At 44.7% G+C, this 285,735-nt stretch overlaps 9 protein-coding genes, 4 long non-coding RNA genes and 1 pseudogene across 29 annotated transcripts in view; 8 read left to right on the forward strand and 6 right to left on the reverse strand.

Annotated features, from left to right (window-relative positions):
• Positions 1-5,288: 5,288 nt before the first annotated feature.
• LOC122209090 (zinc finger protein 432-like) lies at positions 5,289-57,213 on the reverse strand. Its single transcript, XM_042920715.1, is given in 10 exon segments — positions 5,289-6,379; positions 6,381-6,460; positions 6,463-7,358; positions 27,880-29,613; positions 34,951-35,046; positions 36,419-36,545; positions 39,772-39,962; positions 52,785-52,879; positions 53,153-53,277; positions 56,065-57,213. Coding segments are annotated over 7 exon segments (3,006 nt in total). The 5' UTR covers positions 39,787-39,962; positions 52,785-52,879; positions 53,153-53,277; positions 56,065-57,213; the 3' UTR covers positions 5,289-6,321.
• On the forward strand, positions 20,159-41,976 carry LOC122209093. Of its 2 annotated transcripts, XR_006197441.1 has the most exons (5): positions 20,159-20,387; positions 26,242-26,278; positions 26,464-26,559; positions 40,920-41,045; positions 41,768-41,976. It is a non-coding gene; the product is annotated as an uncharacterized LOC122209093 (long non-coding RNA). The 2 variants fall into 2 exon arrangements; XR_006197440.1 differs by lacking the exons at positions 40,920-41,045; positions 41,768-41,976 and adding an exon at positions 29,728-29,767 and having other exon boundaries at positions 20,163-20,387.
• Positions 57,214-57,317: 104 nt separating the features above from the next.
• On the reverse strand, positions 57,318-76,432 carry ZNF613 (zinc finger protein 613). 3 transcript variants are annotated; one of them, XM_042920676.1, is made up of 5 exons: positions 76,375-76,432; positions 71,628-71,828; positions 68,844-68,970; positions 68,459-68,551; positions 57,318-59,915 (listed from the first exon to the last, which is right to left on the reverse strand). In XM_042920676.1, the coding sequence occupies exons 2-5, from the start codon at positions 71,640-71,642 to the stop codon at positions 58,285-58,287; spliced, it is 1,866 nt and encodes a 621-aa protein (XP_042776610.1). In that variant the 5' UTR covers positions 71,643-71,828; positions 76,375-76,432; the 3' UTR covers positions 57,318-58,284. The 3 variants fall into 3 exon arrangements, with proteins under 3 accessions (XP_042776610.1, XP_042776609.1, XP_042776611.1); XM_042920675.1 differs by having other exon boundaries at positions 68,459-68,602; XM_042920677.1 differs by lacking the exons at positions 71,628-71,828; positions 76,375-76,432 and having other exon boundaries at positions 57,318-59,913; positions 68,844-68,935.
• Positions 76,433-79,011: 2,579 nt separating this feature from the next.
• On the reverse strand, positions 79,012-132,423 carry LOC122209094. 3 transcript variants are annotated; one of them, XR_006197442.1, is made up of 4 exons: positions 132,330-132,423; positions 129,945-130,052; positions 85,978-86,102; positions 79,012-79,925 (listed from the first exon to the last, which is right to left on the reverse strand). It is a non-coding gene; the product is annotated as an uncharacterized LOC122209094 (long non-coding RNA). The 3 variants fall into 3 exon arrangements; XR_006197443.1 differs by lacking the exons at positions 79,012-79,925; positions 85,978-86,102 and adding an exon at positions 111,513-111,991 and having other exon boundaries at positions 132,330-132,422; XR_006197444.1 differs by lacking the exons at positions 79,012-79,925; positions 85,978-86,102 and adding an exon at positions 120,770-121,623 and having other exon boundaries at positions 132,330-132,422.
• LOC122209065 (zinc finger protein 613-like) lies at positions 88,342-124,948 on the forward strand. 4 transcript variants are annotated; one of them, XM_042920681.1, is made up of 7 exons: positions 88,342-88,583; positions 89,228-89,259; positions 89,861-90,044; positions 94,968-95,094; positions 95,396-95,488; positions 97,408-98,979; positions 123,414-124,948. In XM_042920681.1, exons 3-7 carry the CDS (start codon positions 90,030-90,032, stop codon positions 124,658-124,660), a joined length of 3,054 nt encoding a protein of 1,017 aa, XP_042776615.1. In that variant the 5' UTR covers positions 88,342-88,583; positions 89,228-89,259; positions 89,861-90,029; the 3' UTR covers positions 124,661-124,948. The 4 variants fall into 4 exon arrangements, with proteins under 4 accessions (XP_042776615.1, XP_042776612.1, XP_042776613.1 ...); XM_042920678.1 differs by lacking the exons at positions 88,342-88,583; positions 89,228-89,259; positions 89,861-90,044; ... (1 more) ...; positions 95,396-95,488; positions 97,408-98,979 and adding exons at positions 107,387-107,488; positions 110,506-110,673; positions 114,959-115,085; positions 115,348-115,443 and having other exon boundaries at positions 123,057-124,948; XM_042920679.1 differs by lacking the exons at positions 88,342-88,583; positions 89,228-89,259; positions 89,861-90,044; ... (1 more) ...; positions 95,396-95,488; positions 97,408-98,979 and adding exons at positions 107,482-107,621; positions 110,506-110,673; positions 114,959-115,085; positions 115,348-115,443 and having other exon boundaries at positions 123,057-124,948.
• A 74-nt stretch (positions 132,424-132,497) lies between the features above and the next one.
• LOC122209069 (zinc finger protein 577-like) lies at positions 132,498-152,388 on the forward strand. Its single transcript, XM_042920688.1, has 5 exons — positions 132,498-132,644; positions 141,154-141,353; positions 143,972-144,098; positions 144,369-144,464; positions 150,617-152,388. Exons 2-5 carry the CDS (start codon positions 141,339-141,341, stop codon positions 151,948-151,950), a joined length of 1,572 nt encoding a protein of 523 aa, XP_042776622.1. The 5' UTR covers positions 132,498-132,644; positions 141,154-141,338; the 3' UTR covers positions 151,951-152,388.
• A 14,846-nt stretch (positions 152,389-167,234) lies between these two features.
• Positions 167,235-168,562, forward strand: LOC122208866 (zinc finger protein 182-like). Its single transcript, XM_042920320.1, has 3 exons — positions 167,235-167,743; positions 167,915-168,137; positions 168,207-168,562. Exons 1-3 carry the CDS (start codon positions 167,312-167,314, stop codon positions 168,560-168,562), a joined length of 1,011 nt encoding a protein of 336 aa, XP_042776254.1. The 5' UTR covers positions 167,235-167,311.
• Positions 168,563-188,626: 20,064 nt separating this feature from the next.
• Positions 188,627-202,238, forward strand: LOC122208312 (zinc finger protein 260-like). 4 transcript variants are annotated; one of them, XM_042919231.1, is made up of 6 exons: positions 188,627-188,972; positions 189,704-189,825; positions 195,092-195,217; positions 197,961-198,087; positions 198,363-198,455; positions 199,383-202,238. In XM_042919231.1, exons 3-6 carry the CDS (start codon positions 195,194-195,196, stop codon positions 201,239-201,241), a joined length of 2,103 nt encoding a protein of 700 aa, XP_042775165.1. In that variant the 5' UTR covers positions 188,627-188,972; positions 189,704-189,825; positions 195,092-195,193; the 3' UTR covers positions 201,242-202,238. The 4 variants fall into 4 exon arrangements, with proteins under 4 accessions (XP_042775165.1, XP_042775166.1, XP_042775168.1 ...); XM_042919233.1 differs by having other exon boundaries at positions 188,639-188,719; XM_042919232.1 differs by lacking the exon at positions 189,704-189,825.
• Positions 202,239-209,194: 6,956 nt separating this feature from the next.
• LOC122208313 lies at positions 209,195-215,862 on the forward strand. Its single transcript, XR_006197195.1, has 4 exons — positions 209,195-209,263; positions 209,729-209,924; positions 213,300-213,407; positions 215,753-215,862. It is a non-coding gene; the product is annotated as an uncharacterized LOC122208313 (long non-coding RNA).
• Positions 215,863-221,908: 6,046 nt separating this feature from the next.
• LOC122209248 lies at positions 221,909-221,998 on the reverse strand (annotated as a pseudogene).
• Positions 221,999-231,256: 9,258 nt separating this feature from the next.
• Positions 231,257-239,045, reverse strand: LOC122208670 (N-formyl peptide receptor 2-like). Of its 2 annotated transcripts, none has more exons than XM_042919954.1 (2): positions 239,011-239,045; positions 231,257-233,417 (listed from the first exon to the last, which is right to left on the reverse strand). In XM_042919954.1, exon 2 carries the CDS (start codon positions 233,404-233,406, stop codon positions 232,351-232,353), a length of 1,056 nt encoding a protein of 351 aa, XP_042775888.1. In that variant the 5' UTR covers positions 233,407-233,417; positions 239,011-239,045; the 3' UTR covers positions 231,257-232,350. The 2 variants fall into 2 exon arrangements, with proteins under 2 accessions (XP_042775888.1, XP_042775885.1); XM_042919951.1 differs by lacking the exon at positions 239,011-239,045 and adding an exon at positions 234,348-234,529.
• LOC122208671 lies at positions 234,584-240,740 on the forward strand. The gene is made up of 3 exons (XR_006197318.1): positions 234,584-234,718; positions 239,804-239,885; positions 240,277-240,740. It is a non-coding gene; the product is annotated as an uncharacterized LOC122208671 (long non-coding RNA).
• An 18,764-nt stretch (positions 240,741-259,504) lies between these two features.
• On the forward strand, positions 259,505-269,146 carry HAS1 (hyaluronan synthase 1). Its single transcript, XM_042920322.1, is given in 6 exon segments — positions 259,505-259,513; positions 262,981-263,691; positions 265,420-265,504; positions 265,507-265,644; positions 266,241-266,373; positions 268,059-269,146. Coding segments are annotated over 6 exon segments (1,752 nt in total). The 3' UTR covers positions 268,735-269,146.
• A 3,943-nt stretch (positions 269,147-273,089) lies between these two features.
• SPACA6 (sperm acrosome associated 6) overlaps positions 273,090-285,735 on the reverse strand; it is a 13,174-nt gene continuing 528 nt past the window's right edge. The window contains exons 2-12 of one of the 5 annotated variants that reach the window (XM_042918564.1): positions 285,613-285,635; positions 284,241-284,348; positions 283,730-283,833; positions 277,320-277,388; positions 276,620-276,643; positions 276,164-276,273; positions 275,967-276,071; positions 275,373-275,529; positions 275,084-275,294; positions 274,715-274,753; positions 273,090-273,232 (exon numbers count right to left, since the gene is read on the reverse strand). In XM_042918564.1, the coding sequence (XP_042774498.1) occupies positions 274,720-274,753; positions 275,084-275,294; positions 275,373-275,529; positions 275,967-276,071; positions 276,164-276,273; positions 276,620-276,643; positions 277,320-277,388; positions 283,730-283,833; positions 284,241-284,348; positions 285,613-285,635 (945 nt within the window). In that variant the 3' untranslated portion in view covers positions 273,090-273,232; positions 274,715-274,719. Of the gene's footprint in view, positions 273,233-274,084; positions 274,754-275,083; positions 275,295-275,372; positions 275,530-275,966; positions 276,077-276,163; positions 276,274-276,619; positions 276,644-277,319; positions 277,389-283,729; positions 283,834-284,240; positions 285,540-285,612; positions 285,636-285,735 lie in introns of those variants that run through there. The other 4 variants (XM_042918567.1, XM_042918566.1, XM_042918568.1 and 1 more) reach the window with 4 other exon arrangements.

Consider the following 285,735-nt stretch of genomic DNA (forward strand, 5'->3'; position numbering starts at 1 on the left):
CTGATTAGGAAAGAAAACCGCTGGAACGCGCCAGTTAGGCGTGGGCAAGAGTAATGGGGTGGGAAGGCCACTAAGGCCAGCGAAAGTGAGAGAAGATCAATGCCCAGGGAAGGGCGGAGCCTAGGCTGCACACTGAGCTTTTCCTGGGTCCAGAGAGGAAGGCAGGGCTCTGAGGACCAGTGGCCAGGAATAGGCAACTGTGACAGCTTCCACAAGAATAAAAGTTGTGTAAAAAAAAGAATGTTATACCACATGTGTCAATTGCGAAAAGCATCAACAATCACAGCAATATAAATCCTAAATTTGGATCCAACTGAACCTGTCATATATATTGGAAGAATGGAGGGAAAGGACAGGAAAGGCCTGAGTGTGTGTGTGTGTGTGTGTGTGTGTGTGTGTGTGTAAGAGAAACCGCCAAACTTTTCCAGAGTCAATGTGCCAGTTTCCATTCCTATGATCAATACATGAGATCCACTCTTCCACACCCTATTACAAAAGGAATAAGAGAAAGGCCAACCTAATTTTTTAAATAACTAAATAATAAACAGGCCATTTACTTTTAAAAGTCGCAAGTACTCATAACAAGTTTTAAAATGCATCTAATATTCAAATAAATGCAAAATAAACATGAAACAAAAACATTTTAAACCTTAACATTCATGATGAGCAACATTCACAGTGGTGAGGCCATGTGGATAAAGGCACTCTCATGCTAAGCCTAAGTTTTATTTTTTCTCATCTGCATAGTAGGTAACTGTTGTCCACCATGTACAGCTTTGAATTAATTGAGGTTATCATGCTTATCACAGTTCTAAGTTTAAAAGATGCACACCACATTTAATAAGTTTTAGGTATTTGGTATGTTTAGGACGACAGGCTTCAGACCAGAGTATGTAAATTAGTAAAATGTTTTTAGAGTACAATCTGCAATTATCCAATTTAAGCTTTTCATTCTCCTTGAGCCAGGGATTAATATTAAGAATTGATTCAGTAGAAATTAATCTTTTTGAGAACAAACATGTACAAGGATATTTATGGTATAAATTTTGACAAATGTAAGGAAATAAAACACTCTTGTGATTCTTAAATTTACTCTTGCAGGGCGCCTGAGTGGCTCAGTCGGTTAAACGTCCAACTCTCGATTTTGGCTCAGGTCACAATCTCACAGTTCATGAGTTCGAGTCCCACATCCGGCTCTGCACTGACAGTTCAGAGCTTGCTTGGGATTTTCTTTCTCCCTCTCTCTCTGCCCCTCGCTTGCTTGTTCTCTCTCTCAAAAATAAACATATTTAATTTAAAAAAATAAATTTATCCTTCCATCTCTATATTCACACTTTTGGATAGCATCCCCTCCTAGGGACTCTGACTAATGTGTCCAATAAGACAGTAACAAACAGGACAGAACCAGACTTGCTCAGTGAGGTATGGTATATGGTTCTCTTGAAGCTCCTCTAACACATTATACTAGAGCCCAGGCTAGCCTCTTGCAGCATGAGATTGTGAATGACCCCATCCATTCCAGGGACACTTAGACGTGTGAAAAAAAAAAAAAAAAAAAAAGCCATCTAGCTCGTGCAGCCCCAGTCGGAACAGCCCACACTAGACAATCCAACCCTAGACCCACACAACAGAATTGGTAAATGTCTTTAGACATTAACTTTTAGGAAAGTAGTTTTGTAATGCAGTCAAAAGAAACAAATACCAGTATGAATGTACACCAGTAGGTGATTTGTTAAATCAGAGATGTCTCTTCATGAACAACCTACAGACATACTGTAAACTGGTGCAGCCACTGTGAAACAGTACGGAGGTTCCTCAAAAAATTAAAAACAAAACTACAATATGATCCACCAATTCTCCTGTATCCACTCAAATGGAATGGAGTCACTGTTTCAGAAACACAGCCGTACCCCCACGTTCACTGCAGTATTGTTTACAATAGCCATGCATCAAAAGCTAAGTGTCCTATACAAACGAATGGATTTAAAAAATGTGGTACAGGCACAAACACACACAATTGAATATTCAGCCATAAAAAAGAAAACCTTGGGACACCTGGGTGGCTCAGTTGGTTAAGCATCCAGCTCTTGGCTTCAGCTCAGGTCACGATCTCACGGTTTGTGAGGCTGAGCCCCGTGTTGGGCTCTGCACTGACAGCGTGGAGCCTGCTTGGGATTCTCTCTTTCTCCCTCTCTCTGACCTGCCCCCAATTGTGCCCTCTCAAAATAAATAAACTTAAAAAAAAAAAAGAAAAGAAGAAAATCCTGTCATATATGACTCATGAATAGATCCTAAGGGTATTATGCTGAGTGAAATAAATCAGAGAAAGACAAATACTGTATGATCTTATTTATATATGGAATCTAAAAAAAACCCCCAAACTCCTAGATACAGAAAAAAATTTGGTTGTGACAGGCAGGGGTGGGGGTGGGATGTGGATGAAATGGGTGAAGGTGATCAAAAGGTACAAACTTCCAGTTATAAGATAAATAAGTCTGTAATAATAGTAGTAATGATGTGTGGAATATCGTTGGCCATTAGGGAGACCCAAGTTAAGCTCCAGATCGGTTACTACTATATACCTAATAAAATGGTTAATGTAAAATACAACGACAATACCAAGTGCTGGTGAGGATGGAGAGCGACTGAGTCTCTCCTACGCTGCTAGTGGAATGGCTAAAATAAAATCTACAGCTGACCCTTGAGCAACGTGGGGTTGAACTGCATGGGTTCACTTACATGCAGGGTTGTTTTTTTTTTTTTTACAGTAAAGCACTGTAAATGTACTTTCTCTTCCTTGTTTTTGTTTTTCTTAGGCTTTGTAAATTTTTTAACATTCCAGTATAATTAACATACAGTGTTATACTAATTTTAGGTGTATAATACAGTGATTCAACAATTCTATAAATTACTCTATAAATTCTATAAATTACTCATGGTGCTCACCATAAGTGTACTCTTAATCCCCATGTTTTTACCCATTCCCCTACCCACCTCCCCTCCTAGTAACCCTCAGATTGTTCTCTATATTTAACAGTCTGTTTTTTTGGTCTTTTTTTTTTGCTTTATTCGTTTGTTTCTTTAATTCCATGTATGAGTAAAATCATATGGTATTTTTCTTTCTTCCCCAAAAGTCTGATTTTAACATTTTCTTTTCTATTGCTTACTTTAAGAATACAGTATATAATACATACAATATACAAAATATGTGTTAAGCAACTATTTATGTTATTGGTAAGGCTCCCGGTCAACAGTTGGCTATTAGTAAAGTTATATGTGGATTTTCAACTGCGTGGGGGTCGGTGCCCCTAACCCCTACATTATTCAAGGGCCAAGTATACTGAATGCCCAGTGCTGGAGAGGATGTGGAACAGTATTTCATACACTGCTGGTGAGAATGTAAAAGAGCACAGGGACATTGGAAGAGACTAGTTTCTTAAAAGGCTAAACACAACTTACCATACATCCCAACAATCATACACTTGAATATTTATTGTAGAGGAATTAAAATTTATGTTCACACAAAGCCCCGTATGCAGATTTCATTCCATCTTTATAACAGTTGAAACCAGGAAATCTCAAGTGAAGGGAAAGGGGCACCTGGGTGGCTTAGTCAGTTAAGCTTCAGATTTCAGCTCAGCTCATGATCTCATGGTTCATGAGTTCAAGCCCCATCATCGGTGAGCCCGAGACCCACTTTGGGTGAACTTGTGTTGCGCTGCAGGTGAGCCCCGCTTCTCTCTCCATCTCTCTCCCGTTCTGCCCCCTGCTCACGTGCGTTCTTTCTCTCAAAAATTTTTTTTAATTTAAAAAATTTAAAAAAATAAAGGGAAAAATAAACTGGTCATGTGTATTACTAATAAAATGTGTCAGTAATAACACATTTGTATGTGTACTACTCACGATAATAAAACCATCCAGCAACTCAAGTAAGTCTTCAGAGCAATTTGCGAATGACAAAAACATGAAAAGTTAACATGCTCCCTATTAATAAAAAATTATAAATTTGTACATAGTCAATAATATTGTAATAACCTTTATCAAAATTATAAAATTATATAAATACAATATATCTACAAAATATATAAAATCCAGTTATAAAAATGATTTTTATAGCATTCATAGAATTACACGGTTATACTGATGGAAAATGTAAGCGGTTGCAGGAGGTAGGTCTGGATAAAGGGTATGAACATAAAAAGGGAGAGACTCTGTGTTGATTACAGTTTTACATCCTGGTTGTGGTAGTGGTTTACATGACTCTCTATAATGTAATAAAGCTGCTTAGAATTACAACCTAAAAAAACAAAACAAAACAAAAACTATGAAAATCTAATGAAATCCAAATAAGGTTAAGGGTTTAGCTAACAGTACACTACCAATGTCATTTTCCTAGATTCAACAACAAAATGTGGTTTACATACTGGGAGACATTAGGTAAAGGATACTAGGGAAGTCTCTGGACTATCTTGCAATTTCTTCTAAGTTAAAATGATTTCAAATTAAACATTTTCAAAAATAACTTGGGGGTTGCCTGGGTGGCTCAGTTGGTTGAGCATCCAACTTTGGCTCAGGTCATGATCTCCTGATTGGCGAGTTTGAGCCCCACATTGGGCTCTGTGCTGACAGCTCAGAGCCTGGAGCTTACTACAGATTCAGTGTCTCCTCTCTCTCTGCCCCTCCCCCGCTTGTGCTCTGTCTCTCTCTCAAAAGTAAATAAACATTAAAAAACAAAATTAAAAAAAAAACTTGGAAGGTGGTTTTATAAAATATCTGGTCATAATTAAAAACTGAGTTAAGCAAGTACAAATATCTGCTATCATAAATTTAAAAGTTTCCTTTTAAAATACTTCAAAATACAGGGCGCCTGGGTGGCTCGGTCGGTTAAGCGTCCGACTTCGGCTCAGGTCATGATCTCACGGTCCGTGAGTTTGAGCCCCACGTCGGGCTCTGTGCTGACCGCTGAGAGCCTGGAGCCTGTTTCAGATTCTGTGTCTCTCTCTCTATGCCCCTCCCCTGTTCATGCTCCGTCTCTCTCTGTCTCAAAAATAAATAAACGTTAAAATTAAAAATAAAAAATACTTCAAAATACTCGGGGCGCCTGGGTGGCTTGGTCGGTTAAGCGTCCAACTTCGGCTCAGGTCATGATCTCACGGTCTGTGAGTTCGAGCCCCGCATCGGGCTCTGTGCTGACAGCTCAGAGCCTGGGGCCTGTTTCAGATTCTGTGTGTCCCTCTCTCTCTGACCCTCCCCCGTTCATGCTCTGTCTCTGTCTCAAAAATAAATAAATGTTAAAAAAAAAAATTTTTTTAATAAAAAAAAATACTTCAAAACACTAAATTTACAAATCATATAATACAGGGTAGTCCTAGAACACTCCATAGAACAATAAATATTAGTCAATGATGAAGAAAGCAGACTAACTTTTAAACTATGGAATTAGTGACAAGGCAACTAGAAAAGGGTTCCCAAGTATCATCTGAAAATGCACATGAGGTGAATTACCTGATGTATACAATGAGGTCAGACTTGCAATATTTAAAAGCACTCAAACAGGGGTACCTGGGTGGCTCAGTTGGTTAAGCGTCCAACTTTGGCCTAGTTGGTCATGATCTCACAGTTTGCAAGTTCGAGCCCCGCATTAGGCTCTCTGCTGTCCACATAAAGCTGGCTTTGGATCCACTGTCCCCGCTCCCCCCACCCCCGGTCCCTCCCCCACTTGTACCCTCTCTCTGAAAATAAACATTAAAAAACCTTTTTTTAAAAAGGCATTCAAATATTTTCCACTTTCACAGGACTTCATTCCTTCACGAGTTCTCTGATATCTGACTAAAGGTGCTCTACACTTAGCATGTTCATAGAGTTTTAATTTCTGTATGATACCTGACCAAACAAGGCAGGATGTATCACTGACATCCTGTCATACTGTCCTCCTAAAGTTTTGCTCCAGTGTGGACTCTCGACACTCACTGAGGTCTTCCTTCTGGGTAAAGGCTTTCCCATGGTCATGGTCAACATGAATTTCTTTAAAATGGTATTTCTACGAACAATAAGCTCACTGATGATCTACGACGATCCCTGATAATAATCTACCTTCCCACTGAAGGCCTTCCTAGTCTCTGTAGTCAACAGAATTTGGCTCAGTATCCACTTCTCCGAATATAATGAAACTAGCAAGTTTTGCTCAAGGCGTCTCCATGCTCAATGCATGAGTTTTTCCAACATGTTTTCATTGACAGAAAATACGAGGTAAGGATCACGGAAGGCACCACATTCACTGTATTCACCAGGTTTACCTCCTGGACGAGTTCTCTGATCTCCTCAGGGCACACATATGACAACAGGCAGGGACACAACGACATTCCAATCTGCTGGAAACAGTGATGTTTAACGAAGTCTTGGTTGCCACAGAAGGCATCACATTCAAAGGGCTTTTGTTTTGCACGAGTTCACTCGTTAAGTAATGAGCCCCGACTCTGTGTTAAAGGAATTTCCAACCTGACTGAATCTACCCGTTTCTCTCGTGTGCATTTTCTTATGTTTAACAAGGTTTGACAAGTGCGAGAAGGCTTTCTCACAATCGCTGCATCCGTAGGGTCGCTCTCCTGTGTGAGTTCTTTGATGGACGTTGAGTACTGACTTTGTGGTGAAGGCTTTCCCACATTCACTGCACTCATAGGGTTTCTCCCCCGTGTGAATTCTCTGATGCGTAACGAGACCGTATTTGTGAGAATAGGATTTGCCACACTCAGCACACACAAAGGGAGTCTTTCCTGTATGACACCTCTCATGTTGTATGAGGCAGATCTTCTGGCTGAAGGCTTTACCACACTCCCTGCATTCATAGGGTCTCTCACCTGTATGAGTTCGCCGATGTATAACGAGGGTGCGCTTTGTGGTGAAGCCTTTTCCGCATTCATTACATAGGTAAGATTTCTCTCCTGTGTGAGTTCGCTGATGTATAACGAGGGTGCGCTTTGTGGTGAAGCCTTTTCCACACTCAGAGCACATGTAAGATTTTTCGCCAGTATGAGATCGCTGGTGCACAATGAGATTACTCTTCACAGTGAAGCCTTTTCCACATTCGCCGCATGTATACGGTTTCTCTCCGGTATGAGTTCGCTGATGTACAACAAGGTAACGCTTCATGGTGAAGCCTTTTCCACATTCAGTGCACATGTAGGGTCTCTCCCCTGTGTGAGTTCGCTGATGCACAACGAGGTTGCTCTTCACGGTGAAGCCTTTTCCACAGTCGTCACAGACATAAGGTTTCTCTCCACTGTGAGTTCGCTGATGTGCGATCAGATAGCGCTTCATGGCGAAGCCTTTTCCACACTCGCCACACGTGTAGGACCGCTCTGCCGTACGGGTTTGCTGAGGCACAGCAAGGCTGCCCTTCGCGCTAGCGCCTCTTCTGCAGTCGTTGGCCAAACAGACTCTGTCTGGTGCGGGAGTTTTCTGATGCTTAGTGAACGTGACATTTCTGGAGAAGGATCTCCCACACGGATCACACCCGCGGGGCTTCTCTCCTCCGCGACCGCCCTCATGGTAAAGGAGCCGGGACCTCCTGATGCACGTTCTCTCACCTTCGATGCATGCTTGGGAGTTCTCCGTGTCAGGAGTCCTCCGATGCTTAAAGACTTGGAATTTAGTGCTGACGTGTTTCGCACATTCGGGGAATTCAATTCCAGTATACAAACGTTCATGATTACCACGTAGAAAAGATTTCTCGCCTCCATTAGAGTCATCGGCTTTCTCTTTTTCACATCTTCTCTTCTGGTTAACTAGACTTAAACTTGATTTCAAAGCTTTTCTACATAAGTCAAACACATGATTTTGTGTTAAGGCAAAATGTAATTCGCTCAGGTGAACAGCATTTCTAAATGTGCTCTGTTCTCCATATTGTTGAAGGCTCTTCAGAAATCTGTGGTTTTGAGAGTGCTCTTGCAGATGACTGTCAACCTTCCCAATTCCTAGGCAAAAAGACAGTAACAAATTGTCTCATGAGAACGGTATGAAATAAAAGTGTTTTAAAGATGACATAGCAGGGGTGACTCTTTATTGTTGATCATATGATCCCAATTTATTGAAAAAAAATTTTTTTCAACGTTTATTTAGAGAGACAGAAAGAGAGAGTGTGAGCAGGGGAGGAACAGAGAGGGAGACACAGAATCCAAAGAAGCCTCCAGGCTCTGAGCTGTCAGCACAGAGCCTGATGTGGGGCTCGAACCCATGAACCATGAGATCAAGACCCGAGTAGAAGTCAGACGCTTACCATCTGAGCCCCCCAGGTGCCCCCTCCATGATCCCAGTTTAAAAGAAAATTATAAAGATGTAAGATGAAATAAATGGAAGATCCAAGGAGAGAAAAGGAGCATATTTAAAGCTAAACAGCCACAAAGAAAAACAGTTCTCATCTGGGGAAAGGAGTATCAGGAGGGGCTGTTTAGGTATCTTCAGACACCCTCTCTGCTGTGACACCTTGTCTTCATGACTAGAATGTAACTTCCTCCACCATTCCCCTTGCTGGTTCTCACTCACTCACCTGCACGGGTTCTATCCTGGATTTCATCCTCTGCTTTCATCCATGCTTCGTCTCTGTGTTCCAACACAGAGAGTGCATCTCGTTTGGTAGCTTGACACCCTGTTCATGAGAAATGACAGAAGACTTAGATGCTTAGTGACTTGGGGTACAGTAGGTCAAGATGGGAAAATACTACATTTTAGAGACGACCAATCTCTCACATGCAAAGATTCTCTTTCAGGATAGAAAAGATTACACTGCTTTGTCTGGGGTCAAGAAAGGGGACCAAACATTGGACTCTTCTCAAGACCACAGCGATGGCAAAGCTTTCATTGAGTGATAGAGGAAAGGCCAGTGCCCAGGCACCTCTAAGTGACACAGGGGAGTTCTCCTCACCCACTGACACCAGGTTCCTGTAGTTCTCCAACATCACATCCCGGTACAAGTCCTTCTGGGCGGGGGCCAGGAGCTGCCACTCCTCCCGGGAGAAGTCCACAGCCACGTCCTCCAGTGTCAGTAATTCCTGTAACGACAACAGTCCTGTTTAATGTGAATTACTTTTAACATTTATTTATTTTTGAGACAGAGAGAGACAGCATGAGCGGGGGTGGGTCAGAAAGAGAGGAAGACACAGAATCTGAAACAGACTCCAGGCTCTGAGCTGTCAGCACAGAGCCCAACGCAGGGCTCGAACCCACGGACCGCGAGATCATGACCTGAGCCGAAGTCGGATGCTCAACCAACTGAGCCACCCAGGCGCCCCTGATGTGAATTACTTTTATCAACACGGAAGAAGCATGAGGGAAGTTGTAATCACCAAAGCCTCATCCAAATATGTTTTTTTTTTTTTTTTTGAGAGAGAGATGGTGCAAGTGAGCAAGGGGCAGAAAAAGAGAGAAAGAGAGAGAGAGAGAGAGAGAGGGAGGGAGAGAGAGAGGGAGAGAGGAGCAGGGCTCACCTGAAGCAGGGCTCAGGTTTACCCAAAGCCAAATGCAGGACTCAAGTTCACCCAGAGCCCGACGCATGGCTCGAGCTCACCTGATGTGGGACTTGAACTCACAAACTGCAAGCTCATGACCTGGGCCGAAGGCAGAGGCTTAACTGAGCCGCCCAGGTGCCCCTATATACTTTTCTTAAATGCATTTTAGTGGAAGCAAAATCCTATCGTTCAATATATTTTAGCACCATTTTCTTTTTCACTTATTTATTTTTCCTTCAACTTTTTATTTAAATAGTTAGTTAACATACAGGGCGATATTGGTCTCAAAAATAGAATTCAGTAGTTCATCACAGGGCACCTGGGTGGCTCAGTCGGTTGAGTGTCCAACTCTTGATTTCGGCTCAGGTCATGATCTCATAGTTCAAGAGTTTGAGCCCCGTGTTGGGCTCTGTGCTGATAGCCCAGAGCCTGCTTGGAATCTCTCTCTCCTCTCTCTCTGCCTTTCTCCTGCTTGCTCTCTGTATATCAAAATAAATAAATGTAAAAAAAAAAAAAAGAATTCAGTGGTTCATCACTTACCTACAACACCCAGTGTTCATCATAAAAAGTGCCCTCCTTACTTTCCATCACCCAACTAGCCCACCACTCTCCCACTCCCTCCATTAACCCTCAGTTTGTTCTCTATCCTTAAAAGTCTCTTATGGTTTGGGCCACCTGGATGGCTCAGTCAGTTGAGTGTCTGACCTTGGATCAGGTCATGATCTTGGAGTCCTTGAATTAGAGCCACATGTTGGGCTGTATGCTGATAGCTCAGAGCCTGGAACCTGCTTCGGATTCTGTGTCTCCCTCTGTCTCTGCCCCTGCCCTGCTCGCACTCTCTCTCTCTCAAAAATAAATAAACATTAAAAAAAAATTAAGAGTCTCTTTTGGTTTGTTTCCTTCTCTCTCTTTTTCCCCCGTTACCATATGTTCATCTGTTTTGTTTCTTAAATTCCACATGAGTGAAATCATATAGTGTTTGTCTTTCTCTGATTATTTCGCTTAGTATAATAATATACTCTAGCTCTATCCACATAGTTGCAAATGGCAAGATCTCATTCTTTTTGATCGCTGAGTAATATTCCATTGCATATATATACCACTTCTCTATCCATTCATCAGTTGATGGACATTTGGGCTCTTTCCATACTTTGGCTATTGTTCATAATGCTCCCACAAACATCGGAGTGCATGTGCCCCTTCGAATCTGTATTTCTGTATCCTTTGGGTAAATACTTAGTAGTGCAATTGCTGGGTCATAGAGTAGTTCTATTTCTAACTTTTTAAGGAATCTCCATACTGTTTTCGAGTCGCTGCTCCAGTTTGCATTCGCATCAACAGTGTAAGAGGGTTCCCCTTCCTCCGCATCTTTGCCAACACCTGTTGTTTCTTGTGTTGTTAATTTTAGCCATTCATTCTGACAGGTGTGAGGTGGTATCTCATCATGGTTTTGATTTGTATTTTCCCTGATGATGAGTGATGTTGAGTATCTTTTCATGTGTCCATTAGTCCTTTGGATGCCCTCTTTGAAGAAGTGTCTATTCATTCTTCTTCCCATTTCTTAACTGGATTATTTGTTTTTTGGGTATTGAGTGGGTAAGTTCTTTATAGACTTTGGATACTAACCTTTATCAGATATGTCACTTGCAAATATCTTCTCCCATTCCATAGGCTGCCTTTTAGTTCCATTGGTTGTTTCCTTTGCTGTGCAGAAGATTTTTATCTTGATGAGGTCCCAATAGTTCATGTTTGCTTTTACTCTCCTTGCCTCTGGAGATGTATCTAGTAAGAAGTTGCTACGGCCAAGGTCAAAGAAGTTGCTGCCAGTGTTCTCTTCCAAGATTTTGATGGTTTCCTGTCTCACATCTAGATCTTTCATCCATTTTGAATTTATTTTTGTGTATGGTATAAGAAAGTGGTCCAGTTTCATTCTTCTGCACGTAGCTGTCCAGTTTTCCCAACACCAGTGGTTGAATAGGCTTTCTTCCCCACACTGGATATTTTTTCCTGCTTTGTCAAAGACTAGTTGACTACATAAGCACCATTTTCAAATACTATAAAAATAGGCAAATAACACCAGGACAAATAAAATATTTTTACTTTACAAGAAAACTTCACAGCCAATATGACCATCAACCAGACCACATTCACAGTTTATAAGATAGTATTTTTAATAAATGTAAGAGAGTAAGAAAAACCATACAAGGTATATCTAATGCAAAAAGACCACTAAAGTTGATTAGGAATATTTGGGGGGAAAAAAAGAAACTTCTAATAGACAAACATACATACACATACATCTATCAGTAGACAGAAAACAGCACATTAGATACACTGCAGTAAGCTGGAATATAACTGAAAAAATTACCAAAAATGGACCACAGAAAAGAAGGTTAATGTAAGAAAGAGATTAATAAGCATACAGTGTCAAAAGATCTGATATATACCAGCTTATAGTTTCTCAAAAATAAAAGGGAATACTGGAGAAGCAGTATCCAAAGACCTAAAAGCTGCAAAACTCACAACTAATTAAATACTCCAAACCTCAGATTCACAACTCCCAAAAAACTCCAAGCAGGAAGTCTATACCTCAACGCATTAGACTATGATACACCAAATGCAAAGGGAAACTATAAAAGCATCCAGATACAAAAGCCAGATCACCTACAGCAGAAACAACCAAATTCAGAAAAGAATGCAATATTCTTTTCAAAGCCCTGATTTTTTGTGCCAAAATGGCCAGGCATGAAGGCCATTTGATATTGAAACACAGGACTCTCCTTGTGAAGTGTGGACAGCATTGTGTACTCCTAGTCACGGTGACTGTACTCAAGACTGTTGCCAACCTAGGAAGTTCACCTAAACCTCACTGTCCAGAGTTTTCACTGAGGCCTCATGATTTATGCATGATTTACTGAAACACAGACTACATCACTGAACTCAATCTCCAGGTTCCTTCCCCTTCCTGGAGGTCACCTGGTTCAAAGCCACAAATCACATGGTTGGTCCTTCTGGCATGGACAGTCCCGTCTTGAGTCACCTCATTAGCACAAATTATTTAGGGCCTACATGAGTCACTTCATTGACATAAACTATAAAGTGTGGTCCCCGTGGCCCATGATGAATAACAAAGACACTCCAATCACACAGGTAATTCCACGGGTTTAGAGGTGACCTCATACAATTGTGCGTGTGAATTCCATCTTGCTAACAGAACCTGTCCTTTGATGACTTTGATGTAACAAGTGGCATGTTGGGGGGCCCATGTGGCAAGGAACTAAAAAGTAAGAATCTTATACGAGCAGACAGGTAGGAACTGAGGATCTCATCTGATCGGCCCTTCTGGAAATGAATCCTGCCAAAAACCCAATAAGTGAGCTTAGAAGTGCATCCTTCCCCACCTGAGCCTCCAGATCAGACGCCACCCTGGCTTACACCTTGATTACAGGCTCAGGAAAGAGTGTGAAACAAAGTACCCAGCAGCAACATGACACAAAATATTTGGCTTTTGGCCCTGGTTCCAAGTACAAAGAACTCTGAAAATGCCTAGAATCTCCAGTGTTAAGTGTTTTTTGTGTGCTAATGAGATGACTGGTAGCCCAGGCTATCACACCACTGCAGGATGGGGGCTGGATGCCAGAAGAACAAACCCATGATTACAGGGTTGAACTTTTGGCCACGCCTCCCAACCTCCATAGAGGGGAGAAGGATTGGAGATGGAGTTTACGTGGCCAATGATTTAATCCATCATGTCCACATAACGAAATCTTCACAAAACCCCCAAAACTACAGGTTCAGCAAGCTTCCTCCAAGTTCATTAGCACATCGAGGTCCTGGAAGGGTTGCAGTCCTCCACACTGTCCTGAGAAAGGGACCATGGAAACCGTGATAAATTTAGAGCCCATCAGGGGCACCTGGATGGCTCAGTCAGTTAAGCGTCCAACTTCCGCTCAGGTCATGATCTTGCAGTTCATGAGTTCCAACCCCACATCAGACTCTGTGCTGACAGCTCAAAGCCTGAAGCCTCCTTTGGATTCTGTTTCTCCCTCTCTCTCTGCCCCTCCTCCACTCACACTCTGTCTCTCTCTCTCTCTCTCAAAAAATAAATACACGTTTAAAAAAAAATTTAGAGCCCATCAGTCAGTGCAGGAGACCAAGACTTGTGATTGGCATCTGAAGTGGGGGCATTTTGCTGGTCTGCAGCCTTAAATCCGTGTAACCAGTTGCTAACTGCAGGTACTCAGTGTCAGAGAATTGGAGAAGTGGTGTTGGAAGAGATCCAATATCTGGTGTCAGGAGGAAAAAACCTCACACGGTGTCAAAGGTGCTATGAGTAAAAACAACACAGTCTAGCTAAATCATGTTAAAATTATTGACCACAGAAAGTATGAGATTAAAAAAAGGTGTTGTTTGAAGTTGCTAAGTTTTGGAGTAATTTGTCAGGCAGCTGAGAAAAACTCACTTCTGTTTTTCTTTACACACTCACACAGAATACCTCAGTGACCAGATGTGTGGGTTTTCCACACCAAGAAATTCTGGCACCAACCACCTGGAGTCGACATAGACCCCACACGTTTACTATATTGTAAAGGACATTTTACAGGATACAAATGAGGGGAGCCTGGCTGGCTCAGTCGGTAGAACACGCAACTCTTGACCTTGGGGTCATGAGTTTGAGCCCCACGTGTGGCACAGAGTTTACTTAAAAATTAAAAAAAAAAAAAAAAAAAGGATATGAATGAACAGCCGAGATGAAGAGGCACCTAGTGAAAGGTCTGGAAAGTCCCAAACCCACAAGCTTCTGTCCCTGTGGAGCTGGGGTACGCCACCCTCCCAGAATGTAGATGTGTCTACCCATCCAGAAGCTTTGCAAATCCTGTACTTTTGCGCTTTTTATGGAGACCTCATTGCATGGGCATGATCTAATAATCAATTACTAATTCATTATCCAGTACCTCTCCCTTCTCAGGAGGATGGCGGGTGGGGCTACAAGTTCCGCGCTTCTAATCATGGCTTGGTCTTTCTAGTGATCAGCCCCCACAGGGGACATCCAGGAGCCCACACCAAGAGTCACCTTATTAGAACAAAAGATGGTCCTATCACCCAGAAAATTCCAAGAGATGTAAGAGCCCAGTGACAGACATTCCTATCACCAGGAAATTATAAGGGTTTCAGAAGAACTCTTGGGCATGAGCCAGGGTAAAAGACTAAGTATTAACAGGAACCAGGGGCAGAGATTTACATATATATATGTTCTTATTTCATAGCATCAATACTTAATGAATATGGGAGATAAACTTTTAAAGAAAGAACTTATGAAAGAATAGAAGAAAATACGGAATGTTTATAGCACAAGTAAGAAACCATGAAGAAAAAGACTAACACATTTTAATTTGAATAAAAAAATAAAACTTTTGCATGGAGAAAAATATTAAGAACAAAAGCTAAAAGACAAGGAAAATTCTAGAAAAATATTTGCAACATATAAAAGGATCAATATACCACAAGACAAATAATATAAATCAATAAGATAAAAAAGTTAACTTTTATTTTTTTTAATTTTTTTAATGTTTACTTATTTTTGAGAGAGAGAGACACAGAGTGTGACTGGGGCAGGGGCAGAGAGAGAGGGAGACACAGAATCTGAAGCAGGCTCTAGGCTCTGAGCTGTCCACACAGAGCCCAACGTGGGGCTCGAATCTACAAATGGTGAGATCATGACCTGAGCTGAAGTCTGACGCTTAACCAACTGAGAGACCCAGGCGCCCCTAATTTTTAAAATGAGCAAAGAAGAAATAATCCAAAAAAGCAACAAAGAGACATGTATCTGACCCTCACAACTGATGAGGAAAATGCAAAATGAAATAAGGCAAGAGAATATTAGATCCTACAAACTGAAAAATATACAATTTGATAACATAACAACAAGTGTTGGCAAGCTGTGGGGCACTGAATGCTATTACATACTGCTTTCTATCAACCAGGCACTGTTCTAAATGCTTTGTCTAGATTAACTCACCCTCCCTCCCTCCCTCCCTCCCTCTCTTCCTTCCTACATATCTGTCTATCTATCTATCTATCTATCTATCTATCTATCTATCTATCTATCTATCTATCTTTGAGAGAGACCAAGCACATGCTCGTGCTCATGTTCACGGGAGAGGGGCAAAGGGAGAGGGAGAAAGAGAATACTGAGCAAGCTCCTCACCCAGCATGAGCCTGATGAGGGGCTCCGTATCACAACTGTGAGATCATGACCTGAGCCTAAACCAAGAGTCAGATGCTTGGGGGGCCTGGGTGGCTCAGTCGGTTAAGCAACTGACTCTTGATTTCGGCTCAGGTCATGATTTCACAGTTCAGTTCGTCACTGACAGTGCGGAGCCTGCTTGGGATTCTCTCTCTCTCTGCCTCCTCCCCGGCTCATGCATGAGAGCTATCTCTCAAAATAAAAAGACTTAAAAAAAAAGAGTCAGATGCTTAACCAACTGAGCCCCTAGGTTAACTCATTTTGTTTATTTATCTACTTACTTACTTATTTTTATAATTTATTTATTTTTGAGAGAGAGACAGAGCACAAGTGGGGAAGGGGCAGAGAGAGAGGGAGACGCAGAATCCAAAGCAGGCTCCAGGCTCTAAGCTATTAGCAGAGCTCGACACGGGCTCAAACCCACAAACTGCAAGATCATGACCTAAGTCAAAGTCAGACACTTAACCAATGGAGCTACCCTGGTGTCCCTTATTTATTTATTTTTAGTGTTTATTTATTTTTGAGAGAGAGACAGAGTGTGAGCAGGGGAGGGGCAGAGAGAGAGGAAGACATAGAATCCAAAGCAGGCTCCAGGCTCTGAGCTGTCAGCACAGAGCCCAAGGCAGGGCTCAAACCCACGAACCATGAGATCATGACCTGAGCCGAAGTTGGACGCTTAACTGACTGAGCCACCCAAGTGCCCCGATCCAAACCCTTAATAGGGAAACACACTTTCCACTTACTACTGCCAAATCTCTACTCAAACTCCACTTCAATTACCTATTTATGGAGGACCATTTGAAAGTCATGCAACCTTTCCACTTTCGTAGGCCATTTCAGTGGTTTTATTCCTGAATAAAATCAGACTGCTATGAAGTTGGTTCCCTGGGTCACCAGACTATGGTGCTCTGAAGAACTGTATCCTCTGAGCTCTGCTTGGCATATGGCATATTCCCAGAGGAGGCCCTCAGTAAGAGACAGCTATAGAAAATCTGCTTTTCCACTTACCAGAAGGCTGTGGGTGAGGATATACCCCAATGATCCCCTCCCAAGACATCCACTGACGAAATTTCCCAAGACCTAAGTGACATAAACTATTGAATCCCCCAAGAGACTGGTCTGCCTGCCCCACAGAGTCAGTGGACATCACGTAGCTTTTCATGTCCGTCTGGTTGTGATGTCTGTTAGAGATACGAGAGGCAAAGTGACAGCTAATGTAACCCACAGTGTTCCTATGTCATCCTTTAGGATGACGCCTGTGAGTAATATATTCCTGATCTCACTTTGCCCTGCTTTTGAATTCAGGGTCTAAGTTAATTTCTCCCTAGAACCCAAGTATCCCAGTTTATACTTCTTTTAGTTGAATTGATTTTTTCCAGGTCACCACAAATATGTCAGAAAACACAGGAAAGATGTAGCAAAAGAAAATTACCTGGGCCTTGATCATTTTCTTCTGTGCTCAGGAAGCAGTAACATGGATTCTATGACTTTGGTGTCTCCTGCATCTGCCACGAAGTTCTTAGAGTCAGAAATCTTGGTGTCCCCTTGAAGTTCTCCCCAGAAGCAATGATAGCCAAGTCCAAGAACTTCCTCTTTCTTCCCTCATTCCTTCACTTGACCTCTCTTGCTCCTGGGGACCCAGGACCTGTGGGGTAAAGAGCAAACGGACTTTGCCTACACATTCGCCCTGGGCCCAGGTGTTGTTACTGCTGCTATGCACTTACCTTAAAGGACCCCAATATTCCCAACGGTTCCTTCATTTGGTGCCCCTGAGGCTTTCACACCGTAAGGCAATAAAGCAGGGGAGTTCTAAATGTGTGAAAGGTATGCCTTTCCTCTGTGGAGTGGAAGTGGCATGGCTATTAAAGGGGAGTTGGGAAAGCAAAAGCAGAAGAGCACAATGCCTCAGAAGCAGGCGGATTATCAGGCACATCCATTCAGGACATATGGAAGGTTCCAAAGATCTGGACAATGTGCATTTAAAAAGCAAATGTGGGGGCGCCTGGGTGGCTCGGTCGGTTAAGCATCCGACTTCGGCTCAGGTCATGATCTCGTGGTCCGTGAGTTCGAGCCCCGCGTCGGGCTCTGTGCTGACAGCTCAGCCTGGAGCCTGTTTCAGATTCTGTGTCTCCCTCTCTCTGACCCTCCTCTGTTTATGCTCTGTCTCTCCCTGTCTCAAAAATAAAATTAGAAAAACGTTAAAAAAAAAAATAAACAAATAAAAAGCAAATGTGGCCAGGGGCGCCTGGGTGGCTCAGTCAGTTAAGCATCCAACTTTGGCTCAGGTTATTACCTCACAGTTTGTGGGTTCAAGCCCCTCATGGGACTCTGCACTGACAGCTCAGAGCCTGGAGCCTGCTTCAGAGCCTGTGTGTCCTTCTCTCGGACTCTCCCCTGCTCCCACTCTCTCTCAAAAATTAAAAAAAAAAAAAAAAAAAAAAAAAAAAAAAGTTTTTTTTAATAAGCATTAAAAATAATTTAAAAAAAACCCAGCACATCCTGTATAAGTTCATTTATATAAAACTTAAAGATATATAAACTAGCCTATAGTAATGAAAACTAGATGAGTGGTGGCTTGGGGACAGATGGGGAAGTATGAGAGGGGTAGATTAAAAAGGAGCATAAAGAAAATTTGGTGCTGAGGGGTGTGTTTATGATCTTCATGGTGGTGATACTTTCATGAGTATATATGTCAAAATACCAATCAATATGACTTTTTTTAAGTTTATTTATCTTGAGAGAGAGACAGACAGACAGAAAGGGGCAGAGAGAGAGGGAAAGAGAGAGAATCCCAGACGCCACTCTCAGTACCGGGCCCCATGTGGGGATCGAATGCACAAACCATGAGATCATGACCTGAGCCAAAATCAAGAATCAGTCGCTTAACTGACTGACCACTCAGGTGTCCCCCAATCAATATAACTTAAATATCTGTGGCTTACTGTAAGTCAATTTTGCCTCAATAAATCACTTGGGAAAAAGGGGAAAAACCTGGTGAGAATTATAATATAGACCAAAATTTAATGCCAATCAAAAAAGGTGGCAACAGAAGACTATACATACTTTATGATTCTGTTTATAAGAAATGTCCAGAAATTGCAAACTAATAGACCCAAGAAGATGATCAGTGGTTGTGCATGGCTGGGGGTAGGAGTGGAGAAGGAGTGGATAGAAGACCAAGAAAACTTTTCAGAGTGATGAAAATGCTTTAAAACTGGATTGTGCTCGGGGCGCCTGGGTGGCTCAGTCGGTTAAGCGTCCGACTTCAGCTCAGGTCACGATCTCACGGTCCGTGAGTTCGAGCCCCGCGTCGGGCTCTGGGCTGACAGCTCAGAGCCTGGAGCCTGTTTCAGATTCTGTGGCTCCCTCTCTCTGCCCCTCCCCCACTCATGCGCGCTCCCTCCCTCAAAGATAAATAAAGCTTTAAAAAATCTAAAATCTCCAAAAGTATAGTAAACTTAAATTTTTTAAATGTTTATTTATTTTTGAGAGAGAAAGCGCAAGCAGGGGAGAGGCAGAGAGAGAGAGGGAGACCCAGAATCCTAAGCAGGCTCCAGGCTCTAAGCTGTCAACACAGAGCCCGACGCAAGGCTCGAACCCACGAACGATGAGATCACGACCTGAACCGAAGTCCTACGCTTGACAGAATGAGCCACCCAGGAACCCCCTTAAAGGCAAGAACAAGAACTACATCTTTAACAGTAAATGTATCACTAGCTCATCCCGAACACACTGAATTTTGCGGAGACGGTGAGAAGAGTGGTGATGTGGGGAAGCAAAGTTTTTTCTTAGGTCCGTGAAGACCCTGAAGGAGTGAACTGGGTTTCGATTAACTGGGGAAATGCAGGCTTCAGGTCTGTTTACGGCATTCAGGGTTTGAGCCTGAACCTTCCGATTCTCCGAGGACCCTGGTCCTCCTCAAACACTGACAGCGCCCACCGTGCGTCTCGGCGAGTGAGTCGTCCATTAAACGCCATACTGAACCAACCCAGGCTTCTCTAACACGGAGCCCCACATTAACTCGCGAACCTGAACGAGACACGCGTTCACGGAAAAAAAAACCTTCCACCCGACTTCTCACGCACCGAGTCCCGTAAGCAGCGTGATCCACGTGGACCTCGAACCCTAACACTGTCGGCCTCTCGGTGGACCATTTCCTCAGACTCTTAATCACCGGTTCCCAAAGGCCCCATCACTACCCCGGATTCCTCAATGACTGCACCCAAATAAAATCCCAACGGCGGTCCTTCACACGCGCTCCCGTTTCACGGACGCCACAGGCGGCGAGCCAAGCCCAGAACCCGACTCACCTGAACCAGTACCCCTCCAAACGCCGCGGGTAGAGACGAAAGGCCGCCCACGTCCGAAGCTACTTCCTGGTCGGAAGCCCTTCTTCGCAGTACCCAGGGTCTCTGATACACAGGAACCAGCGAATCCCGCGAGGACCTGAGGGCGCTGAGGGATTTCGGGGCTCCGACGGCGGGCTCCGCTCTATGATGTCAGCGGCCACGCCCACCCCGGCGTTTCTAACGGGAGGGGCCAGAGCGGCTCTGCGAGGAGGCCAAAATCATTACTGGCCACCTCAGTGTTTTCACCGCCTCCGTGCGAGGGATGACCAACAAAGCGGTACTAAACAGGTGAGACTTCAGAGACCGGTGCTTACCTAAGGCCACCAGGCACATTTATCCGTCAGGGGAAGAAAGATGGCAGCGCCCTTATGCACGGCCGAGCGCCGACGTCAGACTGGAGCACCATGGGCGCGGCCATCTTAGAGAAAGGCAGGTGTCCGTATGGCTGAGATGGGCTTGTGCCCCGACAGACGGCGGGGGGAAAAGGTTTGTAGAACCTGAGACGTCTTGGAGAAGCGGCGGTCACAGAGTTGACAAAAGCAGTGGTCACTTGACATCTTGGGTGTGGGGAGAGGGCGGTTGTGTTTAAGGAACACTGCCATTGAAGGGACAAAGCCAATAGGGCGGAGCTTCCTAATAGATGCTAATGTCCCCCCCGGGAGTAGATACTTAGCTACCTCTAGCGGGAAGGGATGAAGTGAAGGTGCAAACGAGTATGTTTCCTTCCAAAGATAGATGAAGGTGACCGTGGGACATTGCAGAATATGAAATTACGAGATGATACTTTGCACATTTCCCAAATTAAAAAAAAAAAAGCACACTTTAAAATTTTATTACTATTTAGGCGTGGGAGGTTTAATCTTAGAAGATGTTAAGTAGCTACTCCCTTTATTTTTTTTTTTTTTTAAGTTTCTTTAAATTTATTTTTGAGACAGGGAGAGACAGAGCATGAACAGGGGAGGGTCAGAGAGAGGGAGACACAGAATCTGAAACAGGCTCCAGGCTGTCAGCACAGAGCCCGACGCAGGGCTCGAACTCAGGGACCGCGAGATCGTGACCTGAGTTGAAGTCGTCCGTTTAACGGACTGAGCCACCCAGGCGCCCCTAGCTACTCCCTTTTTAGAAGGCAACTTGAATCAATTTAAAAATTTCTCTTTGACCTAGAAATTCTAATTGCAACAGTTTACTCGGTAAAAATGTTTCTTAATATTAACCACATTGGCTTTTGTAATTTAGAAGAAAAAAACTAAATGTACAGTAATACACAAATACTTTGGTAAATTGTGGAATATCCACTCAGAGAAACAGTATATAGAAATTGAAAAGAATATATGGTAGGGGCCTCTGGGTGGCTCAGTCGGCTAAGCCTCCGGCTCTCGATTTTAGCTCGGGTCATGATCTGAGGGTTCATGAGATGGGTTCATAAGACTTGAGCCCTGCATCAGACTCTGCATTAACCATGCGGAGCCTGCTTGGGATTCTCTCTCTCTCTCTCTCTCTCTCTCTGCCCCTCCTCTGCTTGTTCTCTCTCTCAAAATAAATAAGCTTAAAAAAGAGAAAAGAATATACTGCAACTGTCAGTTTAAATAAGGAAATATAACTTTTCTCAAGAAGAAAAAAACACGTCTGCTGGATAGTATAAATATTATGACCCCCGTTATGGGAACAGATCATAAATATTTGTCATTGGCTAAATATTTAGTTTGGATTACTTCAGGGTCTATACTTATGGGTAGTGAATGTCAGAAGTTTTCATATTCTTGCAGGCCTGGCTGGCTCAGTCCGTGGAGCGTGCCATTCACTCTTGATCTCTGGGTTGTGAGTGTGAGCCCCACGTTGGGTGTAGAAATGACTTAAAAAAAATAAAATCTTGGAAAAAAATAAAAGGTTCATTCTTGAGTCACTGAAGAGATATCATTTTTTTAAAAAGTTTTCACATTCCCAATTTTTGCAGTTTTCCATTAACATCTTTGTATCATGATTCTGTTACTTTAATATTATAAAAAGATGTCAATCTTAGAAAAGTTTTAGAATATTTAATGATGTAGATGTTTATAACATAGTAAATATAATAAAAAGCCTCATTTTTCTTTCATGAAAGACATACTTACATATGTTTGAAAATTTGGGAGAAGATACTGTTAACAATGCTAGACTCTCAGGTACAGTTATGGGTGATTTAAGATGTCTTCATTTGCTTATATATGTTTTCTAGTTTCTATACGTTTAGAACTTAGTGTTGGCATAATTTCTTAATAGTATTATATTCCCTTCAAGGATTAAATGGGCAGCCCCATTCACCTGGGATGTCAAGCTCTGAAAAGTGAGTTCAGCATCTGGTCCAGAGAGCTCAGGGCAGCCTGGGTAGCCTATTCTTGGACCCTGCCTTGATCAGTTTCCTTGCCATGGCAGGATGTGTAGATTCACAGAAGGATAAGAAGTAAAAGGGTTCTAAGCGCTTGCTTGCTAGAGCATTCATGCCTGTTTGTTTGTTTGTTTGTTTTTACTGTAGAGTGCCCAGAATCCATCCTGTTACAGAGTGGAGATGGTGACAGAACACTAATCCAGGATTTAGGGAAGAGATGTTAAAATTTAAGAACAGTTCACAAAGATCATTTTATAAATGCAGGGTCCCGGACCCCAATACTAGAGGTTCTGGTTTAGGAGGTCTGGAGTGTGACTCAAGGATTTGTATCTTTTTCAAGCTTTTCAGAGAATGCTGAGGCAGGAAGCCCAGAGAAAACACTTAGAAACTGATCTGGAGTGTTCCTGGCTTACAAATATGCTGGCTGGTTACCCTCAGTACACTTAGGTCTTGGTTCAAATTACATCTGCTCAGAACAGCCTTCCTTGAAAACCCTTATTAAAATAGTTCCTCCATTACAACTTATGTACTAAGCTTAATATTTCTTCATAGCACTTAGCAGAACTGACGTTGTATTATGTATTTATTTTACTCAGTCGCATTCACGACATGATATGTACCACAAAGGCCATGACTTTGCCTGTTTTGTTCATTTTGTTCATTGATGTGTCCCCAGCGACTACAGTGGTGCCTGGCACAGTGTAAATGCTCAAAAAATATATTTTTAGGGGCGCCTAGGTGACTCAGTCAGTTAAGCATCTGACTCTTGATTTAGGCTCAGGTCATGATCTCACAGTTCATGAGTTCAAGCCCCACGTTGGGGTCTGCACTGACAGCGTGGAGCTTGCTTGGGATTCTCTCTATCCCTCCCTCTCTGTCCTCTCCCCAACTCATGCATATATGCCCACACTCTCTCTCTCTCTCAAAATGAATAAACATTAAAAAAAAATTTATGTTTATTTTTTTATTTTTGAGAGAGAGAGAGAGAGAGAGACAGAGCATGAGTGGGGGAAGAGCAGAGAGAGAGACACACACAGAATCCGAAGTAGGCTCCAGGCTCTGAGCTGTCAGCACAGAGACCGACATGGGGCTTGAACCCACAAACTGTGCGATCATGACCTGAGGTGAAGTCGGACGCTTAACTGACAGAGCCACCCAGGCGCCCCCAAAATTTTTTTTAAATAAATGAATTACTCAACACTAAGTTGGTAATGAATTTTACCTTAACACTGCATGGCAAATGTCTTTTTTTCCCCACAAGTAGGATTTGTAAATTGGATTGCATATCCTTATTATATCAAGAGAAATAACTGACCAAAAAAGAGAGAACCAGAAAAAAGAGAGGACAAGAGCCCTTTTGCTATGAAAACTAACAATTTGTTGCCAGCAGATCTGCTCAAGAATTACTAAAGGAAGTTTTAACAAAAAGGAAATGACAGAAGGAAACATGAAACATCAGGAATGAAGAAAAGGGAACATATGGCCAACTAATTTTTGACCAAAGCAGGAAAGAATATCCAATGGAATAAAGCAGTCTCTTCAGCAAGTGGTGCTGGGAAAACTGGACAGCGACATGCAGAAGAATGAACCTGGACCGCTTCCTTACACCATACAAAAAAACAAACAAACAAACAAACAAAAAAACTCAAAATGGATGAAAAACCTGAATGTATGATAGGAAGCCATCAAAATCCTAGAGGAGAAAGCAGGCAAAAACCTCTTTGCCCTTGGCCACAGCAACTTCATACTCAACACATCTCCAGAGGCAAGAGAAACAAAAGCAAAAATGAACTATTGGGACCTCATCAAAATAAAAAGCTTCTGCACAGCAAAGGAAACAATCAGCAAAACTAAAAGGCAACCAACAGAAGGGAGAAGATATTTGCAAACAACATATCAGATAAAGGATTAGTATCTAAAATCTATAAAGAACTTACCAACTCAACACCTAAAAATAAATAATCCAGTGAAGAAATGGGCAAAAGACATGAATAGACACTTCTCCAAAGACGACATCCAGATGGCCAACCGACACATGAAAAAATGCTCCACATCACTCATCATCAGGGAAATACACATCAAAACCACCATGAGATACCACCTCTCACGCCAGTCAGAATGGCTCACATTAACAACTCAGGCAACGACAGATGTTGGAAGGACGTGGAGGAAGAGGATCTCTAAGAGGATCTCTTTTGCATTGTTGGTGGGAATGCAAACTGGTGAAGACACTCTGGAAAACAGGAAGGAGGTTCCTCAAAAAGTTAAAAATAGAACCACCCTACGACCCAGCAATTGCACTATTTATCCAAGGGATACAGATGTGCTGTTTTGAAGGAGCACATGCACCCCCATGTTTATAGCAGCTCTATCAACAATAGCCAGAGTATGGAAAGAGCCCAAATGTTCATCGATGGATGAATGGATAAAGAAGATGTGGTCTATAGATACAATGGAGTGTTACTCAGCAATCAAAAAGAATGGAATCTTGCCATTTGCAACTACGTGGATGGAACTGGAGAGTACTATGCTAAGCGAAATTAGTCAGAGAAAGACAAATATATGAGTTCATTCTTATGAGGAATTTAAGAGACAAAACAGATGAACATAAGGGAAGTAAAAATAATATAAAAACAGGGAGGGGGACAAAACATAAGACTCTTAAATACAGAGAACAAACAGAGGGTTGCTGGAGGGGTTATGGGAGGGGGGATGGGCTAAATGGGTAAAGGGGCATTAAAGAATCTACTGAAATCACTGTCGCACCATATGCTAAACAACTTGGATGTATATTAAACAATAAATAAATTAAAAAATAAAATAAAAATAAAAATATCAAAGTAAAAAAAGGAAAAGGTAAATGTATCATCAGACATGATAGGCTGTTCCCCTTTGAGTTTTTAAAATTATGTTCGATGGTTGAAAACAAAAGTAACAACTTTCCCTGATAATGGTTCTCAGCATATGTAGAAGTCCTAAGTAAGCATCACGTGCCGTTGGGAAAGCTAAGACCACCACTATGTGCTACATACACACACTGGATGGGATGTCTAGGATCCGACGTGACCGTGCCAAATGCTAGAAAAGACACAACTGGAGCATCCGTACACTGCTGGTAGGAATGTAAATTAGTATGGCTACTCAGGAAGAGTCTGGCTGTTTCTTATAAGGTTAAACACAAATTTAACATGGGTACTTATCCCAGAGAAATGAAAACTTACATTCACACGAAACTGGATTCATAGCATCTTTATTCATAACAGTGAAACACTAGAAACAACCCAAAGTCCATCAACACTGAACAGATAACCATGGTACATTCATCACAAAAGAACACTACTCGTAACAAAAAGCAAAACTATTTATATGCCCAACAAAGTGGATGGAACTTAAGGGTAATTTGCTGCATAAAATAAAGCCTGTCTTCAAAGGCTACACTGTATCATCCCATTTCAACAGCATCCTTGAAATGACAAAATCAGAGTGATGGAGGACTGGTCAGCGGTCGCCATGGGTCAGGGTTGTGGGGAGAGTGTGACTATAAGGGGCAGCACAAGGATGTTTCTTTGTGTTGGCACAATTCTGCTTCCTGCTTGTGGTGTGGTGGGATTTACAGAAATCTATATATGGGATAAAGTTTCTTAGAACTCTCCACTAAAAAACAAAACAAAACCTCACACAAATTAGTGCATGCTAAAACTAGTGAAAACCAAAAAAGGTCTATAGTTAACAGCATTGTACCAATGTTATTTTATTGGTTTTGATTATGTATTACAGTTATGTAAGATCACGTCACTGAAGAAGCTGAGTACAGGTAACTCAGGAACTTTGCATACTTTACACTTTCTTGTGAGTCTAAAATTATTTCAAAAAAATTTAGAAAAATCATATATAAGGTTATTTTTGTAAACTACTTAATGCTAACTTATAAACTTAGATAAATACATCCAAATGTTAAATTACATTTATAAATATATTCCTTTTTCTTTTGCCCAAAAGAGATGAATTTAGAGCCTCAGAAATGCAAGAATCAGATGACACATGTCGGGCACAGAACACCCCTGCCTTGTGTACAACATTAACATTTAATCAGCGGTGAGAACACCCTGCTTTAAAATTATGGAATCACTGAGAATGTGATTCAAGGTACCCTGCCCCAAAATGGACATCAGGTGTATTAAGTTTAGATTTGTGACAGAAAACTCAGGTATGCATCATTTTCATGAGGCTTCTTTTCTTCAGAATTTCTGGTATTTTGCTAGTTCCAACACATTTAGTGTGTTCATGAGTTTTACTTCTGCATGACTTCATGAGAAAGGATGAGGCAGAATGTATCACTAAAATCCTGCCATATTCACTGCCATTTTCCTTCAGCATGACTTTCAGACAACTATTGAGGTTTTACTTCTAGGCAACGATTTTTCCCACGATCATCAGTGTTGCTACTGTGTGTAAGTTCACTGGTGATCTGTTATGATCACTGATTAGACAGGACCTTTATTCCCATGAGGCTTTCCTGCTCTCTCCAGTCACAAGATTCATCTTACTGTATGCTTTTCAGATATATAATTACCTAAAAATGTTTCCTCAAGACGTTTCTACATTGAATGTGTCAGAGGTTTTGTCTACCTGTTTTGACTTACGGTGTGAGGTAACTGATCACTGAAGGCACTAGCACATTCTCTGCATCCATTAGATTTCACTCCTATCCAAATTCCCTACCTTCCCAAGGGTGAAAATTTAGCAACAGGCTAATTAATCTACACTGACTTTTTCAGGTATGCTGGGAGCACACTTGTGTTTAATGAGTTCACTGAACTATCACTGTTTGTCTCCTGCCTGAGTTCACTTGTATGTAATTTCAGATTCCCTGCAAAGGATTATGTATTTTGACTTACACATTTTTTGTGTGTATTTTTTTAGTGTCTATTTTTGAGAGAGAATGCAAGTGAGCCAAGGGCAGAGAGGGAGGGAGGGAGACAGAGGATCCGAAGCAGGCTCTGTGTTGAGAGCGCAGAGCCTGATGCACTGAGAGCACACAGCCTGATGTGGGGCTCACACTCACAAACCGTGAGATCACATGACCTGAGCCAAAGTTGGACGCTTAACCAACTGTGCCGCCCAGGCGTCCCCATTTCTTGTGTGTATCAACGAGGCTTGACAAATGAGAGAAATGTAATCCTCAGTTATTGAACACATCGAGTCTTTCTCTTCTATGAATTCTTTGATGTCCAATGGTGCTGACTTGGTGTCGGAAGACTTTCTCACACTCACCACATACATAGTTTGTCTCCTGCATAAATTCCCTGGGAGGTACCGAATAGGATTTTCCACAGTCGGTACAAATAAAGGAAGTCAATCCTGTGTGAAATCTCCAATGTGGCACAAGGCGTATTTTCCTCCTCAAGGTGTGACCGCGTTCATTGTGTCATTAGGGTTTGTTTCCATTATGAGTTCTCTGATGTACAATCAGATTTCTCTTTGAGGAGAAGCCTTTTCCACATTCACCGCATATAAAAGGTTTCTCTCCTGTATGAGTTCGCTGATGAACGATTAGACGGCTTTTCACCGTGAAGCCTTTCCCACATTCATTGCATGCATAAGGTTTCTCTCCAGTATGAATTTGCTGATGTAAAATGAGCTCGGTTTCCACAGCGAAGGCTTTACCACATTCGCTGCAGACGTAGGATTTCTCTCCTGTATGGATTTGTTGATGTACGAGGAGATAGCGTTTCATGGTGAAGCCTTTCCCACATTCACTGCACGTAAAGGGTTTCTCTCCAGTATGAGTTCGCTGGTGTACCACGAGATTGCTCTTAAAGGCAAAGCCTTTTCCACATTTATTGCATATATAGGGTTTCTCTCCAGTGTGAGTTCGCTGATGTAACATCAGTCCACTATTCACAATGAAACCTTTCCCACATTCACTGCATCTGTAAGGCTTCTCTCCAGTATGTGTTCGCTGATGTACGACCAGCCGACTCTTCAGGGGGAAGCCTTTCCCACATTCGCTGCAGACGTAGGGTTTCTCTCCAGTATGAGTTCGCTGGTGTATGATGAGCATGCTCTTCACAGTGAAGCCTTTTCCGCATTCACTGCATACGTAGGACTTCTCTACCGTGTGATTTCTCTGATGTACAATGAGATTACTCTTCCTGGGAAAGCCTTTTCCACATTCGTTGCATACATAGGGTTTCTCTCCGGTGTGAGTTCGCTGATGTTCAATCAGTCGACTCTTCATGGTGAAACCTTTCCCACATTCATTGCATAGATAGGGTTTCTCTCCTGTGTGATTTCGCTGATGTATGAGGACATAGTGCTTCGTGGTGAAGCCTTTCCCACATTCGCTGCAGATGTAGGGTTTCTCTCCTGTGTGAGTTCGCTGGTGTATGATGAGCATGCTCTTCCCAGTGAAGCCTTTCCCACATTCACTGCATACATAGCATTTCTCTCCAGTATGATTTCGCTGATGCACAATGAGATTACGCTTCCCTGGGAAACCTTTGCCACATTCGCTGCAAACATAGGGTTTCTCTCCGGTGTGAGTTCGCTGGTGTTCAATTAGACGGCTCTTCATGGTGAAGATTTTTCCACAATCATTGCATATAAAGGATTTCTCTCTTTTATGAATTCTCTGATGTTCGTTGAGCCTGGACTTTCTGGAGAAAACTTTTGCACAAATATTGCATCCATAAGGTTTCTCTCCTGTATGAACTCTGTGATGATCTGTCAGCTGAGACTTCTTAACGAAGGCTTTTCCACATTCACCACACACATGGGCTTTCTCTATTTCATGAGTTCTCTGATGCTTAGTGACTTGGGACTTGTTGCTGACGGGTCTTGTACTTACAGGGAATTTAACCGCAGAATGAAAATCTTCACGCTTATCATGCAGAAATGATTTCTCACTTCCGTTGACTTTTGTAGAGTTCCTAATTTCATAGATCTTGCTCTGGTTGGCTAAACTTAAATTTGATTTCAAAGTTTTTATATAGAACTCAAACATATGATTTTGCCTGAAAGGAAAATGACTTTTGCTTTGAGGGACGATACTTCCAAATGCATCGTGTTTGGGGTACAGTTCCATACCTTTCAGCATTCTTTCATCTTCCCAGTGACCCTGCAGGTGATTATCAACTTTGCCGGTTTCTAGAAAAGAAGAGAACAATGAATCCTTTCATAATCTCGTTTTGAATAAAACTTTATTTATTTTTTATTTTTTAGAGAGAAAGAGAGAATAAAACTTTATTTTTATTTTTTTAGAGAGAGTGACGGAGAGAGAGATCATCTCAAGCAGATTCCAGACTTGGAGCCCGATGTGGGGCTCAATCCCAAGATTCTGGGGATCACGACCCGAGCCAAAATCAAGAGTCGGACACTCAACTGACTGAGCCACCCGGGTGCCCCTGAATAAAACTTTAAGAAATTCTTTGGTGTTTCTTAAAAATGGCATTTTAGTGACAACAGTATAATACAGAATGCCATATATAAATGTTCCTTATGTCTTATACATTGATAAAAACACAATTATACAGGCAAACGAAAAGAAAAAAGCAGCAAGTGTACCAATAAGGTGACACCGTTGACAACGTATGTACATTTGGCTGCTTTCTAACCAGGAACTTGCAGAGATACTAAAACACAAGTCATTTTTGGCAGCAAATGACAAGGTCGGAGGGATACCATTCCACAGAACTTGGAAAGACATCAGGTCACAGGGGTAGAAGAGACTACTATCCAGAACGATGAGGGTTGTGTTTATTCACTCCAAGCCGTTTACTGAATGGCTCCTGTGTACAGGCACTTATGCTGGTGTTTGGAACATTTAAAATATGCCTCACTTTCACTGATCTTAAGCCTAGTTGGGGAAAACCAAATGAAGAAAAAAAAAGAAAGGAGTTGGATACTGTTAAATGTGATTAAAGGAGAAATGGACACTGGAAAGTAGAGAAAAACAGGACATACTTGCATAAGGAAAAGACAGTTAAATGATGAATTCAGCAGACAGTGGTTAGGAATCAGGGTGACCCTGCTAACTTTATGGCTTGAGCCACTGGGTAGGTAGAAACATGTCAAATGGAGATGAGATCCAGAAAGTGTTGGAAAAAGTCTGTGTTGCAAACATCGAGAGGATTATTAGGAATGTAGTATAGGGGCATCTGGGTGGCTCAGCTGTTTGAGCGTCCAACTCTTGGTTTTGGCTCAGGTCATGATCCCATGGTTCGTGGGATGGGGAGTCCTGCATCAGGTTCTGTGCTGCTTGGGGTTGTTTCTCTCCCTCTCTGCCCCTCCCCCCACACACGGTCTTTCTGTCTCTCTCTCTCAAAATAAATAAACTTAAAAAAATGTAGTATAGACATCAAGATCTGGTTGGGGGTATAAATAGAGATAGCAGTGTGGAAATAATACATACCTGTTATTCAAAAGAGGACCGGGTGAAACATTGGGAGGACACAGAGAATGAAAGATAACGAAGGTTTTAGATAGTCCAACGTTTAGTTTGCGGATTCTTTAAGTTCACTGAGAGAAACCAAATTCTGACTAGAGAGATCAGGGAAATATGCATACTAAGGTGTATATAGAAAAAATGCATTTGTTACCTAGCAAATAAGAAAGTAAGGCCTTCAGAATTTAACAAGAAAGGAAAGATACTCTTGCATTATAATCCTGTTTCTAAATATGCCTTTCTGTATAGACCACCATCCAACTAACTTCCCAAACATCAATCAGATTTAGTGGACCACAGTCCAACCTTGGTCCACCCGGCTCATATTATCCTATGTTCCAATCATACTGAATAGGCCACGCATGATTGGCAGGAAATCTTTATACAAAAAATACAAAACCAAGCACAGCCCCCCACCATGCTACCTCGATTACTCACCTATCAAACCCAGTCATCCTGGCAATAAACGTGTACATCATCATGAATACTCCCATTCATCCCTGTCCCCGCTGCTTCTCCTACAGACACCTTCTAATGCTGGCTTTCATCCAGCCAATTCCAGACCACTCTGAATAGTCAACCCCATGGCCTTGCCCATTTCCTATTTCATGCCTTCATTCCTAATTCATGGCAGCATCTTCTTAATTCAAAATGTACGTGTACCTTATACATATCATGCTGTCATTCCATTCTGATCGGACGGCCATGAGCTCTATTTCCTCTTTATTTCTAAATTAATCCCTTTATTGTTCGTGTTTAGAGTTACCTGCAGTGAAGATTTAACCTCACACAAAGAGAAGTCTGGCCCTTGCCCTTGGCTCCAGGGAAGTGATCTCTAGGCCCTTGGAATGTCCTACCTGACAGGAGTGTCTTTGTTTGCCTGGGGTCTTTGACCACTGGACATTCTAACAATGTGATTTACGATGGAGGCTTTGGGTCATGCCATATCAGTTCTAACCTTCAGACCCTCAGAGGAACTGGAGACTACAGGAATTAGCCTGATTTCTGGAGGGGCTAGAAACTAAAGTTCAGCCACATGGGCAATGTGGGATTGAGCCCCAGTAAAAACACCCAAAGGATCAAGTGAGGTCCCCTGGTTGGCAATACTCTGTTATTGTCACACACCGTGGCTGGGAGGAGGAAATGCTGCCCATGAGTCTGGAAGCACCATGTTCAGACACTTCCTGGACTCCATGTGACCCAAGAATTCCACTCCTTGATGTATACCCAAGAAAAATTAATGTTCATAGAATAATTCATAAAAGCCCCAAAAGTGGAAGAACCCAATGTCCATCAATGGATGAATAAGTAAATAAAATGTGGTATATCCATACAGTGGGAGTATTATTTGGCAATAAAAACGAATGAAGTGCTGACACATGTTAAAGCACAGGAGAACTTCAGAAACGTTAGGCTAAATGCAAGAAGCCAGACACAAAAGACCAAATATTTTATGATTATATGAAATATCCAGAACAGGCAAATCTGTAGATATAGAAAGTAGAGCAGGGGTTGCCTGGGGCTGGGGGCCTGGGAAGAAATGTTTCTTTTTATTCTTTATCTTATTTTTTTAAAGATTTTACTTAAAAAAATTTTTTTTTAATGTTTATTTATTTACGAGAGAGACAGAGTGTGAGCATGGGAGGGACAGAGACAGAGGGAGACGCAGAATCTGAAGCAGGCTCCAGGCTCCCAGCTGTCAGCACAGAGCCCAATGCGGGGCTTGAACTCATGAACCGTGAGATCATGATCTGAACTGAAGTCAGAAGCTTAGCAGACTGAGCCATCTAGGCACCCTTTTAATGTTTGTTTATTTTTCAGAGAGAGAGGGAGAGAGAGAGAGAGAGAGAGAGAGAGAGAGTGTGTGTGTGTGTGTGTGTGTGTGTGTGTGTGTGTGTGTGTGAATGGGGGAGGGGCAGAGAGAGAGGGAGACACAGGATCTAAAGCAGGCTCCAGGCTCTGAGCTGTCAGCACAGAGCCTGACGCAGGACTTGAACTCATGAACCATGAGATCATGACCTGAGCCGAAGTAGGCCACTTAACTGACTGAGCCACCCAGGCACTCCAAATTTTACTTTTAAAAAAAGATTTTTTTTTTTTGAGAGGGAGAGAGAGAGACAGACAGAGAGAGAATACGAGTCAGGGAAGCGCAGAGAGGGAGAGAGAGAATCCCAAGCAGGCTCCATGCTGTCAGCACAGAGCTCAATGCAGGGCTCGATATCACAAACCATGAGACCATGATCTGAGCTGAAATCAAGAGCCAGACGCTTAACCAACTGAGCCCCCCAGGCGCCCCAAAGATTTTACTTTTAAGTAATCTCTATAACCCTGAGATCAAGAGTTGCATACTCTCGTAACTGAGCCAGTAGCCAGGTGCCCTAGAAATGTTTCTTTTTAAAGTGATAGGGGCGCCTGGGTGGCTCAGTCGGTTGGGCGGCCGACTTCGGCTCAGGTCACGATCTCACAGTCCGTGAGTTCGAGCCCCGCGTCGGGCTCTGTGCTGACGGCTCAGAGCCTGGAGCCTGTTTCAGATTCTATGTCTCCCTCTCTCTGACCCTACCCTGTTCATGCTCTGTCTCTCCCTGTCTCAAAAATAAATAAAACATTAAAAAAAAAATTTTTTTTTAAATAAAAAAAATAAAGTGATAAAAATATTTCAAAAAAGGAGCCCTAGAAATGTTTCCCTTTTTTTTTTAACTTTCCTTTTTTAAATTTATTATGAGAGAGAGATAGAGAGCAAGCGGGAGAGGGGCAGACAGACAGAGGGAGACAGAATCCCAAGCAGGCTCCATGCGGGGCTTGAACTTAATGAACCGTGAGATCATGACCTGAGCCAAAATCAAGAGTCAGACACTTAACCGAATGAGCCACCCAGGTGGCCCAGAAATGTTTCTTTTTAAAGTGATTAAAATCTTTCAAAATCGGGGATAGTTACATAACTGTGTTAATGTGATACAAAGCACTCAATTGTATGCGTTAAGTTGGCAAATTGTAGACTATGTGAATTATCTTAAAACTGCTTACAAAAAAAGAATATGAAAAACAAATGATTTAGAGAAATTAGTACAATGGGAAGACTTACGATGAACCAAAGGAAAATCAGAAATATCAACCATAGGAAGGAAGCCACAGAAGCAAACACAGCTGATTTAGGCTAGACCTGATGATGTAAAACCATCTTTTCCAGTGAAACAGTCAACAGAAACTTTTCTAGTGACACAGTCAACAGAAACAGCAGAGATCTTTAAGACAAGAATGCCACAGTTAAAAGCATGGGCAGGGTAAGGTGTGCAGTACTAAGACAGAATAATGTTAAAATGGGATCAAGAGGGATTTTTTGTGTGGAGGGCAGAGGACTCCTATTCCTCATGCAGGGACTCGGAAATCTTAGGCAGGTAAAATACCTAGAACTGAATTCACACTAGACAACAAGTAGGGAGGTATCGATTTGGAGTCTCAACCAGACAACAGAAAGAGCTTAATCCATGAGCCAGAAGAGAAATCTCAAGTATTAGGAATATAGCAGAGAAAATGGAAAGGATCTGAAGACCTTCGAGGTGGGGGAAGAGCTAGGAAGCGGACCAGGGAAGAGACCAGGTTACTGTGGAGACACAACATACAGGGTGGAGTTGGCTGTTGGGAGGGAAATCAGCATTTCCGGAGGGGCCGGAAAGTGCAACCGTCGGAAACAGTGTGAAGTCACACATTTCTCTTTGGACTCAGCCCCCAGGGGGGTAATTTCACAGCCAGGGTGGGAGGAACAGGGACACCCACTCTGATGGGGCACAAAGAAGGGGGTCAGCTACAGAATCCATGGAAGAACACTAGGCTAAAGCAACACAAATTAAGGTGTAAAATGAAAAAAAGCAAGGATCAGGTATCAGAAGAGGAAAAAAAGACTTCTACTTCCTTCTAAAGACCTGGAGGAAAAGCTCTCCCATGGCGGGGAGATGCATGGAGTCCTCAAGCACCCGGCCAGCCTCCTCTTCCCGGCTGGAGGGGGACTTCCTCAGTGACCCAGCTAGCTGGCTCCCACTCACCTGGACTGGTTCCACTGCGGACTTCCTCTTCTATCGCCCACGGTTCTTCTCCTCGTTCCAGCTTGGCGAGCACGTCTGGTTTGCTGGCTTGATGCCCTGCCCGTGGGAGAGACAGGACACTTGGAGATGGGCTGGGGTGTGTCGGGATGGGAGGACGCTACACGTGAGGGGCTGACAGTTTTCGAATCTGCATGGCAGGGGTTCTTCTCTTGGGAGAGGGCACTTGTGATGCTGTGATATTATAATATATATTTAGTCTTTGTACAGGCTCCCGGCACAGAGCTCGTAAGGCCCTTGTAATTTCCTGAGTGGCAGCTGTGATGGGAACATCTGTTCCAGGATTTGTTCTAAGTCCCAATTCCTGACACAGGAACTTCTAAGGCCCTTGGACTCTCCAGAGTGAAGGGTGTCTTTTGTGAACTAATGACTGGTCACAGGGGCACCGATCTAGCTTTAGCCTGGGGGCTGTCTGCCAGAAACACCCACGAGTGATTAGGAGGTTGGGACCTTCAGCTCCAACCCCCTCCCCCGGCCACTGTAGACTGAGTTAATCACCAGTGGCTAATGATCTCAGTAGTTATGTCTACATAATGAAATCTCCATAAGAAGTCCCAAAAAACCAGGCTGGGAGAGCTTTCAGGCTGATGAACACACTGGGGTGCTAGGAGGGTGGCTTACCTGGACAGGTCATAGAAGGTCCACACCCCTCCCCCCATACTTTCCCTTCTACCTTTCTTCCTTTTGGCTGCTCCTGAATTTTATCCTTTATAATAAAATGGTAATCTTTTTTAACGTTCATTTATTTATTTTGAGAGAGAGAGCACAAGCAGGGGAGGGGCAGAGAGAGAAAATCCCAAGCAGGCTCTGCGCTGTCAGCACAGAGCCCAATGTAGGGCTCAACCTCACGAACCGCGAGATCATGACCCAAACTGAAACCAAGAGTCAGACACCTGACCGACTGAGCCACCCAGGTGCCCCCATAAAATGGTAATCCTAAGTAAAGTGCTTTCCTCAGCTCTTCGACCTGTTCCGGCAAATTAGCAGACCAGAAACGGGGTTGCAGGAATGCCTAATTTATAGCTGGACTGAAGCGTGGGTACACTGGGTACCCAATACTTGCAACTGGCCTCCAAAGTGAGGGCAGTCCTGCGGTACTAAACCCTTAAACCTGTGGAGTCTGACGCCAACTCTGGGTAGTGTCAGAACTGAAATGGATTGCAGGACACCCAGCTGCTACCTGAAGAGCTGGAGGCCTGGTTGTCGGTGCGGAAAAACCCCACGCGCTTGGCATCATTTGTGTTGCTAATAAAAACAGCTCATAATACGTTAGACCCTTTTAGCATGTGCCAGAGGTGGTCCTGGGAATCAGCCATTCAGAACAGTGCAGGGACCCTGAAGTGTAAGCAGCTGAGAAAGGAAAGGCCACCGACCGGGCACCTTCTGAGGGACACAGGGAAACTGTCCTCACCCACTGACACCAGGTTCCTGAAGTTCTCCAGCATCACATCTCGATACAGGTCCTTCTGGGCGGGGGCCAGGAGCCGCCACTCCTCCCGGGAGAAGTCCACAGCCACGTCCTCCAGTGTCAGTGATTCCTGTAATAACAAAGCCCTGTTTAATATGAAAGGTTCGCTTTTACTGGTTAATGAGGAATATAAAGGAAGCTGCCCTGCTAATAGTAACTATGACGCTGAGACCAGTTCTGAAGTGTAGGTGGTGTTTTTGTGTGTTTTTTAAGCCCTTCTCTGACACCAGCTGGATGGCCTACAACTGAACTCAATTCTGACACTACCTACCTGGAGACGGCGTCACATTTCACAGGTTAAGGGGTCAGTCCCACAAGACGGCCCCTGCCCCTGCTTCAGACACCAATCCAAGTCTGTGTTGTCACCCGTGCTCTAACAAACTACAGAGTGGAGGTTCCAGTGACCCCCCCCCTCCTTGGGTTTGATTGATTTGGGTTTGATTAAGCAGCTCAGAGAACTCAGTTTACTTAACCGCGTACTAGTTTATTATATATGATAAAGGATACAGATTTCATCCAGATGAAAGAGACGAACAGGGCGAGGTCCGAGGGGAGGGGCACGTCACCCCCTCAGCACCCACGTCCACTAAGCTTGGAGCTCTCCAAACCACACACCTTTGGGATTTTATGGAGGCTCCATCACAGGCATGGGGGGTCATGAACTCCATTTCCAGCCCCTCTCTCCTCTCTGGATAATGGGGATACAGCTGAAAATTCCACACTTCTGATCACGGTTTGGCCTTTCTGCAGACCAGCCCCCATGCAGGAGCCCACCCAGAATCACACCATTAGAACAAGAGCTGCTCTGGGGCGCCCGGGTGGCTCAGTCGGTTAAGCGTCCGACTTCGGCTCAGGTCACGATCTCACAGTTCGTGGGTTCGAGCCCCGCGTCGGGCTCTGTGCTGACAGCTTGGAGCCTGGAGCCTGCTTCCAATTCTGTGTCTCCCTCTCTCTCTGCCCCTTCCCTGCTCATGCTCTGTCTCTCTCGGTCTCAAAAATAAATAAACATTTAAAAAAATTAAATAAAAAGTTTATTAAGAACAAGAGCTGCTCCTATCACCCAGGACATTCCAAGGGATTTAGGAACTCTGTCACAGATGAGATCGAAGACCAAATATTGGACCGAAAGACGCCTCTAGTGCTCTTTTCACTTAAGGAATTACAAGGATATTAGGGGGCGCCTGGGTGGCTCACTAGTCAGTTAAGCGGCTGACTTCGGCTTGATCTCACGGTTCGTGGGTTCGAGCCCCAGATTGCAATTATGCAAGTTGATAATGTGCTATTATTAAGCATTGGCGAAGATTTTAGGCATAGACGATCCACATATCACTTAGAAGGTACCCGCTAAATGCTTTACACAGTTTTACTCATTGAGTATGACTACAGACCAATGGAATTTTGTATAGTTAATATTCATCAATCCATTGCAGTCATTATCTTTAGATGCCTGGATTAAGAACAGATTATGTTCTTTGGAGTATGGTTCCACCGACACACAAAATGTCATGACAGGTGTGTTTACATACACAGATGTACATAAATCCAGTTACATTTGTAAGTGGGCCACGTGCACAGATGCACACACAGGTCCAGGGACAGCAGGAGCACACCACACATCTGTTAAAGCGGTATGAAGGAATGAGGAAAGAGGACATGAAAAGAGAATGTACTTTTTTGCTTTTAAGTTTTATTTATTTACTTTGAGAGACAGCATGAACAGGGGAGGGGCAGAGAGAGGGAGAGAGAGAATCCCAAGCAGGCTCCATGCCATCAGTGCGGAGCCTGACATGGGGCTTGAACTCACAAACTGTGAGATCACGACCTGAGCCGAGATCAAGAATCAGATGCTTAACCGACTGAGCCACCCAGGTGCCCCGATTTTTTTTTTCTTTAAAAGGTACTCGTAAGCAATTTGTATAGTTACAGGAAACAAAAGCACTAAAAAGAAGAGTAGGTAAAAACTGGATCTAAAAACGGGAAAGGGGGGCGCCTGGGTGGCTCAGTCGGTTAAGCGTCCGACTTCAGCTCAGGTCGTGATCTCGCGGTCCGTGAGTTTGAGCCCTGCGTCGGGCTCTGTGCCGACAGCTCAGAGCCTGGAGCCTGCTTCGGATTCTGTGTCTCCCTCTCTCTGACCCTCCCCCGTTCATGCTCTGTCTCTCTCTGTCTCAAAAATAAAGGTTAAAACAATTTAAACAGGAAAGGATTCTTCATTTTCTGAGATAACACAAAGCTGTAAAGCAAACACCCTAGAACCCAGTAATTCAAGCCCTTACTAGACAAAATTTTGTGCAACTATCTAATGCCAAATCTGTACTTGAATGCCAGTACAGGCACCTGTTCCTAGAGCCTTACTTTGGTCCCCTGAAAAAACCGTGTTCACTGAATTTGCTTGGTTTATCCCCTCAAGAGTCTCTGTAGAACTCTATAATAAACAGCAGGAGGGAGTCAGCTGCTGCCTTCATTAGAAGGTTAGTGTTCTAGGGCGCCTCAGTGGCTCAGTTGGTTAAGTGTCCGACTCGTGATCTCTGCTCAGGTCGTAAACTCACAGTTTGTGAGTTCGAGCCCCATACACTGCACTGATGGCACACAGCCTGTTTGAGATTGTCTCTCTGCCCCTCCCACGCTTGTAGTCTCTCTCTCTCTCAAAATAAATAAACTTAAAAAAAAAAAAAAAGGTGACTGCTGAAAACACTGTCTACCCCATCACCTCTAAGAAGAATATAAAATTTTTCCTGAGTCCTCAGTGCCATGAAATATTGACATCCCCTGAGGAACCTTTCTGCTTTCTCCTCTCAGTCACTGCATATCATGTAACTTAGCATGATTCTCTTGTCGTTGTCACACATATTAGATGCAGCGTGTCAGCTGATGTAACCCAGAGGATCCTTTAGTTACATATTATGTTCCAACGCTGGTCATTTACCAGGAATCACATTAACACTATATTCTTGATTCTACTTTGCCATGATGTTGGAGGTAGAGTCAAAGTTTATTTCTCTCTAGATACTGAACGGACTTTAAAAAAAAATTAAGTTATTTATTTTGAGACACAAAGAGAGAACGTGAGCAGGGGAGAAGCAGAGAGAGAGGGAGAAAAGGAGAATCCCACACAGGCTCTGCACTGTTAATGCGGAGCCCGATGCAGGGCTTGAACTCACCAACTGTGAGATCGTGACCTGAGCCGAAATCAAGAGTCAGACGCTTAACCAACTGAGCCGCTCAGGCTCTATATTTTCACAAGCCTCTATAAATTCACCAGGGAATAAAGAAGAGAATTAAAAAAAGACAAAAATCACCTGGGCATTGATCATTTTCTTCTGTTTTGAGAAATGGCCAACAACTGGGATATTCTGTCTTTGTCTCTTCCGGATATGCCCCAAATTTCTAGTTAGAAATCTAGTAGCCAGTCAAAAGTGCTCCAGAAATGACACTGTCTAGGTCGTGGAACCTCCTCTTTCTTCATTCGTTTCTTGTCTCTTGTCAGGACCTGTAGGCCGAAGAGCAAAATTACTTTCAGTGTTACATCCTCTCTTGCTGTGTACTCGCCTTGACACATGGTCCCCAGTATTTGTGTCTATTTGGTTCCCCAGGAATCATGACTTAGGCATAAGACCCTGAAGTAGCAGGTAATGGGAAGTGGCAAAGGAGAATCGGAACAGAACTCTGCCTCAGTGGCAAGTAATTTTCAGATCAATTTTAGAAATGAGGCCATATGGACAGCGAGGAACAGTGAATTTTTCCTTTAAACTATGTTGCTCTATCTCTTTATTTACCCTATGTACATACACTTCAATATGCAGAACAATGAGCACACCAAAAAAAAAAAAAAAGAGAGAGAGAGACAATATGAGCTATAGAATCAAAGTTTTAAAAACACCTCAACAAATTAAAAATTAAAAGACAACTCAAAAGTATAAATACTGAGCAGCGCCTGGGTGGCTCAGTCCGTTAAGTGTCCGATGTGGTCTCAGGTCATGATCTCTCAGTTCATGGGTTCGAGCCCCACATTGGGCTCTGTGCTAACAGCTTGGAGCCTGGAGCCTGCTTCGGATTCTGTGTCTCCCTCTTTCTCTGCTCCTTCCCCTCTCACACTCTCACACTCTGTCTCTCTCTCTAAAAAACCAAACATTTAAAAATTTTAAAAATAAATACTGGGAAAATAGCAGACTTTACATAATATATAACCTGAAAGGAAATATCCAAGACAACACACAGTAAAATTACAGAAGGATAAACACAGAATCTTAAATAGAAGGCTAATAAAAACAAAAGGCTAATTAATTTTAAATCTGCTGAATCGTTTCTCTCTCCCAAAACTTTCATTTCTGCGGATTCAAAGGGACGGGATGATGTGGAGAGCCAAAAGAGATTAGAAAATTATATGGAGGAGGGACTTGGACCTGAAGCTTTTAAGGAATGTTAACATTCAACACGTCTGTTCCAGCAGCCGGTCTGAGCCCAACGCACGAACCAGCCGGGGCCCCTGAGCCTCCAAGCCTGCTGTCACAGGATCCTGCACAAAAGACAGGCCACGACCCCACCGAATCAATACCAAAACTGGATCAGCTACGTATGTACACTGACCTCCCTTAATGGTTCCTCAATCACTGAGCTCCAAATTATTGCAGAACCAGAGCCAAACGCCGCCTTCTGTGACAAACACCACCCCACCAGCTGTCAATCACCTACAGGCCGAGTGACCTGCGAAGACCCTAAACCCTGACCTCAGGACTCTCGGTAGTTGATCTGTTGAGATCTTTAATCACTGACCAGCACAGCCCCCCCAGGATTGACCCCAAAGACATCTCGATTACAGACATTCAATACAGACTCCTCCGTGCTCACCTCCAAAAACACACCCGCCCTACGCTACCTTCACCGACTTAGGGGAGCACCAACTTACCTAGAGGCCGACAGGCCGCCCCTCTCCCCGCCTTTTCTACAAATAGACCCACACAAGGACTTGAGTCTCTCCTGAACCTGCAGCGACCTCTTCAGGGCCTAACTTACTTCCCTAAACTTCCTTCGCTCTAGTTCCCTCGCCCGGCCTCCTCTCCCGGGAACACCTGACGAGGGTCAGCGGCGTTTCTGGCGCGTTTCTATGGAGAACGGAATACGGGTTTCCGGCTCCTCCTTATGAGGTCATAAGTCCGCGCGGCCGTCGCCTCGGCGCCCCGGGGGCCGCCATCTTTGAATACCCGCCGTACGGAAACCTGGGCAGCGGTGTGTTTGCGCAGTGAGGCGGCGGTGAAAGAACGCCGCGGAAACCCTCGCCCTTTCTCGCCCCTCCAGGCCTCACAGGAAAATGGGGAGATGTTCAGAGGCTCCCGCTCACGCGAAGCAGACGTGATATGGCGGTAACCTTTGAAGGGACAGAGGACCCTTAGTTGTAGGAGACGCGGAACGGCGCCGAGTTGACCAAAGCCGGAGCCCTTCCCCATCTAAGGGGCGCGGCTCCTCCGGCCGTGAGGTCTCCGCTCGGTGGGAAATTAAAATAACCTCTGGGCACCTCGGTCTCGATTCTCATTGCGGAAAGGCTCAGCGGCCGTGTAAAAGCTCCAGCAGGCTTGCCAAGAAAGCGGGCGGCGCGCTGCGACCGGAGAGGGCCGGGGCAGGTGCCCGCCGGCTGGGAGGGAGCCGCGCGGCCGGGAGCTCGGCGAGGGTGCCGGGGAGACCACGGTTTGGAAAAGTGAGATGGGGTGGGGCATGCGGCGGTCGCCAAGAGAGCTGAAGCCACGGTCGTTGTGAGCCTCTTGCCAGCCTCATCCCATCCATGTCCCTTACACATCCCAGGCAGCCACTTCTGTCACTCAAGATTAGGGGCGCCTGGGTGGCTCTGTCGGTTAAGCGTGGGACTTTGGCTCAGGTCACGATCTCACGGTTCGTGGGCTCCAGCCGGCGATCGGGCTCTGTTTCCCTCTCTTTCCCTGCCCGTCCCCCACTCGTGCTCTCTCAAAAGTAAATACATGTTAATTTAAAAAAATTTATAAAGGGGCGCCTGGGTGGCACAGTCGGTTGAGCGTCCGACTCTTGGTTTCGGCTCAGGCCATGATCTCACTGGTTCGTGGGTTCCAGCCCCGCATCGGGCTCTGTGCTGACAGTGCGGAGCCTGTCGCTCCCTCTCTCTGCACCCCCGCCCCCGCCAAAGTAAATAAATAAACTTAAAAAAAAATTATAAAGATTAGTCTGCAACATATTCATGAAATTAGTTGCGTATGTACTCCTTTTTCTAGCTTCTTGAACACAGCATAATTGCCTTGGGGTTGTTTCCAGTGTTTTGGATATTGCAGCTGGAACTGCTGTGAATATTCACGTGCAGGAAATAAAATGAGCACAAAAAACAGATTGACCACAGCCCTGTGCATCTTCACCAAGACGTGTTTGCCAGCCTTTTGCAGGCCTGCTACCCGTTTCCAGCCTGCTCTCGCTCATATTCTCCTCTCCACCCCGCACCGCCTCCCCGCCCCCACTCCCGCCAATGCCAGTTGCTGAGCTTAGAAGTCTCCCTCACCCCGAGGAACCAGACACCTCAAGAACACAGGCTGTGTTCACCTGTTTGCCCCCGCTATGTTAAAACCCGTAGGCTATTATAATTTTCAGAATGCACCTGATAAAGTCATGTAACCACAGGTCAAAGCAAAAGACAGTTCCATCTTCATACTCCTCCATCATTACTATGCTGGCCCAGTCTCGCCCCTGATACTAAAATTGTCCCTGCTTGCACCGTTGGTCTGTGCCAAGCTCGTTTTCATACAGCAGGCAAGGTGATGTTTGTAAAATACAAATCAATCATGAAAAATTTCCTGTTCTCCATTATCTAATGACTGCAATACAGAATAAAATCTCAGGAATTGAGATAACCAAGTTTAGGTGCTTAAAAATGTGTTGGGTTGGGGCGCCTGGGTGGCTCAGTCGGTTGAGTGTCCGACTTTGGCTCAGGTCATGATCTCACAGCTCGTGAGTTCGAGCCCTGCGTCGGGCTCTGTGCTGACAGCTCAGAGCCTGGAGCCTGCTTCAGATTCTGTGTCTTCCTCTCTCTGCCCCTAACCCACTTGCATTCTGTCTCTGTCTCTCTCAAAAATAAATAAACATTAAAATTTTTTTTTAAAAAACTTAACATTTAAATGTTTAAAAATATATATATGTCGGATTCAATTTACCCCTTAATTCAGGGTTTGTGATGGAAATGTAAAACAGCTACTGCATAGCAAATATCCATTTCTTCTCTAACCAGGAGTCAAGCAGGGTATCTTTATTGAATCAAGAGAAAGGCTGGAAAGAGAAGAGAGGACAAGAGCCCCAATCATAAGAGGAAAAAGGAATAGAAAAGGCAAACCACATATGCTGTTAAGCAGGTCACAGAGGAAATGGGAACTCAAATTATAACAACTTTCAAAGGTGATAGGGGGGTGAACAATTTAAGGGTTCTTCTCCAATACACTTAAGAGGAATCTTACCTCCTTTCATATCCCAGCTTTCCTCCATCTTGCCTGAGGTTCTCATGTTTTTTATTCTTCTCTAGGGATCCTAGTCCTCTTCTCTCCCCCTTTTATAGGCAAACATTTAGCCTAATAACACACACATACACACAGTATTTTTTTGAACAATTCCATTCTTTAGAACTGCCTTACAATCGCTCATTCTTTGCACTGATAGAACTTTTTTCTTTATAGTCCATTCACCTTCATCTTCCAAATCAACATCTAATTCTTTTATTTCTTCTATGTCACAAAGAATGTATGACCCTATAAAGCAGCACCAATCAATAGACGGTTCTGTGATGATGTAATTGTCATGTAATACATCTGTATTGTCCGACATGGTAGTCACTAGTCACCTAGAACTATTGATTCTTGGAATGTGAACTCTTGATATTAAGGAAATACATGTTTAACTTAACTTTAATTAATCTACATTTAAATAGCCGCATGTGGCTAGTGGTACTGAAGCAGTGCAAAACTATCAAGGAATGTACAGTCAACGTGGGGAGAAAAGACATGGACATTTCTAAAGACGTATTTGTATCCTGGATTATTTATACATTATTTTTCTCTTTCCAAGAGTTTTAATTTAAATTCCAGTTAATTAACATACAGTGTAATACTAGTTTCAAGTGTAGAATTTAGTGCTTCATCACTTAATACAAGACCCAGTGCTCATCACAAGCGCACTCCTTAATCCCCATCACCAGTTTAACCCACCCCTCTCCACCCTCCCTCTCGGTTTGCCTCTTTTTTTTTTCCTCCCCTATGTTCATTTGTTTCCTAAATTCCACTAGTGACATCATAAGGTATTTGTCTTTCTCTGACTTATTTTACTTAGTGTAATACTCTCTAGCTCCATCCATATCATTGCAAATGCAAGATTCCACTCTTTGTGGTGGCTAACATTCCATTTGTGTGTGTGTGTGTGTGTGTGTGTGTGTGTGTGTGTGTGTGTGTATCACATCTTTATCCATTCATTAATCAATTACTTATACATTATTTTTTTTTCTTTTTTTTCAACGTTTTTGTTTTTTGTTTTTTTTTTGGGGGGGGGACAGAGAGAGACAGAGCATGAACGGGGGAGGGGCAGAGAGAGAGGGAGACACAGAATCGGAAACAGGCTCCAGGCTCCAAGCCATCAGCCCAGAGCCTGACGCGGGGCTCGAACTCACGGACCGCGAGATCGCGACCTGGTTGAAGTCGGACGCTTAACCGACTGCGCCACCCAGGCGCCCCTACTTATACATTATTAATAGGACTCCTTCGCTTGTCTCCCAAATACTCTCCTTGGGGAAAAATGTACTTAGGATCATTCTAACTCCACATCATTCCAAGCACAAAACCCGTGATCCAATTATTTCACGTCCCATTTCACCTAATGTGGAGTTTACTACATACCCTGAGTATGTTAGATGGAGCGTGAAGATACACCACTTACATATAATTCAGCTAACTTTTTTTTCTTTTTTTTCTATTTCATTTTAACCAATTTAATGTTTTTACTTATTTTTGAGACAGAGAGAGACAGAGTATGAGTGGGGGAGGGGCAGAGGGAGAGGGAGACACAGAATCCAGGTTCCAGGCTCTGAGCTGTCAGCCCAGAGCCTGATGTGGGGCTCGAACTCACAGACGGTGAGATCTTGACCTGAGCTGAAGTTGGTCGCTTAACCCACTGAGCCACCCAGGCGCCCCTAATTCAGCTAACTTAACACTCATTCCAGGAGGGCAAAGACATTTTGTTCACCTCTGTGTCCTTAGCTGGTAGAATAATACCAGGTATAAAGCAGGTACTTCACAAATATTCACTGAATGAACAGCAATTCATTGAAAGGCTGTTTCTCAGGTGACTTTACATAATATAAGGTCCTGAAAATCTGTGAAAGGAGTACCGACCGCTTTTCAATTAATCCTCCACACTATCCTAGGGAAACTGAACAGATCTTATATGTTCCCCAAACTCCACTAGTCAAAGACTGCTTTTTCCTATCAACCAACTCTATATTATAAACATTTTCATTCCTAGCAATATCCAAATACCACCTTATCTCTTTATGCTCACAGCAGTGTTTTGTTTCACTTATGATCCCAGGCATTCCAGATTAGTTGACGAAACTGAGCAATTGATGTGGAAGCTAGAGAGTATTATGTTACGCAAAATACCTCAGAAAAAGACAAATACCTTATGATGTCACTCGTGGAACTTAAGAAACAAATGAACATAGGGGAGGAAACAAAAGAGGCAAACAAAGAAAAGACAAGGTTACTAACATCAGACTGTGTCTCTTTATCAACAATATAGAGAATGAAATTTATCAGGCTTTCCCAGTCTCTGCATTCATATTTCTCTCAAAATACACAACTATATAATGGCCTGGAATTTTTTGTTCACTGTTTTTCTACTCTGCATTTCCTTCCCATAGGTTTTTTGAGACATAATGTGAGAAATCATTGACCACTGAAGGCACAGTCACATTGACTACACTTGTAAGATTTTTGTTCCCCTGGGCAAATTTTCTGCCAACACTGGAGGGCGCAACCTAGCTAGAGGCTGTTCCAAAAGGGGTAAGTTCCTATTTGCTAGAAGCCCACTGATATTTAATAATGTCTGAGTGGCGACAGAAGGCATTTGCACAGTCACCAAATTAACAGGACTTCACTTCTAAGAAGCTGTGACCCTGTGGAAGGGTTTTCCAATTTTATAAATCTACGTGTTTCTCCTTTGTGTGGGGGGTTTTTGTTTGTTTGTTTGTTTAATAAGGCAAGACTTGTAGGCAAAAGCTTTCCCACACCCAGTGCATTCACAGATCTCTCTCCTGTAGTTCTTTAATGGATAATGAGCTGTTGCTTCCTGATGGTTTTCCCACATTCACTACATTTATGAGGTTTCTTTCCTGTGTGCGTTTTCTGATGTTTAATGAGACCTGACTTCTGAAGACAGGATTTTCTTTTTTTTTTAATTTTTGAGAGAGAGAGAGAGTGAGAGATAGATCGTGAGTGGGGAGGGGCCGGGAGAGAGGGAGACACAGAATCTGAAACAGGCTCCAGGCTCGGAGCCGTCAGCACAGAGCCCAACACGGGGCTCCAACTCACGAACCACAAGATCATGCCTGAGCCGAAGTTGGACACTTAACTGACTGAGCCACCCAGGTGCCCCTGAGGACGGGATTTCCTACAGTCCCTACATACAAAGGAAGCCTTGTTTGCATGAACTCCCTGATGTCGTAAGAGGCTCACCTTGTGGATGAAGCCTGGTCCACATTCACTACATATACAGGGTTTCTCACCAGTATGAGTTCACTCACGTACAATGAAACTAATCTTCTGGGTGAAGCCCTTTCCACAATCATACATAGGGTTTCTCTCAGGTATGAGTTTTCTGAAATGAGATGTCATTTAATGAGCAAGGCTCTGCCACATTTAGTGCCTCAATGGGGTTTTCTCCTCTTCCATTTCTCTCGTGTATAATGACTTCTGACTTCCTATAACAGGCTTTGCCATATTCACCTATAGGTTTCTCTCCTGTGTGAATTTTCTCGTGTCCAGTGAGCCTGGACTTTGTGGTATGTGCCTTCCCATATGTACTGCATCCATGGGGTTTCTCTCCCCGGTGAATCCTCTCACGTTTAGTGAGCTGAGACTTCCTGATGAAGGATTCCCCACATTCACTGCATACGTGCATTCCCCAATTTTGTGAGCCCTCTGATGCTGAACAAACGGGAGCCTTAGTGCTGATGGGTTTTCCAATTTCAGGCAATTTTAGTATGAATTTGCTCATACTTTGTAAGGAGAAAGGATTTCTCATCTCCACTACACTCCATGGAGTTCTTTATTTCATAGCCTCTGCTTTAACTGACTGAATTTAAATTTGATTTCAGAGTTTTTCCCTAATTTTGCCTTAAAGGAAAATGATGGTCCAGATGGACGATATTTTCAGAGGCATCATGTTCACAGCATTGTTCCGCATTTAGTTGTCTTTAGGCATCTCCAGCCATGCAAGTGTCACCGTAGGTGATCATCAACTTCAGCTTCTAGGAAAGAAGAGAACAATGAGTGCCTAGGTGTGCACTAGCCAATCTTTAGTGTTGACTGCGTGATCTCAGTATAAAAGAGTCTCTATTAATGTCCCTTATTTCTTGAACACTGGTAAAAACACAACACACAAAAATCAAGTGGCAAAAGCAAAAAGCATACAAATAAGTTTAGATAGTTCACAATGAATAACTATACAGTTGGCTGCTTTCTAAATAGCATCTTGCAAAACATGCAGAGAGAGCAGAAAATAAGAAAACCACTGTTAGAAGAGAAAACACAGGTGGAAAAAAAACTTCATCCAAGGTTACAAGGGCTGCATTCAGTCATTCCACAAATCCTAATAAAATGCCTGGTAGGTACTGGCCACAGTGCTGGTGTTGGGGACACGTGAATGTATTGTTCTGAGTTTACATTCTAGGTACGGAAAATACACTGAGCAAAGAAAAATGGGAGGCAGGGGCGCCTGGGTGACTCAGTCAGTTAAGTGTCTGACTTCAGCTCAGGTCATGATCTCACGGTCCATGAGTTCGAGCCCCGCCTCAGGCTCTGTGCTGACAGCCTGCTTTGGATTCTGTGTCTCCCTCTCTCTCTGCCCCTCCCCCGCTCATGCTCTGTCTCTCTCTCAAAAATCAATATCAAAAAAAAAGAAAAAAGGGAGACAGCTGCAAATTATGAGAAGTGGTTAGAAGAAGCAAAGGAGATGAAGAGAGGTGGAGGAAATGAGGATACACTGTGGAGTAAGACAAGCCTTACCACTGAGCTCAAAATGGGAGGGGAAAGCACATGAAGCATTAAGGTTCACTCCTAAATATTTTGCTGGAGTCAAGAGGTAGGTGGAAACTTTCAAGAGGGTGGATGTTACTGAGGTTCAGAATGTGGGGGAAATAAGTGGACTTTCCGAAGCATATAAACATTTTGATTTTTATTAGACGGCAAGGTGCCAGTACCCAGTTGGATAGAAAAATGTTGAGAACTGGCCTGAGTGGACACAGCGATATGGAAAATATCCGTATGTAAATTTTTAAGGACAAAGGATAAAAGCTGAGGTCGTGTTCAGAGCGCAAAGACTGAAACAAAGTTGAGGCAAAGGACCAAGATGTTAGTTGCTCAAACATTCAGACTTCCGGTTTAGAAGAGTCCCACCAAAGGAAGCAAACGGACTATGGTGGTCAAGGGCAGAAGCAGATGCTTGTTATAAACAAACATCTCAGGCAATTCAGAATGTTGGACCCTCAGTGTTTGAGTTTGACATTTCTGTGATACTCTTGGGTGGTCGTCCGCTTTCTAAAATTTACCCCTTTCTTCATTCTTCAGAGCACCATCACCCTGGCCATACATTTAGGGACAGAATCTTATCTCCACACTCCCAACTTTTAGTCTAGCTGGGGCACGTTCTTGAAGAAAGGGGCAAAGGTGAGAGAGAATGACCATCCAGGAAATTCCACCAGACAGGTGGACACGCAGACTTCTCCAGGGACAGATTGCTTCCATACGGAAGAAGACCATCACCTTCCGTCGCACTCTGCAAGCTGTACCTGTACAGATGTCACATCTGATTTCCTCCCATTTTGACACCCCTAAGGCACTGATCCCTCATCTTGCAATGGACTGCGTCTTCTTCCATAATTCTGCATTTCTGTCTCCATGTTGGCCTCAGTTAAGCAGCCTTTAGGACCACTTGCCTCCTTCTGAACCAAGACTCGGGCCACTGGTACGTTGTTTTTCCCACAGCCTCAGGCCCTTCCTTATTATTGCTACACAGCTGCCACCAGGTAGAAATTAAGACAACCCAGACCTGAAAAAACAAAACAACAAAAAACCCCTACCATTCATCATGCTACCTCAACTAGTTCAATTACCAATACCTAAAGTCTAAACAGTCAGCCTGGCAATAAAAGTTAATATCGCCTTGGGGTGCCTGGGGGGCTCGGTCGGTTAAGCGTCCGACTTCGGCTCAGGTCGTGATCTCACAGTTTGTGAGTTCGGGTCCCGCATCGGGCTCTCCACTGATGATGTGGAGCCTGCTTGGGATTCTCTCTCTCCCACCCCGCCCCCATCCCTCCCCAACTCGTGCTTTCTCTCTCTCAAATAAATAAACTTAAAAATAAAAAAGTTGGGGCGCCTGGGTGGCTCAGTCGGTTGGGCGTCCCGACTTCGCTCAGGTCATGATCTCATGGTCTGTGAGTTCGAGCCCCGCGTCGGGCTCTGTGCTGACAGCTCAGAGCCTGGAGCCTGCTCCGGATTCTGTGTCTCCCTCTCTGTCTGACCCTCCCCCGTTCATGCTCTGTCTCTCTCTGTCTCAAAAATAAATAAACATTAAAAAAAATTTTTGAAAAAATAAATAAATAAAAATAAAATAAAATAAAAAAGTTAACATTGCCTTGATCACCCCATTTACCTGTTTCCATTCCAGTGCTGCCCCCACAAATACCCTCTGACACTGGCCTCTGCGAGGCTTCAGGCTGCTCTGTGGCAGTCTTGGCCATGGCCTTGCAGATTTCTTACTATTTATGCCTCTCTTCTTTGCCCTTCATTACCTTCTTTATTTAAAATCAAGGTATGCGCCCACATATCGTGGCGTTATTCCCCAGGCTCTCTATGTAACTGTAGGTTCTATTTCCTCTAGATTTCCACAGTATCACACCTTTGCTAATCATTTTGACATGTAACCTCAACCTTGAATTCTAGCAACAATACTATGTGTTCAAAACCTGTATTGCATACAGATTTTCTAATCAACCAGGCTGAGAGAGAAAGGCCTGGATGCATGCATTATACACATGGTCTCCAACAAAAGCCTTGGATTTAAGAAATGTTTGAAAAATAGATACGATGTTTTCAAGGCTGAGTTTCAGTGCTGTGGGCACAAAGCACTAAGAGAATTCATAGAAGGAAAACAAGCAGTCAGAGACCATTTCATGAAAAGAGAATTCAAAGTGCAGCAATACACACACGCGCGCACACACACACACACACACACACACACACACACACTTATATGAATGGGAAGACAACACTAAGATCATATCCCTGTCCCTTAGTTTATATCTTTCTTGCTGAATCAGCAACTCCCGACGACGTTTATGGCTCTTACTTTCCTGAAAGACATTTTTGTTCTGTTTTTGGAGAACCAGCCTCTCTTAGATCTTCCAACCTCACCACCTCTTTCTTAATTTCCATTGCTCTTTCTTTCTTCTTTTATATTTAAGAGAGAGAGAAACAGAGTGTAAGCAGGGGAGGAGCAGAGGAGAGGGAGATACAGAACCCAAAGCAGGCTCCAGGCTCCCACCTGTCAGCACAGAGCCGGAAGTGGGGCTCAAATCTACAAACCATGAGATCATGACCTGAGCTGAAGTCAGATGCTTAACTAAGCCACCCAGGTGCCCCCCATTCTTAACCTTCTACAGTACTCATTTTTCTAAACCGTTAGAAGACACTAAACTTAAGGGAAAAAAAAGAGGAAGGTGGAAGAAATTTTCTTCTAGAGAAAGTGATTTTAGTTCCTTACTAAAAAGTCTGAATTCATTCAGGAGTTTCTGTGAACTTAGGAGTCTCTGTTGAAAATAAAAGCTTAACTCACAAATTAAAGGGAAAGTTTAAGGACAGGAGAACAGAACAAGAAATGGAAAACAGAATCTTTGGACAACTTCTGAGTGGGGAAAGAGAAGTGTCTCATTAGTTCATTCAGGTTGCTAGAACAAAAACCGACAGAAATGTATTTCATATTTTTGGAGGCTGGGAAGTCCCAGATCAGGGTACCAGCAGATTGGGTGTCTGGTGAGGCCTGCTTCCTCGTGGGCAGTACCTTCTAGTTACAACCTAATATGGCAGAAAGGGCAGGACCGTCATGACCTAATCACCTCTCAAAGGCCACATCTCATAACACCATCACCTTGGGGATTAGGATTTCAACACCTGAATCTCGAGAGGACACAAACATTTAGTCTAGAACAAGAAGCTAAGAAGCCATGGAAACACAGAGATCAGATTACAGTGTGGACACAGCATCCAAAGCGAGGCTGAATGCTGGGAAGGGAAATCACTAGTTTGCAATGGGGCAGTTACATGAACCAATTGGAAGACTATTTTGAATTCAAAGAGCTACGTTTGGAGTAACACTTAGAAGGTGGAATTTCATAGCAATGGAAGTGTGGAAGAAGTAGTTAGAGACACTGCAACAATGGACAAAAAAGACTTGAGAACTGTAGGAAGAAGAGAACTAAGCAAACAATGACAAAAATCAAGATGGGAATGCCCGGCTGGCTCAGTCGGTACATCATGTGACTCTTGATCTCAGGGTCATAATTTTGAGCCCCACATTGGATGTAGAGATTACTTAAAAATAAAATCTTAGGGGCGCCTGGGTGGCTCAGCCAGTTAAGTGTCCCATTTCGGCTCAGGTCATGATCTCACAGTTCACAAGTTCAAGCCCCACGTCAGGCTCTGTGCTGACAGCTCAGAGCCTGGAGCCTGCTTCTCCCTCTCTCTCTGCCCCTCCCCTGCTTGTACTCTGTCTCTGTCTCTGTCTCTCAAAAATAAATAAAACATTAAAAATAATAATAATAAAATCTTTTAAAAAAATTAAGATGTACATAAAATAAACAGGGGTTGGCTCTCGGAAGAAGAAAAGGGGCATATTTTCCTATCGACTCCTACAAAGAAGCTCTCATCAGGGAAGGATATGAGGGCAGCTGTTTAGACATACTCAGACACTCTCACAGCCCTGGAACCTTCCCTGGCTCGTGAGAATGTGACCTCCTCAGCCATTCACCTTGCTGTTGTCACTTGCTCACCTGGACTGGTTCCACTGCGGACTTCCTCTTCTTTCGCCCACGGTTCTTCCCCTCGTTCAGCTTGGAGAGCGCGTCTGGTTTGTTGGCTTGATGCCCTGCCCATGGGAGAGACAGGACACTTGGAGATGGGCTGGGGTGTGTCGGGATGGGAGGACGCTACACGTGAGGGGCTGAGGCAGTTTTCGCATCTGCACGGCAGGGGTTCTTCTCTCACAGGAGCGGACATGTTACGCACTCTTGTCTGAAGCCAGAGAAGGACCCGAGAATCTACCACTGGAAAGCACTGCAGATACTCTGAAGTGTTAAGCAGCTGACAGAGGAAAGGCCACTGATGGGGAGTCTCTGAATGACAGGGGGGCTGTCCTCACCCACTGACACCAGGTTCCTGTAGTCCTCCAACATCACGTCCCGGCAGGTTCTTCTGGGTGGGGGCCAGGAGCTGCCACTCCTCCCACATGAAGTCCATGGTCACATCCTCCAGTGTCAGTAACTCCTGTAATAACATGGTCCTGTTTAATAGAAGTGTTTCCCTTTTATTTGTTATTTTTTTAAGATTTTATTTTTTCTTGGAGTGCCTGGGTGGCTCAGTTGGGTAAGCATATGACTTCAGCTCAGGTCATGATCTCATAGTTCGTGGGTTCGAGCCCCATGTCAGGCTCTAGGCTGACAGCTCGGAACCCGGAGCCTGCTTCCGATTCTGTGTCTTTCTCTCTCTCTGCCCCTCCAGACGCAGGGCTCGAACCCATGAACTGTGAGATTATGACCTGAGCCAAAGTCAGACACTTAACCAACTGATCCATTCAGGAGCTCCACAAGCAGTTTTTTAAAAACCACTTTGTAGGGGCACCTGGGTGGCTCAGTCGGTTAAGCATCCGACTTTGGCTCAGGTCATGATTCACGGTTTGTGAGTTTGAGCCCCACATCAGGCTCTGTGCTAACAGCTCAGAGCCTGGAGGCCACTTTGGATTCTATGTCTCCCTCTCTCTGCCCCTTCCCTGCTCACACTCTGTCTCTCTCTCAAAAATAAATAAACATTAAAAACTATTTTAAATCAGTCTGTAGAAGGAAAATACTATTGGGATATTCTGCATTTATACATTCAATAGTCCATTTATTTGACAAATCAGAAATTTCTGTAATAAGTAGATATGACATTCTCTTGCCAACCAAGAATCATATACATGGGAGTACTTACTTGCCAAACATTATACACTTGCCAAACATTAATCTTGATATTAAGATTAATAAAACAAGATTAATCAAGATTAATAAAACAAGATTAATAAAACTTATCAAGGGCCTTCCCAGACTTGGTGGATCTGAATTAACCATGTGGAGACAAGAGATGCCAAAATTACAAGATATGTCATGTTTAATAAGTGTGTTTAAAATGTTCTAAGGAATTTTTAAAAAGTGTTGCAAGGTAGGGCACCTGGGTGGCCCAGTCAGTTAAGCCTCTGACTCTTGGTTTCAGCTCAGGTCGTGATCTCCCGGTTCGTGGGTTCAAGCCCCCACATCAGGCTCTGCGCCAACAGTGTGGGGCCTGCTTGGGATTCTCTCTCTGCACCCCCTCTCAGAATAAATAAATAAACATCTTTTTAAAATGTCGCCAGGAGTATTTTAAAACGTCTAAGGAACAGGAACTATAAAGAGACAGGTAGGCAGAATTGAGGAACAGTATATCTGAAAAAAAGAAACACCCCCACAGGTTGAAAGCATATTAGAGGCACTGAAGGGATAATTAGTGAACTAGAAATTACCCAAAATGCAGCAGAGCTACTGCAGCTGGGCAGAATATTCCGAAAGACCATGATAATTTGCTAGCGGGACTCAGAGCTCACTGAAAGCTGTTACAGCTTATGATAGTTAAAGGATACAGGTTAACATGAGCCAAGAAAAGTGGCGCAAAGGGCAGAGCACAGCAAAGTCCCAGACATGGAGCTTCCAGATGACCTCCCACAATGGAGCCACGGGCAGTGTTACTTCCTCAGCATGCACCTGCGACAGAAGGCAGGGGAAACTGCCAACAGAAAACTCCCGAGCCTTGATGTCTGCTCCGTGTGGGGGCTCAATCAGCTGGGCAGGACACACGCATGTCCGCCTTCAGTCTCCAGCCTCTCCAGGGGTGCACGGACACACAGCCGCCCCCCAAGTCACGCTGTGGCTTTTCCTTGGCTGTTTTAATCTCTATTCTTTCTATCATAAATGTAACCTTGAGTATAAAAGGCTTTCTGAGTTCCGAGTCTTCTTAGCAAATTAGCATACCTGAGGGTGGTCTTGGGGACCTGCAAGGTAAAAGGGAACTCACTTGTTTGCTGAATATACATACGATATATGCATAAATATTAACTATTATTAAATATACATATATATTGGGCGCCTTGGTGGCTCAGTCGGTTAAGCGTCTGACTTCAGCTCAGGTCATGACCTCGGGAGTCCATTCTCGTCGGGTTCTGTGCTGACAGCTCAGAGCCTGGAGCCTGCTTCGGATCTGTGTCTCCTGCTCTCTCTGCCCCTCCCCCTCTCACGCTCTGTCCTCCCCCCCAAATAAATGAACGTTAAAAAAATTTTTTTAGGGTGGGAGGGAGGGCAGGGTAGGTGATGGGTATTGAGGAGGGCACCTTTTGGGATGAGCACTGGGTGTTGTATGGAAACCAATTTGACAGTAAATTTCATATATTAAAAAATAAAATTAAAAAAAATTTTTTTTTTAATAAAAAGGAATTAAAAAAAGAAAAAGAAACCTGGACCAGATACCACATGAGGACACAGGGAGAAGGTGGCATGTACAAGTCGAGGAAAGACCTCGGAAGGAACCAACCGTGGGGACCTTGATCTCAGACTTTAGCCTCCAGAATTGTGAGAAATGTCTGTTGCGTAAGCCAGCCAGTCTGTGCTCTGTTATGACAGCCCGGTAAGACTAATACACCCACCCCACTGAGCCAGACAAGGCAGTGACCCATGTAGACCCAAGCCCTTAGACCTTAGGATCCTCACTCGTCACCCTGTGCCACAGCTGAGAACGTGGCACCTGGACCGAGGGGAAAATGATGAGGCTTCAAAGGTAGAAAAGCAGTTCCCTAAAATACATGAAGATGGAAATGGAGCATTCCAGAGTCTAAGTAACCAACAATGCCATTATCATCTGGCAGTCAGCACGCTTCGTAATTGTTACGATTTTTATGAAGGTGAGGGGTGGAGCCTAGAGGATGTAAACAGACATGGCCTTCTCAAAGAGGACCATCTGGAATTACCCATCCTACTAAAATGTTTTATTTACCTGGGACGCCAGCCTCGGAAAGGTGAGTCAGCACCTGGGCCTCAGGGTTCGAGGCAGGCCTGGGCAGCCCCTTCAGGGACCCCGACTGAAGATTCAAGGACAAAGACACGGGCCACGAGAGGCGGTGCAGATTCGCGACACGAGGAGTGGCGATGACCTGAAGTCTGAGCCGAACAAGAGTCCATTTCTGATTCTTTGAAGAGCATCTGTTCAAATCCATCCTTCCAGAGGCCATTATTTTGCATGTTTTGTTCACCAGTGTGTACCCCATGTCTACAACAGTGCCTGGCACAGTGCAGGCGCTCAAAAAAACATCTGTTGCAGTAAATTCCTCAAAAACCCAGTGTTTGGAATTCAATGATGAGACAGCCACTTGATGGCAAATTTCCACTTTTTTCCCTTGTAATCAGCGCTCCGCTTTTAAGCTGGACAGATCTTTCCTGAAGCAAGGGAAAGAACCCTGAGTACAGGAGAGAGGACAAGGCCCCGTTCCCAGGACAGTGAGCGTGATGAAGCTACGTGTCCCAGTTCATCACATCACAAAGGAGCTGGGATCCCTGAGATAAAAGCTCTAACAGGGGGCAGACTGTGGAGCGAGGGTCAGGGCGCTTCACAGCATCGAAAGAATCTCACCTCCACCCATCTAACGCACTGTCCTCCTTTTTGGAGGTGACGTCATTTTCTATCAATCGGGCTTGCTCTGAGGATCCTATTCCTTCTCTGATCTGCCCTTTCTCTATTGCCAGGGGCCTCTATTCAGGATTCTTTTTTTTTCTTTTTATAATTTTCTGATCTTTGAAATTTCTTTCCCGTAGCTCCTTTCCTTAAGTAAACAAAAATCTGCTTGATTAGTCCAGTGGGTCATTCATTTAGGCCACACATTTACTTTCAGTCGCCTTTCAAAGCCATGGGATTTGTTTCCAGTCTGCTATGGGCTGGGGAATATGCGAAAATCTATAAACTATCTGGGTAGGGATTTATAATCCAGGTAGAAAGAAAGTATCTTTTAACAAAGAATCCACATCCTATTTTACACATGTAAAACCAACTGAGTCTTTTCCCCATCCCTGTCCAAATAATAACATGCCCCTCGAGCAAGAAATTACCATGATACTTTGTACCTTTTACCTTATGTCCCTTTCAACTAATGTAGGTGTATCTATCCTCTGATTACGTGTGCTGGAAGGTCAAAGTGCTATATGCATGTAATTCAGTTTAAAAAGAAAAAAAAAAAACACTTCCAAGGCAGCAAGGATTCTTTAGTTCACTACTGTCAGCATCTGTAGATCATGTATGGAAATAGCTAATGAAAGGTTTTCTGAGCAGTGTGTGTACCGGCTGGGAACTGTCTTCTAGGCAAAGAACTTGACGGATATGTTATTCAGGAGTTCCGAGTAGTTGTTCCTTTGGGGGATATTTACAAAGTCAAACGCATCCAAATATGCCACGGTACAACACTGAATTAAATGTATTCAGCTTCCTTTTGAAGGACTTCAGTGGTCTAAAATTAACCGAATAAATTTAGAACCAAAATAATACAGGAGCTAACCAAATACTGATCCTGGGTGGGAATGAAAGGTTCATGCGCCCCCCCCAGAAAAGGGGGGGTGCACTGTTATAGTTCTAACCACTGATGTGCACCATCTACCACCTCCTTTGAATTAAGGAGTCACCATCACATCAATTAGGAGTCTGATTCAAGGTATATTGTCCTGAAATGCTCACTGTGTGGAATGAGTGTAGACTTCTGGCAGAAATCTCTGAAATATTCACTTTCACAGGGCGTATTCGCTGGATGTGTTTGCTGCTATTTTGCTGAAGACATTCCACAGTTGGTGTGCTCAGAGTCCTTTTTTTCTGTAGGATTTCCCCAGCCTGAGGATGCTTCAGTGACAGTCCTGCCACAGTCACTGCCTTCAAAGCTCTTCCAACAGTTTCTCTCCTGTGGGAACCGTCTGGCACCTAGTGAGGTCTTCTCTCTGGGGAAGGACTTTCCCACAGTCATTATATTTCTACCAGCTATGAGCTCACTGCTGATATGGGACCCGTGAGACACCTGGTAGGCTCTATCTTTCCACAAAGGCTTTCCGGATCTTTATTCGGTTTGTCTTTTTATACTATTCCCGGGCTTCACACTATGCGTCTCAGTATACGCCTGTCAGCCACACACTGACCTGGCAGGTTTTATTCAAGGGCTTTCCACCTAGATTGTATCACACTTTATGCCTGTGTGCTTTTTCCTGTGCAAACTCGGTTATCTGCTGGTGGTGCACATCTAGCACCTGGCTGTCCCACCGTGGCTGTGTTCCTATTTGCTAGGAGCCCGCAGAGGCGTAACGAAGTCTGAGCCGCTACAGAAGGCATTGGCCTGGACACATTAACAGGGTCTTTCTCCTGCGTGCTATCACTTGAACGTGATGGGCTGTGGCTCTCTGAGAAAGGATTCCCCACCGTGACTGGACGTACACCTTTCTCTCTTGCGTGCAACATTCCCTTATGGTAAACGAGGCAAGACAGGTGGGAGAAAGCCTTCCCACAGTCAGTGCACCTGTAGGGCCTCTCTCCTGTATGAGTCCTCCGGTGTCTGTTAAGGCACGACTTATCTCTAAAGGCCTTCCCGCAGTCACTGCAGGTATAGGGTTTCTCTCCTGTGTGAATCCTCCTGTGGTTAATGAGACCGGACTTGTGGGAACAGGATTTTCCACACTCACTACACACAAAGGGCGTCTTTCCAGTGTGAAATCGCTGATGGGATATGAGGCAGGTCTTCTGGCTAAAGCCTTTCCCACATTCGGTGCATACATAGGGTTTCTCTCCAGTGTGAATGCGTTGATGTTTAAGGAGATTGCCCTTCTGAATGAAGCCTTTTCCACAGTCACTGCATACGTAAGGTTTCTCCCCAGTGTGCGTCCGCTGGTGTACGATGAGATTGCCCTTCTGAATGAAGCCTTTCCCACAATCACTGCATATATACGGTTTCTCTCCCGTATGAGTCTTCTGATGGGCATTGAGCTGCGACTTCCAGCGGAATGTTTTGTCACACTGGGTGCATTCGTAAGGTTTTTCTCCTGTGTGAGTTCTCTGGTGTTCAATGAGCCTGGACTTTCTGGAAAATGCCTTGTCACACAGACTGCATCCATGGGGCTTCTCTCCCGTGTGAACTCTCTGATGGTTAATGAGCCGAGACTTCTTGAAGAAGCCTTTTCCACACTCACTGCACACATAGGGTTTCTCTCCTGTGTGAGTTTTCTGATGCACAAGGAGCCGTGATTTCTTGGGGAATGATCTGTCACATTCAGTGCACGCGTACCGCCTCTCTCCTATGTGCGTTTTCTGGTGTTCGGTGAGCCTGGACTTTCTGGAAAAGGCTTTGCCGCATATGCTGCATCCATGAGGCTTCTCTCCTGTGTGCACTCTCTGATGATCTGTGAGCCGAGACTTCTTGAAGAAGCCTTTTCCACACTCACCGCATACGTGGGGTTTCTCTGTCTTTTGAGTTCTCTGATGCTTGATGAATTGGGTATTTGTATTGGCAGAATTTCCACATTCAGGAAATTTAATTTCAATACAATACTGGTCATGCTTTGTACGGGAAAAGGATTTCATGTCCCCATTAACCTCAGTCAGGTTCTTTACTTCGTAGCTTCTGTTCCGGTTAACTGAACTTAAATTTGACTTCAGTGTTTTCCCATGTAAGTCAAAGATGTCATGACTTTGCCTTACGGGAAAATTACTTTTACTCCGATGAACAGTGTTTCCAAATGCATTATGTTCATGGCATTGTTTCATTCTCTTTGGACATCTTTGATTTTGCAAGTGCCCCTGTAGATGGCCACCATCTTTCTTGATCTCTAGGAAAGAAGAGAAGAATGAATCTTTCCATGAGCTTGATATATCAGCTTGATATACACTAAAACTATTTCTCAAGTGGATCTGTGTAGGTTGGTTCCTTATTGACAACCCTATGACCTCATTTTATTTTATTTTTAAAAAAAAAAAAATTTTTTTTTCAACGTTTTTTATTTATTTTTGGGACAGAGAGAGACAGAGCATGAACGGGGGAGGGGCAGAGAGAGAGGGAGACAGAATCGGAAACAGGCTCCAGGCTCCGAGCCATCAGCCCAGAGCCCGACGCGGGGCTCGAACTCACGGACCGCGAGATCGTGACCTGGCTGAAGTCGGACGCTTAACCGACTGCGCCACCCAGGCGCCCCGCTATGACCTCATTTTAAAGAAACTCCAGGAAATATGTTTGTTATCATTTGAACAAAGGTTAAGCACAATAATATAAGCAAAGAAAAAAGGGAAGAATAGTCAGTGCATAAATAAGGTTAGATCACTCAAAATGAATAAACATAGATTTGGCTCCTTTCTAACTGTGACCTTACAAAGCATGCTAAGAAAGTACAATAAAACCAAGTTCCCAGAGGAGATAGAAAAATATCTGTTTTAAAATGTTGTGGGACACATTCATACATCCATAAATCCTTAGGAAACTATGACCGTGTACCAGGCATTGTGCTGGTGATGAGGACATAGAAACACATTTCCTGTTTCCACTGAGCATACATTCTAGTTAGGAAAAACCAAGTTAAGCAAGCAGTGACAGAGAAAGCTGCAAAGCTACAAACTGAAAAGTGGGTTCAGGGAGCAATGGAGAGGGAGGTGGAGGGAGTCAGAACATAATGTGGAGAGAGGAAAGACAAGACTCGCTCACAACTTCAACTTGGGGGGAATTAATACACGTGAGGAATCAGGTCTTATTCTGAAGTATTTGACCTGGGCCAATTGACAGGTGGGTAGTGACTTTTAATGAGATGGGAAATATTATTGGGGTTTGGAATGTGGGAAAATTAAGCGAGCGTATCAGCCTTCAGAGGCGTTTTGGATAGCTGATACAGACACGAAGAGCTTGATTGGATATGCAAATCCTAAGAAAGGTCTCAACTAGAAATAACAGTGTAGAAATCACCAGTGTATAAATGTCACATAAAGACAGGAAACTGGTTGGGTTGGCACTTGGATAAATGAGTACATTGAAAGATGAAAGTACGGGACCATGTTTACAATTACTGGAACATTAGGAGTTTGGGTTTTTAAATGTTTATTTATTTATTTTTGAAAGAGAGAGTGTTGGGGCGGCGGGGAGGCAGAGAGAGAGGGAGACAGAGAAACCCAAGCAGGCTCTGTGCCGTCATCACAGAACCCCATGCGGGACTCGAACTCACAAACCGTGAGAGCATGACCTGAGATGAAATCAAGAATTGGATGTTCAACTGACTGAGCCACCCAGGCGCGCCAGGAGTTTGGGTTTTAAACAGCCCATGGACTGGGGCGCCTGGATGGTTCAGTCAGTTAAGGGTCCACCTCTTGATTTCAGCTCTGGTCATGATTTCACGGTTTGTGAGATCGAGCTCCACATCGGGCTCTGTGCTGACAGTGCAGAGCCTGCTTGGGATTCTCTCTCTCCCTCTCTTTCTGCCCCTCCCCAGCTCTCTCTCTCAAAACAAGTAAGTGAACATTAAAAAAAAAAAAAAAAAGCCCATGGAGGAAGACAAATACCATATGATTTCACTCATATGTGAACTTTAAGAAACAAAAACAGGGGCCCCGGGGTGGCTCAGTCTGTTAAGTGTCCGACTCTTGCTTTCAGCTCAGGTCATAATCTCATGGTTCATGAGGTTGAGTCCCGGGTCAGGATCCATACTGACTATGGAGCCTGCTTAAGACTCTCTCCGTCTCTCTCTGCTCCTCCCCTGCTCACAAGTGCATGCTCTCTCAAAAAAAGAAACAAAAATACACAAAGGGAAAAAAAAAAAGAGAGAGAGAGACAAACCAAAAAAACATACTCTCAACTATAGAAAACAAACTGACGGTTACCAGAGGGGAGGAGGGTGGGGGTAGGTGAAATAGGTGAAGGGGATTAAGATTGCGTTTATCTATCATGATCAGCACTGAGTAGTGCGTCTAATTGTTGAATCACTATATCGGACACCTGAAGTGAATATAACACCGTATGTTAACTATAGCGGAATTAAAACTAAAAATTTAATTAGAAACAAAAATACCAAAGGGGGGAAAAAAAAACCCAGGGAGAAGCAACAAACATTGTCTACATTAATAAGGGAAATAAACATGCCCATAGTCAGGAAATTACAAGGGTTGTAGACACTCTGTGCCAGGAACCAGGGCGAAAGACCAAATACGTGTTTCTTACATTACAATACCACACAAGGGGCTGTCACCTTCTTCTGTCACATTTACATTTTGTACTTGCACACAAGGAATATTCCAACTGTTCCCATGTCAGTGTAATGAGCCCCCAAATCGACACCTTGCCCCCAATAGCATCTTTTTCCAAAATTCTTTTTTTTTTAAGTTTACTTTTTTATTTTGAGAGAGAGAGAGAGAATGAGCGGGGGTGAAGAGGGCAGAAAGAGAAGGAGAAAGAGAGAATCCTAAGCAGGTTCCCTGCTGTCAGCACAGAGCCCGACATGGGGCTCAAACTCACGAACCGTGAGGTCATGACCTGAGCCGAAATCGAGAGTCGGACGCTTAATGGACTGGGCCAGCCAGGTGCCCCTCTTTCAAAATTCTACATATACATCTTGGTTTCCATCGACCCTTCTCCCACTCTGCGTCACTGTGAGCCGTTTCCCCTCGGTTTCTAAAGTACTCCTAGCTTTACCGTTCACTGACAATTAACTTCACCCAGCCCAGAACTGTAGTGCGAGACGCCTCATTCAAAGCTGAACCTCCACGTTTTACATGCCAATTTGTCCCGTTTTCTTTTTTTTTATGTTTATTATTTATTTTTGAGAGAGAGAGGAAGAGTGCACTCATGCATGCGAGCAGGGGAGGTGGAGAGAGAGAAGGGGGACAGAGGATCCAAAGTGGGCTCTGTATTGACAGCAGAGAGCTCGACGCGGGGCTCCGACTCACGAACCTGCAAGATCATGACCTGAGCCGAAGTCAGACACTCAACCAACTGAGCTGCCCAGAAGCCCCTGTTCTCTACTTTCTACTAAAATCCTACTTCTAGAATATATTGCTTTACTTCTTACTAAATTCAATTTCCTCCAGCACATATGAAGACTGTGGCTCAACCAATTAGGCTCAAGAGGGCCTGTTTTACAGCATCATATATAGACCAGCCCAGGCCATCACCCTGAAGCTAACAAAAACACACTCTCAAAAGAAAGGGTCTGGGAAACCCTGTGTTTAACAAATGGCCACCTTCTGATTCCTTGAGAGAGAGAGAGACACACACACAGAGCATGAGTAGAGAGGGGCAGAGAGAAAGGGAGACAGAATCAGAAGCAGGCCCCAGGCTCTGAGCGATCAGCACAGAGCCCAACGATGGGCTTGAACTCACGGACGGCGAGATCATGACCTCAGAGGAAGTTGGACGTTTAACTGACTGAGCCACCCAGGCACCTCTGTCCAAGGCTCTTCTTAATCTGTCCACATACGACACGAGATATACTCAATCCATATTTCCATCTCTAGTCCTAAACTCTCCCTGGACTCCTCTGCCATATCCAAACGCAGCATGCTAGCCTGGACACGCGTGAGCACAGTCTGATGTACAATGTGCAAAACAGAACTCACGACTCCTCAACCCACACCTCCTCCTCCGCACGTCGTCTTCATCTCAGAAATGGAAACTCTACTCCTTCCGGACTCGCACCGAAAGACTTCCTGTCATCCTGCTTCTGTGTCTTCTCTCGCAGCCTCTACGTACTTCAGTAGGAAATTATTTCTGCCCTCTTTATAAACACGTTCAGAAGCTGACCGACCCTCACCCTCTCTGCCCAGGTGTCCTGGACCATAGCAACAGGTTCCCAGCTGGACTTCAGCTCTCAGCCTGTCTGCTACCATCTCCTTTCTAAAAGTAGCCAAAGCCATCATTTTAAATAGAAATGATTTTGTATTCATTCTCTACTGAAAACTCCCTAATGCTTTCTTATCTCGTTATTTAAAAATATCAAGTCCTTGGGGCGCCTGGGTGGCTCAGTTGTTTAAGTGACTGACTCTTGATTTCAGTTCAGGTCATGATCTCACTGTTCATGAGTTCAAGCCCCACATTGGGCTCTGCGCTTACGGCACAGAGCCTGCTTGGGATTCTGTCTCTCCCTCTCTCTCTGCCCCTTCCCGGCCTGTCTTCTCTCTCTCTCTCTCTCTCTCTCTCTCTCTCTCTCTCTCTCTCAAAAATAAAAAAATATTTTAAAAACATCAAGTCCTTGAAATGTGCTTCCAAGGTCATACACGAGATGTCTAATCTAACTCCAGCCGCTACCCCATTGCCCTTATCTCCATGTGATCACCAGCCACTGTCCCTCTGGCTCCCTTCCCTGTACTCACACCAGCTTCCCTGAGGTTCCTCACACATGTTCCTGCCTCAGGCCTTTGAACTTGCAATGATGTCCTCTGGCAGCTCAGTTCACCCGAGGCCCTCACACTCCTCATACAGCTGCTCAAAGGCGTCTTACCAAAGAGTTACTCCCATCCCTGAAGACCTAAGCTTAGAGGCCCCAGCTAGACTCCCAGCTCCTCCAGCAGCTCTGGGGCCTCGCACACAATTCCACTGCTGTCCCACCGATCTTCCCGGACTTTTCCCCACAAGACGTTACACTTATTTGCTTGTTTCGATCAACTTTGTTTCCCCTCGTACAACGTCATCTCTGAAAATAATTTGTTATTGCTGTTGTTGCTCACAGCTGTCAGTGCCCACGTGTACAAGGCTACCAAAAAACCATTTAAGGTAATCAGAAAATATTTTAAACAATGAACCAAGGAAAGATCCTCATGTATGGAACACATTAAAAAGACTCCTTCATCCTATACACCAACAATGAAGCGACAGAAAGAGAAATCAAGGAATCGACCCCATTTACAGTTGCACCAAAAACCATAAAATACCTAGGAATAAATCTAACCAAAGAGGTGAAAAATATATACACTGAAAACGATAGAAAGCTCATGAAAGAAACTTAAGACACAAAAACATGGAAGAAGATTCCATGGTCCTGGAGAGGAAGAACAAATATTGTTAAAATGTCAATACTACCCAAAGCAATCTACATATTCAATGCAATCCTTATCAAAGTAACACCAGCATTCTTCACAGAGCTAGAACAAATAATCCTAAAATTTGTACAGAACCAGAAATGACCCCGAATAGCCAAAGCAATCTTGAAAAAGAAAACCAAAGCAGGAGGCATCACAATCCCAGACTTCAAGTTATACTACAAAGCTGTAATCATCAAGACAGTATGGTACTGGCACAAGAACAGACACTCAGATCAATGGAATAGAATAGAGAACCCAGAAATGGACCCACAAACGTATGGCCAACTAATCTTTGACAAAGCAGGAAAGAATATCCAATGGAATAAAGACAGTCTCTTCAGCAAGTGGTGCTGGGAACACTGGACAGCGACATGCAGAAGAATGAACCTGGACCACTTTCTTACACCATACACAAAAAGAAACTCAAAATGGTTGAAAGACCTCAATGTAAGACAGGAAGCCATCAAAATCCTCGAGCAGAAAGCAGGCAAAAACCTCTTTGATGTTGGCCGCAGCAACTTCTTACTCAACACGTCTCCGGAGGCAAGGGAAACAAAAGCAAAAATGAACTACTGGGACCTCATCAAAATAAAAAGCTTCTGCACAGTGAAGGAAACAATCAGCAAAACTAAAAGGCAACCGACAGAACGGGAGAAGATATTTACAAACGACATATCAGATAAAGAGTTAGTATCCAAAATCTAAAGAACTTCTCAAACTCCACACCCAAAAAACAAATAATCCAGTGAAGAAAAGGGCAAAAGACATGAATAGACACTTCTCCAAGGAAGACATCCAGATGGCCAACCGACACATGAAAAAATGCTCCACATCACTCATCATCAGGGAAATACAACTCAAAACCGCAATGAGATACCACCTCACACCTGTCAGAATGGCTAACATTAACAACTCAGGCAACAGCAGATGTTGGCGAGGATGCAGAGAAAGAGGATCTCTTTTGCATTGTTGGTGGGAATGCAAGCTGGTGCAGCCACTCCCGAAAACAGTATGGAGGCTCCTCAAAAAACTAAAAATAGAACTACCCTACGACCCAGCAATTGCATTACTAGGCATTTATCCACGGGATACAGGTGTGCTGTTTCAAAGGGACACATGCACCCCCATGTTTATAGCAGCTCTATCAACAACAGCCAAAGTATGGAAAGAGCCCAAATGTCCATCGATGGATGAATGGATAAAGAAGATGTGGTATATAGATACACAATGGAGTATTACTTGGCAATCAGAATGAAATCTTGCCATTTGCAATTACGTGTTTGGAACTGGAGGGTATTATGCTAAGTGAAATTAGTCAGAGAAAGACAAAAATCATATGATTTCACTCATATGAGGACTTTAAGAGACAAAACAGATGAACATAAGGGAAGGGAAAGAAAATAATATAACAACAGGGAGGGGAACAAAACAGAAGAGACTCATAAAGATGGAGAACTGAGAGTTACTGAAGGAGTTGTGGGAGGGGGGATGGGCTAAATGGGTAAGGGGCATTAAGGAATCTACTCCTGAAATCACTGTTGCACTATATGCTAAGTTGGATGTAAATTTTAAAAAAGAAAAAATAAAATTAAAAAAAAGAAAAAAAAAGACTCCTTCCAATACAGTTGACCTTGACTTTAGGAAAAGGGAAGCAAATTCTATATAAGCAAGAGACAGCATATTATGGAGACTGTTGATCGAAGAGAAATTTCTGTCCTATATAAGACTGGTAATGTGATTAGTTGGGATTTAATGTTGGTGATTATCATAAGGAAAAGGAAAGATTCAAGGGAATGAATCCAGCAGTCTCATTTAGGAAGACTAAAAGAAAGATCAGAAAGAATAATTATACAAGGAAATTAAAGCAATGATGTAGTCTGGGCGGAGAACAAAGAATGAGAAATTTTAAGAAATCAAAAGGCTTTAAATAAGGGAGCTAAGGAGGTAGGGAAGTGTCGAGGAAAAAAGACACACTTCACCGCCCCAGGTTCCCACAGAAAATGCCCCAAACCCTTACAATTTCCTAAGTGATAAGAGCACTCAGCATCTTCTGTTCTAATGTTTGGTTTCTGACCTCGGTTCCTGACACAGGGTTCATAAATCCCTTGGAATTTCCTGGGTGATAAGAGTATCTTTTGTTCTAATAAGGTGACTCTGGGTGGGCTGCTGGATGGGGGCTGGTCAGCAGAAAGACCAGGCCTGATTAGAAGCTTGGAACTTTCAGCCCCACCCTCCATCCTCCAGAAAGAAGAGACTGGAGAGAGAGTTCATGATTGATCGTGTGTGTAATGAAGCCTCCAGAAAATCCCTGTACTATGGGGTTCAGGGAGCTTCCGGGTTGCTGAACGCATGGAGGTGTGGCGAGACAGAGGCCTGTAGAGGGATGAAAGCTCTGTGCCCCTTTCCACATACCTCTCCCTACACATCTCTTCCACCTGGATGTTCATCTGTATGCTTTACCATATCCTTTTATAACAAACTAGTAAACAATAAGTATTTCCCCAAATTCTCTGAATTATTCTAGCAAATAATCAAATTCAAGGTGGAGGAGGTCATGGGAACCTCGAATTTGTAGCCAAGTCAGACAGAAGCTGTGAGTAACCTGATTGATATCTAAAGCGGGGGGCAGTCTCATGGGATCTGCCCTTAACCTATGGGATCTAACACTACCCTCCAGGTAGACAATGTCAGAACTGAGTTCAATCGTAAGACACCCAGCCGGTGTCACAAAGAACTGCTTGGTGTGGGGAGAAACCCCAACACGTAGCATCAGAAGTTCTGTGCATGTGGCCGTGGTGTCAAAGGAGAGATACGAGAGGTTTTCTACAGAGCCCGGATGCAAGATGGGAAGATCAGAAGTTACGTCCCTCCCAAATTCACATGTTGAAATCCTAACTCCCAATCAAAACCGGAAGTGAATGTTAGGAAGGGAAAATGACGTTATCCAAAGGGACAGGAAGGGGCACTAGTCAGAAGACGGGGCTCAAATTGAACACTTCTCTTTGGAGAGAGGTGTGGAAGGTGGACTTTCAGAGCAAGGGAAGCAGAAAGAACAGGTGATGATACAGCACCGGGCAAAGAAGGCTGATGAGATTTGAAGATTCGAAAAAGAAACCCAGAGAGAAAAATAACGGAGACCTGTATGAAACAACCACGAATTGAACCCAAGCAGAGACAGGTCCTCTAAGCACCTAAAAGAGAAAGGACCCTTCTACGGGAGATTCTCACAGCTCTGTGACACACGTCCTCAGACACCCTTGCAGCCGTGACACTCTGAGTGACTAAATGCGACCTCCTCACCATCTTCCCCACTGGCTCTCACCTGGACAGATCCGACGGCGGGTTTCATCTTCTGTCATCCACCGTCCCCCTCGTTCCAGTCTGGAGAGTGCAGCCGGCATGCTGGCCACATACCCTGTTCGTGGGAAACGACAGAAGAGGCAGGCTCTGTGAACTGGGCTGTGGTCTGCCAACACAGAACAACGTTCTATTTCAGGGGCCATGCAATTGCAATTTCCAGGCAGGCAAAGAGAAAGGGCTTGTCTCGGGAAAGGCACATGACACCCTCGAATCTGGGGCCAGAGGGGACGGACTGAGAACCTGCATGTCAGAGCAGCACAGACACGCCAGAGCTCTCCGAAGCTGACAGAGGAAAGGCCACTGACTGGGAACCCCCTAAAAGAGAGACACAGGGGAGCTGTCCTCACCCACTGACACCAGGTTCCTGAAGTTCTCCAGCATCACGTCCCGGTACAGGTCCTTCTGGGCGGGGGCCAGGAGCCGCCACTCCTCCTGGGTGAAGTCCACAGCCACATCCTCCAGTGTCAGCGATTCCTGTAACAACACAGTCCTGTTTAACATGACTGTTCCTCGAGTTCCTGAAACGGAAGGAATATAAGGGGAGTTGTTCTCATTTTCGCCACATAGGCCACATATGTACATTTAGGTCTTTGGATATATTTTTTTAATTTATTATTTTTTGTTTTATTTTTAATTTTATTAAAAATTTTTTTAATGTTTATTTATTTTTCTTTCTTTTTTTTTTTAACGTTTATTTATTTTTGAGACAGAGAGAGACAGAGCATGAACGGGGGAGGGTCAGAGAGAGAGGGAGACACAGAATCCGAAACAGGCTCCAGGCTCTGAGCTGTCAGCACAGAGCCCGACGCGGGGCTCAAACTCACGAACCACGAGATCGTGACCTGAGCCAAGGTCAGACGCTTAACTGACTGAGCCACTAAGGCACCCCAGATATTTTTTAAACTATGTTGCTATAGAAGCAAAATACATCCATGTTTAAAGTATGTATAATAAAATACTCAGTAAGCGTGCAGTGAAGCATCATTCAACAAATCAGAAGTTTCTGAAATAAGTAGTCATTAAATTCTGCTAAACTAAAAACATTTGCAATATATGTATTTGAAGCACTGGCTATATATATACATGAAGAAGAATCACACTTTTGCTATATAACTCTGTAATCATTGGAGTTTTTTACCTTTAAAATATATCCAGGCTGTTCTATGGGGTTAATATTTAAAAGGTAACAGAAGGAGATGGCACCTGGATGGCTCAGTCGGCTCACTCTTGATTTAGGCTCAGGTCATGATCTCACAGTTCGTGGGTTTGAGCCTTGAGTCACAGGGCCTGCTGGGATTCTCTCTCTCCCTCTGCCCCTCCCTCACTCACACACACACTCCCTCTCTCAAAATAAATAAACTTTAAAAATATACTGTATTCCAATGGGGTGCCTGGGTAGCTTAGTCAGTCAAGCGTCTGACTTTGGTTCAGGTGTTGATCTCACAGTTCAGGATTCAAGCCTCACGTCAGGGTGCTGACAGCTCAGAGCCTGCACCCTGGTTCAGATTCTGTGTTTCCCTCTCTCTCTTCCTCTCCCCCACTTTCTCTCTCTTTCTCAAAAATAAACTTTAAAAAAATCCTTAAAAATATACTGGATCTCAAAAAACAAATAAAATAGGGGCGCCCAGGGGCACCTGGGTGGCTCAGTCAGTTAAGGGTCCAACTTCAGCTCAGGTCATGATCTCACGGTTCATGGGTTCAAGACCCACGTCGGGCTCTGTGCTGACAGCTCGGAGCCTGGACCCTGCTTCTGATTCTGTCTCCCTCTCTCTCTGCCCCTTCCCTGCTCATGCTGTCTCTCTCTGTCTTTCAAAAATAAATAAATGTAAAAAAAAAATTTTTTTTAAATATTGGTGCCTGGGTGGTTCAGTTGGTTAAGCATCCGACTTCAGCTCAGGTCATGATCTCGTGGTCTGTGGGTTCAAGCCCTGCATCGGGCTCTGTGCTGACAGCTCAGAGCCTGGAGTCTGCTTCAGATTGTGTCTCCCTCTCTCTCTGCCCCTCCCCTGCTCATGCTCTGTCTCTCTCTCTCAAAAATAAACAAACATTAAAAAAATTAGTAAATAAAATAAAATAGGAGACAGTAGAAATTGGCTTTGAACATGAGCAAGGAGCATGTACTATTTTACATTAAGGGGGAGTTTGAAAGCAAACCGCCTGGATCCCAACAACCTTACCCAACAACAGTACCTTCAACTCTCTACTGCCATATTTGAACTCAAACACCAACCAGTTCAGCCCCCTGTTCATAAGGACTTTTTTTTTTTTTTTTTTTTTTTTTTTTTTTTTAAATTTTTTTTCAACGTTTTTTATTTATTTTTGGGACAGAGAGAGACAGAGCATGAACGGGGGAGGGGCAGAGAGAGAGAGGGAGACACAGAATCGGAAACAGGCTCCAGGCTCCGAGCCATCAGCCCAGAGCCTGATGCGGGGCTCGAACTCACGGACCGCGAGATCGTGACCTGGCTGAAGTCGGACGCTTAACCGACTGCGCCACCCAGGCGCCCCATAAGGACTTTTTAAAGTCATGCAGTCCTTCCATTTTCTTAGGTCACCTGGGTTTTATTTTCAGATTAACCCTGACGGCCGCAAGGCTGGATCCATGGGCCCTCTCGTTATGGTCCCAGAAAAAACTGTGCCCACTGAGGTCTCCTGGTCTATTCTCAAAGAGGCCTCTGAGGAACCCTGTTGTGCATTTAGGAGAAAGTTGAAGTTCAAGACACCATATCACGTCTAGGAAGCACCCCTAGACAAAAGTCCGGATGCCTAGGTGCCATGAAATATATAGTGACATCCTTGCGGAACCAGTCTGCTTTCTCCTCAGTCATGGTCTATCCTGTGATCATCGTGATTCTCCGGTTGTGATGGCCATCAGAGACATCAGACATAAGCGGACAGCTAACGTAGCCCAAAAGATGCTCCAGTCACACGGGATGTTCTAACACGAGTTAGTGTGGATCCTAACAACAACATGTTCCTGAGCCTATCTGCCTCGATACTGGAGTTGGAATCTAAATCTATTTCTGCACAAATCCTATTTACCACTGTACACTCTTCCACTTAATTCAGTTGCATTTTAAAGTCCTCCAAAAATCAATCACAGAATGAAGGGAAGAATAAAATAAAGTCACCTGGTCCTTAATCATTTTCTTCTGTTATTGGAAAACAGCCAGTAACGGGGACGCTGTGTCTCTAGTTTTTCCTTGCATTGCCCTAAATTCCTGGTTAGAAATCTTGGTCTCTGGTCAGTGGTGTCCCCACAAATGACCGCACGCAGGTCCTGAGACCCGCTCCTTGCTTCGCTTGATGGATCTTGCTCCCAGAGCTGGGACCTGTGGGCTGAAAAGTAAGTTCACTTTGAGTGCACATTTCCTCTGGGCCCAGATGCTATCACTGCTACTGTCACTCACCTGATTTCAAGGCCATCTGTCCCTTTGTATGGAGCCCCAGAGGCTACTGCACTCTGGAGCAAAGAAACACCAGACTGTGAGTGTGTGGGCACTTTCTTCTAGGAAGTGAAAGTGGGGTCTGCAAAAGGCGCCATGAAAGGAGAGACAACACAGCGTGACGCCCCCAACAGGGGCCTCTCACACAGGTCAGTGTTTGGGAGGAGAAGAAGTAAAAGGTGAGAATTTGGACATCTATTCTTTTAAAATCACATGTGTTCGTGTACCTGCTCAAAAGTCTTCATACATGGCTCAGTTTGAAGACCCAATGTGCTCAGCAAAGCATTATCTAACAAACCATTTTCATTAATTGTTATGTGAAAGAAACAAAGACAAACCAATGGGAAAAAAATTAAAGCATATTGAACAAGGCTATTCTTTCTGGCTATATGCACATTGAATGAAACTATAAAAACATGCTTTATATAAACCGAGTTCAGGGGCGCCTGGATGGCTCAGTCGGTTAAGCGTCCGGCTTTAGTTCAGGTCGTGATCTTGCAGTTCATGAGTTCGAGTCCCGCATTGGGCTCTGTGCTGACAGCTCAGAGCCTGGAGTGTGCTTCCGATTCTGTGTCTCCCTCTCTCTCTGTCCCACTGCTCCTCACCCCGCTTGCACTCTGTCGCTCAAAGATAAACATTAAAAAAAAAATGTTTTTAATAAAAAATAAAAAAAATAATAAGCCAAGTTCAAGAAAGTCATAGTAGTGCCTGGCTGGCCCAATCAGTGAAGCATGTGACTCGATCTCAGGGTTGTGGGTTTGAGCCCCATGATGGGTACAGAGATTACTTTAAAAAGGTAAAATCTTGGGGCGCCTGGGTGGCTCAGTTAAGCGTCTGACTTCAGCTCAGGTCATGATCTCACTGTCTGTGAGTTTGAACCCCACATTAGGCTCTATGTTGCCAGCACAGAGCTCGCTTCAGATCCTCTGTCCCCCTCTCTGCCCTTCCCCTGTTCATGTGCGTGTGCATGTACTCTCTCAAAACTAAATGAACTTAAAAAAAAAGGGTAAAATCTTTAAAAGAAAGAAAGAAAGAGAAAGAAAGCCATTATCTCTGGGGAGGGGAGGGGGTGGATTAGAGGCCATCACTTAAGTTGCATTTGCAGTCAGTGAATTTTTTTTAAAAGATTTTTATTTGTTTATTTATTTTTAAGTAATCTCTACACCCAACGTGGGGCTCAAACTCACAACCCCAAGAACAAGAGTGGCATACTCCTCCGAATGAGCCAGCCAGGCGCCCCGCGATCAGTTTATTTCTTTAAAAAGTACCAGTGACCAACAAAACAAAACAAAACAAATCAGGTACATCATGAAGGAAAATTCCCACTGAATGACAATGACAGAGTGGGAAGTTTCAAGGGCCCATAACTCCACGAAACATCAAAAAAAACAAGCAAGAACTGTCAGAATAAAGAACAAAACAAAACCTTTATCATAACTCTGAAGAACTCTAAACTCATAGGTTTATAGCAGCAGAGTGATCACTCAATCAAGAAAGAGGCAACTTGGGGGGTGCCTGGGTGGCTCAGTCTGTTAAGCGTCCAACTTCAGCTGAGGTCATGATCTCATGGTTCATGGGTTCGAGTCCCGCGTCTGGCTGTGTGCTGACAGCTCAGAGCCTGGAGCCTGCTTCCGATGCTGTGTCTCCCTCTCTCTCTGCCCCTCCCCCCTACTCATGCTCTGTCTCTCTCTGTCTCTCAAAAATGAATAAACGTTAAAAATAAAGAAGAAAGAAATAAAAGCACCAGTGCATACTGGGGAATGTATAAAGCCAAGTACATGCACAGGGCAGGACACCTGCTCAGAAAAAAACCTGAGAAGACCCTAAGCTTTCCCTCTGGCTGATCTCTACACTCAATGCAAGTAGGAAACGAACGGTAAGGCAGAGTTGTAAACAAAATAGTCTGGCTAAGCACTGAAGGAGCACCCCAGGATACAACACACAACCATGAGGCATACCAAGTGAAACAAGCCAGACACCAAAGGTCACATGTTGTATGATTCCACTTCTATGAAATATCCAGAATAGGTAAATCCACAGAGACAGAAAGCAGATTGGTGGTTGTCACAGTCTGGGGGAGCAGGGGAGTATAGAGTGACTGCTTAATTGTTAGAGGATTCCTCTCAGAGTGATAAAAATGCTCTGGAAATAGACAGAAGTGGTGAGGGCACAATGTTATATATGTACTGAAACCCACTGCATTGTTGACTTTAAAATAGTTAACGTTGTTTTGTGAATTTCATTCAATAAAAACAATCCAACACGTCCTAAATATGTTCAGTGAAACAATAAAGTACCTTCTTTAAAGCCAAGAACAAGAAAAGGATGAGCAGTAACACCTCGTTACATAATCTGTACCTATTCTGGAAATGCTACCCAGTTAATTTCATAAAGAATCAAGTAAGAGAAAAAAAGAATCAAATAAGAATAGTCAGTATCAGAGAAGAGGAAGGATATGATTAAAAGTTCCTTCAATGTGATTAAGTAAGGGTCAGAACTTCAGAGATTCGAGTAAACATATACCAAAAATAAGTTTTTCATCTTATATTTTATGAACTAAAAAAACAATATTTCTGGTATAAAAAAATAAGTTTTTGGTCAGATGGCTGATTATAGGACTTCTATCTAAAAGTGGATAGCATTCTGGGGGCACCTGAGTGACTCAGTCAGTTAAGCATCTGACTTTGGCTCAGGTCATGATCTTGTGGTTTGTGAGTTCGAGCCCTGCGTCAAACTCTGTGCTGACAATCAGAGCCTGAAGCCTGCTTCGCATTCTGTGTCTCCCTTTCTCTGTCCCTCCCCTGCTCACATTCTCTCTCTCTCCAAAATAAATAAACATAAAAAAAAATTAAATAGACAGCATTCCAAAACACACATTTCTTACAGCAGTGTTACGTGACTGACTATTTTAGGGGAATGGCTTAACACTTCGTATTGAACACTTTCAATAGAGATTTTGCTAGAATCCAAAAAAAAATCCACTTTTAGGAAAAGTTGCAAAAGAAATAATGGAACAAGCAGGCCAAGTTGATATAAAAGTATAATTTTAGGTCTGCTAATAGAGAATTAATTGAATGAATAAAAGTATACACATCCAGTGAAATATTATGCAGCTATGAGAAATGCTAACAATCTATATTTAGTGAAAAGATATATACCTTGAAGTTATGCATAGCATAAGCACATGAAAAGATGCCCAATATCATTCTTCTTCAGAGAAATGAACATCAAGACCACAATTGAGATATAGTAAAAAAAAATAAAAAAAAAAAAAAAAAGAAAGAAAGAAAGAAAAAGAAAAAAGAAAATTGCAAGCGTTGATGAATATGTGGAGGAAATGGAACCCTCATAACTGCTCGTGGGAATGTAAAATGGTGCAGCCACTTTGGAAAATAGTCTGGTGGTTCCTCCAACAGTTAAACATATTTACCGTGTGACCCAGCAATTCCACACCAGGTTTATATCCAGAAGTAAAGGCATGTCCACACAAAACTTTGCACACACGGGCGCCTGCGTGGATCAGTTCCCTGAATCGTCTGACTCTTGATTTCCACGCAGGTCCCGATCTCACAGCCATGAGAAAGAGCCCCACTTCGGCTCTGTGCTAACGGTGTCAAGCCTGCTTGCGATTCTCTCTCCCTCTCCCCTCTCCCTGCCTCTCCCTCGCTCTCTCTCACCATAAATACATAAACTTTAAAAATATATATATTATTTTACTTGTGTTACAGTGGCATCGAAAAGAAGTGTTTCCAAGTGTGTGTGTATGTGTACACACAGTAAACTTCCAGAAAGGGCAAAATCCTCATCTTTAGTAGAAACCTTCCCACTTTCGTTGTGTTTAATGCTCGATTTCCAACAAAGCTCTCATATCTAGGGGGTCGAGAGGAAGAGATGCGACCCCGAGGAAGAGAGGAAGAGAGGAAGGAAGGCAAACTAGGGCTTGGACTGGAAGGGCTGACAGGGAAGGAAACGTCGGAACCCACCCACCCACCTGCTTCAGCCCTCACAAACCTCTCAAGGGCCGACACACCTGGACTTCCCCCAAACACTCGTCACCCCCCACCCTGGAATAATCCCGAAACCTGTACCAGACACCTGTGCTCGCTAACCGCGCGCCCTCGCTCCTGTCAATGAGCCACAGGGTAAAACCCGAATCAGAAGCGGACACCGCTTTCATTAACAAAATCCACTTCCAAAACTAGTCCTCAGTCGCCGGGCGCTACAGACGGGCACCGAACCCTGACCACAGACTCGGAAACGTGGATCTCGACAGACGTGTAATCACTGACCCTCACAATCCTTCAGGACCGACTCCAGAGGCACTGCACCCACACACACCCGACCACGGGCTCCCACTTCCGTCCTCTCCCCACGGACCCCACAGTCACCTCGGTCCTCTCACCCTGTTCCCCAGACGGACCCACACACAGACCTGAGGTTCTAGAGACCCCACGACGACCGCCTACAAACTGCACTTCCGCGAATTCTCCTGCCGCGCCCGTGCCCAGCTCCCCGCCAGCGACGGCGGCCGGCGAGGGCCAGCGGCGTTTCTACGGAGCACGGACGCCTGGACTTCCGGCTTTTCCCGGAGTCAATATGTCCGCGCCCATCTGGCCACGGGTGTCCCAGGCGGCCATCCTTCTGTACTTGACGTACAGAAGGCGAAGTAGTCCTATTGGCGAGTCGCCAGGAAAGGCTCGGCACACTGAGCACCTACGGAAAACACTCCCATTTCTCGCACCTTAAATCTTGCGCTGCAGACCGCACGGATATTCAGAAGCCCGAGTTTACACAAGACAAACATGGGGTAATAAGCTATGTCCATCTCAGCGGGCTCGCGAGAAAAGTAAACGACTTTGCGCAAAGAAACATTGCGGAAAGACACAAGGCGCAGTCATCTTAGAAGTTGGGTGTCTCTACAAAGGAAAACACCTGTCAATGGAGAATAAAGGGCAAACATAAAGGGTAAATACCCCAGGAACGCTGATGACTGGATATAGAGGGCAAGAGGAAGATTTGGAGAATCTTCAGTATCTTCTCCAGTATCTGGAGAAGCACTCACCAATATAGGGAGAGCGATAATGCCATCCAAGGAAGTAAAGAACAGCGACTGGAAGAAACCAAGCTTCCTTTGGGGAGGTGGAGGGAGACACTGCAGCAGGATTCTCACACAGAGAGATGGGACACATAGGCTTTTCAGTCCAATAAGCAACTTTATCTGTCGTGCCTGCACAGGCTCAGTGGGTTCATACCCAAAAAACTGAGCCTCGGGCACAGAGGAGTGTAGCTTTTATGCAATTTATACTTCTTTGTCTCCCATGTATGGTGACATACAGTCTGACCGGACACAGTCCAAGTTACAGAGTAATGTCAGAGCTACGCACATGCCTATAGGAGTTGATTGGGCCATGTTACCTTCCTTTGTTCTGAGGAGGCCTCCACCACATTCCTTAGGGAGGGACTCTACCACATTTCCTCCTTTGATGCTGGGACCCCCTTCCTTTGGGTCAAAGAGCATCACCTTGGTTTAGAGGTATGTATTTCCATAACATCATCACATGCATGGCCATTTCTTTTTGACCATTGCCTCAATGAGCCTGGCGACAGACGGCATAACCAGGGGAGCTAGGCAAGGTAGGATTAAGCAAGTTCCCAAAATCAAGAGAATAATATCTATGAGGGTTTTGAATCCCCCAAGAGTTGAAAACCAATCTCCAAATAACTCCCCAGGGTCCCAACCTTTCCAGATCTGGATGGGACATGAGCAATCTTTCTCATTCGATCTGTGATCTCCTCTATGACTTTTCCTTCACCATCTATCTGTAGGCAGCAGTTGTTCAGGTTAAACTTTCCACAAAGTCCTCCTTCAGAAGCAAGCAAGTAATCTAAGGCCAAGCGATTTTGATAGATGGTATTGCACATTTTGGTTCTCTGTTTAGCTAGTAAGTTAAGACCCCTGGAAGTTTCATTGGTTATAATTTCTACAACTGCTTACAGTCTGATTAGTCTGTTTAGCATGTAAATGGGAGTGCGGTAACCCCAGGTCCCATCCTCTGCCCAGGTGGCAGGACCATAATATTGGATTATATGCTAGGGAGGCCATTCACCACCTTTTCAATTGCCAATTTGTAGGGCACATCATTTCCTTTGAGTCTCTCTGTCCCCATACACTTGGACTCCCAAATATTCCCCTCTGGCAAGTGGGAGCAGGAAGAGAGATGGATGAATGGTTTCCAGCACACATAACCCTGACCAGCCTGAGGGAAGTGCTGTATAGGCTGTCCTTCCACATATCCAGTATAATCCACCTGGGCCCACCATTTGATGGCCCATGTCAACATTGTCCCAGGCCTCTCAGAGATGAGAGAAGTTAGACAAGGGGTGGGGATCTGGTTCAAGGTGATCTGGGGACCCCCACCATTGGGTTTCCCAGGTGGTTGAGTTATAAAATCTTTGGCCTAGGCATGTTATGTTTCCAACAGAAATGGTGAACTTTCTTCCCCACTGGGCAAGGCAATTTTTCCCAATAATTGAGTTTTTGAGGAGCCAAGCCCCAGTACTAGGACTGGGGTATTCTGTTCCATTATAAGCTTCACAGGGATCTAATTCTATAGCCTCCCATGGCCATTGATCCCCCATGTTGGTTCCCCTGCATACATAGCAAGAAGAGATCTTTAGAGTCTGGGCTAGGTCTCTGCTAGGGCTAGAAACAAGTTTCTTACTGTGACTGAAGTGGGAGGGGGGCTACTTCTCATTTCTTCATAGAAGGCGTGGAAGACTTGATGGAACATGGTTGGATGGGCGGTAGTGACTCTCTTGAAATATAGCACAGTCCCTGGGTCTCTGCCTCACCCATGGATCCAGATGCCAATTCAGGTGCCCCATTGCCATTTGGAATCTCCTGGGTTAATAATGGTAAAATTAACAGGGTTACAGGCCTTCAATCGACAATCTGATGTAGTAGCCCCTTCTGAAGGAGCACTGTTGTGCCTTCTTTTTTCCAAGTAGCCCATGAAACACAGCTCCAGCTGGGGCATAAAAACTCAGGTGTATAGGCACATAAACCGCTTTCCTCACACACAGATTTGTCATTGAGTCAGTATTCCGGCAGCCAATCTAAGCCTCTGCATGGTATATCAAGAGTCTGTGGGCCCTCTATGACAAGTGCCCGCTTTTTTCGTATGACAGATGCCCCTGGGCCAATACTTATAACCGCACAGACGTCAAACAGCATTGACACCAGTCGCTTTGGGTTAGTAATTTATGTCTGGCTGACAAGACCCCCCCCCCAGCCCCCACCCTTGGTAGGATTGGACTTCTAACCAATCTTCACTGGGGGAGTATTGTGGGCCAAAGCAAGTGTATTGACTCTCCCGTTGGCAGATAGAATAGGTGGTCTTATTGTGTCTTCAGGGCCCCAGGACCCTTCTCTGGCATGAGAAGTGGGTATGGTATAGTAAGGTCCGAGTGACTCCCTGGCCTGACCTGGTTATGTGAATACATGGGTCACGTGATGAAGAATCTAGGTCTACAGAAGAGATCCAGATTAGAAGCAACCAATGCCAACAAACCATCCTATCCACAAAAGGAAGGCAAATGCTAACAGAAACCTCTCACCACACTCCCAGCTGGCCGGGGCGGCCTCTGCCAATCCTGTGGCGAAAAGTAGAGCAAGAATCACAGTAACGGTGAGAGATGAAAGGTGACAGTGCATCAGAGTAAGGAAACAGATACAGAAGATAAGGACAGTCTATTTGTTCCACCGGACCGTCGACTCCTCAAGCTTCTGCCATGCACGGATCAGTCAGCTTCCGGAGTGACTAAAGCAGGGCTGCAGTCTCCCGGAGCCTCTGGAGTTGCAGATTGCTTCTTCCGTATGGTCAGCTTGCACGGCGTTGATGGATCAGGAATGCACTCCCAGTTTGGAGATGCCAGCTTCACTCTGCTGTGGTGAATCCAAGGGACCCACCTCGGCCACCTTTACTGCAGGAGGGGCGGACAAAATGACAGTGACCGGGTCCCTCTAGAGGGGTTTTAGGGACTGGACATTCCACTCCTTCACCCATATAGCATCTCCTGGTTTAAAGGGGTGAGTGTCTCTGTGGTCAGACTCACAGGTAATTGCTCCCTAACCCAGTGGTGGAAGATGGTTAGGGTAGAGCCAAGGGCCCTCCTCTGTTGTTTTAGGATTAGATTCCCTATCTCATTTAGATCCCTCCTTATGCCCTTGAAAATACAGGGAAGGCTCACATAAAGGATTTCATAAGGGGAGAACCCCATCTGCTTAGTGGGGCTACACCTTTTTTAAAAAAGTTTTTTTTTTTAATTTTTAATGTTTATTTATAGGTGAGAAAGAGCAGAGAGAGATGGTCACAGAATCCGAAGCAGGCTCCAGGATCTGAGCTGTCAGCACAGAGCCCGACGTGGGGTTCGAATCCATGAAACATGAGATCATGACAGAGCTGAAGTAGGACGCTTAACCTACTGAGCCACCCAGGGGCCCCTACACCTTGATTCTTAACAAGGCAGTTTGCAACACCTGGTCCCAGTATAGGTGGGTTTCTTGACCTAGTTTACTTACTTGCAGCTTCAGGGTTCAGGTCATTTGTTCCACCTCCCCGGAGCTCTGGGGTCGGTATGTTGTGTGTAACTTCCAGGTGATCTTTAACCCCTTTGCCACCAGATGCACCACCTTGGCCACGAATGCTGGCCCGTTACCTGATCCCATAGTGATAAGGATCCCAAATGGAGGAATGATTTCTTTTAGAAGTTGGGCCACTTCATGTGCCTTTTCTATGTGAGTAGGGAAGGCTTCCACCCAGCCAGAGAAGGTGCACACCAAAATCAACAGATATTTACAGACTTGGACCTGGGGAAGCTCAGTGAAGTCCACCGTCATATATTCTTTTTTTAAAAAATTTTTCTTTAAATGTTTATTTTTTGAGAGAGAGAGAAAGAAAGAGAGCGTGAGCAGGGAAGGAGCAGAGAGAGAGGGAGACACAGAATCTGAAGCAGGCTCCAGGATCCAAGCTGTCAGCAAAGAGCCCGATGCAGGGCTCAAACCCAAGACCTGAGCCAAAGTCAGATGCTTAACTGACTGAGCCATCCAGGTGCCCCCACCATGATATTTTCAAATGGGGCTCCCCCAACACTCTGTACCCCAAGGGCAGCCGTGGGTCCCTGACATGGGTTATGCTGGGCACACATTTCACATTGCTCGCCTACTGCTCAGGCTATGCTAGGGAGTAAAGGGATGTAGAAATGTAGGCTCAAAGTAGTCTCAAGAGCTGTCTGGCCAATATGGGTTTCCTGATGGAACTGCTTGACAAGAGTAAGGGCCAGGGCCTTAGGAATCGCTACTCGGCTGTCTTCGAATTTCCACCATCCACCTAGGAGGTAGCTTCCATTTTCAGTCTTAAACCAGGTACTATCATGTTGTGAGTAATTAGGGTCCCACTCTGCCCAGTGGACTAGGGAACAGTGTGGTGGTTAAAGCTGCTGATTCCGCTGTTCCTTTGGAGGCTGCAAGCTTTGTGTCTTGGTCTGCCTTACAGTTTCCCAGTGCAGCCGTGGTGTCTCCCCTTTGATGTCCCCAACAATGCCTGACTGCCACTCTTTTAGGGGCTCACACAGCGTCTAAGAGTTCAAGGATTTCCTTACCATACTTTGTGTATTTTCCTCGTGAGTTTATTAGACCCTTCTTTTTATATAAAGCCCCATGTACGTGGAGGGTGGTGAAGGCATACAGAGTCTGTGTATATATTAACACGTATCCCTGCCACCAGTTGGAGGACTCTGGTTCGTGCGATGAACTCTGCCTTCTGTGCTGAAGTCCCCTTTGGCAGGGGTTTGGCCTCGATACAATTCAGGGTCACCATGGAATACCCTGCAAGGCGTTCTCCCTCTTTCACAAAACTGCTACCATCGGGGAAATACTCAGAGTTGGGGTCCTTGAGGGGCTGGTCCCTCAAGTCTGGTCAGCTGGAGAACACCTCATCCATGACTTCAATGCAGTCACGATCTGGTTGACCTGGCCTGACAGGCAATAGGGTTGCAGGGTTTAGGGGCTGCACTACCTCTAGGTGAATGCATGGGTTCTCACATAGCATTCCCTGATATGTGGCCATCCGGGCGTTGGATAGCCAGTACTGTCCCTTGTACTCCATAAATGTCAATACTGAATGTGGCACTCAGACTGTCAGTTCTTGTCCCATAGTTAACTTGTCAGCCTCAGACACTAAGAGGGCCGTGGCTGCAAGTGCCCGTAGGCAGGGTGGCCAGCCTTGGGCAACAGAGTCAAGCTGCACAGATGTGCCACCGGGAGGCGCCATGACCCCAACATCTGAGTTAGGACTTTCAGCACAATGCCAGTATGTTCATGAACATACAAGAAGGGCTTGGACGTGTCTGGGAGCCCCAGACCAGGCATGTCGGCAAGGGCCCACTTGAGCTCTTTAAAGGCCCTTTGCTGTACTTGCTCCCATAACAGGCATTCCTGCTCTCCCCACTTGTGGCCTCATAAACAGGTTTTGCCAAGACCGAGAAGTTAGGTATCCAGATTCTACAGAAACCTGCAGCCCCGAGTAACTCCCGAACCTGACGTCGGGTCGACAGGACCGGAATTAAACATATGGCCTATTTTCTCTCCAGGCCGAGTTGGCACTGCCCCTGGGAGAGGTGAAAGCCAAGGTACTTGACTTTCTTTTGACAGATTTGGGCCTTTTTCTTGAGACTTTATAGCCAGTTTCCCATAGGAGGGTAAGGAGCTCCCGAGTTCCTTCCGTGCAATCCTCCCGAGACCTTCCAGCCAACAGTAAATCATCTAATACTGAAGCAGGACACAGCCATGTTGATCCGCTGGGAAGGCTTTTAGGTCTGAGGCTAATGCAGTGCCGAAAATAGTTGGGGAGTTTTTGAACCCCTGAGGCAATCTGGTCCAAGTCAACCGGTCGTTGTCACCATTTTCAGGATTCTCCCACTGGAAGGCAAAGACTGGTTGACTCTGGGGAGCTAGGTGGATGCAGAAGAAGGCATCCTTGAGCTCTAGGCATGTGAAGAAGGCAGCTTCTGTGGGGATAAGATCCAAGAGAGTGTATGGGTTTGGGACAACCGGGTGTAGGGTGACAACGGCCTGGTTTACTGACCTGGTGATAGCATGCAGGTCTTGGACTGGCTGATAGTCATCGGTGCCCAGCTCTGGACTGGTATGAGAGGCATGTTCCAAGATGACTGACGGGGTTGGAGGATCCCATATTTTAGAAGTCTCTCCAGGTGCTTCTGTAGCCCTGCCTGTGCCTTACGAGGGATGAAATGTTGTTTTTGGTGGATGGGCTCTGCCCCCGGCTACAATTACTGGAGGTATGTTCCAGGCCAGTCCTGGGGGGTTGTCCTCAGCCCACACAAGGGTACTCTGAAGGGCAGCTCAGGTCCCTGTTGTGGTTCCTCCATGAGACTGTAGAGGCGCCATTCTTCCCCTTGAGGAATCCTGACAGTCATAATCTTTGCTTCCGGCTTTCGTAGGGTCCAGAGCAGCTTGTCCATGGGAGTTGAAAGTTATCTGGGCCTGCAGCTTTCCCAACAGGTCCTGGCCCATTAAAGCCACAGGGCAGGAGGGGAGGTACAGGAATTCATGGATGACTTCATGGCCGCCTAAACTGCATTACCGAGGCAGCAGGAAGGGACTGCGTGTCTGATTGCCTGTGGCCCCCACAACAGTAGCTTGTCTCTGTGAGAGGGGGCCCACTGGTTGCGTCACCACCGAGTGTTCTGCTCCAGTATCTACCATGAAGTCAGTGGGTCAGCCCCCCATATTCAATTGGACCATAGGCTCTTGGGGGCCTAACAAAATAGAGCCCAGTCTGTCCTAGTCCTCCTCATAGTCCTCCATGGCAGTTAGCTCCACAAAATCATCTTTGGGGGCCCCATGAGGCCGTGATGCTGGTTGGTACTGGCCCTGGACCACATGGCCCCTTTGTTTCTGCTTGGCGCCCTGCTGAGAATTACCCAGCCGCAGGGGGCACTCATTTTTCCAGTGGCTCTCCTGAAGGCAGTGACCACACTGGTTCCATCCTAACTTTGGTCCTGGGCAAGATGATCCTCCCCGCCTGTCCCCTTTTTGGCCCCGGCTCCGTCCCTATGGGGCACCTTTCCAGGAGTGTTCCGACTTCTCCACCAAGGCAGCAGCTAACAAGTCTGCCTTCTTCTGCATCTTCTGGCATTCTTTACTCCATGCCACCTGGTCACTAATGACAAACACCTGAGTTGCTACTTCCAGCAACTGACTGGCATTCATGCCAGCAAAACCCTCCAGCTTTTGCAGCTTGGGCCAGATGTCCCGTTGGGCCTGACTGACAAAAGCCCATTGACCATACGCTGGGTCACGGGCGCTTCTGGATCAAAACAGGTGTAGAGACGAAATGTCTCACATAATGTCTCGTAGAACTGGCTTGGGCTCTCTTCGGGTGCCTGGAGTACTTCTGATGTTTTACTCACATTTATGGCCTTTTCACCCCCTTCCTTCATGCCATTTAGAAGGGCTTCTTGAGACCGTTCAGTCCTTGCGAGCCCTCCATCTACACTTGAGTCATTTGGGGTCCTCCCCAGGGAAGTGAGCTTGAGCATAAGCCTGGGTGTCTAGCATCCCAGCCGGGGTATTCTCCTGTAAGCATTTTAGGGCCACCTGGGTAATTCCACAACACCCCTCTGTGTCAAAGAGGGTCAGGAGGAGTTGGCAGCGGTCCATCCAGGTAGGTTTGTGGGTTTGAATTATGGATTAGTTCAATCATAGCCTGGGCTTCTCCGTATGGGAAGGAGTATGGTGCTTCCAATTTAGGAGGTCCGTAGTGGTAAAGGTTGGGTACACAAAAACATGCTGGTCTCCTCGGATCTGGCTTTCCTGATCATAAGAGACAGGTCCCCTAGTTTCCCTTAGTGGCATCTGTAGGGCTCTGGTGTTGCTGCAGGGAGGGACCGTCTCTGCTGGCCTGATCTTCTAGTTGCTTTCCAGGAGGGGTGTATGGGGTTAGGACAAGTGGTCCAGGCAAGCCCATCACATCTGGAGAGGCCGGTGGTGCTGGAGGTGGTGAGGTCTCAGGACTAGAGGCAGGCTCCGGTAGGGTTTCGGCAGCCCAGTGGCTGGAGGCACAGGTGGCAGTGAGGGGGACAGTGGGGCATATCGTGGTGGGGTCTCCTCAAGTTCTCCTGACAGCATGGGTTCTTCAGTTTTGGGCTGGCATTTGGAGAAAGCTGTGACACGAGCCATCATAACTTTACAGTTCTCCTCAATACAGACTTTTAGCCAAGGTAGCCAGGATAGGACCAGGTCTTGCCAAAAATCAATGTAAGGAAATTGGTTGGGGTGGCCTGGATCCCCCACAACAACCCTGAACACTCGGCCAACTAGTTTCTTATCAATGAGTCATCAGAGGACCAGCCCACCTTGAACGATGGCCAATCAATTTCACAGATTGTCTGGAGCTTTCTGGGAGTTAATTTCATACCATAGTCTTCTGAATATCGCTTTTTGAAATTCCTCAACATACACTCTAGGGGAGTCAGTTTACTCTGCTTTCCACCCATTTCCTCCCTCTAACGGACAACTTTCACGCACAAGAGAGGAAAAAAGGGGAAGGGAGGGACTAATTTGGACAGGATGCACACTCGCTTTGCCAGTTTCCTGCCGCTCTCCTCTAGGAGATATTGTAGGTGCCTCTTAGCATTGGCGGGTTCAGTATCAAGTTCTGACAGGGATCAGACTCCTGAGGAAGTCTGACACCACCCTAAGCCGTATGAGGTCCCCACGGAACCGCATCGGGGACTCAACACTTACTGTGGCCCAATGGTCAGGTAGGAACCTTTCCACTGTCTGTCTCATTCACACACAGTCACATAGGGACTCCAACCCACCGTCCAGCACCCAGTGCCTTGAAATTGCAGTTTTGTCCCTTATGGAACTACTCAGGCAACTCTGGGAGATGATCAGGCTCCCCTTCTGCCTCTTAGGGACAGGTCTACCAAAATGAACCCAGGTTCTTACCAGTCTGATGGGCGGAGCTCCCTGAGCTGGTTCCTGGGCCTCACTGGGTTCCATTGTGCATCCTTGCCAAGCGGTCCACTGACGCTAAGTGAGGTCACTTCTCCTGGAGCTCCAAGGTTCGCACCCTGGTGACAAAGGAAGTGGAAACACAGTCTCTGGATCCCAGATGTGAGCCCCCAAGAACACAATTACCGCCCAGTAAAGGTGAGGAGAGCAGTCTCCAGCCAATGTCCAGATGGCAAGTTACATGTGGTAGCAGGCTCCCCATCCTGCTGTGGAGCCAGTGACAAGGACCAGTGGTTCTCTGAGAATCAAAGGCCAGAATTTCTGGAAGGAAGGAATAAGGCAACTCCAGGGAGAATAAAAAATTGTGCAAGAAAGGAAAAATAATCATAGTATACTACATGGCTGAGCTATAAGTAGTATTTACATAGTTATCATAAAGTAAACACCAATCTAATCCAACCAAAACTGACATGTAACTTGGGGGTGCCTGGGTGTCTCAGTTGGTTAAGCATCTAACTCTTGATCTCAGCTCAAGTCATGATCTCCGGGTGTGTGAGTTCAAGCCCTGCACTGGACTCTGCACTAATGGTGCTGAGCCTGTTTGGGGTTCTCTCTCTCCTCTCTCTGCCCCTCCCCTGCTTGTGCTCACTCACTCTCTCCAAATAAATAAATAAGTAAACATGAAAAAAATATATACAACTCGATTGGAAGAATGAGGAAAAGGAAATGCCTATGGCAGAAGACTGTATTTGCGGGAGGGTTGTTTTGAAGTGTCCTTCATGATAAATCATGCCCCCAAATAAATCCATTATAAGTATATCCATCTTACTTAAGATATCAGAAATCTTTAAAAGACTAAAAATCCTTTCAAAACTAACTCCTAAGCTTAAGAGAATTGCAAAATAAAACTGAGAACCATATGAGAGCAGCAGTTCCACTCCTAGATATCTACTCAACAATGCTGAAATGGTATATCTTCAGGAAGATTTACACAAGAATGTTCATAGCACCTTTATTCAAATAGCTCCAAATGAGAAACAATATAGGCGTCTGTAAATATAAGAGAATGGGGGTAGAATTAATAGGTATAAATGCCCCCAATACGATTAAGAAAAAGATAACCGATTTAAAATACTGAGGGAAATGGAAGTAAACAATTTATAAAATAAACTAGAATAAGATTTAAAAAAAAATTTTTAATGTTTATTTTTGAGAGAGAGAGAGAGAGAGAGAGAGAGAGAGAGAGAATGTGAGTGGGGGAGGGTCAGAGAGAGAGGGAGACACAGAAACCGAAGCAGGCTCCAGGCACTGAGCTGTCAGCACGGAGCCCAACGCGGGGCTCGAACCCACAAAAGGTGAGATCGTGACCTGAGCCAAAGTTGGACACCCAACCAACTGAGCCACCCAGGCACCCCACCCTTAAAATGGGCACAATTTAAAAGATTGATGAGGTGTTGAGGAAACACATATTCTGATACATTTGGCCTCCCCCCCCCCCAATATGGGAAGTGAGGGTAATGTTTAGGATCACCATCTATAGCTTTCAGAGTACCAAGATAATCTAATTATTATGCCTGAAATAGTTTCCTGTTCCAAAAATGTGTATACACTTACTAAAAATTAGCTATTAGTTTTAGGATATAGTCCTTCAAGAAGGGAAGCAGCCAGTAAAATGTGTCATTAATAGGACAGTTTTGGACAACAATCTGGAATTATCTACCCAGTTAAAATTTTACATTCTCTTTGACTCAATTCCAATTACAATAACTTCACTAAAAATTAAATGTGAAAACATTTGAATTGAGGTAAAGCCTGTTAATTAATTTCTACCAACAATTTCTAGTCTTCTATTCCTAGCATTTCGCCACCCTCTACCTTGGCCAATACCGTTACCTCTCCCTCACTACTAGCTCTACCTACCCTGTCACCTTTCACGGGGAGATGTCACCGAAGGGCCACCAGCAATCCTGTCAGGAAGAGATCTTTTCCTTAAACTGAATTAGTTTACTCTGTGCCCACAGTGAGGCAGGCTGCCTTTGTCATACTACTTTGGCTTCTCTAAGCCCTATATCGTTCTTCATAAGCACTTCCTGAGATTGTTCCCCCTGCTTTGCACTCCCTAAAGTGGTGCAAAGCACGACTCCCTTTCCAGCACGGATATGGGCACCTTTGTCAAAACGGCCGCGCCTGCTGTCAAGTTTTGCTGCTTGCCAAGTTTTGGTGCCTTTGGCTTGGTGCGCCTCCGGGTTCCAAGCAGACGGGAGCAAGAGCATCGCCCTTTGCGTCGCTCACAATTGACGTAACGTGGAGTAGTACTGTCATCTGGGGCAGAAAAAGATGTTGTACGGCATCTTCCAATATGGCGGCTCCCGCATAAATCGGCCAACAGGGCGCCGCCATACTATCTCGTAGTGTCTTTGTCTAAAAGACCGAAAGCTGAACGGAGTCTTCATCGGTGGAAGGACGCCCCCGGTGTGGTGGTTGGCAACCCGCAGACTCGGATACCAAAGACGTTAAACTTGACCTGGGAGGTGCAATAGTAGCGCTTGTGAGTCTAAAGCCGAAGTGATGGACCGTGGCCCTTTCTACCAACCCAACTGGTGCGCGAAGGCTCTATTAAGGGGTCTCAGTTTCGCGTCCTGGGAGCGGAATCAGATTGAGCTTGGCTTGTGGAGATTTGGGGTTTAGGGTAGGGAGGTTTTGGGTTGTCCGTGAGGGAAGCAAGCCGTGGTGGGCGGTGGATGCATTCCATGATTGAGGAAGCGGGATGGTCGGAAATGGTGCAGGTCTGGGCTGGTGAGGGATTGGAGTGGCCTGGAGAAAGGTGTTAGGACTTGGGGTATTGCTTTTGTGGGGTAGGTCAGTGACTTGGGCTGCGGTCTTGGAGGTAAATCAGTGACTGGCGTTTCCTAGACGTTGGGTCAGTGTTTGGAATGCGCTTAGGGTTAATGTTTGGGGTGTCTTTCAGGTTAAGTCACTGATCAGAGGCAAATGATGGGGAGGTCAGTGTTTGGGGTGTTCATGAAAGAAGTCAGGAATGGGAGTGCCTTTGGAGGTGGTCAATGAATGGAGTGGCTTGTGGTCAGTGCTTGGCCAGCTTTGTTGTCTTTGAGCGTTTCCAGTGGTTATTTTATTTTTTATTTTCTGGTAGATATAAAAGCAGCTATTAAAAAAAAAAAGTTTTTCTCTTTTCTTTCTTTACTGAACTCTTATTACTAATGTAACTACTAATTGATTCTTGTAGGTTTTCCAGGTAAGCAGTCAGAGTACCTGCAGGTAAGTTTAATTCCAGAGAAAAGAATATGGACTTTGGATTTGGGCAGACCTAGGTTTTTATCCATATTCTGTCACTTTATTATGTAAACTTGAGCAAGTTTCTCAACCTCTCTGAGATTCTTTTCTCATTTGTTAAAAAAAGCAAAAAAACAGAACAGTACTAACTACTCATACAGTTAAGGATCACACAGTGGATACCCGAGACAGGTCAGCAAGCAGTATTCCAGTATTTATACCCGTTTCTCTGGATTTTTTAGGCTTTTAGAATTTTCTCATTGGACATTTTTCTCCCCTACTTCTTTGCAATGGTCTTTCTCTAGGTGTAGATTTAGTTTTGAGTACAGTTTCGGTAAAATTACATAATTTAATGGTGACACTTTATTGTTAGTGTTTATTATATAATAATTATTGAGCCATCAGGTAATACATATTACTTGTTTTCTTTAGACGATTATATTTACCTAAAGAAAACAATTTTTTGATATACCTGTATTTGTGTATATCTAAAATACATATACACATACAAATCACATACAAATGAGGACTCAAACAACTCAGAAAAATCTGTTATACTCACAGTTACAATTTCTATAATTCCCAGATCCTGGCTTCCTGGGATAAAATAGTTCTTATGAAGGAAGGAAGTGAAGATACAAAGATCAACGCTGCATCCTTGACCAGAGACCTTGAACTAGAGCTTCAGAAAATAGCCCAGAATCAACAACAGAGCAGATATTAGATTTTCTGACGGTGTCTAAAGGCCCCAGAAAATGTCCAAGTCCCCAGTGAGTTGTATATTTATATATATTTTTTCCATTAGTCTTTGCAGTGGGTTTGGGGAGATTTAATAATACACCTACTAAAAGAATATGTTTATTCAGTATTTATGCTGACTACTCTATACCAGATAAGGCATGAAGAGATAAATGTCAGAATCTGGGGAAAAATAGACAAAGAATCAACCTCACAGCCAGGTAGCAATGAGGACATGTAAATCATATGTTATACACATTGTTTTAAGCTAGAATATAGATTATAGTCCACAAAGTTCTAAATCATAAAATTGAGCTACAAACTTGTCTTTAGTATTTCCTGTTCCAGTTATTTATTGCTGCATAACAAGCCACCCTGAAACCTGGTGATATGCATTTAATTTTATCATCCTCATGGAGTCAGTGGGTCAGGAATTCAGTGGGTCAGACAGGGCCCCTTGGTGGTGCCTTACCTGTTCATGAGTTCCCAAGACCACCCTCAGAATCGGTGATTTGTTAGAATTCAGAGTGCTCAGAAACATTGTTATATTCACGATTAGAGCTTATTACAGCAAAAGGATACAGATTAAAATCAGCCACAGAGAAAGTCTGTAAGGTCAGATCCAGGAGACACCAGGCAAAAAGTTCTCTCCGTGGAGTCACGTGGACAGTGTTGAATTTTCCCGGCAGTGATTTGTAACACACATATTGAGTATTGCTAATCAGGGAAGCTCACTCACACCTTAGTTTCCAGGGTTTGGAGTTTTTAAAGAGAGAGAGAGTGTGTGTGGTGCAAGAGCAGGGGGGGAGGGGTCAAGGGAGAGGGAGAGAGAATCTCAACATGGACATGGGGCTTGATCTCACGACCCTGAGATCATGACCTGAGCCTAAATCAAGAGTCAGACACCTAACCGAGACACTGAGGCGCCACTGCAGGGTGTTTATTTGATTCGGGCACGTAGGCAACACTCACTACATCAATGGCTGACTTTAGTCTCCAGGCCTTTCAGAAGTCCAGCTGCTACGGTGTGGCCCAAGCCCCCCCACCATGAATCACATTGATAGCATAGATCATCTGGTGTAGCTCAGAGTTCTCAGGTAAAGATATTTCCAGGGCTCAGAGGTTACTTCCTATGAACAGGTAAGGACCAAACCTTTCTTTGGCATGTGCAGGGTGTGGACAACCCAGACTGCTGTGTTACTCCTTTATTGCAGTTTGTCTCCACACCATGGTTCTGGAACCTCAGCTGGGAAGACTCAAAGATTGGGAACTGGAATCATCTGAAGGCTTCTTCATTCCCGTATCTGTTTTCCAGGACGACATGACTCAAAAGCTAGGCTGGGCTGGGGCTATTGGAGTATTTATGCACGGCCTCCCAGGGTGGCTCGGGCTTCTCAGAGAATGATGCTAGATGATGACAGAACCAGACTGAAACTACATGGCCTTTTCTGCATCATCCCTTCAGCTGCATCCTCTCTGTTACAAGCAACACCCTAAGACAAACTAGATTCCAGGAGAGGGGAACAGGTTCTGCCTCTTGACAGGGGAGTAGCAAGGTCATGTTGCAGAAGGCTTTGGAATGGGACATATTATTGTAGTCATCCTTGGGAAATATAATCTACTGCATGGCTGTCAATAAAAAATTGTTGGTGAGGGGCAACCAGGTGGGTCAGTCAGTCAAGCATCTGACTCTTGATTTTGGCTCATGGCATGATCTTTAGGTTCATGAGATCAAGACCTGAGTCGGGCTCTGTGCTGATGGCAAGGAGCCTGCTTGGGATTCTCTCTCTCTCTCTCTCTCTCTCTCTCTCTCTCTCTCTCCCTATGCCTCTCCTCTGCTCGTCTTTGTGTACTCTCTCTCAAAATAAACTTAAAAAAACAATCATTGGCGATTTGCCTTACCTTAAGGAGAAAGCTCCTCTAGAAAACTAGATAGCTTCTGTCACATAAGTAGAAGACATTTCTTTGGTGGGTATTTAGGTTAGATTGCTTAGTGTTCAGTGCCTTCTACATACAGAAAACGACTAAAAAAGTGGTGAGTTCCCTTTGATTATTTCTCAGCCATCCACAGATAAGCCAGTGGTGTTACACCAGAGCCAAACTCAGTGATCGGAGTGCTTTAGGGGTTCAAAACAGTGTAGCTCAAGTCCACAGCTTCCTGGTGGTCTGACTGTATTCAGGGATAACAGCTAGATTATCAACAAGAATGGATGGATTCTAAGACCATCATTTGGTCTTCCACAAACAGCTCTCAAAATTAAGTTTTTTCTTTAAATCAGTGATTCTCAATTCGAGATGATTTTGTCTCCCCAGGGGACATTTGACAACGTATGGGACTTTTTTTTTTTAAGTTTATTTATTTACTTTGAGAGAGTTGGAGACATCACAAGCAGGGGAGGGGCAGAGAGGGAGAGAGAGAATCCCAAGCAGGCTCCGCACTGCCAGCTGCAGAGTCCAATGTGGGGCTTCAACCCACAAACTGTGAGATCATGACTGAAGCCAGAATCAAGAGTCTGACACTTAACTGAGCCACCCAGGCACCCCTCTGGGACATTTTTGATTGTCATGACTGTTAATGGGATCTAGTAAATAGAGGCCAGGGATGCTGGTAAACATCCTACAGCACACAGTACAGGGCTCTATCACAAGAAGTTATCCAGCCCAAAATGTCAGTAGGGTTGAGGCTGAGAAACCCCAACCTATTAGTGAAGTCTTAGAATATTTCCTTTGTAATCTTTTCACACCCCAAAATGCAGATGTCAACTGTCAGTTCATAGTTCATTTCTTCTATTATAAAATTTTTCCAATTATATTAGTAAACCTTAAAATAGTCTCAATGTCTAAACTTTCAAATAGTACAGAAGTTTCTAGAGCTAAACTTGTAAGTCCCTCATTGATCCTTTTTCACCACCCTCAAAATAAATAATCTAAAAAGTTATATGTATTGTTTTGAATTTCCCTGTCAGCAATTACATATATAACTATGAATTTTTATATATTTGAGTTGGGGGGTCCTTGGCCCACCCTCCGTCTTGATGATTCTCCAGAAGAACTCAAAAGGACTCAAAAAAGCTGTTATACTCACAGTTATGGATTATTACAGTGAAAAAAATACAGATTAAAATCAGCAAAGGCAGGGGCACCTGCTTGGCTCAATTGGCTAAATATCTGACTCTTAATTTTTTTTTTTCTAATTAAGCATCTGAGTCTTGATCTCAAGGTCATGAGTTCAAGTTCCGTACTGAGCTCCACTCTGGTTGTGGAGCCCATTTAAAAACATTTTTTTTAAGTAAAATCAGCAAAGGCAAAAGATACAGAGTAGCATCCAGGAAAGACTCAGCATCAGCCTCCAGCTATCCTAACCCAGTGGAGTAGCTCGAATAGTACTTAATTCTCCCCATGACGATGTGTAGCAACAGGTGGAAAGTGCTGCCATCCAGGGGGGCTCACCTGCAGCTTGGTGTCCAGGGTTGTATTGAATGTCAGTCAACATAGGCATTTAGCATATGTGACTGACCTCAGCTACTCAGTCTCCAGGCCCCCCAAATTCTAACTGATAGAGCGTAGCCCAAGCCTCAGGAATGTGGAAACACCCGTATTGGGCTGGATATTCCAGGGGTTCAGAGGTTATCACCCAGGAGCAAGTCAATGGCTGGTCTTCCTGAAGACAGGCCTTTCTTTGGAGCGTGCAGGGTTTTGGCAACCCAGGCCTGCGGAGTCAACCCTTTTCTGCACAGACCCTAATAACCCATTGTCATAATTGAGATTATAGTTCATGTACTTTTCTGTAACTTATTAAGTGTACTTAAGCCAGTACCTTGGAAATTCATCCCTATCAACATTTCAGTAACAAAAAATAATCAGTGAACATTTTTTTTTTTTTTTTGAGTGCTTACAGTGTGCTCTACCTGCTTTAAATTCAGTCGTTTGGTTTCACAACTCAGGATGTATTTGCGGGTTTTAAATGCTCATGGTTTTTCATTGTGCTGTCATTCATGTTACTTCTTTCTTGTATTTTTTAATGTTTATTTTTGAGAGAGAGCACACGCATGCTCATGAGTGGGGGAGGGGCAGAGAGGGGGAAGGACAGAGGATCCAAAGCAGGCTCCACTGTGACAGCAGAGAGCCCTATATGGGGCTCAAACCCTTGAACCATGGGGTCACGACCTGAGCCTAAGTCACACACTCAACCGATTGAGCCACCCAGGTGCCCCTCATGTTACTTCTTTCTTGAATTCCATACACCTCTCTCCTTACCCCTCTGAAGTTCAACCTTTATAATTTTTCTGCTCCCCGTTTGTGCCCACATGGTATGTATTTCTTTCTTGCCTTCTATATATGTATTGTAGACTTGTGCACTTCCATTCCTCTTTCTGCAAGCCAGTATGCTCCTTCAGGGTGGAAGCAAGTCTTCCGTACAACGGAGTATCCAATGCAGTGTCTGACATAGAGGTGCGTTCACATAGGTTGTAGGTGGTTCCAAGATTAAAGGATTTGAGGATGCTCTAGTCTATGTCTCTTATGAAAGAGTGAACTTGTACATCAGTGAATGATTGGAAGCACCAAGATAGGATATTTAAAAAATGTTAATGTTTATTTTTGAGAGAGAGAGACACAGCGTGAGCAGGGAGGAACAGAGAGAGAGGGAGACACAGAATCCGAAGCAGGCTCCAAGCTCTGAGCTGTCAGCACAGAGCCCAATGTGGGGCTCGAACCTACGAACCATGAGATCATGACCTGAGCCGAAGTCAGATGCTTAACTGACTGAGCCACCCAGGTGCCCCAAAGATAGGAAATTTTAAATAAAAAATTAGTTTTTCCTAAAAAGTATGATGCAAAACTAGTTATGTAGAAGGCAAATGACTTACCACCTGAAAAATTATTATATGATACTTATTTTTGTACTATTAACCAATGATAATCCCTTTAGAATGAATAGGAACATTCTATTGCAGGGCTTACTGTCATTCAAGGATGTGGCTGTGGTTTTTACATGGGAGGAGTGGCAGCTACTGGACCCCATTCAGAAGCACCTGTATCAAGATGTGATGTTGGAAAATTATAGCAACCTGATATCAGTGGGTAAGCAGAGCCTTCCCAGGGTAATGCAGGCAATCAGTTGCCTTTCTTTTCTGAGCAATGAAATGTGTGGAGCCTTACAAGTACCTTACTTTTTTGAACTTGAGTTTCATACCTCATAGATTTTAGTACATTCTGGCCTTTAACAAACAGAGTGCTTTTCTCTCGCTCCCAAAATAAAAGGCCTTTACTTGGCTAAGAGGCAAATTGTTCGGGCCCTTAAAAACAACCTTCCCCGTTTTTCAGAGGCCTTGTAAGCCCAAGTATGTGGGTCCATGGATCCGCTATAATTTTCCTTGAGTAGGGTGTCAAGTTACCAAAGCAGATGCATTCTACCTGTTGGAACAAGGACCACCATGGATAACAGAGGAAGAAATCCAGAGTCAGATTCATCCAGGTGAGTGAGAAACCATCCCCGGGGCATAAATGGAAGTAAATTTCTATTTGGTCAGAAACGGGGAGGTACCTCTTGTTGTTCAGAGAAATCTTGAAGTTTTTAAGCTCTGAGTATGACTTAGAACAGGGGATGTAAGCTCCCACATAACATTAATATTGACTCCACAAAAAAAAGGGTTTTTTGTTATCTCATTCTTTTTTTTTAATTTTTAATTTTTTTAAAGATAATTTATTGTCAAGTTGGCTAACCTACAGTGTATACGGTGTGCTCCTGGTTTTGGGGGTAGATTCCCGTGATTCATTTCTTACATACAACACCCAGTGCTCATCCCAACAAGTGCCCTCCTCAATGCCCATCACCCATTTTCCCCTTTCCCCTGCACCCCTGCCGTCAGCCCTCAGTTTGTTCTCTGTATTTAAGGGTCTCTTATGGCTTGCCTCCTTCCCTCTCCGTTTATAACTTTTTTTTTTTAATGTTTGTTTATTTTTAATGTTTGTTTATTTTTGAGAGAGAGACAGACTGTGAGTGGGGGAGGGGCAGAGAGAGTGGGAGGCACAGAATCTGAAGCAGGCTCCAGGCTCTGAGCTCTGAGCTGTTAGCACAGAACCTGACACAGGGCTTGAACTCATGAACCGTGAGATCATGACCTGAGTCAAAGTCCGATGCTTAACCAACTGAACCACCCAGGTGCCCCTAATGTTTGTTTATTTTTGAGAGAGAGAGAGAGAGAGAGAGAGAGAGAGACAGAGTGCGAGCAAGGGAGGGGCAGAGAGAGAGAGGGCAACACAGAAACCGAAGCAGGCGCCAGGCTCTGAGCTGTCAGCACAGAGCCTGATGTGGGGTTCAAACCCACGAATCATCAGATCATGACCTGAGCCGAAGTCCGGCACTTGACCAACTAAGCCACCCAGACGCCCCTTGATTCCACTTTTTAATCTCTTCATATTAGGATTCTTTTGTTTGGTTTTTATTTCTTTTTAATGTTTATTTATTTATTTTGAGACAGTGAGATAGAGAAGAGGAGGGACAGAGAGAGGGGGAGAGAGAGAGAGCATCCCAAGCAGGCTTCACACCGTGAATGCAGAGCCTGACATGTGGCTCAATCTCACAAACCGTGAGATCATGACCTGAGCCAAAACCAAGAGTTGGATGCTTAACTTACTGAACCACCCAGGCTCCCCTTTTTCTTGGTTTTTAAAAGAATACATTTTCGGGAGCACCTGGCTGGCTCATTCAGTAGAGTGTGAGACTCTTTTTTTTTTTTTTTAAATGTTTATTTTATTTTTGAGACAGAGAGAGACAGAGCATGAGCGGGGGAGGGGCAGAGAGCAAGGGAGACACAGAATCCGAAGCAGGCTTCAGGCTCTGATCTGTCAGCACAGAGCCCAACACAGAGCTCAATCCACGAACCGCGAGATCATGATCTGAGCCGAAGTCAAACGCTTAACCAACTGAGCCACCCGTGTGTCCTGAGTGTGCGACTCTTGATCACAGGGTCATGAGTTCAAGCCCTGTGTTGGGCATGGAGCCTACTTTTAAAAGAAAAATTAAAAATAAAAGAAAATAAAACAATACATCTCCTTCTCTTTTGTATTTGGATCAGATCCCCCTCTAGTGCATCTTGGAACTTGCTGACCTAATTAATCTTTCTCCCTGGCATCCTCAGTTTACCTGCCTTCTCCTCATCTTTGTTTCCCTAACCCACAGTTATAGCTTTCTTTTCTTATATACTCAGCATTCGTAAATTGTCCCTCTTCTCATTTTTTAGTTTATTCCCTTTTTTTTCTTCCTTCCACTTACAAATGTCTCAGACTTTCACTGTATACCCAGTCTCGTTTCCTCTTCTCTGCTTGGCCTTTGCTATGAAATTCCACTCCTTCTATTACATGATCATTGTGGTTCCTTGGTCTCCTTTCTAGATGACACCTGGCAAGTGGATAGTCATACAGACTGGCACCAAGAAAACCAAGGCAACCTTGAAACTATGGAGAGTCACCACATAAATAACCCATTTAGAAAAATATTGTCTCTAAGCTTAAATTCGGATGTCCCTTTAGCACAAAGATCCCATACATTTGACATACTTGGGAAACACTTGAAACCTAACGTAGAGCACATTATTCAGAATAAAAGCTATGCAAGAAACGAAGTGGAATTTAATGGGTACGACAAAGTAGTTCTTTATACCAAGCATGGGAAAATTCATAATGGAGAAAAATATAATGAATTTAATGAACATTCGAAGGCTTTCGGCCATAAGTCACAGCTTATTGAACACCGGAAGACTCGAGCAGGAGAGAAACAGTTTAACTGCAGTGACTGTGGGAGAGTCTTTTCCCAGAAGGCAGACCTCATTAAGCATCAGAGAACACACACAGGAGAGAAACGCTATGGTTGCGGTAGATGTGGGAAAGCCTTCAGCCGGAAGTCCCATCTCATTTTACATCAGAGAACCCACACAGGAGAGAAACCTTATGAATGCAATAAATGTGGGAAAGCTTTTACTGATAAGTCATGCCTTAATAAACACCAGAGAACTCACACAGGAGAGAAACGGTTTGAGTGTCGCATATGTCAGAAAAGCTTCGGCGGTAAGTCACAGCTCACCTCACATCAAAGAACTCATACGGGACAGAAGCCCTACAGGTGTGGTGAGTGCGAGAAGAGCTTCAGCAACAAGTCACAGCTCATTATTCATCAGAGATCTCACACGGGAGAGAAACCTTACGGTTGCGACAAATGTGGGAAAAATTTCCCCCTTAAGTTTAGCCTCATTTTACATCAAAAAACTCACACGGGGGAGAAACCTTACGGATGCAGCGACTGTGGAAAAGCCTTCATCCAGAGATCTGAGCTCATTAGACATCAGAGAACTCACACAGGAGAGAAACCTTACCATTGCAGTGAATGTGGAAAAGGCTTCAGTGTAAAGTCACTCCTCAATACTCACTGGAGAACTCATACGGGAGAGAAACCCTATGGGTGCAGTGAATGTGGGAAGACGTTCTCCATCAAGTTTAGTCTCATCCTACACCAAAGAACACATACGGGTGAGAAACCTTATGAATGCAGTCAGTGTCAGAAAGCTTTCACCCAAAAGTCACACCTCACTATTCATCAGAGGTCTCACACCGGAGAGAAACCTTACGAGTGTAGCGAATGCCACAGAGCCTTCAGCCGGAAGTCCTATCTCCTCATTCACCAGAGAATTCACTCAGGAGAGAAACCGTATGAATGCATCCAGTGTGGGAAGACTTTCTCTCACAAGTTCAGCCTTATTATTCATCAGAGAATCCATACAGGAGAGAAACCCTATGGATGCAGTGAATGTGGCAAAACTTTTCCTATTAAGTTCAGCCTCGTTTTGCATCAGAAAACACACACGGGAGAGAAACCCCACGAATGCAGCGAATGTCAGAAATCTTTTGCCCAGAAGTCACATCTTATTATCCATCAAAGAACTCACACAGGGGAGAAGCCTTATGGATGCAGTGAGTGTTGGAAAACTTTCTCCCACAAATTCAGCCTCATGTTACATCAGAAAACTCATGGGGGAGAGAAATCATGAAATATCCAAAACTTGTCTTTGAGAGTGAATGGCTCATAACACCAGAGCTTACATAGGAGCAAAACAAAGGCTACCGATGTGGACACACTTTTTTTCCCCCAAGCTCGCACGTCATCGCTTATAAGAGGATGGTACTGGGTAGAATGCCAGACAGCAGGAAATCCCTTCCCCAGTACATTTCAGGTGAATGTAGCCCAGAGGGAACAAATAGGAGGGAAGACCTGTGTGTGTGTGTGTGTGTGTGTGTGTGTGTGTGTGTGTGTGTGTATGTATAGATTGTGAAGATGTTGTTGGCATGAAATCCTGCTACGCTGATAATCAGAGAACTGACACTGAGGAAAAAAAATCTATAATGAATCTGAGGAATCATCTTTCATGGGTGTTGTTTTATGAGGGATGTCATATTCTGTAATTGTGACACAATAGACAATTATGGGAAATATTAAGTATGTAAATATACCTGTCAGAAAATAAAGCAAAAATTATATAACTATGTGAGAATATGGGTTTTACATCTATTTTTACTATTGAAATGATTGTTCATAATTGGGAATTGCTTGTATTATCATACCAATTGGGACTCCCTAGGACACATATTTAAATGTACACAAAACTTGCCAATAGAATATTGGCATTGCATTTTTACATCATTACATCTGTTGTAATTGAACTACATGGTTCATTATTTTAGTCATAAATAAAAAAGTTATTAATAAAAATAAATTTATAGTATAAAATTAATAAAATTTATTTTATGAATAAAAATTAATAAAATACTGAATATCTCCTCCTCTGCCACGCCTCTATTTACTGGTATTTGTAAATGGGCCTGGAAGATTTGTAGCATTTCTTGAGTAAAACATTTTTTCAACAATTCCAAGATAGAATTTTTCCCCCACATAATTAAAAATGAAGTTAAAATGGAGCATACAGTTGATGGTTTGACATCTTTAAATTAAAAAAAAATTTTTTAATGTTTATTTATTTTTGAGAGAGAGACAGAGCATGAGTGGTGGAGGGGCAGAAAGAGAGAGAGACACAGAATTCAAAGCAGGTTCCAAGTTGTCAGCACAGAGCCTGACACAGGGCTCAACCTCACGAACTGTGAGATCATGACCTGAACCAAAGTCGGACACGTAACCAACTGAGCCACCCAGTTGCCCCAACATATTTAAATTTTTTTAACGTTTTTATTTATTTTTGAGAGAGAGAGAGAGAGAGAGAGAAGCAGAGTGTGAGTGGGGGAGGGGCAGAGAGAGAGACACACACACACAGAATCAAAAGAGGCTCCAGGCTCTGAGCTGTCGGCACAGAGCCCAATGCAGGACTCGAACTCATGAACTGCAAGATCATGACCTGAGCTCAAGTGGGATGCTTAACCGACTAAGCCACCCATCTGCCCTTATGGTTTGACATACTTAAATAGAGAGCTTAGTACATAAAATAATGGTGCATCACACAACCAAAGGTATTTTAGATCGGATGCAATACAGTGGAAGTATCTTTAAGAAAGAATTTTGTATCTTCTAAACTCATCAGATATTTAGGGTTGGAAAATGCCAACTATTCACACGTTGTATACCCCTGTGAATTCTAAACAGTTTGCGAGATAGTCCCTGATATTAAAAGACAGAAATAAATACTAGCTTTGGTCCTGGTATTGCTTGATTGGACAATGTAACTTGTTCCCATAATAAATAAAATAGGCTTCTATTTTCCCTATACTACACAAGCTATGCTTCCCTTAGAAAGAGCGTAAGTGAAACTTTAGAGGTGTTACTAATCCTTTCATAGAATGTAGCTGGAAAGTCTCACAAATTATTTTCTTTAAAAAAAAAAATGTTTATCTTCAAAGAGAGAGAGCAGGGGAGGGGCAGAGAGCGAGGGAGAGAGCCAAGCAGGCTCCACACTGTCAGCATAGAGCCTGGAGCCCAATCAATTTCATTGACCATGAGATCATGACCCGAACCAAAATCGAGAGTCAGAGTGGAGCCATCCAGGCACCCCCTCATGGGAATTAAACTCTAAGACAAAATGAGCTTAATTTTACCTAAGTAGGTTTCCTTTCCAAGCACATTGTTTTACATTAAAATGGGGGAAGTACCACTACAGCAGGTACCCAGTTTGAGGTGACTGAATGGACTCCCACAGCTCCACGACTTACTTACAGAAGACTCCAGTAAAGACAAATGCTACCACATAGCCTGAGAAAAAATAAAACAGGTAAACCTCAAGGTGCTCTGCAACATGCGGGCACAGATTCCAGGGACCTTTTTCAGTCACAGCACACTGTCTCTAAATCATAAGCCACCAACATACATGTGAAGTGTCTCAGTTTCGGGGAAATCAAGGCACAAGTTTACTCAGGGGTCTTTATGCTCACTGGTCACACAACCAGAAGCAGCCTTTGTAAAGGGGGTAGATCCTCTTCCTCTGTTTTCAATAAGCGATGTAGACTAGGTGGTAATGCCCACCCTGAGCAGTACAGTACATACAGCATGAGACAAAAGTCAGAAAGGCTCATGTTTGGGGTGCCTGGGTGGCTCAGTCGGTTAAGCGTCCGACTTTGGCTCAGGTCATGATCTCATGGTTTGTGGGTTCAAGCCCCACGTCGGGCTCTGTGCTGACAGCTCAGAGCCTGGAGCCTGCTTTGGATTCTGTGTTTCCCTCTCTCTCTGCCCCTCCCCTGCTCTCTCTCTCTGTCTCAAAAATAAATAAACATTAAAAAAAATTAAAAAAAAAAAAAAAAAAAAAAGAAAGGCTCACGTTAATCCCAGGGACGCTGACAGACTTTCTATCCCAAACCCAGGCACCGCTAGTCTTGCACATGGGGAAAGTTTGCAAATCTTGAGGGTGTGAAGGGTTATAATGGCATGTCAACTACAATGTGACATTATGGTTAGCAAAATAAATACTACTGTTCTACTGTGTGCATTCCCAAAGGATTTGTTCTGGAATGACTGGAAGCTCTCCATTGTCTTGAGTGTAAACCCTGGGAAGTTGAGGAGAGCACTATTCTCTTGAAGAAAAGATTCTTACCTGTGAGCCCAGAAGCATTTCAGTGAATCAAGAGTCTTCACCATCTTGTCCCTCCAGAGCTCCCACCCCAAACCACTTTCCAACAGGAAAGTCAGGAGGATAAGTGCTTCCCAACTTTGCCTGGCCATGTTCAAAATATTAAAAGGGGAAGAATCTACTCACTACCAAGGTGGAAAATTTGTGGTTCATTGCTCATCCTTGCTCGCTCTGTCAGTCAAACTGTATTTGCAGGGAAGGAACTGTTATCAGATACCAACCAAAGTACAGCAAAGACTACTCTCACTTCTCTCTCAAATTTTAATTCCAAACCTAGACTTTCATCAAAACATTTACAGCATCTACAGGATCGTGTGAGATTGAAGGTTACATAAACTACCTCTTTCTTGACAAACCCATTGGCAATGTCATTTGACTCAATTCTTTCACTATGACGTGAGACTAGGAGCTAGTGATCGAATTGCGGACCCCATGGCTTCTCTCTCAACTAGCCATGGTTTGCCTGGGGTGCAAGGGAAGTGTAACAGTGACAGAAGACTACTTTGAGCTACAGAATCTTTATCTTTTTCACCTTGTGCTGACTGTCAGTATTGTGGGGGCTGGTGCAAAAACATGTCAAGCCCATATTAAAAAAGAATAAAGCTTTGCATTTATTCTCACGACATGGTACGGGCCCCTCCGAGTTTACTTCCCCATCCTATCGTAACAGGTAACGGTCCTAAAATTGGCAGTGGCTTTTCAGAACTGGCATGTTGAAGAAATATCTGTAGAGGACTTATCTGGCGATGGTCTCCTTGCGGACCCTTGTTACTGCGTGGATTCGGGTCCTCTTGGTATTTTTACATCAAGACTTGCCCTCTACTGAGCATCAGATTATATAAACCCAAGGATCACTGGTTTATCTCAAAATTCCTCAATCAGAAAAATAATCTTGATGAATGGAAGGCATATATTGATGCTGGATAGTGGGAATTAAGAATTTTATTTGTGGGGCGCCTGGGTGGCTCAGTTGGTTAGGTGATGAACTTCGGCTCAGGTCATGATCTCACAGATCGTAAGTTCGAGCCCTGCATCGGGCTCTGTGCTGATGGCTCAGAGCCTGGAGCCTACTTCAGATTCTGTGTCTCCTCCTCTCTCTACCCCTCCCCTGCTCATGCTCTGTGTCTCTCTGTCTCTCAATAATAAATAAATGTTAAAAAAATTTTTTTTTAAGAATTTTTTTATGTGACTCAAGTTTTTTTTTTTTTTAATGAAAGATAAAAGCAAGGAACACATGGTCCCAGAAAGCTGTAAAAAACAGAAGGCAGAAGGCAGAGGTATACACTTGACATTACTGACTAGCCCTACATTCCTTAAGCTGGATATCCAGGTTGGCTCACCTGTGTGACTGAGGCTACCCCCAGTGTATATGGGTTTTAGAAGACGTTGCAAAATGCTCTTAAAATCACTGACTTGTCCTGTAATCCAGCAATTTAGCCATGAGGTCCCTGGTTTTGTCAGTGTTAAGTACACGTTTCCAACACCTATCAGACCCTCTGATTTAAATGCTATAGTTTCTAGGGCCTACAGTCCTATGCACAATTGCATCTCCATTCTTTCTGTCGTTTTCATTTTTCATACCCCCATTATTTCAGTCCTCGTAGAGGGCTGTGAAAGTCATTAGGGCTGGCCGTTCACAAGTCTTTCTCCTTTGGGACACACACAGAACAACTGTGCTTCTCCACGTATTTGAAGTTACATATCACCATGAGGTAGGCTTGGTTGACGAAATCAGCAGAAGCCTTAGCCAGTTTGTACTCTTCTATCTTCTGGTTCCATCTCTCCTAGGAACCAGTAATATTCCAGGGAGGAGTCCTATCCAGGGGTCCCGAGTGAGGACAATGATGATGTGGAGCAGAAGTCCCAGACGACCCACAGGCACATGGAATACGAGTGAGAAGTTGATCTTTGTTGTTTTAAGCCACAGATATTTTGGGGTTGGTTTTATTATAACATAATGCAACACGCTCACTCAGTCTGGAAATCCTATTAAGAAATTCATTGGGGCGCCTGGGTGGCTCAATGGGTGAAGCATCTGACTCTTGATTTCACTTCACGGCAGGATCTCATGGTTCGTGAATTTGAGCCCCACTTCGGGCTCTGCACGGACAGTGTGGAGCCTGCTTGGGATTCTCTCTCTCCCTCTCTCAAAATAAATAAATAAACATTAAAATAAATAAATAAATTCATTTGTAGCTCTCTATGGACTTAAAAAAAAAGTCCAATCTCCTTGACATGCTATGCAAGGACCTTGTATTATTATCTATTGTGTAACCAAAAAGCATCCCGATTGGGTTTCTATAATCCTAACAGGCCAGTCCTAAAATTCTCACAGGAGACAAACTGCCAAAAAATATTTCAAGCAATTCTAACACAGAAATATGATGGGGGTTTTGCTCTACTTGATAACAAACAAGATTTACTCTAAATGAATAGTAATTAATATATTGCAGTATCAAGTACAGGGATAGAGACAGATTACAAATTGTAAAAGACAGCTCAGAAATTGATCTATACACATGGAAATTGGATATGGATATCTGAGATGGCATTACAAGTCAGTGCAAAAAGGGGTATGATTCAGAGTTAGTTAAAATCAAGGTTAAGGGTACTGTCCTCAATTCAGCCACCAGCTATAAGTTCAGGGGTTCCCAGGGCCACTCTCACCTTTTGACCAATTGGCTACAAATTTAGGAGTTCCCATATCCACCCTCAGATAAGAAAGACTTACAGGGGTGCCTGGGTGGTTCAGTCGGTGAAGCGGTTAAGTGACCAACTGTTGACTTTGGCTCAGGTCATGATCTCAAGATTCATGAGTTTGAGTCCCTGGTAGGGCTCCATGCTGATAGTGCAGAATTTGCTTGGGATTCCCTCTCTCTCAAAAATAAATAAGCTTGAAAAAAAGAGAGACTTACAGAACACCAAAAGTCCTATTCTTATTCTAGTTTTATAATAGCATAAAGGTACAAGTAAGAACAACCCAAAAGAGACACATAGAGAAAAGTCTGTAAGATTGTAAACCTAAATCTTCCATCACCCTTCAAGATGCATCACTCACCGGGCACTGAGAAATGACATACTGAAAAGAGTATTGCCAACCAGGGAATTTCCCCTGAGCTTCCTGTCCAGAGGTCTAATTTGGGTTTTATTACACAGACATGATCGATTTGGGGTCAAACTCAATCTCTAGTCTCTACTACCTCCTGGAGGTCAGAATGATATGGTATGGCTCAAGGCCTCAATCTTCTAATCACATGGTTGGTTTTTCTGGCTGGCCAGCTCCTGAGGTGAGTCATCTCCTCAGCAGAAACTACCTTGTGGTTTGGGGGCCCTTCATGTATAAAAAGACACCCCTATCACTCAGGAAATTCTAAGGGTTTAGAGATGACCTCTTAGGAACCTGGGACAAAGGCTAGCCAAACCCCTTATGGTGGTTATTTTTAAAACAGTCCAATGATAATTAGTTATCCTATGGAAAAAGTAAATTAAGGTATCTACTTGACACCCTACACAAATCAATGCTTCATGTATTAAGACTAGAAAACAACAAACTGATTTGACACAGGGCCAGACAGTATTTTAGAATTTTCAGGCCACATACAACCTCCATATATTTAACCCTTTAAAAATTTAGAAACCAGGGGCGCCTGGATGGCTCAGTCGGTTGAGCATCCAACTTCGGCTCAGGTCGTGATCTCACGGCTCATGAGCATAGGGCTCTGTGTTCACAGCTCAGAGCCTGGAGCCTGCTTCAGATTCTGCCCTTGCCCCACTCACGCGCTCTCTCTCTCTCAAAAATAATAAACATTAAAAATTTTTTAATTACAAAAAATAATTTAAAAACCAATCTTAAGGGCAAAGCCAAACAGGCTGGGGGCTGGATTTTGCCCATAAGGTGCTGACCTGTGGAACCCTAAAAGTTTTAGAAGAAAATAAAAGAGACTATCTTTATGATCTTAATGAGGGGAAGGATTTCTTTTAAAAGACAGGTAGAAACTACAACAGGAAAGATTGTTAAATTTCAGCTACATTAAAATTAGATATTCCATCTAAAATACATCAAAAACAGTAAGAACAAGCTGCGCACTGAGATAATCTTTTTGTAATGCTTAACCGAGAAAGGATGAAAACTTAAGATTATATAAAGAACTCTCACGAATCAGTAAGAAAATGACAAGGGTAAAAACCAATAGGCAAATATTCACGGAAGAGACAACTCTCAATAGCCAATGAACACAAGATACTTTAAAAAAAAATTTTAATCTCTACACCCAACATGGGGCTCAAAAGTCGCATGGTCCTCAGCCAGCCGGCCAGGCGCCCCAAAGAAACTACATTTTAAATTGGAAGCAGCCCAATTTGTGCATGAGCCAATTCTCAGATTTCTTTGATCTTTTCAAAAAAAATTCACAGCAGCTCCTATTGGAATGGGTAGTTTTAACAGCTTTCGGAGATTTTCACAAAGTCACGGTTGACCGATGTATATTGTCTGAAAAGTTTGCAGCACTTGGTATGTGTCTGTCAGGGCTCAAAGCCGCTGCACGTGGGGCAGCCTGGCCTAGAGCGCAGAGAAGTAAGGCGGGCGCAGAGAACGCGGACCCGCGCACCAAAGCGGCAAAACGGCACGCAGACGCTCCAGAATCCTCGGAGGTTCCAGTAACGTGAGCTGCAAGCAGCGGGCTTTAAGACCTGATGACACTGCCATCGAGAATGCTGGTGCGTGATTTCTTCAAAAACCATTCGCACCGCATTGCTGAAGCTACGATAGCGTCACAGCTGCTTTTACATCCCGTTATTTCATAGCCCGTACTTCCAGATTTCAACAATTGGTGTTTTCCAAACAGGCCTGGAACAAAAGGCGACCTTGGCTGGGAATTTAGATCGCGACGCTCCAGCACACCTTCCAAGCCTAACCTCAAGGGCTGGGATGCCCACTTAGATCCCAGCCGAGCGGACCCTTCCTTCCCCCGCGCGCCCTTCCCGGCTCCACAGACCCCTGACATTCCGCCAACATGGCCGCGCTCACAGCCCGCTCGTTTCCGACCGTTTCTCGGGCGTTCGTGCGGCGAGAGCAGCGTTGTTTGCGAGCTTCCCCACGGGAGGGACACACGGAGGTGCCAGCAATCTGACCGGAGCCCCCCAGGTGAGCGGCGGAAAGACCGCGGGGGCAAAGACCGCCATGCAGCGCGCGTGCGCCCAGGGTGCCGCCGGAAGTGGGGACGCTCGCGCGCCCCCGCCCCGGCCGCCGCAGCCGGTGCCCCCAGAGCTGGGTGTGCGGCCGGGAACGGGCGAATTCGCAGAGGTGAGGCGTGGCCGCCGGAGGTCGCAGTGGACTCGGGGGGAACCCAGATCAGCGTGTGAGTCTCGGCGGAAGAGCTTAAGGAGGGGAGAGGATCCACGGAGGTCCGTGGCTCTGAGGTTGCGATGCCTTTGCCGCCAGGCCCGGGGGACTGCGGTGGTCGGGCATTCAGGCTCTGTGGAGATCGTGAGGTCAGAGTTTGGGGTCTGTGCGGGTCACTGTGCCAGGGGCGTTCCGGGATTGAGAACTGGAGGGGAGTGGGTATCTGTCGATGAAAGCGCTGTTCAGTTTCCTCTTCACCGACTGTTTTGCAAGGCTCCTCAGGCCCCCACAGATAAGAATTTTAGGGAGATCAAGGATTAAGCAAATCTAAACTGCTAAGCCTTCTGTTAAAAATGACTTCACTGTAACTAAACTTCCGTTTTCACTGGAAGTTTATTTGGATATTTGCTTTCAGAATCTGACACCAGTAGAACAACATTTGTAGCCTCCCAAATTCTATTTCCCAAACATAATTTTTAACCAAAGGTGTATTTCAAGTCTTATTTCTTTTCTTTTTTTCTTTTATTTTCTTTTTTCTTCTCTTCTCTTCTCTTCTCTTCTCTTCTCTTCTCTTCTCTTCTCTTCTCTTCTCTTCTCTTCCATTTAGAGAGAGAGAGAGAGAGTGCGCAAGCTGGGGAGAGGGGCAGAGGGAGAGAGAGAATCTTAAGTAGACTCCACGCTCAGCACGGAGCCCTATTCGGGGCTCCATCACACAACCCTGGGATCATGACCTGAGCCGGAGTCGATCATTAACCGACTGAGCCACCCAGGTGTCCCTCTGCTTAATTTTCACAATTCAGATAAACTCTGGAAATACTGGGATAATTTGCTCTTTTTAGTTAATTTCATATTCTAAACATTTCCATGAAACAAATTCTCTTATGAAAAAATTGTTTTAGTGGCTACACTAATAAACAGGTAAAAGAAGGAGTGATGTTGTGACTAGAATATGATTAAATACTTGCATCTATTTGGATTGCTTTTGAATATTTAAAATATTTAGTTATTCTCTTGATTTTGGCTCAGGTCATGGTCTCACCATTGGTGAGAATGAGCCCTGCGTCCGGCTCTGCCCTGGGTGTGGAGCCTGCTTGGGATTCTCTCTCTTCTTCTCTCTCTCCCTTCCCCTCCCCCCTCCCCCCTCCCCCTCCCTTGCTCGCAAGCTTGCTCTCGCACTCTCTCTGTCTCTCTCGTTCGCTTGCTCCCAAGATAAACTAAATATATATATACATATACGTATATATATATATACATACATATATATACGTATATATATACACGTGTATATATGTATGTATATATATGTGTGTGTGTATATATATATGTGTGTATATATATGTGTGTGTGTGTATATATATATGTGTGTATATATATGTGTATATATACACACATATATATGTGTATATATATATATATGTGTATATATATATATATGTGTATATATATATATACACACACACACACACACATATATGTGTATATATATAGTTTTCGTCCCTGTTCCTGGCAAGAGCTCCTAAAATCCTTGGGATTTTCCAAGTGTGAGAGTGGTTAAGGTGTCTTTTGTTATATTAATGAGGCCACTTTTGCTAAGCATCTGTGGGTGGGGGCTGGTTGCCAGGGGAACCAACCTTGTGATTGGAGGGTTGAAACTCTTAGGCCACCCCCTAACCTCAGGGGAGGGACCGGAGCTGTAGGTGGAATCGGTCACCACTGGCCAATGAGTTAATCATGTCTACGTAATAAAACCTCCATAAAACCTCCATAAAACCCCAAATGGCCACGGTTCAGGGAGCTGCTGGCCTGGAGAACGTGTGGAGCTGGGAGAGTGGAGAACCAGGAGAAGGACAAGGTCCACACCCTTTCCCCATGCCATCTGCGTCTCTTCTGACCGTTCCCGAGTGACAGCCTCTTATAATAAGCTGGTAACCTAGTAAGTAAAAGGTTTGACTTCTGTGAGCCACTTTCTCAAATTAATTGCAGCCGAGCAGGAGGTCATGGGAACCTGATTTATAGCCAGTTGGTCAGAAAGATAAGTCACAGCTGGATTTGGGACTGACTGGAAGCAGTGGAGGGGGGTGGAGGTGCAGTCTTTCTTTCCTTCCTATAATAACTGCTATCTAGTTTTATATCACACGTCTTCATGCTTTTACTAGATGTGTATGTATCTACAAACAATACATAATCTTTTGTGCGAGTTTTAGAAACATGAGAATGGTAGTATATTGTATGTATTAAAAAAATTACAGGTAGGGTGGCCGGTTAGCTCAGCTGGTTAGAGTGTGGTACTAATAAAACCAATTACAGGTAGTGTTTTGTTTTGTTCTTCATGCTCTGGAAGTAATGAATTCCTAACTAAGGGCTCAAGTTTGAAATAGGTTTTGGATTTTTATGGAATGTTTTTCTCAGCATCAATTTTGGTGACCGTAGGACTTTTCTAACCTGCTAATATATTGTAGCAGACACAGTTGGTTACTTGCTGTTGCAGAGAAGAGTTAACACAGCTCTTTTTAGAAAGGCCTTCTTGCAAGGTTGCTTACAGGTCCCTTGCCTGGCATCTGGGAACTTAGCTTTGGGGAGGGTTCCCATCACTCCCTATTGAATGGCTCACTGTGCTTAAACCGTTCTTTCAAGCAGTATGGTTTATTCTCAACACCTGCTCTCCTCTGGGAATCTGGGATTTTGGCATGTGCTAGGCAGTGGGTGCCTACATGAACAGCCCCCAGTAAGAGCCGTGGGCACCATGTCTCTAGTAAGCTAACACATTGTGTGTTATCACAGCTTGTTGCTGGGGGAGGTAAAGGCTTCCTGTGTGACTTCACAGAGACAGGACTCTTGAGAGCTTGCACCTGATTTCCTCCAGATTTTGCCATTTGGACTTTTTCTCTTTGCTGATTTTGCTTTGTATGCTTTCGTGGTAATAATTTGCTGAGGTCTGTCAGTCCTAGTTAATCACTGACCCTGGGGGGTGGTCTTGGGTATTTCCAGCACATCTGCCCAACATCCATTCACTCCCTTCCCTTTTTCTAACAGATTCTCCAGGTGTTCCTTGGCTTGTGGCAGCTTGTCTCTACTCTGCCTCCATCTTCACGTGGTCTCATCTTCCCTGGATGTAGGGTCCATCTGGATACTCCTGGATTCTCTTAAGATCCTTAATTACATCGGCAAAGACCCTTTTTCCACATGAAGTCTCATTCGCAGGTTCATGGGGTTAATACATAGCTTTTGGGGGGGGGGGCACCATTTAACCAAGTACAAATGGGGATGTGGATTTTAAGGGATTATATGTCCAGAGTCTAACCTTCTATATGTCCTTTTTCCCACTTTCCCTTTCTCATTCATGCTGCTGCTTCTTTTTTAAGTTTATTTTGAGAGAGAGCATCCCAGGCAGGGTCTGCACTGTCATTGCACAGCCTGATGCCAGACTTGATCTCACAAACTGTGAGGTCATGACCTGAGCCATGATGAAGAGTCAGACACTTAAATGACTAAGCCATCTAGGCACCCCTCATTCAGGCCACTTCTGCTTCACAGAAGAAAGGCATGCCTCCCCCACATTCAGATGTTATGTTTTATTTGCCTGGGTTAGAAAGCCTTTGGGGGCACCAAGTAAAGAGAAAGTTACAGATACTGACTTTGACTTAAGGTGGGTGCACAGCAGCAGTGTCAGTGTCTGGGCCCAGAGCGAATGGATCATCCAAAATGAACTCGCCCTTCACCCCACAGGTCCTGGATTCTCAGGAATAAGAGAGATCCAGTAAAGGACGAGTAGGGGTTCTTGGAGTTGCATACGGCCATTCGTGGGACATCCTTGTCCTAAGACCAAGATTTCTGAACAGAAAATTAGGGCAGATCCAGAAGAACTGACATCCCTGTTACTGGGCATTTTCTGAAACAGAAGAAAATGATGAAGGCCCAAGTGACTTTTGGTTTGTTGTATTCAAACGTTGAGTCTTTCATGGATTTGGGGAGGCCTGAAAAAATCAGTTCGACTAAATAAAAAGTGTAAATGGGCAAAAATGGGCTCTGGGGAGAAATAGATGGCCCTTCAAAATTAGGGCAGAGTGGGATCAGGAACATGTTGTTCCTAGATTCGTGCATGACTAGTGCTGGACTATGGTGTGTGGATCTGCAGGATCCTGCTGGTGCCACCATCAGTGTGTACCTACTTACTATCTCTGACAGTCATTGCAGCCAGAAAATCACGGAAAGTTACATCAGATGCCTTGACTCAGGACAAAGCATATCAGTTCCTCAGGAGAGGTCACCATTTCATGGCACGTAAGCGTTAGGAACTCTCTTTGATGGTTTCTTTCCAGAGGTGACCTGGTAGGCTGTGTGATCTCAGCAGCCTTCTTCTAATCAGTGTACGAGCATGGCTGTTACTTACCTGATTATTCTGAGTCCCCCGTGGGAGTAGATCAAGTAGAATTCAGTAGACACTGGTTTTTGAGGAGACCACAGCCTGATGACTTCCATACCCAGCCTTACTTCCATCTGGATCTGTCCTTGAGTAGAACTGAAAGTGCCCAGTAAAATGGAAGGTTTGCACACCTTTCAGAGGCCCTCTGTGAACAGGTGGCTGGACTGGTGTTTGAGTACAGATTTGGCCAGAGGGAGTTACAAGTTCTTATCTGGTGCTGGCTCGGGTTGTTGAGATCCACACAGGGTTGCCTTAGAACTTCAGCTCATCTCAGAAAACATAGAGCCTTCTGTGTTCAAAATCGAGTTGTCACCTTCCACCTTTGTACTGCCTTTAATTACACAAATGACTCATTGTGGCATAATAAAAAATATATATGTATTTGCTCTTTGTCTCTGGTTCCTGGCTGAGCTCCTATATCCCATTATTTCCTAAGTGGCAGGAGTGTCTTTTGTTTTCATGACAAGCCCCTTTGAGCATATCTAAGTTTATGCTAATGAGGTGACTCAAGGTAAGCCCCTAGATAGCTTCAGGATGAGGGCTGGTCCCCCAAAAGACCAAGCTTTGATTAGAGGGCTGGAACTTTCAGCTCCACCTGGAACTCAGGACAGGAGAAGAGCTGCAGCTGGAGTTCTGTCACCAGTAACCAGTGATTTAATCAGTCATGCCTATGTAACGGAACCTCCATAGAAACTTGACAGGGTTCAGAGAGCTTCCACGTGGGCAGACCCATCCACCTGCTAGGAGGGCAGTGCACCCCAACTCCTTGGGGACAGAGGCTCCTCCACGCAGGACCTCTTTGGACCTCACCTGAGTACCTCTTCATAGTATGATTTATAATAAACTAACTTTTTAATGTTTGTTTATTTTTGAGAGAGGGGTAGAGAGATAGAGACAGGGAGACAGGAAACAGGCTCTGCACTGAGAGTAAAGAGCCCGATTCAGGGCTGGAACTCACAAACCGTGAGATCATGACCTAAGCCGAAGTAGAATACTTAACCAACTGAGCCACCCAGGTGCCCCCATAATAAACTGTAATTTTAAGTCCAATATTTTCCTGAGTGAGTTCTAGCAAAATCACACCTGAGAGGGGAAGGTTGTGGGAACCCCTAAATTTATAGCCACGTTGCATAGAAGTGCAGCTAACATGGGGACCTGGAACTTGTGACCGGTCTCTGAAGTGAAGGCAGTCTTGTAGAACCGAGTGAGCCCTTAAGCCGGTAAGGTCTGATGCTGACTCTGAATAGTTAGTGTCAGATAGGATTGAATTATAGGACGCCCAGTGCCTGAGAATCAGAGACTTGGAAAATTAGTATTGGAAGAGACCATGTATTTGGTGTCAGGAAGAACCACAGAGTCAGATACATTTTCAATGTAAAAGGCTCATTATATAGTACACGTAGTGATAAAGTTCCCCTCCATACATTCTTTGGCCCACAATTCTCTGGCACATCATTAACACATGCTTGGTAGTGTGTTCCTGTGTTCTGGGCATTTACCTACGTGTATCTATGTGTGTGTGTGTATATGTGCATGCCTGTGTGTGCATATATCTACGTGAATCTATGTAGGCAAATGCTTATACCTGTGAAGACATTTTTACGAGCATAAACTCATACTATGTCACCCTGATGTCCCTAGCATTTCATACAGTGACTGACAAATAGGTGCTGAAATACACAGATTGCAAATGATCTCAGGTTAGCAAGAGGATTTAATGGCTGCATGTCACAGATATCTGTGATTTGTGGGATAAAAGAATGACTGAATATTTTAATGACTTTGCTTCTTTCGTGATTAATTGAAAAAAATAAGAATAGAAACAGCTTACAAGGTGAAAATGAGCAGAACCACTTCCTTCACATTCCTTTTGAGTAGGGAAAACCTCGCCCTTCCTCCTTTGTGTCTCCTTAACTCTCATATCACTGCTACAGTCACATCACTTCTGATGCCAGGCATGGGGACCCCCCCCCCCCAAACAATTCTCTGACACCAGCTGGGTGGCCTACAATTCAAATCAATTCTGACACTTCCTAGAGTTAGCATCAGATTCCAGGTTAAGGGCTCAAGACTGTCCCCTACTCAGATGTTAATTGAAAAACAGTAGGTAGGTTAGAGTGGGAGAGAGCCAAAGCATAAGAGACTGTTAAAAACTGAGAACAAACTGAGGGTTGATGGGGGGTGGGAGGGAGGGCAGGGTGGGTGATGGGTATTGAGGAGGGCACCTTTTGGGATGAGCACTGGGTGTTGTATGGAAACCAATTTGACAGTAAATTTCATATATTAAAAAATAAATAATAAAAAAAAAAAAAAAGAAAAACAGTAGGTCCCCAGGTTACTCACAACTTCCGTCTGATTTGGCTACAAATTGGAAGTTCTCCACGACCCCTCCTCCAGTTCAAATTCAGTTTCAATGAATTTGCTAGAGTGGCACACAGAACTTGGGAGACACACTTACCAGTTTATTAGAAAAGGTAATAAAGGACACAGGTGAATAGCTGGGCGGGAGAGATGTGTAGGGTGAGGTGTGTGGGAAAGGGCATGGAGCCTCCACCCCCTCTCCAGGCACCATCCTCCCAGAAGCTCTCCAAACCCTGTACTTTAGGGATTTTATGGAGGCTTCCTCACCTAGGCATGATTGATCATTAACTGTTTTCTAGCCCCTCTCCGTTCTCAAGAGAATAGATATCATATCTCAAGAGATATGAGAATTAAGGAAAGTTAACTGGTCTGAAAGTTCCAAGCTTCTAATCATGGCTTGGTCTTTCGTGACCAGCAGCATCCAGGAGCCCAACCAGTTGCCCCATCAGAACAAAGACATTCATACCGTTCTTAACACTTAGGAATTTACAACGGTTTCAGGAACCCTGTGAGAAATTGGAGTTAAAGACCAATTAGAGAATAAAAGATGCTCCCAGGGCCCTTATCACCTAGGAAATTATAGGGGTTTTAGGAGCTCTGCCAGGAACCAGGGACAGAGCCCAATATATATATTTTCTATTACCTCGTACCTTCCATTTCAATAAAAGGGAAATACTTCCAAAGAGGACCGTTTTGTTACAGGAATCGCTGACACTGGAGGATGTGGCCGTGGACTTCACGTGGGAGGAGTGGCAGCTCCTGGCCCCCGCCCAGAAGGACCTGTACTGGAATGTGATGCTGGAGAACTACAGGAACCTGGTGTCACTGGGTGAGGACAGCCTCCCTGTCACTCGGAGGCCTTTCCTCTGTCAGCTGCTGAGAGCTGTGGCGTGTCTGTGCTGAAGTGTAGGTTTTCAGTCCCTTCCCTGGCCCCTGATGTGAAGGTAGAAGCTCTCCTTGTCTCAGAGAAAAGCCTTTGATTTGCGAACATGCAAATTGTGCAGTCCCTAACATGTATCGCCCTCATATCATTGCAGAGCCCAGGGCAGTTTGATGAGCCTAATAAGTCTTCTGTCATTTCCCATATACAGGGTATCAAGCTCGCCAACCAGATTCACTCTCTGAATTGGAACAAGAAGAACCACCATGGATTTTCAAAGATGAAGTCCAAAGTCAAACCCATCCAGGTGAGAGAAAACCAGCAGTGGGGGAGGGGGAGAGGGGAGGGGAAGGCTGTGGAAATCACTTTCTTGTCATTTCAGGAAGGCATCATAGTGGTGAGGGTGTCTGGGGCTACAGAACTGGAACTTCTATGTATCTTTCTCCTCAGATGAGAGCTCTTTCTTGCTGTAGGAATTTAGAGGAAAACATACTGCTTGATCTCTTCGTGGAACTAATCCCTATCTATTTTTTCTTAGATGTCAACATTTTTTACCCTAGGACTATTCTTGCTTAGATTTCCACATCTTCCCACTTCATCACTTGTCAGAGTCCCTTTCACCTCTCTTTATGAAATTCTTCCTTCCATGTCTTGTTAAGAGAAAACTTTGAATTCATTGTTGTCTTCTAATACACCTCCTGCCCCGTTGGGAAATACTTATTTCCCTTCATAACATCCAACCTCCCCGCCCCTTGGATGCCTTGCTTCCACGGTAACCTCATCTCTGTCTTTTTTAAAGCTGCTTCTTTTTTTGAGGGAGTGCACGCATGGAGGAGGGGCGGAGAGAGACAGAGACAGAGAATTTCAAGCAGGCTCCACGCCCAGTGCAGAGCTCAATGCAGGGCTTGATCTCAGGACCATGAGATCATGATGTGAGCCAAAATCAGGAATCAGACACGTAACTGACTGAGCCACCCAGGCGCCCCAACCTGGTCTCTTCTTATGCATTTATCTGCTTCTCTCTTTCCCCACTCTGGGGTTACTCAAAGGCTCTCTTTTTATTCTCTGCTCTGTCTCAAAGGCCTTAAAACCTTACTTTATTAAAAAATGTTAAGTTCCTGTTCTTTGTGGAGATTCCCAAGTTGAGATCTCCTTTAATATTGTCTAATCTATACACAGTTGACTCTTGAACAACATGGGTTTGAATTGTCTGGGTCCACTTACGCACGGATTCTTTTCCATACAGTATAGTACTATAAATATACTGTCTCTTGTATGATTTCCTTAACATTTTCTTTCCTCTGCTCACTTTATTGTAAGAATACAGTATATAATACATATATAAAATATGTGCTAACTGGCTGTTGGTAGTAAGGCTTTCAATCAACAATAGGCTATTACTAGTTGTGTTTTGGGGGAGTCAAAGTTGCATGTATATTTTCGACTGCCCCAGAGGGTCGGTACCCCAACTCCTGTGTTGTTCAAGGGTCAGCTGTAGCTTACCTCTTTCCATGGCAACTCCCTAGAGTTCACACTTATGTGAGAAACTAGAATGATCTTCCCTCTAAGAAAACCCTTTTCCATCATCTTTTTCATTAAAAATTTATTTTTAATATTTGCTAGGGTTTTGTTGAGGTATAATTGACATTACATTATTTTACATTGTCTTTTTATTTTATTTTTTAAAACAATTTTTTATGTTTATTTTATTTTTTATTTTTGAGGGAGGGAGAGAGAGAGAGACAGAGCACCAGCGGGGGAGGGGCAGAGAGGGAGGGAAACACAGAATCCGAAGCAGGCTCCAGGCTCTGAGCTGTCAGCACAGAGCCTGACACAGGGCTCGAACTGTGAGATCATGATCTGAGCCGAAGTGGGAGGCTTAACCGGCTGAGCCACCTAGGTGTGCCCCAAGAGAATTTCAGTTTTTAAAAAAGACAATGATAATGTTTAAATAAATATTAAAAAAAATTTTTAATTTGAAATTCTCTTGTACTTCTGTACATCTTAAATCCTGGCCATGCTGTGATTACCTTGAACCTTCTCTAGTCTCTAGGGTATTTAAGGTGTCTGCTGTTCCTCTTCTTTAATTAGGATACAATTTCTTCTTCTCAGTTCCTAGCCTAAATAAAGCCTCCTGTCCGCTTTACTGTAATTCCTTTGTATATTTGTTAATTCTACTCTTTCTTAATTCAACTTAGATTTTGTTAATGGATTATTGTCCCTAAAGCTTTCCCTTGTCTCCCCATAGATTGATGACAGTAAGTTGCAGTTGACCCTATTATCATCCATGACACAGAAATTTTATTTCTTTCAAAGACCTAAAGTCTCTACTCTCAGAAAGGGGGAGGCATAAATATAACAAAAGTAAACATGCAGAGTTTCAATTTTATTAGATGAAAAGAGTTATGAAGATGGATAGTGATGATGCTTGCATGACATTATGAATATAAACTGTAAACTCAGAGTGGTTAAGATGATAAATTTTGTGTTGTGGATTTTATCACAATTTAAGAAGTGGGAAAAGTACATAGAAACTATGTCTAGTGGTGAAAAGGGCTGTGAACACCAATCCGTTGGCATCACGGAACAGTGGGTGGAAGGGATGGGGTCTGCCCTTCTACAAATAGGAATGTCTGTGGACTACAAAACGCCTGTGAGCAGAGGATGAGTGACAGGGAGTAGGTTTCCTGGGTGAAAAATGAAGAGAATGGGAAGTGCAGAGCCAGAGGCAAGAATGTGTCTGAGGAACATCAAAGAAGCCTGTGTGGATACTGCAGAGTGAGCAAGAGGGAAAATTACTGGAGATGAAGTCAATGGAGTAGTGGTGATAGGTTGGTTGGTCATGGAGGGCCTTGTAGTCCATTCTGAGGACTTGATTTTACTCCTAGTAAAGTGAGAAACAAAGTTTATAGTATAGCAGTGACAGATATAATTTATATTTTGGAAGTGTCACTTTGACTATGGGTAGACTGGAATAGGGCAGAAGTTGAAGCAGAAAGCCAGATAGGAGACCTGGTCATTGGTGGCTTCCCTAGGCTTGAGATGTGAGTAATAGAAGATTCTGGATTTGCCATCAAAATAGATATCAGGTATCTTAGTTTCCTAGGGCTGCTTAACAGATAACTGTAAGTTAGGTGGCATAAAACAACAGAAATTTACCTTTTAGTTCTAGATGCTAAAAGTTGGAAATCAAGGTGTTGGCAGGCTATGTTCCCTCCAGAGTCGAAATAGGAATCTTTTCTTGCCTCTTTCTAGCTTTTGGTGGTTGTTGGAAATTGTTGGCCTTCCTTGACTTGTAGGAACACCCTTCCAGTCTTTGCTTCTGTCATCCTATGGCCATTTCCGTGTATATTTTCTGTGTCTGTGTCCCAAATCTCCTTTTCCTTATAAAGATGCCAGTCATACCCTAATCCAAAGTGAGCTCACCTTTTTTTTTTTTTTTTTTTTAAGATATTTAACATTTATTTATTTTTGAGACAGAGAGAGAGAGAGCATGAACAGGGGAGGGTCAGAGGAAGAGGGAGACATAGACTCTGAAACAGGCTCCAGGCTCTGAGCTGTCAGCACAGAGCCTGACGCGGGGCTCGAACCCACAGACCGCGAGATCATGACCTGAGAGAAGCCGGATGCTTAACCGACTGAGCCACCCAGGTGCCCCGAAAGTGAGCTCATCTTAACTTGTTTATATCTGCAAAGACTATTTCCAAAAAAGGTCACATTCACAGGTACCAGGGGGTTAGCAATTGAATATATCTCCTTGGGGAACAAGTTCAACCCACAACATGGGGTGAGAAAAGGAGACAGATGAATGATGATGCTAAGAATTTTTAGCATGAGTCACCAGAAGAGTGACTCTTCTGTCATTCACTGTGATAGAGAAGGTATGTGGGAGGAGGAGATTTGGGCTGGGAAGTCAAGAGTTCTATAACGGAGATTGTAAGTTAGATGTGCTTGTTAGCATCTAAGGGGGGCTCTCTGTTGCAGTTTGATGTACCTGGAAAGGTCAGGGAGAGGTGAGGTGCAGAGAAAGAAATTTGGACCAGATGAGATATCCTGGGGAGTGGATCCAGATAAAGAAAACAAGAGCCTTGGACAGTCAGGGATCAACAGATGAGTGTGTAACAAACATGGTAGAGAGAGAGAGCGCATGATGAGCAAGACAAAGTCAAACATTTTCTTTTTTTTTTTTTTTTTTTTTTTCAACGTTTTTTATTTATTTTTGGGACAGAGAGAGACAGAGCATGAACGGGGGAGGGGCAGAGAGAGAGGGAGACACAGAATCGGAAACAGGCTCCAGGCTCCGAGCCATCAGCCCAGAGCCTGACGCGGGGCTCGAACTCACAGACCGCGAGATCGTGACCTGGCTGAAGTCGGACGCTTAACCGACTGCGCCACCCAGGCGCCCCGAAAGTCAAACATTTTCTAGAGAGTTGACAATGCATCAAGTAAGGTAAGAACTCAGGGAGAAGTAGGTCATTTTTTGTTTGTTCTTCCCACTCAAATAATATATATTTTCACTTTGAATTCTTCCCATGAGATGGTTTATTGCTAAACAAAAATATAGTATTATCTTTCTTCTCTGAATTGTACTTTGGCCCAGTTAACCAGCCACTCCTGAAGATACTATATCTCTATGATTTGGTGGTACCTGAGGCTTCTTTACTATTCTTGTGTCAAGGGCTTGCTTTTCATTCCTCCTTGTACAAGAAGAAAATACATCTTGGTCATCCATTTATGTCTTCATCAAATAACTATTGTAGCCAGGTTGGAGAGAGACCCACACTTTTCCATCTGTATATCAAGGATTTCTTAAATGCCAGATTGGTATTGAAGGAGTTTTCATTATAATCTTACCAACGCTGCTTCCTCAGAGAGTTGGGTTTTATTAGAATAGGGTTCAGGGCCCGCATATGTCTTTATGCAGAGCCCCCCAAGGGTGCTATTGTGACCCAAGCCGATGAACTACAGTCCTAACACACAGTAAAAGAGATTGAAATTAGTGGGAAACAAAGTTAAGTGTTTCTCTACACCAAAGATTTGATAAGCAAAGATTGGACAGATCTTCATGTAATATTTAGAAATGAAGCTTTTGATTGTGTGAGATGTTTTTGCTGTAATTCAAGGCTCTACAAAATTCAAGCAAATAATAAACATAGGGACTACAGTTGACCCTTGAGCAACACAGGTTTAAAAGGCACAGGTCCACTTATACACATTTTTTTTTCCAATACAGTTCTGTAAATGTAATTTATGATTTTTTTAAAAATTTTTTTAACATTTATTTATTATTGAGAGACAGACACAGAGCATGAGCAGGGGAGGGGTAGAGAGAGGGGGAGACACAGAATCTGAAATACGCTCCAGGCTCTGAGCCGTCAGCACAGAGCCCGACGCGAGGCTCGAACTCACAAACTGAGATCATGACCTGAACCGAAGTCGGTCACCCAACCAACTGAGCCACCCAGGCGCCCCTAATTTATGATTTTTTAAATAACACATTTTTCTCTAGCTTTTTTTTTTTTTTAATAAGAATACAGTATATAACACATATAAACAGACAAAATATGTGTTAATGTCTTTATGTTATCAGCAAGGCTTCTGGTCAACAGTAGACTATTAATAGGTTTTGGGTAAGTCAAAAGTTAATGTGTATTTTCAACCACAGGGAAGGGGGGGTTGGCACCCCTAACCTCCCATGTGGTTTAACAGTCAACTGTGTTTTAGAAGTTTAGAAGAAAAGTAACCTAAAGTGGTAAAGAAGGAATGGAGAATGATAGTATCACAAAGTACCTTACGTTGCAAGAGATATAGCTAGGCTTTGAAGAAGATGATGAAGAAACATGCCAAAAAATTGGAAATACGCACAGCCATATGGGGACTGTCAAAAGATTGGCCTAAAACCAGCCACATGAAGGTCAAGGTCAGAAAGTATTTGTTGGAGACTAGTGAGTGGAAAATTGGGTAAACTGGGCACACTATGCTAATGTAAAAGTTTATCACCAGGTTACTTTTGTGATTTTTCCATGTTAGCAATTAACAGGGCACGGTAGAGGTTAGGTTTTCTAAATTTCTGTAGGTAGGCACTGTAGCAATAGTAAGGTGTAGCCAGATGTTCTAAGTAAAACTAAAGGCAAACCTGCCAGAGTCTTGATTCAGGAGGAAGGTGGTCCATTAGGACCCCTTAAATGATACCCCATAACCTAACTATTAATAGTCTACTGTTGACCAGAAGTCTTGCCGATAACATAAAGAGTGTAGAATTAAGGAAGAAGCTGTTAGTGGCAAGACGAGAGATTAGTCTGTCAGGGACAGTGAAATGGGAGAAACTCCAGTATGATCTCCATGCAGGTACAGTATGATGAAGAAGGTGACAGTTCCCACATCTGGTGCAGCAGATCTGCTTGTAGAGAAGACTGTGCATGTTGTAAAAGTCTGTAAGGATGATCATGTCCCTCTTTCTGTGAGAACATGAGAGAATGTGTCACACCTAGAAGAAAGGTTAGAGTGTTTGGGAAAGTTCATTTGATGATGGTCTACATAATGAACAAGAATGACGTGTTTTAGCAACAAGGTGAGCACCCGGAGTCTGTTAGAATTTTTTTGAAATCAGATTCTATGCATCCAACATTCCGACTTGTCTCTGGGATATTTGTTCTAACACTGGGTCCGCTTATTTCTCTATCAGTGTGGTTGATGCTTGGGTCTCTTCAGCGGTCTCTCAGAGTCCCAAAGCTCTGTATGTTGAAATGACTAAGGTCATAGTCTTGTGCCTTCATCTGCTTTCAGTCTTGACCTTCTGAAATGTGATCCCGTTTAACACTCTGACCTTAGTGATATTTACGTTCTGATGATTTCCACATATCTCCATTTAAGACCTCTCTCAAGTTTCATATATATCTGACTGGGTTTTCCATGTCTGTACTTGGATATCTAATAATTACCTCAAGGGTGATGTGCTTCAAAATGCACTTGTTCTCATCCCATTTGAACTTGAACAACATCTTCATTTTATTAAAAGGCATCACCCACTTACCCATTAGCTCAAGCCAAACACTTAGGAACACGCTTTGATTTCCTCCTGTTACTTATCCCCAGATAAATCCAGTAATGGGTCTTATCCATTCTTCAAAACACATCCAGATTTCTTCCACTTTTCATTCCCTTTGCTTCCTCAAACTAGGGTCACATTTGCAATTGCCTACTTTCTTCTTTTTCTTGCATATTTATTCTGTTTCTCTTTCCATCCTTAGAGTAGGAGTTCAGTGAAAATAAAGAGTATTTTTTTTATTTCTCCAACACTAACATGATACCTGGTATATGGTAGTAGCCACTTAAGAAGGATGTATTGAATGAGTGGATTTTGTCTCTTACCATTTTGAATCAGGTATCCCTCCAGCCTCTGTGATCTGATGCTGCTAGTGACTTCCTTGTATTTTACTGTCTCCAGGGCCTTACTTACAAAGCAGATAATTCTTGATCTGTTGTGAATTTACCCTATATGACACTGACAGCTGTCATCTTTTGGTTTGTTGTATTTGTATTACTGTGTTTTTAAACATTTCTAACAGATAAGTTAGTGTTTCATGAGTACAGAATTTTTTTAGGTGGGGAAGATAGAAATGTTCTAGAGATGGATGATGGTGGTGGCTGCACCACAGCGTGACTGTACTTAATGACACAGAACTGTACGCTTAAAAATGGTTAAAATGGCAAATTTTACCTTATGTGTATTTAGCTACAATTTTAAGAGCTTTTTTTAAAAAGAGATAAGGAATATGTATACAAGGATATGCTTGGAATTTCTTTTATGTTGATACTAAAAGTTTTCCACTAAAGAGCCAGCCCACCCCACAGTACTTTTGAAGCAGTTTTATTCCATATGATGGTCGTGGAAAGATTCACCGTTGTCTTCTTTCCTAGAAATTGAGAGAGTTGACGATCATCTGCCTCAGCACTTAGAAAATCTCAAAATGCCGAAGAGGATGGAACAGTGTTATGAACTGAACACATGTGGAAAGACTGTTCATCAGAGCAAAAGTCATTTTCCTTTCAGGCCAAATCATGATAGGTTTCATTTACGTGGAAAAACTTTGAAGCCACACTTAATCAACCGAAGTAGAAGCTGTGACAAAGAGCCGGCTGAGTCTGGTGGAGACGGGAGATCTTTTCTCAGTGCTAATCACAAGCAAACTCACACCGAAATTCAATTCCATGAAAGTAGAAGGCCCACCAGCACTAAGTCACAATTCCTTAAACATCAGCAAATACACAAAATAGAGACGGCCCACGAATGTCCTGAATGTGGGAAAGCCTTCCTCAAGAAGTCTCGGCTCACAGAACATAAGAGAATTCATACAGGAAAAAAACCCCATGGGTGTAGTGTATGTGGGAGAACCTTCTCCAAGAAGTTCAAGCTCACTGAACATCAGCGAATTCACAAAGGAGAGAAACCCTATGAGTGCTGTGAGTGTGGGAAAGCCTTCCTCAGGAAATTTCAGCTTACTGAACATCAGAAGATTCATACAGGAAATAAACCCCATGGCTGCGGTATATGTGGGAAAGCATTCTCCAGAAAGTTCAAGCTGACTGAACACCAGAGAACTCACACAGGAGAGAAACCTTATGGATGTACTGAATGTGGCAAAGCCTTCTGCAGGAAGGCAGAACTCATTATACATCAGAGAAATGAAAGAGGAGAAAGGCCCCATCAGTGCAGTGAATGTGGAAAAGGTTTTGCCAGAAAATCACAACTCATTCTACATCAGAAAACTCATACAGGAGAGAAATCTTATATATGCAGTGAATGTGGAAAAGGTTTCATTCAGAAGGGCAATCTCCTTATACATCAACGAACTCATACTGGAGAGAAACCCTATGGATGCATTGAATGTGGTAAGGCCTTCAGCCAGAAGGCGTGCCTGATAGCACATCAGCGATTTCATACAGGAAAGACTCCCTTCGTATGTACTGAATGTGGAAAATCTTGTTCACAGAAATCAGGACTCATTAAACATCAGAGAATTCACACAGGAGAGAAACCCTATAAATGCAGTGACTGTGGGAAAGCCTTCACTACAAAGACAATGCTCACTGTCCATCAAAGAACTCACACAGGAGAGAGACCCTATGGATGCAATGAATGTGGGAAAGCTTTCTCCCACATGTCATGCCTTGTTAAACATAAGAGGATACACACAAGAGAGAAACATGTAGATTCAGTGAAGGTTGAATATTCTTCCACAGAGGGTCACAGCTTATTAGATACTAGTGAATTCATGCAGGGGAAAAGCCCTGTTAATACAGTGACTGCACAGATGCCTTCCGCGATCCCTCAGACCTCATTAAATATCAGTGGGCTCCTCGCAGATAGGAATGCGGTCCTAGTGGGACAGCCAGCTGCCAGATGTGCACCCTCAGGAAATAACGGAGAATTTGTACAGGAGAGAAACCTTATGAATGCAGCGAATGTGGTTGTGCCTTCAGTGGTCAATTACATCTTATTTTATGTCACGAAAAACACATAGAAAAAAACTGGCACATTCTATTACGAAAAGCCTTGAGCAATAATGTCTTGCTGATAATATGGTTATACACGAACAAAACCCATGAGTGCAGAGGCTAGTTTTAGAAGACCGACTCTGTCTGTCATCAGTGATCAACATAGCTCATCAGGGAGCTTATAGTGAGTAGAAACATGGCAATAGTGGGAAAGTCCCTACCCTTAATATGTCAGTTCATACTGAGGAGAAACAGGAGGCAATGAACGTGGGGCACCTAGGTGGCTCAGGTCATGATCTCACGGTTCGTGAGCTCAAGCCCCGTGTCGGGCTCTGTGCTGACAGCTCAGAGCCTGGAGCCTGCTTCAGATTCTGTGTCTCCCTCTCTCTCTGCCCCTCCCCCCGCTCAGCTGTCTCTCTCTCTCTCTCTCAAAAATAAACATTAAAAAAAAAAAAAGCAGTGAACATGGCTGGGATTTCAGTGGTACATTATGCCTCACGCATTAGCAGGTAAAATCACAGAGAAATAAAACTGTTAATCCACTAATTGTGGAATTCCTTTAACGAAATACTAAAGTTCTTGTGAAACAAAGGTTTGTGAAGATGAGGAACATTTGAGAGCTTTATGTACCTTTTCTAATTTGACCTATATGTCATGTAATACACCTGATGAACATTTTCAGACAGGGTACCTTGAACCACATTCCTAATTACCATGTTAGTGATTCCATAATTTAGAGGAGATAGTTTCTGCCCTACATCACTGGCTAACATTATCACACTATATTCACTTTTCCCATTTGTGGATTCTTTTTTTTTTTAATTTTGTTTTAGAGAGAGAGAGTGTACGCATGTGAGCTGGGGATAGGGGCAGAGGGAGAGAGAGACTCAAGCATGACCCTGGGATCATGACCTCCACTGAAATCAAGAGTTGGAAGCTCAACCAACTGAGCCATTCAGAATTAAAACAGGGCCAGGAAGAAATTAAGTAAATAATAAAACAGGGCCAGAAAGGACCAAACTTTCCAAGTAACCTCAGGTGCACCTCTTTCTCTTTTTCTAAAATTTTCTTCAATTCTAAAATTCTTCAGTATCATATAATGTTTACCCTGTTGCATTTCTTTGGCTTTAGATTTTATTTCAGGCAACTTAAGTCCTTCAAAAAGAAATGAATATTTTAAACTCATGAATATAATTTAATGTCCTTTGATGAGTTTAAGTTCAATTTAAAAATAAGAGCAAGCATTACACAATGTCACCATAAAAGCGATTTTTAAAATTTTCTAGACCTGAAAAGATAGAGAAACCAGGTTTGCAAAATGAACTAAAAGCCCAAGTACAATTAGTAATTTAAACCTACACATTAAATAACAAAATACATTCCAACAAAGCTCTCAGTAGTCATTTTTGAAAACATGAGAAAGTAAGGTAGGCAATCTGAACACAAATTAAGAGGATTACTTCCATTCTAGCTCTCCCCGTCCCTTCCCTGATTATTGAATTCTCAGAATGCTGGGAATCTGAAGTTCTAAATGCCTGGATAACTATCCAGTTGCCTCCCCTTGGAGGCAGTACCCTGTCTAACCCTAACTTTTGCTTCATTGATGGAACCACCCCAACATTCTTCCTAGCATCTATTCCCATTTTCTCTCAACTCAGAGGGACTCTGAGTCCTACAAACATGAGGAAGACAAAAGTAGATCTTCATAGAATCAGCCTTGGACTGGTATCTCATGCTCCACAAAGCCAGAGAGACTTGGATTTGGACCTAGAGTAGGCATAGGGTTTCTGGAAGAGTAGGGTGAATCTAGTGCTGGAATTACTGAAGGCCTGTAACCAGCCTGGAAAGTATTTTTGGAATCTGATATGTATAATTAGTTAAATGTAGTCAGGGGTAATCACAGGGGCTGGCATAAACAATACAGGAAGAAGTTCAGACCACATCTACTGGTGAAAAACTGATCTGAAAAGGGCATGAGGTCAGGTCTCAGGGAGAAACTAAAGGTAGAGGTCTGTCAGACGAGATAGTTGAGTGGCATTTAGGCAGCTGATTTTTTTTGTAAATGACCTAAACTCCACTAGAATCACTTGGAGAGAACATTTCACTTGTTTTCTTCGAGATTTTGGTATGGAATATAAAGACCTTGGGTCATGTATAAACGTTACCAATTTTAATACAAACCATATTACAATATCAACTTTATGCGCAAGTGTAAGGTCTTGAATGTAAGTTATACACTGTAAAAGTTAGACTATAAGCTTCATGAGGGTAGGGAACTTCTGATAACCCCTGTATACAAGATGTCTAGAAGAATATGTGATATAGGGTAGGCACTTGATACACATGGTTAGTTGACTGAATCCCATCCAATAAGCAATCTTGCTTAACTGAGATTTAAAGCAGGGCCAGGAAGAAATTAACTAACCAAATAAAACAGGGCCAGAAAGGACCAAACTTTTCAAGTAACCTCAATGTATCCCAAAACAATTCTTTGTAAGAGGAGTGCTTCAAGAATATTTGTAAGAGAGGCGTCTGGGTGGCTCAGTCGGTTAGCATCCAACTCGGTTTGGGCTCAGGTCATGATCTCACAGTTTGTGGGTTCGAGTCCCACGCTGGGCCCTGCACTGACAGTGCAGAGCCTGCTTGGGATTCTCTCTCTCTGCCCCTCCACCCCCACTCTCCTCTCTCTCAATAAATTAAATAAATAAATAGAGTGCAAAAATATCCTGATCTCCCCTGTTGTACCTACTCCCCCATAATCCCATAATAAAGTTGACAAACCTATCAGGCAGGAAAATGTGACCAGTGTTGAAAGACCAATCAAAAGTGACCTAGAACTGATATCAATGCTAGATTGAGCGAACAAGAACATTGTATAAACGGTTATAGCTGTATTCCATTATATCAAAAAGAGGAATGATTAACATGTTAATAACAACAATGTCTTGGGTTGATAAGTAATACATTTTACTTCATATTTTATAAACCTTCCCAGAATACTGTTGTTTGTTCACTATCTTGATCAGAGAGTGAAGGGCAGTTAGCAGTTTCCCCTAGGCATTCCTCACAATACCTCTTTTGCCACTTGGCCAAGAACATAAGGCCGCCTTTTTTTTTTTAAGTTCAGGTTCTCTGAACAGTTTTTCACTTTTTAATAAAATCTTTTGTTCTCACTATGCTTAAATTTGTACTTTCTTTTGCCTTGCCATAAAGTTCACTGATGTTTTGCATACACGAATAGGGTAAACTATGTTTACCTGTTACCCACCTGTTTTTCATTTTGGATAGTTTGTATTGCTGTGTCTTTTCAGTTCACTAATTTTTTCTTATACAATGTCTACTCTGCTAGGGACACCTGGGTGGATAAGTCCTTTAAGCTTCCAACTTCAGCTCAGGTCATGATCTTGTGGTCCATGGGTTTAAGCCCCACATGAGGCTCTGTGTTGACAGCTCAAGGGCCTAGAGCCTGCTTTGGATTCTGTGTCTCTCTCTCTCTCTGCCCCCACCCCTCACTCACACTCTGTCTCCCTCTTTCTCTCAAACATAAATAAACACTAAAAAGAAACAATGTTTACTCTGCCATCAATCCCATCAAGAGTATGTCTTATTTCTAGAAATTTGAATTGGGCCTTTCTTTTTAGATCATTCATATCTCTATTTAATATGGTTTATTTTTTGGGTCTGGGTGGCTCAGTCAGTTGAGTGTCTGACTTCAACTCATGTCATGATCTTGGGGTTCATGGGTTCAAGCCCATGTGCTGTGCTGGCTCTGTGCTGACAACTCGGAGCCTGGAGCCTGCTTCAGATGCTGTGTGTATCTCTCTCTTTCTCTCAAAATAAATAAATAAGCACCAAAAAACAAAAACAAAACATGGTTTACTTTTTTTTTAAGTTTTTATTTAAGTAGTCTCTACAAATCACAACCCTGAAATCAAGTCGCATACTCTACCGACTGAGCCAGCCAGGCATCCCAACATGGTTTACTTTTAACCTAATTGTGACAGTATTTAAAGTGAGTTTTCAGTATTTAAAGTGAGTAGTTCAGTTAAGCATCTGACTCTTGATTTTGGTTCAGGTCATGTTACCATGGTTTGTGAGTTCGAGCCCTACACTGGGCTCTAGTGCAGAGTGTGCTTGGGATTCTCTCCCTCTCTCTCTCTCAAAAATAAGTATTTTTTAAAAAAGTAGGCAGCATATAGTTAGACCTAGGTTTTTGTTTGTTTTGTTTTTTAATCTAGTTGACAATCTCTTTTTATTGGGGTATTTAGGTCATTCATAATTAATGTGGTTATGTTCAAATAATGTGCAATTTATTATTTATTCTATCTGGTTTTGCTCTCCTTTTTGTCTTTTTCTACCTTCTTTTGGAGTAGCTATGTTTTATGATTATTTATATCCTTTGTTGGCTCATTAGGTGTAACTTTGTTATTTAAGTGGTTCCTTTAGAGTTTACAGAATGTATCATTCACTTAACAGTGTATCTTCAAGTTATCATACTTTTCACATGTAGTACTAGAATCTTGTAATAGTATACTTCAGTTTTCTGCAGCCAGATCAGCCTCGTTGAAGAGATTATCTTCTGGATGCTCCTGGGACACTTTTTTTTTTTTTTTTTTAAACCCTAGGATATATTTTTAGGGGATGGATAAACTGGCTTTACATAATTACACATTAGCATTTCTAACTCCATATACTTTCAGAATCTTTAAAAAATATGAAGAAATTTCTGGCATTTAAACTTTAGGCCACCTTTGAGTCAGGTTACATTCAACCAACAAAGCAAACTAAAGCCATTCTAACTGAGCTTACACATTAAAGCCAGAATCCATTCATGGTCAGCCCATATTGTTAAGTTTGCCTGATCCAAATTTTTATTCCTTTTTACCATAATCCCACAAATGTTTCCCAGGATTCTCTTTATATAAGCAATATATATAAAAAAATAAATACTTCATAACTACATTGTGTTTATCCAAGGGATGCAAATTAAGTTAGTTGGTTTAATTTTTTTTTTTTTTTTTTTAATTGAGAGAGGACGCAAGTGAGCAAGGGCGGGGTGAGAGAATCCCACAAGGGGCAGAGAGAAAGACAGGAAGAGAGAGAGAAGCGGGGCTCACCCAAAATGGGGCTCAAGCTCACCTAATGTGGGACTCAAACTCATTAACTGTGAGATCATGACCTGCGCCTAAGTCAGATGCTTAGCCGACTGAGCCATCCAGGCACCCCTCACCACTGTATTAGACTGCTTTGGCTGTCATAACAAAATAACACAGAGTGGGTGTTTGAAACAACAGAAATTCATTTTCTTACAGTTCCTGAGGCTAGAAGTTCACAATCCAGTTTCCAGCAGATTTGGTTTCTGGTCAGGACTCTAGCTGCCATCTCCCCATGTCCTTGCAAGGCATTTCCTCAGTTTGTCTGCACAGACAAAGAGCACTCTGGTGACTCTTGTACTAAGGACACCAAACTACTAAGATCAGAGCCCTACCCTTTGACCTCATTTAATTTTAATGACTTCATTAGAGGTCCCATCCCCTAATATGGCCACACTGGGTGTTAGGGTTTCTACCCGTGAATCTAAGAGGACACCAACATTCAGTCCATAATATTCCACCCTTAACCACCCCCCAATTCATGACCTTTTTGCATGCAAAACACATTCCATCCCAACAACCCTCAAAGTCTAACTCATTCCAGCATCAACTCTAAAGTCTATATAATCTAAGTCTCATCTAAATCAGATATAGGTGAGACTTCTGGTACAATTTACCCTGAGGCAAAATTCCTCTCCAGCTGTGAACTAAAATTAGAGAGGTGATTCACTTCCAAAAAAAAATGGTGGGACAGGGGTAGGATAGACATTCCCATTCCAAGAGAGAGAAATTAGAAGAAAGGGGGTGAAGAAAGGGGGTGATGAGTCCCAAGCAAATCCCAAACCTAGCAAAGCATATCCCATTAGATCTTAAGACTCAAGAATAATCATCTTTGGAGTGCCTGGTTGGCTCAGTCAGTGCATCCAACTCTTTTTTTTTTTTTTTTTTTTAATGTTTATTTATTTTTGAGGGAAGCAGAGAGAAAGGGAGACACATGATCTGAAGCAGGTTCCAGGCTCTGAGGTGTCGGTGCAAAGCCTGATGCGGGGCTGTACTGCATGGATCACGAGAGCATGACCTGAGCCGAAGTCCGACACAACCAACTGGGCCACCCAGGCACCTCTCGGTGGGTCCAACTCTTGATGTTGGCTCAGGTCATGATCCTGGGGTTGTGGGATGGAGCCCCAAGTCTGGCTGTGTGCTGAGCATGGAGACTGCTTAAGATTCTCTCTCTCTGCCTGTCCCCCGGCTCTCTCATTCTCTAAAAATTATTTTTTCCTTAAAGCATGGAAGCTAATAATACAGGCTTTAAAAAAAAATAATGATCTTCGGTAATTTATCTTTGGTTATGCTCTGGCTGGTAGGCATTGCAGGCAGGACTCATAACAGTCTTGCAACTTTACATTCAAACCATCAATTTTACATTCTGCATGTCAGTAGAACGTTAAGCTCCACGAAGGGTATTTTTGTCTGCACTTATAGCTTTTGTATCCCCAGCACGCAGAACAGTGTTTGCCACATTTTATAAGCATCTGCTGAGTGAATGAATGAATCATTAATCCCTTTAATGGGGAGGCGCTCTGATTGTGGTTGTGTAACTATGGGGAATGAGTTTTGCACTGGGAGCTCCTCAGTTTAATCATTTGGGCTGAAATATTGAATACAACCACTTCCCTTTCTTAGAGTTTTTTTTTTTTTTAAGTTTTTAATTTTAAATACAATCTACCCCCAAGATCAAGAGTCACATGCTCTACCAACTGAGCCAGAGAGGCCCCCTCAGCACTTTTTTTTAAATGTTTTTAATTTTTTTTTTTAATTTATTTTTGAGAGAGACACAGACAGAGTGTGAGTGGAGGAGGGGCAGAGAGAGAGGGAAACAGAATGGAAGCAGGCTCCAGGTTCTGAGTTGTTAGCACAGAGCCCAACGCGGGATTGGAACTCACGAACCGTGAGATCAGGACCTGAGCCAAAGTCGGATGCTTGGCCGACTGAGCCACCCAGGCGCCCCCCCCCCACCCCCCGCCCCCGCATCAGCACTTTTGATGCAAGGAATTTTCCATCTTTATGGAAGGAAAATCTTGCCCAGCCTTTGGCTCCTTCCACCGTGGGAGAGCCACGATCCTCCATTGGCTCTGCCCCTTCTGTTGACCCCTAACAACCACCAGCCACATTTTCTCCTACACAAATCATACCAAGAGCTCTATGATTCTGTTTACCTACTCTCTGACCAACGGCTTTTTCAGCGGTTCTCTACACCCTAGACTGGCCTGAAATGCCACTTTCTCCACAAAGCCCCCTCTAGCCAGCATTCCCAAGATGCTAGCCGGGTTCCCTCCCAACTGTTGTTCCCTTCGGCTCGGGCTTCCTCCCGGTCGAACTTCTACGCTGGCTGCGCCCACCCGGCTTTTCCCTAGCCTTGAAATCAAAGTGTCAAAGTCCGCCACCTTCTCGGCCCGTCCCGAGAAGAATTCTGGGCAGGCCCGAGTTTCTGAGAAGCTAAGCAGTTTATGCACTGCCCCTGGTGGAAGTTGTAAATTCGGGGCCCAGGGGGTCAAGTGGCCTGGAAATGAAGTGAAATAAAGCGTTTTCAATAGCTTCTCACCGTCTTGGGCCTTCCCGCGAAAAACAGAAAAAGAGATGACCCCCGCGGTAGGGCAATAGGTGGAGAACTGGCTGCTCCCTTCAAGTAGCCTGGAGCGGGCGCTGCAATATGACGTCACAGAGGCCGAACCCAGCGCCAGAATTCGCGTCTCTGGAACGACGCGCGCTGACCCTTATCGGTCACCATCCTTTCCGTTTCTGAGGGTCTGGGAGAGGCTGAGGTGGGACTCAGGGGGGTCTGTGGACACAGAGGCAAAGTGTTTAGAGACGTGGTACCGTGGTTTTCTCCAGTGGTGAAGAGCGAGGCCATCGCCAGGTCAGTGTCGGTTCTGGGAGTGTTTCGGGGCCAGGGAGAGCTCGTTGGTTTTTGGTTTTTTGTTTTTCAAACCCCGGAGGTCGTGGGGGGTCGGTGTTGGGGGAAGCTAGTGGGAATTCCCGCTGGGGTGTTCTGTGTCGGAGGGTCACGTGGGGGTTCCGTGTTGGGACGTGCACTTGGAGAGAGCAGCGCTGTGGGGTGTCTGTGGTCGGGGAAAGCGGGAGTCGTGTCCGTGTCGGTGACCGCCTTTGGGGAGTTCCGTTGTTGATGCTTTTCACATCCTTACTTTTAAAGATGGGGTTTCTGGCCACTTGCGTCCATGTTTACTGTATGTTCTTATTGAAAGTACATGTTTTCAGTTTTATTTCCTGCCCATGTAATGACATGCCCAAACTCTTACATACTCCGGAAAATAACTCTTGTTAAAATATAGTGTATTTCGCTTTTAGTGTTGGGATCAGTTTTGTGTAGGTAGTGACATAATTTTATCAGCTATTTCCATATTTTTAACTCTGGAAGTTTTCATCTTTCTTTTTTTTTTTTTTTTTTTAATTACTGCAGTTATGTTCCATCAAGTGGGTGCTTTAATTTGGGTGGAACTGATGAGGGTTAGGTCCACCACTTTCTGGAACATTTGATGGATTTCCTTTAACCCAAGTGTTTAAAAAGGATTTGACCAGCTGTGGTGGTAATTTTTCCACATGTGTCTTAGACATATCTGGTTATGTTTATTCCTAAATAGTTTATACTGTTGGGTTGCCTGGGTGGCTCGGTTGGTTAAGCGTCGGACTTTGACCGAGGTCATGATCTCACAGTTCTCGAGTTCCAGCCTCGCATCAGGTTCTGTGCTGAAAGCTCAGAGTCTGGAGCCCGTTTCCGATTCTGTGTATCCCTCTCTTTCTGCCCCTCCCAGGCTTGTACTCTTTCTCAAAAATAAATAAAACATTTAAAAAAATTTAAAATAGTTTATACTGTTGTTGTAATGGTAAATGGTGTGGTTTTTCTCCATATGACCCCACTCCCTCTTTTTTCTTTCTTCTAATTTTATATAATGCACAAGAACAAAACTTTAAAAGGTACACTTATTCTGTCACCTCAGTCTACTACTGTTACTGCTACTAGCTTATAAATCAATTCCTTTATATTTTCTAGTTGACTGTTTTTGTTATCTGCAAATAATTTTGGTCAGGTGGCAAGTGTATGGACTGTGGAATAAGAAGAACCTGCTTCTGCCTCTGACTTGGGTAGGTTAATGTCTGAGTCAGTTTCTTCATTTGTGAAAAAGCTATCGTAATTCCTAGTTCGTAGCGTCATTATGAAAATTAAATTAGCAGATGTTCTTTAAATACAAAGTGTAGTGCCTGGCACCTAGTCTAGTCTGAATAAATGGTAGCCATGATTTATCAAGCTTTATTCCTCTTTCTCAAAGATCCCCCCCACCATTCTCAAAGATCCCCCCCCAGCTTTAGTGAGATATAATTGACATATAACGTTCTGTAAGTTTAAGGTGTACAACTGTGTTGATTTAATATACTTATGTATTGCAAAATAATTATTACCTTAGGTTAGCTAACACCTGCATCATGTCACATAATTACTATTTCTTTAAAAAAAATTTTTTTTTAACGTTTATTCATTTTTGAGAGACAGAGAGGGACAGAGTATGAGCAGGGAAGGGGCAGCGAGAGAGGGAGACACAGAATCTGAAGCAGGCTCCAGGCTCTGAGCTGTCAGCACAGAGCCCGACACGGGGCTCGAACCCACAAACTGTGAGATCATGACCTGAGCTGAAGTCGGACGCTCAACCGACTGAGCCACCCAGGCGCCCCCATAATTACTATTTCTTTTATGTGGTGAAAACATTTAAGATCTACTTGCTTAGATCTTAAAGCTTTCAGTTCTATAGTACAGTGTTGACTGTAATCACTATGCTGTATATTAAAGCTCTTCGAATCACTTTATAAAATTATTTTCATTTATATTTTTCCTCTCTCTAATATTTGCTTTACAGATGGCTAGATTTCCCAGTGTCTTATATTCCTGGGAGAAACCATACTTCTCCATAATGATTTGTTCTTTTAATATGTGGTTCGGTTTTATTTGCTAATATTTTACTTAGTATTTTTGCGTCTAGAAATAAAAAGATGTCTCAGATTTGCTTTAGAATAATCCAGTGGTAGAGGGAGATGAGTGGTGGTGTAGATATACAAAATTAGGTTTGCGTTGCTAACTATTGAAGACACAATGGATGTGAGGAATTTGATTATACTGTTCTTTCCTCTTTCTTTGTGCATGGGGTTTAATTATACTGTTTCTTCTTCTTTGATTTGGAATTTTTCATAATAAAATTTAAAAATATTTGCTTCTACATTTATAAGTGAAACTGAGCTGTACTTTTCTTTAAGAGTATTTTTCAAGTAGGTGCGTCTGGGTGAGTCAGTCCTTTTGATTTTGGCTCAGGTCATGATCTTTCAGTTCGTGGGTTGGAGCCCTGCATGGGGCCCACTGCTGTCAGCACTGAGCCTGCTTCAGATCCTCTGCCCCTCCCCCCCCCCCCCAAATAAATAAACATTAAAAAAAAAATTCAGTGGCGCCTAGGTGGGACAGTTGGTTAAGCAACCTACTTTTTTTTTTTTAATTTTAATGTTTATTTTTGAGAGAGAGACAGACAGCATGAGTGGGGGGAGGGGCAGAGAGTGGGAGACACAGAAATCTGAAGCAGGCTCCAGGCTCTGAGCTGTCATCACAGAGCCCGATGCAGGGCTCAGACTCACGAATTGCGAGATCATGACCTGAGCTGAAGTTGGACGCTCAACTGACTGAGTCACCCAGGTGCCCCAGCGTCTGACTTTTGATTTCAGCTCAGGTCATGATCTCATGGTTCGTGGGTTCCAGCCCCACGTTGGGCTCTGTGCTGATAGCCTGGAGCCTGCTTGAGATTCTCTATTTGCCCTCTCCTTTCTCTCTCCCTCTCTCAAAAATAAATAAATTAAACATTAAAAAATTATTTTAAAGTATTTTTCAAGGGGCACCTGGGTGGCTCAGTCAGTTAAGCATTCAGCTCTTGGTTTTGGCTCAGGTCATGATCTCACGGTTCGTGAGTCTGAGCCCACATTGGACTCCATGCTGGCAGTGTGGAGCCTGCTTGGGATTCTCTCTCGCCCCCCTCTCTCTGCCCCTCCCCTGCTCATGCTTTTTCTGTCCCTCTCTCAGAAATAAATAAATTAATTTAAAAAAATTTTAAGCATTTTTAAAGTATAAATGAAAAATGAAAAAATAAGCTATTATAACAACCTAGGAGCGCCAACTCATCCTAATCCCCTTCTTCTCTAGAGGTATTCTTATCCTAAAAACGTTATATTAAATTTGCCTGGTTGTTAACTTTATGCAGATGGAACCATAGGTTACCTGTCCTTTTGTATCTGCCTTCTTTTGCTCAGTATTTTGTTGTGAAATTCATCTAAATTGTTGCATATAGCAGTAGTTAATTTCTTTTCATTGCTGTGTAGTATTCTTTGGTGTGATTATATTATGTATCCATTCTGCTATTAACAGACATTTAGGTTGTTACTGACTTGTGTCTATTATGAGTAGTGCTGACATGAACATTTTTGTACTTTTTGGTGCATAAAAGCTGTACTGGGTATACACTTAGTAGAATTCCTGAAGTGTAGGGTGTACTAGATACAAGGAGAAGTGACAAATGCCCAGTGATAATGGGAGTTCTCAGCACACCTCTCTCAGTAACATAGAACAAGGAGAGAAAAAGCTAGAAGGCTATAGTTTAACAGTGGTCAGCAAACTTTCTGTAAAGGGCAGCGAGAGCAAATATTCTAGGCTCTGCGGGCCAGATGGTCTGTCTGCACCTGCTTAGCTCTGCCATTGTTAAGATGAAAGTAGCCATAGAAAATACATAAACAAATGGGTATGGCCGAGGTCTGGAAAAACATTATTTACAAAAACAGGTCACCAGCCTACGATAGTGCTAACCCTGAACCGTTAGAATAACATGATTAACAAGAATAACATGATTAACAAACTTGATTGATGTGAAACACTCCACCCAACAATTTTCCTCAGATGCACATAGAACATTTATAAAAAGTTTGCATGTGGTAGGCCAGAAAGCCAGTCTAAACAAATTTCAAAGGATTGAAATTATTTGGAAGATTTTCTCTACTACAGTGTAATTAAGCTTAGAAAGCAATACCAAAATGATATCTAGAAAAATCTCCATTTTGGGGCGCCTGGGTGGCTCATTCGGTTAACATCCTACCCTTGATTTTGGCCTAGGCCGTGATCTCACAGTTCGTGAGTTCAAGCCCCACATCAGTCTCTGCACTCTTAGCACCAAGCCTGTTTGGGATTCTTTCTCTCTCCCTCTCTGTCCCTGCCCTACTCATGCTTGTGCTCTGTCTTAAAAAAAACATTTTTAAAAAAGAAGGAAGAATGAAAATCAATGTATAAGCAAGCATCTATGTAGTTCTGTCTTTTTCTAAAAAAATCTAGTGATTAGTATTTTATTTACTTATTTTAATATTTACTTATAAAAAAAATTTTTTTAACATTATTTATTTTTGAGAGACAGAGAGAGACAGAGCATGAGCAGGGGAGGGGCAGAGAGAGAGGGAGACACAGAATCCGGGGCAGGCTCCAGGCTCCGAGCTGTCAGCACAGACCCTGATGCGGGGCTCAAACTCACAAACCCCGAGTTCATGACCTGAGCCGAGGTCGGACGCTTAACCGACTGAGCCACCCAGGCACCCCTAATATTTATTTATCTTTGAGAGAGAGAGAGAGGGAGAAAGAGAGAGAGAGAGAGACATAGAGTGAGCAGGGAAGACACAGAATCCGAAGTAGGCTCCAGGCTCCGAGCTGTCAGCACAGAGCCCGACATGGGGCCCAAACCCATGAACCACGAGATCATGACCCAAGCTGAAGTCAGATCCTCAACCAACTGAGCCACCCAGGCGCCCCGTAGTGATTAGTATTTTAAAGTGCTGGCTTCATACAATTAGTACAGAAACTTCTCCTACTTTACTGTGATCTGTGAGAGTTTATATAATACCAGAATCATCTGTACTGTAAACTTTAGGTAGAAGTCGTCAGGCCCTGATGACTTTTTTCTTTTTAACTTTTTTTCATGGAGATTCAGAATAGAGAGAACATTACAATTCATGCCCATCACTAAGCTTCCACAATTATCAACTCATGGCCAGTCAGGTTCATCATGCCTCTGCCACTTCTGGTTTTTCTCTGGAGAATGTCATAGCACATGCAAGGCCTGTTGTCCTTAAACTTGTAAATATTCTATTGTGCATCTCTAACTGGTAAGGTCATTGAAAAAATTCATAACCAGTAGGCCATTTTCAAATGTATCAAAATGAATAATTCTTTTATTTGATCCAAGACCTAGTGCCTATTCATATTCAGGTTTTTTCTGATATTGGCAATGTTGCCCTTAACATTGGGTTGTTTGAGTTATGACCCAAATAATGTGCATTACATTTCCTTCTTATACCTCTTAGGTCTCTGTTATTCTTTAACAGCCCCTCTTCTGTTTCCTTTTTTCCTCCTCTTATGTGTCAACATGTTGCATTAAGTATATGGCACCATTAATGAAAGATTCTTGCCAAGAGAGTCATCAGACCTCATAAGTCCAACTACCCAGTTTATAAGAAAAGTTTAGGGGAGGTGGGGAAGAACAAGTTAAACTATAGAATGATGAAGCACTCAGCCAAATCCTGAAGCTAGGGTATCTTATGGGCCAGGGTACTTGTTTTCTTCTGTCCTCCCTTCATTCCTTCTTAAAGCCTATGGCTGTCGATTTACAATGACTTGCAACATCTTTAGTTTTATTTCAAGTGGAGATTTTTTTTTAATTTAAAAATATTTAATTTTAAAAAAAATCCTGTGGTATTGCAGGGAAGAAAAAAGACGTGAATTCCATTTTCCCAGTCTACAGAGCCAGCTATAACAGTTATTCACATTGTTATATTTATTTTTGTGTGTATAAACACATACACACACACACACACACACACACACACACACACAGATATAGATGTATTGCTTTACTTTGGCAGAAATACAGTATCGTATTATATACATAATGAGTAGAAATGTGCTTTGTTCATTGAGCTGTATAGCATGGACATTTTTTATTTCCGGAAATTTGTATTAACATATTAAATAATCACATAATATTCCATTAGGTAGAATGTAATTATTCATTCAATTAATCCTCTATCAGTGGACCTAAACAGTACCTCAGGGGTTTCTACACACCCCCTCTCCTCAAGTTCAGTAATTTGCTGGAACAGCTCACAGAACTCAGTAAAGTAACTACTTTACTTACTATCACCAGTTTATTATAAGAGATACAAAGGAACAGCCAGGTGAAGAGGTACATAGGGTAGTGTCCAGAAGGGTCCTGAGCACAGGAGCTTGTGTCCCTGTGCGGTTGGGGTACACCACCCTCTTGGCACCTCGAAGTGTTCACCAACTCAGAAGCTCTCCAAACCTGTAACGTAGGAGATTTTGTGGATTAAATAGGCCTGATTGATTAAATCATTGACCAAGCTCAATCTCCAGCCCTTCTCTGCTTCCCAGAGGTTCCAGAGGTGAGGCTGAAAGTTCCAACCCTCTAATCATGCCTTGGTCTTTTTGGGGACCAACTCCCATCCTGAGGCTATTTGGGGACCCCCAGCCACCAATAAATCATTGGCATATAAAAGCTACTCTTGTCTCTCCAGAGAGTCCAGAGATTTTAGGAGCTCTGTGCCAGGAATCTGGGACAAATACCAAATACCTATTTCCCATTGTACCATGAGTCTAAGGAAGTAGCCACTCCATTCCTAGGTTTGTAACAAAAAGAATACTGTATCTTATGAACTGCTTTTTTAAATATCAATTTAGGCTTTTCTCCTGTAACCTATTAATTTATTTTAGTGGCTACTAAAATAAAGGGCTAATAAAATAAAGAGGTTGGCTGCCAACCTGACATCTATGCCCCTTAAAAAAAAAATCCCTATTTTATTTAGACAGCTATCCATCTGGGAACTTGACCTTAACATTCAGCTCAGCAGGAAATGCAGATTAGTCCTACCAGTCAGGGTACGTCGTCCATTGCCATTCTCAGTTTCATTGCTGTGTTCCAGGCGTGAACATTTTATGCAGCTCTGATCTGTTAAATGTGAGGGAAAGTCTGCCAAGGAGCTTCTTGGAAACAGTTGGGTCCTTGATCTCCATTCCTAGAGATCTCAGTTGTAAACTCATTCCTATCTCACTCCCTAGTTGCTGCCTTGTAGGGTGAAAGCAGTATTCAAATTGACTTCATGGTGTTGGTGTCCTCAGTGTGGGTCTCCAGTTTCCAGCATGGCTCCAGGGCTTGGCCCGTGGGGAGACTGATCTCTGATCTGCTGCTCCTGAGGCAAGAATGAGGCTGCATTTGCTTTCCTGATTATGTGGAAGGAGCTGGCTGGGGGTGGACAACAGATATTACAAGAGACAGTTGCAGGGGCTCTGTTTTTGTAACTGTGACCATATAGCCACTCCACAGTATGGCCACTCCACAGTGTGATGTGCCAAGGGAATAAAGTTCATAAAGTGCATGAGAAAGAGAGAGAGAGAGAAAAAAAAAAAAACAACTGTATCGTGAGGCTATTGGAAAAGGGATATGTCATAAAGGAGAGAGGCAGATGTGGATTCAGATCCCACGTTACTACTTAGGAAAGATGTTAACCTGGACAACACACTTCACCTGACCAAGCCTCAGCTTACTTGCGCTTAAAATGGAGACAATGCTTGGGGCGCCTGGGTGGCTCAGTCGGTTAAGCGTCCGACTTCGGCTCAGGTCATGATCTCGCGGTTGGTGAGTTCAAGCCCCGCGTCGGGCCCTGTGCTGACAGCTCGGGGCCTGGAGCCTGTTTCGGATTCTGTGTCTCCCTCTCTCTGACCCTCCCCCGTTCATGCTCTGTCTCTCTCTGTCCCAAAAATAAATAAACGTTAAAAAAAAAAAAATAAATGGAGATAATGCTTACCTTATAGAGTAGTACTGAGGATTAAATAAGACGATGGTCATGATTTGTATAGTATCTTGGTCTTCAAATGGGATAATTGCTCCAGTGCAATAAACAAAAATTTTATGGATGTGTAGGCACAGGTGGGTTTAAGGCAGTTTCCAAAGCCACCACTTATATACATTATCTTTCCTAAAATTGATCTGTGTGAGAAATTGACAGCAGGCAAGACCATGAGCCGTGTTCTTCTCCCATTTCTTTCACATCCATTCTTGTCCAACTTTGCCCTCACCCCCCCAAAAAAACAGACATTCCTCTCACCCATTCTGTATCTTCCCATGGAGCCTGGCCTCATAATGTAAAAGCTTCCTGGGTGTTAAAGAGACAGAGGAAATGTTGGGGCCTGTTGTTAGAATCCACACAGCCGAAGAGAGCTGTGGTCCCAGGTGTATGTCCTCTTGCCATTGAATTTGCTCTTGAATCCACAGGTTCTAGTCCAGGGGAACGAGGCATTATTGGTCCTAGAAGGAGGAGGTTCCAGGCCTGGGAGATCATCATTTCTGGCAGCAGCCTGACCTGAGATACCTTGACTATATCTTCTGGGCAGGCCCAGAGCAGACAGAAGACAGAGCATATCCTGGAGTTTCTAGCCCTTTTTTAAGAACAGGAGAAAATGACCAAGGCCCAGGTGAGGTTTGTTGTACCTTTCTGTCCTTTGTTTCCCAGTGGATTTGTGGAAGCTTCTAACAGTTTGATAAAATGAGACAGTATATGTTGATAAAAGTCAGGGTCTGTTGGAAAATAAGTTTGGGTTATAATCTTCAAATCTGGGCAAATTAGGAAGCAAAGGATATGTATAGGTCCTAGGGGCCATACAAAGTCCTTAAGGATGGGAGCTAAATGGCTGTATAAGGCCTTGTGGGCTGCCTTAGCTTTGAATTTGTGTCTCCTCCTCTTGGCAGCTGTGGTACTAAGAAAAACATGAAATATTACATGATTTGCAGTGTCTGTGAGGAGAAAGCAAACCATTTCTTCAGGGAAAGTAATCTCATTGCTCAGAGAGTCTAAGAAATTTCTTTTCCTAGCTCTCCAGAGAGATTTTGTGGTAGACAGTGTCCTCGATATCAACCATGTAATAAAGGCATAGGATGCTTCCTTTGGCTTTTTCTCATCGTGTTCCTCAGAGTAAGCTCAGAGGGTAATGCCAGAGCAGAACTGGATTGGACAGAATTCTTCAAAAGCAGTGCACCTTGACAATAGAACCTTCCAGCAGTCCACACTTTACCCAGGAATAAAGCCTGGATTATTTAATAGAATGAATGGGCTGCTTGACCTTTGAGCCATTCTCCATGAAGAATTCTGCCATTTGGCGGAAGACAGCTAAAAGTTCCATTCTTTGATAACAGCTTGGAATACAGATAGTGACAATGCTCCCTGTATACCTTTTTGTTTGTTTGTTTGTTTGTTTTCTAGAGAGAGAAAAAGAGGATGCACCTGCACGCATGTTATGTGTGAGAGGAGCAGAGAGAGAAGGGGAGACAGGATCCAAAGCGGGCTTTGTGCTGACAGCACGGCCCCTCCTTTATACCTTCTTTTTTAACTTTTTAAATTTTTTAATGTTTAATTTTGAGAGAGAGAGAGAGAGTAGGGGAGGGGCAGAGAGCTAGGGAGACACAGAATCCAAAGCAGGCTCCAGGCTCTAGGCTCTGAGCTGTCAGCACAGAGCCCGATACAGGGCTCGAACCCACAGACTGTGAGATCATGACCGACCTGAGCCAAAATCGGACACTTAAGCAACTGAGCCACCCAGGCGCCCCTATACCTTCTTAACCACAGGTTCAGAAAAAGAAGTCAGAGTCAACTATTCTTAGTTTGGCCTTTGTATTTTTATTTTATTTATTTTAATTTTTTTAAATGTTTATTTATTTTTGAGAGAGAGAGAGAGACAGACAGAGCACGAGTAGGGGAGGAGCCGAGAGAGAGAGGGAGACTTAGAATCTGAAGCAGGCTCCAGGCTCTGAGGTGTCAGCAAAGAGCCCGACACAGGGCTCCAACTCATGAACTGTGAGATCATGACCTGAGCCAAAGTCAGATGCTTAACTGACTGAGCCACCCAGGTGCCCCTGGCCTTTGTATTTTTAAATACTTAATGGTGCATGGCTATATTTAAGTGTAAAAAAGTCAAGCAAAAAGAAGTATTTGCACTAAAAGAGAATATCCCCTTTTACCTTTTCCTGCCCAACCCCCAAACCAAGGAGTAACAGATGTTAATAGTTTGGGTCTTCTGACTAATCTCTGTATAATTGACATATGGTAGAATATATTTATACACATTTCTATATGCATACGTATGTGTATATGTTAAGATTTTTTAGGGGCGCCTGGGTGGCTCAGTCAGTTAAGCATCTGACTCAGCTCAGGTCATGATTTCATGGTTTGTGAGTTTGAGCCCTGCATCCAGCCTGCTGCTGTCAGCTCAAAGCCCACTTCAGATCTTTTCCCTCTCTGTCTACCCCTCTCCCACTCGCAGTCTTTTTCTGTCTCTCTCAAAAATAAATAAACATCAAAAAAATCTTAAATCTATAAAGATTTTTGGTCTTTAATCTATAAAGATATGTCTGGAATACATATATACTAGTTGGGGACTTGATTTTTTTTTTTTTTCATGTAAGAGAATGCCTTGAAGATCATTGATACCAATGTTTATATCTACCAAATTGATTTTAACGTTTGCAGGGTATATTACAGCATGGAGGTGCTGTAATACATTCTTGCCTGCTTTTGATGGGTGTTTAGATGATGGATAGTTTTTCACTTATAAACAAAGAATGAACATTTCCTTCTGCACATTGTTTTGTCTCTGAAAATATTTTTTTTCGAATATGATTTTGATACTCTTTTAGCCTACAAAGAACTAATTAGTAGAATTCCATGGTGCTGTTGGCTGAATGTTTGTTTTCCCACAAAATTTATATGTTGAAATCTTGCCCCCCAGGGATGATGGTGTTAGGCGGTGGGGGCCTTTGGACCAGCAGGTGGGCCCTCAACAGAATACAACCATTCTGGCTCCTTGATCTGGGATCTCCTACCTTCCCCAACTGTGAGAAATAAATTTCTGTTTTTATAAGCTACCCAGTCTGTGTTATTTTGTTATAGCAGCCTGAGACTAAGACACAGGGTCCTGTGGTATGTGAAATAGTAACCGTGCACATAATTTATCACAGGAAGTCAATCAGAACGTGTTCCTGTCCCGCTTTTCTGCATCATCTGTTCTGCCTTAGAGTGCATTGGCATTGGTTGTTACAGGCACCGTTATCATTTGAGGACGTGGCCGTGAGCTTCTCCCGGGAGGAGTGGCGGCTCCTGGTCCCCGCCCAGAAGGACCTGTACCGGGACGTGATGCTGGAGAACTACAGGAACCTGGTGTCAGTGGGTGAGGACAGCATCACAGTCAGTTGTCTTTCGTTTCTCATTGAGTAGAACCCATAGTGTCTCTGAAATATCTCCTGGTTGGCACTAACATGTGGTAGGGTATAGACTTTTATTTTCCCGTTTGGCCCTAGAGTGTATACGCTCTCCCTTCCCCTAGGAAAAAGATTTTACTTTACTGAAGTACAAATGATGCATAAACTTTCTCCGGTTTATGTAGGTGCCCAAGCTAAAATACTTGGTGCCAAGTCTTCAGTGATTTCCCATTTTACAGGATACCAAGCCAGCGAACCAGATTCACTCTTCCAGTTGGAGCATGGAGGACCACTGTGGGCAGTAGAGGGAGCAGCTCCGAGGCCACCCTGTCCAGGTGAGTGACTGAAAGGAAAACCAAGAAAACTAGAATTCCAGTCGGTCAGGGAAAGGTTAACACTTGGTTGTGTCGAGAGCTTTTCTTATACCAGTTGGTGACACAAATATAATCAACTCCTTTCTGTATCTTTGTTCTTTATTAGGGCTGTTCTTTGTCAGCTATTAAAGGATGAGGTTTTCCCCACACCCCGTTTTTTTTTTTTTTTTCTCATTTCTAGATCTGATTATAGTCTGTCCCACCTTGGATCCATACTCTCCTGCCTCAGCTGTGCACACCTTCTTCCTTATTTATTTATTTATATTTATTTATTTATAGAGGTCTCCCAGGAGTGGGGGAGGGACAGAGGGAGAGGGAAAGAGAGACTATCAAGCAGGCTCTGCACTGTCAGTGAGGGGCCGGATTCAGGGCTCAAACTCGTGAACTATGAGATCATGACCTGAGCCGAAATCAAGAGTCAGATGCTTAATTGACTGAGCCCCCCAGGCGCCCCTCCGTTTCTTTTTCTGCAGCGTTCCCACTTCCTCTTCTCTGCCTGCTTGCTCTCAAACAGATGGCTTTGGACTTGGCCCAGCTCTCATCTTCTGCACATCCCTGCCCCTTTTGAAAGGGCTGATGTCCCTCCCTGCCAACTCATGTCCCCTGAGGTCATCTGAAACCACACGTACCTTGTCTCTCAGGGCACCTCTATCTATTTCTTCACCCTCTGCTTCCCCAACTTGCAGGTTCTGTTGTTTTTTTTAAATCTTCTGCTTGATTCTCATATTAAAAGTTTCATTCATTGTCAAGGCCTAAGCTCCTGTCCTGAGAGAGTCCCAGGTTGGGAGAGTCCCAAATTGACCTCTTCTGCTAACGTCTAATCTGCACTGTAATGCAGGTATGTTGCCAGCCACCAGGGCAGCTGCCCTTTGACGTCCTACTCGCCATAAGCGAAACCAGAGTCCTCCTTTCTCCTAGATGATGTCTTCACCATCATAGAGCGTATTCATATATACTGACGAGTTAAGCTGTCTGTAGTCTGACAGTTATTCCCAAGTGGACACCTGCCCTTCTGTAGTCTGATCTGACCTTTAATTCTCTATTTTGCCTGCACCCAGGATAATTATCCTGTGAAATCCTTTTTCCTTCTGCTTCAGTGCCGGAACCTGAGATCATTTTTCCTCCTGGTGAATCCTTTCATTCCTAGTGCATTTTACTTAGTTTCTGCTGTACCGCTGTTCACACTGGTGCCTGGTCACTGGTGAGTTTTGCCTTGAGTTTTCTGTATTTCTCTATTACTTTTTGGAAGGTCTTTGCTGTTTGTATTAAATTTGTTGTTTTGGGGTGCCTGGCTGGCTCAGTCAGTGGAGCATGCAACTCTTGATCTCAGGGTTGTGAGTTCGAGCCCCGCATTGAGTGTAGAGATTACTTAAAAATACAATCTTTAAAAAAGCTCTTTTTGTTGTTTTGGAAAGGCCTTTGGAAATTGCATGCACATGCTCAATTCCCACCTCAGAGTAGGCTGTGATCATTTAGACTTGGATTGCTGAGTTGCTACACTCACCCCCACACTGGCTGTTTGCAGTTTTTGGTTTGTCCCTTTTTTTTCTTTTCTTTTGAGAGAGAGAGTATGAAGGGGAGAGAGGGGCAGAAGGAGAGGGTGAGAGAGAATCGTAAGCAGGCTCCACACCCAGCACAGAGCCTGACATGTGGCTTGATCTCATGACTGTGAGATCATGACCTGAGACAAAATCAGGAGTCAGACACTTAACCGACTGAGCCCCCCAGGCACCCCCGGTTAGTCCCTTTTTTTTTTTTTTTTTTTTTTTTAACGTTTATTTATTTTTGAGACAGAGAGAGACAGAGCATGAACGGGGGAGGGTCAGAGAGAGAGGGAGACACAGAATCTGAAACAGGCTCCAGGCTCTGAGCTGTCAGCACAGAGCCCGACGCGGGGCTCAAACTCACGAACCACGAGATCATGACCTGAGCCGAAGTTGGACGCTTAACCGACTGAGCCACCCAGGCGCCCCAAGTCCCTTTTAATGGTATGGCTGCATTCCTTTGTGGGCAGAGGGCATTAAAGCAGTGAAACTTAATGAGAAAACATGAAAGTGAGAATTGGTTAAAAAAAAAAAAAAAAAAAAGGCCCACATATATTTAGAAGTTGAGAAGATAAGAACCCAGCCAGGTAGAGTGAGAAGTATCAGGGCTCTGGAAGGAGGAGGGTCAGAAGATGTCCCAGAAACAAGCCACAAACTTATTCTGGGGAGGCAGAAGTGATATATTTTATTGAATGCCACAGATACCACAGTGTCCAGTGAACTAACGGCTGGCATCTATGCATTTGATTGTGTTGCATTTTTACGTCCAGATACTGCCTTCTTTTTATCTCCCCAAAGTTCCAGTGCACACTTGGAACTCCATCTTCCCTAACGTCTCTGTACTCTGTCTAAACTGCACTGACTCAGTCATGATCGACAGGTGTTATTGTATTGCTTCGCTGGTTAGGATGAGGCTTCCTTTTCCATACAGAGAAAGGGTCTCTATCTCACTGTTCCTTACTGCGTACAGACTGCATAATCATTCACGTGCATCTGTTCATCACATCTTGAAAACAGGTCTCGCTTCGGTTTTTTGTTTGTTTGTTTGGTTTTTAAATCAGGGATCTGTGTAAACTGTGTGGGAAGTTTTTCAAACCACAGACTTTGTCTCTTAAGATTTATCTTCTGATCTACTCGGTATGGGGAGGGTCCTGAGCAAATGAGGTTGGAAATGCTCGCTAGGCCAGCTGTGCTTTGATCCCTGTAGTAGAACTGCCACCCAAATACAGCTCCAAAAGGTTCAAATGTAATGAAGGACAGAAATACCTTACAAGTGTCCAAAGTCCTCAGTTGCGAAGGGTTGACAGAGATGCCTGAAATTCTAAAATTGTTAGCATTTGATTATGAGGCATAGAAGGGACTGTTTTTGTAAAGTTAGAGAAAATTGAGCTTTGATAAAGTGTTATAGAAAGAATGAAGTACTTTTTGGAAGCATGATAAAATAATTTCTGCAAGAAAGATGTTAGAGTTTCAAATAAAAATGATGATGGAAGGCCTGTGGGTCAGTAAAAAGATTTTGGAGATGGAAATGAGGAAGGCAATTGAGAGATGAGACTATGTGAAAGGAAATGGCTGATTACTGTGGATTTTATGTTAATAATTGGCTTAGAAAGTGTGACTTTGGTTCTGTCTGAGCTTTTTTTGCTATTTCTAGAGAGTCTTGCTTGATAGATAGCTGGGTAGTAGCATTGGAACAATAAGAAGTTAGAGCTTGGAGCTCTAGAATAAGTGGAAGATAAGGCAGGTCAATGTTTTGTTCCTGGATAGAGGATGATTCTTCAGAATCTCTTAACTGGTGCCAGAGAGGAGATAGGAACAGAGATTAAGGAAGAATGTAGCATTAGTTGAAAGGAAAAAATTGGGAGATGAGTCTATCAAGTAGATTATAATGGCAAATATGGATATTACCGTATATACGAATGTGATAGTCTGTACTGTGCCGTCCATTGTGTTGGCCACTGGTCACATGTGGCTACTTAAATTTATTTAACATTACGTAAAGTTACAAATTCAGTTCTCCTGCCACTCTGGTCACCCACATTCAGGTGCCCAGTAGCCACACACAGCTAGTGGGTACCATATTAGAAAACACAGATATAAAACATTCCCATTGTTGCAGAAGATTTTATTGAATAGCACAGTACACAGTTGCAGTATGATGAAACTGAGGAGAAGCTGATGTTTCCACCAGTTAGGACAGCTATACTCTTCTCTGGGGCAAGGGCGGATGGCCCAAGGACCTATTTTTAAATTCCAGGTGGACATACACGTGTCTGGATATATTGGACTGAGGGAGGTTGTATCGTTTTTACATAGAAAGTTGAAGTATTGGCTACTGTAGTACTCTAAATAGGTAATTGGTGTTATTATAAAAGTTTAGTTTTGATGTGCAGGTGGAATGAGAGGGGAAAGGTTTAGTAACAAGGGATTATTGACTATTTTGCCTCAATAATCTTGGGATAAGATTCCGTAGATCCTGCATTCTGATTTTCCAATTTCAGCCCTTTCTTATGAAAACCTCCATTGTTTATATGTTTGGTCAGCATTTGTTTGATGTTTGTGGATGGGATTTTCATATTCTCTTTGCATATCACTCTCCCAAAACTCTTAAGACTTGGAATCCATGAAATTCTTGTCCAGGGCCTTCCCCTTTCTCTGTCCATTACCTCATCTGGTTCTGTGTAGTCCAAATGTTTAAGTACTGTTTATATACTCAACTTAAAATTGTTATCTGAAGTCTGGAACTTTCTCCACACTCCTAGATCTAACCGGATACTTCATATTTGTTGTTGAATGTTTATCTCAGACCTGATGCATTCCTCAAAACGGAACGCTTGATTCCCCACGCATACCAAACCTAACTCCCTGATTTTCCTCATCGTATTAAATGGCACCAGCACCCTACACAGATGCTTAAGCCACATATCGAGGAGCTATCCTCAATGATTCCCTTTTCTTCTTCTAGCACTCATTCTTGAGTGAGCCTTCTCTTTTCCTCCTGTCACTCTTTCCCTTCTCTGTACTATGTCCTTGTTTTTGTACATTTCTCTAACTCCATTGTAGTCAGTCACACTGAAGCTGCTGTTTGTTACCTCTTTTGAGCGGGGGAGAGGCAGAGAGAGTCAGGGAGAGAAAGAATCCCAAGCAGGCTCCACACTCAGCACAGATCCCGGCACAGGACTCAGTCTCACAACCATAAGATCACGACCTGAGCCAATATCGAGTTGGACGCTTAACCTACTGAACCATCCAGGTTCCCTAGAAGGTGCTGTTACCTCTTGCCTGAACTCTGATGTAGATTCTTGTGTATTCTTTCAATATTTTCACCTCTCCAGTTCATTCTTCATGCAACAGCCATGTGACATTTGGAAATACCAATTCAGAATGGGTTGTATTCCTGCCAGAAAATGTTTGGTGGCTTCTGGCCATCGCTCTTATCATAAAATCCAGTTTTTTAAACCTTTTTTTTTTTTAATGTTTATTTATTGTGTGAGAGAGAGAGAGCACACATGTGCATGCAAGCAGGGGAGGGGCAGAGAGAGGGGGAGATAGAATTCCAAGCGGGCTGCGTGTTGTCAAGTGTAGAGCCCAATGCGGGGTCTTGAACCCATGAACCTCGAGATCACGACCTGAGCCAAAATCAAGAGTTGGATGCTTAACGAAATGAGCCACCACCCAGGCACCCCAATAGAAAATCCAGTTTCTGACAAAGTCTCCCTACATCATCTATATGGTCTCAGTTCTGCCTCCCTTTCCAAACTTACCTGTTTCTACTTCACTCAAGCCAAGGACATAATCCAGGTGCACCAGCCTCTCTTATGTTTCTTGATCATGCCTAAGATTTTCTGCTTCTGAGTTTTTGCATTGGTTGTTCCTTTTTGGAATGTTATTCATCGAGTTATCTGTATAACACCGCTCATTCTTACCCTGTGATGTCACCTTAACTTCCTTGTCTCATGGATGATTATTTTATCTAAGACTAACCTACCACTACTCTGTCACCTTCATACACACTGTTTTGCACGTTCTGTAATTTTTTTATTTCTTTGGTTACTTGTTGATCCTCCCTTCCCCCCATCTTTTTCTCTGTCTTGTTACTAGAATGACAGCTCCACAGAGACAGAGTATATAAGTTACCTTAGTGTGACCGATATATTGTAATTCTAATATTCAAACATAGTATGGTAATATTCTAATATCATATTCTAATGTATTCCCAAACACCAGCGCATTCAGTGTTTGTTGGATGAAAGGATCCATCCCCTCCATCTTCTTTTGTTCTGTTCCAGTCACAGTGTGGTTCTGTTTTTACTTGTCTCCATTTTGCAAGGTCCTATTTGGAGAGAAGCCTAAGTTATATTTATTCATTGTAGACTATCCATTGTTGTTTCTAAAGTACGTGTTTTTCCTTTTGCTGTTTTATAGTGTTGTCTTTTTCTCACAGAGCACAGGGTACATTTCTCTTAGACTTCGATCTTAGAGCTAGCCCAAACCATGGCTTTTTTTTTTTTTTTAACCTTCTTTTCCCCCTAAAATTATCATGGATGTTTTCATTGTTCTTTTTCCTAGAAGAAATATGGGAGATTGACCATATGCAGTGGCAACCAGAAAACCAAAACGAGATTAAAACTTTGGAAAGATGTCAGCAAAATTATGCACTTGGAAATAATTTCAATTTATGCAAAAGTCTTGTTCCTTTAACACAAAGACACAATAAATTTGGTTCACATTGTAAAGGTTTGAAATCACATTTAGGTTTTGTTCTCCAGAATAGAAGATATGCAGGAGAAGATCGTGATGAGTTTAGTGGATATGGGAAATCCTCTGTCTACATCCAACAGGATACAACTCTTACTGGAATTAAATGCACTAAATCACAGCTCGGTGAACATCAAAAAACTTACGCAGAAGAGAAACCACACGAATGCAGTGAGTGCGGTAAGGTCTTCTCCAGGAAGGCACAGCTCATTAGACATCAGAGAACTGAAAGAGGAGAAAAGCCCCATGGATGCAGTGAATGTGGGAAGACATTCATGAGGAAGATTCAGCTCACTGAACACCAGAGAATTCATACTGGAGAGAAGCCCCATGAGTGTAATGAATGTGGAAAAGCGTTCTCTAGGAAGTCACAGCTTATGGTACATCAGAGAACTCACACAGGAGAGAAACCCTATGGATGCAGTGAATGTGGAAAAGCCTTCAGCAGGAAGTGCCGGCTCAATAGACACCAGCGATCTCACACTGGAGAGAAGCTCTATGGATGCAGCGTGTGTGGGAAGGCCTTTTCCCAGAAGGCATACCTCATTGCACATCAGAGACTTCACACAGGAGAGAAGCCTTACGAGTGCAGTGAATGTGGAAGAACTTTCTTTTTTAAGTCAGACCTGACCAAGCATCAGAGAATTCATACAGGAGAGAAACCTTATGAATGCAGTGAGTGCGAAAAAGCCTTCAGGAGCAAGTCAAAGCTCATTCAGCATCAGCGAACTCATACTGGAGAGAGGCCGTATGCATGCAGTGAATGTGGCAAAGCCTTTGCCCACATGTCAGTCCTCATGAAACATAAGAAAACTCATGCAAGAGAGAAAACTATAAATTCACTGAAAGTGGAAAAACCTTCCTCAGGGAGTCCTAGCTCTTTATACGTGAGTAAACTTGCCCAGGAGCAAAACCAGATGAACACGGTGCCTGTGGAAATACCTTCTTCGGGAACTCAGCCCTTGTTAAACCTCAGTGAGCTCCTTGGGGGTAGAAATGTAGTGTTTGTGGAACAGCCTTTTCTAAGAAGTCAGGCCTCAGTAAGTAATCTGGAGTTTGCACAGGGAATATGTCTTGCAAATGCAGTGAATGTGACCACACCTTCTGTAATAAATTATGTCTTATATGTTACAGACATTGTGTAGGAAAGAAAATCCTCTGGTACCAGGATCTATCTGATACTAGAAAAGCCTTTAGCAAGAATCCTCCACACATTCTATGTGAGAGCTCATTTTGGGCAGAAGTGCTGTGGAGGCACAGTGGTGGTGGAGGCTACGTCTGTGAGAATTCAGACTTATTAAATATCCATGAAATCCCAGTCCACAGAAATGCAGCTATTGTGGGGAACCCGTTTCCCGGAGATGATTATCTCCATTGCTATCAAAGAATTCCCACAGGACCAGAACATGAGGAAAGAATGTGATGATGTTTTCAATGATAAGTTGTACCTAATCACATGCCAGAGAAGTGTAGAAAGATATTAGAGACACTGAATACAGACAGCATTTTTAGTAAAATGTGGAAGAACTCATAGGAAAGAGAGACCCCTGAATGCAATAAAAGATGGAAATTCTATCACCAAACTAACTAATGTGTCACAATTTTATACCTTGGGAATGAATCTGGGAAAGACTTCTCTAATAAATGAAATCTTGGGCACCAGGAATTGCGTTATGTAGCAAAAACCTATGAATATGATGAATGTGGAGATACAAGTGTATTAGTTTCTTATCGCTGCTGTAACAAATTACCATAAATTTGTTGGCTTAAAATAACAGAGATGTATTATCTTATAGTTCTGGAGGTCTGAAGTCTGAAATGCATCTCACTGGGCTCAGAGCAAGGGGTTGGCAGGACTGCATTTCTTTCTGGAGGCTCCAGGGAGAACCTGTTCTCTTGGTCCACTAGTTTCTAGAAGCTGCCCAAATCTGTGGCTTGCAGGCCCCTTCCACCTCAAAGCCAGCAATGGCCAGTCAATTCCTCCATCACTCTGGCACTGCCTCCTGCCTCCCTCTCCCACATTTAAGGACCTGTGTGACTACATTGGGCCCACCCAGATAATCCAGGATAACCTTCCTATTTAAAATCAGCTAATTAGCAACCTTAACTCCACCTAACTACCTTGATTCTCCCTTGCCTTATTCTCTGACATATTCACAGGTCCTGGTGATTAAGATGTGGATATCTTTGGGGGGCCATTATCCTGCCTATTGCAGACCACCATCTGGCACCCAGTGATTTGTGTCCATACCACATGGAAAATACATTCGCTCTATCCCAGCACCTCCAAATGTCGCAAACTATTAACAGCACCAACTCAAAGTCCAAAAATCCCACCTAAATCTTATCAGCTCAAAAGCTCTAAATCAAGCATTGGGTGAGGCTCTGCATACAGATTGTCCTGAGGCACAATTCCTTTCTTGACTGTGAGCCTGTGAAACTCCAGAAACAGTCACATGGCCCTAAAATACCCAATTGCGTCTTTTGCTTCAAATGCCCTGTGCCCTGTAGCGTAACACATTTACAGGTTCTGGGGATTAGGACATGAATGTCTTTGGGAGGTCATTTTGTCTACCACAAAAACATTACATTTCAGAGAATTCATACTACAGTAAATTCCTACCTAGCCATTAAATAAATGTAGAGAAGCATGTTCTCAGAGAAGTAATTGTCTTTAGTTATCATGGTCCAAATACAGTAACACTTTTCCCTGAAATCAAGGAATCTTACACTTGTGTCATTAGATGTGATCACCATGGAATGCTCTTGAAATATGGAAATCAAGTGATACACTGGAGAAGAACTAAATGTTTTAAAGGAACATGAGATTTATGTGCTGCAGATGTCAAACGTATGTTTGTATCTATTCTGAAATTGTATAAATTATCCCGTTCTGAGTATGGTACTCCATACCACACCTAAGTGTGAGAATTTTTCACAGCCAATTCCAACAGCCCTGTTTCTTTAACAGTAAATGTTTAATGTATATACCCTCATTAAATAATGAAAAAGATAGAAAAATACAGGAATGGACCGCAGACATAGGGTAATAGGGACATCAGGACAGCTATCTCTCAGAGAAAGGAAACAAATGAAGGAAGCCTTACGATTGCCCCCAGCTTATAGCCTGGAGAGAGTTTCCACTCTGCAGCATAGGGAGAGGGAATCTAATCAGATCCTGGCAGTCTGTGAACTGAGACAGTTTAGAGTTCGGAGAATTCAAAGCGACTCAAATTCACGGGGCAGATCACAGGAGAGGACAGAGCTGCACCCAGGGTGAGAGCGTTCCCCCATATGATTTTCAGTTGTGAGCAGCACGTGTATGTGCGGAAACTCCCAGGGCTGGAGAAAGAACCACTGGAAATGAACAGGCAGAACCATCCTTGGAGGTTGCACACGTGGGGAATAATTTGTGTTTCCACCAGCTGGAATGGAAACCCCTCCTAACATCGGGAGAATCACAGTGGGACTTCAGAAAAATAGTGACTCTACTGGGTGATTCATGTTGGCTCTAGACTAAAGGCTGCTCTGAACCCTCCTGACAAAGGAGAAATGCAAGCGGCTACCAACGCAAACTGTTTCCAAGTAATTTAACTCCTTCCCAGACCAGAGCCCAGTAGTATTTAAAGAATAGAAAGGAATCCCGTCGACCAACAATGTCAAACTCAGTGTCTGGCATCTAGTCAAAACCTACCCAGGGATGCAAACAAAAAACAAAACAAAACAGGAAAACAGGACGTGTAAACGTGAAGAAAAGTCAATAGAGACCCAGAATTGGCATGGGTGACAGAAATAACAGAAAATTATGTTAAAAACAGCCATTGTAAGTGTTCTGTATGCTCAAGAAGGTGGTGTCAAGTAGATTATAAGAGTTACAATTTACTGGGGTTTCTCTCCACAGGAGCAAAGGGATAGACGAGGCCCAGTCTAGTCACTGGAGCCCCTAACCCCAGGTTGTTCAGCCTCCCAGGAAGAGGCCAGAAGATCATTTCCATCAGTGAGGACCAGGTCCTGTGAGGAGGAGACCCAGACCCAGCTGAAGTTGGGGAGTGTAGTTTGGTCTCTGTCTAGTCCGTCTTTGGTTTTTGTGGGAACTGAGGCACCCGTGCACGGCCACAGGTTTCTGGAAAGTGTGGTTTGGGGTGCATGGTCTTCCTAGTTACGGGCTGGTGTTTCTTGGCTGTTTGGCTGCCACGGGGGTTCTGGCACATGTAGTTCATCTGCCTTTGTCTGTTTTTCTTCACATGAGAATTTGGCCTGGGTCCAAGCGGTTGTTGAAGAGGGTGCCTGTCAGAACCTTATCAAAGACCGCTGGGGCTTCTGTATGCAGCATGTGAGGGAACTGGCTTTCCATGGGTCAGTTCCAAACTCATCCTGTGGCTCAGCTTGGGCAAGGTCAGATCTTGGTAGGTCTGTCCTGCTGTATGGCTGGGGTAAGAGATGGCACTAGACAGCTCCTTTGTTGTGTGGGAGGCATTCGCCCTTGTTCCTCCGGGTTCTAGGTGGCTAGATGGACCCCGTGTTGGGAGCTTGGGAGGGGAATTTGATTGTGGGTCCTACTGAACCTTACTGTACCTTCTATCCCACCCCTTCCCCTCCTGGTCCCCAGAAAAACTTGGAGTGTCTTTGTGTTCCGTGGGGTGTCTTGTCCTGGCCTCCTCTTACCCGCTGTGTCACCATGAACAAAAAACTTCTAGAACAGTGTCTGCCATGCAGTGCCTTGAGGACTAAGCAAGCAACTTTCAAAGAGTATTCTTATGAATGAGATGATTTAGGCAGAAAGAAATTTGATTTACACACTTTAGAACATACAACAATCTGTACACATTTATAGATTCTACCTACTTTGTCTTGATTTCCAGCCTAGAGCTTCAGTCTCTAGATTTTAGAACCTGCCAGACCTCAGAGGAGAAGTCCAGAATCAGCTACCCCACAACAAGTTGTCTGGTGCTGGTTTGGGACAGGGGAGGATTTACTCCAGGTTTGCCTTTTTCTGTGTTTGTAGGTTTGTTTTAGGGGTGAAGGTAGAAGACTAGAGATTCCTAGTTGGTGTGTGGGCTGATTAGTCCCCTGTCTGAGGCTGTCTTCCTGACCTTAGCTTTGTGCTTTTGAGGGTTCATCCTTCATGAAAAGAGGGGAGTTGAGTAATTGTCAAAACCCCAAAAGCTAGCCTCTCATTGAAGTGTCTCCTTTAGGGGCGCCTGGGTGGTTCAGTCCGTTAAGCGGCCGACTTCGGCTCAGGTCACGACCTCATGGTTTGTGGGTTTGAGCCCTGCGTCGGGCTCTGTGCTGACAGCCTGGAGCCTGCTTCAAATTCTATGTGTGTGTCTCTCTCTCTTCTTCCCCTGCTCGCGCTCTGTCTCTCTCTGTCTCTCTCCCTCTCAAAAATAAATAAACATTTTTTAAAAATGGCTCCTTTATCCTTGGTCAGCGCTCTCTTGTCAGATGTTGAGAACCAGAAAAGACAATTGACTAAAAATGCTGGCCATTTCCTAAGAACAGAAGAAAACTTGAAGGTCCTGGTGGGCTTTTGTTTGTTTCTGTGTTTTGCCTTCATTCTCATGGGTTTGCAGAGGCATGTAAAAATAATTATCAAATGGAAACATACGCTTTCCTAAATTCAGAATTTAAGGAAAAATAAGCCATAACATTAAGATTAGGACAAAGGTAGAATAGGGAAATGTAGACCATAGAGTTCACTTAAAGGAATACTGGTGAATAGATATGTAAGAATGTATGATGTGTGTAAGTTGAATTACAAATACTTTTTAAGATTTTATTTTTAAGTAATCTCCATGCTCAACGTGGGGCTCAGACTCAACCCCAGGATCAAGAGTCTCACACTCTACTGACTGAGCCAGCCAGGTGCCCCAAATTACAAATACTTTCTAATGTTTCCATTATCAATAATGTGTTAGTTTTCTCTTGCCCAAAAAATTCTCACAAACTTTTATAATGCAAATTTATTATCCCACAGAGGTTTGGATTGGCTTGGCTAATTTCTCTGCCCTGAATTCCCTAAGACTGAAATCAAGGTGTTGACCCACAGGGCTTTTTTAAAAATGTTGTTATTTATTTTTTTGAGAGAGAGAGAGAGCGCGCGCGCGCGCGCACGCAAGCGGGGGAGGGGCAGAGAGAGAGGGAGACACAGAATCTGAAGCAGGCTCCAGGCTCTGAGCTGTCAGCACAGAGCCCAATGCGGGGCTTGAACTCATGAACCGTGAAATCATGACCTGAGCTGAAACCAAGAGTCAGACGCCTGACCAACTAAGCCACCCAGCCACCCCGACATTTTATCTTGTGAATTTGGTAGATTCACTCATAAATTTTGTAGTTTCTGTAGGCTTTCTTGGGTTTTCTTTATACAGAATCCTGTTGTCTGCAAATAACAACAATATTCTTTTCTGATATTTAAGCCTATTATTTTTCATGTATTATTGCGCTGTGAGGTCCTCTAGTATGATGTAGAGTATGGGAGTGAACATTTTGTCTCATTCTCAGTCTTAAAGCAAAAGTGCATTTTGCACATGGAATGGTTGTGAATTTTGGTGCCTCAAGGACAGACTGTGCTGGGTTGAATGGTATGTCTTGTTTTTATTATTGTTGTTGATTTTATTGTTATTATTTTAGTGGTAGCTATAGAGCTCACAGTGTGACATTTTTAATTCATCAAGGTTGACTTAGAATTGGTATTGTGCCATTTTACACTATTCATTTCACACATGACACCTTACCTTTCCTACTTCACACTTGTAATTCACACATTCTACATCACACTTCCAAAAATGTAATAACCTAAGGGCCATATAATTCCTTTTAGGTCCACACCTTGTCTTTTGAGCTATTGTTGTCCCACTTTTTAGTTTTTTATTGTTATAAGCCCACCTTACAGTGTTATTTATTTTGTACTGAGGCAATAAAGGGTGAGATAGTAAATATTTTCAGCTTTGCTGGCTATACAGTCTCTATCACATCTGTTCAATGATCTCTTCTAGAGCAAAAGCATTCAGAGATATGTAAACAAATGGATGTGGCTATGTTCTAATAAAACTTCATTTACAGAAGTAGTCAGGGAGCTGAATTTGGCCCATGGACCTCGCTTCTAAACAATTCACCCTTTAAGGAAAATGAGAAGAATATCTTATTATTTACCATATCTGGTGTTGACTGTTTTCTACTGATTGGAGTTTTCAACTAGGAAATTTTCTTTCAGCCTGAAAACATCCTTTAGGATTTCATTTGTGCAGATCTTTCAGCAGTGAATTCTCTCAGATTTTGCTTATTTAAAAATGTATCTCCAGTGGCTCTGTGGTGTAATGTGTAGTGCATTGGACTTCTAGTGACGAAAATGTCTTTATTTCACACTGCTTTTAAAATAATATTTTCCCTGAGGATAGAATTCTGGGTTAACAGTGCTTGTTTGTTTGTTTGTTTGTTTATTGGTCACTTTAAAGATGTGATTAAAGTATCTTCTGACCTCCCAGAATTGTTTCTGGTTAGAAGTCAGCAATCATGCCTATCGCTATTTCCCAGTATATAATGTGCCTTTTTCCCCCTCTGACTCTTTTCAAGATTTAGTTTTTATCTTTGGTTTTCAGCAGCTTCAGTATGATGTGCCTGAAATGTGCTTTGTCATTAAAAGATATCATATTTTCCTTTTAATGTCTTTAGGATTAGTAGTGTTGATTAATTTTTCATCACTTTGTTTTAGTTTCTCTTCTCTCTTTTTTGTTAATCAGTCTCCCTATGGCTTTACCAATTTTAGTAATCTTTTCAATTTTCTTGTTTATCAGTTTCCTATTCATTTGTTTTTAGCATGTTTAGTTTGTTTGCTGATTTTCCCCCTAGCCTCATAAAGTAGGAATTAGATCATTGATTTTACACCTTTCTCTTTTACCTATAACCACTGGTAGGCTGCATTTATGTTATGTAGACCTTATCAGTATAACTGCCAAGCACACACAATGATTTTTTTAATTTTTTTTTTCAATATATGAAGTTTATTGTCAAATTGGTTTCCATACAACACCCAGTGCTCATCCCAAAAGGTGCCCTCCTCAATACCCATCACCCACCCTCCCCTCCCTCCCACCCCCCATCAACCCTCAGTTTGTTCTCAGATTTTTAACAGTCTCTTATGCTTTGGCTCTCTCCCACTCTAACCTCTTTTTTTTTTTTCCCTTCCCCCGATTTTTTTAATTTTTAAGAAAATATTCATTTTTTTTTTTTTGAGAGAGAGAGCATGAGTGGGGGAGGGGCAGAGAGAGAGAGGGAAACACAGAGTCTGAAGTAGACTCCAGGCTCTGAGCTGTCAGCCCAGAGCCTGATGCAGGGCTCAAACTTGTGAACTGGGAGATCATGAGCTGAAGTCAGATGCTTAACCGACTAAGCCACCCAGGCACCTCTAATTTTTTTTATTTGTTTTTGAAAAAGAGAGAGAGAGAGAGAGATGGAGGGAGGGAGGGAAGGAGGGAGAGGGAGAGGGGCAAAGAGGGGGACAGAGGATCCAAAGCAGGCTCTGTGTTGACAGCAGAGAGCCCGATGTAGGGCTCGAACCCACCAGCTGTAAGATCAGGACCCGACCTGAAGTTGGATGCTCAACCAACTGAGCCACCCAGGTACCCCAGAATGATATTTTTAAAGTGGGCCATGGTTTTGAGAATTGGTAAAGATCAGTCATGCCTGGTAATAACCCACTTTGTCAATATTTTCCTTCCTAGTTAGTGCTTTTTGCATCTTGTATATGAAATCTTTGCATATCCCATAATAATCGATGAGTCTTGTAAGTTTTTCCCTAGAAATTTGAATACTTCATTGTTTATATTTAGGCCGGTGATCCATCCTGTATTTACTTTTCGGTATGTGTGAGGTGGGAGTGAAAATCTTGCCCCCTCCCCGTATAGTTATCCAATTGAACAGCTGTTGTTGAAAAGACCATTGTTTTTCCCCTACCGAATTACATTGGCATCTTGTCATAAAATAGGTAATTTTGTATACTGAGTCATCTTTCTGGGATCTTTGTATTTTTTTCTATTGTTGTATTTACTACCCTAGTACTAATAATACTACCATATCTTGATTACTATAGGTTTTTATGTATTAAGTCTTAAAATCTGTGAGGGTTATGCTCTCCAGGTTTTTTCTTCTTCAACATTGCCTTGGATATTCCAAGTCTTTTCTACATCTGTATACAGTTTAGAATTGACCTCTATGTTTCTTACTCTCTCCTTTGCATTTCAGGCTGGGGGTTTAGATCTCTATTCCAATATACTAATTCTTCATCTGTATCTGTTCAGCTATTAAATTGTCAATTAGGTCACCAGTTTTAGTTACTATATACACTATATACAGTCAATTCTTATTATTGACAATAGTTACATTCTGTAAAGTCACCATGAACACTGATTACCAAATATTGAACAATTGCTCCTAGGAGAAATATGGGTTAGATTCCTGTGAGCCCCTGGTCACAACATTTTCGTCAAGCAAGGCATAACCTTGGTTTTTGTGTGCTTATGTTTAAAGACACCTTATTTAACATATATCATTAATTTATTGATATAAATCTCATGACCAACTACATTATAACTCATGCCTATACAGAGCTTATCTAACACATAGATTTTCTCCATAAGGGGCATCACTGCCTTACTGCCTTATTGCACTTAGAAACATTAAACAGTTTTTCAGCACGTGCTTGGGGACCATTTCAAATAGCAAAATCACTAAGAAAAAAGCAAAAACGTGGGGGAAAAACCCAAAAACAATGGCATTAAATAGACCATGAAAAGGACCCTGGTTTACAGTATGAGAACTGAAACAAGAAGGCAGGACATCATTTTGTTCAAACTCAACTGGGAATATACCCAAGGGGGCAATTCCAATTACCCACTGCTCAAATGACTCTTCGCTCCCTGCAGAATTTCACTGTGACTGTTGATATCGAGGTTACAATGAAATATTAACAGGTAGGTGAATTCACAGTCAAGAAACCCTCTGTGACTAATGAGGGTTGACTGTACACTTGACCCCTTGAACAACATGGGTTTGAACTGCGTGGATCCGTCACATTTCTCTAACATCCTTTATTGAAGGACTACAGTATTTAAACATATACAAAATATGTGTTAATGGTTTATGTTATTGGTAAGGCTTCTGGTCAACATTAGGCTACTAGTAGGTAAGTTTTTGGGGGGTCAAAAGTTATACATGGATTTTTGACTGCATAAGGGGTTGCTGCCTCTAACCCTCATATTGTTCAAGGGTCAACAGGTTCATATACATCTGAATAGTCATTAAAAATTTTTTTATGAGAGCCTGGATTGCTCCATCGTTAAGTGTCTAAGTTTGGCTCAGATTAGGATCTTGCAGTTCGTGGGTTCAAGGCCCACAAGTCTTGCTTGGGATTCTCTCCCCCCCCCCCCCCCGCCCCTCTTCTCTCTCTCTCAAAATAAATAAATAAACTTAAAAAAATAGGGGTGCCTGGGTGGCTCAGTCAGTTAAGCCTCTCACTTCAGCTTAGGTTATGATCTCACTGTTCATGAATTTGAGCCCCGTGTCGGGCTATGCGCTGACAGCTCACAGCCTGGAGCCTGTTTTGGTTTCTGTGTCTCCTTCTCTCTCTCCCCCTCCGCCACTCACACTCTGTCTCTCTCTCAAAAATAAATAAACATTAAAAAAAAATTAGGGGCACCTGGGTGGCTCAGTCGGTTGAGCGTCTGACTTCGGCTAAGATCATGATCTCACAGTTCGTGGGTTCGAGCCCCACATCGGGGCTGACAGCTCGGAGCCTGGAGCCTGACAGTTCGGAGCCTGGAGCCTGCTTCGGATTCTGTGTCTCCTTCTCTCTGCCCCTTCCCTGCTCATGCTCTGTCTCTCTCTCTCTCAAAAATAAACAAATGTTAAAAAAAATAAAAATAAAAAATTTTAATATATTTAAAAAATTTTTTAAGTTAGTTTATTTATTTATTTATTTATTTATTTATTTAGAGGCCACAAGTGAGTGAGGGGCAGAGAGAGAGGGAGTGAGAGAGAAGCAGGGCTTGTGCTCACCCGAAGTGGGGCTCAAGCTCACCCGATGCAGAGCTCGAACTCCTGAACTGTGAGATCATGACCTGAGCTGAAGTCCGATGTTTAACCGACTGAGCCACTCAGCCACCCTTGAGTTTATGTATTTTTAGAGAGAGAAGAGTGTGCACGCATGAGTGAGAGCAGGGGGTTGGGCAGAAAGAGAAGAGAGAAAAAAGAGAGAATCCCAAGCAGTCTCCGAATGCTGTCAGCACAGAGCCCGATGTGGGACTCAAACTCATAAACTGAGATCATGACCCGAGCTGGAATCAAGAGTTAGATGATGGGGCGCCTGGGTGGCTCAGTCGGTTAAGTGTCCAACTTTGGTGCAAACCATGATCTCACGGTTCACGAGTTTGAGCCCCATGTCAGGCTCTGTGCTGATGGCTCAGAGCCTGGAGCCTGCTTCAGATTCTGTGTCTCCCAACCTCTCTGCCCCTCCCCTGCTCGTGCTCTGTCTCTCTCAAAAATAGTAAATAAATATTTAAAAAAAGGGTTGGATGCTTAATCAACTGAGCCACCCAGGAGCCCCAAGATTTTATTTTTAAGTAATGTCCACACCCAAATTGGGGCTCAATCTCACAACCCTGAAATCAAGAGTCACATAGTCTTCCAACTGAGCCAGCCAGGCGCCCTGAATGGTCATTTTAATAATATCTCATTCTTTCCTCATATTTTGGATGTGTTATTTCTCAATATATTACAACATACTAATGGCCCATGCTGATAATTAACGCATGTGCAGTCATTTCATGTCTGATTCTGTGTTCTCTCTGTTGATACATGTTTCCCTGTTGATACATGTTGATACATGTTGATACATGTTTCCCTAACATGGTGATAGATGTTAACTAGACTTACTGTGACAGTCATCTCACAGATCTTTTGCAAATCATTATGTTGCACACCTGAGACTGATATAATGTATGTCAATTATACCTCAATAAAAATAAATAAAAGGTAGTGTTTAGTTGGAAAAAAGATAAAAGGTCCTTGAGGGCTACTTGGTGTGTTTTTATGTTAGCACTTTGCTCTCTACCTTTTAAGTAGATGTTAAAAATGTTTTTCAGAGGGGCGTGTGGGTGGCTCAGTAGGTTAAGTGTCCTACTCTTGATTTTGGCTCCAGTTGTGCATCTTACGGTCATGAGATTGAGCCCTGTGTCAGGCTCTACTCTGACATCAAGGACTCTGTTTAGGATTCTCTCTCCCCCTCTCTCTCTGCCCCTCCTCTGTGTCCCCGTGCCCGTGGGCACACCTCCCTCCCTTTCTCTGTCTCTCTCTCTCAAAATAAACGTTAAAAATGTTTTTCAGAGATTTCTATTTCAGGGATATTTTACCTGTAGGATTTAAGTATTCCTTTCAAAAACTCCTAATTTACTTATTTATTTTTTAAAGTAGGCTCCACATTGATCTCACAACCCTGAGATTATGAGTCACATGCTCAACCCACTGGGCCATCCAGGTGCCCCCCAAACTTCTAATTTATTGGATTAGTTGATAGTTAAGTGCACAATTGCAATATATTTTTTTAAATTGAAATATATTTGACATATAACATCATATAAATTTAAGGTGTGTAACATGTTGATTTGACACATCCATGTATTATAATATGGGAAGGCAGATTTAATGGCATTTTATTTCTTACCATAATGAATAATGAAAAGTATTACACAAAAACATAGCCTTTGTAAGGTATGGTAAAAACAACCGAAACATATACCCAGAGATCTTTCTCACGACAGTAACGATCACCACAAATTGAAGAAGAATGTGTTATTATAGGGATTCGTGTCATTTAAGGATGTATCTGTGGACTTCACTGGGGATGAGTGGTGCCTTCTAGTTCTGCTCAGAAGAATCTATACCAAGATATGATGTTGGAGAATTATAGCAACCTGTGACAGCAGTTCAAGATGATTGCCCTGTGTCAATCAGAGTGTCACAGACAGTAGCCTTTCGTTTTTCATTTGCCCTGGCTTCCAAAGAGCTTCAACATACTGGACTTTAGTTTATAGGCAATAGATTCTTAATCTGACTTCTGTTCCCAGACAGAATTTATGTGCTGTCACCTTCAATAGATCCTTAATCTGCCAAAGTGGAAGTATGTCAGTTCCTGAGACCTTGTGCTTTTCCTGGGTATCCCCCACCCAGTCAGATTATAAGTGTCCAAGTCTTTGTCGTTTCCCATGAACAGGCTATCCAGCTACCAACCCACATATGATCCTTAATTTTGAGCACGGAGGGAAGCCATGGAGCATAGAAGATGAAATGCAATGTCAGTACTCTTCAGGTAAGTGAGCAGCTGAGAACCAGGAAGCTGTGAGACTTTGAAAGTAAAGTAGTTGCCCATGAGGGGATGACCCCTTCCAAATGTGTTTAAAAAGGCCAAAACGTTAAAGATCATTGCAAATACCTAAGTCATTAACGAGGCTCTCATTTGCCTGGTGTTTCAAGGGAGATGCACCTCTTGTTCTCTCTTTTGGGTTGATTCATATTCAGGAGGATGTTTTCTTTGCAGCTTGCAGACTTCCTTCTCCTCTTCTGCTTCCTGTCTGGCAATGTCCCTCCCTGTGTTCTCCGCAGCTCTTGTTTTCACCCCTCTCACCTGACTGAATAATGTCACAATTCACCTAGTTAACACCGAAGCCTTTTATCCAGCAATCTGGTTTTTGGATTTCTGTGGGCCATGTGAAAAATGTATAAAAACAAGTGAGAAGTTAGGAATGTTGACCACAGTGGTATTCTCTAAATATGATATTAGAGTTTTGGGAAGGTTCACTGTCTATAGCATGGAGAACTAGAGAAGAATCAGTACGAGAGAATAACTATGCTTATCTTGCAGTGAGAAGCCGAAGGTCCCTAAATTTAACCTGCTTCTCCCAGGTATTTGTTCAAGACTTAAGTTGGCATCTTTCCTTGGTCATCGTTTGCACCTGATGGATGGACTTACTTCATTCTCTGGGCATCTTCTAAAGTCTCCAGAGTCAGAGAGCATGAAGTTTCATCCTTGCCCATTTCTATCATTTGTTCTCAGTGGTTTCATTCATTTTCATGGACTTAAGAATACCATTTATGTGCTGATGACCCCCAAATGTTTGTTTGTAGGCCAGACCTTCTTTTATCCATGCACATTGACCTAGATATTTCATTTCTGCATTTGGAGACTTACTAGCTGCTTCAAACATCATGTCACCTGGTTCCTCTTTTCACTTACACAACAAATCCAATCCATAAGCGACTTCAGTCTATACTTTCTCCTTATTGTATCTGGAGGTCCTCCACTCCTTTCTGTAACTAATGTTTCACCCAAGGCCCAACGTTCATCGTCTCTTTCCAAAATTAATATAGTTTTCTTGAAAATGCTCTCACTTCTTTACTCTTGCTTCTCTCTGTTCGCCACATAACAGCCAGATTTTTTTTGTTTTGTCTGATTTTATTGCTTGTTTTTAAAAGTAATAGGGGGAGCCTGGGTGGCTCAGTTGGTCGAGCGTCTGACTTTGGCTCAGGTCACGATCTCACAGTTTGTGGGTTTGAGCCCTGCGTTGGGCTCTGTGCTGAATTTAAAAAAATTTAAAAAAATTTAAATTTAAAAAATTAAATTTAAAAAATTTAAAAATAAATTTAAAAAAATTTAATTTAAAAAATTTTTAAAAGTAAAAAATTAAAAAAAAAAAAAGTAAGTAATAGAAGTCAGTTTTTTCCAGCCTTTCACCCTCCAAATTCATGGACACAGAAACAAACAAACTTTATAAGTCTGGATTTATAAAGATATCACGTTCTGACAATTACTTGGGTAGGAAGAAATGGGTATGGAAGTTAATTAAGCCATCATATAGAAAGAATGATCTAAGTTGGAGAATAGAGGGAAATATCTAAAGTATAATCCAAGAAAAATCCTGTATGCAATAGAAGATCTTTACCAATTTTCACAAGCATAGTCCACAATCCTAAAAATAGTGCTTATGTAGCAATACTTAAGACCTTATTAGTGTGATAACGGATATATACACACAGGATGACATTCTTAAAGAGAAAATCAGGACATGTCACCTGTCTCCCACTGTTACCTTGAATGGCATCTTGCAACTATTAGTATAATATCTTAATTCTTTCCAGGATCCTCCCACATGTGAGCATTTCCTGACTCCTGCCCAAATTTTTGCTTTTTTATGTAAAAATTTTTAATGTTTATTTATTTTTGAGAGAGAGAGACAGAGAATCCCAAGCAAGCTCTGAGCTGCCAGCGCAGAGCCCAACACAGGCCTCAAACTGATGAACTGTGAGATCATGACTTGAGCCGAAATCAAGAGTCGGACGCTTAACCGACTACCCAGGTGCCCCTAAAATTTTTTTTAAAGTATAGCATACACACACAAAAGTGTATAGATACAAGGGTCCGGCTCAGTTAATTTTTACAATCAGTGTACTGTGTAACCAGCAGTAGATCAAAAGTACCAGACTTCTATGCAAGATCCACTGTGCGAACATAAAATAATCTCTTCCACATTCAGGTGTTGTAAGTAATATTCCTATATATCTTTACATAGATGTCTTTTATTTTTTATTTTTCTCCATTTAAAAATGTTTATTTCTGAATAGTTTAACTCAATGAGAAATCCCAAAATTATACACAAATTTCTTACACATTGTTTTTATAGGTTTCCCTAACTGGTAATATTCTACCACATTTGCATTATCATAGTATATCTACCTATTATTCCATACATATGTACATACTGTTTTTCTGAACTCTTTACCCCTAAATATGTAAGTGTGTGTTTCTTAGGAACAAGTTAGTTTTTTCATATAACCAAAATATTCAAAAAATTATCAAAAAAATAATCCGAATCAGAATACTGACATTGATACAGAACTATTACACAATATACAGAGCTTCCTCAAACTTTACTGATTTTCTCATTAATTTTTTTTATAGTAAATGAAATAAATTTTTTCTGGACCTTTCCTTATTATCTCGCTCATTCTATTGTGGGTACACTGGCTTTCACCCAGAAGTCAGAGCTCACTAATTATCACCTAACTCCTTTAGGGAAGAAACCATATGGATGCAATGAATGTGCAGTGAACGTTTTTGAACCACTCGTGACTGTGCTTCAGAGAACTTGTGCAGGAAGGAAATCCCATGAATGCACTGATTGTAGGAAAGCCTTTCCCAGTAAGGTGAAGCTAATAAGTAAAGCTACTCATCAGCAGACTCACACAAGGGAGAGACCGTTCGGGTGCAGTCAATGTCAAAAAGCCTTCGTTACAAAGTCAGCACTCAGCTGCCATCAGAAAACTCATCATAGAGAAGGGAAATCCTATGCATGCAGTAAATGTGGGAAAGCTTTTCCTTGGAAGTCAAAACTCGAATTACATCAGAGAACTCATTCGGGAGAGAGACCTTTCAGATGCAGAGTATGTGATAAAGCCTTCATGGTTCAGACACATCTGACTGTACATCAGAGAACTCACACAGGAGAGAGACCATATAAATGCTTGGATTGTGAAAAAGCGTTCTCAAAAAAGGCTCAGCTCGTAATCCATCAGCGAATTCACACAGGAGAGAGACCATACAGATGCAGTCAATGTCAGAAAGCATTCATTACAAAGTCAGCACTCATCTATCATCAGAAAACTCGTCATAGTGAAGGAAAATCCTATGGATGCGGTAAATGTGGGAAAGCTTTTCCTTGGAAGTCAAAACTCACCTTACATCAGAGAACTCATTCGGGAGAGAGACCTTTCAGATGCAAAGTATGTGATAAAGCCTTCATGGTTCGGACACATCTCACTGTGCATCAGAGAACTCACACCGGAGAGAAACCATATGAATGCTTGGATTGTGAGAAAGCGTTCTCAAAAAAGGCTCAACTCATGGTTCATCAGCGCATTCACGCAGGAGAGAGACCCTATGAATGCAGTCAGTGTCAACAAGCCTTCATCCAGAGGTCAGATTTAACTAATCATAAGAAAACTCAGCATGCAATAGGGAAATCTCATGGATGCGGTGAATGTGGGAAGGTTTTGTCCTCTAAGTCAACTCTCGTTATACATCAGAGAACCCATACAGGTGAGAAGCCCTTCAAGTGCAGTGTATGTGATAAAGCCTTCACATCAAAGGCACATCTTATTGTCCACCAGAGAATTCACACAGGAGAGAAACCATATGAATGTTTGGATTGTGAGAAAGCCTTCTCCACTAAGGCACATCTTATGATTCACCAGCGAATTCACACAGGAGAGAGACCCTATGAATGCCGTGAATGTCAACAGGCTTTCATCCAGAAATCAGGTCTCACTAACCATATGCAAAATTGTCATGCAAGAGTGAAATCTCATGGCTGCAGTGAATGTGGAAAGGTTTTGTCCTGTAAGTCAACTCTCATTATACATCAGAGAACCCATACCGGTGAGAAGCCTTTCAAATGTAACGTATGTGATAAAGCCTTCACGGCTAAATCGTATCTCACTGTCCATCAGAGAACTCATACAGGAGAGAGACCATATGAATGCTCTGATTGTAAGAAAGCATTTGCTACTTTGTCAACTCTCATAGGTCACCGGAGGACTCACACAGGAGAGAGGCCCTATGGATGCAATGAATGCCAAAAAGCCTTCTTTCGGAAGTCAGCTGTTCTTAATCATCAGCAAACTCAGCATAGAGGAAAAGTGTCTATGCAGTGACCATAGGAACATGAGAAATAGGTTTTGATGAGTCAGTCCTCTCTGTTCAGAGAACTCATTCAGAATAGAAATGCCATGAATGCTGTGATTATAGTAGACCTTTCAGAAACTTCAATAGGAAGTAAACCTTATAGATGCAAGGAAAGTTGTAAGCCTTTCATCCGAAGACTCCTCTCAGTATACCACAGGGATCTCACCAAAAGAGAGAAACATTATAAATGCAGTGATTGTCAAAAATTTCATTTGGGGGCCTCTGGGTGGCTCAGTCAGTTAAGCGTCCGACTTCAGCCTAGGTCATGATCTCGCAATTCCAGAGTTCGAGTCCCACGTTGGGCTCTGTGCTGACAGCTCAGAGCCTGGAGTCTGTTTCAGATTCTGTGCCTCCCTCCCCCCCTTCAAAAGTAAACAAACATTTAAAAAATGTCATTTGGAAGACGCTGTGCATTTAGGAGGCAATACCTGTGAGATGCAGGGAAAGTAGGAAATCAATTTCAAATCATTTTCAAAGCACATTTGTTACACTTTAGGGTATTCGTTCAGGAGAGGGACCCTAGAGTTGCAGTGAGTGCAGAAAAGCCAAGGAAAAATCACATTGTACATAAAAATAAAAATTACAGGAAGTTTGTGATAAAGGACTTACCATTCTCTGGAAAGTCAGACTCATTGACCATCTTGTGCAGGAGAGAAATACTGTGAATGTGATCTAGTCCTCCAATTAATGCATATCTTTGTACATCAACAAACTTGTGTAGGAGGAAAACCCTATTAATGTAGCAAATGTAGTAAAGGCTGCATCTAGACGTCAGAGCTCACTAATTATCTGCAAACTCATATAGTAGGTAAATCCTTTGGCCACAAAACTCATTGCATAGCAAGAAAGAAATGCCATTAATTACACTGATTATCTAAAATGCTTTATTTACATGGGGTTCCTGGGTGGCTCAGTCGGTTAAGTTTCCGGCTTCGGCTCAGGTCATGATCTCACAGTTTGTAAGTTTGACCCCTGTGTCAGGCTCTGTGCTGACAGTGTGGAGCCTGGACCCCAGAGCCTGCTTTGAGTTCTGTGTCTCCCTCTCTCTCTGCCCCTCCCCTGCTCACAATCTCTCTCTCTCTCTCTCTCTCTCTCTCTCAAAACTAAATAAACATTTAAAAACATTTAATACTTTATTTACAATTCAGAGCTTTTTAAATTGCTTTTTATTTTTTATTTTTATTATTATTTTCTTGAGAGAGAGAGAGAGAGAGAGAGAGAGTGAGAGTGTACAAGTTGGGGAGGGGCAGAGAAAGGGAGACACAGAATCTGAAGCAGGCTCCAGGCTCTGAGCCATTAGCACAGATCCCAATGTGGGGCTCAAACTCACGAACTGCAAATCATGACCTGAGCTGAAGTCAGATGCTTAACCGACCGAACTACCCAGGCGCCCCTACAATTCAGAGCTTTTTAAAAATAATTTCATATCTTGTTGAACAGATGGATCTTTCACCACTTCTGAAATGTAAAGGTAAAATAAGACTTTAAGAATGTAGAAGAGTGAAGGGGGGTGAAGTCATAGTCACACATTTAGTGAGTAGTAAACTGGAAAGGTATGTAAAACTTTGAGTTGCAATCAGAGGGGAGACCTGTTCAGGGCTGAAGGGAGGTCCTTAGTTTCTTACTACAAAAATCTCTTCTTAACTAAAGGCTACACAAATAAGAGTGTCAGTTTATAGAAAAACTCCAAATTGCACAAAACCCCATGAGGCAGGAGAAATGGACAGGATGGCAGGATGTGGGCTGTGGGGGCAGCCAGTCTGCAGCAGGGATGGCTGGGCTGGACCTGTAGGAAACAGCAGGCTGGCAAGTACAGAGGCAGAGGTTAGTGCATTCACCCAAAGCCCTTGCTTTCCAATCAGACTTTCTAGGATGCTGATGCTTTCCTCAAACAGGATACAATTCAGAGCTTTTTAATTGCCCCCTAACTCCCATAGCAGAGAAATCCTATTCTCAGACGAGGAAACAATTTCCAGGTTCAGTGAAGTTATAAAACCCATAAGGAATCATGTCTGATATATTATAGAAATACTGTGATCATAGTCACTAAAAATGCTTTCTGTAGAGGATTGGATATCATTGAGCATAATAAGCTCTTAAAAATAGAATTTGCTGTCCACAGAGCAGTGAATGTGGCAAAAGCATCAGTAATAGATTGTGTTTTACTTTTGCATTTCTGGATTTATTTCTTCACATCTGACCATATCTTACGTGTGATGCATGTTAGATTTGATGGAATGTCAGGGTTTTTCTATGTTTGATGGCATTTTAGATTTGGGTTATTAGCTAAACTTGGAAGCTATATATAGAACGAAATTATTTTATAAGGGATTAACATAATGGTTTTAGAAAGGATTCCAGAGATATTAGATATTTTCTCTGCAAATATGATACCATTTGAATACATTTAAAAAATCAGAATAAGGAGAAGTTGAATAGTGACAAAGGTTTATAGGAGTTATGTTCTGGACTATACTGTGTAATGTGGACTTTATGTATTTACCTTTATTATTTCTTGGAGTTACATGAAGGAACATTATTTTTAGGGTTTATTTCTCAGCATAGACATAGAATATTGAGTAACACAATCTTGTGTAAATAGGGATGTTCTATTTCCTTATGAGTCAGAATGTCTTGTAATATGTAATTTGACTCATTAATAAGTATTATAAAGAATAAGACTGCATAAGTTTGCTCTCCTTATTTTTACTGTGTTTTGTAATGTTTCTGCCAAGTGTGATAATCATCGCATAATACTTGAAGCCTCCGTTTTTCTAGAGCCTTATTTCTTAAATATGCAAAAGTGATAAAAGATTTACATGAAATACTAAAAACCAAGCAACACATGAGACAAAGGGGGAGAAAAGACTTGGGTTTGTGTGTGTGTGTTCATGTATATTTATTGCAAGTGCTGTATCATGCAGGAACCTTGGATTTATTATGAAAACACGTCCTTAAGCACTAGAAACATTTTCTGTCTTAGCATTTCCTAAAATACCCAGTATTTACTAACATTAGGAATGACATTGCAGAAATTGGAATTCTTGAACATAACTGGAATGTGAAGTGGTTCAGTTGCTGTGGAAAACAATTTGGCGGTCCCTCCAAAAAGTTAAATATGGAATTACATATGACCCCAGAATTCCACTCATAGGTATATATTCAACAAAATTGAAAACAGGTACTTCAATACTTGTACATGAATGTTCACAGCAGCACTATTCACAATAACCAAAAGGTGGAAATAATCTAGATGTCCATCAGTGAATGAATGGGCAAACAAAATGTGGTATGTATATACATACACGTATATATTACGTGTATGTATATATACGTGTATATATATGCGTGTATACATATTTATATACATGTATATATATACGTGTATATATATACACGTGTATATATATATGTATATATGCGTGTGTATGTGTGTATATATATACACGTGTATATATATATGTATATATATATGTATATATACATATATATATACATATATATATGTATGTATATATATATATACACACACATACACACACGTATACACTCATATATCTGTGATGGAATATTGATTACCTATACAAGTGAAGTGTTGTTAAATGTTATCACAGAAGCCTCAAAAACATGCTAAGTGAGAGAAGCCAGACAAAGAGGACCACATGTTGTATTCCTGTTTACATAAGATGTGCAGAATAGGTAAATCTATATAGCATAAAGCAAATTGGCGGTAGGGCACGTGGCTGGCCCAGTCAGAGGAGCATTCAAGTCTTGATCTGGAGGTTGTGAGTTCAAGCCCCACAATTGGGTGTAGAAATTGCTCAAATAAATAAAACTTGAAAAAAAAATACAGCAAATTGTTGGATTGGCTATCAGAGCCTGGGGAGAAGAGGGCATGGAGACTGATTAATGGTCACGGGTTGGGTTTGGTTTTAGAACGATGAAAATGTTTTGGAACGAGGTGGAGATGGTGGTAGCGTAACATCGTGAAGGTGTAAACGTCACTGAATTGTATACTTTGAAAGGCTAACATATTATGTCAACTTCTACATCAATAAAAATATACTTGAAAAGAATATCATTGTAAGAACGCTGGCCCTCAAAATACAGATAAAAGTCAACAGTTATTTGTGAAAAACATAATTTCTCCGCAAAGCAGATGTAAATATATCTTCTCAGCTTAATGGGTATTGGCTAGCAAAACTTTACAGCTAACATCACATTTAATGATAGACCCTCAAAGATGTTCCCAGGTTGTTGGGCAATGGGGTACACACATCTGCTGCCACCTTTCTCCTGAGCACTCCTGGAGATCTCAATCAGCACAATATGACAATAATAAAAACGAAAGGGCTTAAAATTGGAAACAGGAAAAAATTGCCATTATTTGCAGATGATATGATTGCCTACATGGCAGGAGAATCCACAGGCAACCACGTAGAATAGTAAGAGAACCCAGGAGGATTCTCTGGATGCTTGATCAATATGCAGCTTCGGTTGAGTGCTAGGCAATAATCAGAACATTTTTGAAAAGTACTCTGTTCACGGGACACCTGGGTGACTCTGTCGGTTAAGCGTCTGACTTCGGCTCAGGTCATGATCTCAGTTTGTGAGTTCGGGCCTTGTGTCGGGCTCTGTGCTGACAGCTCAGAGCCTGGATCCTGTTTCCGATTCTGTCTCCTATTTCTGCCCCTACTTGTGCTCTGTCTCTCAAAAATAAATAAATGTAAAAAAAATTTTTTTAAGTACTCTGTTCACGATAAACCTTATAAGAGAATTAGACAGTTTTACACCACTTTATTGAAAACTACTCGAGGTAACCGAAATAAAGGAAGAGGTAGATAGGTTACTAAATGTGAAGGCTCAGGGTCACTAAGACCACCTTCACCTCCAATAAGTCTTCCAAGTGCCAAGATGCCGTCAAACATTGCTGAACAGGCAAGAACTGATGAAGTGTAGTTCCCATGAACTTCTTCAAGAAGTTACTGGAACGTGAATTTTACCCATAAGAGATGAACAGGTAAACAATGGCAAAAGAACTGAGTGTAAGCGTCAAATCCCTTTAAGCAGAGATATAAAAGCGTTTAGTAGATTATGGGAATTTTAGTCACAGAGCCTAATGTAAGTGCTAAAAACAATGATAATATAGAAATTGTAAAACAAAAATTTGGGAGAGAATTGGGGAAAGAAGGTGAAAGGTAATGTGAGAACCTTGATCTCATCATTTTAGGGAGGGAGGTAAATATCGAAACTGACTTATCAAAAAATGGAAGAACAAATACACATAAAGTATATAAAGAAACATCGAGAAAGATCTGTAGTCAGCTCTGGGTAGTGGAAGGAAAGAAAGGAAGCAGAACGGTGTGAATTGTATTATTCCTCATAGTAGGGATTCCAGGATTAGGGTGTAGGCATCTTCAGAAATGGAAAGCAGAGTCACTTGTTGACCACGCTACCTTGGCAGGACAGCTCGAGAAGACAAACTTGGGAATGGCCTGAGAGGTGGGTAGGACTGGCAGTAACGGCCAGGGCCCCCACAGGAGGATGGGGATAGCACTTGTTGCAGCCTTCCCAATGTCTGGGTGACTCAGACTATCAGCAGAGGTCACGCCCTTAACAGTGAACCATTAGAACTCAGAGTCTAGTGTGTATGTGACACATCTCATCACTGTGACCCTAAGTGGGAGCAGGACTTGGAAATGACGATTCACTTTGCAGACGCTGGTAGGACCTTTCTCAGCACAGAGCTGAGCACGCCCTGTCTGTCCCTCGCTCCCTTAGACACAAGGTTCACCGCAGGGGGCTCAGCAAAGTTTTCTCGCAGCTGCACCTGCTGTTAATTAGTCTATGTCTTAATGATCCCCAGGAACTGCTGATGCTGACTTGTCTTGGGACTAACATTTACAGCTTCTCTGCAGACGCACCGTGGTCCCTTTGCAGAAGGTGTCAGTGCCTCGCAGATGACAGGGTAATTGCGGCTCATGGGGGGAAATGAACTTGGGGAATCTCAAGACAGATGACTGCTCTGGTTCTACTTGGCATATATTTACTGATGGCCACAGACCTGCTGCCGGTTCCTGTAAGAGCCCTGGTGAGTGTCTCATTACGGCTTAGACTCAGGTAAGGTATGGGGGGAATGTCTGAGGGGAGAGGGCAGGTACAGAACTGAACAGGACAGCGGTTTTCCCCTTGGGTCTCGGGACAACTTTGCCTCAGCTCTGGATTCCTTTCTTGGCTGACAGAGTGGTGGGACAGCGTAACCACAGAGACCCCAAGGCAGGCAAGGGATGGTCATGGGTACGAGCCTGGATGGGGCTGGACATTGCTGAGACTGAGGCCAGCCTGAGGGGAAAGAGTTGCAATTCTCCCTCCGCTTTCCCCTTAAGATTGCAGACGAGGGGTTTCATTGGCTCAAACCACTGAGAACTGGGCTGGGAGCAGTTGATAAATTTGATGTCAAGAGTTCGGGGTGAATGTTCAGCCTCTAGGTGGGGTCCCATGCCTACACACACAGACTCCTGCTGCTTCAGGACCTCCCGCAGACAGATTTCAGGATTTGGAATGGAGCTGGAGAGATGGATGGATGTGGGTTGTGATAGCGTGTGGCTTTTCTTCACCACTGAAAGGCACCATTTAAAAGCAACACTGACGAAGAGTCCAGCCTTTAGAACGAGAGGCAGCTTTTTTTTTTTTTTCAATTCCTAACTCAGCCTCCCTCCCTGAGGGACTGGGAGCTCCTGACCGTGCGTCTCAACGTCCCAACCTGTGAGCCAGGGATAGGAATGCAGGGTCACTCCGCACACCAAGTAGAGTGACTGAAAGAGGGTGGCGTTGCTGGTACACAGGAAATCTCTAGCAAATAGTAGTCATAGGTCCCTTCTGCATGATTCTAGAGCCAGTATTTTGCAGTAAGATGGACACACAGCTGGCAGCCCCATCATCAAATTCACCCCGTCTCTGTGTGACTCTCCCTATTGACGTCCCAACTCCATTTTTGTGTGGTTTTGGACACTTTGTGGGATGAGTCTGAATGACTGTGTGTGTGTGTGTGTGTGTGTGTGTTTGGGAGACCAAAGCTGGACATGGGTATCTAGACACGATGCTTACCAGTATTCCAGTGAATTAATCCTCTCCCAGATATGTATGAATAATGAGACATTACATACCTCAGGTCATCAGACCTTGTCTGCCATGTACTGGAATTGAGTGACATTGAGAAAGTTGAATTCTCTCTGCCTCATTTTCTATCCATGTAAAATAGGATAAGAATATTCTTTTTTTTTTATTTTTTTTATTTTTTTATTTATTTTTTTTTATTTTTTATTTTTTTTTATTTTTTTATTTTTTCAATATATGAAGTTTATTGTCAAATTGGTTTCCATACAACACCCAGTGCTCATCCCAAAAGGTGCCCTCCTCAATACCCATCACCCACCCTCCCCTCCCTCCCACCCCCCATCAACCCTCAGTTTGTTCTCAGTTTTTTTTTTTTTATTTTTTTATTTTTTTTTTATTTTTTAATATATGAAATTTACTGTCAAATTGGTTTCCATACAACACCCAGTGCTCATCCCAAAAGGTGCCCTCCTCAATACCCATCACCCACCCTGCCCTCCCTCCCACCCCCTATCCACCCTCAGTTTGTTCTCAGTTTTTAACAGTCTCTTATGCTTTGGCTCTCTCCCACTCTAACCTCTTTTTTTTTTTTTTTTTCCTTCCCCTCCCCCATGGGTTTCTGTTACGTTTGTCAGGATCCACATAAGAGTGAAACCATATGGTATCTGTCTTTCTCTGTATGGCTTATTTCACTTAGCATCACACTCTCCAGTTCCATCCATGTTGCTACAAAAGGCCATATTTCATTTTTTCTCATTGCCACGTAGTATGATAAGAATATTCTTTAACACCGAACACTCCATGTTAACTTACATGAAGGCCCTGTACTTCCCCCTAATGCCCAACATACAGAGAAGGTCATCAAGAAATTGTATCTGTTCATAGTTTGTCTGAACAGACTGTGAGCCACTTGTTGGGAAGTGGGTTAGAAATACAGAAAATGGTAGCACTGTTCTAATGTCTTCTTTCCGTGATCTGCATTTCTCTCTTTCTACTCCTTCTCTTTTCCTCTCCTGCCTCTCATTATGCTCCCACTTAGGTCAATAGGTTCTTCCAGTCCCATTCTTCTTCCTTGTCGGTCATCTCTAAGTGAGACCCAGGGGTTATTTCCAGAACTCTTGAAGCCAGGAGCTCTCTCAAACATCGCTCCCGCTTGGCTCCAACTAGCACATCTGACTGTGCCTAAGTCACCGGTACTGGACCTGTCCCTCAGAGTTCCATTTATTTTAATTTTCATGTTTATTTCTGACGAGGGCTTGCCCCTCGGGCACTTACATTAATGGAATTTTTCCCTCCTCATTCCTGCTGTCAGCTTAAAATTTGTTTCCATAAAGAAGACCCCACAAAGCACAGGCACCCAGGGGAAGAAGGAAACCCAGTGGACATCTTGGGGTCCGCTGCAGAAACTTTTAGTCCGTGGCAAAACAAAGCAGATGACACAGGATCCCTAAGACCTGGTTTGCGGGGGTCAGCTCCCACACCCACCACTAACTAATTGTGTGACTTTGGGCAAGGTTTGCACTGTCTGGGTTTCATTGTCGCTACCTGCCAAATGAGAATAATTACTCTATTTATCCCATTGGGTTACGTGGGCATTAAATGAAATCACTGTATTCAAAACCCTGAGAGCTGGCACAGAGTCAATACTCAGTGAGTTTTCACTAATTCCTTATTATCCTTATTGTCCTGGTCTTACAAAGCATAGGTTATAGTGCACGTTTCATTTGGAGCCTGGAGCAGGGCTGGGATTTGGTGGGATTTGATGTATCGGAACCATGTGTCACCTTTCCAGAAGGAAACACTAATTCACCCAGCCCCAATTTGATCCATGACCTGGCTGTGCTATTCTCTCGCGCACGTTCTGCAGTTTCTGGTCCTGATGGTGCCCTCGCTGCTGGAGAAAAGGAGGGTGGCCGTGTCCACGAGAGTCAGCGTGAGAGGGTTTTACAGGAACTCAGCAATACTGTCTGTGGGTGTCACAGCTCTTTATGGAGCCGGCACTGTTACTCTATAGAAACGTCTCCCTGGGACAGACAAGCCAGTGGGTCTTGTTACAGTCTGGACTGAAAGACAAATGTTAGAAGGAAGACATAATTAGGTCGCAAAACGCAGAGCTGTAGCTGATAGTCAAACAGATTTGCAGGTAGATCTGACTAGTCCTAGACTGTAACCCAGATCTCTCACCTCTGTTCTTCAGGCCTAGATGCTTTCTTTACCAGGTGGGGCTACTTTGCTCCTTACTATGGGGAGCCTCTCAGGATATTCAGACAATACCATCATTATATATTGTCGTAAGACCTTTTTATTAAGCATGAGATACATGTTCCCCGGTACACCATATTCACTTTAGAATGGAAAAAAGCAGAATCTTGGAGGTATTTGCTACTTACTATTTTTGAAAAAAAAAAAAAAAAAAAAAAGTCTTGTGTGTTGGTAAACATGGTAGTAAATTCACCTCCAGGGTTATGTTGAGCCCTTAGTCTGTGTCCGTGTGTGTGTGTGTGTGTGTGTGTGTGTGTGTGTGTGTGTGTGTGTTTTAACTAGAATAAAAACCTGTGTCAAAAATTCACAGTCCTAAATCTTACCTCCTCCGGGGCGGTGCATAACTTTGCCGCCTCCAGGAATGATTGACGGCCACGTGGGGGAGTGGTTGAGAAAGTTGCCAGTGAAACTCAAGCAATTGCCGTCGTTTCGAAACTATTTGCTGACTATTTGTCCTGTGGGCCAGGTAGCCTGCCGAGTGCTGGGGAGGCAGAGACCACAGAACAAACGCGTCCCCTGCTGATACTGAATTTAAGCTGGGGGGCTGAAACACAAAGTGACTATAAAATCTCGTATGAATAGCAGAAAGAGGCCTGAGTGAAAGCTGAAGGATTTTTGCTCCAAGGGAGAAAATAACTGGTGGCACCTGATTTAGGAGGCAGGCTTAGCGCCAGTGTCGCAGACAGAGCAACCGTAGCTGAGACCGAAGTAATGACTCAGAGTAATGCTGGCCTATGGACTGTGGAGGATGTTGCAGGCAAAGAGAACATTCTCTGTCTTGAAGATAGGAACGGGTTTAAAAACACAAGTCCTGAGGACAGCTGCATCCCGGGGGGCGTACTGGCTGTGCACAGGGGCAGGAAGATGAAGCCGGGAACGTAGGACTTGGGGAAGGATTTTGTCTTTTAAGCCTAAACACTATGGGATGTCAGCGAAAGCTTATCCGGGGAGTGACGTGATACAATCCAGGTTCCAAAAGTATTAGCCTGCTCTGGAGAATGCGTTGGTGGGAAGCAAGGGCCGGGTCGAGTATAAATGGGACAAAGGATTCAACGCCATCGCAATTACTGATAATGTAACAACACTGCTGGACAATCCAAGAGAATTAATGGAAAAAATATGAGCAGTAATATGATTGTTCAGTTAGAGAAATAAGAGATGATGATCATTAGCTTTCTTATACAAAAGCAAGAAAATAGGAAATAAGAAATAGGAATAGAAATTAATAGAAAATAGGAAATAAGAAATTAATGTGGCAAAAAGTAGCAGTAAATGGAATAAGTTTGAAAGAAGTGTGCAGAAAAAAAAAACGTGAGCTGAAAATAAGCAGAGCAGTAAAGAGAAAAAATTAGGAAATGTATCTCACGATATTATAAGGATATTAGTTCTTCTCCTTTTTCTCTATGAATTTAGAGAAATTCCAGCCAAAACTTAAACTATTCTAATAATTCACTTAAAGAAGAAAATGTGGGAAAATGACAAATAATTTGAAAAGAAAACAATACTGACAAGAGACGTGCCAGATACACTTAATCTGAAGCCAAATTTATAAATTTAACGTTTATTTATTTTTGAGACAGAGAGAGACAGAGCATGAATGGGGAGGGGCAGAGAGAGAGAGGGAGACACAGAACAGGAAGCAGGCTCCAGGCTCTGAGCCATCAGCCCAGAGCCCGACGCGGGGCTCGACGCGGGGCTCGAACTCACGGACCGCAAGATCGCGACCTGAGCTGAAGTCGGATGCTTAACCGACTGAGCCACCCAGGCGCCCCCAAATTTATAAATTTTAAAGTTCCATTTTTAGTTCTTTCTTCTTTTTGGCGGGTGAGGGGATATTTATTTTACTAATTTTATAAATGTTTGGCATTTTATGTTCAGGTTTTTTTTTTTTATGAAGTAGAATTGACATACAGTATTATGTTAGTTTTAGGTGCACATGGTGATTCAACATTTATATACATTATGAAACAGTCTCCATGCTAAGTCTAGTTACCATGTGTCACCATACAGAGTCACTAAAATACGATTCATTATTTTATCTATGCTGTACTTTACATCCCCATGACTTTTTTATTTTTATTTCTTTAATGTTTATTTATTTATTTTTGAGAGAGAGAGCAGGAGAGGGACAGAGAGGGAGAGAGAATCCCAAGCAGGCTCCACACCATTAGGGCAGGGCCTGACTCAGGACTTGAACCCACAAACCATGAGATCATTACCTGAGCCAAAATCAAGACTTGGACACTCAACTGACTGAGCCACCCAGGAGCCCCATTATTTTATTTTATGTTATGTTATGTTATGTTATGTTATGTTATGTTATGTTATGTTATTTTACTTTATTATTTATTTTTATCATTTTATTTTATTATTTTAATCTAAAAAGTATTTTTAATGTTTATATTTGAGAGAGAGAGAGGGAGAGAGCACAAGAGGGGGAGTGGCAGAGAGAGAGGGAGACACAGAATCTGAAGCAGGCTCCAGGCTCTGAGCTGTCAGCACAGAGCCCGACGCGGGGCTTGAACCCATGATTTGCGTGACCTGAGCCGAAGTCAGATGCTTAACTGACTGAGCCCCTTGGGCGCTATTTTATTTTTAAAGATTTTATTGTTAAGTAACCCCGGCACCCAACAGGAGGCTTGAACTCACAACCCCAAGATCAAGAGTCGCCCTTTCCACTGACTGAAGCCAGCCAGGTGCTGCCCCCCCCCCCCCCCCCGCCACCTTGACTTATCTTATAACTAGAACTTTATACCTCTTAATTTTCTTTCTCTATCTTCTTTCTTTCTCTAATTTCTTTCTCTTTCAACATTTAGGATATACATTTACCTCTGAGAATAGCTCTAACAAACTCCAAGGCTTAGAAGTATAGTGTTTTCAATATCATTCAACTTTAACCATTTTTGAAAACCCTTTTATATGGGAATAGTTTAGAAGTCACAGAAAGTCCCTCCGCCTTCTGGGATCTCTCCTGCACCGTTAGGTTTTGGTGTGAGTCGGCGGTTTTAGAAGTATCCATATTTAGATGTGGGTGTTTGTTTCGTCTTCAGTTCTCCCACTTCTGGGATTTCCTTAAATTTCCAGCTTTTTTTTTTTTTTCTTTATCCCTGAATTCTGTTCCCTGGCACCTTGAGATGTTAAGCCCTGCTGTTGTAACTGTGATCAAGGGACTAAATGAAGAGAAATTCCCTTTACTACCCTGATCACAGTTATAAAATCTGTTTTAAAATCATTGTCTGCCAATTCCAACATCTGGGTCATCTCGGGTTTAGTCTCTATTGGTTACTTTATTTATTTTTCTTCCTTGAGCATGGGCTACATTTTCATGTTCCTTTGTATGTTTAGAAATTGTGGGTTGTTTACTGATACACTGTAGAGAGTGGATTTTGTTACATTTCCCCGAAGAATATAGATTATTTTCTTTCAGCCAACATTTAATTTGGCTAAGTTTAAATACCATATTTTGAAATCTCAGTTTGGATAGTTTAGGCTTAGATGGACCACTTGCCATCTCGTCCACGTGTGCATAGTCAGGGGTCAGCCAGAGCCTTGGATAGAGGTTACATCCAAATCTATAGTTCCACCTTTGTGGCTTTCTTTTTTCACAGACTTCCTTCTCCTTTGCAGCTTCTGTGATCATCCTGAACTTTGTTTTTTGGTTCTTTAGACCAACAGGACTACGGAGATCTGTTTGGCTTCAGGCATTTTGCATGTTGCCAGCTACAGCCTGAACCTCAGAAACAGTGTCATTAAAAAAAATGGAAAACCTGGGGCGCCTGGGTGGTTCAGTCAGCTGAGCGTCTCACTTCAATTCAGGTCATGATCTTACAGCTTGTGAGTTCGAGCTCCGCATCAGGCTGTCTACTGTCAGCACAGAGCCTTCTTTGGATCCTTCTCCCCTGCTTTCTGCCCCTCCCTCCTTTGTGCCCGCAAGCTCTCTCTCTCTCAAAAATAAATAGACATTAAAAAAAAAAAAAAAAAAGGAAAACCCATAATTCTTCCAAGTGTCAACCCCTGCCAGGATCTGCTTGTTGTTGTTCCCTCTTTAGTGAACTAACTCTTTAGTTAGTCATTAAAAAAAAATATTTTGTCTGGAGTCTCTGGCGATTGTTTGCAAAGAAGCTGGTTCAGTGAGAGTTGCTCAGCTATTACCAGAAGCAGAAACTGCTCTTTCTTTTCTAGTTGACTGTTAGTGTTTTGGCCAGGAAGACCTCTTTCTTTTAATCTTTGGTGTAGTTCACTTCATTGATATTTTATTACCTTCTGATTTTGAGTCCATTAGAAAGTATTTCCCAGATTTTACATCTTCTAATATTTATATGGAGTGTTTCATTTTAACAGACTTATTTATCTTAGTTATCTTTCTGCTCTCACCTGCTCCACTGTTCTGTTTGTCTGTGTGCAAGTATGACACTCTTAATTACAGAGACTTTGAAGTATGTTTTAATTTCTGATAGAACTACTCTCTAGCTCATAGCAATTTTATACTTTTCCTACCTAACCTAGTATGTTATTCTTCATTTAATCTTTAGAATCCACTCACTGGGAGTGGAGGTTATGTCCTGAGCACGTATACTCAAGGATTTGGGAATAGACTAAATAACGAACCATCTTGAATGGCTATATGAACATAAGCAGAAACATGCCAGGATGGCTACTCTGAGGGGCAGTTTTGAGCTCACTGGTGTGGAGTGCCCTTCCCAGAAACGTTATTTCCATCCTCAGAAAGGGTAGTTGTCAAGGACCCAAGAGTCCCTTTCAGAGCTGGAAATATTGGAACAAATCTGTGACCGATGCTGTCACACTGAGTTCTAACTTTGTGACCTTCAGGCTCTTTGCTGAACCGCTTCTTCCCATGATCCCAAGAGAATGATGTTTGGCGACTTGATCCTGATGCTACTTTTCTTTGTCCAGACTGGGATTGGGGTCCTGGGGAATACCTTTCTTCTCTCATCCTATGCTTCCACGTCATGTATTGACCATGCCCTGAGGTCCATACACTTGATTCTCACCAACATGGCTGTGGCCAACTTCTTGGTTCTTGTCTCCAAGGGGATTCCCCAGATGATACTCACCTGGGGAGTAACACGTGTGCTGGGCACCATCGGGTGTAAATTTGTCTATTATATCCATAGAATGGCCCGAGGCCTTTCTCTCTGCACCACTTCCCTCCTGAGCAGTTTTCAGGCAGTCACCATCAGCCCCAGAGCCGGCAGGTGGATGGGCCTCAAAGAAAGAGCTTGGAAAAACATCAGGTCTTCTTGCTTTTTATGTTGGATCTCCAACCTGCTGGTAAACATCTTTATTCCCATAAATTTAGAATCTATTCAGCCTGTTCACAATTCTACCAACATACAGGATTATGGACTGTGCTCTTCTAAAACTCCTGAAACACCTGGTACTACAAAATACACAATTCTAATGACTTTCCCAGATGTTATCTTCATGGGAGCCGTGATTGGGGCCAGTGTTTACATGGTACTTTTCCTTCATAGACACCACCGGAGAGTGAGGCACATTCACACCCTCAAAAACGCCCATAGATTCTCTCCAGAGGGGAGAGCCACTCAAACCATCTTGCTTCTAGTAAGCACCTTCACATTTTTTTACTTCACCAATTCTGTCCTTACATTTTACAGTGTTTTGTTCAAGTCTCACCTCTGGATGCAGCAAACCACCACCTTTTTGGCGGCATCTTATCCCACCCTCAGCCCCCTGATACTGTTGCATCGAGATCCCCAAGCACTAAGATTCTGCTCTTAAATGTTGCGGAAAAAATCCCAAGTTACTAACGATGCATTCACAACACTTTCTCTTTTCTTCAAAGAATCTGGTTATTCACTGACTCAAGCAAAGATATAGGGCTGTCTAGAACGTGACAGACACGTACCCAAGATACTGATGATAAAAAGATTTACATGACGTCGTAGTCATGTAGAGGCTTTCAGCTTCGCTTAGAAGGCAATCAAATAAATACAATAATGCATAAATGTCTATATTGTCTCAGCGCTTTGTGATTTTTTTTTCTTTGGAATAATTGATGGAAGCATGGCCAAACTGTCACCTGCCTCAGCATTGAAGTGATGCCTCAACACACAAATTATTCTTGGCAAAAGGGGAAGACTTCCAAGGCAGCTAAGGAAATCCCTGACTAATCTGATAGCCAAGCAAGGATTTCAGTGACCACATTCTACAGTGAAAACAGACTTTACTGAATTAGTCCAGGAATGTCACCAAACACACAAATTGCAACAACAGTAACCGCAACAAACCATGAGGCAAGGGGGGCAACTTTATATTATCTAAAATGTCAGTTTCAATAAAAATTTGTGATACACAAAGAATCAGAAAAGTGTGGCCCATACACAAGGAAAAAAGGAGTCCATAGGAACTGTCCCCGAGAGGTCTTCTGTGTCAGACTTAATACACAATGACATTATCAGCTGTTAGAAGTGTGTTCGAGGAACAGAAAACTAAAGAACTAAAGGGAAGTATGATAATGGTTCTTCACCAAATGGCATATGTCAACAAAGAGATAAAAACGATAAATTTACTAGAGGGGCTCAGAGCAAATTTGATCTGGCACAAGACAGAACAAGCCAACACGAAGAAAGATCAATAAACATTATCCACTGTGAGAAAAAGGAAAAAGTGAGGTAGAAAAAAAAGAAAAAGAAAAAGTGATCCGAGCCTCAGGGATCTATAGCACACCCTCAAGCATACCACCATATGCATAATGGAATCCCTAGAAGGGGGAGAGAATACATGGCAGAAGGTATATTGGAACAAAGAATGACAAAAGCTTCCAAATTTGATGAAAACACTCTATACATCCAAGAAGCTCACATACTCCCAAGTAGCGTCAATTCATTACCTTCCCCGCAGGCTTTCAGTCCAGGAAGCCAGACAGAAACCCCGCTTCTCCCTGGGGATGAGTATAGAATGGGTTCTTCCAGATGAGTGTTGATTTCTACCAGTAATCTAAGTTTGGACAGAACCTCTACTTTCTTCTCCCACTTCCTCCCAACTGCAAACACACACACTAAGGAGAATCAGTTACATATCCAAAAACAGTCACTAGTAGTTTCCCAAGCCTTTTATCATAAAAATCTTCATGTACATACAAAAACTCAAAGAATAGCACAGTGGACACCATTATGTAGATCACGTAAGTTCAGTAAATGTTACATTTTGCTGTATTTGCTTTATCTGTGTATCTTCTACTTATTCATCCATCTCTACTATCCAATTTACTGCTTTTTTTAAAGTAAACATTTTTTAAGTTCATTTATTTTTGAGAGAGGAAGAGAGAAAAAACATGAGTGGGGGAGGGGCAGAGAGAGAGAGGGAGGGACAGAGGATCTGATGCATGCTCCGCACTGACAGTAGAGAGCCCGATGTGGGGCTTGAACACGTGAACTATGAAATCATGACCTGAGCCAAAGTCGGATGCTTAACCAACTGAGCCACCCAGGCACCCCCCCAATCTACTTTTGATTGAACTAATTGAAAGTAAGATTGCAGACATATGATCCTTCGCTGCCAAATACCTCAATTAGAATCTTCTTTATTCATTTTTGAGAGAGAGAGGGAGAGAGAGAGAGAGAGAGAGGGAGAGAGAACACGAGTGGGGGAGGGGCAGAGAGAGAGGGAGAAAGAGGATCTGAAGCGAAGTGGGCTCTGTGCTGACGGCAGCGAACCAGATGTGGGGCTCGAACTCATGAACGTGAGCCAAAGTCAGATGTTCAACCAACTGAGCCATCCAGGAGCCTTCAACTTGAATCTTCTAATAATAAAAGATACTCTCCTACAAACCACAGTGTCTTTCTGATGCTAATCCTTTGATAGTGTGGTATTTGGAAAAAAATAAGGCCCAGATACTGAAAAGAGAAACCTCGCTTCAATGAAAGTGTCAGACAAGAAAGCCACAGTGAAGCTTCCTGGGGCCAGGAAGCCCCCAAAGCCAAAGATACAATATAAAGCAGCAACAGAGCCTTCATGAAATTTAAAAATACTATGACTGTGTTCAGAATCAGGCCCTACTGTATTAGCTTCCACATGGTTACTAGGTCTTGGGACTGAACAACCATAGTCCTTTAAGTTGGGCAAATTGAAGACCAGAGTCCTTTAATGCCTCTGTGAGAAGAATGAAACAATTGAGCTCAACACTCAAGATCTAGCAGGTAAATGAAAAGGAGGGGAAAATGGGAGCTCTTAGGATAGTGCTCTTTTCACATGAGCTTTTGGCTCCTAGACCAGATACTCGGGCCTAGCTAAACACAATCCTCTCTGTCTGTACTTTTTATATTTTTAAAAGATTTATTTATTTTTGAGAGAGAAAGAACAAGCAGGGGAGGGATAGAGAGAGGGAGGACAGAGGATCTGAAGTGGGCTCTGTGCTGATGTGGGGCTCAAACTCACCAACAGTGAGATCATGACCTGAGCTGAAGTTGGACTCTCAACCATCGAGCCACCCAAATGTACCCCCTCCCCTTTTTTTTAAGATTTTTTTTTTTTTTTTTTTTGAGAGAGCGAGAACAGGGAAGGGGCGGAGAGACAGGGAGAGAATCCCAAGCAGGCTCCATACTGTCAGTGTGGAGCCTCACATGGGGCTTGAACTTGCAAACTTCAGGATCATGACCTGAGCCAAAACCAAGAGTCAGACGCTCAACTGACTGAGCCACCCAGGTGCCCCTTAAAGATTTTATTTTTAAGTAATGTCTACACCCAGTGTGGGATTCAAACTCACAACCCCAAGATCAAGAGTCCCATGCTCCACCAACTGAGCAAGCCAGGCACCCCAAACACAATCGTCTCTTTTGGGATGTTTAAGCTATTTGGTTCCGTGAAGTATTCATAAAAGTGAAGGCAGTTGTTGCCTGTAACTAAAAATCTATTAATTCTACCTAGTTGCCAGCTGTGTAAAGTGGAGTATGTACAATTATTAAAACATTTGTATTCTAGAATATACCATACAGAAAAGTATATTAAATACAATCACACACATATGTGTTAGTTTAACATAAAATGGCAACACCCATGTGTTAATAATTATGTGCTACCACTCAGATCAAGCCATAGAACATTCCAGAAGCCCTATTTATCCCTTTCCAGTAAACACCCTTACATCATTTTTAAATTTTTAGTATTTATTTTTGAGAGAGAGAGAGAGAAAAAGACAGAGTGCAAGTCAGGGAGGGGCAGACAGACAGGGAGACACGGAATCCGAAGCAGGCTCCAGGCTCTGAGCTGTCAGCACAGAGCCCAACACGGGGCTCGAACTCTCGAACCTGGAGATCATGATCTGAGCCAAAGTCAGATGCTTAACTGACTGAGCCACCCAGGCGTTCCTCCTTCTTATTTTCAATGGTCCCGATCCCTTCACAGAGATAGCCCTGGAATGCTATTCTAGATTTTTTCCACAAACACTTCTGTGTGTGTGGAAGTTCACAAGGTGAGTTAAAATTTTATTTGAAAATATAGGGGTGTCTGGATGACTCAGTTGGTTAAGTGTCTGACTCGATTTTGGCTCAGGTCATGATCTCATGGTTCCTGGGTTGGAGCTGTGCTTCAGGCTCTGTGCTGAAGGCGGGAGCCTGTTTGGGATTCTTTCTGTCCCTCTCTCTGCCCTTCTGCCACTCACAGTCTCTGTCTCTCTCAAAAATAAACTTAAAAAATCTTATTTGAAAATATAAAGGGCCTAAAGAACAAAGACAGGCTCATAGAAAAAGAATATGGTAGGAGACCTTGCTTTATCGGATTGTGAAGACTTGGAAAGCTCCCATAGCTAAAACATAGTGGTACCGGCACAGGGATAAACAAAGAGACCAGTGGAACAGAACGTCCTAAGTCAGAGCCATGAAGGTAAGGAGACTTGATTTATGACAGATGGTCCTACATAGCAGTGGGGGAAACCGACTAAATAATGCTGCTGGGATCATTATCTGTGCGGTATTCACAAAAACAAATGACTGGTGGACTGTGACTAACGAGGATACACAGGATCCTTCTTTAATGTACTCAGTTTATGTTGGGACACGAGATACAAGAGTTAATCTTCTGGCGTGGACCTCGGGTCCCAGTGAATGCTTCACAACCGTCTCTCATCGCGAAGCACACATCCAGAGCGCTCTCCTCGTACCGCCCCTGCTCCTCCAGATCCAGTTCTAGCCTCCTAATCCCCGTTTTCTCAAACGTGCCGTGAACGCCTCCGGATTCCCAGCCCTGAAGTCCGCTCTTCCCTGTACGGATCCAGACTTTCCCAATATGGCCGCGCCCTCAGAGCCGCTTCCAAAGGGCGACGAGACAGAGCGGGAGCGGCCATTTCCGGCTCAGGCCTGGTCTGTGATTGGCTTAGCGTCCCGGTGAGGTTGGAAGACTGCAGGAGAGAGCGCTGAGGTCCAACTAAGCATGCGCGACGGCACTGACAGCCGCTGCCGAGGTGGAAGAACCGGACATGAGAAGTCTCGAAAAGTGGAGAAAGGATGGGCTGGATTTGCACCTTTCGTGTCTGGCCGGCCTACTCCGGTCGCCTACGGTGGCCATCTCGCTCTCCGTACAGCGCACGACGCAAGATGGCGGGCACGATCCGCAATGGCCGCTCCCACCAATACGCAGCGAAATCGTCGCGGCGGAGTGAGCCAGCGGTAATTCTAGCCGGGGCCGGAGTGAGGGTTTGTGGCTTGACCGCTCACTCCAAAGTGCTACTGAATCTGAGTAATGGCCCTGGACACGGGCCAGCACACCAGGTGAACGGAAGCGGAAGTGGCGTCCTGAGGGTTGGGTTCTCACGGCGTAAGGTCACAGATTCGCGGTCGAGGTCCTGTGAGGTTTCTGCAGGCTCCTTTCAGAGTCCCGCGTTGTGGGAATTCCTCGACCCGAGCTGCGGTTTGCGGTGGGTGCTCGTAGGAAGGTGCTTGTTTAAGGCGGTTTGGAGGCTGTCGGAGTCTTCGGCTGGCATCAGTGTTTAGGACGAGAGACCATTCCTGCTGACAGTGACAGGTGTGCTTCGGAACGCGCCCCCAGGTCGTAGACAGAGGCTCTGGGGGAGCCACTGACCCAGGGGCCCATCGGGGTCCGGTCGGTGACGAAAGGATTGGGGGTTAGTCGTCTGGGGCTCCTGTGGTCCGAGTTCGAGCATCCGAGGGGTTCGTGATCCCTGTGAAAATAGCTGTCTGGGGGGCTGTGAGGAGGTGCAAGAGCGAAGGGCAGGGTGTGCAGCAGCCTGGCGTCCGTGGGAGAGGTGGGTGGGGTTGGCACGCGAGGAGGCCTCAGGTAGACAGACATTTGGGTGTGTATGAAGCATTGAAGTATTACGTTTCCCAGCTTTTCATACTGAATTTTAAGCATAAAGAGAACTCGAAAGAATAGCAAAGTGATCACGAGTATACCTGCCATAAATAGATCCGTTGTTAAAAATTATGCCATAAACACTGTGTGCGCGTGTCAGCCAGTGTATACGTGTTTGCATGCAAGTGAAATCATGTTAGTCCTAGCCTTTTATGTCCGTTCTGCTACTTGTGTGATTTGGGGTGAGGTACCAAGTTCTACCTATAATTCGCATTTTTCCCATTCAGACAAATTGGTATCTACCTCACAGAGGTACTCCTGAGGGCCCTACCTTCATGACCTCATCAAACCTAATTATCTCCCAAAGGCCCTGTGTCCAAATACACAACTATACCTGGGTTTGGGGTGTGAATTTTTTTTTTTTTTTTTTTTTTTTTAAGTAGGTTCCCCGCCCTAGGTAGGGCTTGAACTCACAACCCGGGACCCTGAGATCAAGCGTGGCATGCTCTACTGACTGAGTCAGCCAGGCGCCACCTAGAGGACATAAATATTAAGTCCATAACAGGTAGGTACTTGACAAAAGGAAGTTATCGTTATAGACTTATCATCAATAAAAGCAGATAAAAATCACCTTAAAGTGTCTGTACTATTTTGAAATGTATTTTTTTTTTAAATTTTTTTCTTAACGTTTATTTATTTTTGAGACAGAGACAGAGCATGAACGGGGGAGGGGCAGAGAGAGAGGGAGACAGAGAGTCAGAAGCAGGCTCCAGGCTCCGAGCCATCAGCCCAGAGCCTGACGCGGGGCTCAAACTCACAGACCGTGAGATCGTGACCTGAGCCGAAGTCAGCGCGCTCAACCAACTGAGCCACCCAGGCGCCCCATTTTTTTTTTAATTTTAATGTTTATTTATTTTGAGAGAGAGAAAGACACAGCATGAGTCGGGGAGGGGCAGAGAGACAGGAGAGAGAGAATCCTAGGCAGGCTCCGCGCTGTCAGCACAGTGCCTGATGTGGGACTCAAACTCACAAAACCGTGAGATCAGGACCTGAGCTGAGATCAAGAGTCGGATACTTAACCAACTGAGCCACCTGGGTGCCCCGATTATCTTTTTATATGTTCATTGGCCAGTTTTATTTTATTTACTTTAATTTTCAAATTTCATTACAGTTGATACAACCACGTTACAGGTGTACAACATAGTGATTCAACATCTTTATATATTACGTTGGCCAATTTTAAAACTTACAAGTTTGTCTTTACTCATTTTAGAGAAGAGTCACGTACTTAGAAACTTAGTCTTTTGCTAGGTATTTTGTGATAAACCATTTGCCTGGGCTTTGTCCCCAGTTCCTGGGAGGTAGCCTCTAAATTGTTGGAATGTCCTAAGTGACAGGCGTGTCCCTGTTATTATTCATGGTGGGTCTATGGGTAGTTTATGCCAATGAAGAGACTTGGCATGGGGCTGTTTATGCCAGAAAGACCAACCATGCGATTAGAGGGTGGGGGCTTTGAGCCTGGTGAGACCAGCCTTAGCTCCCAGATGGTGGTGGTGCTGGGGGCTGAGTCAAATGGCCAGTGATTAAATCAGTCCTGCTTACGGATTACTGAAATTCTAATAAAAACTACAGGCACTGAAACTCAGACGCACCTCTGTGGTGGCAATACCCTACATATTGGCATTCGTGGATATGCTGGACGGATAAGTAATGTGTCCCGACTCCCAGAGCATAGGACAATGGAAACTTCTGGTTTGGGATCCTCCCGAACCTCACCCTCTTGTCCCTCTCTCCATTTGACTGCTTACGATTTGCATTCTTTTGCTATAATCTGTTACCTTGCACAGGTTCCCCCCAGGTACTTCATAGGTTTTGCTGGTATTGTAAATACTGCTTTTAACCCCTTTTAAACCTTAATTGTTGTTTGAATGTGAAATTCCAATTGATGTTTATATTGATCTCAAAACAGTTGCATAATGACAGTTTTGGTTTTTTTCCAGTCTTCTTTCAATTGATTTTGCCCATTTTATTGCTCAGGTTCTGATCTGTGGTACATTTTTGACTAAAGGTTCAGTGAGAGGTTATCCATGTCCCTGAGTTTAAAGAAATGTGCTGTGGATTATTTTGTAGATACTCTTTCTTGTCTATTTCTAGTTTAGTAATATATATTTTTTTTAATTGAGTGGCTTGGGGTTTTCTGACATCTCTTTTCTTCATCTTTTGTGAGAATTAAATGGTTCTTATTAAACTATCCTTGCATTACTGGAATAAAGTCAGCTGTGCATAGTACAGTTCTTCTGTATTCAGTTTTCCTAGTATATACCTCCTACATACCAGTGGATACAGTTATCTAGCATTTTATTTCGAGTTTTTTTTAAATTATTTTTTTCCTAAGCAATCTCTGCACCCAACATGGGGCTCAAACTCACAACCCTGAGATCAAGAGTTACATCCTCAGGGCGCCTGGGTGGCTCAGTCGGTTAAACGTCTGACTCTGGCTCAAGTCATGATCTTGTGGTTGATGAGTTCAAGCCCTGCATCAAGCTCTGTGCTTTCAGCTTTGGATCCTCTGTCTCCCTCTCTCTCTGCCCCTCTCCCTCTCATGTGCGCTCACTCTTCTCTCTCTCTCAGATATAAATAAACATTAAAAAAAGAGAATACCATTAAAAAAAAAAAAAAAGAGTTGCATGCTCTACCCACTGAGCCAGCCAGGAGTCCCTTATTTCAGGTTTTTTTTTAAATTTTTTTTTCAACTTTTTTAAATTTATTTTTGGGACAGAGAGACACAGAGCATGAACGGGGGAGGGGCAGAGAGAGAGGGAGACACAGAATCGTAAACAGGCCCCAGGCTCCGAGCCATCAGCCCAGAGCCCGACGCGGGGCTCGAACTCACAGACCGCGAGATCGTGACCTGGCTGAAGTCGGACGCTTAACCGACCGCGCCACCCAGGCGCCCCTATTTCAGGTTTTTATAGAGAAGCTAATAAATGCAATTGGCCTATAAATTTCTTTCTCCCATTGTCTTTGAAATCCAGTTCTGTTTTCTTCAGTTCTCCTACAGTCTAAGACACAGAGTTGTATTTTCTTTCAGAGTTCTCAGCAGTGTGATATTGAGAGTAATAAACTGTGTCCAAGTATTTCCAGGATGTCCTGGCATCTCCACATTACTCTGTGGTAAATTAATTTTGCATAGCCAGAATTAATTCTTTAACAGTCAGCACTGCTCGGAGTACATAAGAGATCCAGCTGGGATTCTGTGTGAAGATAAAGTCTCAACAAGAGATAAGTATTTGAGATTTTAGTTGAGACTTCATTGCAGAATTGAAGGACACAAACTTTGTTTTCAGAGGCAGACAGCCTGTATTTGTTTTGCTTTTGTAGGCAAAAGTTAGCCTGATTGAGGTATAATTTACATACAATAACACTTATCAGTTCTTTTGTTTTTTTCTTTTTTTTGAGCGAGGGAGTGCCAGTGGAGGATGGGCAGAGAGAGAGAGAGAGAGAGAGAGAGAGAGAGAGAATCCCAAACAGGCTGTGCACTATGAGCGCAGAGCCCATTGTGGGGCTCGAACTCACAAACCGTGAGATCATTACCTGAGCGAACTCAGATGCTCAACCAACTAAGCCACCCAGGTGCCCCTCGGTCTTTTAAATTATAGCCATTCTGGGGCACCTGGCAAGTCTTGATCTCAGGGTCGTCAGTTGGAGCTCTACATTGGGCCTAGAGCTTAATTATATAAATAAATACATATATACACACATATGTAAACACATAAATAAATGACCATTCTAACAGGTTTGTAGCAATATTTTATTTTGGTTTTAATTTGCTTTCGTTGTGTAACCTAAAACAGTTTTTCATGTGCTTAATTGCTGTCTCTCTATGTTTGGGAGGAAGTGTCTGTTTAAATCTTTTGTTCCTTTTTTTTACTAGATTGTCTCTTTTGTGAAGTTGGAAAAGTTCTTCATATTTTTTACATAGAAGTCTTTCAATCAAGTATGCACTTCATTAATGTTTTACTCTAACCTCCTCTGGCTTGATCCTTCATTTTACAACGATCTTTTGCATATCAAAAATTTTTAGTAATGAGGAAGTCCAATTTATCAATTTTTTTTTGTTGTTGTTTATTGTGCATTTTGTGCCCTGTAATAAATCTTTGCCTAATCCAAGATCACTTAAAGTTTTTCTGTGCTTGGGGCTCCTGGATGGCTCAGTCAGTTAAGCATTCAACTCTTGATTTCAGCTCAAGTCATGATCTCATGTGCACTGACAGCACAGAGGCTGCTTGGGATTCTCTCTTTCTCTCTCTCTCTCTGCCCCGCTTCCTCCCCCTTCTCTCTTCTCTCTCCTAAAACAAATAAATAAACTTAAAAATTTTTTTCTGTGCTTTCTTCTAGAAGTATCACAGTTTCAATTCTTACAACTGTAATCTATTTGAATTAATTTTGGTATGAGGTAAACATAAATGTCCTAGTGTTTCAGTCACATTTGTTAAACATTTTAATAGTTTTTCATCATGTTCATGCTTGTCTCTAATGTGTTGAATATATGGAGTATATATATAATAGCATTTGTTTTTAATTTTTTAATGTTTATTTTTGGGAGAGAGAGACAGACAGACAGACAGACAGCACAAGCAGGGGAGGGACAGAGATAGAGGGAGACAAAGAATCCAAAGCAGGCTCCAGGCTACAAGCTGTCAGCACAGAGCCCGACATGGGGCTCGAACCCACAAACCACGAGATCATGACCTGAGCTCACCCTACTGAGCCACCCAGGTGTGCCTATGATAGCGTTTTTAGTGTACTGGGTGCCAGGTCTCTCCCTTTGGCCATTTTTGTCTCTTTCTCTTGCTTGATTTCCCCCCTAGCCATGGGTCATATTTCCTTGCTTCTCTGTATCTCTGGTCATTTTTGATTGGATATCATATATCGTCAGCTTCACACTGTTTGCAGGATTTTCTTTTATTCCTTTTACTACTTTTGAGGTTTGCTCTGGGATGTAACCAAGTTACTCTGAAAGAGTTTTGATTCTTTGGAGGCTTTCTTTTAAGCTTTCTTAGGTGGGGCCATAAGAGTCTTTTTGGTCTTATTTTGTCCCCATTATTGAGGTAATATTCTCCTGAGACCTCTGCACATTTGAAAAACAGGCATACTAGAAGGTCTTTCCACCCAGGCTAGTGGGAACACTGGCTGTTCCTGATCTGGTGTGAGCTCCAGGAAATTGTTGGACCTTCTCCTTTCCTCACAGTTCATTAGACCTTAGCCAGAGACTCAAAAGAACCCTCTGTGCATCTGCAGAGTGAGTTTTCCCTCTCTCTCTTCTCTGGTATACTGCCTGGCAAGTGCTCGTCATCTTTGCTTCCTCAGACTTTGACTTTTTTATCATTAATTCAGCAAGCCTGCTAGACTCTTTGGGTTCCTTCTCCCCAACTGTGGCCTAGAAGGTCTCCAGGCAGTGAGTCTCAGCACACAAATGTTCCCCTTCTTCTCTGACTTCTGTGTCTGAAAATAGTTGTTTTAGATATTTCCCCCATTTTTTTTTAGTTGATTAGGCTGAAAGGGTAATTCATCATTCTGGTAATTTCCCTGGAATCAGATTCTATCATTTCTGAGGGTTTGCGTCTTAATCCTTGGTCCACCAGTTACCGTGTGGCTTTTAGTTAGGTGTTTGATCTTTCTTTTCTTTCAAATGGAGTAATTATAGTCTAGCCACTAGGATTGTAGGGTTAAGTGAGAAAAGAAGACGCTTAAAAACAGTTCCTTGCCTGCACAGGAACTTGCTTTTATTATTATTTCCATGCCAAACAAATCTTTCTTTGAATCCACAGATGCTGCCTTCCCAGAATGAGGCACCTCCTATAAAGGAAAAAAAGTAGATCTCGAGTCTAGAAATTCATCCTGAGGATACTCTTGACACCGGAGACACCTGAATGCTGAAAATGACCAAGTCCCAGGTGAGCTGTTTATTTCCCATATTTCTAGAGGTTTACAAAAATGCATACAATCTGATGCTTGCCAGAGTTGGTAAGGGAGTGAGGAGTTGGGCAAAATGGGTGAAGGGAAGTGGAAGATACAGGCTTTCAATTTTGGAATGAAGAAATCATGACCATAAAAGCTACAGCATAGGGTAGCACCTGGGTGGCCCAGTCGGTTGAGCGGCCGGTTCTTGATTTCACTCAAGTCATGATCCCAGGATCTTGGAATTGAGTCCCATATCAGGCTTCACGCTGAGAGCCTAAAATTCCCTCTCTCCCTTTGCCCCTTCCCTACTCACACTCTCTTTCTCTCTAAAATAAAACAATTAAAAAAAAATTTTTAAATGTACAGCATAGGGAATGTAATCAATGATATTGTAATAGTATTGTATTTAGACAGCTACACATGCAGTGAACACTACACGACTATAGTTTGTTGAGTCTCTATTATACAATTGAAACTAATGTAACATTGTGTGACAACTAATTAACTAGTTAACAATTTAAAACACGTACGCAATCAAAGTGAACTATGTATATAGATACATTGTAGCTGGGAGAGATGTGCTTAGACCCAGAGACGGAATAAATGATCCAGAGGAGCCAATGAGGAAGGGAGTTCTAGCTAATCTGCATGTCACATGTTGCAAGGTACTAACAGTTGGAACACTGCCACATAAGCAGTGGGATCCAGAGCTGAGTTGCAGACATATCTGTGGTAATACTGGAAACCATCACAAAAGAATAAAAACATGTTATAAGATTTACTTTGAATAGGGGCACCTGGGTGGCTCAGTTAGTTAAAGTGTCTGACTTGCGCTCAGGTCATGATCTCACCACTTGTGAGTTCAAGCCCCGCATCAGGCTCTGTGCTGACAGCTCAGAGCTTGGAGCCTGCTTCCGATTCTGTGTCTTCCTCTCTCTCTGCCCCTCCCCTGCTTATGCTCTGTCTCTCTCTCTCTCTCAAAAATTAATAAACATTTTTTAAAAAAGGGATTTACTTTGTATATAAGGAGGAAGCACATGAACTTTTTGAGTAAATATTTCCCAGGCATTGTGAAGAAGTGTCCTCAAACATCGATGGGTCTTCCTCTCCTGTCCTTCTCCAGAGTATGGACCCAGTGAACGGTCATCTTCCTAAGGAAATGTAGGAGATATAAAAGGCATAGCTAGAAAACTTAAAAAAAATATCTTCTTATTTGCAAAGAGTAATGCTCACCTAAGGGTCATTGTGCAGATCATTGTGTTAACACATATGAAGTGTTTAGAGCAATACATAGTAAGTGCTTTCTGTTTGCTTTTGTATCATGAGTTAATATGTAGCACAGTCAATTTCTAAAAGGTAATTCTGAGCATAACATACTTTTGTATATGAAAAACACTGCAGGCGCACCTGGCTGGCTCGGTTGGAAGAGCATGTGACTCTTGATCTTGGGGTCATGAGTTCAAGGCCTGCATTTGGTGTAGAGATTACATACATAAACTAACTTAAAAAAAAAAAAAAAAGAAAAAAGAAAAACACTATAGTGTCTACCAAGTGTCTATAGGAAATGTAAACACTTGCTCCAAGGTCTGTTGCTGCCTGTGCCCAGGGCATCTGTTCTCTTTGGCCTCTTTTGTCTCGCTGAACTTGTTGCAGTTTCTTGAAGCCAGTATGGTACTTAACACTTTTTTTTTTTAACTTTATTTATTTTGAGAGAAAAAGAAAGAGCACAAGCAGGAGAGGGGGAGAGAGAGGATCCCAAGCAGGCTCAGCGCTGTCAGCACAAAGCCCAACTTGGGGCTTGAACCCACGAACCGTGAGATCATGACCTGAGCTGAAATCAAGAGTCAGCTGTTCCACTGACCTAGCCACCCAGGCTCCCCAGGATTTAACACTTTGAACTCGTCCTCCCTTTGGAAGACCCATGGCTCCCACCTCTTCTAGCTCTTACTGTGGGACACACCACTGAACATACCGGATGTAGCTCTAGCTTGACCACTTCTTCAGCACTGTTATTTCTCCACCTACTTGTGCCCATGTTTTAACTTGAGTATACTTCTGTCGTAACCCTTAAACCATAATGTCTTCCCATATGTCAACTCTCTCAAGGAGTGTACTTGCCACTCTGCACTATCAGAAGCTACATGAAGGCTGCTTTATTTCCTTTTTTAGTGCATATGTATTCCTATTACAGTAGGTAACATTACTCATTTTTAAAAAGTTAACTTGAGAGAAAAGAGTATGCGCACGTGTGAATGGGGAGGGGCAGAGAGGGGCAGGGGGCGGGAGAGAGAGAGAGAGAGAGAGAGAGAGAGAGAATGAATGAATCAGTCAATCATCCATCCCAACCAGGCTCCGCGCTGTCAGCACAGAGCCGACTCGGGGCTTGATCTCACAAACCGTGAGATCATGACCTGAGCTGAGCTCAAGAGTCGGACACTTAACCAACTGAGCCACCCAGGCGCCCCAACATTAAACACTCCTAAGGTGGGTTGCAGATGGTTTTTAGGCAAAGTTTTAGCAACATTTTGCATGGGTGAATGAATGAGTGAAGTGAATGAAGAATGCAGAAAGGATAGCTTAAATGAAGTTATTAGCCCACAAAGCATAAATCAAAACTAGGCATAGAGAAATACTTGTTTATAAATGTCTATAGCAAAAATAATCAGAATAATATCTATCTCCTACATTTTTTTCCATTATATTAACTCCAGATCAAAAAGGGTTATGTTATTACAGGGCTTATTGTCATTCAGTGATGTGGCTGTGGATTTCACCTGGGAAGAATGGGAGCTGCTAGATAATGTTCAGAAGAACCTCTACCGGGATGTGATGTTGGAAAATTACAGCAACCTAATGTCATTGGGTAAAGACAACTTTCCTAAATATCTCAGCATGAGCCCATTAATTGCCCTTTTTCCCCCCCATTGCTACAATTTATGGGTACTCTGATATCCTTAATGATTTTGGACTTGGAAAGGTGATAGAACCTATTTTCCTTATGACCAGTGATGGTACTTATTTTCATTTTTGGAATAAAGAGTTTCTGTTCTGCTGAGATTTACTGTCTGTTCCCTAAAACAGAACTTTCCTTCAATAGGCCCTAATACTGCTCAGTTCTCTGTGATGACCCCTTGACAGGTTATCACGCTCCCTGGCCAGAAGCAACGGTTCACGTGGAGAGAGGAGTGCAAGGACTGGTAGAGAGAGAATTCCCAAGTTCGTGTGGTCCAGGTGAGTATACCAGTGCAGTGGGAGTTAGCGGAAGCCAAGTGACAGTTGATCTTGGCGCTTTGGGACCCTTGTTATTTTGGGTTTTTTTTCTCATCGTCTTTGAACCTTTAGAGGTGACTTTGAGTGAACAGAGGTCACCAGTGTGAATGGTGCTTCCTTCTCTTACCGTGTATGACTCATTTGCTAGCCACCTCAGAGAAGACGTACCTCCTTTTATCTGCCCTGGGTCAGATCTTGGCCTGTTTCATTCGGTCTTTCCTTTTTGGCTCAGTTGTTCTTTTGCAGTTTGTTAGACACAACCCACTTTCCCCATGTCTTACCCATATTCACTTAGCTCTCCTTCTTTTTTTTTTTTTTTTTTTTTTTTTAAAGAGGTATGCTTTTTTTTTTTTTTTTTATGTTTGTTTTCGAGAAAGAAGGAGAGTGAGCAGGGGAGGGGAGAGGGAAGGGGAGACAGAGAATCCCAAGCAGGCTCGCACTGTCAGTGCAAAGCCCAACATGGGGCTTGAACCCTCACACCATAAGATAATGACCTGAGCTGAAGTTGCGGACACTCAACCAACTGAGCCACCTGGGCACCCCCACATAGCCCTTCTGTTACGCTTCTAGAGATTTCATAGATTCCCTCCAAAATTTGATGACACCCATGTCCTTCAGTTCATTACTTATTATCTATTTCTTTTATTGGATGCCTCTGACTTCTGTGCACCTGCTGTGTCACTTTCTCCATTCTCTTTAGATAGGGACTTGAGATTCCATCCCCCTCCATTTCATAATGATAGGATTTTTTTCTTTTCCCTGAAGTAATGTGGCAGGTTTAGGATTAGTATCAGGAAAATATTGAGAATGATGAATCTGTTAAGCAATAATGAAAATAATGCATTGGGAAAAATTTTTTCTCTGAGCAAAACTTTGTTCCGTTTGCAGAAAGACCCCTTCAGTGTTTCTCAAGAGGAATACGTTTGAAACAATATTCAGATTCAAAACTTCAGAATAAAAATTCTGCAGAAATGAATTCCAATGAATTAAGTGGCCATGGGAAATCATTTTTCCATACCCTACATGAAACCTGCCATACTTCAGCCCGGTACAGTGAACATAATTTCTGTGTGAAGACTTTCAGCACGGTGAAAAATCTCAAAAGACATCACAGAATTCACACAGAAGGAAAACCTTATGAATGCAGTGAATGTCCCAAATCCTTCAGGTATAAGTCAAAGCTCATAATCCACCAGAGAACTCACACAGGAGAGAAGCCGTACAGATGCCCTGAATGTCAGAAAGCTTTCAGTACAAAATGTCATCTGACTCTGCACCAGAGAACTCATACAGGAGAGAAACCGTATGGATGTTTTGAGTGTCCAAAGTCTTTCAGAACGAAGTATCATCTCATTTTACACCACAGGACTCACACGGGAGAGAAACCCTACGAATGCAAAGAGTGTGGCAAAGCCTACAGAGAGAAGACAAAGCTCAGGTTGCATTACCGCACACACACAGGAGAGAAACCTTTTGAGTGTAGTGACTGTGGGAAAGGTTTCATGCAGAAGTCAAACCTACTTATCCATCAGAGAACTCATACAGGAGACAGACCCTATGCATGTAAAGAATGTGAAAAGACCTTCTGCAGTAAGTCTCAGCTTGTTGTTCACCAGCGAACTCACACACGAGAAAAATCGTACGAATGCAAGGAATGTGGGAAAGCCTTCAGTAAAAACTCACATCTCCTGACACATCAGAGAACTCATATAGGAGAGAAGCCTTATGAATGCAATGAGTGTGGAAAAGCTTTCGTACACACATCACAGCTCATTGTACATCAGAGAAATCATACAGGAAGAAAACCTTATGAGTGCAAGGAATGTGGGAAAGCCTTCAATAAAAAGTCACACTTGATAACACATCAGAGAATCCATACGGGAGAGAAGCCTTATGAATGCAGTGAATGTGGAAAAGCATTTATAGACAACTCCCAGCTTATCGTTCATCGAAGAACTCACACAGGAGAGAAACCTTATGAGTGCAAGGAATGTGGGAAAGCCTTCAATAAAAAGTCATCCCTCATAACACATCAGAGAATTCATACGGGAGAGAAGCCTTATGAATGCGGTGAGTGTGGAAAAGCCTTCATAGACAAGTCACATCTCATTGTCCATCAGCGAACTCATACAGGAGAGAAACCCTATGAATGCGGTGACTGCGGAAAAGCCTTCATACGAAAGGCAATGCTCATTGTCCATCACAGAACGCATACAGGAGAGAAACCCTTTGTATGTCTCGAATGCCAGAAAGCCTTTAGCAGTATGGCAATGCTCAGTAGACATCAGTTGATTCACACGGGAGAGAAACCCCACGGATGCAATGAATGTGGAAAAGCTTTCCGCCAAAAAAGCCATCTTATTATCCATCAACGGTGCCACACTGGAGAGAAACCCTATGGGTGTGTTCCATGCGGTCAGATCTTCAACCAGAAGTCACAGCTCATTAGACACCAGAGACGCCACACAGGAGAGAAACCGTATCAGTGCACTCAATGTGGGAAAGCCTTTTTTGAGAAATCATACCTCAGTGTTCATCAGAGAAGTCACGTGGGACAGAAACCTTATCACTGTAATGAGTGTGGGAAAACATTCTCTGTCAAGTTCTTTCTCACTTCACATGAGGAAATTCACACAGGAAAGAAATCTCGGGAACACAGCGCTGGAAAGACTTTAGTGAAGGGCCAGATCTCACGGAATACAAAAGAATCCACACAAAGGACACCCTCTGAATGCAGGGAACGTTAGGATAATTTTGGTCTTTGTCAGTTCCAGAAAACTTATCCAGGAGGGACCTTTTAAATGCAGTGAATATAGGAAAACCATCTACCACCACTGTAGCCTAATTTCATTAGGGAAAGGCCTAGAAATGAGGTGAAAAGTCAACATCTTTTTTTGAGAGGAGAAATCCCATTATACGTCACACAGAAATAAAACCTGGCCGCAACAGATGTGTTTGAGGGGCCATCATATAATAGTTTTCACTGAGGGGGAAGAAAAAAACTCGTAAATGTTGGGAATCCTGGAACACCTTCCAAACAAATGAGCTTTCACACCAAAGAAGATAGCTGACTGAAGACTTGTGATAAGAGATGCTTCTGGCATGAAGTCCGAAACTTACTGTGCATCAGATAATACTTATTAAGGAGAGTTAGTGTAATGTAATGACGCTGGGCCAGTTGCTTACATATAAACTTTATAATAGAAATTCTGTTCCTGTCACATTACCATTTATTTATAAAAAATACAACATGAAGTAGTCAAGAAGAGCAAATAACTGCAGTATGCTAAAAGACAGTTTTGTTTCATGTTTGAATATATGGAATAGTCAAAGCAGTAAATTAAGAAAGGTCCAAGATGTATGTGATTTTATGTCCAGAGGATTTTTGTAGCACATGTATGTCCTGAGTTTCAGGTTTCATAAGATCATGAAAGAAAATCGTATACCATAAAATTCTTGTTTGTAGGTGTAGAATCCATCAAGAAATGCCAGCATTGTAAATTTTTATATATCTTATAAATTGCAAGGGAAGTAATTAGGTTTAAAACTAAACAAGACTTAAAAAAAAAAAACTTGGCTGGTATGTGTAAACGGATCTGGTAATACTTTTTAGCCATTTGGGATAATATTCTTTTTTAACACAAATTGTCTTCTGCCACTCTGATTTAATTGATTTAAATATATCAATACGTGTGGTGTAAAAGTTAAATAAGTCTATAGAATAAACAAGGTCCCTTTTCACCATTTCCCCAAATCCTCCCTTTCCTTTTCCATTATTATTTTTTTTAATGTTTATTTGAGAGAGAGAGTGTGTGTGCGCATGAGCAGGGGAGGGGCAGAGAGAGTAGGAGAAAGAGAATCCCAGGCAGGCTCCACACTGTCAGTGCAGAGTCCAATGCTGGGCTCAATCTCCCGAACCATGAGATCAGGAGCCAAAATTCAGAGTCGGAAGCTTAACTGACTGAGCCACCCAGGTACCCCCCAAAATACTGAGATTTAAGAGTGATGAGTAATCACAACTCTTCTGTCCTTGAGTTTTGAAAAACTGGAAGCAGCTGGTATCTGCCCCACTCCCCTACTCATATACTCTCTAAAATAAAAAAAGAAACTTTAATTTTAAGTAAATAAAACCTAAGGAAAAAAAAACCCCATGTTTAAAGTAATCATTAAGGGAACAGGAACAGAGTGCATATTTTCCAAACTAGTCAAGGGCAAAGGCAGAATGATTAAAAAACAAAAATTATCATGAACCCAAAAGAAGGCAGAGTATAAAGAAACGTGGAATAAAAAAAGATAAATTTACGCTGATAAAAATATTTATAAAAGGAAGTTTTGAACAACATAACAAAAATCAATATAATGGAGGTATTGTATACAATGTTCTCAAAATTCACAGAATTTTCAAGCACTTATTTTCCAAAGTTTACCGTGTTGGCCATGTTCTAGCCTATAATGCAAATCTCAACAAACCTGAAAGGACTAAATAATGTGCACTCTTGTTCTGTAAGCCGACATACACTAAGTCCAGGACAAAAATTAGCTAGAAATCTGTAATTCTGGGAATCAAGAAATAAATTATAAATACTACATTGTTGCAGACCTTGAGTCTGGAGTTCTCTCATGTTCAGCAAGAGAGCAGACGCAGAAATGAACACGAGAGAGGCTAATGTCTGCGAGGAGACAAGAGCCCTGAGTAAGGTCCTTTTTCCATATTAGGATCAGAAGGACTACATATATGATGGTCATGCCGAAAGAGACAATAAAACAGTTATCATTATTCATGTGTGTGAGAGAAAAGGGGTTCCAAAGGTATGTGATGTTAGGGGTTAGGGTCAAGACAAATCAACATCTTGGTGCCAAGCAGGCAGCCCTTCACTGCTGGCACCGTATTTGTCTACCTTAACTTTTCTAGGGACTAAGATGAATGGGGCATAGCCACCTCAGGCTTAACAAGGCATATTTCTCGCTAGCAAACCTGGGACGCTTTAGCCCTGCAGCCGCGGCTCTCCGCCTCTACCAGTTCTCCGAGGCTTTCGTCCTGTGAAAGCGGCTTTCTGCCCTAAGCCTTGTGAACCCATTGGTGCAAGTTCAGAGAATTCTTAAACTTATCCCCCCACATCGCATGAGTCAAAGAAGAAATCGTTATTTTTCCAACTTTGCATTCTAACAATTTTTAAGTATAAAAAGGTTGAAAGTCTAAATAATGATGAGGCCTATGTACCTACAAAATAGGTTCAGCAACTTCACCATTTTGTTATGTACCTATTTTCCATTTAGTTACCTACCTGTTTATCTTTTCAGAATCCTCTGGTCATAAAGATACTATCACATCTATATTATCATACAACCCCTACATAATCAAAACATTACTAAACCTAAGAAATTAAACAGTGAAAGTTAAGCCACTGGGGATTCCCTAAGTAATAAGAGCCATAAATGTGTACACCAGGAGACTTGGCTGCCGCCTGACGACAGGTCACATTAACATGACTAGTCCCATTTGGGCCTGGGTCTCCACTTTGTCGTTGGGAAGATGACAAAATACTCTTCCTGCGTGTTGAAGAAGCATTTAAAGCCAAGCCTTTATGTGACATCTCCAACCCAGATAGGTTGGAGGCATCCAGGTGAAGTATACTGTTCTTTGATGGAGTAACTTGAACTCTTGTTTCCCAGGATGTGTCACAGACTGTGGAGTTTGGGGTAGGGCTGGTTGGTATGATCAGCGGAGCCCGGCAGACAATTCCAGAAATGCAGTAGTTCCGATCTGCACTTTTTCTGGCTTTGGCATTCGCAACAGTTCCCCGGCTCTGCTGCGGCCGGGCGCCTCGGCCACGTGCAGAGCTCCCCCGCCCCCCTCCACTGGGCCCCCTTTCTCAGGGTCAGGCACGCAGCCCGCCCTCACAGTTGGCTTTCCCCTCCTACTGGCCCCGGTGTCTCCTTTCCCTTTTCCTCTTCCACAACCTCTATACGAATACCCTAGAGTTACCTCTCTTCAACGCACGGGTCTACTGTGTCCCCCAGAGCCCGCTGCCCATCATCAGAAGTCTCGGATTCCGCTACCAACCCTCTTGCTGGAGGTGCCCACCCGGGAGGCGCTGCGCATCGGACGCGCTACTGAGCATGCGTAGCGGCTCCCGGAGGCGCGGCGGACAGGACGCGATACTGAGCATGCGTGGCGGCCCGGGCGGGCTGCAGAGGCGCGGGCCTGGAAGCGAGGGAGCGACACAGAGCGGGAGAAGTGAGCGGAGGCCTCAGACCCGCATGTATTTCAAGACAACCGCTCCCACTGTGAAGCCGCTCAGTGCGGGCAGCAGCATTACTTGCCGTGTATCCACGGCCCTGAATTCCAGCGTTTGGGAGGATGCGGCCCTCTTATGTCCGCGTGCCCAAGAGTGAGCGGCAAAGGGGGTCTGCGCGGGGTGCGCCGGAAACGGAAGTGTCGTGTGCCGTTCTTTTAAACCTCGGGTGACGGGCTAAGTCTGTAGTGCTTGCTTAGAGGGGCGGCCTAACAGTGCTTGGGCAGGGTGGTGGTGCTGTCAGTAGTTGGTGAAGGCAGCCTGGGGGCATCTGGCGATGGGTTAGGGGATCTGTGATGAGTGAGGGGAGAGGAGACTTCGGCGTGAGAGCAGGTGTCACGGGAGTACGTCAGCGGGGCTTAGGGATAACTCCATGGGGTCTTTTTTTTTTTTTTTTTTTTTTTTTTTTTTTTAAGTTTTTATTTACTTTGAGAGAGAAAGCGCAAGCAGGGGAGGGGCAGAGAGACAAGAAGATTGTGCACTGTCGGTGCAAAGCCCAACATGGGGCTGGAACTCATGAACCGTAAAATCATGACCTGAGCCTGAGTCTGCTGCTTAATGAACTGAGCCACCGGGGCGCCCCTCCCTGGGGACTTTTGGTGGTCTATGTTTGGTTGGCTGCGAGAGTCCGCGATAACTTAAATGCGGTGGGTTTTTGAATGGGGTGACTTGGTTCAGGATAAGATAGAAGAGTGGGCTTGAGTGATTGTGATGTGGGGAACAAAGGCAAAAGAAAAAATTAAATTTCTTTATAACTTACAGCCCATTGGCAAGTCCTTGAAATAGGCAGAGTGACTGTTTTCCAAGAGGTCAGCTGCCTGGATGTTGACACTTTGCTAAGGGCAAAAGGCAATCTTAGCATTATCCCAAACCCCCAGGATCCTGTATGCCTACTTAAAACATATAGAAATTCCTTTGGAAGCTTCCTTTATTTCTACCTCCCAAGATGCATGTTAGCCATCATTCTCTAAGTATATGGCCCACTGATTCACAGCTGAAGGGTCTCATGACTGAGGGTTTACTAAACAGTCATTTATTACTGGTTAGTCATTTTCCTAACCACAGCTACCCCCTCAAGGTCCTGGAAACCTTGTTTCCAAAATTCTTGGAGGCTTGTGCTGTCCCTAATGCCTTTAGGACTCTAGTGCAGCTCTCTTCCTGCCCACGTGTCCTGTCCAGTGCTTTAATAAAGCAGTTTTTTTGCACCGACGTCTCAAGAATTCTTCCTTGGCCCTCAGCTCCAAATTTCAAGATTTCCACATCAATTGGACAGCCTTATTTATGTTTGTGATTGGGTAGCTTGTTGGGGTATGCACAGGTCTGAGAAGTGCAGTGAATTGGGAAGGTCTTTTTTTTTTAATTTTTTTTTTCAACGTTTTTTATTTATTTTTGGCACAGAGAGAGACAGAGCATGAACGGGGGAGGGGCAGAGAGAGAGGGAGACACAGAATCCGAAACAGGCTCCAGGCTCTGAGCCATCAGCCCAGAGCCTGACGCGGGGCTCGAACTCACGGACCGCGAGATCGTGACCTGGCTGAAGTCGGACGCTTAGCCGACTGCGCCACCCAGGCGCCCCTGGAAAGGTCTTGATGGACAGAGGGTTTCAGTAATTTGAGTCCACCACCTGGGAAGATGGGAGCAGGCTCTTTGGCGGTATGATTCTCACAGCTGACACACAGTTTGGTCCATCATATCCAATCTCCTACTCAAGGTCCGTTTTCGACTCTCCTTTGACCTCAAGTCCTACTCTCCTCTTATTCTATGAAAAATGAAAATACTTTGAAGTGATTAGATTAATCTGCAAACTATGTGTGTTATGAAAGTCAAAAAGCTTCTGCCTTTTTTACTTTTGAGTTTTGTAAATTTCACTTGAGTATTTCCTTTGTGGTTGATCATGACACAGGTAGTGAGAAACAAGCCAGTTCCCCATCCCCCCATATATGCTACCTAGAGATAACAATTGTTAAATTTTCATTATTTTTTAAGGCTTTTTATGCATTTTGAAAAGTTATTAATTGAACAGTTTCTTAAAACTAAGTTTATCATGTATGCATTCCCACATTCTTTTAAATTTATTTTTTAAGTTAAAAAATACTTTTAGTATTCCATTAAGTGAATGTACAATGGAATTTTGACTGGTGTCGCATTAAAACCCAGGGACACTTGGGTGGCTTAGTTGGTTGAGCCAACTTGATTTCGGCTCACATCATGATCCCAGGGTTGTGGGATTGAGCCCCATGTTGGGCTTTCTGCTGAACGTGGAGGCTGCTTAGAATTCTCTCTCTCCCTCTCCTGCCTTCTCCCTGGTGCTCTCTCTCTAAAAAAAATAATAATAAAATTTAAAAAGAACTAAACATAAATTTGGGCAAAACAATCTATACTTTAAAAAAATGTTTTTTGTTTATTTTTCAGAGAAAGAGATAGAGTGCAAGTGGGGGAGGAGCAGAGAGAGAGAGGGAGACACAGAATCCAAAGCAGGCTCCAGGCTCTGAGCTGTCAGCACAGAGCCCGATGAGGGGCTTGAACCCACGAACTGTGAGATCGTAACCTGAGCCAAAGTTCAACACTTACCCGACTGAACCACCCAGGCACCCCTACTTTTAACTTAATACAAATTGGTCTCTCTCTCCAGCTCCTCAAGAAAATTTTCTGGTTTAATTATGTGCTGGATATTTTTGTTGTCTTTAATAATTTTTACTGTTGTTTTAGTCATCAATGTAACTTGAATTTTCTGAAATGTTTTTCATTATCTTGATGTTTTTTATTTAATTGTTGTGGTGAATTATGTTTATTGGCTTTAGGATTTTTTTTAAGTTTTTATTTATTTTGAGAGAGAGAGAGAGCACAGGTGTGTGAATGTGAGCAGGAGAGGGAGAGAGAGGGTGAGAGAGAGAATTCCAAGCAGGCTCAAGCAGGGGAGGGGCAGAGAGAGAGGGAGATACAGAATCCAAACCAGGCTCCAGGCTTTGAGCTGTCAGCACAGAGCCCAACACAGAGCTCGAACCCACAAACCATGGTGTCATGACCTGAGCCAAAGTCGGATGCTTAACTGACTGAGCACCCAGGTGCCCCCTAACTTTAGAACTTTATTTTATTAAAAAAAATTTTTTAATGTTTATTTATTTTTGAGAGAGAGAGCACAAATGGGGAAGGGGCAGAGAGAGAGGGAGACCTAGAATCTGAAGCAGGCTCCAGGCTCTGAGCTATCAGCACAGAACCCGACGAGATCATCACCTGACCTGAAGTCAGATGCTTAACCAACTGAGCCACCCAAGTGCCCCAACTTTAAGATTTTAAATGAACTCTGTACTCCTGGGGTAAATACCCTGATGACATCCTAACTTTAGGATATTTTAACTTTTAGGGGCCCTAAGTTTAGGGTTGTTTTTTTTTTTTTTAATGTTTAGTTTTGAGAGAGAGAGACAGAAACAGAGCATGCATGAGAGGGGAAGGGGCAGAGAGAAAGGGAGACACAGTATCCGAAGCAGGCTCCAGGCTCTGAGCTGTCAGCCCAGAACCTGACACAGGGCTGGAACCCATGAACCACGGGATCATGACCTGAGCCAAAGTCGGACACTTAACTGATTGAGCCACACAGGCACCCGTAACTTTAGGTTTTGAATCAACTTTGTACTCCTAGGGTAAAACCCTTGATGACATCCTAAATCAGCTTCTGCTAGATTTGATTTCTCCTCCTCCCTCTCCCCGTTATCCTCCCCCTTCTCTGCCCCTCCTCCTCCTGGTGCAAAGGGATGGTTTGGTAAAGCATGGGGACAGGATCTGTGGGCAGAAAGAGCTGCCGATTTATTATTCTTTTACATAGTGTCACTAGTGTTCATGTATGAGATTTGCCTGTAGTTTTATTCTCTTGGACTGTTCTCAAAACTCAGTTTTTACCAGTTATTGTATGTTTCCCAATAGACTATACTTGTGAAGTTGCACGTTTTAATATATATTCAAAGACTCAAATTTTAATATAACTATTGTACTGAGACAGTAAAAACCTTGGGAACAAGCCTCTATGCCCCTGGGAAGCTCCGTGCTGGCCATTACCACTTCTCTTGCAGAGCAAGACACTAGCTAAGGATCAGAGCAAACTAGTCTGAGACACAGTGTCTGCCAGATTTGACATTTTACTGACTTTTGCCCTCATTATAATAGTAAAAATCACATGCAAGGGGTGGAGATTTTAACATGTTAGACACATAACACATGAAGAAGTGTGACCTTTAATTTTTTTTTTAATGTTTATTTATTTATTTTTGAGAGACAGAGACAGAGCACGAACAGGAGAGGGGCAGAGAGAGAGGGAGACACAGAATCCGAAACAGGCTCCAGGCTCCAAGCTGTCAGCACAGAGCCCGACGTGGGGCCCAAACTCACAAACCATGAGATCATGACCTGAGCCAAAGCTGGACACTCAACCAACTGAGCCACCCAGGCGCCCCAGAAGTGTGACCTTTAAATGCACAGGTATAAATAACGTTTTCCCACCTAAGTTTCTTTAAAAACTTTCCCTGACCTCTCCTTGAGCTCAGCTTGAGGATTCCTCCCTTAGTGCTGCCTCCCTTATGCTCTAGCATAAGCCCCAATAAAGCCTTCCCTTGTGCTTTAAATTCTGGGTCCAGCCTCATTTCCATCGTTGCTGGAAATGGACTTGAGTCTGGTAATGGTACGTGGGAAAGTCATCAATCCATAAGTATGCTTAGGATGTCCTTGGGAATATTAATAGCATCTCAGCCTTGGACACTGTATTTCCAGAGCCTTTGGATTAAACCAAACACTTAAGGCTATTTTTGTTCCCAGAAGCCTGATCAGAATCAGCAGAAAGCCTAGCCTGGAGTTCCATGTGAGGATACGGCCTCGACAATAAAAGCAGTGATTCAGGGCCTGGAGTTAACATGCCATCTAACATAAGTATTCCCCTTAAATCCACAGGTCTCACTTTCTGGGAAAAGACAGATTACGTAATGTGAGGACGTAGCATTCCCGAGTAAGCGGTGCCTTGTCACTGACGGTTCTCTTGACCGGAGAGTTCATACCAAGATTCAGAGAAGAGCTGGAAGAGTCCTTTGGGCAGATGTTGGACTCACTGGCCATTTCCCAAGAGCAGCTGAAAATGACCAAGTCCTAGGTGAGCTGTCTTTCCAAAGGATTTGGGGAGATTTCTAAGAATGTGCACAATTTTGAGAGCAACACTATGTGCACATAATAGTCACGTGGGAAAAAGCATGGACGAGAAGATAGAAGATTAAGACACAGCCAGGTGGAGCCTACATAGATCGTGGGTGAGAGCGCTTAACGTTGAAACATTGCCACGTGAACCATACAGTCCAGAGCAGGGTTGCTGATTTTCCGCTGGTGCGGATGGCAGCCGTAATCAAAAGAGAAACGGGCATTTTTATGAAGTACATTTTCCATTAAGACAGTTCTTCACAGTCAATAAATGCTTTCTGTCACTTAGGCAACAAGGTCTTCATCAAAAACCAAAAGAGTCGCCAAAACTCCGTATCACCAGTCCCTCCTCCCTCTCTTATTTGAACCCACTTCAGTTGCTTTTAATCCCCTCCTTCCTCCAAAAGTGGTTTTTATCAGGATCCTCGGTGACTTCCTGTTGTTAAATCCCATGCTCAGTTTTTACTGGACCTTCCAGCAGCATCTAACATTGTCGATACTTCCTTCTTCCTTGAAGTACTCTTGTCGTTTGGTGTTCAGAACGCCATGCTCTCTCGGTGTTTCTGCCTTATTGGCCACTTCTAGGGTTCAACTTCTTTTTGTAATTTGTCTTGTCTCCCAATCCTCTTATCTTGTCTCATGGCTCATTCCCTACATCTTTTGTGTCTGTACTTTCTCCTTAGTGCTCTCGTCTGGTGTCACAGTTTGTTTATTTATTTATTTATTTATTTATTTATTTATTTTTATTTTATTTTATTATTATTTTTTTAATATATGAAATTTATTGTCAAATTGGTTTCCATACAACACCCAGTGCTCATCCCAAAAGGTGCCCTCCTCAATACCCATCCCCCACCCTCCCCTCCCTCCCACCCCCCATCAACCCTCAGTTTGTTCTCAGTTTTTAAGAGTCTCTTATGCTTTGGCTCTCTCCCACTCTAACCTCTTTTTTTTTTTTTTTCCTTCCCCTCCCCCATGGGTTTCTGTTACGTTTCTCAGGATCCACATAAGAGTGAAACCATATGGTATCTGTCTTTCTCTGTATGGCTTATTTCACTTAGCATCACACTCTCCAGTTCCATCCACGTTGCTACAAAAGGCCATATTTCATTCTTTCTCATTGCCACGTAGTATTCCATTGTGTGGTGTCACAGTTTAAACCGCACTCATGCCGATGGCTTCCTCTTTCTGTCTCCAGCCTGCACTTGTCCGCCAAGCATCACCTCCTGTACCTTACTGCCTCCTTGACATCTCTAAGGTGCACATCTCTACAGGTGCGTCCATTTTGCCATTTACCAAACCAAGCTCTGAATCTCCCCTGAAGCCTGTTCCTTCCACAGTTTCCCTCTTTCAATGAATAGCTTCTCTTAGCTTCTCAGATGAGGGGTCAGCAAACTTCTGTGAAGGGCAAAATAATAAGCCTTTGTGGGCCAGACAGTCTCTGCTGCAACTACTCAACTCTGCCACCACAGCACAACAGCAGCCATAGCGGACACATCTCCACTTCTCGCACTTTCATCGGTCTCTGTGTTTCCCATCATGCGAGGGCAAATCTTGTTGGTTCTGTTTACAAAGCCGAACTCAGATCTGTCGCTCTTCCTTGCCACAGCACTACCCTATTCAGAGCCATCGTCATCGGTCACTTGGACCACTGCAGCTGCCGCCTCACTGTTCTTGCTCACGTTCTTGCTGTGTCACAGGCTCCTGTCCAGACCCTTGGTATTTTCTTATAAATTTTGTTTATTTTTTAAAACAGTATTTTAAAATTATTTTATTTTAGAGACAACTCGCAAAGGGTGGGGCAGGGGGGCAGAGAGAGAGAGAGAGAGAGAGAGAGAATCCTGAGCAGGATTCCGTGCTTAGTACAGAGCCCGCCACAGGGCTCAATCCCACAACCCTAGGATTATGACCTGAGCCGAAATCAAGAATCAGACGCTCAACCAACTGAACCACCCAGGAGCTGCTCTTGTAAATTTTAGAATCAGCTTGTCGGTTTCCAGAAAACACCTACTAGAATATTGGTTTTATTGTATTGGCTCTATTAATTTGGGGGATAATCAACATGCCTGTACAGTGGAATTTTCTAATCCAAGATATGGCATATTCTTGCCTTTATTCACATTTTCTTTAACGTGTTTCAATAGAGTTCTATGGTTTTCAATATTGAGATCTTGCACATCCTTTTAAGAATTATTTCTAGGCAGGGGTGCCTGGGTGGCTCAGTCGGTTGAGCGTCTGACTTCGGCTCAGGTCACGATCTCACAGTCTGTGGGTTCGAGCCCCGCATCGGACTCTGTGCTGACAGCTCAGAGCCTGGAGCCTGCTTCGGACTCTGTGTCTCCCCCTCTCTCTGCCCCTCCCCTGCTCATGCTCTGTCTCAAAAATAAATAAAAACATTAAAAAAATTTTTTTAATTAAAAAAAGGAATTATTTCTAGGCATTTGCTGTTTGATACTATTATGAGTGGATTATTATTTAATTTCATTTCCTAGTAGTTGGCTACTGTTGAAATACAGTTGGTTTATTAATACTGATCTTATGGTCAGTGACTTTGAGCAATTCATTTATGAATTCTAATAGTTTATAATTCTTACTGATTTTCTACTTTCCAAATCATGTCCTCTGTGAATGATAAATTTCTTCCTAATTCTTTTGCCTCTTACTTCTTTTTCTTGCCCAGTTGCACTGGCAGGGACTTCAGTACCATTTGAATAGAAATGGTGATAGGCATCCTTGCCTCATTCTTACCTCCATGCAAAGACTTTTAATAATTCACCATTAAATGTAATGTTTGCTTTAGGTTTTATATGGATTTTTTTTGAGAGAGAGAGAGAGAGAGAGTGCACATGTGCAAACAGGGGAGGGGCAGAGAGAGAGAGGGAGAGAGAGAATCCCAAGCAGGCTCTGCATTGTCAGCGTGGAGCCCGATGCAGGGCTCGATCTCACAAACCATGAGATCATGACCTGAGCCAAAGTCAAGAGTCAGACGCTTGACTGAACCACCCAGATGCCCCTATGGATATTATTTTTTCAGATTAAGGCAGATTACTTATATTCCTAATTTGCTAAGTGTTTTCATCATTAAAGGGTGTTAAATTTTACTATGTGCTTTTTTTCTAGTATTTTTTTTGATGTTTTGTTATAAAAAATTTCAGATGTACAGGAAAGTTGAAAGAATTTTACAGTGAACACCTATATACCAACCAACTAAATTCTATAATTAATGTTTTACTTGCTTTATCAGCTATGTGATACTGTGATTCACAAGAAATATGCATTTGGTCATTCAGTCAACCAAAATACATTTTTCATGTATATTTGGTCTTATCCACAGTTCCTGGCTCACAGCTCCCCAGATCCTTGGAATTTCCTAAATACTGAGAGTGATAACAGTGTCTTTTGTTACGTGAATGATGACTTCTTGGAAGCCTCCAAGGAAGAGGTTGGTTGCCAGGAGAATCAATCATGCGTTGAGAGGGTTGGAACTTTCAGTCACACCCCCCTGACCTAAGGGAATGGGAAAAGGGTAAGAGATTGAATCTGTTGCCAGCAGCCAGTGATTTAATCAGTCATGCGTATGCAATGAAGCCCTCATAAAAACCCAAAAGGAGAGTGTTTGGACAGCTTCCAGGTTGATGGAGACTGGGGAGGGTGGTGCACCTGGAGAGTGTGGAAGCCCCATGTCCTTGCCCCATACCTGGCCCTACGCATCCCTTTCACTTGTCTCTTCCCTTGTTAAATCCTTTCATAGTAAACTCTTATTCTAGAAAGTAAAATGTTTCTCTGAGTTCTTTGAGCTATTCTAGCAAATTAATTGAACCTGAAGCAGAAGTTTTAGGAACCTCTGATTTATAGCCAGTCAGTCAGCAGTACAGGTGACGCCCTAGACTTGTAACTGGGATCTGAGGTGGCAGAGGGGAAAGGCAGTCTTGTGGGACTGACCCCTTAAAGTGTGGAATCTGATGGTATCTGCAGGTAGATAATATCAGAATTAAGCTGAATTGTAGGACACTGAGCTGGTGTCCCAAGAATTGCTTATTGTTTTTATGAGGGAACCACCCCTCTGCCATGTTAGAAATTGGGTCTCAGAATACCAAAATATTTGCTTTTATTTAGCCATCCCTTGCTCCCTTGTTTTTTTTTTTTAATGTATTTTGAAGTAAATTTCAAACATTAGGGGGTGCCTGGGTGGCTCAGTTGGTTAAGCATCTGACTCTTGGTTTCAGCTCAGGTCTGATCTCACGGTTCATGAGTTCGAGCCTTGCATTGGGCTCTGGGCTGACATTGTGGAGCCTGCTTGGGATTCTCCCTCTCTCCCTCACTCTCTGCGCCTCCCCCGCTTGCTCTCTCTGTCTCTCAAAATAAATAAATACACTTAAAAAATATATTTTAAAAAAATTAGTAAAATTCCCCCTAAATACTCCAGCATGTATATTATTAACTAGAGTTTAATATTTGTTTATAGCACTTTTATTTATTTTGAAGTAAAACTTAAATACAACCAAATATACAAATCTTAGCAAACCATTCAATAGTTATTTTTTTTCCTTCTCTCAGCACTTTATTTATTTATTTATTTTTGTGTTTTTTTTTAATATATGAAATTTATTGTCAAATTGGTTCCCATACAACACCCAGTGCTCATCCCAAAAGGTGCCCTCCTCAATACCCATCACCCACCCTCCCCTCCCTCCCACCCCCCATCAACCCTCAGTTTGTTCTCAGTTTTTAACAGTCTCTTATGCTTTGGCTCTCTCCCACTCTAACCTCTTTTTTTTTTTTTTTCCTTCCCCTCCCCCATGGGTTTCTGTTAAGTTTCTCAGGATCCACATAAGAGTGAAACCATATGGTATCTGTCTTTCTCCGTATGGCTTATTTCACTTAGCATCACACTCTCCAGTTCCATCCACGTTGCTACAAAAGGCCATATTTCATTCTTTCTCATTGCCACGTAGTATTCCATTGTGTATATAAAGCACAATTTCTTTATCCATTCATCAGTTGATGGACAACCATTCAGTAGTTTAGACATATGTGTGCTCACTGGTGTGACATGATTTCCATGGATCCCTTGTCATGATGATAAGATTTTTATCCTTGGGGCACCTGGGTGGCTCAGTCAGTTAAGGGTCTGACTCTTGGGATCAGCCCAGGTTATGATTTGCAGTTCATGAGATCAAGCTCTAGGTTGGGCTCTGCACTAACAGCATGGAGCCGGCTTGGGATTCTCTCTCTCCCTCTCTCTCTGCGCCACTCATGCGCTCTCTCTCTCTCTCAAAAATAAATAACCTAAAAAAAGATTTTTATCCTTGATTCTGTCAATGTGGTGAGTTACACTGGTTGATTTTTGAATGGCAGGATATTTTTTTTTTTGAAATTTTATTTATTTTATTTTATTTTTTAATTTTTTTAACATTTATTTATTTATTTTTGAGACAGAGAGAGACAGAGCATGAACAGGGAAGGGGCAGAGAGAGAGACACAGAATCGGAAGCAGGCTCCAGGCTCTGAGCCATCAGCCCAGAGTCCCACACGGGGCTTGAACCCACGGACGGCGAGATCATGACCTGAGCTGAAGTCAGACGCTTAACCGACTGAGCCACCCAGGTGCGCTGAATGGCAGGATATTTTTAATGAGCTTTAAGTTTCTTCCGTAGGTACAAGGCAAAATTAGATTCACCAAACCTTGGGTATATAATGTATTGTGAAAATGATCATAATAAATCCATGTGCATTTTTTTCCATACCATTGAGTGAAAAGTCACTTGAAACAATGTGTCATTACAGGTAACACTCACCTGAGGATGTGGCCTGCACTTCACGTCAGAGGACTGGCAACTACTGGATGTGGTCCAGAAGAAGCTGTACTGGGTTGTAATGTTGGAAACTTACAGCAACCTCAGGTCAGTGGGCAAGGACTACGGGGAACCCCAGTCTGTTGCCATTTCTTTTTTAACTGCTGGAATTTAGAAGCTCTCTGAAGTGTTTAATGTCTTTGAATTTAGGATTTATAAATGATAGAGCCTTTGTGTCTGTCTGAACGTGGAGAGAGGATCATGCTCTCGCCTCCCAAATTAAAGGTTTTCATGGGGCGCCTGGGTGGCTCAGTCAGTTAAATGTCCAACTCTTGGTTAAGGCTCAGGTCATCACCTCATGGTTCATGGGTTCAAGCCCCACATTAGACTCTGCACTGGCAGTGTGGAACCTGCTTGGGATTCTCTCTCTCTCTCTCTCTCTCTCTCTCTCTCTTTCTCTCTCTCTCCCCCCCCCCCCCTGCCCCTCCTGCACTGGTGCTATCTCTGTCTCTCTCAAAATAAATAAATAAACTTAAAAAAATTTTTTTTCACTTTGCTGAGGTGTTGACTCTGAAACAGCCCCTTCCTACTTCTTCAGAGGTTCTGAAGATCAACCTCTTGGCACCGTGTTTAGCCGTGATCAAATTGTTAGGCTTCCCAACTAGCAGCGGTCCTCCAGCTGGAGCAGGGAGCCATGGATGGCAGAGGGGGAAGTCAGTAGTAAGGACCATCTGGGGGAGTGGATAACAGCCAGGTAGATGAGTGAAAGCCTAAGGAGCTATAACTTTTTTTTAATTTATTTTTTTAATGTTTCTTTATTTTTGAGAGAGAGAGAGAGAGAGAGAGACAGAGTGCGAGTAAGGGAGGGGCTGAGAGAGAGGGAGACACAGAATCCGAAGCAGGTTCCAGGCTCTGAGCTGTCAGCACAGAGCCCGACGTAGGGCTTGAACCCAGGGACTGCAAGGTCATGACCTGAGTGGAAGCCGGATGCCCAACCGACTCAGCCACCCAGGCGCCCCAGGAGCTAGAACCTTTGATAGGTTATTTTGAGGACATTATTTAAAAACCCTTGAACCTTTGGAGCTCCTGGTTGGCTCAGTTGGTAGATCATGTGACTCTTGATCGGGTCATGAGTTCAAGACCCACATTGGGTGTAGAGATTACTGAAAATAAATAAGCTTCCAAAAAAAGGAGATAGGCCATTATGTCTCTGCACTCTGTGTCAGATCTTTGACTCAACTAGGACCCAGCTCTCTTGGTTATTCTCCGTTTCCAGCATCCTCACTCTTCATCACCAGTACTGCTCATGTTGCCTTCCTCCTACTCAACATCTCACCTCTGGTCAGAATTAAGCTTCCAGATACACATGAATTTTTCCCCTTTACCATGTCCCTCTGCTTCCCTTCTATTTTCTCTTCTTCTACTGGATGCCTCTAACTTGTTTCCTGATTAAAAATCCTCATTTGTAAGGATCCTTGATCCTCATTGTGAGAGTTGGCCTCTTCCACTGCCTAATTGTATACAGATTCATCGGTCTCCTTCCTAGAAGATGCCTAGCAAGTTGATGATGAGACAGACTGGCTCCAGGAAAACTCCGACAAACTTGATCCCATGGCAAGGCACCAGGAATGTGACGTATTTGACAAAATGCCTCACCTGAGAAAAGACTTTGATCAATTTGATTCAAATGGGAAAACTTTGAAACATAATTTAGATTTACTTTTCCAGAACAGAAATTATATAAGTGAAAAAGCTAAGAAGTTAAATCTATCTGAGAAATTGTTTTTCCATACTATGCATAAAAATGCTCATTCTGGAATTAATTGCTGTGAATATGATTATGGAGAAGCTGTCAATAAGATGTCATGCCTGAATATAAGTCATATAGAAATGAGATTTTATAAAGGTAGTAAATGTCAAAGATCCTTTAACCATGTGCCGTAACTCCTTCTACACCAGAGAAGTCACACAGGACAGAAACCCTATGGATACAGTGAATGAAGAAAAATTTTCTCCCAGAAATCACAGCTCATGGTACACCAGAGAACTCATACAGGAGAAAAAACATATGAATGTGACGGATGTCTCTAAGCTTTTATTCAGAAGGTAGAGCGTATTTTATATCAGAGAACTCACACAGGAGAGAAACCCTATGAATGTAATGAATGTCGGAAAACCTTCATTAGTAAGACACATCTTGTTAAGCGTGAGAGAACTCATACAGGTGAGAACCCCTGTGGCTGTAAGGAATGTGGAAGAACTTTCTCTCTTAAGTTTAGTCTCACTTTACTTTACAAAACGGGTACTGCAGAAAAGCCCAGCGAATGCAGTCATTGTCCGAGAGCTTTCATCCACAGGTCACAGCTCATTGAACACCGAAGACAGCACACTGGAGAAAAACCCTTTTCTTTACATGAAAAGAAGGCTGGGAATGCAAGCTGGTGCAGCCACAAACAGTATGGAGGTTCCTCAAAAAACTAAAAATAGAACTACCCTATGACCCAGCAATTGCACTACTAGGCATTTATCCACGGGATACAGGTATGCTGTTTCGAAGGGACACATGCACCCCCACGTTTATAGCAGCACTATCAACAATAGTCAAAGTATGGAAAGAGCCCTAATGTCCCTCGATGGATGAATGGATAAAGAAGATGTGGTATATATATACAATGGAGTATTACTCAGCAATCAAAAAGAATGAAATCTTGCCATTTGCAACTACGTGGATGGAAGTGGAGGGTATTGCTAAGTGAAATTAGTCAGAGAAAGACAAATATCATATGACTTCACTCATATGAGGACTTTAAGAGACAAAACAGATGAACATAAGGGAAGGGAAACAAAAATAATATAAAAACAGGGAGGGGGACAAAACAGAAGAGACTCATAAATATGGGGAACAAACTGAAGGTTGCTGGAGGGGTTGTGGGAGGGGGGATGGGCTAAATGGGGAAGGGGCATCAAGGAACCTACTCCTGAGGTCATTGTTGCACTATATGCTAACTAATTTGGATGTAAATTTTAAAAAATAAAAAATAAAATTAAAAAACAAAAAAGAATGCCAGAAGGCTTTCATCTGGAAGTCAGAGCTCACTGTATATCAGAGAGTTCATATCAGGGAGAAGCCTTTCTGCTGTAGTGAATGCCAGAAAGCCTTCAGTTCCAAATCAACACTCGCTATACACCAGAGGACACACACGGGAGAGAAACCCTACAGATGCAGTGGTTGTGGGAAAGTTTGAAGTCACAACTCATTGTGCATCAAAGAACCTACACGAGAGAGAAACCCTGTGAATGAAGTAATTGTCAGAAAACCTTCAGCCATAAGTCCCCACTCATCATACACGGGAGAACCCACGCAGGAGGAAAGCCCTGTGTATGTAGCGAATGTGGGAAACCTTTCGCCTGGAAGCCTAGTCAAAGTAGGCATCAAAGAACACATACAGGAGAGAGACCCTACAGAGGCAGTGAGTGTGTGAAATCCTTTAGTGTCAAGGCACACCTCAGTAGACACCAAAGAGGGCAAAATCAGATGGGTATGGTGAAAATGAGGAAGCCTTTAAGGAGGTCATTCCAGCATGAAATTGCAGGCATATGGGAGAGAATTCTTTTTTTTTTAATTTTTTAAAATGTTTATTTATTTTGGAGAGAGAGACAGACTAGTGGCGGAGGGGCAGAGAGAGAGGGAGACACAGAATCTGAAGCAGGCTCCAGGCTCTGACTGTCTGTCTGTCTTTCACACAGACGCAGGGCTCAAACCCACAAACCATAAGATCATGACCAGAGCTGAAGTCTGGCGTTTAACTGCCTGAGCCACCCAGGTGCCCTTATATGGGAGAGAATTCTTATGGTAACTAAGGAGAAGCTTCCACAAGGATGTTTACTTTTATAGGAAGCTAAAATGAGAGAGAAATCTAGTGCAGTAAATAAATATGACAAAATCGGGGCTCTTGGGTGGCTCAGTCAGTTAACCGTCTGACTTCGGCTCAGGTCATGATCGCTTGGCTTGTGAGTTTGAGCCCCACATTGGACTCTGTGCTGACAGCTCAGAGCCTGGAGCCTGTTTTGGATTCTGTGTCTCCCCCTCTCTCTCTCTGCCCCTCCCTTGCTTACACTCTGTCTCTCAAAAATAAACATTAAAAATTTTTTTAAAAAAATATGACAAAATCTTCAGTAACAACCTGTAGTGCGTTGTTCATCAGGAAAAGGCATACATGGGAGAAACTGAATTTAGCAAATGTGCAAAAGTTTTTCACACAGAAGTGTTAGCAGGCACTTAGGAGGCTTAGTCGCTTAAGCGTCTGAGTCTAGATTTCGACTCAGGTCGTGATCTCGCAGTCATGGGAACGAGCCAAGCCCCGCACATCCAGCTCTGTGATGGCTGTGGAGCCTGCTTGAGATTCTCTCTCTGTCTCTCTCTGTGTCTCTCTCTCCCTCCCTCCCCCTCTGCCCCTCCCCAGCTTGGGTGTGTGTGCATCCACTGTCTCTCTAAAAAATACATAAATAGGGGTGCCAGGGTGGCTCAGTCGGTTGAGTGACTTTGGCTCAGGTCATGATCTCATGGTCTGTGAGTTCGGGCCCCGCATCGGGCTCTGTGCCGACAGCTCAGAGCCTGGAGCCTGCTTTGGATTCTGTGTCTCCTTCTCTCTCTGCCCCTCCCCCGCTCATGCTCTGTCTCTCTCTCTCTCTCTCTCTGTCAAAAATAAACAAACATTAAAATTAACAAAATACATAAATAAAAATGTATAAAAGAAGTGGTGTGCACTCATTATACAACAGAAAGACAGCCACTGTGAATGTAGTAATTTTGTGAAAACTTTCAAGAAGTATAGGTCATTTTATATCAGAGAAACTCATATGGAAAAGAAATTGTACAAGGGAGGGAATGTTGTAGTATTTTGACTGAGAAACCAAATTCCAGATGCATCAGAGAGTTTACTCCAGAGTGAATCATAGAAGAGTAATAAATGTGAGAAAAACCTTTTGTTGAAAGTCATAAGCATGTGGTATTAGAGAGTTTACACTAAGGAATAACTTCGATTGCCATAAAATGCTTGAAAACCTTTTCTGATTATGAAAAAAATGTGTACAGACAATACATATAAAAATGCAAACCTAGGGGCGCCTGGGTGGCTCAGTCGGTTGAGCGGCCGACTTCGGCTCAGGTCACGATCTCGCGGTCTGTGAGTTCGAGCCCCGCGTCGGGCTCTGTGCTGACAGCTCGGAGCCTGGAGCCTGTTTCCGATTCTGTGTCTCCCTCTCTCTGACCCTCCCCCGTTCATGCTCTGTCTCTCTCTGTCTCAAAAATAAATAAACGTTAAAAAAAAAATGCAAAAAAATGCAAACCTATGAATGTATTAAGTGTGGGGATGACTATACCATGAATAAACTTCATTGTGTGTAAGATAATTTATATTTATGAAAAATTAAGCCAGGTCAGTGAATCGAGGAAATCATTTTCTCTAGAAATAATTTTGTAAAGTCATGTTCTTGCTGTGAATACCATGTTGATAAAATATTTCAGGGGTGCCTGAGTGGCTCAGTTGGTTAAGTGTCCAACTCTTGATTTTGGCTCAGGTAGTGAGATCAGGCCCCATATCTGGCTCTGAGCTGACAGTGCAGAGCCTGCTTGGGATTCTCTCTCTCCCAACCCCTCCCCTACTCATGTTCTCTCTCTCTCTCAAAAAAAAAAAAAACATATATATATATATATATATATATATATATATATATATATATATATATTTCAAAAGGCTTTCAGTAGGAAGAAGAGATGGTATGAGAGTTTTTAAGTGTGTGAGTAAATGGAATATTCAGAATAAGAGAAGAAGTCATCAACTATTTCAACTCTATATCTATGTGTTACTTCCTAAGAGTATCAGCCCAAGTTGTAGGCTTAACCGATTGAGCCACCTAGAGGCCCCCAAAATAAAGAGGAGCCCAGGTGGCTCAGTCAGTTAAGTGTCTGACCCTTGATTTCAACTCAGGTCATGATCTCACAGTTCTTGAGTTCGAGTCCCACATCAGGCTCTGTACTGACAGCATGGAGCCTGCTTGTGATTCTCTCTCCCTCTCTCTCTGCCCTTCCCAGGGCACATGCATGCCTCCTCTCTCTCTCTCTCTCTCAAAATAAATAAACATTTTTAAAAATTAATTAAAATATAAATAAATAAAATGGTACAGACAAGTTTCTTAGATACTACACTTGATCTTAGCCAAAAGGCCGAGGAGCGATGACAAGTTTCTTAGAGAGTTATATATAGTAAAGCTATAAAGAATAGTTAGAGGAATGCTAGACACAAAATTTAGGAAAGTAGTTACTTACGGGTATAAAAGGAGAATTTGGTCAGAGAAGGGCAAAGACAAAGCTTTCATAGCATTGGTAGTGTTCTCTCTCTTAAGCCTGGTGGTGAATGGGAGTCTTCACTAATTTTTTTTTCTATCTTACATGTCTGTAATAGTCCTTTGTATGAAATACTATAATTTCATAAGGTACTAATCTGTGAATAAAATATCAACACATCACCTTTTTTTTGTTTTCACTGTGATACCTGATGTAGAAAATGTTGGGGTTCAGAGCTGATGGCCAAGAAAGCATTCTTGAGATGTCTTCGGTGCAAAAAGGTGGTTTTATTAAAGCAGGATCCATGGGCAGGAAGAGCTACACTGGGTGACTTGTATACTTTCTTTTTGGTTTAAAAAATTTTTTTTTAATGTTTATTTATTTTTGAGAGACAGAGACAGAGAGACAGAGCGTGAATGGAAGAGGGGCAGAGAGAGGGAGACACAGAATCCTAAGCATGCTCCAGGCTCTGAGCTGTCAGCACAGAGCCTGACACAGGGCTCGAACTGTCTCTTGAACCAAGAGATCATGACCTGAGCCACCCAGGCACCCCTATACTTTCAAGTTGGGAGGGGGTTCGAGATAGCACAGGTATTCTGGAAAAAAAGGTTTCCAGGACCTTGAAGGAGCGAACTATTGTTACAAAAGGTCGTTTATTACTGTCTAATAAAACTTTAGTCATGAGACCCTTCTGATGTATATCAGTGGGCCATATGCTTGGAGGATGATTGCTAATATATATTTTGGGTATAGAGACAAAGGAAGTTTCCAGAGGGATTTGTGTATGTTAAAGTAGACTTATGGTGGGGGGGGGGGCAGGTGGGCTAAGATTGCCTTTTGCCCTGAGCAGTATGTCATCATCCAGGCAGCTAAGCTCCTAGAGGAAGGTCACTCTGCCTGTTTCAAGGACTTGCCAATGGGCTGTAGGCAGTGATGAAATTTAATTTTTCATTTGCCTTTGTTTCCCACATCAATACCTACTTGACAAAAAATGTCTAACCCAAGTACTTGTGATCAGTACTTAACTATATTTGAACAGTAAGATTTCACAGTGTCTTTCCATTTTTATCATCATAGGAATTTCTATGAAGTGCCTGACGATAATGTCACAACACCCTTATTATACTAGTCACATACTTAAGAGAATTTGGGACATTTTGGAGCAGTAAAAAATAATTTGGCTTCATTTTTGTTTCACGGCAAATTTCCACAAGACAAAATCATTGGAAACCAAGCGTTTTATTGTTTTAAAGCAATAAGGGGGTGCCTGTCTGGCTCAGTCAGTAGAGCATGCGACTCTTGATCTCAGGGTTGTGAGTTCAAGCCCCACAATGGGGGTAGAGATTACTTAAAAAAAAAGAGAAAGGACATTGCAGAAAACATAAATGAATATACCACAGTTTATCCACACACCTATGAATACACTCCTGGGTTGTTTCCAGTTGGGGGCTATTATAAATAAAGCTAATATGGGGGTGCCTGGGTGGCTCAGTTGGTTGGCCTGACTTCAGCTCGGTCATGATCTTATGGCTGGTGACTTTGAGTCCCATATTGGGCTCTGTCCTTACAGCACAGAGCCCACTTCGGATCATCTGTCTCCCTCTCTCTGTGCCCCTCCCCAGCTTCTGTTCTCTCTCTCTCAAAAATAAATATTAAAAAAAAATAATCAAGCTACTGTGAACCTTCTTATAGTCTTTTTGTTGAAATATGTTTTGGGTTTCTTTGGGTAAATATCTGGTATCTGAGGAGCTGTTTAAAATATGTAGTTGTAGGGGTGCATGGGTGGCTCAGTTGGAAGCATCAGACTTCGGCTCAGGTCATGATCTCACCGTTTGTGAGTTCGAGCCCCACATCGGGCTCTGTGCTGACAGCTCCGAGCTTGGAGCCTGCTTCAGATTCTATGTCTCACTCTCTCTCTGCCCCTCCCCTGCTCATGCCCTGTCTCTCTGTCTCTCTCAAAAATAAATAAACATTAAAAAAAATTGGGGGCACCTGGGTGGTTCCGTTGGTTAAGCATCCGACTTTGACTCAGGTCATGATCTCGCAGTCTGTGGGTTTGAGCCCCATGTGGGGCTCTGTGCTGACAGCTCAGAGCCTGGAGCCTGCTTCGGATTCTGTGTCTCCCTCTCTCTGCCCCTCCCCCACTTACTCTCTCCTGGTCAAAAATAAACATTACAAAAAAATTTTTTTAATAAACAAAAAACAGGGGCGCCTGGGTGGCTCAGTCGGTCAAGCGACCGACTTCGGCTCAGGTCACGATCTCACAGTTTGTGAGTTCAAGCCCCACGTCGGGCTCTGTGCTGACAGCTCAGAGCCTGGAGCCTGCTTCGAATTCTGTGTCTCCCTCTCTCTCTCTGACCCTCCATTGCTTGCTCTCTCTCTCTCTCTCTCAAATATAAACATTAAACAATTTTTTTTAAATATGTAGTTTTAGGGGCTCAGTCATTTGAGTGTCTAACTTCAGCTCAGATCATGATTTCACGGTTCCTGAGTTCAAGCCCCCTGTGGGGCTCTGTGCTGACAGGGCAGAGCCTACTTTGGATTCTGTTTCCCCCTCTCTCTCCCCTTCCCCCACATGCGTTTGTTTTGTATCTCAAAAATAAGCATTAAAAAACATTTTTAATAAATAAAGTAAAGTAAAATATGCAGTTTTGTTGGGATCTAATTGACATGAAACACCGTTAAGTTTATGGTGTATCACACAGTAGTTTGGCTTACATATATTGTGGAATGATCACCACAGTAAATTGACTTGTCCATCATCTATCATCTCTTAGATGCAATAAACAGAAAGCAAAAAAAGAAAAAAAAATTGTTTTTCCTTGTAATGAGAGCTCTTAGGATTTACGCTCTTAACAACTTTCAAGTACCCTGTATGGTCGTGTTCCCCGTCATCATCATGGTGTATGTTGCATCCCTAGTACTTCCTCATCTGGAGCTGGAAGTTTGTACCTTTGACCACCTGCCTCTGATTCCCCTGCCCCTGTTCCCACTGTTGGTCACCAACAACCACTGTTGGTTGATCTCTTTCTCTAGGAGTTTGATGTGTTTTTTTGTTTTGTTTTTAGATTCCACACTTAAGTGAGATCAGACAGTACTTGTCTTCCTCAGATTTGTTTCACTTAGCATAGTGCCTTTATTTATTTTTTAATTTTTTTAACGTTTTTTTAAAATTTATTTTTGAGACAGAGAGAGACAGAGCATGAACGGGGGAGGGGCAGAGAGAGAGGGAGACACAGAATCGGAAGCAGGCTCCAGGCTCTGAGCCATCAGCCCAGAGCCCGACGCGGGGCTCGAACTCGCAGACTGTGAGATCGTGACCCGAGCTGAAGTCGGACACTTAACCGACTGAGCCACCCAGGCGCCCCTCTTTTTTTTTTTTTTTAAGAGGTGTGTGTGTGTGTGTGTGTGTGTGTGTGTGTGTGTGTGTGTGTTGCATTGACTACAGATTCAATTTCTTTTTTTTTTTAATTTTTTTAATGTTTATTATTTATTTTTGAGAGAGAGAGAGAGAGAGACAGAGCACGAGCAGGGAAGGAGCAGAGAGAGAGGGAGAAACAGAATCCGAAACAGGCTCCAAGCTGTCAGCACAGAGCCCGACGCGGGGCTCGAACTCACGGACTGTGAGATCGTGACCTGAGCTGAAGTCGGCCGCTTAACCGACTGAGCCACCCAGGTGCCCCGCGTAGTGCCTTTAAGGTCCATCCTTGTTGTCGCAAATAAATGTTGTGGACATTATGGAAAGTCTACTGTGGACTTATGGAAAAATTGCCACAGGTGGTATTTGGGGAAGATATTTGGGGGAGGGTGGGGGAAGCTGGGAATTCAGGGGCGAACAGTATACAGCAGTTATAACCTATTTTCTTCAGCCTAATAACAGTGAGGGGTGAGGTGAGGGCCAGTCTCTTGAATACACATTTGGATGGATGAGGATATCCTGGATTTCTTGGAAGGTTGTTTGTTTAGGGGCCGCAGAAAACTCAATCTGGAGAAGCTGACAGAGACGTAGGTGAGTTAGGAATCTCTCCCAATGGGGGTGAAGAAATGAGATTCTGCCAAACTTCCTCTTCCTTAATTGTGCCAGAGCTCCAAGTAACCACTGGGTGGGGTTTGTGTTCTTTTTTTTTTCTTTTTTCTTTTTTTAAATTTTTATTTATTTTTGACAGAGCATGGCGGTGGCGGAGAGAGAGGGAGAGGGAGAGAGAGAGAGAATCCCAAGCAGGCTCTGCACTGTCAGGACTCTAGTGAGGCTCGAACTCATAAACTATGAGATCATGACCTGGGCCAAAGTCAGATGCTTAACCAACTGAGCCACCCAGGCGCCCCCATTGGGGTTGTGTTCTAACTCAAGTTTTCATTAGCTCTTGAACAAATAAAATAGGAGTGGCATCAATCTCAGGTCAGGCCCAAGTTGTTTTGCTTGCTGTCTCTTTGATCTCCCAGATTTCTCTCTTCTAATAAGCCCAATTTTAGATAACATAGCTCTGATATGAATAGGATGCCCTACTTCAGACTGCCTGGATCCCAGAAGCCAAGAGGCTTCTTTAGTGTAAAGGGAAAGGAATGAATTCATTTTTTTAATGCCCCTCCCTTAAAAAAAAGTTTATTTATTTTTTGAGAGAGAAAGAGAGACAGAGCACAAGCAGGGAAGGGGCAGGGAGAGAGGGAGACACAGAATCCGAAGCAGGCTCCAGCCTCTGAGCTGTCAGCACAGACCCCAAAGCGGGGCTCGAACTCACGAGCCACAAGATCATGACCTGAGGGGAAGTTGGACACTTCACCAACTGAGTCACCCAGGTGCCCCTACCATTACATTGAGTTAATTGCTTTTGCATTTTCCAAGGCATGTTTGTATCCCCATTACTGAAGGTTTTGCTATTAAATACATAGTTTAAAAATCTAAAAAGAAAATAAAATAAACCTAATTATGTGTACCTAAGTAGTAGAGTTTAATTTTGCCTTTTGGAAAGCTGCACGTAAAAAAGAATATAACAGATCTATTCTGATATCTGTGGCTTTTTCATTTAGCGTGATGATCTTAAGATTGATCCATGTTGTACAGACTGCTTCAGTTATCTTATTGTATAGTAATTCATTTTAGGAATATACTGCAATTTTTTTAATGTTTACTTATTTATTTTTGAGAGAGAGAGAGAGAGAGAGACATTCAGAGTGCAAGCAGGGGACGGGCAGAGAGAAAGGGAGATACAGAATCTGAAGCAGGCTCCAGGCTCTGAGCTGCCAGCACAGAGCCCGATGCAGGGCTTGAACCCACAAACTGTGAGATCGTGACCTGAGCCGAAGTCAGACGCTTAACCGACTGAGCCACCCAGGCACCCCTGCAATTGTTTATCCTACTGTTGATGGACATTAGATTTGTTTACAGTTTGGTGTATTATGAAATATGTATGTATTTTATAATCTTGGACACACACTTGTTCAGCTGTGTTTTTCCCTTACCTACGATGTATGTGCCCTAGTGTCCATAGGCACACATTTGTTGGTAGGGCATTTATGCATTTATCTAGGAGTGGATTTGTTGGGTCATAGAGTGACTTTTAAAAGACTTTGAAGTGGAAAATGGAAACATATACAAGAGTAGTAAGCTTCAAAAGTTGAAAACATTCTGCTGATCTCTCACTGATTGCCTTTTTTTCTTCTGGGGATTATCTCTAATCAGATATCATGTGTCATGTCATTTTCCCTGTAAATACTTTAGTATGTATCTGTAACAGATAAGGGTTTAAAAAGACTATAGCCACCATTACACCCAACAATTAACAATAATTTTTAAAAATATATTAGGGTTCTCCAAAGAAACAGAACCAATAGGTTGCGTGGGTGTGGGTGTGTGATTTATTGTGAGGTGTCCACTCGCATGATTATGGAGGCTGAGAATTTGGAGTTGGAAAGGGTGAGGAAGATGTCTTCCTGATTAGTAACTTGTTAGCTGTTCCTGAGAACCTCTCCTTTTAGAATAGAATTACCTCACCCCCATCTGCCATTTCAAGACCAAAGCAGCTCCAGAGGATCTCAAACAAGATACTGTACAGCAACCTTTCTGTTAAGATTTATTTTGCTGGGGTGCCTGAATGGCTCAGTCGGTTGGGTGACCGACTTTGGCTCAGGTCATGATCTCATGGTTCGTGAGTTCAAGCCCCGCATCAGGCTCTGGGCTGAGAGCACAGAGCCTGCTTGGGATTCTGTCTCTCCCCCTCTCTCTGCCCCTCCCCTGCTCATGTGTTCTCTCGCTTGTGTGCTCTCTCTCTCTCTCAAAAGTAAATAAACATTAAATTTTTTTTTTTATTTTGCTAACTTAACTGCCCACATTGCCCTCCTAAGAGCTGCCTCACCACCCCATAAGAAGACCATTTGTTCTTGGGTGTGGACTTTAAAGATATATCTGTGTTTCCAAGATCTGTTACTGGTTCTTAGTCGGTTCTCTTGTAAAGAGAACACTTATTCAACTGCTAATCAGCACAGGAATCTGATTGTACACACAGCTACCAGGGAGCTTTGTGAATGAATACAGATTCCTGCATTCTGTATCAGACTCTGTCGATCAGATGGCTTGGTGCTGCAGTGACCTAACCCATATTTAAAAACACACCTCCCGGGGCGCCTGGGTGGCGCAGTCGGTTAAGCGTCCGACTTCAGCCAGGTCACGATCTCGCGGTCCGTGAGTTCGAGCCCCGCGTCAGGCTCTGGGCTGATGGCTCGGAGCCTGGAGCCTGTTTCCGATTCTGTGTCTCCCTCTCTCTCTGCCCCTCCCCCGTTCATGCTCTGTCTCTCTCTGTCCCAAAAATAAAAAATTAAAAAATAAATAAATAAATAAAAAAAATAAAAACACACCTCCCCACACCTCCCCAGGTGATTCTGATCAGTTGTAGAACCTTATTTGGGAAACAGTTACCTAGATGGTATTTGGAGCTGGGAGAGCCAGGAGATGGAAACACAAGGAAAAAACACAGTTGCTCAATCTTCAGTGTCCCAAGATTATGAGACATTCACACAAAGTCCCTTTTTATCTAGTAGCGAGTTTATCTTAGGGTGGGATGAGATACAGGAGACATGCCCACTCTCCTATCTCTGGAATGAACATTCTGGAATGAATGAGGGGGACTTCCTGGATTACAAAACAGATTTCCTTGTTCAGATGCACTTGGAAATTCACTTTGGGGGAACTCACCTGGAAGAGAATCTGGTTCTTCTAGAGGACTCTCCCAGTGAGGTTAGGTTGTAGAGCTGAGGAGGCGGCCAGACGCCTGTTTCCTTGCTTAGTTTTCTGGAAGCCACAAGGTGGAGCTCTATTTCTAAGTCTGTTTTCTTTAGCGCTTAAAGGACACCAAAGCTGGGATTGTTCACTGCTGCTTGCTTCCCTTTGACCCCTCAGCTCTCCTTGTCCTAATAAATCCAAATTTAGAGAACTGCAGTGTCTGTACGAATGGGTTGCCCTACTTGAATCAGCCTAAATCCAGAAGCTATGAAGTTTTCCTGGTATGAAGGAAAAGGGATCTGAATTTCCCTGAACTGTTAAAAAAAAAAAAAAAAAAAAAAAGGAATATAACAAACCTAAGGGCAAAAACAGATAGAAGATAAACATGGAGATTAACATATTTGCATAAAGGAAATCCCCATGTACCACCAGCAGTAGAGATCACAGCATTCCAGAAGCTATCAGCTGCAACATACATTTTCCTGATCAGTTTCTCTCCTTTCTTCCAATTATATAACCAGTATCTTGATTATGGCAATCAATTCATCACTTTCCTTCATAATTTTACTGCATAGGTCTGTATCTCTAAACTGTATAGTTTAGGGGCATCTGGGTGGCTCAGTCATTTAAGTGTCTGACTCTTGATTTGGGCTCAGGTCATGAGCTCATGGTTTGTGGATTTGAGCCCCGTGTCCAGCTCTGCACTGATGGTACAGAGTCTGCTTGGGATTCTCTCTCTCCCTCTCTCTGCCCCTCCTCCGCTTGTGCTCGCCCACTCTCTCTCAAAATAAATAAATAAATAAATAAAAATACAGTTCAACTTTATTAACTAAAAATTTTGAAAACATAAATGGAATGCTGTACATACTGTTGTCTTTTTATTTTGTCTATGTGATAGATTCATGTTGTAGTTTTTAAATATTTTATTGCTGAAGAGTAATTTACTATTACTACACTTTATTCTGTTAATGAACTTTTGGGTTGTTTATAGTTTGGGGCTGTTGTAAACAATTCTACAGTGACCATTTGTGAAAACATGTGCTGTTGACATGAATATATAAAATTGAGGGTATGTGGAATTGCTGGGTATAGGAATCTTTTTTTTTAAGATTTTTAATTTATTTTTATTTTTTTTTTTAATGTTTATTTTTGACAGAGAGAGAGACAGAGCATGAGCAGGGGAGGGGCAGAGAGAGAGGGAGACACAGAATCCGAAGCAGGCTTCAGGCTCTGAGCTGTCAGCCCAGAACCCGATGTGGGACTTGAACCCACAAACCGTGAGATCATGACCTGAGCCTAAGTTGGACGCTTAACCGACTGAGCCACCCAGGAGCCCCTGGGTGAAGGACTTTTGATAACAAGACTACCTAATATTTATTTTGAGTTCTTTCTTTTGCCAATGCATCAGGAAAGTATGTTACACAGTAATGGATTATTTGCAAGTGATTATTTGCAGAAAGCCAAAAAAAAAAAAAAGAAAAAAAAAGAAAAAAAAAAAAGCCGAGTATTATTGTAGACTGATTTATGTCAAAACAGAAGCACCAAGCAACAGTCAGAGTGCTTTACTTGAAGTAGAAATTCAAAACCAGATTCATAAAAATGTAACCTACATGGGAATTTATAAATCTTGTAAACTGCAATGATATGAGGGTCAGAGATCATTTTAGCTAGCTTTAAAGGTTCTCACTTGGGGCGCCTGGGTGGCTCAGTCGGTTAAGCGTCCAATTTCAGCTCAGGTCACGATCTCGCGGTCCATGAGTTCGAGCCCCGCGTCGGGCTCTGGGCTGATGGTTCAGAGCCTGGAGCCTGCTTCAGATTCTGTGTCTCCCTCTCTCTGCCCCTCCCCTAATCATGCTCTGTCTCTCTCTCTCAAAAATAAATAAAACATTAAAAATTTTTTTAATAAAATAAAGGCTCTCACTTGATATCTGGATGATACCATTGTTTATTTATTCATCAATTCAATATTTATTGAGTGTCTGTCTATCACATGTTAGGCACTATATTACACATATGGTATGGGGATCCATTGGTGAACAGTATGGACCAAAATCCCTGCCTTCAGATAGCTTACATTCTCATTATGTAAAGGAAAGCATACCAGGTACTACACACAGTTATTATACCATTTCATGCCAATAGATTTGACAGTTTGGATGAAATGGCTAAATTTATTAAACGTCACAGTTTGTCAAAATTGATGGAAGAGGAAATAGAAAATCTGAATAGTCCCATAACTATGAAAGAAATTGAACTCGTTACTAAAAGCCTTCCCAGAAAGAAAACCCAGGGCCAACTGTCTTCGCTGGTGAATTTCTGAACATTTATGAAAGAATATAATCAGAGAAATCACTTCCCAAGTCTGTGTAGGAGGCCATTAGAAGTTTGGTGCAAAAGCTGACCAGGATATTAGTGGAAAGGAAAATAACAGACCCATCTTTACATAAACATAAATGCATAAGTTATAAACAAATCTAGTGACATAAATTATAATTAGACAAAATACATCATGACCAATCCTGGTTTATTCTAGGAACGCAAGGGTAGTTTCACATGCAAAAATCAATCAAGGTAATGTATGATGGCGTAAATAAAAGGATAAAAATAATATCTTCATATATGCATAAAATTCATTTGATACAGTTCTATAGCCATTCATGATTTTTAAAGGAAGAAAACACTTAGTAAACTATTAATACAAAGAAATTCCTGTAATCTTATTAAAAATAGCTTAAAGTAAAACCTACAGCAAACATCTTAATGGTAAAATAACTAAAGTTTTCCCCTTACCATACCCTCTTATCTAAGCATTACCAGTTCCCCATCACTTTCTCTTCTCCTCCCCTGTACCCCTTTACAGTCTCCACTTATCCCAGGGGAAGAAGCTGAGGCCCAAAATCCAAAAATGACATCTTATGTCACTTTTTCCTTTCATGATGCGTGTCTCAGTATGACCCAAGGTAAGATGGAACTGGAAATGGGAGAAGGGTAGGAGCATACAGAGCTCAAAAATGTCCCCCAGCTGCCCTCACATTGCCTGTAACTCTGCTTCTTCATGAGGTAAAGTGGATCTGTTTGTTGTGTCACTGGTCTGGGATAAGTCCTCAGTAAGGGCCCTCTCCAGACTGGCAGGCAGGGAGTGGATCAGTCTCTCTCGGAAGTCTTGGCCCACGAAGACGTAAAGGATTGGATTGAGGCAGCTGTTGAAGAAGGCCAGGGAGCTTGTTGGATTAGTCAGGACATCAAGGATTTTGTACTTGCCCTCAAACAGTATCTGTTTGAGCCAGACTGTGCTTAAAAGGGCAACCATTTGAAAGGGGAACCAACAGAGAAAGAAGGAAGCCACAACAGCAGTAAGGACCCTTAAGGGACGGCTGGATTTAATCATGCCTTTTTTACGTATCTTGGCAGCAATGAGCCCATAGCAGATAGCAACAATGGACATTGGCATACTGAAGCCAATGATAAACCGGATGATCCCTCTGATTGTCAACATGGTGATACCCACCTTCAACCTCTGTTCAGTACTGTTGCCCCAGTGTGCAAAGGTGAAAGTACAGTATATATTCCCTGTTCCATCATTTACTGTAGTCAAGAAGATGAAAACTGGCAAGGTAAGGACTAGGGCAAAAATCCAGGGTCCAATGATGAGTTTTGTAGCCAGACTTACAGTGCGGTGGTTCTGGGCCCAGACTGGATGCAAGACACAAATACAGCGGTCCAGGGCAATGAAAGCAATGAGGAAGACACTTCCAAACAGGTTGATGTCCACCACAATGTGAATTACCTTACACAGGAACCAGCCAAAAGGCCACCGTTCTTTCATGGCCATTGAGACAATGAGAAATGGCAGAGTGGCAGTGAAAGAGAAGTCGGCCAAGGCCAAGTTCAGGTAACAGATGGTGGTGACGCTGCGTGCCATCCGGAATCCAGCCACCCAGATCACAAGCCCATTGCCCAGGATGCCAAAGACAAAGGTGATCCCAAGCACCACCAGTGATAGGATCCACAGAACAGTGTAGCCAGCAGACTCGTGGAGTATCTCTTCATATTCATTTGGAGCGATGGAGTGGTTGGTTTCCATCTTGCACACACCTGAAACATTTCAACAATGGCCATTTCCAATCCATGAACCATCTTACAGCCTCCCTATTCATGGACAACATCAACTACCACTCCAACTAGGACCCCCACTCTACTGAAACTTGGCCGGTTATACTGTAAAATTGACACTCTTTTGGCTATTACTTTGGGAAAGGATAGTTCTCCATATTCCCATAATAATTCATATGCATTCCACCTATCAGGCTGATTGCTTAGCCAAGAGGATTACAAGGCTCCTGTTTACTACCAGAAAACTACACCGAGGGTGAATAGATAAGAGAAATTGATTAGGAGCCAGTTACAGCTTAGTGAGGGAAGCGCTAGACTCAGAGTCAGCCGAGGAGGCACATTGCTTAATGTCATGCAGAGTTTCTCAGCCTTGGCACCATTGAACATTTGGAACTGGATAATGCTTAGCTGTGGAAGACTTTCCTGTACATTGTACAATGTTTTAGCAACGTCCCTGGCCCCCATCTAGCAGCCCCACCCCCAGTTGTGACATGCAAAAGTATCTACAGACATTATCAAATGTCCCCTGGGTGGGTGGGTGGGGGAGAATCACTCCCAGTTGAGAGCCACTGTTAACAGTATGAAGAGTGTTGGGCTCTGGGGGGAGGTCAGTCTGTATTCTCATCTGACACCTGCCCAGTGGGTTCTTGGTGACATCTCTTTGAGCTTCAGTTTGCTCCTCCACAGAATAGAGGCCATTTTATGGAGGAGACTGATTTTCAGGTGAGGGTTAGTTGAGAGCGGACATGGAAATCTTTCAGGCAGGACCAAGTGAGTCTAACAGATGGGAACTTTCAGTTTTCCCCAGGCTCTATGCTGTGTCCTGGGGCTTAGTCCTGGGCCATCCACGCATCATGGAATCTCAAGTTCAGGTCAAGTACAGTGCTCACAACAGTAGCAGCTAGTACTTACGAGCATTTTCCATATGCCAAGAGTTCCTGTAGCCCTCACCACAACCCTTGTGTATGGCGTTTGAGGATTGACGTGTGCCAGAATTTGAGCTCAACCAGACAGATTCCACCAGAATTGTCCTCTCAACCTTCTTTCACCTGCTATACTTCCATAACAGAGTCAAGTTCTCTCTACCCACTCACTAAGCACCCTACAAGGCACTCAGAAGGGATGATTTTGCTGCAACAGGGAAAGCCAATTGTGCAATGACAGGAGAGGAAAGTCCAGTGAGACAAAGTTGTAAAATTAGGGCCGCACCCTGGTTGCAGTGTGGGACACAGAACCTGCAAACCACAGACGATACCCCAGTGGATTATGATGACTACTATTTGGTAAGCCCCTCAAATGTGCCAGTCACTGTACCTTTTATGATCTCCAATTACAACAGTCTTGCTTTTGGATAAGTATGATTACCACATAATTGGGGCACCTGGGTGGCTCAGTCAATTAAGCGTCCCACTCTTGACTTCTGCTCAGGTCATGATCTCGCTGTTTGTGAGCTCGAGCCCAATATCGGGCTCTGTGATTGCGGAGCCTGCTTGGGATTCGCTCTCTCTCCCTGTCTCTCTGCCCCTACCTTGCTCTCTCTCAAAATAAATAAATAGACTTAAAAAAAATAAAAAACTGAAGTATCATTACCACATAACATAAAAGGAAGCCATGACTCTGGCAGGGGAAGTGACTTGTCCAGTGTCGCAATTACTAAGGGGCACAGTTCGATTTCTGACCGAATTTCATATGGCAGCTCAGCATTTGTGTGTCTGCTGACTCTACTTCTCCAGCATATTTGCATTTCCAAGTTTTGAAATAACTGTTGTAGTTCCACTTCCTCCCGTCTGCTTTTCCCTGGCCTCTCCCCTCCTCATCTGTGCGCTCATCTGATGCCTTTGCCTCATATTTTAACAGGAAAATAGTAACCATTGGAACTTTTTAGCCTTCCCTGCCCCAAACCTTCCAATCTGGCTGCACTGCTACAGTCAGTGTAGAGTTCTCGTTCATCGCAGTGGCTACCTTCCCATGTTTGCTCTGGATCCCTCTCTACCTCACCTTCCCAAGAACTTTCCTCCTGCATTATCCCCCTTTTTTTTTTTTTTTTACCAAGAACAAAAACCCAAGATTTTCTTAATACTAGATTATGTTATCTTATCTCTTCCCCTTACAAAGAAACCATCCCAGGGGCTCCTGGGTGGCTGAGTCAGTTAAGCAACAGACTTGATCTGGGCTCAGGTCATGGATTCATGGTCGTGAATTCAAGCCCCGCATCAGGCTCTGTGCTGACAGTGCAAAGGGTGCTTGGGATTCTCTCTCCCCTCTCTCTCTCTGCCCCTACCCAGCTCTCACTCTCTCTCTCTCTCTCTTGAAATAAATAAACTTCAAAAAAATTTTTTTAAATAAAAAGAAACCATCCTGGGGACCCAAGGGGCCCAGTTGGTCAAACATCTGACTCTTGATCTCAGCTCAGGTTTTGAGCTCAGGTCTTGATCTCAGGGTCGTGAGTTCAAGCCCCACGTTGGGCTCCACACTGGGTGTGAAGCTTACTTTAAAAAATAAGTGGGGCATCTGGGTGGCTCAATGGGTTAAGCATCCAACTTCAGCTCATGATCTCATAGTTTGTGGATTCAAGCCCTGAGTTGGGGTCTCTGCTGTCAGCACAGAGCCTACTTTAGATCCTCTGTCCCTCTCTCCTTTTGCTCCTCCCCCACACTCTCTCTCAAAAATAAATGTAATAAGTAAATAAACAAATAAATGAATATTTAAAAATAAAAAGAGGGGCGCGCCTGGGTGGCTCAGTCGGTTGAGCATCCGACTTCAGCTCAGGTCATGATCTTGCCGTACATGAGTTCAAGCCCCGCATCAGGCTCTGTGCTGACAGCTCGGAGCCTGGAGCCTGTTTCAGACACTGTGTCTCCCTCTCTCTCTGCCCCTCCCCGACTCATGCTCTGTCTCTCTCTCTGTCAAAAATAAATAAACATTAAAAAAAAAAATTAAAAAAAAATAAAAAGAAACCATCCTGTTCCGTTTTTTAAAGATTTCATTTTTAAGAAATCTCTATACCCAACATGGGGTTTAAAGTCACAGCCCTGAGATCAAGAGTCACACACTCCACTGACTGAGCCAGCCAAGAGCCCCCTCTAAATTTCACTTTCAATGTTAGGGCAGCCCAGGGTTTGTACCTGCTCCCCTCCGTCCTCTCTATGTAGTCTTTCCATAGGTAGTATCATCTGGTCTCATGGCTTATACTACACTGATAACTTCCTTTTTAGGTTTTGTTTATTTAAGTAATCTCCACACCCAACAACCCCGAGGTCAAGAGTCCCACACTCCACCAGCTGAGCCAACCCAGGGCACCTATACTGAAAACTTCTCATCTAAGGCATCAGCCTTGGCTTCTCCTTAGAGCTCTAGCCTGATATAACCACCTGACTTCTTGACAGCTCCCTGTGGGAATGCCATAGGCACTCCAAACCTGACATTACCCAAACCAAACTGAACTATTCCATCCTCCCAAATCTGCCTCTCTCACAGTATCCTGTATCTATTTGGAATGTAAACACCCAGCTGTTAAAGCTCCAAATCTAAATCGTGTCCTTGCTGTCTTTGCCTTATCACCCAAAGCAATCCAAGTTTATAGATTCTGTCTGCAAAGCAACTGAATCCACACCCAGAATCACTTCCATCTCCACTGCCCTTGCCCATGCCCCCTCTTCTGGTCTGCATGTTTCCACTGACCTTACAAATAGCTTGTTCCTGTTCCGAGTGCCTCCCCCCACTCACCCCAAAACATCCATTCTCCAGACAGTGGCCGTATGACCTTTTAAAAACACAGATCATGACATTATTCTGTTCAACACCCTCCAGTGGTTTCCAAACTCCTCACTCAAGCTTACCAAGCACTGTTGGATCTGCCCTGTCTACCCTTCTTTTGTGACCCAATTTCCAAAGTGTGGGGAGTCCCCACACCAACAAACAATTTCCAAGAATTCAGCTCAGTTCTGACACCATCAGATCACACCGGTTAAAGGTTCAGTCCCAAAAGATGCCCCTCCTGCCCCTGGGCCAAATCAGACACCAGCTGCAAGCCCAGGGTACCTGTGTGACTGACTGACTGGCTGTAAATCAGAGGTTCCCATAACCTCGTCCTCACAAAACTTAATGATTTCCAGAACCCAGAGAAATATTTTACGTACTAGATCACCAGTTGATTAGAAAAGGTTGTAACTTAGGAACAGCCAGTTGGAAGAGATGCATAGGGCCAGGTATGAGGCAAAGGCGCGAGGCTTCTATGGGCCCTCCAAGTGTGCCGCTCTCCAGGCATCTCCATATGTTTTCACCAACACGGAAGCTCTCTGAACCCTGCGTCCTTTTGGGGTTTTATGGAGTGTTCATTACATAGGCATGACTGATTAACTCATTGGGGTTAATGAGGATTGGGGATTGAACTGGGGATTGAACTCAGTTTCTACCACTTCTTCTCTCCCTGGAGGTCAGGGGGCTGAACCTGAAAGTTCTGGCAACCAGCCCCCAGCCTTAGGTGCCTCCCCCAAATCACTCATTAACATAACAAAAGACACCTCTATTGCTCTCGTCGCTTAGGAAATTCCCAGGGTTTTAGGAACTTGGTGCCAGAAACAGGATGAAGACCCGACATATATTTCTTATTATGTATCACAACATCACACTGGATCGTACTTCATACATTCACTGTGATCTTCTTACATAATGGGCTCCATCGAAATTGAATTCCTTCAGTTCCTCCAACATGCTGAGCTCACTGCCATCTCGGGGCTTCTGGATCCTCTGTTCCTTCTGCCTACGATGCTCTTTCAGGCTTCCCACATTTGGCTCTTACTGAATATTCAGTCCAAGCTTAGATACTAACATGTTCAGAGGCCCCACCTGGCCCATAATGCAGAGCAGCTATACCAGATATTTTTCCTGTGTATCCATTTGTTTATTTTCTACTCTAAATATCCTCCACATTAGCATATATGCTAGAAGACTACCAAATTCTTTCAATGTTATACTTCTAGAGTAACGCTCTCCAATGGAAACATAAATGTAAGCCATAAATATGAGCCATATATGAGGGTTACCATTCTCTTTACAAAGTAAAATAAATTGATTATAATAACATATTAACTTTGATAATATATTCTATGTAAGCCAACATATCAAAAGAATATTATTTGAAAATGTAACCAATATAAGAGTCATGAGTCAGGGGGCTCCTGGGTGGCTCAGTTGGTTGAGCATCATAATCTCACAGTGAGTGGGTTTGAGCCCCACTGTGCTGTCAGCACAGAGCCCGCTTTGGATCCTCTGTCCCAGTCTCTCCTTGCCCCTCCCCTGCCTGTGCTTTCTCTCTCTCAAAAATAAATATTAAAAAAAAAAAAAGTTACCAATCAGATATTTTACATTCTTTTTTCATGCTAAGTCTTTGAATATAACATTGGTTTCACACTTCCCAGCACATCGCGGTTTGGCCTAGCAAGAGCTCAACAGCCATATGTGGCAAGTGGATTCTGTATTGGACAGCCCGGCCTAAGGGCTTAGGAGGTATCTGCCACCTAAGGAGGTAGAGGTTCAAATAATAAGTTTTGAAATTGTCAAGCCCCCAACTTACCACCAGCTGAGATCCTTTTTCTGTCTCTAGTTCCTGGCTTCTTGCAGAGTGACTCAACTCGGGCAGATGCTTTATTGGATAAGGGGGAGGGACAGTGGAGCTGGGACCAATCAGGTGACAGAAACCCAGGCTTCTTGCAGTTTCCAGAAAGCAATCTGGATGTGTTGTCAGCATCCCCTTCTTAGAAGTCTGAATATTCCCCTCACCTCCAACCTACTGTGGGAGACAGGAATTCAGCCCTCTAAATGTCAAGAATCAAGGAATCTGGATGTCAAAGCCCTCCCTTTCTCCTTCAGGGATTCAAGAAAATGAAAGAAACAATTAGTGAGATGAGAGGAACTCAAGGCAAGCAATAAAAAGCATAGAAGATGGTCAAAATCTTGCTTCTTTACTCACACAACAGGTTTTTTTTTAGTTTATTTTTTAAGTAGGCTCCATGCCTGGCATGGAGCCCAAAATGGGGTTTGAACTCACGACCCTGAGATCGAGAGTCAGATACTTAACTGACTGAACCACCCAGGCACCCCTGCCCATGTAGCACTCATGATACCAAATGTGTAGTAAAGGGCTCAATCCCACAAGCCTCCCCCATTTCAGATGCTACTTCTCAGCTTGCCACCTGTACTTCTGACTGACCAGCTAAATCAGGGGCTCCTGTGACCCCCTTAGGTTCAATAATTTGCTAGAGTGGCCCAACAAACTCAGGAAGGCAATTTGCTTGTGTTTACCAGTTTATTATGTAAAGGTTATGACTCAAAAACAACCAAAGCCTGTGTCCATCTTGTCATTTCAGATGAAATAAAGAACAATAGGGTTTGTATCAACCCCCAGGCACAGCTGGACAGCCAAGGAATCTGTGGGAACCCTACTAGCTTGTAGGTAGTTAATCAGCACTACCCTAAAGATATAATCACAAGGGGTACCTAGTGAAACCTCTAACATAAAAAATAAAGATATTTTTCAGGGCACCTGGGTGGCTCAGTCAGTTAAGCGTCCGACTTCTGCTCAGGTCATGATCTCACAGTTCACGAGTTCGAGACCGCATCAGGCTCTGTGCTGACAGCTCGGAGCCTGAAGCCTGCTTTGGATTCTGTGTCTCCTTCTCTCTCTGCCCCTCCATGACTCGCAATCTATCTCTCTCTCTCAAAAATAAAAATAAACATTAAAAAAATTATTTTTAATTGGAAGGAAGTAGGTTCTGAGTCTGAACAAGAATTGAGTTTATTATAATTCTTCCAGTCCACCATCCCATTGGTTTTCTTCCAGGGGCTTCCTGAACATGACCACGAAATGGCTGCCATTGTTCCAGACATCACCATCATGGCCACATAACCTCCCAAGCCAGGAGAATGGGGATGGGCAGAAAAACAGACTTCATTAATATGCCTCTCTCATTTTATAAGGAAGGAAAATCTGTTCTGCTGTCGTTGCAAAACCTCTTCTTACTTTCCACTGGCAGAACCAAGTAATATACCCATTTCTAGACCAATGCCTCACACACACACACACACACACACACACACAAAGTTTTAATGAAGTTGCCCTGATTGGCTTACGATGAAGGAAATTGCCACCTGGATAAAATGGAGTCCACTTATCAAGGAATAAAGGTGGTAGATAAGTGTATAGGTATAGATCTCCAAAGGAGTTCTCCCTTGCTGGTTCCTGGGGATGTAGAAAGTAATCAGACATGGGCTCTGACCGACTGGATGAAGAGATGAGACGGTGAAGGGCTTGTGTCACTGACTTAGGTCCTTTGGGTTCTCCGAGCAATAGAAATTTACTAGAGGCATTGACTAGAGGAGTTTCAGGCTTTCATTGGAGCTTATGCTCAAGCACAAGGGTCCTTTGTGCTGCCTCTCTGGCAAAGGCCAGAGAACGTTCTTTAAAAGAGACTGAGATGGGGCAGGAGTGACTCTAAGTCATGTAGTTGGGGAGAGATACAGGAAATTGGGTGCACAGGTATAGTGAACAGAACATGCTTCATCGTGCATTGCATGTCTCATTAGTATGTTAAATCTCCACCCCTGGGAGTGTTTTTAGTATTATAATTGGGGAAGAAGTCAGTGAAAGGTCAGTGCTGGGGTCCACTCTTGGCGCAGGCTGGTTTTGATTTGTCTTTGCCAGTCGAGACCCTCCTTTGGTAAGCATCCTGCTTCCACATTCCTGCAAAATATGCTACTTAAGGGGCCTAGGGCTTCACCTATCAAGGGACACTGGGTTGCTTAATCAGGATTGAGGGGACTCAAGTCCAGTGCCTGCTCTGTCTCACTTGGTCACAGTAGAGTGAGAGTATACATAGTGATAGAGAGATGCCTGGGTTTTTATGCAAACCTCCAAAAGAAACAGCTAAACTCAGACTGACAAGACCTAGTAGTATAGAGATGTTGCCTAGAGGGAACATCTAGGCTGGGTCTTAGAGGCTCAGGTAAAGAAGAGAAAGAAAATTGCATTCCAGGCAGAGGGGAGTGAAAATGCACAGGGGAGAGGCCAAGAAATAGGTTAAGTTGGTTATTGGAGCGTAGGTAGTGAGGCAGAGAGCAGTAAGTGATAGCAAGGGTCGTCTCTTAGAGGCTCTTCACTGCTACAAGGACTTGGACTTTCTTCTTAAGGAAATGAAAAGCCATTGGGACCATACCAAAATAGAAAGCTTCTGCACAGCAAAGAAACCCGTTAACCAAACAAAAAGACAACCTAATGAATGCGAGAAGATACTTGCAAATGATATATCCAATAAGGGGTTAATATTCAAGATCTATAAAGAACTTATACAACTCAACACCGAGAAAACAAAAACAAAAACAAATAATCTGATTTTAAAGTGGGCAGAGGACCTGAATAAACGTTTCTCCAAAGAAGCCATCCAGATGGCCAACAGACACATGAACAGATGTTCAGCATCTCTAATCATCAGGAAGATGGAAATCAAAACCGCAATGAGATACCACCTCACACCTATTAAAATGGCTAGAATCAAAAAGACAGAAATAACAAGTATGGTGAGGATGTGGAGAAAAAGGAACCCTCATGTTGGTTGGAATGTAAATTGGCACAGCCACTGTTGGAGACAGTATAAAGGTTCCTCAAAAAATTAAAAATAGAAACAAAAGTAGAAATTCAACTACCAGGTATTTATCCAGAGAAAGCAAAAACACTAACTTAGTGTTTCATTACTGTTTAATTCTTTTTGAATTAAAAAAATAGAAGCACCCTTATGTTTATTTGCAGCATTATTTACAATAGCCAGTGGGGTGCCCAGATGGCTTAGTTGGCTAAGTGTCTGACTCTTGATCTCAGCTCAGGACTCGGTCTCAGGGTCATGAGTTCAAAGCCCTGCGTTGGGCTCCATGCTGGGTGTGATGTGTACTTTAAAAACAAAATACCCAACATATGGAAGCAACCAAAGTGTCCATCAATAGATGAGTGGATAAAAAATATGTGGTATACGTATACAATGGAATATTAGCCATAAAAAAGAATGAGATCTTGCTATTTGCAACAACATGGATGGACCCAGAGGGTATTATGCTAAGTGAAATATCGGTCAGAAAATGATAAATACTGTATCATTTCATTTATATGTAGAATCTAAAAAAATAAGACAAGTGAATGCAGAAACAAAACCATAAATACAAAGAACGAACCGTTGGTTGCCAGAGGCGGGTGGGGAGTGGGAATTGGCAAAATGGGTGAAGGGGAATGGGAGATACAGGTTTACAGTTATGCAATGAGTAAGTCATGGGGATGAAAGGTACAGCATAGGGAATATAGTCAATGGTATTGTGATCATGTTGTATGGTGACAGATGGGAGTTACATTTGTGGTGAGCATAGCATAATGTGTAGAGTTGTTGAATCACTATGTTGTACACCTAGAAGTAATGTAACATTGTCAACTATACTTCAATTTTTAAAAAATAGGAAAAATGAAAAGCCATTCAAACAAGAAAGGGACTTGTCAGATGCATGCTTCAGGAAAAAAAAAAAAAAAAAAAAAAAAAAAAGCCCTAGAGTTCTGCAAAGGAGTAGACTTGAGAATGCTCCCAATTGAAGCCAGAGACCGTAGAGTGGAGGGTCTTGCAAAAGATTAAAGGAAAGTTGTTGAAGAGCTGCCCAGGGCAGGAACAGTGTCATAGAGAGGAAGTGTGGTCTGAGGAAAGATTGTTCAGGCTCAGGAGATGGGCTCTGGAGACTGGGCAGCCATGGGGAATGAGAAGGAAGAAGGGCTCTTAATGAATCCCTCGGTTTTTGAGTTCCTGTTACTATTGCTACATAATAAGCCACCTTAAAACATAGCGATGTTTGAAAACCAATTTGACAATAAATTATATTATTGATTATATTATATCATATTAAAAAAACCATAGCGATGTCAAACAACCATTTTATTATGCTCATGGATTATATGGGTTAGGAATTAGAACAAGGCACAGAGGAGATGTTTCTTTCTGCCCCCCTAAGACTTGAAAGTTTGGAAGTGACTTGAAGGTTGGAGACTGGAGTCATCTGGAGCTTCCTTCATCTACGTGTCTGGTACCTGGGTTGGGATGACCCGAATGCCAAGAACCTACACAAGGCCTTTCCAGCATGGCGCCCCAGGATAATCAGATTTCTTCCATAATGACTGCCTTCCTCCAGAACGAGAGTCCCAAGAGAACCAGTAGAGGGGTGCCTGGATGGCTCAGTCGGTTAAGCATCCGACTTTGGCTTAGATCATGATCTCGCCATTCCCGAGTTCGAGTAGGGTTGTGTGCTGCCAGCTCAGAGCCTGGAACCTGTTTCAGATTCTGTGTCTCCCTCTCTGCCCCTCCCTGCTCATGCTCTGTCTCTCTCTGTCTCAAAAATACATAAACATTAAAAATAAAATAAAATAAAATAAAATAAAATAAAATAAAATAAAATAACCATACCAGGGTAATTTGGTGGGTTTGGGGGCCATCACTGATAGAATTCCATGAAGAGAAACAGAGAATATTTAGTTTCCTAGGGATGCCTCAACAAAATTACCACAGACTGGGCACCTTAGACAACAGAAACATATTTCCTCATGGTTCTGAAGGCTGAAAGTCCAAGATCAAGGTGTCAGCAGGACTGTTTTTTTCTGAGGGCTCCCTCTTTGGCTTGTACATGGATGTCTTCTCACTGTGTCTTTGTGTCTTCACATGATTTTTCTTCCGGGGCACCTGGGTGACTCAGTTGATTAAGTGTCTGACTCTTGATCTCAGCTCAGGTTTTTTTTTTTGTTTTGTTTTGTTTTTTAAGTTTATGTATTTTGACACGGAGAGAGAGCAAGTGAGGGAGAGGCAGAGAGAGAAAGGGAGAGAGAGAGAATCCCAAGCAGGCTCCACACTCAGCACGGAGCCGGATGCGGGGCTCGATCTCACAACCACAATTTCATGACCTCAGCGGAAATCGAGAGTTTGACACTTAACCGACTGAGCCACCCAGATGCCCCTGGTTTTTATATTTTTTAATTACTGAATAAAACCAAAAGGATAATAATCTGTGTTAAATGAAATGACATAAAATTCCATTTTCAGCATCTTCAATAAAGTTTTATTGGCACACCGCCGTGCTCATCGTCTACATATAGCCGATGGCTATACTCACGCTATAATGGCAGGGTTGCATAGTTGTGACAGAGACACTACGGCCTGCAAAACACGGAAGATTTACTATTCTGGCCCTTTAGAGAAAATGTTAGCCAAACCCTGGGTTAGATGGCCTGATTGATTGCGGAAGGAGTCAAGGGTACATTTGGGTTTCCAGCCCAGGCAATCTGGCTTCACCATCTCAGGCACTGCAGTTTACTGAAAGAATCTGAGGTTCACACAGGCCGCTTAGGATATCAGCCACCACAGGGGTCAGGGATTTTGCAATACAGGCAGGAATTTGCCCCACCAGGGCCAACCCCAAAATCATTTCCCCTTTGGCCTTACACACATTAGACAATGTGGACACTCAGGAATCAGAGTCCACTTGGGACTTGCCCTTTTTTTTTTTTTTTACCTTAGTCACTTTGCCTCTGTCAGTTCTGCAAGTCCTGGTGTGTCAATCATGGGCCACTTGGTAGCAAAGAGTAAAACCTGCATATACTTCACGGCTTATGGGAAACAGGCAGGGGCATCCAAGAAGTCTGGTCTGGGGAAGTCAGACTCCCAAAGGCCTGGAAATTTGAGAGTTACACTCCACGGGGTCCCATGTCTCTTGTTTTCTCTCAGCACCTGAGCCCTTCTCCTCTATGAATAGTAGTGCCCTCTGCCATTCTTTTCACTTTAATTCCCAGCAAGACTGTGACTTCCTTTTGACTCCTGGTCACATCCACACTTGTTACCCTTCCTCCCTTGGGAACATTCTAAACTGTGTCTTCTATGTGTGCCTCCAGAGAAATTTTTATAAAATACACATCTGAACATACCCGACTTCTTTTAAAAATCTTCAGTGATTCCCGTTTCATCCTCATCCTCCTGACTTGAAGTGCTGTGGTGTGAAGTTAGGAGCTGTGGCAGCTGTCTTGCAGCCATTAGGTGGCAGTCTCCAGGAAGAAAGCCACCATATTGGGGATGATAAAATGGAAGAATTAAAAGTAAATGTTCTCGGGGCGCCTGGGTGGCTCAGTTGGTTGAGCGTCTGACTTCGGCTCAGATCGTGATCTCACAGCTCGTGAGTTCAAGCCCCGCATCGGGCTCTGTGCTGGCAGCTCGGAGCCTGGAGCCTGCTTCGGATTCTGTGTCTCCCTCTCTCTCTGCCCCTAACCCACTCGCATCCTGTCTCTCTCTCTCTCAAAAATAAATAAACATTAAAAAAAAATTAAAAAAAAAATAAACGTAAATGTTCTCTGAATAGACACTTCTCCAAAGAAGACATCCAGATGGTGAACAGACACGTGAAAAAATGCTCAACATCACTCATCATCTGGAAAATATAAATTAAAACCACAATGAGATACCACCTCACACCAGTAAGAATGGCTAACATTAACAACTCAGGCAACAACAGATGTTGGCAAGGATGTGGAGAAAGAGGATCTCTTTTGCACTGCTGGTGGGATTGCAAGCTGGTGCAGCCACTCTGGAAAAAGTATGGAGGTTCCTCAAAAAATGAAAAATAGAACCATCCTACCACCCAGCCATTGCGCTACTGGGTATTTATCCAAGGGACACAGGTGTGCTGTTTTGAAGGGGCATGTGCACCCCAATGTTTATAGCAGTGCTATCAGCAATAGCCAAAGTATAGGAAGAGCCTAAACATCCATCAGTGGATGACTGGATAAAGATGCGAGGGGCGCCTGGGTGGCTCAGTTGGTTAAGCGTCCGACTTCAGCTCAGGTCATGATCTCAGGGTCCGTGAGTTCGAGCCCCGCGTCGGGCTCTGTGCTGACAGCTCAGAGCCTGGAACCTGCTTCAGATTCTGTGTCTTCCTCTCTCCCTGCCCCTCCCCTGCTCACACTCTGTCTCTCAAAAATAAATAAATGTATAAAAAAAATTTTAAAAAAGATGTGGTATATATACAATGGAGTATTACTCGGCAAGCAAAAAGAATGAAATCTTGCCATCTGCAGTAATGTGGATGGAACTAGAGGGTATTATGCTAAGCAAAATTAGTCAGAGAAAGACAAATATCATATGATTTCACTCATATGAGGAATTTAAGATACAAAACAGATGAACATAAGGGAAGGGAAGCAAAAGTAATATAAAAGCAAGGAGGGAGACAAAACATAAGAGACTTTTTAAATATAGAGGCCAAACAGAGGGTTGCTGGAGGGGTTGTGGGATGGGGGATGGGCTAAATGGGCAAAGGGGCATTAAGGAAGACCCTTGTTGGGATGAGCACTGGGTGCTATATGTAGGGGATGAATCACTGGAATCTGCTCCTGAAATCATCGTTGCACTACATGCTAACTGGATGTAAATTAAATAATTAATTAATTAAAAAATATATGTGATGGGGTGCCTGGGTGGCTCAGTCGGTTAAGCGTCCGACTTCGGCTCAGGTCATGATCTCATGGTCCGTGGGTTCGAGCCCCGCATCGGGCTCTGTGCTGACAGCTCGGAGCCTAGAGCCTGCTTCGGATTCTGTGTCTCCCTCTCTCTCTGCCCCTTCCCCGTTCATGCTCTATCTCTCTCTCAAAAATAAATAAATGTTTAAAAAATTTAAAAATAAATAAATAAATAAATAAATAAATAAATAAATAAATACAAAATAAAATAAATGTTGTCCTTAATGATATCACTGAAACAGAACCTAACCTAGTAGTATCCATTTCCAAAATTCTTTTTTTTTTAATGTTTATCTTTGAGAGAGAGTGTGAGTGGGGCAGGGGCAGAAAGAAAGGGAGGCAGAGGATCTGAAGGGGCTCTCTTCAACAGAGAGCCCCATGAGGGGCTCAAACTCACAAACTGTGAGATCATGACCTGAGCAGAAGTCAGATGTTTAACCGAAGTTGGATGCTTACCCAAGACTGAGCCACCAAGACACCCTTCCATTTCCAAAATTTTTGTAGAAGCGCTGTTCTATGCACGGGGCGTGTGATTCTTGATCTCAGGGTTGTAAGTTCGCGCCCCACATTGGATGTAGAGATTACTTAAAAATAAAATCTTAGGGGCGCCTGGGTGGCTCAGTCGGCTGAGCGTCCGACTTCCGCTCAGGTCATGACCTCGCAGTTCGTAAGTTTGAGCCCCGCCTCAGGCTCTGTGCTGATAGCTCAGAGCCTGGAGCCTGCTTCCGATTCTGTGTCTCCCTCTCTCACTACCCCTTCCCCCCCACCCCTTGCTCTCTTTCAAAAATAAACATTAAAAAAATTTTAAAATATAAAATAAAATCTTAATTTTTTTTTTTTTTTGTAAAGAGTAAGTGTCTGGTTTAAGAGATTGTTAGGTGTAATTGTAAATTGTAAGTGACTTAAAATTGAAAAGACCTAATTGATTCAGGGCCTTGGGAATAATGTTTTTAGGAGGACTGCCTTTACTCTTCTCAGGACACCAGAACTTAGAACTATCTGGAAGAACAGGAAAAGGCCAGGTGGGAAATGTATCCTTAGAGTCTGGGGAGCTTGACAAGGGCACACTCGAAATGGAGGGGACGACAGACTCTTTGGAGTGAGTTATAGAAAAATGCACGGTGAAGAAATCAATATATTGAACATACAGTATTCCTTCAGGATGTTTTTCTGTGAAAGACAGCCAAGGAATTTGTTGGAAACTAAAGAAGGATGTGGCATCTAAAAATTAATTTCTTAAAAGATAAGAGTTCCTGGGGCACTTGGGTGGTTCAGTGGGTTAAGCGTCCAGCTCTTGATTTCAGCTCAGGTCATGATCTCACGGTTTGTGGGATCGAGCCCCTCATCCGCAGAGCCTGCTTTAGATCCTCTGTCTCCCTCTCTCTCTGCCCCTCCCTGACTTGTGCACATGCTCTCTCTCTCTCTCTCAAAAATAAATGTTTAAAAATTTTTTAATAAAAAATAAAAGAGGTTCAATACCATATCAGGGTGCTGATGGGAATGATGGAGTCTCAGAGAGAAAATACTGTTGCGACAAGAGAAAGAGGGGAAAACAAAGAAGGAAAGTTCTGGAGAAGGCGGGGGTGGGATTCACAAGAGAAGTAGAAGGATAGGTCTTGGGCAGGGGTACACAGACAGGAGGGTAGATTTGGTAGAACATAAAGCAAGTACATCGGCTGTGAGTGGGCATGATAGAGGAGGTCTGGAGCTTTATGGAGAAAGCAGAAGGGCCAAAATAATTATTATAGGGGTGCCTAGGTGGCTCAGTCGGTTAAGTGACTGACTCAATTTCAGCTCAGATCATGATCTCACGGTTCGATTTGTGGGTTTGAGCCCTGCATCAGGCTCTGCACTGACAGTGCAGATTTCTCTCTCCTTCTCTTTCTGCCCCTCCCTCTCTCTCTCTCTCAAATAAATAAATAAACTTTAAAAAAATAATAGGGGCGCCTGGGTGGCTCAATTGGTTAAGTGTCTGACTTCAGCTCAGGTCATGATCTCACTGTTCGTGAGTTTGAGCCCTGCATCGGGCTCTGTGCTGATGCCTCAGAGCCTGGAGCCTGCTTCAGATTCTGTGTCTGCCTCTCTCTCTGCCCCTCCCCTGCTCAAGCTCTGTCTCTCTCTTTCTCAAAAATAAATACACATTAAAAAATTATTATTATAGAACTTGGGGAAATGAAGGCAATAGGGAAGCAGTAGCCTTCCAGAGCAGTGATCATGTGTCCCCACATGAAGAGACTGGTCCTGGAGGTCCCATGGGACCAATCAACAGGACTCAGCTCTGCCTCCTCGAAATTGCGATCTTTGGGGCACCTCGGTGGCTCAGTCCCTTAAGGATCTGACTTCGGCTCAGGTTATGATCTCATGACTCGTGAGTTCAAACCCTACATTGGGGTATGTGCTGACAGTGTGGAGCCTGCTTGGGATTCTCTTTCTCTCTCTTTGCCCCTGCCCCCCCCCACCTCAAAATAAATAAATAAACTTAAAAAAAAAAAAGAAAGACATTGTGACCTTAAACTTTAGGGCAGTCATTTCCCCTCTCAAAGCCAGAGTTTTTTCTGTCATTTGGTGATGACGATGGTTAGCCAGTTCGGAGCTTGTTGAGCTCAGAGGCAGGAAGAGTCGGGATGTGGTACAGTGACTGCCCCAATAGAAGCGGCTCAACGAGGGCGGCCACCATGATTTGTACTGGTTACAGATAACAGGTTTCCTCCCCACCCTCAAGCCTTGATGGAGTAACAACCACACAGCCTTTCCTCTGTGGTGTGTCCCTTCCTGGTATTACAGAATCTTCCCTATGCATTGCTTTTCTAATGATTGCCTTAAAGATTCTTGAGGACAAACTGTCCTCAGGGCATCTCTGTGGTTGGTTGGGGGCGAGAAAACATCTACAAGCTATTTCTAGGCTGTAGAGCATTGAATTCCATCGCAAGGTGAGCCATGTCTGTGACACCGGGCATCTTGGGGCACCCGGCTGGCTCAGTCAGTAGAGCATGTGACTCTTGATCTCAGGGTCATGAGTCCAAGCCCCGTGTTGGTTGTAGGGATTACTTTGAAATAAAATCTTTAAAAATTGGGGAGCCTCGGTGGCTCAATCAGTTGAGCATCCAATTCTTGATTTTGGCTCAGGTCATGATTTCACAGTTCATGAGATTGAGCCCTGCATCAGGCTCTGCAATGACAGCATGGAGCCTGCTTGGGATTCTCTCTCTCTCTCTCTCTCTCTCTCTCTGTCCCTCCCCTGCTTGTGCTCTTGCAAACACACACACACACACACACACACACACACACACACACACTCTGTCCCTTAAAACAAATAAATAAACTATAAAAAAAGAAAAGAAAACCAACCAAATATTGTGCCTGACCTTTCACAATGGTGGAGGAAATGGGGGCTTTTGTGCCCCTTAAGAGAGGGGGGGGCAGAATCTGAGACAGAGAAGTTGCATATCTTACAGCTCTCAGGAAGAGACTCATGGGAGGAGGAAAGTCTGAGCTCATGTCTGTTTGGGAGTCACTGGACTCATCCTCAATCTCATCAATCAATCATCAACCAGATATCCACACACCTTTTTTTTTTTTTTTTTTTTTTTCTTTTTAAAAATTGTGGTATGGGAGCCTGGGTGGCTCAGTCGGTTAAGTCTCCAACTCTTGATCTCAGCTCAGGTCTTGATCTCAGGGTCATGAGTTCAAGCCCCACACTGGGCTTCATGCTGGGTGTGAATTTTAAAAAAAATTGTGGGGTCGCTTGGGTGGCTCAGTTGGTTAAGCATCTAAGCTCAGGTCATGATCTTGCAGTTTGTGGGATCGAGCCCCAAGCTGGGCTCTATGCTGGGAGCAAGGAACCTGCTTGGGATTCTCCACACCCCCTCCCGCCCCCCAGCTCTCCCTCACTCATGCACACACTCTCTCTCTCTAAAATACATAAACTTTTAAAAAATTTAAAAAAAAATTTAAAAATTGTGGTAAAATACACGTAATATTTACCATTTTAAGTACATAAATCAGTGGCAGTAAGCATATTTGCATTGTTGCACAGTCATCACCACTGCCTAGTTCCAGAACTTTCTCATCACCCTACACAGAAACTATGTAGCCAGCCAACAGTAACTCCCCATTCCCCAGCCCATGGCAACCTGAATCTGCCTTCTGACTCTGTGAATTTGCCTGTCCTGGACATGTCAACTACGTGGAATCAGATGATACGTGACCTTTTACGTATGGCTTCTTTCTCTTTGTGAGGCTTATCCAGGTTATAGCCAGCATCAGGGCTTTGTTCCTTTTTCTACAGCTGAAAAATATTCTGCTGTATGGATGGACCACACTTTTGTCTCTCCATCCATCTGTCGATGGACATTTGGGATGTTTCCACCTCTGGCTGCCCTGGAGAGTGCTGCTATGACCATTTGTGCACATTTTTGTTAGAGTTTTTGTTTTCTACATATACCTTTTGCCCAATCTGTTCTCTTGGAGGGCAAGGACTTTATCATCTCCTTCTTCTTCTTCTTCTTCTTCTTCTTCTTCTTCTTCTTCTTCTTCTTCTTCTTCTTTCCTCTTCTTTCTTCTTCTTCTTCTTCTTCTTCTTCTTTCCTCTTCTTCTTCTTCTTCTTCTTCTTCTTCTTCTTCTTCTTCTTCTTCTTCTTCTTTTTTGATATTTATTTATTTATTTATTTATTGAGGGAGAGAGAGCAGGGGAGGGGCAGAGAGAGAGAGAGAGAGGGAGAGAGAGAATCCGAAGCAGGCTCCACTCTTGTCAGCGCAGAGCCTGACGTGGAGCTCCATCCCACGAACCATGAGATCGTGGCCTGAGCGGAACTCAAGAGTCCGATATTTAACCGTCTGAGCCCCCCAGGCACCCCTGGACCTTATCTTCTTTAGCTAAGTGGTCTCCCTGCTAGGTGGCTTGTATGTTAACATCTGTGATACTGTGATGTATAATAAGAAATATCTATTTGACCTTTATCCCTGTTTCTGGCATAAAGCTACCAAATCTGTTGGAATTTCCTGCGTTGGGAGTGATGAGGGTGTCTTTGGTTACGTGTTAATGAGGTGGCTTTTGAAAAGCACCCCAGGCCCGCAGACCCATGGGTGGGACATTTGGATATTCAGACCAAGAGTAGATGGTGGAACCAGTTTCCGGTCACATGCTCCTGGGCACTTTCCTTCATCACCTCCCTGAGTCCCAATTTTGGCATTTGGGAAAGGGAACTCAGTACAGGAATCCGAGTTGCCACGGGGAGGATAAGAGCTGGGTTGGAAACACGCAGCCGGGGTGCTGGCACCAGATGGAAAGCGGAGTCTGCACTGTTTCCTTTTCTCGTCTCCCAGCTTTGTGACTGGGGCCCCCGGAGGGCGCGTGCCTGCAGCACCGACCACCGAAAGGGGCTCCAGGCATCTCACCTGCTCCTCTGACCTCCTCCGTCTGGAGCCCACAGGGGCAACTCTCCTCGACACACCATCTCTGCTGCACGCCGTCTGCTCCCTAAACTTGTCCGAGCTCCTCGAAATAGCCTGGAGTAGGCAGGATCTTCACTCTCCTCCAGACACGAGGAGGCCGGGGCCCAGAGATGTGCTCCATGGCCAGCCCAGTCCCGTCCACGCACATAGTGGGGTCGTGGGCTCTGCTGGTCTGCAGGTGGGACACCTGGCCAGGGTAGGACATAGCTTGCCTAAGGCCACCAGCCTCGGAACCCTGGAGCAGCTGACTCCAGACCGTGGGCCCCTCCAGGCCCTTACCGGGCTGACTCCCCAGAGCACCAGTGAGGTGGCCAGGACAGGTGGAGCGTCCCCCTGTTGCCACCTGAATCATTCACGGAGACCCTCCGTGCGGCCGCTTCAGGAAGAGCTAGCACGTATCTCACGTGGCAGCGTGCCAGGTCGAAGCCCTCTCTCTGACTCCTACGCTGACAACTTGAGATATTCCCATTTCACAGATGAGGAAAGAGAGGCTCAGGGGAATGAAACGGCTCCTTGCCAAGAGCACACAAGTCACCAGGCCCTCCTTGGGGCCCCAGACTGTGCCTCCAGCTCCACATCCTCGCATCTGTCTTCTGACTCAGATGGCCGTGTTCCTTCCATGGAAGCTCATCAGGCCCTGGCCTGTGCTGGAAGCAGACTTGGGATTCACAGTGGACTGCTTCCGGAAGGGAGTGGCGGAGGCACATGGCCAAACCATGCGTGTAAGGGTAACCTGGTTCTCACAAGATCTCCTGTCCGAGCTCGGAAGAGAGGCCAGGGCCAGTCCTCTGCAGAAGTGCAGACCCCTCGCTCAGACCCAGGGGTCCTGCCCCAGCCCCCTCCTCCCTCAGACCCAGTTCAGGCCCCAGCCCCCTCCTCCCTCAGACCCAGGGGTCCTGTCCCAGCCCCTTCCTCCCTCAGACCCAGTTCAGGCCCCCAGCCCCCTCCTCCCTCAGACCCAGGGGTGTTGTCCCAGTCCCTTCCTCCCTCAGACCCAGGGACCCTGTCCCAGCCCCTCCTCCCTCAGACCCAGTTCAGGCCCCCAGCCCCCTCCTCCCTCAGACCCAGGGGTCCTGTCCCAGCCCCCCCCCTCTCAGACCCAGGGGTCCTGTCCCAGGCCCCTCCTCCCTCAGACCCAGGGGTCCTGCCCCAGCCCCCTCCTCCCTCAGACCCAGGGGTCCTATCCCAGTCCCTCCTCCCTCAGATCCTGGAGTCCTGCCCCCAGCCCCCTCCTCCCTCAGACCCAGGAGTCCTGCCCCCAGCCCCCTCCTCCCTCAGACCCAGGGGTCCAAGCCCACAGCCCCTCCTCCCTCAGACCTAGGAGTCCTGCCCCCAGCCCCTCCTCCCTCAGACCCAGGGGTCCTGCCCCAGCCCCCTCTTCCCTCAGACCCAGGGATCCTGTCCCAGCCCCCTCCTCCCTCAGACCCAGGAGTCCTGACCCCCAGCCCCTCCTCCCTCAGACCCAGGGGTCCTGCCCCAGCCCCCTCTTCCCTCAGACCCAGGGGTCCTGTCCCAGCCCCCTCCTCCCTCAGACCCAGGAGTCCTGACCCCCAGCCCCTCCTCCCTCAGACCCTGGAGTCCAGACCCCAGCCCCTCCTCCCTCAGACTCAGGAGTCCAGACCCCCAGTCCCTCCTCCCTCAGACCCAGCAGTCCCGACCCCCAGTCTCTCTTCCCTCAGACCAAGAGTCCAAGCCCCAGCCCCTCCTCCCTCAGACCCAGGATTCCTGCCCCAGCCCCTTCCTCCCTCAGACCCTGGAGTCCTACCCCCAGCCCCCTCCTTCTTGCTGCCTCACTCTGGCTAAGGAACTGTTCTCAGGCGTCAGGCTCCTTCTCTGAAAAAGGAGACCCCTCCTCTCTTTCTTCCCTGGAGAGGATAGAACTCCCAGAAAAAGAAGTCTCCTTCTCCCCTCTCCCAGTCTGTGGCTGTCTCTGTTTCTGTTTCCTACAGGGATGTGGACAGCAATGAAGGAATCTGGGATGTGGCTGCAGGGATGTGGTCATGGGAAGACAGGGCCCCGCAGGCCCCGCAGATGCTTCCCAGAGGCAGAAGACAGACCTGCAGTCACCCCTGCCTCCCTCTCTCCCTCCCTCCCAGATTTCCGCAGAATCTTGGAGGCCTAGGTGTTTCCCAGGATTCCGGTGTTGGCTGCCACTGTCCAGGGCTCCCCTGAGAGCACTGGACCCAAGCCCTCTGAGTTCCTGGAAGTCCAGAGGCAGTCTGCTTCCAGATTTGAATCTTGTCCATCCTGGGGCGCCTTGCCTAGGGTCCCACCTCCCTGGGAGCCCCTAGCCCCACCCCTGTGAGGACTGGCCACTCTGGGCCGCTCCCCAGCAACTGGGTAGGGGGTGGGGGTAGGGGGTCCCAGCGCGGGGGCTCTCTCCCTCCCACTTTCTCCTCTCTCTGCCCCTCCTCCTCCTCCCTCCCTCCTTCCTGTTCTCTCCTTTCCCTTCTCTTCTTTCTCTTTCCTCTCCGTCTGTCTCGACAACTACCATTCTGTCTCACCATCAGGATCTCACTCATGCCCTCGACACGTATTTGCCGGGCACCTACTGCGTACGGGCCACGGTCTGGCTCCTGAACAGTCACAAACAAGACAGGCAGAGACCGCGCCTGCTGGTGGCTGGTGGGGAGCTTGCATTCTAACGAGGGAGATGCCCATTATCCAAGAAGGGCAGTCAGTGGGCAAGTGACACTTTAGGTAGGAAGGTGGAAAATGCTGGGAAAAACAAGAAAGGGCAGAGGGAGGGAAAGGGGAAGGGGGCTCCCGGGGTGGGGCACGTTTCCGTATTAGACTGGGTGGCCAGGTAAGCCTGCCTCCCTCTTCCCTTCTCTCTCCCTCCCTTCCTTCCTCCGTCCCTTCTCTCCCCCCTTCCTCCCTCCCACCCTCCTCCCTCCTTCCTCCCTCTCTTCTCCAGCCCCACAGCTTCTGCCCGCATCCCGGCTCAGACTTGCTCAGAGAAGACCCTGATAGAAACACCCTGGCCAAGGGTCCCTGGGCCCTCCATCCAGTCTCTCCCTCACGGGCACCCACAGCTGGCCCAGCCCTCCCACAGCATAGCTCTCCAGCACCCCCAGGATGAATCCCAGCCCCTGAACCTGTCAGTCCAAACCCTGCTCCAGGTGAACTCAGCCAGGTACTGCACCCCCACCCCAGGGCTCCACCTATATGCCTCTACATCAACCAATCTATACTTTGCTGACTGGCCCAGGACATTTCCTGCCCTTCCAATTCCACTTTCTAACCCCCAGCCGCCGCTCCCCCCCCCCCACCCCCGCCCTTACCTTGGCTAATTTCCCATCAGTCAAGACTCTGCTCCTCCAGGACACCACCTCCACCACGAAGCCCTCCCTGACTCTCCAGCGGGGTTGGTGCATCCATGCACTGCTCTTTGATCCTCTGTTTACACAGCTGTCTCCTCCCCAAGACTGGCATCTCCTCAAGGGCAGGGCCCAGGTCTGAGTCATCTCTGTGGGCCTGGCATCACCCAGCCAAGAGCCTGGAGCACCAGCGGTGCAGGAGATGTCCCTACAGTGAACAAATGTTCTTTTCTCCTGCCTTTTCTCCATTTCTGCCTTATTATCTCCCCACTCTTCACTCCTTCTGTCCTGGTGTTCTGTAAACCAGACCCTGAGGTTTTCTGATGATGACTGAAATCTTGGGAGGGCCACTGTGCACCCAGGGCAGGGACAGAGATCGGCCTCCACTGGAGTGGAGGGTTCTGGGAAAGAAGGCTGTTAGGGCAGCAGGACATCATCCCACCACTACCTCTTGCCTCCTGTGGGAGTGTCTGGTTCCATCTGTCCTTGTCTTGGCTACCACCAAGCCTTGGTCATCTCTCCCTGCAAGGAATTCTGGGAGACTGGATATGTAAATCTGAGGGAGGAGGGGGCTGGGGGCTTGGACTTTTGGGATTGAGGGAGGAAGGGGATGGGGGTCTGGACTCCTGAGTCTGAAGGAGGAAGCTGGGGGCCAGGACTCCTGGCTCTGAGGGAGGAGGGGCTGGGGGCCAGGACTGCTGGGTCTGAGGGAGGAGGGGCTGGGGGCAGAACTTCTGGGTCTGAGGGAGGAGGGGGCTGGAGGCCTGGACTCCTGGGTCTGAGGGAGGAGGGGGCTGGGGGCCTGGGCTCCTCCAAGTCTGAGGGAGGAGGGGGCTGGGGGCCTGGGCTCCTGGGTCTGAGGGAGGAGGGGCTGGGGACCAGGACTGCTGGGTCTAAGGGAGGAGGAGCTAGGGGCCAGGACTCCTGGGTCTGAGGGAGGAGGGGGCTGGGGCAGGACTCCTGGGTCTGAGGGAGGAGGGGGCTGGGGGCCTGGGCTCCTGGGTCTGAGGGAGGAGGGGGCTGGGGGTCAGGACTCCTGGGTCTGAGGGAGGAGGGGCTGGGGGTCAGGACTCCTGGGTCTGAGGGAGGAGGGGCTGGGGGCAGGACTCCTGGGTCTGAGGGAGGAGGGGGCTGGGGGCAGGACTCCTGGGTCTGAGGGAGGAGGGGGCTGGGGGCAGGACTCCTGGGTCTGAGGGAGGAGGGGCTGGGGGCCTGGGCTCCTCCAAGTCTGAGGGAGGAGGGGGCTGGGGGCCTGGGCTCCTGGGTCTGAGGGAGGAGGGGCTGGGGGCCTGGGCTCCTGGGTCTGAGGGAGGAGGGGCTGGGGGCCTGGGCTCCTGGGTCTGAGGGAGGAGGGGGCTGGGGGCCTGGGCTCCTGGGTCTGAGGGAGGAGGGGCTGGGGACCAGGACTGCTGGGTCTAAGGGAGGAGGAGCTAGGGGCCAGGACTCCTGGGTCTGAGGGAGGAAAGGTTGGGGGCCCCCCCGGACTGCTGGGTCTGAGGGAGGAAGGGACTGGGGGCCTGGATCCTGGAAGAGGAAACCATAGGGGTTTAAAGTCCCGGTCCCTCCTCCCTCATCCACACTCTGGTTTTAGAAACATCTGGTTTTATACAGCTGCTCCACCCGGGCAGGGTGGGGTGGGGGCTGGGCAGCCAAATGCCCAGCTTCTGAGTGGAGCCTGGGCTGTCCCCACCCCCACCCTGGGGTAGAGGAATCTCCCTCCCCTCCTGCTCTGGGCTCAGCTCCCGCCGGAGGATCCATCATCCTGACACAGCCGGACACCAGGCAGCCCAGGCTCCAGGCAACAGCGTCACAGACGCGGCCCCGCCCTGGTGAGGTAGGCGGGGTGCCTCTCACTTGGGCCCTGAACTGGCCTCCCCGACAGCCAGGCTCAGGCAGGGCCCAACCTAGCGATGGCCCCCCACACCCTGCGTCCCCGGGGAAAACCAGGGAGTGAGGACTTGGTGTCCTGCAGGGGAAAGCTCCGGGACAGTCTGGGCCGGATGGAGCCGCAGGGAGAAAGAAAGGAGCACTTAAGAGACAGAAAACACAGAGAGAAACAGTGAATGAGAGAGCGTGAGAGAGAGAGAGAGAGACCGAAAAACACATACAGCGATGGAGCCTCAGAAGGAGATGCACAGAGATGCGGGGAGACCGAGGGAGACCGACCGAGAGAGGGAGAGAGAGACAGAGAAACAGCCACTGAGAGCAACAGGGAGAAACACAGAAAAACTGGGAGATGGGGCGGAGGGAGGGGGGAGATACGAATACAGATATTCAAAGAGAAACAGAGAAGATAGACAAATGCAAAGGAAACAAAGGCAGAGACACACAATACGCTGAGAAAGGAAGAGAGACAGAGACTAAGAAAGTCAGGGAGACCAACAGAAATGAAGACACAGACAGACACAAACCCAGAGGGAAGGAGGTAGAAAAGGACACAGAGACAGAAAAGGGGGGGGGGGAGGGAGAGATAGGCATGGAGACAAAACAGACAGGAACACATGGAGAGAAGCAGACAGGTGGACTGGGAGGTAGAGCCAGAGTGACAAAGTGACAGAGACTCAAGAAAAAAAGGAGATGGGAATGTACAGCCAGGGGCAGAGGGAGAAGCAGGCAGCTACAGAGGGAGAGAGATGGGCGTTGTCAGTCCACAGGAAGAGAAACAGAAACAATTAGATATAGAGAATTGGGGGGGGGGGGGGGTGCGCCCGGGTGGGGCTCAGTCGGTTGAGCTTTGGACTCTCGATACCGGCTCAGGTGAGGATCTCAAGGTTCCTGGGATCCAGCCCTGCGTCGGGCTCTGCACTGACAGCTCCGAGCCTGCTTGAAATTCTCTCTCTGTGTCCCTCTCTCTGTCACTCAAAATAAATAAAACATTAAAAACAAACAAAAAATTTTTTAAAGATACAGTTTTTTGTTTTTGTTTTTAATCATGGAAAGAAGGGCATGGGAGCAATGGCATTCATCACAGTCTCCTTGTCCTGAGGGGCTGGGGGCTTAGATGCCCGGGACCCAGTCTCTTTGACTTCTAAGCCAGGTCACTGCCGCCTTCGCTCTCAGGTCGCAGGGGGGTCCCTGGGGGCAGCTGACCTACAACTCTGTGAGTTCGCCACGGAGCCCCTGGGAGACGAAGCCCGGCGCCCAGCCCCCTCCCCAGCCCTGGCACACGCGGGCACGCACGCACACGCACACACGCAGACCCACAACCACTCACAGCTCCTGGCAGACGGCGCGCCCCACGGCCAGCGCACGCGGCCACGCCCACAGCGGCGCACGTGTGCGCATTTTCTCCATCCCCGGGGCTTCGAGGGGAGGGGCTGGGCGGCGGGGGGGAGAGATCGGACAGACCGGCGTTGGGGGCACCCGAAGGCAGAAGGAACGCGAGGGAGAGGAGCGCAGAAATGGAGAGAGACCAGAGGGGAAGAGAGCGGAGAGCCGGAGAAGGACGGGTGCGACGGAGGGGAGGCCTCGGAGGGCAGGGAAGGGCGCGACGGCGGCCCTGGGAAGGGAGGCCGTCGGGCGCGGGGGTGCGGGCAATGGCGGGAAGCGGGTGGAGCTGCCCGGCTCGTCCGTGACCTCAGAGCCCCTGGCCCAGCTCCGCCCTGACGTCAGCCCTCCTCCGCCCCCGCCCGCGTCGGGCTTCAAATGACCCCCGGGCTTCCCAGCCCCAGCGAGACCCGGGAGCCCGCCGAAGAGGAGCGCCCGCCGGAGCCCTAGCGATGACACAGGTGCGTGCGAGAGTGCGGTCGTGCGGGGCCCGCTGGCACCTGTGTGACCACGTGGGTGGGCGCACTGCGCGCGCTCCTGTGCGTGACGGCCACCGTCAGTGTAGGACGGGGACCCCGTGAGGCCGAGTTCGGGTTCCATACCCCTGTGTGGGTGGCCATCCCGCCGGTAGTATAGATGGGACAAGTCCATGCTTATCCTGCTTTAAGTCCGCGTCTGTGTGCGGGGTGCGGGTGGGGAGGCAGGGCGGTATTTGCTCGACACATGGCCTGGATTTCTACTTTTTTGTGTCCAATAACTATTAAGTTGAACCAAACGAAATCGCCGCTGTCTGGTCACTTTTGCCCTTTGAAAACGGCAATTTCATGCAGTTCAACCTTAACCCTTACTTTCTTCTTGCTCTGGACCCAACCTTAACCGTTAGTATTTCTTCTTGCCCGTGTGTTTCTTGTCCTGTGGGCTTCCCTTCTAGGCTTAGCTCCTTTCTGCTCAAGGGCACGTGTTCTCAAGTTCCCCTGCATGGCTGTTGGTGGGGGTCTCAGGATCACTAAGTTGTTTCTTTAAGTTTATTTATTTATTTATTTTTGAGAGAGACAGAGCGTGAATTGGGGAGGGGCAGAGAGAGAGGGAGAGACAGAATCCCAAGCAGGCTCTGCGTTGCCAGCACAGGGCCGGACTTGGGGCCGAACCCACGAAGGGTGAGAACATGACCTGAGCGCAAACCAAGAGTCGGCCACTTAACCGGCTGAGCCACCCAAGTACCCCAGGGTCACTAAGTTCTAAGAGCAAGTGCCTGGGGAGATCTTCTAGAACATGAATGTTCTCCTATGTTGGCACACTCTCTGGGTCTCTTGTCACGTGTGAGTATATGTGTGGGGCTGTGTGTCCACAGCTGATACAGGTGTGTTTGTGAGTGTTGGCATTAGAACCCTCTGTTCACCCACCTGTCCCAGCATGAATTGGGCCACCCCCAGCATCTCAGTCAGGGCCAGGTTTAGGGCAAAAGGACAGAGAAGGAGAATTCCAGAAGAAATAATAATGTAATTATTAATATTGAGCATTTATTAGCACCAGGCAAAAAGCTCTATATAGAAACTAAAAGTACTATCCTATAGAAACATAAAAGTAAAGTGAATTTCCATAATATATTTTATTCAACTCAGTGTATGAAGGGTCATCAAACTTTTTCTGTACAAAGCTAGACAGTCAATATTTGAGGGTTTTGTGTGCCATATGGTCTCTACGGCAACTACTCAACTTTGGTGTGGTGTGAAATCAGCCACAGACAATCTGTAAACAGAGGAGTGTGGTTGTGTGGCAGTAAGACTTGATTTAAGGATGCTGAAGTTTGAATTTCATGTCATTTTCCTATGCAACAAAATTGGGTTTTTTTGTTTTTTACTTTCTTCACCCATTTATTTTTTAACTTTATTTAGAGAGAGAGAGAGAGAGGCATTGAGAGAATCCCAAGCCAACCCTTGCTATCAGAAACATAATTTCATGGGACGCCTGGGTGGCTCAGTCATTTAGGCGTCCAACTTCGGCTCAGGTCATGATCTCCCGGTTCATGAGTTTGAGCCCCCCATTGGGCTCTGTGCTGACACCTCAGAGCCTGGAGCCTGCTTTAGATTCTATGTCTCCTTCTCTCTCTCTCTCTCTCTCTCTGTGTCCCTCCCCCACTTGTTCTCTCTCAAAAATAAATAAACATTAAAAAAAATTATAATTTCATGAATAGATGCAGTAGACTGTATTTGCTACAACATAACAAACTTCATAACAAGATTTTTAAAACTATCATTTCCATATGTAACCAATACAAAAATATTAATGAGATATTTTCCTTTCTGTTTTTCAAAGGAAAGCCTCAAAATCCAGAAGCGTAGCTCATCACATACAGATGCTATATTTTCATTGGAGATAACTTGATCTGTATTTAGATTTCATAAAATTTACACTTGAAAAAGTAGGGCTTCCCACGCCCTACTTGTTTCAGACATACTTAAAAGCTTTCCAATAACTGAATTAAGTTATCAGTTCCTAAACTTAAATATTGAAATAAAATGAGAATTTCAGTTCCTCTGTCATTTTGGCTGCTTCCCAAGCGCTCAGGAGCCACACGTGGCTGGTGACTCCTGTACTGGACAACACGAATCTGTATCTTAACTCACTTAACTCATAAATAAGCCCATGAGGCAGGAGCCGGTGACGCACGAGGCAGTTGAGCATAGAGGACGATGCAGCCAAACTGTCTGAGTGGCCCTGGGCCAGAGAATCACCTCTCCGTGCCTCAGTTTCCTCATATGGAATAGGAGTGATAACAATATCTACACCATGGAGCAGTCCTTGGCATGCAGAAGGCGCTAAATCCCCATTTTACAAGATGAGAAAATGGAGGCACCCCCCCCCACCCCACCCCTGTCTGATTCTGAGTTCTTCCAGCAACATGAACCGGGCACTTGGCTCTGTTGGGGAGACCTGAGCAGTGGAGTTGGAGAATGTGGCCATGGCTTTGGGAAGTCAGAGAAAAGATTCCTCCTCCTGTGAGCTTCATGACCTTGAGCGAGCCCTTCTTCTTGGCTTATCAGTCCTGTTTTGCCATGTGTATGGTGGCAGTAAACATTATTTGTCCCCACCCCCCCCCCCCCCCCTGCTCTCCTGAAGAGTAAAAGCAGTTTATGAGCTGGTGATTCAGTGACCAGATTCCTGAGGTTCAAATCTTGGCTTCTCTGCTATCCAGGTGTGACCTTGGGCAGGTTGCTGCCCCCCTCTGTGACTCAGTTACCTGATCTGTAAAATGGGGATAATAGTAATAGTACCTACTCCTACCGCTGTTGGGAGGATTAAAATAAGTTAGTTTCCCTGGGGGCGCCTGGGTGGTTCAGTCTGTTAAGACTGGGACCTCAGTTTAGGTCGTGATCTTGCCGTTTGTGAGTTTGAGTCCAGCATGGGGCTTGCTGCTGTCCCTCTCCCTTCTTCACCTCCCCCCACCCTGGGCTCTTTCTCTCAAAACAGTTTCTGTAAAAGGCTTACAGCAGTACCTGATATATGTCAAACTGCATTATATTTTAGATAATGATGATAGTTGTTTCAACACTAGGAAACCTTTGATTGTGAGATGAGTGATTATGTTATATGTGCCACTAAGATAAGAAAGGGGGGGCGGGGAGAGAACCCCTGTTCCCCTGTGACATTCCATTGAGTGTAATCCACGGATTGAAGAGCTGTTTAAAATGTGAAAACAAAAGTACCAGAATGCATATAATCAGGCATTAAGCCTTGCTGTTTGCCTCAATTATTTTCAAATAACTTTGCAGTACCCAGGGAATTTTTTTTTTTTTTTTTTTTTTTTAAACGACAAGGGGATGCTATGTTGGCTTGGGGCGGGGGGCGTGGGTGGATCTAGGTCTTCTCTTCCCGGAGGAGGATTTCAGAACTCTCTTCCCTTGCTGTCCCCTCTCCCCGCTCCCAGCAGGACGTGCCCAAGCCCACCCCGGCCGCCCGCCACTGCTCCGGCCTGGCCCGGCGGGTGCTGACCGTCACGTTCGCGCTGCTCATCCTGGGCCTCATGACCTGGGCCTACGCCGCCGGGGTGCCGCTGGCCTCCGATCGCCACGGCCTCCTCGCCTTCGGTCTGTACGGGGCCTTCCTCTCGGCGCACCTGGTGGCGCAGAGCCTCTTCGCGTACCTGGAGCACCGGCGGGTGGCGGCGGCGGCGCGGCGGGCGGCGGCGCGGGGGCCCCTGGACGCGGCGGCGGCGCGCAGCGTGGCGCTGACCATCTCGGCGTACCAGGAGGACCCCGCGTACCTGCGCCAGTGCCTGGCGTCCGCCCGCGCCCTGCAGTACCCGCGCGCGCGCCTGCGCGTCCTCATGGTGGTGGACGGCAACCGCGCCGAGGACCTCTACATGGTCGACATGTTCCGCGAGGTCTTCGCCGACGAGGACCCCGCCACCTACGTGTGGGACGGCAACTACCACCGGCCTTGGGAGCCGGCGGCCGCGGCGGGCGCGGCGGGCGCGGGCGCCTACCGGGAGGTGGAGGCCGAGGACCCCGGGCGGCTGGCGGTGGAGGCGCTGGTGAGGACGCACCGCTGCGTGTGCGTGGCGCAGCGCTGGGGCGGCAAGCGCGAGGTCATGTACACCGCCTTCAAGGCGCTCGGCGACTCGGTGGACTACGTGCAGGTGCGTGGAAGGCGTCCCCTCCCCACCGTGCCCCTGCCACTCGGGATGCGCCTTCTCGGGGATCCTTTTTCGGTGCAGAGATCGGGATGAACCTCCAACTCCCTTTATTTATTCATCCGTTCAAAGTAGCGATTCTTTCCTTCACTCGTTCATTCTTACAGGGAGACAGACTCTGTTGTTGTTTTCGTTCGTGCGGCGATTCATTAATTCCTTCCTTTCTTCACTCATTCATTCTCGAGTGCATACTCTTTCATTTCTACTTTTTTTTAAAAAAATTTTTAATGTTTATTTAGTTTTTTGAGACAGAGAGAGACAGAGCATGAACGGGGGAGGGTCAGAGAGAGAGGGAGACACAATCTGAACAGGCTCCAGGCTCTGAGCTGTCGGCGTAGAGCCCGACGCGGGGCTCAAACTCATGAACCGCAAGAACATGACCTGAGCCGAAGTCGGACGCTCAACCGACTGAGCCACCCAGGCGCCCCACTACTCTTTTTTTTTTTTTTTAAGTTGAAGTGTAGTCGACATCACACATTCTTACACCCATCTCCAATATGGAGATCATTCATTTTACTCATTCATGTATCTGTTGGATGCAGACTCTCCTTCATGCATTCACTCATCCGTCCATGTAGTCATCCAGTCTAAAGATTTTTTCATTTATGCATCTAATATAGATTTATTTGTTTGCTTGTTTAAGATTTTATTTTTAAGTAATCTGTGTACCCAACATGGGGCTCGAACTCACAACCCCATGCTCTTGCACGCTCTACTGATTGAGCCAGTCAGGTAGCTCTTATGTCTGTATTTTCATCCATTCCATGTAGAGATTTCTTGCTTTCTTCATCCAGTGTAGAAATTCTTTCCTTTGCTCATCGGTTCATGCATCCATTATCCATCTAATAGGGAGACCGTGCATTCATTTATTCATTCATTCACTTACCCATTGAACGTAGAGACATTCAGTGTGGAGATCACTTTGTTCATTTATTCATCCACTTATCTATTCAATATATTCATTTGCTCAATTAGTCATTCATCCATTCAGTGTAGAAATTCATTCATTAATGTACTGCATTCGTTTTCTATGACTGCATAACAAATTACCACAAATTTGGCCGCTGGAAACAAAACACTTATTATCTCATAGTTTCCATGAATCAGGAAAGTCTGGGCAAAGTCTTACTGGATCCTCTCTTCAGGGTATCATCAGGCTACAATCACGGTGTCAGCTGGGTCCTATCTAAGGCCCGGGGCCTCTAACAAGCTCATGTGTTTGTTGGCAGAATTCATGTTCTTGCCGTCCTAAAACTTGCCTCTTCCAGACCAGCAAGAGAAACTCTCAGACTTCTAGACCCCCTTTCAAAGGGCTCACCTGATTAGGTCAGACCTACGCAGGAAATGTCAACAGATTAAGGATAAATTACACTGCAAAACTCCTTTACCATTTGTATACAAGGTAGTATAATCATGGGAGTTGTGTCCCATCACTTTTGCCATGTTCTGTGGGTTAGAAGCAAATTACAGGTCTCACCCACACACCAGAGGAGGGTGTTATACAGGGGAATGGGTCTCGGGGAGGAGGTCATCTTAAAATGTGATTAGGCGTTGGAAATAACGACAAAATTCAAACGTATGTTCAGATTGGCTGTAGAACGTCCCAGCAGCTCCCCACCCCTGGGTGCCCTCCCCTCAGGATCTGGCCTGATCCCAGCCCCTTCCGCTTCACAGGTTTGTGACTCGGACACGAGGCTGGACCCCATGGCACTCCTGGAGCTGGTGCGGGTGCTGGACGAGGACCCCCGGGTGGGGGCTGTTGGGGGGACGTGCGGATCCTTAACCCCCTGGACTCCTGGGTCAGCTTCTTAAGCAGCCTGCGGTACTGGGTGGCCTTCAATGTGGAGCGGGCGTGTCAGAGCTACTTCCACTGTGTGTCCTGCATCAGTGGTCCCCTAGGTGAGCAGAGGTAGGGCTTGGGAGGGCCATGGGTGGGGTGGCGGGGGAGAAGGGGAGCCAGAACGGGTTGAGGATGTGATTGAGACTGGGGACAGAGATGGGGCTGCAGCAGGAATTGGGATTAGGGATAAGACTGGAAGGTGGGATGGTGTCTGGTGGGGTTGGAGAAAGGGTGTGGATGGGGATAGGTGCTGGGTGGCTTGGGGAAGGGGATGGGATGCGGTTGGAGTCAAGGACAGGGTTGGGGCCAAGTCTGGGGTTGGTGATGGGTTTTGGGATGGGTAGGGGAGAGGACTGAGAATGGATACGGGGTTGGGGATGGAGTTGAGGTGGCTTCGCCATCAAAAATGGATGTAGGTGTGGGCCAGGGGCAGGACTGGGGCAAGTTTGGGCATAGGATTGCAGTATGGGGTTGAGGGTAGAGGGTTAAGGAAGGATCGGTGTTGAGAACGGGGTCAGGGCTGGAGGTAGGGCCGAGGACAGGACTGAGGTGGTTGAGGATGGGCTGGAATCGGAGGCGAGTTGGGTCGGAGATAGGATTGGGGACAGTATTGGCAACAGTAGAGGCTGATGCTCTTCCTGTACTCCCCACCCAGGCCTGTACAGGAACCACCTCCTGCAGCAGTTCCTTGAGGCCTGGTACAACCAGAAGTTCCTGGGCACCCACTGCACCTTTGGGGATGACCGGCACCTCACCAACCGCATGCTCAGCATGGGTTATGCCACCAAGTAAGCTGAGGGCTTGGGTGGTGTGTGTGTGTATGTGTGTGTGTGTGTGTGTGTGTGTGTGTGTGCTGGGAATTACCCAAACCCAAAATACCTTGCTGCACAGTGGGCTCTACCAAGTGAGACATTAGGGGAGAGTGGAAGACACCAGAAGGGACAGGGGTGGCAATCCCATTGACCACGTGACCCAGTGGACTCTACCAAGTGAGGCAAGGTGAGGGTGGGGGATTCCACCTAGGAGACACAACACGAGATCAGGGCAAGGTGGCTCTACCATGGGCGGCACACATTCCTCCCAGTGACATGGGAAGGGAAAGAGATAAACAGTGGGATCTAGTGAGCGAGTGAGTGAGAAGAATCACATGCTTCAGGAAGAGTTGTAATTCAGTGAAACTAGGGGAGTACATCTTCCAGCAGGTCAAGTTCGGGTGGGGTTGGGGGGAAGAATTCCACAAAGCTAGACCCCGTGAAAGGGCCAGAGAGCACCTGGGGTATATCAAGCGAACCCATGCATTCATTCACCCGTCAAGTATTTATTACAATTTTTTTTTTAAGTTTATTAAAGTAATCTCTACGTCCATTGTGGGGCTCGGCCCAGTGATCAAGAGCCACACTCTCCCGCTGAGCCAGCCAGGCGCCCCTCATTACAATGTTCGAAGCTCTAAGAATGCAGCAGAGACACAAATTCATGCTCACAGACACCCGGGGACACAGTAAATACGTGGATGATGGCACATGCCGTGTGGTTGGATAGTCCGGGAAAAGGGGGGATAGGGTGTTTGGGAGCAGGGAATGAAATGTTAACTAGGATGCCCCAGGAAGGGCAGAGGCAGAGGCTGGAAGCGGTGCCGCTGGAGCCCTAGCAAGGGGGAGCGCATCAGGGCAGCACGGAATGGTCACGGGGGCGGGCGTACTGCGAATGGCTTCTGGGCCACGCGAGAACTTTGAAGTACGGGAGGGTTCCGGGCAGAGGGGTGAGGTGCTGCTGTGGTAACAGGATCCCTCTGGCTGCTGTTTCGAGTACAGACTGCAGGAGGCAAGGGCAGGGCAGGGAGGCTACACAGGGGAAGGAGACCGGACACTGTCCAGTAATACCCGTGAGGATAGAATTAGATGGACGCCTCCTAACCAACCGACTGCCAGCGGCCACCTGCTGACGTTCCCTAAGAGGGATTCTGGCCCTGCGTGGGCTTAGCTGGAAACTGGGTGGGGACCGATCAGGATGTCTGCTGCGGCCACGGGAAGGGGGCTTGATGGGTCCCTTGAGCTCTAACCCGTTGGGCGGCTGCCTTCGGCGGGAACATCTCCTGGCTTGTGCCTCACCGTGGGGCCTGCCAATAGTAGTGAGTGCTAGAGTATTCGTAATAGATTAGTGAGAGCATTAGTAATAGGTCAGTAACTGTAATGCCGTTAGTAACGACAGTAGTGGCATTAGTCACCGTGAAAACGGTAGTAGCTGCTAATACTTATTGAGTAACCGGGCTGGTAGTCCTGATTCAGCGCTCACGGCAGCCCTGTTAGGTGGGAATCCTCGTGGATCGCATCTTGCCTACGAGAACCGGGGGCCCAGGGAGGGCAAGAAAGCTTACGGCCCAGTGGCCGCGCCGCCGTGGCCTCTTCTGGCCCCGAGCTCTGTCCTGGCCACGGGGAGGGCCGTGCTGACGCCCCGCCTCGTCCCTCCCGTGCAGGTATACATCCCGGTCCCGCTGCTACTCCGAGACGCCCTCTTCCTTCCTGCGCTGGCTGAGCCAGCAGACGCGCTGGTCCAAGTCGTACTTCCGCGAGTGGCTGTACAACGCGCTCTGGTGGCACCGGCACCACGCCTGGATGACGTACGAGGCGGTGGTGTCGGGCCTCTTCCCCTTCTTCGTGGCGGCCACCGTGCTGCGGCTCTTCTACGCCGGCCGCCCGTGGGCGCTGCTCTGGGTGCTGCTGTGCGTGCAGGGCGTGGCGCTGGCCAAGGCGGCCTTCGCGGCCTGGCTGCGCGGCTGCCCGCGCATGGTGCTGCTGTCGCTCTACGCGCCGCTCTACATGTGCGGCCTCCTGCCCGCCAAGTTCCTGGCGCTGGCCACCATGAACCAGAGCGGCTGGGGCACCTCCGGCCGCCGGAAGCTGGCCGCCAACTACGTGCCCCTGCTGCCGCTGGCGCTCTGGGCGTTGCTGCTGCTGGGGGGCCTGGTCCGCAGCGTGGTGCAGGAGGCCAGGGCCGACTGGGGCGGCCCCTCGCGGGCCGCCGAGGCCCGGCACCTGGCCGCAGGGGCCGGCGCCTACGTGGGGTACTGGGTGGTGATGCTGACGCTCTACTGGGTGGGCGTGCGGAGGCTCTGCCGGCGGCGGGCGGGCGGCTACCGCGTGCAGGTGTGAGTCCCGGCGTGCGGGGGACCCCGGGAGCCACGGACTTGCCGGCCTCGGGTTCTGTGGGCCTCGCTTGCCCTCCTCCGTGAAGCGAGGGGGTCGACCCGAGACTCTTCAGCCTGGACTATTTGGGGGCTGGGACTTGGGGTCTTTGGGCAGGGGTATTTATTGATCAGGGTGTGGATTTTTTAGGGGCAGGGGGAGACGGGGGTCCCCATATGCTGTCCTGGGGTCTGCTTTCTCCCTGTTCGTATTTAATATCCATTTGTACTGTGTGATTAAGACATAATAAAGAATTTTATTTATTTTCTTCTGAGTCTCTCCCCTTTTTTTTTGAGAATGGAGGGGCTGTGTGGTCGAAGGTTGGAGACTCATGGGTCTGTAATGTTTCTTTTTGAGAGAGCATGAGCGGGGGAGGGGCAGAAAGAGGGAGCCACGGAATCCGAAGCAGCCTCTGGGCTCTGAGCTGTCAGCACAGAGCCTGATGTGGGGCTCCAACTCATGAACGGTGAGATCATGACCTGAGCTGAAGTCCAATGCTTAACCAACTGAGCCACCCAGGCGCCCCAGGCTGGTTGATGTTTTTGTTTGTTTGTTTTTTTAAGTTTGATTTATGGAGGGTGAGAGAGGGAGAGATAGAATCCCAGGCAGGCTCTGCACTGTCAGCACAATGTCCGATGCGGGGCTCAAACCCAGGAACCGTGAGATTGAGACCCAAGCTGAAACCAAACGTTGGCTGTTCGACTGAGCCACCCAGGTGGCCCAGCTGCTTTTTGTTTGTTTGTTTATGCATTTATTTGCCCGGGGGGGGGGGTTAGGTGCAGAGAGAGAGGGGGAGAGGGCGAATCTCAAGCAGGCTCTGCACCATCAGCGTGGAGCCCGATGTGGGGCTCGGACTCACAAACTGTGAAATCATGACCTGAGCAGCAGAAGTCAGCTGCTTAACTGAATGAGCCACCCAGCGTCGCCCCCCCCCCCGCCCCAGCTGTTTGAACCTAGACAGGATACCCTCCTTCTTCGGGAAACGGGGATACTAATCCCATGGGTCAGAGGTGTGAGGGTGAAATTTCTCAACTCCTCACTCACAGACACTTACGGAGTACCTACTACATGGGGACACTGTCAGGCACTGTGGGTGGTGTCTTCCTGGTCCACCCGCTCAGCTCCGCTCCTAAGAAGGGGAACTTGTACCGTCTCTCCTCAAACCCCTAGCATCTCACCCTTGGCTTGCTTCCCATTCACTGAGAAAACAGAGTTGGACGAGAAGACTTCCAGTCCCCACCCACGTCTTCCCACTGCCTCTGCCCACACAGGCCACCTTCCCCTACTACTGCAGGTGAATCCTCTGTGTTCCGATGCCAACCCCTTCAAGGCACTAGACCTCATGCCGTCTGGTCTGTCTACTCAAAGATCTCCCACGCGCTCACCGTCATCAATTCTTCCCTTCCCACGGGGTCCTTCCCACCAGCGTCCAAGTGTGCCATCCCTCGAATTTTTAACACTCCCTTCCTATTCCTATTTCCTCCTGAGCCACTCATTTTTAAAAAAGTAATCTCAGGGGCCCCTGGGTGGCTCAGTCGTTTGAACGACCGACTTCGGCTCAGGTCATGAGCTCATGGTTTGTGGGTTCGAGCCCCCCGTCGGGCTCTGTGCTGACAGCTCGGAACTTGAAACCTGCTTCGGATTCTGTGTCTCCCTCTCTCTGACCCTCCCCCACTCACGCTCTGTCTCTCAAAAATAAAATGTTTTTTAAAAAATTTTTAAAATAAAAAGAAAAAAGTAATTTCTACCCCTAGGCACCTGGGTGGCTCAGTCAGTTAAGCGACCGACTTTGGATCAGGTCATGATCTCGCGGTTTGTAGGTTCGAGCCCCACATCAGGCTCTGTGCTGGCAGTGCGGAGCCTGCCTGGGATTCTCTCTCCCTCGATCTCTGCCCCTCCCCCACTCGTGCTTCCTCTCTCTCAAAATCAGTAAATAAACTTAGAAAAGATTTTTTAAAAAGTAATCTCTACCCCCCAGTGGGGCTTGAACTCACAACCCTGAGATCAAGATTTGCAGGCACCCCAAACTGTCTCGTTTCTAACAACAAAACTCCTTGAGGGCTGTTTATATTTGTCTCCAGTTTCCACAAAGTTCAGCCGTGTAAGTGTATAATTCAATAGACGTGTGCAGCCATTACCATCATCTGATTTTTGAACATTTTCATCACCCCCAAAAAGGAACCCCATACCCACTGGGAGTCACTTGCACTCCTCACGCACTCATTCTGGATCCACCTCCACACCCCAGGCAACCATCATCTACTGTCTCTACAGATTCGCCTCTCCCGGATATTTCACACAAATGGGATCATGCGATATGGATCTTTTGCGACAGACTTCTTTTGAGGTTCGTCCGTGTTGTTGCATGTATCGGTGGCTCTTTCCTTTTCAGGGCCAAATAATATTCCACTGTAGGGATGTATCGCATTTGGCTGATGCATTTATCAGTTGATGGACATTTGGGATGTTTCCATTTTTGGGCTATTGTGAATAACGCTATGAACATTCACATTCAAGCTGTTGTGTACACACAGGTTAAATTCTCTCGGGTGGAATTCTCTAGGAGTGGAGTTGCTGAGTCACAGGGTAATCCTACGTGTAATTTATTGCCAGGTGGTTTCCACAGTGCCTGTACCATTTTATATTCCCGCCAGCGAAGTATGAGGGTTCTGATTTCCCTGCATCCTCACCAACATTTGTTATCACCTGGCTTTTTGATTATAGCTTCCCAGGGGGTGTGAAATGGTATCTCACTGTGGTTTTGATTTGCATTTCCCTGATGACTAATGTTGCCTCCCACTGACTTTTAAACCCATGCGAATCACATGGTTCCCCCACCTCCCACCCCACTGCTCTATAGAAATTGCTCAGGGTAAGTTCATCAGTGTCGTCCATGTGGCTAAAACCAACGGCCAATTCTCAGGCCTCCTATTTCATGATGTGGCAGCATGTGGCCCAGGTGGTCACTCTCCTTGAAATGCTTTCTTTGCCCGGCTTTCAGAATGCCACAGCTGCCTTGTTTTCCCTCTCCGTTTTCCTTCTCGGTTCCACGTAATGTTTCAGACTGCTTCACCTTGGAGAAGCCTCCTCCTACCCACTTCTCTTCTCCTTCTACACTCGTTTCCTCTGTGTATCCAGCGATACGGCTCTGAATGCCTCGTTCATGCTCCCTGCCTGCAGAAGGGACTCTGGAACTTGTATGTTCAGATCAGACCTCACCCCTACATTCGAGACTTGTATCCCCAACCGTCTCCAGGACATTTCCACTTGGGATACCTCAAAACCAGACCCAGCTCCTCATCTGTCCTCCCCTTCCTCCCCCTTAATCCCCAGGAAACCTGACCCTCCAGCAGCACCGATATCCAGAAACAGAACCCCTACCTTAGAGCTGCTCATGCCGTGTGCGTTGTGCACAACAGTAACCCCTACCACATAGGACTATTTGATTTCTTTTCATTCACTCGTTCTTTGACAAAGTCAATCAGTCACAGACCCACTTACCAAGTATGAAATGAATTCCACACTTTGCCAGGTTTGCAAATACAGAAACGAATTAAGAGGCAGCGCCTGACTTCCAGGCGCTCCTAGTCAAGTAAACAAAGAGTGTGATCCAGACTATACCCAGGATGCCCAGACACGTCCCTCTGTGACTACTGTTTTCAAAGACGAGGGACAATTTAAATTATCAAAGCTACAAAAGATTATAAACTTAGCTCCTCAGTTGCACTGGCCACATTTGAGCTGTTTCGTGGCCACAGGTGGCTGGTAGCCACCATGATGGACAGTGCACATCTAGAACATTCCCATCATGGCAGAGGGTTCTACTGGACATTGGTGCTGCCCTGACCATTGACACCTGCCCCTTCTCTCTTCTTCCCCTCACACCCAACATCCCGATCCACAAGCAAGCCCCACTGCTCCACCTTTAGGGCAGATGGAGAACGACTGCTCTCACTGTCACCATTTCGTCCCTGACGCCGGATCTCTTTCCTGGATTAAAGCTGTCCAGGTCATCACAGCACCAAACAGTGGTTTCTGCTTTTACCCTTCCCGCTACGGTGTAGTATCGACACAGTAGCCACGCAAATCAAATCAAAGCATGACCTTCCTTGCCTCAAAAACTGCCCATAACGTTCATCTCAGAGGAAAACGCAGACCTTCCAGTGGCCAAGGTCCTGCATGACCTGGTCCCCTCACATCCTCTCTGACCTCACTGCGTAGCCATTTCCTAAAGTCCTGCTCCAGGTGCCCTGCCATCTGGCCATGTCCCCGATGCTGGGCACACTCAGGTTGTTTCTGACTCGATCCATGCCTCATTTTTGCTTCATTTTGTTTATCGTCTGACCATACGTGAGGACATAAACTCCATGAGGGTGCAGACTTTTGTCTGTCCTGATTTCTTCATTGCTGTCTCGACAGTCTCTTAAAAATGCCCGGCACATAGGAAGTACTCAGTAAGTATTCTCTAAACGAATGAGTAAAGGGGAATACATCAGTGAATAAGAACGAGTAGATGCCTAAAAGGAGCTTTTCTTTCACATGCGAGGACACAAACCCAAATAAAAAACACAAGCTGACATTAAGTCCCAATGAGTGCTTATGCGCAAGCTAAAACAGGGGGATGTCCATGGAGGGGGAGCGTAGTCAGAGAAGATGGCATTTGGGCTGGGACGTGTGCACTGAGAGAGAGGTAGCTTCACAGTAAAGTCATTTCAAGTATGAAAAACAGCATGTGCAAAGGCCTGAACATGGGACTGAGCTTTGTATGTCCAAGGACCAAAAAATGGCCAATGGGGATAGAGAGTAAAGAGGGGGGACAAGAAAAGAGAGTCAGGCAAATACAGTGCCAGGCACACAGAGCTGTCGTGGGGATTAAATAGGTTAATACATGTAAAGGCTTTTCAGAGGAAACCATAACTGGGTTAACTAGCCATGTAATAAGGTCCTGGAGAGAGTGACAAGAATCATGACAAACGCAAGGAATAAGCAAAGGCCAAACGAACTGCAGGGTAGAAAGATCAAGGGGAAGAGTGGGACAAGGCTTGCCCGATCATCAAGGGCCAGAACCTGGGGGATCTCGGAGGCCTTGACAAGGAATTGGATTCTGTCCCAATGGCAATAGGGAGCCACTGAAGGCTTTTGAGCCGGAGTAACCTGATCTGACACACTTATTTTTTTAACTTTATTTATTTTGAGAGAGAGCATGAACAGGGGAAAGGAGCAGAGAGGGAGAGAGAATCCCAAGCAGCCTCCATGCTGTCAGCACAGGGCCTGATGTAGGGCTCGATCCCATGAACTGTGAGATCATGACCTGAGCCAAAATCCAGCGCTGGACCCTTAACGGACTGAGCCACCCAGGCGCCCCTGATCTGACATACATTAAAATATTACTCTGGCTGCTATGTGGAAGACGGACTGCAGTGGGGCAAGGCCGAGTCGGGGCAGGGGGGCGAGTGGGGATGCTGCTGCAGTGATCCAGGCAAGAGGTGATGGTGACTGGGACCACAGAGAGAGGGCAGCTGCACAAGATGTTTAGGAGTTAAAAAGGCTCAGGCATGAAAACCGGAGAGGAGGAGGAATTAAACGTAGGTTTCTGGGGGAGCAGCTGGGTGGACGGGGGCGCCTTTAGCAGGAAAGCCTCAGGGAGGCACGGGCTTTCAAGGAGACATCAAGGACTCTATTTGAGGGTGTCTTCTGCAGGCTGCCAGAAATCCCGGGAGGGGTCTGGGCTTGCACCTAAAGCCCTCAGCACAGGCCCTTGCACTGTGACAACTCTACATACTCCCGTCATTAGGAGCCTATCCGCCTGAACGTATCTGGGGTACGCTGCCTCTCCTGCTACCTGCGACAGTACTGATCAGCTTCAAAGATGGAAAGAATCTAGAGAGCGGAAAGACCTTCTTTATTTTAGGGATGAAAACAGGACAAGGAAGTAAGAAAAAGATACCTTTGTTAGTTGCCCTTGAAGTACCATCGAAAGAATACCCTGGGGAAACAAGGAGGCATTTTGTGTTGGGAGGCAGGGTTGGGGATGAGATACCGGGGTCCTGGAAGCCTGAGTCCCAAAGGTGGATAAGGCCTGAACTCTTGGATCTGAGGGAGGAGGGAGCCGTGGGCCTGGACTTATGGGTCTGAGGGAGGAGGGGCTGGAAACCTAGATTCCTGGGTCTGAGGGAGAAGGGGCTGGAGGTCTGGACTCCCGGGTCTGAGGGAGGAAGTGTGGATGGTGGCCTGGACTGCTGGGTACGAGGGTGCCGGACACTCAGGTCTGAGGAAGGAGAGCGGATGCTGGCACTCCAGGGTCCCGGGGACTCACCACACCATAAGGGTCGCACTGGCTGATGCTACGGCTGCGAGGGCCGCGAGCAGGCACTGGTTGCCCGGCGTCAGAGCCTCGGGCCTGGCCAGCAGCTCGCCCAGGCTTGGCCTCCACGGTTCCAACGTCTCCGTCTCCTTCGGCGCCCAGCGCAGCACTTTCCGAAAAGAGACCTGGAGCTCGATCTCCCCACGCGGGGGCGCACTGGTCACTGCGGGGGCGAGCACGTCATCGGGCGCGCTCCCGGCGCCCCGCGCAGCCCCGCCCCCTCGCGCAGCCCCGCGCGCACCGTTAAGAAAAAAGTAGAGCCGCGCCACCGGGCGCTGGTCGTGCAGGATGGAGCAAGAGAAGGTCCCGCTGTGCGTGGGCTGCACCGGCCGGATCCGCGCCAGGTATCCTTGGGCCCGCGGGATGTCTCGGAAGTAGGACTGGTCCTGCGTCCGGAGCTAAGGGACGCTCGGGCTGAAGCGGCGGGAGGAGCGGAGCCCTGCCCTAACTTGGGTCAGGCTCCCCCTGCAAGCGTCTCGCCAAACCAGAACTTTCGAGTCCCGACCCCGAACTAGACCACGCCTTCTCGAGCCTTGGCCCCACCCCTCATCCCTTATTAGCGGACCTCCCCCCCCCGGCCCCCCGCCTCCACGCATAACCCCGCCTCCTGGGCGCCGTACTCACTCTCCGGCCCTAAATCCTTCCTTACACGTAAGCCACCCTCCTGAACCTTGACTCCACTTCTAACTCCTGGGACCGTCCCCTTGCACGAAACGTGAATCTAGACCGAGCTCCCTCGAGTCCCACCCCCTGAGTCCTGACCCCCCCCCCCCCATCCTCTAGAGAAGCATAACCCGCCTCCTAAACCCTTCGCGTTGGCCCCGCTTCGACTCACACCTCCTCCTGCGAACTTCCAGGAATAGGTGATTTCCTCCTTAGGCAGTTGGAAGTTCACAGTGCAGGAGAACTTAGCCTGCTGACCCCGAGTCACCGTCAAGTCCTGAACTGAAGACAAGTCCGCGTCACCACCCGGGCCCGCCCCCGTGCGGCCGCTTCCCTTCCCGGCTCAGCTCTAGGTTCTCCAGTTCGTACCGTTTCTTCTCCTTCCGGGCCCCGCCTCTCACCTGGGCAGTCCAGCGGGAAGTTGCAGGCCTTGGAGTAGCACCCGTAGCAGAGGAAACGCCGGGCGACATCCTGGAACCCTGTGGGACCGAAGCGTGCACCTGGGCTCCGTCTGCGTTCCCCAGCCAGGGTCCCTTTGGCCAACTTAAGGTCTGTTAAGCCTCCGGGCTCTATCGGCCAGACAGGCCCTGGGCGCCGCCTTCCCTGCGCTCACTGGCTGACTCGCCACACTCTTCGGCCTCTAGGACTCCTATTGGCTTGTTTTTGCTTTCAGGCCCGCCTTATATGAGGTCTGTGAGCAATACCTGGTTTTATTACTTTTCTCCAGGGCTCTTATTGGCCTCCTTCGGACCCGCCGCCCACCCAGGTTTCGATCCCGACCACCTCCCTGCCCCCTCAATTCTGAGCTTTGAATGAAGTGCTTACCGCAGGGAGGGACGCAGGCCTGGGCTGTGGAGAGAGAGGAGACGTAACTACCTTGGAGGGCCTGGAAGTGCCCATCTGGAGCTCCCATAGGGGATGTTACTGGGCCAGATGCTTTCCTCCTAGGGGGCGGGGCCAGGGCTGCCGCGGCCCACCTAGGGGGCGGAGCCAGGCCTGCCGCGGGCGATCCAGGGGCGAGGCCTGATCTGCCACCGCCCACCTAGGGGGCGGGGCCAGGCCTGCAGCATTCCAGTAACATCAGGCCCAGGCATGCTGTTTCTAAGGGCGCTGGGCGGACCCCAGCGTGTTCCACTGAGGGAGCGGGGCTAGACCCCGGGCGATTGTTTTAGGGACAGGGCCTAACTAGCGGGCTCAGAGTAGAGGTGTTGGCTAGGCTAGAATTCCCCCACTGAGAGGGTCCACTTGGAAAGGAAATGTCAGAGTGCGCCGACAGATCCAGGGAGAGGCCCAGGTCAATCTGGGACGGAACCATCCCAAGAAGGGGTCCTAGCTGGAGAGGAAACCTTCCACCGAAGCGGGGACCACATCCAGAGTGGTCCTGGCAGGGGGAGAGGCTGTGTCAGGAGTGACCCACCGAGGGCAGCGGCTCAGAGGGACTGGGCAGAAGGGAGACGATGGCTGGCTCAGGAATTTTCTAGTCGTGTGTGTCGCGCTTAAGGGAAGGAACTGGAGCCTCTTTTACCTCCTTTAAGTTTCATAATGACCTTCCGCATTTTCTCGGCAGCATCAGGGAAAGCAATGTTAAAGGAGCCTGGAGAATGGAGGGGGGTGCCTTGTAGTAAAGACCCTTCCCTTTCTCAGCCCCTCCCCGTCCCTACGTGTCTAGTATATACTGCACCCCCTCTTCTCACCTCCTCCCACCCTGTCTACCTGGAAGCCTGACGGATCCCCAGATGTCCTTCCATCTGCCCCTGGACTATCTCTCCAATGGAACCCCTCTGCATCCTGTGTTGATCTTATTGAGGGGGAAGGGGAAGATAAAGATCAAATTCCTCACCAAGTCCTACTACCCCTACATGGTCTGGCTAGTTTCCTCTGGCTCTCTATTCCATCGTGCCCACCTATCATTTCCCCTAGTGTGAAAACAACCATATTCTCTAGCACCTCAGGGCCTTTGCACATGCTGGCTTCTGTTTCTAACACATCTTTCCCCCTATTCCTACCCATCCTTCATCTCCGACCTCGTGTCGTCTCCTGCGAGGTTTTCCCTGACCACAGATCTAATCCAGTTCCCTATTTTTGTCTCCCGAAGTGTTCCATTCATTCCATTTAGAGTTCTCAGTTTAGAATGATATGTATTTATATAATTTATTTTAAAAATTGCAATGTTTATTTTTGAGATAGAGAGCACAAGCAGGGAAGGGGCAGAGAGGGAGACACAGAATCTGAAGCAGGCTCCAGGCTCCGAGCTGTCAGCACAGAGCCCGACGTGGGGCTCGAAATCACAAACCGCGAGACCATGACCTAAGCTGAAATCGGACACTTAACCGACTGAGCCACCCAGGTGCCCCCTTACATAATTTATATATACAGCAATCATGTAAGCGTGTACACTGTTAAGTTCGTAAACACATTGTTCTTCGTTCTTCAGTGCCGTATCCCCAGAACCCAGGGGAGGGCCCTGAGTCTTAGTAAGTATAAGTATGTGTAGAATGAATTCCAGGATCCAGCTGGAATGGCGACCACAACCGGTGGCCTGTGGCTCCAGTCCGTCTCTTGCATGTGTTATATTTGGACTGGAATTTATTTTTAAAAATTAACCAGTTGCCAGCATGTAAAATTTGGGAAAGTCACATAAAATGTTTGGCATTTCTTTTAAAACATTTGGAAGAGGTGCAACACAGAGGCTGTGTTCTTGTGAGGGGGTAAGTAACTCCAGCTTAGGGGCGGCTACCTGCTCCACACAGGGCATGCACCTGACCCTCCTCTGTGGTCTCCAGTCTCTGTTCGTTCCTATCCCCCCCTTTTATGCTTTCTTTCTCCGTCCTTATGGGTGTTGGCAGTTTTGACCCTTGCAGGGGCCTCCCAACTGTAAGGTTTTGTGGCTTTTCCCAGAGTGAACGGCTGGATGGTGGATTGGCGATTGGTGGAGATGGCTTTGCAAATTAGAAATGTGGCAGGTGTTATGGACTGAATTGTATATTGCATGCAGTCTTCCCAAATTCGTATGTGGAAGTCCTAACCCCGAGTACCACGGACTGTGACTGTGCTTGGAGGTACAGCCTTGAAGAGGTCATTAAGTTAAAATTATGTCATCAGGGTGGACCCTGATCCAGCATGACTGACGGCATTGTAAGAGGAGGAAGGCTAGACACAGACACACAAAGGGAAGAGCGTGTGAAGACACAGCAAAAGAGAAGATGGTCATCTACAAGCCAAAGAGAGAGGCCTCAGAAGGACCCAGCCCTGCTCACCCTGATGCCTTGATCTTGGACTTCTAGCCTCCAGAATTGTGAACAAATACCTTTCGGTTGTTGAAGCAACTCAGTTTACGGCACTTTGTTATAGCAACCCCAGCAAGCTAACACACAGGGATTGCTAGTTGCCTCCAAATATCTCTTTAGTAACATCACACTGCATTTCAGCTGGGAAAGCACCCCCGGCCCCGCCAACCACCCAGCTAAAAGACTAGATTTCCCAACAGCCCTTGCAGCTTGTAGCTGCAGTCATGTGACCCAGCTGTGGTCCTATATAACCAAGTTCATAGGACATAGTCTTAGAAGAGACATAGCACATTTTATCAATCCTTCCCCTCTCTCCCATTTTGCTGCCTGAAGCTTGGATGGATGGCCGGAGCTCTAGCAGTCATGTAGAACCACGAAGATGAGGGCTCCACCCTAGGATAGTAAAGCAGGCAGCCGGAAGGGGTTTGGGTCCCCAAGAAGGTGAAATGGTGCTGCCGTACTGAAGTGCCTGCCTCAAGACTTCTTTTACACGGGAGAAATAAACTTCTAGCTTGCTTAAGCTGTTGCACATTCCTCTGTGACTTTTTTTTAAGTAGGCTTCATGCCCAGCGCAGAGCCCAGCACGGGGCTTGAACTCACAATCCGGAGATCGAGACCTCAGCTGAAGTCAAGAGTCAGACGCTTAACCAACCCAGCCACCCAGGGGCCCTGTTCCTCTGTGATTTAAGACCATATAAAAATGGAAGGAATGGAAGATATTGGCAAGTGTGGCTGATGTGGTGATCTTTGGGTATAAATTGGAGAAAGGGGGCACTGAAGCCAGGAAGTGGGTTCAGAATGAGGGGTCAAGGACTTAGGTGTCTCTCCTTGGTCACAGGGCAGATGTGTGGTCTGGAGATGGCAGGATGATCAGGAGGATGTGGTCAGAGTGGGGTGCTCAAATGAGAAGCCAGGATGCTGGAGTCGTCATCCAAGGAATATCTTTGGGCCAAACCAAGTGACTCACAGGGAGGATGAGTGTGGGATGTACCAAGTGAGCCATGCCCAGGGTATGTGTGCGTGCTGTATCGATCGAGTAAATCATGGGAATAAAACAAGGATAGAGTGGGGGCGCCTGGGTGGCTTAGTCGGTTAGGCGTCCGACTTCGGCTCAGGTCACGATCTCGCGGTCCGTGAGTTCGAGCCCCCCGTCGGGCTCTGGGCTGATGGCTCAGAGCCTGGAGCCTGCTTCAGATTCTGTGTCTCCCTCTCTCTCTGCCCCTACCCTGTTCATGCTCTGTCTCTCTCTGTCTCAAAAATAAATAAACGTTAAAAAAAATTAAAAAAAAAAAAAAACAAGGATAGAGTGAAATGTCCAGAGGCAGAGGGGTGGAGGTTGTCTCAAGTGAGCCACAAGGGGGCGTGGGTAGATGTAAAGTCTCCCCAAAAGAGGTGCATGTAAAAACAAAGTGTGTATCCGTAGGAACTTCAACGGTTTCAGACCATCCGGGTTTGAGTCCCGGCTCATCCATCTGTTATGGGTGTTGGGAGTTCTGACCCTTGCAAGGGCCTCCAAACTGTAAGGTTTTGTGGCTTTTCCCAAAGTAACGGCTGGATGGTGGATTGGCGATTGGTGGAGATGGCTTTGGAAATTAGAAATGTCACAGCTGAGACATCCATTTCCAGCCCTCTTCCTTATGTGACCTTGGCCAAATATTTAACTTTCCTGATCCCCAGTTTGCAAGACGGGGACAATATCAGCGCCTGCCTCTTAGGGCTGGGGTGGAGGGCGGGGGCGAGATTTAATGCCATACAATATAAAGGGCGTCCCCAGGCCAAACGATGTGCCGTTTAATGGCCGCGTGACAGAATGTCTGTAAGCGCTTCGGATGGCACACGGTGAGTGTTACGGACGGGCCAGCTGCTCGTATCGACCACCTCCAGGTTTGAGATGGGGAAACCGAGGCACAGAGAAGTTAGGAAGGGGGCCCGAGGTCACACAGCTAGCCTTCAACCCAGGTGGGTGAGCTCCATGACCTGTGGCAAACCTCCCTTCTCTACACCATGCCGTCCACTCCCTGGTTTTTATACGCAAACAGGATCACCTGCTACCACGGAGAGCCTCTCGGAGTCAGCGTGTCCATCTCTTGGGTCCTCCGTCCCGGAGACCTGGAGCTGCCCTTCCCATCCCCCTCACCCTGCACACACCCAATCCAGCATCTCCTGGGTCCGTCCGGACAGAAAGTCCAGCTGGGCCCCAGCTTCCCCATCCAGAAAATGGGGCCACAAAACCCCACCTCACAGGGCCGGTATGGAGATGTCCTTGAGGAGGATAATTAACATGTGTAACCGCAGACACGGCCCCTCCCACGTATGGGGCACGTTTGGCACGGTCACATCCTTGACCTTCCTAATCTTCCACGCTCATGCCCAACCCTCGGCTCGGCCCACCTGGCCCACTACAGCTGGTCCAAACACCGCTGACCTTCTCAGTGGTTGCCCTGCTTTTGCCCTTGGCCTACATGGCCTCAGTCAGATACGGTCTCTTTCCTTCTCCCTGAAATCCTCCAGTGTGGCTCCCGCCTCGAGAGCAAAAGCTGAAGTCAGTTCAAGGACCCACAAGAACGGTTCTCAAAGTGTGTTCCTGGAGCATCACCTGGGAACTTGCTGGAAATGTGCGCTTCCTGGCCCTGCCTCAGACCTACTGGTCCGAAATGGAGGGTGGGGCCCAGGTGTCTGCATTTTAACCGGCTCCCGGGTGATTCTGACATCCACGGGAGCTTGACAACCACTGGCCTACGAGGTCCTACAGGATGTGGTTCTTCGAAGCCTCTGATTTCGTCTCTCGCTTTTTCCCTCCACTCCAGCCCCTGTGCTGGCTCTTCCCCCAGATTATCTGCATGGCTCTGTCACCTCATGCACATCTTTGCTCAGCCGCATCTTCTAATTTGCAACTCCCCTGACCAACCTACGTGACATAATCACCCCACGGGGCGCCTGGGGGGCTCAGTCGGTTGGGTATCCGACTTTGGTTCAGGTCATGATCTCGCGGTTCGTGAGTTCGAGCCCTGTGTCAGGCTCTGTGCTGACAGCCCAGAGCCTGGAGCCTGCTTCAGACTCTGTGTCTCCCCCTCTCTCTGCCCCTCCCCTGGTCGTGCTCTGTCTCTCTCTCCCTCCAAAATAAGTTAAAACATTAACATTTTTTTTTAATAATCATCTCATGGGGCACCCTGTTCCCTTTCTGTCCTCTGTTTCCCTCCATATGCTGGATTACCAACTGACACACTATAGTATTTCACTGATTACGTTTATTGTCTGTGCCTCCCACCGCCCCAATACAAGCAACCTGAGGGCTAGTGGTTTGGAGTTCTGGTCACAGCTATGTCCTCAGTGTTGTTTCCGGCACATTCAATAGAAACTTGTCGCTTATGTTGCACCAGCTTCTCCCGGCCTCCGGTCTGTCCCCCACACAACCCCAGAGGATCTTGCTACGCCCAGAGCTGAGCCTGCCCTTTCCCCACTCATAGCCCTGCTCCTTCAGGCCAGTCTCTGGTCTCCCTGACCTTGCAGCTAAACCCTGGACGCATGTGTCTAGCTGCCTCCTGGATGTCTCCTGTGTCCCTCACGGTCACTACATCCTAGCCCAGCTCACCACCTACTCCCACTCCTGCTCTTTTGCCCGGACTCCCCGTCTCCAGGGATGACCCAGCCCCCACCCTCGCATGGGGACCCCGGGTGCTGTCCATTATCCTGCAACTCCCCGAACAGCCCATCAGACCCACCCCCTGTCCCTCTTGCTCTGGACTCTCATCTGCACCCGTGTCCTCTCCTGCACCGTCACAGCCCTTCCCCGGCTCAGGCCTCCCAGCCTCCACGGTCTCCCCACTCCAGTCTGTCCCACACACAGCTCTAGGGGGAGATCTTTTACGTGCAGAACGGGACTCGTTCCTGCTCTTTTCAGAAACTTCTGTGAGCAGGTGGTCTACGTGGGGAGAAAAGGTGTTTTCTGGAGTCCTGAGCCCCTCCCCCCACCCCAGCTCTGAGTTGCCCAGGCCTCTCTTTGGGGTTTGGGGGTCTGTAGCTGAAGTCTTCTCTATGCTCACCCCCTCCCCAGACACCCCCTGGGTGGACGGGAACCTCCCCATCTTTCAGGGTCCTTGTCAGAAAGCTTGGTGGGCAAGAGCAGAAAACAAAAGGCCTAACTGCAGATGTAGAAATAAACCCTGAGCCCTGGACCCCCAACTGGCCAGTTCATGCTGCAAACAGCGCTCAGGCCTCCCTCCTCCCTCCCACCCTCGAGGTCTGTCTGGTCAGGAGGCTTCTTCCGCTGACCACGCTGCACAGCCGTCAGGGAAGCAAAGCAATTGTCCCATCTTACAGGTGGGTGAGCTGAGACCCTGAGGGAGGCAGCAACACATCCAGAACCTCACGGCCAGGAAGAGGGGGAGCCACACAGCCAGGTGGCTCGGAACTCACGTCTGCCTGCTCCCGACTGGGCTTCAGACTCCAGGTCATTTCTGCACTATTCTTTGACCTCCCTGCCAGCATCCGGCCGTCCCTTCTTCCCGGCAGATAATCAAGCTCACTCAGCCTATGGCACCGCCTCAGGATCTGCCACATTTGCCCCCCACGCCCTGCCCCGCACACACACATCTACCTCTTGGGGGCTTCCAACCCACATCCGCCAGACCATCCCCACCCCACTCACCCTGAGCGGCAGCTATCTCCTGGAGAGAGTGGGTCATCTGGGTGAAGGCGTCATGCAGATGGCTTCTCTCATCGTAGTCTGGGAGTAAGGGCGGAGGGCAGAGGCTGGGAAAAGCAGTCCCCTCAACACCACGTCCGAAGTGTGGAGATTCTCTGTCTAAGATACCTTCTGTCTCCGAGTCTCTGTCCACCCCCCCTCCCCGCTATCCTGCCCTGAGTCTGTCCCCCCATCTCTCTCCTCCCTTGAGTCTGTCCCCCTACATCTCTATTCTCTTCCTCTCTGAGTCTGTCCCCCATCTCTGTTCGCCCCCCATCTATCCCCCCATCTCTATCCTCTCCTGAGTCTGTCCTCCATGTCTATACTATCCCCTTCTGAGTCTGTCCCCCCAAATGTCTGTCCTCCCCCGAGTCTGTCCCTCACTCTCCATCCTGCTCTAAGTCTGCCCCCACCATCCCCTCTGTGTGTGAATCCCAGTGGTTCTCAAGGCACTCGGGGCCCTCCCTGCACATACCCCCCAGGACCCCGGAGGAGAGTGGCAGGTCTCCTCACTGATTTCAATGTCGGCGAGGTCCGCAAAGGCGCTGCTGAATGCCTCCTGACACTTCTCCAGCTCGGGGCCCTGTATACCAGCAAAGATCTGGCAGATGCGGGTGCGTTCCTTATAGGATGTGAAGCAGATCAGACAGGCCCAGGCGGGGGCCCTGAAGACCGTGAGGGCCACCAGGGCACACGGGACAGCGCTGTCTTGGGCCAGCAGGGCCATAGCGGAGGGTCTAGGCCCGGGGAGAAGCTGGTGACCTTTGTGAGGTCACCATGGTGGGGGGGAGGGGCACGTGGTCTAGGGTCAGAGTCGGATTTCTGTGGCTGGCCAAACGTCAAGCTCTGGGTTTTCCGGGAGAAAGGGTGTGAGCGGTCAGGGGTCAGGTGGGCAATCCCCAGGCTTGTGGTTGGTCCGGACGCCAGGCTCCCAAGAACCTCACCTGTGACCCTGGATGTCCTCACAGGTTAAAGGGTCTCAGGGACCCAGAGGCCGGCAGTGTGGTATGGGGTGGCCTGACAGGCGCTGGCGTGGGGTGGGGGTGTGGGGTCAGAGTGGAGATGGCACAGAGATACTGTGAGATCCCGAGAGACAGGAGCTGAGACATGGAGGGATGCCAGAAAACACAGTAAGAGAGAGATGAAGACAGCGTCTGAGAGGCCGCTGTGCAGACACACAGAAGACTCCAGAGACACAGTGGAGACGGAGAGACAGCCCAGCTCCTCCACCCAGGGTCCCCCCGGCATGGGGCAGCGGTCCGGGGCTGGGGTCCCCGCCGGGCGTCCCGTGCAGGGCGCAGCCTGGGGAAAGCTAGGAGGCCGTATAGTGATCTCCGTGGGTGTCCTCCTCAACTATACAACCTCCTACCTCAGCCCGGGGGGCGCGGCAGGTGGACAGACAGACGGATGGACGGACAGATGGGGGCCAGGAGGACCAGGGAGGGCGGGGAGGGCCGGGAAGACCCCAGCCGCGATGGTGAGCCCCCGACACGGACCCACAGACTCGAGCTTGTGTGCGGCGAAGGCCCCGCAAGGTCGGTTCTACGGGTGGGTGCCAGGACCCAGGAATCCGGGCCCCCGGCCCCCTCCTCCCCAAGGAACCCAGGAATCAGTCCCTTGGCCCCTTCCTCAGCAGGGACCCAGGAGTTCAGGCCCCTAGTCCCTTCCTCCTCAAAGGGCCCTGGAATCCAGGCCCCCCCCCCCCAGCCACCTCCTCCCTCAGACCCGGGAGTCCAGCCAGGCCTGCCTCCCTGGGGGAGGCATGGCCTGGCTTCCCGGATGCAGAGTCAGAGGGAGCCTCACCTGTTTTGGAGTTGGGCCCCTTGGGCAAGCAGCTCCCTACCTACCTGTCAGATTCTGGAATCCAGGACTAGGGCGGAGGCGGGGATATGAAACCTTCGAACATCTCTGGATATTTTTCCCCTCTCTCATTTCTTCTTTTGGCCTCCCATCATTTATAATGATGACAG

The sequence above is a fragment of the Panthera leo genome, chromosome E2 (assembly GCF_018350215.1).
Source record: "Panthera leo isolate Ple1 chromosome E2, P.leo_Ple1_pat1.1, whole genome shotgun sequence".
NCBI classification, from domain to species: domain Eukaryota; kingdom Metazoa; phylum Chordata; class Mammalia; order Carnivora; family Felidae; genus Panthera; species Panthera leo.

Excerpts from the sequence above, each read along its gene's own strand:
- ZNF613 (XM_042920675.1), bottom strand. Across the intron at positions 68,603-68,843 it reads CAGGAACCTGGTGTCAGTGG|ACCACAGCCCAGTTCACAGA; the intron begins GTGAGGACAGCT and ends CTGTGTTGGCAG. Across the intron at positions 59,916-68,458 it reads CCGCCGTCGGATCTGTCCAG|AGATCAAGAAAGATGGTGGC; the intron begins GTGAGAGCCAGT and ends CTTCTTTCCTAG.
- LOC122209065 (XM_042920681.1), top strand. Across the intron at positions 95,095-95,395 it reads TAGCAACCTGATATCAGTGG|GGTGTCAAGTTACCAAAGCA; the intron begins GTAAGCAGAGCC and ends TTCCTTGAGTAG. Across the intron at positions 95,489-97,407 it reads CCAGAGTCAGATTCATCCAG|ATGACACCTGGCAAGTGGAT; the intron begins GTGAGTGAGAAA and ends TCTCCTTTCTAG.
- LOC122209069 (XM_042920688.1), top strand. Across the intron at positions 144,099-144,368 it reads CAGGAACCTGGTGTCAGTGG|GATACCAAGCCAGCGAACCA; the intron begins GTGAGGACAGCA and ends CCCATTTTACAG. Across the intron at positions 144,465-150,616 it reads TCCGAGGCCACCCTGTCCAG|AAGAAATATGGGAGATTGAC; the intron begins GTGAGTGACTGA and ends TCTTTTTCCTAG.
- LOC122208866 (XM_042920320.1), top strand. The coding sequence starts at position 167,312 with ATGGTTCAGACACATCTGACTGTACATCAGAGAACTCACACAGGAGAG. Across the intron at positions 167,744-167,914 it reads AGAAAGCGTTCTCAAAAAAG|TCAACTCTCGTTATACATCA; the intron begins GCTCAACTCATG and ends TTGTCCTCTAAG. Across the intron at positions 168,138-168,206 it reads AGAGAGACCCTATGAATGCC|TGAAATCTCATGGCTGCAGT; the intron begins GTGAATGTCAAC and ends GTCATGCAAGAG.
- LOC122208312 (XM_042919231.1), top strand. The coding sequence starts at position 195,194 with ATGCTGAAAATGACCAAGTCCCAG. Across the intron at positions 195,218-197,960 it reads TGAAAATGACCAAGTCCCAG|GGCTTATTGTCATTCAGTGA; the intron begins GTGAGCTGTTTA and ends ATGTTATTACAG. Across the intron at positions 198,456-199,382 it reads CCCAAGTTCGTGTGGTCCAG|AAAGACCCCTTCAGTGTTTC; the intron begins GTGAGTATACCA and ends TTCCGTTTGCAG.